General features: G+C 38.1%; 2 protein-coding genes and 2 pseudogenes across 14 annotated transcripts; 3 read left to right on the top strand and 1 right to left on the bottom strand.

Moving 5' to 3' along the window:
* Window positions 1-6,764: 6,764 nt before the first annotated feature.
* Window positions 6,765-22,720, bottom strand: SFPQ (splicing factor proline and glutamine rich). 6 transcript variants are annotated; one of them, XM_070786870.1, is made up of 13 exons: window positions 21,783-22,720; window positions 20,912-21,100; window positions 20,306-20,607; window positions 20,109-20,204; window positions 19,113-19,309; window positions 18,930-19,014; window positions 18,518-18,635; window positions 18,068-18,116; window positions 17,866-17,987; window positions 12,292-15,441; window positions 9,149-9,197; window positions 8,190-8,288; window positions 6,765-6,854 (listed from the first exon to the last, which is right to left on the bottom strand). In XM_070786870.1, exons 1-10 carry the CDS (start codon window positions 22,608-22,610, stop codon window positions 15,304-15,306), a joined length of 2,124 nt encoding a protein of 707 aa, XP_070642971.1. In that variant the 5' UTR covers window positions 22,611-22,720; the 3' UTR covers window positions 6,765-6,854; window positions 8,190-8,288; window positions 9,149-9,197; window positions 12,292-15,303. The 6 variants fall into 6 exon arrangements, with proteins under 6 accessions (XP_070642971.1, XP_019813433.2, XP_070642970.1 ...); XM_019957874.2 differs by having other exon boundaries at window positions 8,190-8,273; XM_070786869.1 differs by having other exon boundaries at window positions 9,149-15,441.
* Window positions 22,721-89,109: 66,389 nt separating this feature from the next.
* ZMYM4 (zinc finger MYM-type containing 4) lies at window positions 89,110-253,867 on the top strand. 8 transcript variants are annotated; one of them, XM_070786858.1, is made up of 31 exons: window positions 89,110-89,511; window positions 102,089-102,132; window positions 135,570-135,615; window positions 174,544-175,068; window positions 176,739-176,800; window positions 177,151-177,321; window positions 184,123-184,207; window positions 184,445-184,700; window positions 189,026-189,200; window positions 189,313-189,525; window positions 193,209-193,359; window positions 193,832-193,947; window positions 194,391-194,666; window positions 194,836-194,986; window positions 195,764-195,936; window positions 196,654-196,804; window positions 197,357-197,497; window positions 197,832-197,869; window positions 198,918-199,062; window positions 205,346-205,464; window positions 206,165-206,336; window positions 216,009-216,062; window positions 216,466-216,645; window positions 217,055-217,149; window positions 225,204-225,375; window positions 225,560-225,655; window positions 227,869-228,020; window positions 236,658-236,769; window positions 238,209-238,457; window positions 249,019-249,148; window positions 249,990-253,867. In XM_070786858.1, the coding sequence occupies exons 2-31, from the start codon at window positions 102,100-102,102 to the stop codon at window positions 250,195-250,197; spliced, it is 4,647 nt and encodes a 1,548-aa protein (XP_070642959.1). In that variant the 5' UTR covers window positions 89,110-89,511; window positions 102,089-102,099; the 3' UTR covers window positions 250,198-253,867. The 8 variants fall into 8 exon arrangements, with proteins under 8 accessions (XP_070642959.1, XP_019813430.2, XP_070642958.1 ...); XM_019957871.2 differs by lacking the exon at window positions 102,089-102,132; XM_070786857.1 differs by lacking the exon at window positions 102,089-102,132 and having other exon boundaries at window positions 89,110-89,520; window positions 205,349-205,464.
* LOC109556521 (large ribosomal subunit protein eL6 pseudogene) lies at window positions 132,347-133,249 on the top strand (annotated as a pseudogene).
* LOC139182426 (U2 spliceosomal RNA) lies at window positions 143,719-143,836 on the top strand (annotated as a pseudogene).
* Window positions 253,868-266,925: the final 13,058 nt, after the last annotated feature.

Genomic DNA, 266,925 nt, shown 5'->3' with positions numbered 1-266,925 from the left:
ATTGCCTGAGAAAAGGGGAGGGAAATGTAAAATAATACTATTTTAAATTCTACCATAAAGGAAAGTTGTGAGGAAAAAAATAACATTTGCTTTGATTTAGTTTTTCTTTTTAACGTCTCATGTAAAATACTAAATAAAATTCCACCAAAAAATTTAAAAACAAGGAGGGGCAAGAGTATACAAGTGTAATACAACCATATATCAGAGAACCTAAAAAGTATAAGATGAAGGAAAGAAAAATGAGTAACATCTGTTTGTTGCTGTTGTTGTTTAGTTGCGAAGCAGTGTTTGACTCTTGCAACCCCATGGACCGCAGCCTGCCAGGCTCCTCTGTTCAAGGCATTTCCTAGGCAAGAATACTGGAGTGGGTTGCCATTTTCTGCCCCAGGGGATCTTCCCGACCCAGGATTGAACCCTTGTCTCCTTGCCTTACAGGTGGATTCTTTACCACTGAGCCACCAGAAAAGTCTATAATATTTATTACTTGGTTCCATACAAAAGGAAACCGTATTGTTACTTTCATCTGGTTTTGCCCTGAATAGAAAAATTTGGTTTGACTCTCTAATGGAAAAATTACATTATTAGTTATTTCAGTGTGGCATGTGGGATCTTACTTCCCCGACCAGGGATCAAACCCATACACCTTGCATTGGAAACTTGGAGCCTTAACCACTGGACCACCAGGGAAGTCCCTATAGTTTCAAGTCTGAAACCAGAAAGAGAACAGGATAAGCTATCTAGCTGAACCCTGTTGGGTTCACTCATAATTTTATCCAGCAGTCCTTGTGGTGCTAGCACATCTTTGTTAAATTCACCATCTTATTTGCTGAAAATAAATCCCTGGTTCCAAATCAATATATAAATGAAGAGCTGGTTTCCCTAAAACACAAAGTAAAATATCAATGAATCCCCACATGTAACACTTTTCCTTTTTGTCTGTTACAGCTAAGGGCAAAGTGTGCTTCTACTGCCCGATTCAAAACCCTTTTCTCAGACACAGACTGGCTTTCTAGTCTGTTGGAATTGCTACCACAGAATGTCATTTAAATGTCTCTCCACACCACAGGCTTAGAGTTGAACATTCTCTAAAGTCCCTCTTTCTCACTGGCCTCAAAAAATACACCAGTCCCTTTTGCTTTTAGGATCTGAGACATATTTTGTGGAAACAATATAAAGTTCCAACCATCCCAGCTGAGGCATCAGATACGTGAAATAGCCACCTTGGTCCAACAGTCTTCAGACAACCAAAGCTCCAGTGTCTGTCCACCTTGCTGAGGCCAGTCAACTCTCAACACCATAATAATTTGTTGTCCCAAGTCACTAAATTTAGGGGTGGTTTGTTATGAGCATTAGACCATAGAAACTACTGAGATGGATAACTGGGCAAGGGGTCAGACAATTTAGGAGGCAATTTTAATAATCTGGGTCTGAGATCTCAGTGCCTCTTGCTCAAGCTGTTTGCAAAGAACAAAAGAAAAGTGTTGTGATCAAAATCCTTAATAATGGCCTACAAATGATCTTACTTCAGCCTACTGCTCAGGCCTCTTCTTATACAGCAGTCTTTTTTTAAAAACCATTTTATTGGGATGTAATTCACATACCATCCCATTCCCTCCAAAGTATATGATTTAATAGTTTTTAGTATATTCACAGATACATGCATCCATTACTACTTTAGAATATTTTTATTACCACAAGAAGGAATCCTGTATCCTTTAGCAATTACACCCTTATTCCTACTTTCCCATTTCTTAACACCTTTCCCCCAGTCCTAAGCAACCACTTACCTACTTTGTAGATTTCCCTGTTCTGGCCATTTTATACAAATAGAATCATATAATACGCAGTCTTTTGTGACGGGCTTCACTTCTCTTGTAGCACGTATCACTACTTCATTCTTTTTTATGGCTAATATTCCACAGTATGGATATATCACTACATGTTTATTCATTCATCCATGACTTTTATTTCCACATTTTGGCTGTTATGAATGATTCTATAAACATTCATGTACAAATTTTTGTGAGCATGTTTTCATTTCTCTCAGGTTATTAGACTTGCTGGGTCACATGGTAACTGAGGAACTGCTACTGTTTTCCAAGATGGCTACACAATTTTACACTCCCGATAGTGTATGGTGCTGCTGCTAAGTTGCTTCAGTCATGTCCGACTCTGTGCGACCCCATAGACAGCAGCCCACCAGGCTTCCCCGTCCCTGGGATTCTCCAGGCAAGAACACTGGAGTGGGTTGCCATCTCCTTCTCCAATGCATGAAAGTCAAAGTGAAGTTGCTCAGTCGTGTCCGACTCTTAGAGACCCCATGGACTGCAGCTCTCCAGGCTCCTCCATTCATGGGATTTTCCAGGCAAGAGTACTGGAGTGGGGTGCCATCGCCTTCTCTGCCCAATAGTGTATGAGGGCTCTGGTTTCTTCACATTTCTGCCAACAATCTAGTAGTTGTAAAGTGGTATTTTTTTTCCTTCTCCAACTTTTATTAAGGTATTATTGACAAACATAATTGTATAATAAAGTGTACATTGTGACTGGATACATTATGAAAGCACCTAGCAACTGCTGCTCTTTGAAAACATTTTAAGTTCTACTCTCTTAGTAAATTTCAATTCTATAATGCAGTGTTTATGAACTAGTCACCATATTACAAAGAATTGATGTTTTTGAACTGTGGTGTTGAAGACTCTTGAGTCCCTTGGATTGCAAGGAGATCCAACCAGTCCATCCTAAAGATCAGTCCTGGGTGTTCATTGGAAAGACTCATGCTGAAGCTGAAACTCCAATAGTCTGGCCACCTGATGCGAAGAACTGACTCACTTGAAAAGACCCTGATGCTGGGGAAGATTGAAGGTGGGAGAAGGGTATGACAGAGGATGAGATGGCTGGATGGCATCACTGACTCAATGGACATGGCTTTGGGTGGACTCCGGGAGTTGGTGATGGACAGGGAGGCCTGGCGTGCTGCAGTTCATGGGGTCACAGTCAGACAAGACTGAGCGACTGAATTGAACTGAACACCATATTATCTTCAGACAGCCTATAGTTCAAAGTGTGAACTGGTATCTCAGGGTATATACATGTATCTTTCATGGCAAGCTGCACAACCAGGGATGGAAGCTGGGCCCCTGCGCTGGAAGTGTGGAGTCCTAACCACTGGACGGCCATGTTCCTTTGAAGAAAAGTGATAAACCCAACATGCCCATTTTTTGTTGAACACCTTTTCAGTGTCATATTTAATAGTCTCTCACCCAACTCATTTACCCATTTTCTAAGTTTAATTTTATTCATACATTTAGATTTTCAACACTTTAGTTGTTAAGTAAATGAGTTTGGGGAATACCATGCTGTGTTAAATCTTCAAATTCTTAAAAACGGGATGTTTTCCTATTTGGCACTTTAATGTCTTCTGAGTCTTTCCCCAGACCGCACGATTGCACTCATCTCACACACTAACAAAGTAATGCTCAAAATTCTCCAAGCCAGGCTTCAACAGTATGTGAACTGTGAACTTCCAGACGTTCAAGCCAGATTTAGAAAAGGCAGAGGAACCAGAGATCAAATTGCTAACATTCATTAGATCAATGAAGCAAGAGTTCCAGGAAAACATCTACTTCTGCTTTATTGACAAAGTGTGTGGATCACAACAAACTGGAAAATTCTTCAAGAAATGGGAATACCAGACCACCCAACCTGCCTCGTGAGAAACCTATGCAGGTCAAGCAACAGTTAGAACTGGACATAGAACAGACTGGTTCCAAATCGGGAAAGGAATACATCAATGCTGCATATTGTCACCCCTAGTTAACTTACATGCAGAGTACATCATGAGAAATGTTGGACTGGATGAAGCACAAGCTGGAATCAAGATTGCAGGGAGAAGTATCAGTAACCTCAAACATGCAGATGACACCACCCTTATGAAGAAAGCAAAGAACTAAAGAGCCTCTTGGTGAAAGAGGAGAGTGAAAAAGCTGGCTTAAAACTCAACATTCAGAAATCTAAGATCATGGCATTCAGTCCCATCACTTTATGGCAAATAGAGGGGGAAACAACAGAAACAGTGAGACTATTTTTCTGGGCTCCAAAATCACTGAAGATGGTGACTGCAGCCATGAAATTAAGACACTTGCTCCTTGGAAGAAAAGCTATGACCAACCTAGGCAGCATATTAAAAAGCATAGACATTACTTTGCCAGCAAAGGTCCATCTAGTCAAAGCTATTTCCCAGCAGTCCTGTATGGATGTGAGAGTTGGGACTATAAAGAAAGCTGAGTGCCAGACAATTGATGCCTTTGAGCTGTGGTGTTGGAGAAGACTCTTGGACTGCAAGGGGATCCAACCAGTCCATCCAAAAGGAGGTCCATCCTGAGTATTCATCACAAGGACTGATGCTGAAGCTTAAACTCTCAATACTTTGGCTTCCTGATGCAAAGAACGGAATCATTTGAAAAGATCCTGATGCTGGGAAAGATTGAGGGCAGGAGAAAGGGAAGACAGAGGATGAGATGGTTGGATGGCATCACTGATTCTATGGACATGAGTTTAAGCAGGCTCTGGGAGTTGGTGATGGACAGGGAAGCCTGGTGTGCTGAATGAAGTCCATTGGTTTCCAAAGAGACAGACACAACCAAGTGACTGAACTGAACCGAGTCTTTTCCTTCTCATCCTCCTTGACCTCAAGTATGTCTGGAACTTTTTCAAATTTGGCTGTGTTGGGTCTCCACTGTGGCACAGGCTTGAGCTTCTCTTGTTACTGCACATGGGCGCTACAGGTCACAGGCTCATGTGGAATCAAGTTCCACAACCAAGGGGCTGAAACTACACTCCCTGCATTGGAAGATGGATTAAGACCCGGGACCACTGGGGAAGTCTCCCAACCCAGTTTAACATCAAAGATAGAAGACGTGCAAAACATTACATGCCTCATACACAGTATGTTAAAAACCTTGTGGACTCGTTCTCAACTTAAGCTCCCCTGACTTCCCTATACACACTTAAAAATAGCAACTAATCAATACACCTTGCAAGGCAGGGATTTTTATTTAACCCTAATATAGCATGAGGTTAAACAACTTGTCAAATACAAGAGCATATTAAAAAGCAAGAGACATTTCACAAAGGTCCATACAGTCAAAGCTGTTTCTCCAGTAGTCATATATTTGCATTGAACCGTGCCAATGAATTGATTCTTTCAAACTGTGGTGCTGTAGACTGTGTCTCTTGGACAGCAGGATCAAACCAGTCAATCCTAAAGGAAATAAACCCTGAATATTCATTGAAAGGATTGACACGGAAGCTCTAATATTGTGGCCACGTGATACGAAGAGTAGACTCACTGGGAAAGACCCTGATGCTAGTTAGATAAGAGGGCAGAAGGGGGCAAGAAAATGAGACGGTTGGAGGGCATCAACACGAGTTTTTTGAGCAAACTTCAGGAAACTGAAGGACAGAAAAGCCTAGTGTGCTGCAGCCCATGGGGTTGCAGAGTTGGGGCATGACTTAGCAACTGAACATGTAACTTGTCAAAAACAGTTTAAAAAATTATTTTGAATATATACCTCACATTAATTTGGTTTGTAGAACAGCTTGTCAAATTGTCATGAGTTTTCAAGAATGAAGGGGATAAACAGATTTTATAGTAAATTACAACAGTATTTCCCTTACACTTATAGGTAAACTGAGAATTTGCCCATTACACTGTACATAAAATTCAACTCCAGTTTACAGAATTGCCACTCAGGACAACCAAAATGTTGTATTTGGCAATATGCAATTCAGTCTTTGAGTGAAATAACACCCAATTACTCATAACCATAATTTGGTAATCCTTTTCTAATACACAATAGTACATAAAATGGAGAAGGCAATGGCACCCCACTCCAGTACTCTTGCCTGGAAAATCCCATGGATGGAGGAGCCTGGAAGGCTGCAGTCCATGGGGTCGCTGAGGGTCAGACACAACTGAGCGACTTCATTTTCATCACTTTCACGCATTGGAGAAGGAAATGGCAACCCACTCCAGTGTTCTTGCCTGGAGAATCCCAGGGACAGGGGAGCCTGGTGGGCTGCCAGATATGAGGTCAGAGAGTCAGACATGACTCAAGTGACTTAGCAGTAGCAGTACATAAAAACCTACTTAGCAATTGCTTTGATGTTCAGTCACTGTCACGTTAGAATCTGTTGTGACTTTTCTATCTCACGGACTACAGCACACCAAGCTCCTGACTTTGCACCATCTCCTGTAGTTTGCTCAAATTCGTGTCCATCTAAGTCAGTGATGCTAACCATCTCATCCTGTGCCACCTCTGTGGCAATTAACAATTGCCGATCACATGCTAACTCCAAGACTAAAACTTATGAAGCCTGAAGGCAATTTTTTAAGGCCACACCAGGCAGCGTATAAGATCTTAATTCCCCAATCAGGGCTCAAACCTGTACCCCTTGCACTGGTCCACTGGACAGCCAGAAGCCCCTGAAGGTGATTTTTAAGATACTGACAGCTAAACCCGTGAATAAATAAGGGCATCAGGTTGATTAGCTATTAAGAAGCTGGGGGGGGGGGGGGTGGTGGAAAAAAAGGCTGAAGCAGCTCTGCCAAAAAGGACTCAAGAAATATAAATCCTGAATTATGCAATTTGTTTTAAACTTGTAATATGGAATGACTTCAATGCCACTGAGAAATAAGTTGCTGATACTTATGGAAAAATTCTCAAAAATAGAAGAATCCTACTTAAAAACAAACCAAAACAAAATCCCATCTCGAAACATTTTTATTCAACAACAGGTTGATTCCTCTCTTTGCTCTTTTCCTCACTGGGTTTCAGGACACAGTTCACGTAATCCTGCCAATTAAAAGGAAACAATTATTCCAAAAGTCGTTAATAATTAGGTATCAAGGTCTCAAATATTTATCAGCAACAACCAAACTTTAATCAAAGAATGTGGTAGCATAAGTATTTGATTATCTCTAGATAAATAAGGGTTAAGCAGCACAAATAATTTTAATACCAGACTCACCTAGCGAGTTTATTAATTTTATTTCCATCTTCTACAAGAACTTTTAGTTACAACCAAACTCTTAAAAGGCAGATCTCTTCAAGATACTCCATTAATTGGCACCCTCTGGTGGCTTGGGCAGTAAAGAATCCACCCCCAATGCAGAAGACCCAAGTTTGATCCCTGGGTCAGGAAGATCTCCTGGAGAAGGCAACAGCAACCCACTCCACTATTCTTGGCCCGAGAAATCCCATTGACAAAGGAGCCTGGTGGGCTACAGTCCATGGGGTTGCAAGAATTAAAACACAACTGAGCAACTAATACTTTCTAAGGTATAAGACACAGATCTCAATTTTCCCATTTCTGCTTAAAATTCAACTGATTATGATAGCCCTTTATATCTAAGTGATACCATGAACAAATGCAATTTTTATTACATGAGACAGGTAAGCTACTGTCTACAGCCCATTTTGTAAAAAAAAAAAAAGCAGCTTTACTGGAACACAGTCACTGTCCATTCGTCTACCTAATGTCTATGACTGCTTTTTAGCCAGAAAAGCAGAGCTGAATTGCCCTTTAAAATTGCCAACCCTCTAGATTTTGTTTTCCATCTATTCTATCAGTGACTCCACCATTTAACTATCTGGATGAAAAATAGGAACTTCAAATCTTCTGAATCTTCCTCTGCATTGTTGTATGGATGCAAAGGTAAATAAAGCTATATATATTTTTATTAAAAACTTAAGTCCCTGTTTTTCCCAAGGCTTTAGCCAAACAAGACTAAAGCCAAGGCCTACCACACCTCAGAAAACTTAAAAAAAAAAAAGATGATTAAATATTTAAGTAAATGTTATAAAAACATACTTGCTACAAAAGTTTTAACACAGAAGAAATTAAAATGAGATATCCACATAAGCAGTTATCTTACACCACCCAAGATTCCTTCTGAAGACAATTTTTTTAAAGATGTTTTTTGATGTGGACCATTTTAAAAGTCTTTATTGAATCTGTTACAAGACTGCTTCTGTTTTATGCTTTAGTTTTTTGGCCCTGAGGCATGTGGGATTTTAACTCCCTGCCAGGGATTGAACCCTCACCCCCTGCATTAGAAAGCAAAATCTTAACCACTGGACTGCAGGGAAGTCCCTGAGGACAGTTTAGAGTTAAGAATCTCAACTTACCTTGATACTTCATCAGTCTAACAAGTTGTGGCTTGCTTTCTTGATCAGCTCATGCTGTGTGACGTCTTGAGAACTTATATCCACCTAGCATTAAAATATCTGTTATGATAACATATTTGGCATTATCTTAAACAAAACTGATTTTTAACATGTACACTTTATTCTGACATCAACAGGTATATATTTTGGCATAGGTTTGGATTTCAGTAGTGGTTTGGTTTTTTTTCTTTTGGCTATGGGCTTCCCTTGTGGCTCAGACAGTAAAAAGAATCCACCTGGCAAGGGAGAAGACCTGGGCTCGATCCCTGGGTTGGGAAGATGTCCTAGAGAAGGAACGGCTACCCACTTCAGTACTCTTGCCTGGATAATTCCATGGACAAAGGAGCCTGGCAAGCTGCTGTCCATGGGGTTGCAAAGAGTTAAGACACAACTGAGCAACTTTCAATCTCACAGTTAGTTTAGGTAAGACCTGGCACTGTAGTATGTATCTACTGGAAAAAATCAGCATCATTAAGTGAACCCCTGAAGCGCAAACCCATGTTGTTCAAAGGTCAAATGTACTTTAAAGGAATTCTCCCTACCAATGACTGAACAATTGTTCTTCACAACTTATACTGTGAAAGCAATCTCAAGGAGATTTCTGAATTGGACCCAAGTTGATTTTAGAGTACCACAAAATACAGCATTTCTCTACAAATTCAAGCCTTTTCTGATCTAACTTCATCTTTTTCTTCTATTGTTTAACATTTTTGTAGTAAGTATTCCCAGCCTTTTCTCTTTCCAACTCATATACACCCATACACATCTATTTTAAAAAACAAAAATACAGGGGTATCAAGAGGTGAACATCTTAAAAAAAAATCAAATAGCTTTCACCCCACATAGTTAAATCAAATCATAACCATTAAATAGAAACCAAACCCCAAATCCTTAATAGGTAGACTTTCAAGAAAACTTACTTCAAGTGAATGAGCACTCCAGTTCTCAGCCAACATCAATCATTCTTACCTAAAGAATAATAAGAAAAAGTTAATATAAAAGACAAGGGCATGAAGATTAGAAATGCTAATTTCAAAATTTAAAGAGTAAAATTCCAGAAACAAAGATTGGGGGCAAGTTACAGCATAAAAAATAGGAAGAAACTTCATGGGGGAGGTGGGTGGACTCTAAAATCATTCTGAAGTAGCAGTAGACACCTGAATTAGAGTGAGAACTGTATCTTCTTTGTATTTACAAAAGCCTAACTGCATTTTCACCAGTCTGAGCACAATGAAGTTTGACTGCAACCCAAAATATACTATCCCTTATGTGAAGGTATGTGACAACGTTTACCTAACCAAATGAGTTTTAACATCGGCTCTTTTCATATAAAAGCACATACCCTGCTCCCCACCAAGTATGTCTTCCATTCTCAGGTAGACTGACCACCTTCAGCAGTCCTCCTCCAAGAGTGCCCTCCCCATTCCACAGTACACAACAATGCAGTTGTTATCCTGCAGTCCTATATATTTGCCTCATTCTTTCCCTCTTAAGTCCTCACTGAGTTTTAAGTTACGGCAGGGAAGCTATGCCTTATCAGGACAGCAAGGAACCTGAGTTTTTCTGAGGGAGAAGACATTCACCTTCACTATATATGCCTGGGAGAGCCACAGTGCGCAAAAACCAGAAAGATCAGCCTTAATCCAAATTCCAGGTTTTTATTCCTCCCTGATTATCAGAGACTGCCAAGGGTATATGAAATAGTTCCCTGTTGCACATGTACCATCCATAAGGGATACTATATCGTTTTGCATTCTTCCTCCATTCTCCAGATTATCCTATTCTGCATCCAGCCCCCTTTTCACCCTCTGAATAAATCTTTTCAGCACTGGTGTTCAAAAGCAACATTTATGTTTGATGGTTTACCAGCAACTGTGTGATTTCCACAGTTGAGTCTTAAAAATTGCCAATCATTATCTAGCAGCAATGACAGATGATTAGGAGCAGCCAAATCCTCTGAATTCTTTCCCTAACAGGCAGCCATTTGAGAACTGCACTAGCTGACAGAGCACTGAAACGTTATCAGCTAAAGCCCAAACCAAATAAAGGCCCAGAACAAACATCCCAGCTCTCTAAAACCTATCCAAAATCATTAATGTTAAGGCAGTAAATGCAGGACTGTGGATCATGTCACTGCAGCTGACAATGATTAACAATAAGAAACATGCAACCCCCATTAAAGTTAAAAGTCCAAAACTAGTCACACGCATCTCTTTATCGGGAAAAATGAGACTATTATGCATTCTTTGTAGGTTTTGCAACCTTATATGAAGAGCACCCATTGCATTTCTTTCATCTTTCATAAAGCACCGGTATCTATTCCCAAGGGCCTAACAGTACGAAAATGCATTCTGGCATCACACCTCTGAACTTGCGACCATTGTCATTAAAAATAATTTTTGTTTGTAATAAGAAAAGACTATGAAATACAATGCAAGCACCTGGGATATAGTTACTATTGAAACCCGTTTATCCCGTTTTTTGACTGATTTTTAAAAAGACCCTCTGCACTAAAATTCACAAATTACAGCTGCATACAAATCGAAACTAGTAAGAATCAACTTAAGTCACAGGTTTCTCATTGAAAGTGCAAAAGCCTATTCATCTTGAAATAAGCAGAATGAAGCAAAATTACCCCCCAACCCAATGATGTCCATGTATTAAGTACATTCTCTCAAAAGTGTTATTGACTGTTAAGAAATAAACCTGATCTTTTATTTCTAAACAATCACTGAGCCACGGTAGCCAAGTGTTGGCTACCAACTTCATGGATTATGCCATAGGAAAACCCCATCAGAATTGCATGCCAATTTCATGACACTATTGTCACTAATACTGAGCATTACGTTTGAGGTACATTGTATTACTAATACAGAGCTAAACTAGTCACCATTTGTTCTTTCGTCTAGCAGGAGTCAAGTCATTTGGTTGAATGGACTGCATATTAAAGTTACAAGTCTGTCCCCACCATGTGAACTGCTTGCCAAAGAGCAAGCCATTTTTGATACAAAAGAAATTCTCATAATCATGAAGAGTTTTGCCAACATTTATGCGAAGTAAACCAAACTTTCCAGTTACAGAGCAGAAAACATTATACATGAAAGCTATTTCTCATGCATGCTAGCTAAAAATCAGTTCATAGACCAGTGTTCAGTTGAATTGAGGTCTGGAACAACTGTTGATGCAAAGCTTAAATCCTGAACAACAGAGAGGGTGCTTTTGAAGCCTTACTATTTTGGTAATTGAACAGTTTGGATTGCAACATCTCATCCCTAAAAAGCTAAGGGAACCAAATTCAAAAAGCTACCCTGAACATTTGCAGTTATCCTACAGAATACGACGAAGTCTTACAGTTGGGAAATGATTCCCAACATGTATTCAATAGGCAAGTCAACATGCCACACCATCTTCCCCCAGGTTTAGAGTATAGACATATTTAGACAAATCACAGAACTCGAACTATTCATGTTAGATTCCCATCTATGCCCCCAGTTAGTAACAAAGCTGTTCCCATGGAGCCCATTTAAAAAATGTTCAAATCACATTGCAAAAAAAAAAAAAAAAAAAAACTGTACTTTTAGTTTTAATTCACTCAACCCTGTGGAGTAATAACCAAGATTGCACTCTGAAATTGATATTGCTGACCTCTGGGAAGGTCAGTTTGCTATAACAGAAACTAATTGTCACGTGCTGTATACAGTCTGTGTCAAGATGCTAAAAGCACTCTACTTTCCAAATATGGTATGGTCCCCTCTCCCCCACACCACTGATGTGTTTCATGTTATGTTCAGTTACGATGCAACCAAAAACCACACAACTGAATCAGATACATACCAAATACTCAAGTTTGCACTTTTTATCTGAGAACTGCAACAGCACTGAATTCTGCCTGACAAATTACAGCTCTAACCCAAACCCACACAGTTTTGATATAAGCTAGCTTTATCATACACGTGTTAGGTGCTGCACTGTAATTTCATTGTCAGAAGTATGATGTCAGAATGCCCACGGAATAAAAGTACATAGCAAGTCACCAAGTTAGATTATATTGCTTGTTACCTACCTGTATGCAGTCGGCAATGAGAATCTCGGAGCAAGCAGGAATACTACATCCGGGTCCTAATGTCCATTGCCATTTGCGGTACTACGTTCCTCACAGTTACGCACTGCAGAAATGCTGGCTAAATGCAGTTATGTAGCAGGCCACTACTTTAATAGTGCACAATTGCAGTCCAAGAACACCAGAAAATATTCCGCCACAAACTTAGTGGCTTGCCCAAGAAAAGCCAAGTATCTGAATTTTGATCTGCCATGATATGCCACTTACAAAAATTGCACAGGCGTAACATTACAATTTCCCAAATTATTGTCTATTTATATTAGTGATATAATACATCTAATAAAGAGTGGTGGGGTTTACAGTACTTCTTAGAAGTTTAATTAGTGTTTTAAGCCAAGAGGATTATGGTTTCACTGAACATGAACCAATGGGCTAAGTTTCTGAAGTCCCTATTAAATACACTGGGATCTCTTAGAGAATGCATTTTTTAAAGATAAGGAGTAGTAAGAGGAGCAGTTAGTTTAAAAACAATCAAGTGTTCCTCTTAAAATTATGAGAGAAAGTGGAGAAGAGGAAATGGGGGCAGGTGGTTTCTTTAAATGAGAAGACTGGCCAAAATACCTCTAAAATACTACCTTCCCTTTCCCACCCCAAGTTTCGTAAATCAGCTTTTAGGAATCTACTTTTTGAGATGATTTAAATTCACATTAGGCTATCATATACATTGCAGGACTTGTTCAAAGTCTGAGTAGCTTACAACCCTTGATACACTGCTATTTCAGTGATAAAAGTCAAAACTTAGTTAAAACTAAGCAACATTATTTGCTAAACCATGTTTAGCAATTCTGCACAGTAAGTCTATCAAAACCACAACTTTTAGGAGATAATCCATTAGCATCCTTCACCACTCTTCAAAGGTACAGTACTACGAAAAGCTTATTTTAGGGGTCTGTGCCAGCATCCCTTTACAAAGAAAGGCATGTAATCTGAAAAATAAACTGAAACATTAATTTTATAGGCAGATTTTCCCATTTCCCCACCAGCCCCCACCCACACATTCAAGTTCACCCTCTGTGGGTGTCCCATGAACACCCCTTATTTTCTTATCATTAACGGAGTCCCTACCATACAATTCAAATTGTAATGGACTCCTTTCAAATCAAGACCCTTGTTTCCAATACAGAAAATCTCATACATTATCACCAATTAATGACTTGGGACAAAACTTCCTCCTATTATTATGGTAGAACTACTCATTTCCAAGTGTCTTGGTGAACAGAAATAATGAACATTTTCTAACGAGATTCTCTCCCTTAATTAGCACACCAGGTACCTGTCAGTCACACAACCAGAATTTGGTGGCATGCCTTTATATTCCACTAGTGTTTTAGTATTAACAGGTTTCCTATGCACAGTGCTCAATTGTTTCAACTATAGGTTTCCCTTTGTACTCAGGCACAATACTAAACTTACTTCAGCATTTAAAGATTTGATTTAGAATTTTACTTTTGCCAATTAACACTAAAAGAGGTGAAAAGGAGGAAGACACATTCCACAGTAAGAGTTCTATAATGTACAAATTAGAATGGAAACAGCTAAAATCAAAGCCAAACCATTCAATTACTTTACCTACTACTTTTAGGAAATTGTTCCTCTGCTTAAAAATACACTGGGAAAGCAGGTGTTCCCATTGTACTAACAGACACCAGTATCAATCTATTTTATTAATAAGTCAAAATGTCTCTGATGGAAGGAGAGTCAATGAAGTTGACGTTAAACTGACACCACCATCGAAACACTCCGAAAGCTTTATGGTGGGAGGAAGGAACATCTGTACTGTGTAGCACGAGCCACTGTCTCCAGATTTTGTGCCACATCAAAAGGAAACTATGAAAAACAAAAATGTTTCCTAAGAATGGTTCTCTGCAACCCTATGTTATTAACAGTCACTACAAGCTCTTAGAAAACAGACTAGTTTTTTTCATAGTCCTACAGATTTTGCCCAATAGAAGTAGCACAAGGAGATGTAAAAAGTTAGATTACAAGTATATACATTTCTAACCTACTTTATGATTAACTATACCTCTTATTTTTAAATTATTCACACTAAACTCCACCTTTATAAATCACTTAAAAGTAATACATGAAAAGGCTTCATGTTTAACAATCTTTAATTCAAATGTGAAAGTTCAATACAAGCCATTTGTAGGGCTTGGGACTCGTTTTTTAAAAAACAAGAATGGAGGAATGCAACAAAATGATCTTTCCACTTTTTCTTCAGAAACTTTCAAGGAAAGAATAGATCATAGGGCCATAAAAGATCCATTTAAGTCATAACCACTTTCTCCCCCTACCAATAGTCTTACACCCATTCCATAATCTTGATACACATTCCTGGATGAAGATTTACAGTTCAGCTTTGCTTACATAGCCATTTAAAAATACTTAGCACCAGCTTGCTTCCTTGCCAAACAAATCAAATCATGAAACTACTTCAGTAAGTATTTCTTCTTTTTAAAACAAGGGGGTACTTATAAGTAGAAAGCAATACTTAGCCTACAAATAACATTTCCCAGAAATGGCATATGCCATTCAAAGGCCTAGACACGCTTATGCTTTCCAAGTGGAATACCTAGCCTAATGTGCATAGAAGCATGAATGGCAAAGTTGAAGATCAATATCATAACTATTTTTTCTATTTATTTGAAGCACAGTAAAAAAAAAAAATTGGTACACTTTGGAAATTCAGTGGCACAGGTACACTGCCGTAACTTGAGGGACATTATACAGTTTAAAAAAAAAAAGGAAAAAAAAAAGGAAAAAAAAATCCCCTGTTGCAAACACTGCATTACATAATTTTACCTGCCCCAACAGACCATTTACAAATATTAGGTCAATAAACTGCTAACATCCATAAAAAGGTTGCTTTCTTACTAAAATGCAAGAATTTAAAAGACTGGTTATCTAAACAAGAAAAGACAAAAACAAACTGGAATGAAAGCCTAGATATCACATCTAAAATCGGGGTTTTTTGTTTGGGCCTTCATACTCTTCTCTCCCTCTACCATATCCTGCTGGAGTTCCAGGCCCCATTCCTCTAGGACCCTGTCCACCCACAGGTCCCGCACCTCCCTGCCCAAAGCGCTCAGTACGCTATTGGAACAGTAATTAACAGTTCATTATATGTAGTTGATGTCCATGTGTGTTAAGTAAATATTTTAGAAGGTTCCGTAGTCAACGTTCGTCGATACAATCACCAATGAGTCGATCCACAGGTACCGGGAACATAGAAAGGAAAAAAGGGTAATTTGAAAATTAGTTTACGATAATACATGCCTTGTGGTATGTTCCCACTTGAGCCATTCTCATACACCTGTTTCAAAGAATAGATCTTCCCTGTAGTGCTAAAAAATTTAAGAATTAGTGCAGATGTGAAAACCCATTCCAAAATGAGTTTTAAGAAATTTCACATCAGATTAACCCACTGAAAAGCTTACAAACTTCTCACTTTCAAGGTCTGAACAGGAAATTTAATTTCCAAGTAAGCCTAACAAGCCCAACCAGACAGATTCAATTCACTCAATGAAGTGACAAAGACCTACTCACCAGTTAGTGGTATGTGCTGCATAAGAAACCTTGTGCTTTTCAAGATCTTAAGACACATCTGCTAAGTTGCAGAAATCTTAAAAGGTTCAAAGTTTTTAATAAAATGCTACCAGACTACAAAAAGAAAAAGAATAGAAGACTAATAGGTTTAGTCACTTAACCGGCACAGTAATTTGATTTAAAAGTGTTGCCATATTCTCTCCAAGTATATCACCTTCACAGCCATCACTACATAAAACCAGAGAAATTATGTTCACAGTACTGTTCTTTATAGTTGCAAATTAACTGAATATACAGCCCACCCTCATAACAGCCCAACTTTTCATTTTCCCTTATGTCTGTGAAAAGTCCCGACAGTTATGATTCCGTGTTTTGGGTGTCTCCCAAACAGCATTAATACCAAGCTTAAGTGACTGCGATAAAGCAGGACTTTATTCCATCTTGTTTTAGGTTAATTCTAGTCCTAGAAACCTATGATTCCCAAACAGAGTAACCCTACAGATATGCAAGCACAGCAGCCTGAACTATCTCTCAAATTCATATAAAGCAGACCAATTATTAAGAGTATTGCTCAAAACACAAAACAAAGCCCCAAAACAGAACAAAAATCCAACAAAACCCCCCAGAAATTAAAAAAGGCATCAGGGTTTAAAAATGTTATTATAAATAATTTCAACATGCTTCCTATAAAATACTACAGGGCTACTCAAGACTAAATCCTAATCCTTCCAACTATTTCAAAATCCTAACAATTTTAGGTTTTCAGAGCATTGTATTATCTCAAAAAGGTGAAAAGGAAATTTGGGGGTTTGTTACCACATCATCTTAGAATCCAGAAGCTACACGTCACAAGGACTATAGAATCTGAATTGTGGGAACATCGTGTCAAAATTAGTTACAAATTTGATATATAACCTACATCTGACTATTAGGAAGCATATAAACCAAAATATAACTCACATTATTTTTAAAATTCATTTTGAAGCTAACAGCGCTACATTTAACCCTCCAACTATTTATGATTCTAATCTTCAAAGCCTTAAGCAGATGAAGCCCCATTCTAAATCCTTATTATTTGTAAAATGAATCTAGTGAGCTATATACTGCAGCTTCTCTCCTTTGCCAAAAGACTGTAGATGAACTAATTAGATTCAATTCGGTTGTGACAAAGCACTTTTCTCCAAACCCACCTCTACAGCCAATATTCAGTTCTTCTAAGGATTGTAAAATCCCGGTATCACCACTCAGACCAATTCTCTTGGTTGTTCTAAAGGATCCTGACACGCTATCTGTACAGCTAAAATATGACACCATCAAGAAGGTTCAGATCAAATGCACACAACTAGTATGCTAAAAAATAAGTGACTTTTGCTATTCTGTAGCAAAAGAGATGTCCATTTATTTTAGAAAGTACACCTAAAGACAGGCCCAACAGGAGGGAAACGACGAGTCCGAAGACTAAACAATTCCCTTTTCATGGATAAAGTCACACCAAATGTAGGTCAAAGTCCTAAACATTGCTAAAACATGCCTAAAGCTACAAGCTACAAACAAGTCTGATTCACACTTATGGCAAATACCAGCTTTATGAATGACAACTTGCCATTTGATTACTCTCACTTGGATGTAGAATAATCAGTAGTATCTAACATTTAGAATTTGGATTTGCCATGAACTATTGTGCAAAAGTACACAAGCAATATAATGGAAAGCACCTAAGTCTACTTATTGCCAAAGGTAACTCCCAACATACTAACAGTATTGACTTTTTGTTGGCAACCTTATCAGGTGGTTACCACATTGAGTTCTTCTATGTTGCCAAGGTATTCACCAATATTACGGATTTACACGATAGGGGAACTAAAAGAAGTCCAGTCACCTACTTAAAAAAACAAAAACAAAAAAAACACACACACATAAGTTGTGAGAATGAGAATTTCCTTTTGAACTATGTCCCACAAGATACATTACCATGTCGCTTCCCATCATGGAACCACTCATTGTTGCCGGTGGAACGCCAGGATTAGCTTCATAACCTATGCCACCACCACCACCTAGAGGTGGAAATTTCTGGCCTCCTGAGCCATAGGGATCTAGGAAACAAAAATGCTGGTTACCCCTCAACCAAAATACTGCTCTTCATTAATATTACTAATTTAATTTTCATTCTTACCTCCCATGTTCATTGCTCCTCCACCACCCATTCTCATGTCTCTTTCTCTCTGAAATTAAAAAAAAAATCCTTTCATACACTTCTACTAAACCCATACCAAGCATTCTTAACTTGGTAATTCTTAACTTGGAAATTCCCTAACAAGGAATTTCCAAAGCTGAACAAAAATTGTTTTCAACTTAAAGGAAAAAACCAATTAGGTGATTTTTTAAAAGATGCCATTATCAAAAAACCTATAAAGCAAGCTTCTTCCTAACCAATGAAATCTTTTGGCCCACCCAAGAAGGTAAAACTCAAGGCCCATCAATCATAAACACTTGGGTTAAAAAGAAAGAAAGAAAAAGGTAGAATAGCTACCATGTGAAAAGTGACATTTAACTGAATAAACTGCACCCTAGGTATCCACAAATTCTGTAGAAAACTCCGATTACATTGCAAAAGTTTACTTACTGGATCCATATAGCCCATCCGACTATAACTTTCCTCTCTTTGGCGTCTCATCTGTTCTTCCATCTCACGTTGACGAATCATCATCTCTTCTTCCCTCCTACGTCGTTCTTCCTCTTGCCTGGAAATATTCATCAAGTATGTAAACAAAAACTATGCACATTAAAAAAATTCAGCTTGAAGGAAACTAGTAGTTTACTCAAGAGCATTACAGCAAATGGAAGGTTGGGACTAAGGAGAAAAGCCCTAAATGTATTCCAGCAAAGTAAATGAGCCATATAACAGAAACCTCTATTTCACAATTTAAGCATTAAACCAACACTGACATAGTATTTAATATCTCTGTACCTCAATTGACTCACCTGCAAAATTTAGGTACACTTAACACTGAAACAAAGGTTTGACAAAATTGTACCTCAATTGCATCTCTTTACGTTTCTGCATTTCTTGATTGTGCAGTTCTTCCATGCGTCTTAATTCTTCCTGGCGTCGCATTAGATCTGAACATTGGAAAATTCTGTTAGAGATTCACATTAACAAATTCTAATACGCTCAAAAGGCAAATGATCCTACCGGCAAAATTCAGAAGGTATTTTACCTTGACGCAAAAGATTTGCCTGATGCTCATGATAGGCATCTTCCATTTCACTTTCCAATTTGTCTTTTGCATCTTTCATGTTTTTTTCAACTTGTTCCCGCTGCTGTTTTTCCATTTCATCAAGGGACTTCCACCGCTGAGAATACTCATACTCAAATGTCCCATGCTGGGCAAAACGAGGAGGGGTTTCTCTCTCCCTGACAATATTTAAATATGAACCAATTTATGGATGCACACAAGAAATATATGTATCTGATGTCCCCTAAAAATCACTGGTCCTTCCACTGGCTTCTCACTTCTAAGAAATACTGGAAGGCAAAAATTACCTTGATTCTTAGTTATCTTATCTCTTTACACATTCCAGGATGATGCTAGACAGTAACACAGGCAATGAGGATCAATCCTACCTTCCTCACTGTCCTAATTCCACTTCCCAAGCCAAGTTTCAATTCAAAGAATATTTTTCCAACCCTGAAAAACCAGGACATCTACAACACATCTTAACAACTGTTAAGAACAAAACAAGATTGCATATAAAAATATAGCTACCACAGAAACAACCACTAGGTATTTGAATGACTGCTTCAAATCCTCTAGCTTTCTAAACCTGAGCTTTTCATTAAGCATATCTAAGATTTTTGTACATATTAAGCAAAACTGAAAAATTATCAAGTTCTCCGAACTTACGGTTGCTGAAGGGGAAAGGATAGTTAAGAGTTTGGGTAAGACATGCACACATTCCTATTATTTAAAATAGATAACCAATAAGAACCTACTGTACAGCACAGAGAACTTTGCTCAATGCTACAGGGCAGAGAGGATGGGACGGGCGTTTGGGGGAGAATGAATACATGTGCATGCATGGCTGAGTCCATTTGCAGTTCACCTGGAACTATCGAACACTGTCAATCTGCTATACCCCAAAACAAAATTAAAAACTTAAAACAAAAAAAAAATGAACAAGTTCTCTTTTGTACTTTAAGAAATTGTTCTTACTTTTGATACATTGGATTCTTCTGGGCAAGTTTTTCAGGAAGACCGTCTTCATCATCTAACTGTTCAAGTGGTTCCACAATGACTGGACGAGGAGTTCTAACAACAAAAATGGTTCCATCTTAATTTTGTTCCATCTGTATCGCAATTTCTTCGTAAGTTAGTAAGTAAGAGTTACTAAGATAAACATAAAAACTTACGTTGTCAGTAAGAAAACACCTTCACTGCATCTTTCAAATGCTTTTCTTGCTGCTGGTTTAGAAGCAAATTCAACAATGCCTTTCCCTGTAGATCTTCCACGATCATCCACAATTACAACAGCCCTTTCAATAGGACCAAACTGGCTAAAGGCTTCTTCCAACAGTTCATTGGAAACATAAGGTGAAAGATTTCGAACAGAAAGGGCAGCAGCATGTGTGGCAAATCGAACCCGAAGCTGTCTACCTCTCATGGGTGTATCATCAAGTTCAGCTTTAGCTATTTCAGCCAACGCTCTAGATTCCTGCAAGCATCAAGACATACACTCAAAGTTAATGACCTCAAAACTGGCTAATGCCCACCCTAAAATTGTTACGAGTCTAACCCCCAATCCTATTCTACTGCCAGCTCAATTCAACTCATCTCGAAGCAGTCTTCCCTGACACTTACCACCCAATCGCCCGTTTTACATATTACGCACTATAGAGAGGCTACATCTTTTCTGTTACTGATGAAAACTTTATAAAGTTGCTGGTTCAGAAAACACTATGTAGTAGTAAAAAAAAAAAAAGATAATTCCACCAGAAAAACACAAAAACTAAACTCACAAGCTTAATAAATCCAAATCCTTTGCCTTTGTTTATAAAAACTTCTCCTGGTTCTCCATATTTAGCAAAAAGTCTTTTGAATTCATCCTCCGTGATGTCTGCAGGTAGATTACCAACAAACAACCGACACCGCTGGGTGTAAGTTTTCTCTCCAGGCCTCCTCAGGAGTGACAAGTTGGCTTTAAACCCCTGATATAAAAGGAAGGAAACTTTCAGATACAAGGTACCCCTGCAAGTAGGAAGAACCAATAGTCTTTTCCCAAAACTGAGTATGTTACCAATCCAATCGGGTTGCTCTTCTGTTGCCTTTAAAGATCGTATTACATGCCTAACCGGACTTCCAAAGTAATCACTCATAACATTAAAAAGCCTAAACCATCCTAATACTCTTGAGAAGTCTCTTTAGAGAGTAGGCTCTGTCTGTATCAGGAACCTCGTCAACCGTTTATGCCTAACGTCCCTGACAGCATCAAAACTATAGTGGACAAAAATTAAAAGGATGGAAGGGTATGAATAAAACGATTAAAACTGTTGTCAACGACGAAACCTGTGGCTAAGCGTTAAGAGAAAAACTCGACCGATGTCGTCAGTCCTAAATTTCAAGCTATACTCTTTACTCTGGACCCCAGGATCCGTTAGCTTTAACAGGGCCCATCAAACTTTCCTCAAACCACCCGCTGCCAGCCCGGAGGCCTCCCCAGGGATGCCGCTAGCGGACCCGCGCCGTCCGCCCCTCAATCCCGCAGCCCCGCCCACCCACCCCGGCCTCCCGCGCGCAGGCGCCCTTTCCGGTCTCCGACAAAATGGAGGGCGGGGAGAGGGGCCGCCGCCATCTTAGGAAAACCGACGCGTAGCTCAGGTTAACACTCACCTCAGAGTCCGAAATCTTTTCCTCGCTGCGGCCGCCGGGCCCTCCGGGCGGCGGCCCTTGGTGGTGCTGCTGGTGGTAGGGCGGATGGTGCTGCCGGCCCCCGCGGGGCTCCCCGCCACCTCGGTGCGGCGGCTTAGGGTGGCCGCCAGGAGTGCTTAGGCCCGGGCCGCCGCCAGGCTTCGGCCCGCCTGGCATTTTGCCGCCCTTGGGGCCGCCGGGTCCCGGGCCCTGCTTAGGCCCGGGCACCGGGCCCCCTGCAGGTGGTGGAGGCGGCGGGCCCCCAGCCTGAGGGGGGGTGGTGGGCACCCCACTGCTCGGCGGAGCCGGTGGAGGCGCACCTGGGGGCGCCGAGGTGACAGCGGGCGGCGGGGTCGGGGTGGGGCCTGGCCCCGTGGGGGCCCCCGAGGTCGGGGGTGTGGCGGGCGGCGCCGAGCCGGTGGCCGGAGGGGCGCTGCCTACTCCGGGAGCCGAACCGGGTCCTTGAGGAACAACAGACTTAGATGAGTCCTGTGGCGGCGGCGGCGGCTGCTGGTGCGGCGGCTGCTGATGGGGCGGCTGGTGCGGCGGGGGCTGAAGCGGCGGCGGCTGCTGTGGTGGCGGCTGCTGCGGCGGTGGCTGCTGCTGTTGCTGGTGAGGAGGCGGTGGCGGGATCTGAGGCTTGGGGCCACCTTGGCCCGGCACGGGCCCCATGGGTCCGCGATTCTGATTGAGGCCCATGCCGGGCGGCGGGGAGCGGAAGTCGTGGAGACCGCCGCGGCCGCCTCCTCCTCCGCGTCGGTGGAAGCCGCCACCGCCACCGCCCCGGCTTCGGAACCGGTCCCGAGACATGTCTGTGATCAAGGGGCGGTCGAGGCAAAAGCGGAGAAGTCGTTCAGGGAACGTGGAGGCCACCTTGCTTCGCACAAGATGGCGGATGACACAGGCGGCGCGCCGCCTTTGTCCTCTTCTTATATAGGCCTGCTGGCATGGCCCCGCCTACTTCTCGATCGGTAGCTCCAATAGCCAATTGCAAGTACTGTGCTTGGTGACGCTAGGTTACGAAGATCTCATCTCTCCTATTGGCTCTCGATGAGAGGCGGGAGGAATGGAGTGGTTGAAGATTTCAGTCGGCCAATGAGCGGTAAAGGAGTTGTCTGTAGGCCACCGTGATTTGCTGGGAGATATTTGAATGGGTTTTCCAGAGCAATTTTCCCGTGAAAGCAAACAGCCAGGGCCCTATCAGCTCCTGGGGAGAGATGTTAGAAGACCCTTTTCTTTCTTGATTGCCCTTATGAGCAGACTGCTGGTATCTTTCCACAGAAAGAACAGTAGTCTCCAGTTCAAAAGCATAAATTAGCTTTGTGCTGGGCCAATGGAATTAGAGAAAAATTTACAGATTTCGTACACAGCATTTACTGATTTGATTTTGGAACCTCATTGGAGTATTGGTTCTAGCAGTGTAAGTGTCTCAATAGGCTTAAGTGAGTGTTCTTTTGCTCAAAAAGGCCTTGATTTTGTGGTATATATGTAGACTGTTTCGGAGAAAGCAATGGCAACCCACTCCAGTACTCTTGCCTGGAAAATCCCATGGACGGCGGAGCCTGGTAGGCTGCAGTCCATAGGGTCGCAAAGAGTCGGACACGACTGAGCGACTTCACTTTCACTTTTTACTTTCATGCATTGGAGAAGGAAATGGCAACCCACTCCAGTGTTCTTGCCTGGAGAATCCCAGGGATGGCGGAGCCTGGTGGGCTGCCGTCTATGGGGTCGCAGAGAGTCGGACAGGACTGAAGCGACTTAGCAGCAGCAGCAGCAGCAGCATATAGACTATTTACAAACACAAATCACAGAAGGAATTAAACATTTTTCTTAATTCTACCACAAAACACTTGATGAGCAGATTAAGATACTTTAAAATTACCATATTAAAAAATATATATGGAATCAACCAATGGACAACATCCTTCTTATTTCGAAGTGCATGAGCCATTTCCCTTAATACCTCTCCTAATTAGTGTCATCTAGAGACCTTTGGGTGGATCACTCCTCTGGTTAATATTAGCCCATGGCTCATGTCTTCTTTTCTAATTCTGTATATCAGGCACCATCTGAATGGATGACCACCCAACAATACTCTTGTCAATCCTTTACCTCCTCGACTCCAGCCATCTTTCCTTCTATCCTATGTTAGCCACCCACCCACATCGTAGTTAATCCTATTTGTTATTGCCAGGAATAACATCCCTTAGAAAATCTCTATTTTGGAATCCCAGCCAACATAGTAACTTCTGAGTCTGACTTCATCAGAACCACCACACCAGGACTTAACCTGGCAGTCCAGTGGTTAGGCTTTCACGCTCCCACTGCAGGGTTCACAGGGTTGATCCCAGGTTGGGGAACTACGATCTCACATGCCATACAGCCAGAAAAAGAAAAACAACTCCCAGATTTTCACTCTCACTTTCACAACTTGTGTCACCTAGTTTAGATGTTGCGATGGCCATAGCTCTTTCTCCATTATACTCACCTGGTAAAATTCTGTTTGTGGTTGGACCAAAGAATTCACCTTCTTTAACAAGGGCTGAGGCTTTCACTTTAAATTTTGACCACGGTTCTCGAAAGGGCGTTAGGCTTTTCCTGTCAATCTTACCGAATTTCCCTAGTAAGTTCACTTTCTCTCTTCCAGAGATAGTGTATTTCATGCTTTCTCTGTTCAAACTCCAACACTCTGTTCTGTCACACCTCCATAACTAATGACTTCTCATATTTCTTTGAGAAAATAAGAATCACTGCATAGGAACATTCTCATCCAGCTAGAAGCCACCAAACTACTTGCATCTGTGTCCATCATCTCTGACTTCCTTCCTGATATCATGAAAAGTATATCTCTGCCCCTACCAAAGGGCAAGCCCTAGGCCCCCACCCACCACTCCTGCCCCAGTGATTTGGATTCCATGCTACACCCCCCGTGCCGTCTCAGGGAATTTTCTTTGCTGTATCATCAGTTACTTCTACTGAATCATTTCCATCGTAAACAAAACCTTCTCTTTACCCTATCATCTCATTTCTTCCACTATTTGCAACAGCATTAAAATTGTCTATGCTCAGTTCAGTTCAGTTCATTCGCTCAGTCGTGTCTGACTCTTTGTGACCCCATAGACTGCAGCATGCCAGGATTCCCTGTCCATCAGCAACTCACAGAGCTTGCTCAAACTCATGTCCATCGAGTCGGTGATGCCATCCAGCCATCTCATCCTCTGTCATCCCCTTCTCAGGTGAGAGCAAGTTAAAAGAACTAAAAGGTAGCCAGTATGACTGCAGCAAAGAATGCAAGAAGGAGAGATAACTGGAGAGAAATGGGATGGGAATGGAGGTTCACCTTCAGAATTTAGGAGTTTGTAATTTTTTTTTTTCCTACGGGCAATATGAAGACAACAAGTGGTTTTAAAAAGAAGAGTAAGAAGCATCAGATTTGCTTCTTTAAAAGATAATTTTGATTGCTACCTGGAAAACAGAAAGAAAGGGCAGTAGTGACACCATGTTTAGGGCCCACTGCTTTGGGAGCACGGTGAACAAAGTAAGTCAGAAAGAGAAAGACAAATACTGTATGATATCACTTATATGTGGGATCTAAGTGTGACGCAAATCAACGTATCTATGAAACAAAAACAGACTCAGATATAGAGAACAGACTTGTGGCAATGGGGGTGGGTGGTGGATGGGAGCAGGGGAGGGAAGGCGTGGGTGTTTAGGATTAGCAGAGGCAGAGTTTATAGATAGGATGGAGAAACAACAAGATCCTACTGTGTGTGTGCTTAGTCTCTCAAGCATATCTGACTCTGCAACCAATGTAGCCCCCCAGGCTCCTCTGTCCATGGGGTTTTTCAGGCAAGAATACTGGAGTAGGCTGCTATTTCCTTCTCCAGGGGGATAGTCTCATTCCAGGGATTGAACCCACCTTTCCTGTGTCTCCTGCGTTGCATGCAGATTCTTTACCCACTGAGCTATCAGGGGAGCCCCTACTGTGTACACAAGGAACTATATTCAATCTTCTGTGACAAACCATAATGGAAAAGAATATCAAAGGGAATAAATATATGTACGTATATGTACACTTTGTTGTAAAGCAGAAATTAACACAACATTGTAAATAAACTATTTATTTTTAATAAAATTTATTTAAAAAATAAGAGCCATTACTAACCTTGCCTCTTTGAAAATATACTAACCAGACATTTGTTACTGAACTCAATTTGTCTTCTGGCCTATAACATTCAAGAGCTTCTGATTTTTTTTTTTTAAAACAATAGCTAGTATTTATTGAGCACTTAACAACTATACTAAACACCTAATCTTCACAATTTCCCTAAGGAGTATGTCAGAAAAGTACAGAACCTTGGGACAAGGCCCTGGAGATGGAACCAGAGCCTTAAAAACTGTTATGCTTCATTCATTCGTTTAGCATATTAAGCATTTCTGTGCTCTTGTCTGTTACGTACCAATGGTACAGACTTAAAGAACTCTGACAGAATCTCAGTGCAACAGAGGAAACAGACAATAAACAAAAGAAAGAAACAAGATAAATACTAGAAATCGTAAAGAGAACTCTCATGTATATTACATCACATATGGAATGGCATTACAGAGAGGGGAGAAGACTTTTGAGGTGACGTTCAATCTGACATAGAAGAATGAAGAAGCCATAACTCTGCAGAAAGTTGGGGGAAGAGCACTTGGAGCTGGGTAAACAGCAAGTTCAAATACCTTGAGGCAAAAACCATGCAGACAAAGTAACTTGATAAATCCTAAGAAAAGACAGGGGCTTCCTGTGGATGGGGTTTGGGAACCAGAGAGATAAGAATGGGGAAGCAGACGGGGGCCTTTTAAATCTTGGTAAGGTGTTTGGTGAGTCTGAGTGAACTCCGAGAGTTGGTGATGGACAGGGAGGCCTGGCGTGCTGCGATTCATGGGGTCGCAAAGAGTCAGACACGACTGAGCGACTGAACTGAACTGAAGGTGTTTGGATTTTTAATCTAAGAGCAACAAGAAACCACTGAAGGCCTTTAAATAGGGGAAGGAAAATGACATCTGAATTGCTTTTTCCTAAAAGTTCACTCTAGCTGCTGAATGGAAACTGAATTAGAGAGGACCCAGAAAGAAAGCAAGGAGAAAAGTTATAAAGTGGTTGCATTGAGACTTCCCTGATGGTTCAGTGCCTGAGACTCTACACTATCAATGCAGGAGGCCAAGATATGATCTCTGGTCAGAGAACTAGATCCCATATGCCACAGCTAAGAGCCAGCATAGCTAAATACATAAACATTTTTTTTAAAAGGTAGGTACAGTAATTTAGGTGAGAGATGGAGGTAGAAAAGATCAGGTTGTAGTGACATTTGAGATATATTTCAGAGGTAGAAATGACTTTTTAATTTCATGCAGAGGATAAATCCCTGTTATTGTTAACTATATGATGCCATTTACTATGCTGGGGAAGACTGGAAGGAATATGTTAGGTTGATAAAGTCAAGAGCTCTAGATTGGACATATTAAATCTGATACGCGAGCTAGAGCTCTGAATGGAGATGTCTAGTAAGTAGTTGGATATATAAGTTGGGAACTCAGAAGAGAGATCTACCCTATCAAGTAAGTAAAAATGTAAAGATTATTAATATTTAGAAGGTGCTTGAAGTCTTGAAGAGACTATCTAGATCAAAAGAGAGCCTGGTTGTTAAAGTGAGTCCAAAACTGAGATGTGAACTATCTCATCATTTAGAAGTCTTAAGAGGAAGAAGTCAGCAAAGGAGACATCATTGAGGCAAGGCGAAAATCATCCGAGTGTCATGTCACAGAGGTCAGTGAGAAAGTGTTTCATCAAAGAGTACCATCTATGCTGAATGTTGCTACCCTTCTTAGCACGTTTTAGTTAGCTCCTATCCATCTTTTAGGACTTAACTTATACCTACCCTTCCCTGAAGGCCTCCTGTGACCCCAAAGAAAGACCAAATTGCATCATTTGATTGGCATCCTGAACTTACACTCTCATAACACTCATCCCACTCCATTGTACAGACTTTCTAAATTGTACTCTTTAGTCTATAAGATCATGAGGGCAATGATTGAGATTCTCTTTAAACCACCAAATCCCTGCAACCTGGTGGTGGAAACTCAACATATATTTGAATGAATGAATGAACAAATCCATTAGTCTCCCTTTTCTGAGCAATTGAAGAATGGCCCCAGTCATAAATGACTAATTTCTGATATTAAACACAACTCCATAGTTCAAATATGTGGAAAATTATGCTGAATGGCATGTAGAACAATATTCAATCTATAATACTCTGAATGTGGATGAACTTACAATTCAAATTATAATTTCAATAATAAAAAGTATAATAATTCTCTGGTTTGACTTTTTATAAGGCATAGAAAGTAGGGGGTGGAGATAATATGCTTGATAAAACATATTGCCACTCCCTAATGAATATTAATTGAATTGGCTAAATTTACATCTTCAACTGTATCCCAAGGCCTGAGTTACCATGTTGGTCAGCTTAATTTGTGTTAATTAGCTTTGTAGTTCCAACTTTGCAGAGGCTATTCAGTTTCCAGATCTATCAGCACAGATCTATCTCTGTAGCTTCACAAACACAATAGAAGCCTCAAGTTATTTTGGAGCAGAAAAGAGGGCACCTGAGGTCCCCAAACCCACTCTTCCCAGTAATAAGGGGTTCCTAAGTGAAAGAAAATGTTAGTCATTCAGTTGTGTCTGACTCTTTGTAACCCCATGGACTATAGCCCGCCAGGCTCCTCTGTCCATGGAATTTTCCAGGCAAGAGTACTGGAGTGGGGTGCCATTGCCTTTTCCACCTGAGAAGCTGCTGCTGCTGCTGCTGCTGCTAAGTCGCTTTAGCCGTGTCCGACTCTGTGCGACCCCACAGACAGCAGCCCACTAGGCTCCTCTGTCCCTGGGATTCGGGCCCAAATGGCAAATTCTAACAGTGTAGTAAAGATACTCACCACTAGGTGTCTCAGTGGCTATGCCACGTCCTCCACGTCAAGCAGCCAACTGCACAAACTCCAGTACTCTGTTATGGAACCTTCAAGCAAATATCCTATAGGAAGGGTTGGTTTCAATACCTGAGTAAGTCTTCCAGCAGATCTAATCAGAATCTAGATCGCATCTCTCAAGAGAAACACTGGATTAACCAAAGTGTCTCACTCAGTATGGCTTTCCTTTGCTAAGGGAAAACATGCTGTGTTGGTGGAACATTCATTTATTTATTTATTTCTCTATTTACTTGTTTATGGGTTGGGGGAGAGGGAAGGAGACTTGGCTTGAAGTGATTATAATGTTCTACCTGATTTTGATCACCTCTTAGCCCTACAGTGAGCTACGTGTCCTTCCAGGCCCTCCCCACACAGGTACTTGAAGGTATCATCACTCTGCAGCTAAGCTGAGCCACCAGGGAAGTCCAAGAATACCGGAATGAGTAGCTGATCCCTTCTCCAGTGGATCTTCCTGACCCAGGAATCGAACCAGGGTCTTCAGCATTGCAGGCAGATTCTTTACCAACTGAGCTATCAGAGAAGCCATAAACTGACCACTCGGATTGATTTTTTAAAACTGAGGTGTAGCTGATTTACGAGGTTGTGTTATCTCTGGTGTACAACAAAGTGATTGAGTTATAATGTACATATATTGTTTTTCATATTATTTTCCTGGATTGATTTTAAATATCAAAGAAGTTAAGAGTTTAAAGAATTATCAAAGGGAGGAAGATAGCTCAGAGATAGAACCATATATATGAATTTTTTCCATAAGGGAACATCAGAGATCAATGAGAAAGGAATAGTCAATAAATGATATTAAAATAACTAGTTTATGAAAAAATTACCAAACTAATTCTATATAGGTGGATTAAAGAGATAAATATACTTTTAAATCAAATCCTGAAAGAAATAATGAGGAAAAAATCGATGTGAATATCAGATCTTTGTCAGGAAGAGAAATTTCTAAGGTTTAATATGATACAAATAAACTACAAAACAAAATATCAATAAATTTCTGTGCATGAAGGTTAGAAATCACCGTGTGAAAAAAAAGACAAAAATTAAAAGTTACACTGAAAAACTTAATTGCAAAGAAAAATTATAAGTGGTGAATATCTTTAATATATTAATATAAGTAATTTATACAATTTTATAAAATCATCAAGATCTCAGTAAAAAATAGCCAAAATAAACGAACAAACATATGGAAAATATTCATCTTCACTGATAATTCCAAAAATGCAAATAAAAATTAGATACCATTTTTCATCTAAGTTAACACAAATTGTGGACTTTTCAGTGGTTAGGACTCTATGCTTCCACTGCCAGGTTTGGAAGAGGTTTGACCCCTGGTCAGGGAACTAAGATCCCATAAGCCATGTAACATGGCCAAAAATTTTGAAAATAACAATAAAATTAAAAATAATTTAAAATTTTAAAAATTAACAAATTGAAACAGTCAGTTTTCATACAACCCTTTTGGAAAATAATGTAGCATATCATTTAGCAAATTCATCCTTCTTTTCTCCTCCATCAATCTCAAGTCTTCTTCTTCTCCAAGCTTCCTTCCCCTCTTTCATTCGTTCATTTTTATTCAACAAATACCTTTTGTATGCCTGCGAGGCGCTGGAATCTAGCCTAAATTCTAAATACAGTAAAAAACTTTATCTTCAATTTTGTTCATCTCAACATGATCAGTAATAGCCTCAGATTGAAAACATCCTACATTTTCATCCATAGACAAGGTGACCAAATGTCCTGTTTTGCTCCTGACATTCTTGGTTTATGCCTGATGTCCCAGAGTAATTATTAAACGGTGCCCCCATTTAGACAACTTCCTGGCTGATGGCAGTGAAGTATTTTGAGGAAGGACCAGCTTTTTTAATTTGTACAAAAGCAGCACTAGGATTAGCCACTGCTGATCAAGTTATGGAGATAGGGTGATTTCTGGTGTTGCCTCTATTTTTCTATAATTTCTGGATTTTCTAAAATGAAAAGATAAAATATCTTCTATGCATATGGGGCTTTACATGCATTAACTCATCTAATTTTCTCAACCCTATAAGGCATACCTCATTTTATTGTGCTTCACTTTATTATGCTTTTTACAGATTAAAGGTTTGTGGCAACCCTGCCTTGTCAGATAATAGTTAGCATTTTTTTAATTAAGATGTACTTTATTTTAGACATGCTATTGCACACTTAATAGACAACAGATTAGTGTGAACATAGCTTTTATGTGCATTGGGAAACCAAAAAAATCATGTGACTCACTTTGTTGCAGTACTGTGTGTATTGCAGTGGTCTGGAGCCACGCCCATAATACCTCCCAGGTGGGCTTGTGCTTAGTTGCTTAGCTGCCTCCGACTATTTGCGACCCTAAGGACTGTAGCCCATCAGGCTCCTCTCTCCATGGGATTCTCCAGGCAAGAATACTGGAGTGGGTTGCCATTGCCATTCCCTTCTCCAGCAGATCTTCCCAACCCAGGGATGGAAGCCGGGTCCCCTGCATTGCAGGCAGATTCTCTACCATCTGAGCCACTAGGGAAGCCCATCTGCAAGGTATGCTTATAATTTTTTTTCCCTCTATCTTTAAAAAAACAATGAAATGAGTGAGGCAATTGAAGTACTGAGAGATTTCTTACTTAGAGTCACAAATTTACCAAGTGGTAGAACCAAGATTTATACCTAAGCAATCTATCTTCATACCCTTAAACACTACAGTATCCTGCCCATAGGGACAACTATATCCCATTGAGCTTGTTTTTCACTTATGGGGGAATGTCGACTACCTATGTAAATATTATCTGAAAAGTGCTTACAAATAGTAGCCCCAAAAGGTCTCCGTTTATTTCTGAGAAACATAATATTTATGTTATAAAATAGTTGATTTTTTAGAAATTTAAGATGCAAAAATTATAAACTGTAAGAATCCCAAACACAAAATTATGAATGTCCTTTTTAATATATATTTATATTTCCATTTAAATTTCAACACATTAAGTACACATGATTAAAATACTTGTTTTAAATGTGTTGGTAGAGGGACTTCTCTGGTGGGTCCAGTGGTTAAACCTCCATTCTTAAACTGTAGGGGGCGCAGCTCAATCCCTGGTCAGGAAACTAAGATTCCACATGCCATGTGGCAAAACAAAAAAAAACGTGTTGGTGGACAAATAATATTTTTCTTTCACGATTAATTAATTTAAAGTGAATTAAACAATATGCATTACCAAGTAAGGAAATGTTAAAAAATACTTTATGAGTGTTATTGAGAATTTATAAAAACAACTGTTTAGTGCTAATTTTAATTATCTGTTAATCTAAATTGTTAAATAACTTCAAGTCACTTTTTAAAAAAATCATATACTACAAAAGGGCAAATTTTAAATAACCTCCTTAAAGGGGACCCTGGAATACTGAAGTATCACCTTACCAGTCTGAATAATACTACATTGGTGCCAATTAAATTCCCTTTCACGGGCTTGAGTGTTTCCAAGTCACCTCGGCTACAGATTCGTAGCCCATGTTAAAGACTGACTGTAGATGCCTCATCCGTCATGTGTTGACATTTCCTAGTTTCATTCTCAGATGCTGAAAGTAGCATAGGTCAGCTGTGGAATGAAGCAGATTCAAGTTTCCATTCCAGTTCCATCTCAGGTCATTTGTCCCTAGGCGAGTTTCTGAACCTCTCTGAGCTTCAGTTTCCTCATTTGTAAAAGGATAAGGGTAATAATACCACCTGGGATGAAGTAAAGTGGGTCATAGTCTTAACATAGAGGCTGGCTTCTGGTAAATTCTCAGTTGAAGTTAGTTATTATTATCTATGTGACATCCAAGTTCTGGGAACCCAACTCAGGCTCTTATGTGGTGACCCTGGTTAGACAGGAACAATTTTGAAAATAACCTCTCTGCTTTGAGTACTTCATTGAGTAAAGGACACAATGAAAGCACAGCTTGTGTGATGTTTCCCCAAGAGAATGCAAAGGAACAATCTAGAAGGGTAGGACAAAGCAGGCAAGATCATCAGGGCTGGTTGGGTTTTGGCAGGCATGCTACACACTGCAGGGGTGTATCTGGGGCAAGCTGGAGTGAATTTTAATATCTTTCAGACCACAATATCTTCCTGGACTTTTGACACTAGTGAAAGCCAGTTTGGGTACTGGCCCTCTCCTGCTGGTCACTGGAAATACAGCATGAGCAGCAAAAGAGCCTTTGTCTCATTTGCCTGCCCTCACACAGGCCCAGAATGTGGCCTTTGCTCTAGGTTAAGTCCCACTATTCAAGATTCTTATCTTCTCCCAGCAGCCTAGAGTTATTACCATGGGCGAGAGACAGCAGGAGGTCGCTGCCTCCATTTCCCTTTGCCATTTTTCAAAGTTTAACTCAGGCTCAGGGCTATAAGGATTAAATGAGATAGATAATGCATATTTAGTACAATGCCCACTACAAAATTTTGGCTGTTATTCCTGTGCATCCCCATGCTCCACGACCTGGAATGCAGCAGACATTGGTTGATTACAGGTCATCTTCCCTGGCCTTTCTCAGGCAGGGCCTGTGACTTCCTCCTTTTTTGTTCCTAAACACTCTGTTCTGGGTCTGTCACTGTGCTTGATCACTCTGCATTGCATTTCTACTGTCTGCTGACTTGCAGATTTCCTCCACAAGGCTGTGAGTTCTTTGAAGTCTGAGACTACATCCTTTATCTGTGAATTCAGCCTGTGAAATCATATCTTAGATGAATTATGAATGTTTCATGACTGTTAAATAAAGCAAAGTACATCGAAAAAAAGTATGCATTGCGAAATTTTTATAGATCTGGATATGAATCCTAACCTTGGGAATAAAGCTGTGTGTCCCTAGTAAGTTACTTTGCTCACAGTTTCCCTTTCCTCACCCCCAAAAGAAGGGTGACCTGTAACTCCCTCCTAACATTGTTGTGAGGATTAAATAGAATAATGTAAGAAAAAATATAAACCCCCTCCAAAATCTGGCCAATTTTAGGTGCTCAGTAACTGAGTTCCTACTGTAAATTGAGTTTACACTAATACACTAAAGAATTGAAAATGCAAATCTGGACTCTTAAGTCTCCTTCATTTGTAACATTCTCATGGAATAAGGAGGTATGAGATAAATGTAAAGTAATGCGATGATGTCTCTGGCTGAACAATGGGTGTTTAGCTGAAGGAAGAGTCTAATGTGTTATTACTGAGCTTAATTAAGTCTTCTCCGCTATTCTACCATAATGGATGAAAATACATTCTCTTTGGGGTTAATTCAAGAACACTCCTCCCAGGAGGGAAAGCCTGGGCAGGAGCTTCACTCCCCGACTTGAGGCAGCAACATTTCTTCTTAGTCCTCTTCCCAGACACTAATAAACCCTGCTAAGTGCGTCCTCCTCCTCCCCTGGGGCTTCTCTCTGAATCACCCCAACCAGAACAGGCTGGCAATATGACTCAAGATTCATCAGGCCTGGTGAATGGCTGCAACAAGGGCTGGGGGACTGAGGGAGAGGGCTGACTTTAAATAAACACGAATCCTATTGGACAGAGGATAAAAGAAGAGAAGCGAGGTAAACCTCAGAGGCAAACGGAGAGATATTCCTTGGAATGCTCATGGAAGCCAGATCCCAGGGTTGCTCAGTAGCTCCTCCCCAAGTCTTGCATTACCCACCTGCCACCCCTCCCCCACTGCCTTTTCACGGCTGCTGAATTTAGACCCTGAACCACGTGCTGTGCCTGCTGCCTCTTGAGAACCCTCGCGGGAGTGAGAATCGGATGTTTCTGAAGCAGCCGGGGAATCCGCTGCACGAACAGCCTGCTGCTTCTGTTTTCTACCATCGGCTCCATTTATTTGGGGGTAAACGAAGCAGTCACGCAAGAGATGTTGCTAGGAGGAAATGGGCTAAAATTCTGAAGAGTTTATTCACAAAACTGGATTAGATCTGTCACCCTGCCCCAACCCCTGTGAGTTATCATTCTGGGACTCATCTGCCAGTGTCCACTCCCCGCTTTCCCTTTCCCATAGCCTTCCCACTGCCCTTCAGGGGAGAATGGTCTCTTCTACCCTGGCAGACTGGTGGTTAAGACTCCATGCTTCCAATGCAGGGGGCCTGAGTTCAATCCCTGGTCAGGAAACAAGATCCCACACACCCACAGCCAAAATAAATAAATAAATAAAACTCAAAATTTTTTTTTGTTTTTCAGAAAGTTACCTCAGTCTCACAAGTCTGAGACGTGATTTTGAAAAAGTTCAGAACTCTTAGTTCTTATCTGAAATACTAGCATCTTTTCTTGGGAAGGTTTGTCCAACTCCATAAGAAAATTGCTCTATCCCTTGCTTCTCATTCTCTTAAAATTTGCAAGGAATTGTCTACCCTAGATGTCTTTTGTATATGTCTTTTAAAAGAAATCAGTTCCTTTTAATGAAAGAAAAACAACAAAACCAAAAATGTTTCAGGACAGACAGAACTCACTCCTGAGAGGTCAGCATAGCTTTTAAGCAGTACATAGAATTCTAGGACCAGACTGTGTGTTTGAATCCTTGGTCTGCTGCTAACTAGTTATATGCCTTTGTCAAGTCTCTTAACCTCTCTAGGCCTTGAGGGAGATTTCCTTATCTGTAATCAGAGATGATAATAATGGTGTTGATACTTACTTTTAGAATTAGGAGGATTAAGGGAGCATTTACAGCATATAGAACAGCACATGAGACCTGCTAGAAAAACATGGTCTATGATTTTACTAGAAGGTAGTTTTGAACTCCCAGAGAAGGCAATGCACCCACTCCAGTACTCTTGCCTGGAAAATCCCATGGAGGGAGGAGCCTGGTGGGCTGCAGTCCATGGGGTCCAGAAAAGTCGGACACAACTGAGCGACTTCACTTTCACTTTTCCCTTTCATGCATTGGAGGAGGAAATGGCAACCCACTCCAGTGTTCTTGCCTGGAGAATCCCAGGGACGGGGGAGCCTGGTGGGCTGCCGTCTATGGGGTCGCACAGAGTCGGACACGACTAAAGCGATACAGCAGCAGCAGCAGCAGCTTTGAACTCCATTATATAGATGACAACTGGGACTGGTATCCTAGGTCTTTAATTGCTCAGCCACTCTGATACTTTGTGACAAACCATCATTCCCAATTCATACAAACCTTTTACCATTCTCCTACTCAGCCACCTGAATGCTTGTTCTTTCAAGAGTCAAGTACCTCCCACCCTTGAAAGAAGAGACATGAACCCCTCTGGTCAGAACTTCTGTTTTAATGAAACTGAAGTGGCTCCATTTCTAGGTTTGAAGAGATTTCAGTTTATGGAAATGAGATCGTTAGCAGAGTTGAATGAAGAACAGCTCTCAAAAGAAAGACAAAAGAACTGACCTGTGAATTAGAAGCATCCACAGAATCCATAATCATACAAACAAAAGATGAGTTTCAGTGCCTTGAAATTCAGCTTCTGGTACTTTGAAAAAGTCACTGATGTCCCTTTTGAGGCAGTCCCCACCTTTCTTTACTTCTTATCCTTCTTCAGTTTTTGTAATTTCTTCTTGGCTTTGCACCAAAGCCTTCAAGCTCGGGGACAGTGGCAAGGACACTGTTTAGAGGATACAAGGAAGGGGGAATTCCTTGGCAGTCCAGTGGTTAGGACTCAGCGCTTTGACTGCAGTGGCTAGCCTCGATGTGAGGCCAGAAAAAGAAAGAAAGGTTACAAGGTAAAAGTTATCATCATAAGAAAAAAAATTCTAAGTGTGGTGATGGATGTTAACTAGACTTATTGTGGTGGCCATTTCACAATATATGTGTGTGTAAAGTCGCTTCATTCATGTCCAACTTTTTGTGACCCCATGGACTGTAGCCTGCTAGGCTCCTCTGTCCATGAAATTCTCCAGGCAAGAATACTGGAGTGAGTTGCTATTTCCTTCTCCAAGGGATCTTCCTAACTCAGGGATGAAACTCATGTCTCTGATGTCTCCTGTATTGGTAGGCAGGTTCTTTACCACTAGCACCACCTCACAATAGATACAAAAATCAAATTATTATGTGCACATGAAATTAATATACTGTTATATGTCAATTATATTTCAATGAAAAAAAATTTTAAGATTACAAAGAAGCTTTACTACAACAAAAAACAATGGAGATAATACATAGGCCAGAAAAGACGAAGTAAAAGGGATGAAGTCTACCAAAAGCTGCTGGGCCAGACTTATTTTCTCCACCCCCCCCCCCCTTTTGTTTTTCTATTTGCTTTTTAAAAAAAATTTATTTTATTTATTTGGCTGCTCTGGGCCTTTATTGCAGCATGTGGGATCTAGTTCCCCAACCAGGGATCGAACCCAGGCTCCCTGCATTGGGAGCATGGAGTCTTAGCCACTGGACCACCAGGGAAGTCCCTGCTTTGTTTGTTTGTTTGTTTGTCAATTGAAATATAGTTAACTTACAATGTTGTGTTAATTTCTGCTGTACAGCAATGCGACTCAATTATACCTATATATTTTTTCATATTCTTTTACCTTATGGTTTATCTCAAGGTATTGAATATAGGTCCCTGTGCTATAAAGTAGGTCTTTGTTGTTTTCTACTTGCTTTCTTAATGCTAAGTGTAAACTACATTACAAGAGGAGAGACGATTCTGGGGAGGAGGTAACAGATTTTAAAAATGCAGAAAAGTTAATAATGTTTTTGTTTCCTTCATGATGAATATCTAATTTATCTTTTTAGTAATTGATTTCTTGGTTTCCTCCATTACTCCCCTACAATATAAACTCCAGGAGGGCAAGGAACAGGCCCTTCAGTCTTGGCTTATCCTTGTATCTATGGCAACCAACACAATGCCTGGCATGATGTTATAGATTTTAAACATAGAAAACACTCTCTTAAAATAATACAAGGAAATATTGGAAAACATTTAGTTTTAAATTCTTGGGGGGGGGCATGAAACCTTTCTATAACAAAAAAGAAAATCAAGAAGCCAAGACTGACTAAACACACACACACACACAATTTTCCACCTGAAAAATAATAATAACCACCACTTATGTGTCACTTTATATGTTCCAGCTTCTGTTCTAAGCATTTTGTATCTCTTAATTCATTTATGCATCCTAATAGTCTTCTGATGCAGGCACTATTATCATTTCCCTTTTACATATAATGAAACTGAGGCTCAACAAGATTAAATACTTTGCTCAAGATCAGCTACTAAATTGTGGAGCCTCAGATTAGATCTCATGCAGCCTAGTTCCAGGGTCCATGTTCTCAACCACTGTATTACAGTTACTCTAGAAAAATAATGTAAAAAAATTTTTTTAAATAACCAAAAGACTGGGAGAAAAATTTTGCAACATATATACAAGACAAAGCCTTAATATTTATAACAATTAAGAATTTCTAGATGAAGGCTGGATTTAGAATGTTCAGATGTTCAAGATGGATTTAGAAAAGGCGGAAGAACCAGAGACCAAATTGCCAACATCTGCTGGAACATTGAAAAAGCAAGAGACTTTGAGAAAAATATCTACTTTTGCTTTATTGACCATGCCAAAGCTTTTGACTGTGTGGATCACAACAAACTGTGGAAAATTCTTCAGGAGATAGGAATACCAGACCACCTGATCTGTCTCCTGAGAAATCTGTATGCAGGTGAAGAAGCAGCAGTTAGAACTGGACATGGAACAACAGACTGATTCCAAATTGGGAAACAAGTACGTCAAGGCTGTGTATTGTCAAAATGTTTATTTAACTTATATGCAGAGTACATCATGTGAAATGCTGGGCTGGATGAAGCATAAGCTGGAGTCAAGATTGCCAGGAAAAATATCAATAACCTCAGATATGCAGATGACACCAACATGGCAGAAAGCGAAGAAGAACTACAGAGCCTCTTGATGAAAGTGAAAGAGGAGAGTGAAAAAGTTGGTTTAAAACTCAACATTTAGAAAACTAAGATCATGGCATCCGGTCCCATCACTTCATGGCAAATAGATGGAGAAACAGTGGAAACAGTGACAGATTTTTTAGGGGGTGTTCCAAAATCACTGCAGATGGTGATTGCAGCCATGAAATTAAAAGATGCTTGCTCTTGGAGGAAAAGCTATGACCAACCTAGACAGCATGTTAAAAAGCAGAGACATTACTTTGCCAACAAAGTTCTGTCAGTCAAAGGTATGGTTTTTCCAGTAGTTATGTATGACTGTGAGAGTTGGAATATAAAGGAAGCTGAGTGCCGAAGAATTGATGCTTTTGAACTGTGGTGTTGGAGAAGACTCTTGAGAGTCCCTTGGACTGCAAGGAGATCAAACCAGTCAATCTTAAAGGAGATCAGTCCTGAATATTCATTGGAAGGACTGATGCTGAAACTGAAATTTCAATACTTTGGCCACCTGATGTGATGAACCAACTCATTGGATAAGACCCTGATGCTGGGAAAGATTGAAGGCAGGAGGAGAAGGGGACAACAAAGGATGAGATGGTTGGATGGTATCATTGACGTGATGGATATGAGTCTGAGTTGGCTCCAGGAGTTGGTAATGGACAGGGAAACCTGGCGTGCTGCAATCCATGGAGTCGCAAAGAGTAAGACACTGAACTGACTGAGATGAAGGCTAAGTGCTGAAGAATTTATGCTTTTGAACTGTGGTGTGAGAGAAGAATCTTGAGGCTCCCTTGGACAGCAAGGAGATCAAACCAGTCCATTTTAAAGGAAATCAACCCTGAACATTCATTGGAAGGACTGATCAGGTAGCATGAAGCTGAAGTTCCCATACTTTGGCCACCTGATGTGAAGAGCCGGCTCATTGGAAAAATCCCTGATGCTGGGAAAGATTGAGGGCAGGATGAGAAGGGGGTGACAGAGAATGAGATGACTAGATGGCATCACCAACTCAATGGACCTGAGTTTGAGCAAACTCCGGGAGACAGTGAAGGACAGGGAAACCTGGCGTGCTGCAGTCCATGGTATCACAAAGCCTCACACGTGACTTAGCAACTGAACAACAGCAAGAGTTCCTAAAATCAATATGAAAAATACAGATAATCCAGTTGAAATGTTGGCAAAGAATATGAATCAAAAACTCCCTGAAGAAATAAACACATATGTTCAGTTAATATTCCTTACTGGTAAGTAGTGATTTCTATTTTTTTTAATTTTATATTTTAACTTTACAATATTGTATTGGTTTTGCCATATATCAACATAGTAGTGATTTCTAAAACTATAATAATAGTGAGCTACTACTTTTTATCCTTTTGCAAAACAGAAAATAGTGCTACTATCAAGTACTGGCAAGGGTGTGGGGAAATAGAGAAAACTGTTAGAACTGTTTCTCATTTTATTCCGAGTTATTTTTCATTGCTGTCACTAAAGAGGGACTCATCAATGAGTATTGATTTTCAAATTATTCTAGATTTGACCAGGGGACGCTCCTTCAAGCTGGCTCATGTGTACTTTTGAATATTGCATCATTCTTTGAGCGCTGCTTAGTTTCTGGCACAACAAAACAGTTGCAGGCTCATTCTGTTGCAGCCCTGGAATCAGTCATTTCTCTGAGTTCCTGGTTCCAAGTATATTCAATGTTCTTGTCCTGTCATTGCTTCTGGTGCTCTTGAAGGGCTCGAAAATGAATATGCATAAAAATGCTTAATGATAAATGTTAAGTAAAATAATCAAGACAGAAAACTGTGTATACAGTATGGTAGTTTTCATTAAAAACACACACAAACACAGATACAGCAAAATTTGGGGGATTATTTTCTTGTTTAATTGAAAGATAGTTGATTTACAATTTTGCATTAATTTCTCCTGTACAGCAAAGTGATTCAGTTATACATATACATACATTCTTTTAAACATTCTTTTCCATTATGATTCATCCAAGGATACCCTATGCTCTACAGTAGGACCTTGTTGTTTGGGATTTTGGGGTTTTTTTGGCTGTGTTGCACGGCTGTGGGATTTTAGTTTCCCCAAAAGGGATTAAACCCAGGCCCTCCACAGTGAGAATGCAGCATGAACCCCTGGACAGCCAGGGAATTTAGGATGATTTTAAAATTTCAATTTGTATTTCAAATTTTCTGAAATGTAGCATGTAATTTTTAAAAAACATTTTAAGGCATATTATCTTTTATTACTTTTTCAGTAAACTTTATTTTAGAGTAGATTTAGATTACAGAAAAGTTGCTGACATTGACAAATTCTCTTAGGGCTTCCCTAATGATCTAGTGTTTTAGAATCCACCTGCCAATGCAAAGGACACGGGTTTGATCCTTGGTCCAGGAAGACCCCACATGTTGCTGAGCAGCTAAGCCCATGCTCCGCAACTACTGAAGCCTGCGTGCTTAGTGCCTGTGCCCAGCAACAGGAGAAACCACCACAGTGAGAGGGCCGTACATCACAATGCAGAGTCGCCCCCACCATCGCTGCAACTAGAGATAGCCTGTGGACAACAGTGAAGACCTAGCACAGCCAGAAAAAATAGTTCTCTTATACTCGACATAGTTTCACCTATTATTAACACTATTTGTCACAACTAATTAGCCAATATTGACCATTATTATGAATTAAAGTTCATACTTTCTTTAAATGAAGTATTATTCATGCTTTAGTTATACTTTCTTTAACTCCATACTAAAAGGACCTTAGTTTTTACCTTTTTCTGTTCTAGGATCCTATCCAGGATACTACATACTATAGTCCAGGACAGATACCAAAATCCAACAATGCTCAAGTCCCTTATATAAAATGGTATAGTATTTGTGTATAACCTCCACATATCCTCCTATATACTTTAAATCATTTCTAGATTACTCATAATACCTAATACAATGTATTAGTAAATGTTATGTAATCAGTTGCCAGTGCACAGCAAATTCAAGTTTTGCTTTTTGGAAATTTCTCTAATTTTTAAAAAATATTTTTGATCTGCAGTTGGTTGACTCCATAAATATGGAACCCATTGATATGGAGGGCTGTCTACAGTTTTGGTCATTATGTCTCCTCAGGCTCCTTTCCTTGTTTTTGATGACCTTGATAGTATAGGGGATAGTCAGTTGTTTAATAAGATTTGTTTGATGTTTTTCTCTCAATTAAACTGAAGTTATAGGTTTTAGGAAAGACCAGAGAAATAGAGTACCATTCTTATCACCTCAAGAGTCAGTCAGTTCAGTCAGTTCAGTCGCTCAGTCATGTCTGACTCTTTGCAACCCCATGAATTACAGCACGCCAGGCCTCTCTGTCCATCACCAACTCTCGGAGTTCACTCAAACTCACGTCCATCGAGTCAGTGATGCCATCCAGCCATCTCATCCTCTGTTGTCCCCTTCTCCTCCTGCCCCCAATCCCTCCCAGCATCAGGGTCTTTTCCAATGAGTCAACTCTTCACATGAGGTGGCCAAAGTACTGGAGTTTCAGCTTTAGCATCATTCCTTCCAAAGAACACCCAGGATTGATCTCCTTTAGAATGGACTGGTTGGATCTTCTTGCAGTCCGAGTACTTAATCACTTTTTGGTATGTTGTTCAGTAGCTAAGTTGTGTCTGATTCTTTGTGATGCCAGGACTGCAGGACACCAGGCTTCCCTGTCTTTCACTATCTCTTGGAGTTTGGTATGTTATTTTTGTAATAAAAAGTAATATGCTTTTTAAAGTTCTAAGAACAAACAATGCATTTTTATATATTTGTTAAGGATGAAAGTTTGGCTGTTACAACAGAAATAAAAAATATTAAAGCATGATAGAAATTAATTTCTTTCTCTCAAAAAGGTCTAGACAGAGCAGTCTAGAGCTGATGGGGCAGTTTGCTTTACAAGGTTGGCAAAAGACCCAGAGTCCTTCTGTCTGATAGTTCTGTTTAACAAGTAGTCATCATGGCTACAATGGAAGTTTTGGTTGTTGTATGACTAAGATGGGTGCTCTAGAGGCTGCCACAGCATCCACATTCAGTAGAAAAAGGATAGTATACTCTTTTTTAAAGACATGCTTGGAAGTTGCACAGTTCATTCATTCTGCTCACATTCCATTGGCCAGAACCTAGTCACATGGCCATAGCTAGCTGCAAGGGAGGCTGGGAAGTGTAGTCTCATAGTAGACAGCTCTGTGCTCAGCTAAAGTTTCTGTAAAGATTAAAGAAGAGGAGGCTGAATTTGGGGAAGACCATCAGCAGTCTCTGCCAAAGCTGGGGTGCAACCATCCTAAGAGTAGAAGATGGATCTGGGAAAATCCAACACTTTAATGGCTATTCATCATCATCTTCATTACATTACCACCAAAAATTTCCGTGAGAACACCAGACATTCCTTTTCTAATGTTATTTGGTTACCCTACCACTAAGGAATTTATACCAGCCATTTTTACTCCACATACTCTCCAACCTCATAACATTTCCATATTTCTCTGTCCCACCCCATTCTTCTTTCCTCTCCCTCTCAGGAGTGAAACCAAACTCCCCAGTTTGCTTGAAGTGGTTTATCCAACCACAGTCATCCCCTTAGGGGTTCACCTTCTACTTTAAGAGGATTATCAAGATTTTTTTTCAAGGAAAAACTTTTGCTTAGAAAAGCTGTTAAAATTTTCACACCTTTACACTAAGAACATCCTTTTCACCAACAGATGAGATAAAATTCCTTTGTGTCTAGCACTCTTTGAACATTTCTTCACATGACAATCAGAAGTATCAGCTGAAAACAGTTGTTCTCAGTCAGCTTCCTGGCCCCATATAAACTGTAATGTTGGAAAAACTTGTTTTCAGGTACCTTCAGTTTTTCTCTACACTCTTCCCCTCTCCTTCCTTTTCCTTCATGTCACCCCCAAGAGGTCCTCCTGCCTTTGCTTTCCCAAAACAATTCATGAAGCACTTTGACTATGTCATACATAAGAGTAGGGTATCTAGTTACTAATGCCAGGGTTATTTTCATTTTAGTGTAGTAGTGTTAGTTGCTTGGTCATGTCCAACTCTTTGTGACCCCATGGACTGTAGCCTACCAGGCTCCTCTGTCCATGGAATTCTCCAGGCAAGAATATGGAGTAGGTAGCCATTCCCTTTTCCAGGGGTTCTTTCCAACCCTGATCGAACTCAGGTCTCCCACATTGCAGGCAGATTCTTTACCATCTGAGCCACCAAGGAAGCCCCAAGAAAACAAGGACTAAAGGCTGAAGCCTAAGAAAGTGAAAGTGAAGTCGCTCAGTTGTGTCCAACTCTTTGTGAGCCCATGGACTGTAGCCTACCAGGCTCCACTGTCCATGGAATTTTCCAGGTAAGAGTACTGAAGTGTGCTGCCATTTCCTTCTCCAGGGGATCTTCCCGATCCAGGGATCAAACCCGGGTCTTCCACATTGCAGGCAGACACTTTACCATCTGAGCCACCAGGCATCTCTAAATGGGAGAATTTCAGGTATCTCAGTTCTCAGGCGGAAACTCTAAATCCTTGACAGCAAAAAAATGAGACAAAAACTAACTTTTACTGAATAACTGGTCCATACTAGGCATTATATACAACACTTTTACATAAATTGATATATTTAATCCTCATATTAATTATGAATAGCAATAGTATCCCTATTTTATGGATAAATCAGCCTCAGAGAGATGTCGCAATTGGAACCCAGATCTGTCCAAATTCCCAAATTTGCATTGTTTTCACTATAGTAGCTGTGAATATTTGCCTGAGGAATAGAAATTAAGGATTACCACAAATCCATGGGCCAAATCTTCTCAGAAAGTATCTCCAGACAGATCTTGGACCAGAATTAGCAATGTATGGAGTGGTTGTAGGAGATAATTAAATTCTATACCAGCCAGGCCCAGTCCCTTTTGCGGCATTTCTCAAGAAGTAGGCTACATCAGAATCACCAGGGGGTCCTTAATCAAAATGTGCCCTCCTGAATCCCTTCCCAGACTACTGATTCCAACCCCCAGGGCCACAGTCCTGAAATCTGCATTTAAAATAAGACTGTAAAACACACTGAGTTTGCAAATCACTGGTTCAGTGAATAAACACTCCTCCTTTCTACACCTGCCCATATTTTTGTAATTTTATAGCTTGTTTGCACTCTTCTCAGAGACTGAGAGCCAGAAAGCCTAGGATTTGTTCTTCTAAATTATTCATTTAGCACTTATTTATTGCATGCTTTCAAATGTGCCAGGCATAGGAAAGCCAACACATTGCTTCTGAAATGTATTAGAAAGGAAGGCAAACAACTGGGGGAGAGAAATTTGAAAACAACGGTCAAAAGAAGAAATTGAGAAATTATTTGAATGATCAGTTACAGAGACGCTCAGGGTCCCCAGTGAGATAGCTGTAATAATCTGGGACTACACAGGAGTCACTGGTCACCCATGTGCTCCACTACCATGTTTTATGGTAGTGGAGCATGCCTTCCTGGATATGCTGATCAAAGATAAGCAAGCAAGAGAGCCATTTCTCTTCTGCTTCCTGTGAAGAAGTCAGATCACTAGCTATTATCTAGCTTGGGAAGGATGGGTGTCTATATGCGCAATGGATCTAGGTTTTGTAAGGGCTGAGTTTCTACAGGCCCAAAGACCCGCTCCAAGAAAAACCATACAAAATTGTGAGTATAATATTAAGTATGAAAGTGAATGTTTGTTTAGAATGAGAAAAGAAGTCAAGACAAAGTATTGAAGACTCAGTTTCAGATCCCTCTTTTCTGAGATCTTTAGGCAATTTTTCAGAAATGCTTCTTGACTGCCAGCCGCTTCCTCTCCTCAACTCTCAGCCAACAAATCCCAGCAACTCCCACCTTTCATAGGGGCTCCTGCAAGTGAGGGACCCTGAAACTTAAACCTCATTGCTGCTGCTGCTACTAAGTCGCTTCTGTTGTGTCCAACTCTGTGTGACCCCACAGACAGCAGCCCACCAGGTTCCTCTGTCCCTGGGATTCTCCAGGCAAGAATATTGGAGTGGGTTGCCATTTCCTTCTCCAATAAGCCTCATTAACTTCACAATAAATCTTATTTCCTTCCTTCTTTCCTTATAGGACAAAGTGCTAATCTTTGCTCCAGTGGTCTTTTGTTACCGACTGGCTCCAGAAAATATGCAAAAGGCTCAGTCAGTTCAGTTCAGTTGCTCAGTCATGTCCGACTCTTTGCGACCCCATGAATCACAGCACGCCAGGACTCCCTGTCCATCACCAACTCCCTGAGTTCACCCAAACTGATGACCATCAAGTCGGTGATGCCATCCAGTCATCCATCCTCTGTCGTCCCCTTCTCCTCCTGCCCCCAATCCCTCCCAGCATCAGAGTCTTTTCCAATGAGTCAACTCTCTCATGAGGTGGCTAAAGTACTGGAGTTTCAGCTTTAGCATCATTCCTTCCAAAGAAATCCCAGGGCTGATCTCCTTCAGAATGGACTAGTTGGATCTCCTTGCAGTCCAAGGGACTCTTAAGAGTCTTCTCCAACACCACAGTTCAAAAGCATCAATCCTTCGGCACTCAGCTTTCTTCACAGTCCAACTCTCACATCCATACATGACCACTGGAAAAACCATAGCCTTGACTAGACGGACCTTTGTTGGCAAAGTAATGTCTCTGCTTTTGAATATGCTATCTAGGTTGGTCATAACTTTCCTTCCAAGGAGTAAGCGTCTTTTAATTTCATGGCTGTAGTCACCATCTGCAGTGATTTTGGAGCCCCCCAAAATAAAGTCTGACACTGTTTGCACTGTTTCCCCATCTATTTACCATGAAGTGATGGGACCAGATGCCATGATCTTAGTTTTCTGAATATTGAGCTTTAAGCCAACTTTTTCACTCTCCATTTTCACTTTTATCAAGAGGCTTTTTAGTTCTTCTTCACTTTCTGCCATAAGGGTGGTGTCATCTGCATACTGAGGTTATTGATATTTCTCCCGGCAATCTTGATTCCAGCTTGTGCTTCTTCCAGCCCAGCGTTTCTCATGATGTACTCTGCATATAAGTTAAATAAACAGGGTGACAATATACAGCCTTGACGTACTCCTATTTGGAACCAGTCTGTTGTTCCATGTCCAGTTCTAACTGTTGCTTCCTGACCTGCATAAAGGTTTCTCAAGAGGCAGGTCAGGGGGTCTAGTATTCCCATCTCTTTCAGAATTTTCCACAGTTTATTGTGATCCACACAGTCAAAGGCTTTGGCATAGTCAGTAAAGCAGAAATAGATGTTTTTCTGGAACTCTCTTGCTTTTTCGATGATCCAGCAGATGTTGGCAATTTGATCTCTGGTTCCTCTGCCTTTTCTAAAACCAGCTTGGACATCTGGAAGTTCACAGTTCACGTACTACTGAAGAGTGGCTTGGAGAATTTTGAGCATTACTTTATTAGCGTGTGAGATGAGTGCAATTGTGCAGTAGTTTGAGCATTCTTTGGCATTGCCTTTCTTTGGGATTGAATGATAACTGACCTTTTCCAGTCCTGTGGCCACTGTTGAGTTTTCCAAATTTGCTGACAGATTGAGTGCAGCACTTTCACAGCATCATCTTTCAGGATTTGAAATAGCTCAACTGGAATTCCATCACCTCCACTAGCTTTGTTCATAGTGATGCTTTCTAAGGCCCGCTTAACTTCACATTCCAGGATGTCTGGCTCTAGGTGAGTGATCACACCATGTGATTATCTGGGTCGTGAAGCTCTTTTTTGTACAGTTCTTCTGTGTATTCTTGCCATCTCTTCTTAATATCTTCTGCTTCCGTTAGGTGTATACCATTTCTGTCCTTTATCGAGCCCATCTTTGCATGAAATGTTCCCTTGGTATCTCTAGTTAAACTGATTTTGCTGGGGGAGCAATCTTGAAAGAATAAAATCTGATGATGGTGGGGGTCTAGGCTGGGGAAAATGATTTATTGGATCTCACTCCATTCACTCTGGGGAATCTGAAAACAGCAAAGATGGTCTGTGAGGATTTCAATATAGTTTATTTATTTGCTTCAGCTGGGCTGTGCAAGCTGGATAATAAAATTCTTTCAGCTTGAATTTGTTAATTAACTTAGCTTGCAAGAGGTATCTTGCCCCTGCTATTCAGAAATACTTGCTGACTCTCACACCTTGTATGAGTAATACACAAAGGAACGAGAATAAATGATTTCTTAGTAAATGCAATTTGTTTAGAAGATAAAAACACGGTGTTCAAAGGAAGCACCTTAGTGGAAAAATTTTCGGGAGTACTGTTCTGGTCCAAGCACCTCATTTTACAGATACTAAAACAGATACTGAGGTCAGAGAAAGAAAGAAATATGTTCAAAACCAAGTAGGCAGGCAGTAGCAGATCCAGAATAGAATTGCTGATCCAGGTTTCTCTTTGACCAAACAAACTTCCCGGTTGAAAATCTGGGTTTTTGGACTCCCCTGGTGGTCCAGTGGTTGGAACTCACACTTCCAATGCAGGGAGCACAGATTTCATCCTTGGTTGGGGGAAAAAGAATACCATATGCTATGGAGCGTGGCCAAAAACAAAATCTTCGTTTCTAATAGCAGGCACAGGAATGATCTGGGAGGCAAACAAGAATAATCTGTTAAATTGGGTTTGGAGCTGCTGACAACCTGTTGGAGAGGTGATGGGCTAGGCTAGCCCTCTTTGATGGGAATGCAAATCAGCCTAGCACTACCAAAGAGTTATTTGGCAACTAGTATCAAGAACCATGAACATGTGCATTCCCCCCAACCCTGAAATTTTATCTTTTGGAAATGATTGTAAGGCCATAATCAGAAATAAGTATAAAGATATATATATTTGGGCTCCCCAGGTGGTGCTAGTGGTAAAGAACCCACCTGCCAATGCAGGTAGATATGAGAGACATGTGTTCCTTCCCTGGGTCAGGAAGATCCTCTGGAGGAGGGCATGGCAACCCACTCTTGAGTACTCTTGCCTGGAGAATCCCATGCAGAGGGGTCTAGTGGGCTACTGTCTATAGGATCAGAAAGAGTCAGACATGCCTGAAGAGACTTAGCATGCACGCATGCCTGTGTATATGTATAGCAGCATCATTTATAATTTTAAAAATTTAATATTAAAGTTTTATATTATTTTATATATTATTATAATTAATCATTTTAATTATTACAGTACAGTATATTGTTATAATATATAATTATTTATAATATAATAATATATTATATATAATATAATATACTAATATATTATATATAATAATATAATATAATAATATATTATATATAATAATATAATATAATAATGTATTATATGCTATATAATATGTGTTAATTATATAATTACATGTTATATAATATATTATTATATTATATTAATTATATTACTATATTTTATATTATGTAATTAAAATATCAATATGAGCTGGCTTTATGAAACCTAGTCATCCTTTTCCTACCAGTCCCTGCCCACTAATTCCACTCCCCAGACCTGTACAGCATGTTATCTATATTTTTTCCTGATAACTATTTTCATGTTTTTTAATCATATGCATCTGTCACTCTTCGCTCCTTTTTTCTTTTTTGGCCATGCCATGTGGCTTGTGTGATTTTCCTCAACCCAGCTCATGACAGTGGAAGCCCGAAATCCTAACTACTAGGCTACCATGGAACTCCCTCATACCATTATTTCTTGATTTTTCCTAATTTCGGACATTATTCATTGATTTTCACTATGTAAAGTGAGGATTTAGCTCCTTACATTTACCTCTCCCTCTTCCTCTCTTCATTCTCCCAGTATCACAATTGTTTGTTAAATTGGTAAGCAGTACTTTATATTATTATAATTTAATAAGCATTATTCACTTCTGTGCCATGTGGTACAGAAATGAATAATAAATGCTTGAAATTTAAATTTTTTCTTTTTTTTGGCCATGCTGTACTACTTGCAAGATCTTAATTCCCCAACCAAGGATTGAACCTAGGCCATGGCAGCGAAAGTGCTGAATCCTAACCACTGGAGGACTAGGGTATTCTCTTGTTCTTTTGCTGTTTCTTCCTGCAGTTATTGCTTCATTTTTATATTTGTTTAGTTTTCAATAATCATAAAATTAGCTTGCTTTGAGTGTTCCATGGAGTCTGCTATATGTCTATCAATATTATTTTTCAACTGGTCAAACATATCAGATATTCTATCAACTTCATTTTTTTCCCCCAGACACCTCATTACTAGAGCCTCATTTCGTTGCTCTGTTCTGGAGTAAGATCAAGATTTCTAGGGGCTTCCCTAGTAGCTCAGGGGTAGAGTCCACCTGCCAATGCAAGAGACACGGGTTCTATCCCTGGTCCAGGAAGATCCCACGTGCTGTGGAGCAGCTAGCCCCTGCGGCACAACTAATGAGCCTGTGCATTAAGCCGGAGAAGCACAACTCCTGAAGGCCTGCGAGCCACAGAACCCGTGCTCTGCAACAAGAGGAGACACCACAATGAGAAGCCCGCGTGCCACAACCAGGGAGTAGGCCCTGCTCACCACAACTGCAGAAAAAATTTTGTGCAGCAATGAATACCCAGCACAGCCAAAAAATAAAGAGGAAGATTTCTAGATCTGACACAAACTATTTCCATAGCGCTCTTTTTCACCATTTAGCTGTATTGTGTCTTCTGTTTCCTCCGTCTTATTTCATTAGAAATAAAATAAATTTATTTCATTAGACTTATTCCTTTGTTTTACAGGAACACACCCTCCAGTAGTTTCTCTATTAAGGGGGCATGTAAGGAAAATCTACTGAAAGCTTGTAAATGTCTTAATTTTACTGTTATATTTCACAGTATGGTAAGGTGAAGAAAACAAGGTTGATACTCCATTTTTTTCTCTCAGAATTTGGAAAGTCTTGCTCCATCATCTTCTAGCTTCCAGTGTTACATTATGATTTCAGAATATCATCTGTTTTCCTCCTCGCTCTGTAAACTTTTAAGAATTCCTTTTTATAGCTTGTAATCTGAGTAGCTATGGTTTTTCCAGTAGTCATGTATGGATGTGAGAGTTGGACTGTGAAGAAAGCTGAGTACCAAAGAATTGATGCTTTTGAACTGTGGTGTTGGAGAAGACTCTTGAGAGTCCCTTGGACTGCAAGGAGAGCCAACCAGTCCATTCTAAAGGAGATCAGTCCTGGGTGTTCTTTGGAAGGAATGATGCTAAAGCTGGAACTCTAGTACTTTGGCCACCTCATGCGAAGAGTTAACTCATTGGAAAAGACTCTGATGCTGGGAGGGATTGGGGGCAGGAGGAGAAGGGGACGACAGAGGATGAGATGGCTGGAGGGCATCACCGACTCAATGGACATTGAGTTTGAGTGAACTCCAGGAATTGGTGATGGACAGGGAGACCTGGCGTGCTGCGATTCATGGGGTTGCAAAGAGTCAGACACGACTGAGCGACTGAACTGAACTGAACTGAATCTGAGTTCTTCTTTATTTTTTTAGGCCACGCCATGCAGCATTCAGGTTCTTAGTTCCTCAACCAGGAACTGAACCCATGACCCCTGTATTGGGAGACTGGGATCTTAACCACTGGTCCACCAGGGAAGTCGCTGTAACCTGAGATTTTTAAGAATGTATGCTTTAAGGTGACCCTCTTTTTTTCATTTGTTAGGCTTTTTCAATCTAGAGATAATTTCTCTTAACACAGTTTCAGTCTCTTACACCTTCCCATATTAAATTCTAAAACTTCCCAGACTTAGAAAATGCAGGGACTTTCTGGTGGTCCAGTGGTTAAGACTGCACTTCCACTGAAGGGGTGGCAGGTTTGATCCCTAATCTGGGAAACAGGATCCTGCATGCTACTAGGACAAAGAAAAAAAAGAGAGAGAGAGAGAAGATGCAGACCAGAAAGGGAGACATTTACTGAAGTTGTGAATGACCACAGAAATACTGAACTCTCCTTAAAATTGTTAAATCAGTACTCATTAACTTCAAGTGGAGTATGATAACAAGCCTATGTTAAATATGCACATTTCCTAATTTTTTCTTCTTCAATTAGTTGATTGAATTTTGCATTTCCAGGGCTTTTGAATATGTATATGTCATTTCTTCTTAATTATTAAAACCACTGGATTTGAGGGAACCCAAGGATATGTTTACTTCCACTTAAAAATTTAAGTTTTAAATACTTTGGGACTTGAAGGAATCTTGCATTCTCACATAACCCTAGAATGAGACAAGTATTACTTTTGAATATCTTAAATATCTCATTTAATTTTTAATACCTCATAGATTGTGTGAAACTTGCAGCCAACAGCCAAAAACATTATTCTACCAACTTTTGAGTGCCCAAGCTTCTCCAGGAAACCCTAAAAAGACTCACGAGACCAAATATGCAGGAGGAAAGTCAGAGGACCATGGAGAGAAGACTAGATTTGCCTTGAAATAAAGAATCTGCTCCAGGTGTTCTAACAGCAATTGTTTGGTTCAGTTCGGTCGCTCAGTCATGTCCAACTCTTTGCGACCCCATGGACTGCAGCACGCCAGGCCTCCCTGTCCATCACCAACTCCTGGAGTTTACTCAAACTCATGTCCATTGAGTCGGTGATGCCATCCAACCATCTCATCCTCTGTCATCCCCTTCTCCTCCCACCTTCAATCTTTACCAGTATCAGGGTCTTTTCAAATGAGTCAGTTCTTCACATCAGGTGGCCAAAGTATTGGGGTTTCAGCTTCAGCATCAGTGCTTCCAATGAATATTCAAGACTGATTTCCTTTAGGATGGACTGGTTTGATCTCCTTGCAATCCAAGGGACTCTCAAGAGTCTTCTCCAATGCCACCGTTCAAAAGCATCAGTTCTTCGGTCGGTGCTCAGCTTTCTTTATATTCCAACTCTCACATTCATACATGACTACTGGAAAAACCATATCTTTGACTAGATGGACCTTTGTTGGCAAAGTAATGTCTCTGCTTTTTAATATGCTGTCTAGGTTGGTCATAACTTTTCTTCCAAGGAGTAAGCATCTTTTAATTTCATGTAGTCACCATCTGCAGTGATTTTGGAGCTCCAAAAATAAAGTCTGTCACTGTTTCCACTGTTTCCCCATCTATTTCCCATGAAGTGATGGGACCAGATGCCATGATCTTAGTTTTCTGAATGCAACTGTTAGGGCTTCATAATCCTAGTATTATTTATTAATAACCAATTCAAGATCACAGACATTTCTCTAAATCCCCTTGTGAACTTTACAATGCTTCCTATCAAATCTGTGGAGTCATCTGTTCATTCAACCTATACTGAGGGAAGCAAGGGTCTTCTCATTTATTGAAGGGCTACAGTGTGACTGGAACTAGGCTAGGCATCCATAGACATGACCTTACTGAATTTCCCAAGAATTTGCAAGATGGAAATTATTATCTCCTCCTTACGAATGAGGAAACTGAAGTTAAGATAGCAGCTAATTTGCCCAGGTTCTGCCCAGAAGGCACTTTGCTGATTACGCTGTGAGAGAAACAGACTCACTCTGGAAAGTTTACAGTCTAATGGCAAGACAGACATACAAATGACTATAATATAAAGCAAAAGAAATAAATGAGAAGTTAAAAGTGCCAACAAAATATCCAGAGAGCACACAGAAAGGGGAATTTTTGTCTGAGTTGGTGGGGACAGGTATGTTGGCTGGGCCCCAAAGGATGAGTAGAGTGTTAAATAAAATAAGAAGGTAATCCCTACAGTATTGCTTGAGCACAGCCAGTGAAGTGTTTTGTGTTTGGGAGATAGCAACTGTCTGTGTGGTTGAAGCACAGAGAAGTAGAAGCAGAGAAGGGAAGTGAAGCCAGATCATGTATGGTCCTGAAGGCTATAACATGGAGTGTGGGTTTCATTTTGAAGGCAATCAGGAGCCAACAGATGATTTAGAGCAACAGTTCTCAAGGTGTGGTCAATAGAAGTCCCCGAGACCTTTTCAGAGTGTCCATGGGGTTAAAACTATTTTAATACTAATAAATATCTTGCCTTGGGACTTCCCTGGTGGTCCTGTGGCTAAGGCCCTGTGCTCCCCATGCAGGGGATCCAGGTTTGATCCCTCGTCAGGGAACTAGATCCTAAATGCCACAATTAAAGAACTCACATGCCCGCAATGAAGATTGAAGATCTTGTGTGTTGCAACTAAGACACAGAACAACCAAATAAATAATTTTTTTTTAAATCAGCACACATTGCTGGGAGAAATATCAATAACCTCAGATATGCAAATGACACCACCCTTATGGCAGAAAGTGAAGAGGAACTAAAAAAGCCTCTTGATGAAAGTGAAAGAGGAGAGTGAAAAAGTTGGCTTAAAGCTCAACATTCAGAAAACGAAGATCATGGCATCTGGCCCCATCACTTTGTGGGAAATAGATGGGGAAACAGTGGAAACAGTGTCAGACTTTAGTTTTGGGGGCTCCAAAATCACTGCAGATGGTGACTGCAGCCATGAAATTAAAAGACACTTACTCCTTGGAAGGAAAGTTATGACCAACCTAGATAGCATATTCAAAAGCAGAGACATTACTTTGCCAACAAAGGTCCATCTAGTCAAGGCTATGGTTTTTCCAGTGGTCATGTATGGATGTGAGAGTTAGACTGTGAAGAAGGCTGAGCGCCAAAGAATTGATGCTTTTGAACTGTGGTGTTGGAGAAGACTCTTGAGAGTCCCTTGGACTGCAAGGAGAGCCAACCCAGTCCATTCTAAAGGAGATCAGCCCTGGGATTTCTTTGGAAGGAATGATCCTAAAGCTGAAACTCCAGTACTTTGGCCACCTCATGCGAAGAGTTGACTCATTGGAAAAGACTCTGATGCCTGCAGGGATTGGGGTCAGGAGGAAAAGGGAATGACAGAGGATGAGATGGCTGGATGGCATCACCGACTTTATGGACATGAGTTTGAGTGAACTCCGGGAGTTGGTGATGGACAGGGCGGCCTGGTGTGCTGCAATTCATGGGGTCACGAAGAGTTGGACATGACTGAGCCACTGAACTGAACTCAACAGTTTCTATACACTAACAACTGATTATCTGACAACTTATAAAAAGTAAATATTTTGCCTTTTTAAAATGGTGGCAAAGAGCACATGCCATAAAATCTACCATCTTAACCATTTTTAAGTGTACGGTTCAATACTACTACTACTACTAAGTCGCTTCAGTCATGTCCGACTCTGTGAGACCCCACAGACGGCAGCCCACCAGGCTCCCCCGTCCCTGGGATTCTCCAGGCAAGAATACTTGAGTGGGTTGCCATTTCCTTCTCCAATGCATGAAAGTGAAAAGTGAAAGAAAGTCGCTCAGTCATGTCCAACTCTTAGCGACCCCATGGACTGCAACCTACCAGGCTCCTCCATCCATGGGATTTTCCAGGCAAGAGTACTGGAGTGAGGTGCCATTGCCTTCTCCATACAGTTCGATAGTGCTAAGTATATTCATATTGTTGTGCCACCATCACATCATCCACTTCCAAAACTTTTTTTTTTTTCAGAACTGAAACTTTATACCCATTAATAACTTCCTATTTCCCATTTCCACTAGCCCCTGCTAATCACCCTTTGACTTTCTGTTTCTGTGAATTGGACTCTATAGATACCTCATATAAGTAGTGAAAGCTTATGGTATTTGTCTTTTGAAAGTGAAAATGAAGTCGCTCAGTCATGTCCGACTCTTTGCTATCCCATGGACCATAGTCTACCAGGCTTCTCTGTACATGGGATTTTCCAGGCAAGAGTACTGGAGTGGGTTGCCATTGCTTTCTCCGAGTACCCCTTTGAGATCCTACTTTCAATTCTTTTGGATATATATCCAGAAGTGAGGTTGATAGAGCATATGATAATTTGATTTTTAATTTTTTTGAGGAACCATCATAGTTTTCCATAGTTGTTGCATCATTTTACATTGTTATTTGCCTTTTTAGCTACGTTAACATTTTCACTGACATTGTAAATCAATGGTGGGTTAATGGTGGGTCAGCATAGCCCAGTGGCCCCAGATTGAATCTGTATTCTTTGCATACAATCACAGTAAAACAAGTATTCTTGATGAAGCAGTAAAAAAAAATTCTTTTTAATTTTATTAAATTTTGATTCTCGAGCACGTATCTTTTTAATATCCTGTGTGGCAAAATGTAATGAAGACATAAAGCACTTTAGCTGTGTATCAAAGTATGAAGTTTATTTCAAGGAAAAGCTCTTGTGAGATTGTTTGAGCTGGGAGCAGATCTAGCAGCTTTTTCACATAACACCGTCTTTACTTGAAAGAATGATTGATGAATGATGGTTATACAGACTTGTGTAATTGGCAGACACGTTCCCAAAATAGACTGAAATACAACTATTACCTCAAGGAAAACAACTGACAATATATGTTGCCAATAATAAAATTCAACTTTTTGTGTGAAATTATAATTTTGGAAAACTTATATCTTTTATCATGACCTTGATAGGTCAAGGTTTGCAATACTTGAAGACTTTTATGATAAGGCTGATGGAGACATTAATAAATGAGATTTTTTATATTTTATAATGAAATGTGTCAGTGTTTGGAAGATTAGGGTAACGTGGTGAATCAATATTTTCCACATGACCAATGTCTGATGCTATAAAATTATTCATGGGTGGAGCATCTATTCAGGGTATAAGATAGATTGATGAATTTTAATGTAACAGAATACAGAATTCATTGATATGGCTTCAGATTCCACATTGAAAGTAGCCTTTCATAAATTACTCTGTGTATGTTGATTATTGGTGTCATGCCAAAGAAGAATATCCACATCCCAAAAGGCTTTTAAAATACTTCTCCTTTTCCCAGTAATACATCTATATCAGATTAGATTTTTTCATAGACTTCAACCAAAACAGCATACTGCAATAGATTGAATGCAGAAGATATGAGAATCCAGCTGTTTTCTATTGAGCCAGACACAAATGAGGTAGTAAAACACTTCATTTTGCTCTCTAGTTTTTTTTATTTTGGAAAATATAGTTATTTTTCATAGGTTATATTAACATAGTGGATTTATTGCTATCCTCTTAAGTACATAAAAATATATTTTAATACATTCTAGTTCTAATTTCAAATATGGTAAATATACATAAACAAAAGCTCAATATTTATTTATTTTTGACTGTGCTGGGTCTTCATTGCTAGTTTGCAGCGAGTGGAAGCCACTGTCTAGTTGCGGTAGGTGGGCTTCTCATTGCAGTGTGAGGACTTCTCATTGCAGTGGCTTCTCTTGCGGAGCACGGGCTGTAGAGCACACGGGCTTCAGTAGCTGTGGCACGTGGGCTCAGTAGTTGCAGCTCCCCGGCTCTCGAGCACAGTCTCAGTAGTTGTGTCCCATGGACTTTGTTGCTTGAAAGTACGTGGGATCTTCCCAGACAGGGATCGAACCCGTGTCTCCTGCATTGGCAGGTGGATTCTTTACCACAAAGCCACTAGGGAAGCCCCCAAAAGCTCAATAATTTTAAGAGTGTAAAGGGGTCCTGATATAAAGAACTTCAGGACTGGTGATTTAGGGGTCAGGTGTAACAGGATTAGGACTTTTAGGACTCTTTATTGGCTGTGCCCATTCTTAGTTGTGGCACGTGGGGCCTAGTTCTCTGAACAGGGATCCAGCCTGGGCCCCCTGCACTGAACGTGAAGTCTTAGCCCCCGAACCTCCAGGGAAGTCCTAGGAGTGCTTTTAAGAATATAATTCTGAAGATGGTGTTTGGAAGGCCTGAAAAAGGTGAAAATTTAGAAATATCAAAGTCAGTGGGGAAACTATTAAAATAGTTGTGCTGAACATTCCACAATCTGAATGCAAAGTAAGAAAAGTGCAGGAAAAGGTTGCAACCCAATAGATACTTTAAGAACACTCACAATTAAAAGAAAATGCCATTTAAAAATCTAACTGATTGCTAACTGAATGCTCAAGAAGTCTGATGATAGGTGAAGGTAGGTGAAGGTATAGAGATATAGTCACATTTATACACAGCTGGGGGATGAATTGGGCTTCACGAAATATTAATATCTATCAGTATTTAAAGTATTTATGTATGTTGACCCAGACATTTATATTAAGAATTTATACTACAAATATATGCACATTTGTTCAAAATTACACACACACATATATTTATATGCAATGGAAAGAGTTTAAACGTTTGTAGAGGATGGTTAAATATTTGAGTTAAGCTATCCATACAATGTGGAGAAGGGAATGGCGGCCCACTCTATTCTCCCCTGGGGAATCCCATGGATAGAGTAGCCTGGCAGCCTGCAGTCTAGTGGGTCACAAAAGAGTCGGACGTGAATTAGACACACACACAAACCATGCAATGACATAGTATGAAGTCACTGAAAAGAAGGAATCAGTTTTTATGGGTACAAATATAGAACTATTTCCAAAATACATTGTTAGTGAAAATAAAGATTGAGAAAAATGCACATAATGTGCTATCACGTGTGAAAAAAAAGTGTGTGTGTGTGTATGGTAGATTTGTAACCTCTCAAAAGATATACAAGAAACTGTGATAGTAGCTGCCTCTGAAGTAGAGAATTAGATGGCTGAAAGACAATAGTAGAAGGGAGATTTACTCTTCCTTATATAACCTTTTATATCTTAAAAATTCCACGTCAGATATATGTATTATGAGTCCAAATTTCACTTAAATGGTTAAGAACAAGAAGATCGTTTCAGTGACAGTAGGAGTCTTATCTATGGTCCTGCATGAAATGGAGATCGGGAGATAGCACAGACGTTGTAAAAGTGGAATTGATTGGTTTTTAAATCTTTTTTTGGCTGTGCTGGATCTCAGTTCTCTGACCAGGGATTGAACCCTTGGTCCCTTGCTGTGGAATCATGGAGTCTTAACCAAGCAAGTCCTAGAATTGATTAATTTTGATGACTGGTTTCATTTTGAAGGTATGAGTGGTGCTGGGGCTAAAAAGAAAGATAATAAGGAATTAAAGATGATTTCATTCTCCAGACAGAACGATTGATGGCACCCATAACCACTGTGTGTGCTCAGTTGTGTCTGAGTTTTTGTGACCCTATGGACTGTAGCCCACCGGGCTCTTCTGTCCATGGAATTTTCCAGGCAAGAATACTGGGGTGGGCTGCCATTTCCTACTCCAAGGGCCATAACATTGAAAGAAACACAAAATAAGAAGCTGGTTTATGGGGGTGGTAGAGATGGGGTGAACATTTATGAGTTTCAGGCCCAGATGCTCCAATCATTTATAAGAAGACACCTATAATTGACTAAATATATTTTTCACAAACATAGTCTCTTAAATTCAAACCAACAAACAAAATAAGTATATAAGGTAGGAATTACTACCCCTGCTTGATAGGAACAAAGTAGCCTCTACGATGTTAATAAACTTGCATAGGGCTGAACATCTATTAAGTGCAAGAGGTGGCTTTGAATTAAGTTGTTCTTGTTCTCCAAAAATGTTTCCCCCCTCATCTATCAGATGCCAGGTGTTAAACTGGCAGAAGAGGCTAAAAGAACAGGTTGTGGACTTGAATAGACTTGGATTCAGATCCCAATTCTGCTAATTCCTACCTGTATGACCTTGAGCACGTTACCTAAGCTGTCTAAACCTCACTTTCATCTTGATGTTGTTGGGTAGCTAAGTCGCGTCTGACTCTCAGTGACCCCATGGATTGCAGCATGCCAGGCTCCTCTGTCCTTCACTATCTCCTGAAGTTTGTTGAAATTCATGTCCATTTAGTCGGTGATGGTATCTAACCATCTCATCCTTTACCACCCCCTTGGAAAATACCCTGATGCTAGGAAATATAAAAGGCAAAGGGAGAAGGGGGCGGCAGTATCTAGAAATGAGATTTAAATTAGATGACATACCGAAAGGTTTTGGCAGACACGCATGATGGCTTAATATATGGCAGATCAACTGTCATATCGATTAGATGTGGGACCTGTCATTACAGTAAACTGAGAGTAAGAATTTTACATCTGGAGTTAAGGGAGGAGTACAGATTTACCTTACATAATGATAACCAGTTTTTGCCCTAATGGCTCTTGGAAAATTATTCAACTTTTCAGTCAATGACTCATTTTTCCTAATACTACAGTTTTTTCACTTAAAAATAGTAAAAGTATGCTCTATTTTTATTATGTAATATTTCAATCCTATGGTTTCCAGTAAAAATACACTCATCACTTTACTTGGCACAACAGATTTAGTCAGAGAATATCATATGGACAAATTTGTATTGGACTCTAGATTTAGATGAGCACAAATGTTTTGTTTTGCATATATATACAAAGTGAGAAAAATGAAGCATCTTCTATGATCAGTTGAATGAGTGCTTATGTCATTTCCATTTTTCAAAGCACATTTGGAGTTAGCCTTTATTTTGCCCTAGAGATATTTTTCCTTGTTATAAATTTATTTCTAAGTGCAGTTCAAGGGCAAGAAAACCATGAGCTTCTAAAAGATTGAAAAAGTGGTGCAAATGGCCAACAAAAGAATACACCTTCTAGAGAATAATTTCCCTGTATCCATCCTCCACCAACCACCTCTCACAAACAAGTCTTCTCTTCTTTTTTTGATAAGTTTAAAAGATTGATTGAATTATATTTTATGTACAAAAGATATTAACCTTCAAATAGCTGTTTATTTGAAGATTAATATATATATGTTACATGGTATGGGCTTTCCCTGTGGCTCACATGGTAAAGAACCTGTCTGTAATGCGGGAGACCAGGTTTGATCCCTGGGTGGGGAAGATACCCTGGGGAAAGGAATGGCAACTTGCTCTAGTATTCTTGCCTGGAGAATTCCATGGACAGAGGAGCCTGGCAGGCTACAGTCCATGGGGTCACAGTATCAGACACGACCGAGCAAGTAACACACACAGTATACCTCAAATAATATTATATTATGCAATGGTATATATTGCATTATAATATTATTATGCAATTATATATTGTATTATATGAAATGGTATATACATGTGATAGATATCATATAATATACCACATAATGGTATATACTTACAGATATATATTATATTACATTATACTATTATACATTATACATATACTATGGTATAATAATTATGATACTTAAGTGAAAACAATTATATGTTATAAACCATGTTATAGCTATATATACCATCATGTAATGATATGTGTGCTCAGTTGCTTCAGTCACGTCTGATTCTCTGCATTCCCACAGACTAGCCTACTCCAGTACTCTTGCCTGGAAAAACCCATGGACAGAGGAGGAGCCTGGTAGGTTGCAGTCCACGGGATAGCTAAGAGTCGGACATGACTGAGCGACTTCATTTTCACTTTTCACTTTCATGCATTGGAGAAGGAAATGGCAACCCACTCCAGTGTTCTTGCCTGGAGAATCCCAGGGATGGGGGAGCCTGGTGGGCTGCCATCTATGGGGTCGCACAGAGTCGGACACAACTGAAGCAACTTAGCAGCAGCAGCCTACTAGGCTCCTCTGTCCATAGGATTCTCCAGGCAAGAATACTGGAGTGGATTGCCATGCCCTTCTACATGGGATCTTCCTGATCCAAGGATGGAACCCATGTCTCCTGCATTGCAGGCGGATTCTTTACTACTGAGCTACTGGGGAAGCCCAAAATGGTATACATATCATATAATCTATTGCATAATAGATTATATAATATAATATATATAATTTACATATGATGTGTTTGCTGTGCACCGTTATTTATTATAATTAATATATTATCTACTATAATAGATTATAATATATACCATTATAGTACATAATATATAAACCTATTTTCACTGCTTAATAAATGTATTTATTTGTTTATTTTTGCTTTAGTTGAATAATTTAATATGCAGAGTTGGGACTCAGATCTTGAAGGAGGAGGCACAGCTGGCTGCTGATAGAACTTCAGGAGGGTGAAAAGAGGTACCATGGAGCTGGGACTCAGACCTCCAAGGAGGGATTGTGTGCTGCTGGGTCTAGGAATATGAAAAAAGCTGGAGGTTGGAACCAGTTGCTGTTGCCGGGGTGAAGTGATCATTGACGGGAACAGTGAAGGAGCCAGTCCTTTATTCTACCCCCAACACTGCAATCTCCCTCTACATCCTCTATTTCTTTACCTTTAAAAATTGTTTGCAAATCTTGGGTTCTAAGTTGGCTCCCAAAGTTTCCATCTCTTGGTATGCACATGTATAAAATCCCTACACTCAAGAATGGGTGGGATCTATAAATATGATGAGCTATAATGTGTGATTCTGCTGCTGCTAAGTCACTTCAGTCGTGTCCGACTCTGTGTGACCCCATAGCCCTACAGGCTCCCCCGTCCCTGGGATTCTCCAGGCAAGAACACTGGAGTGGGTTGCCATTTCCTTCACCAATGCATGAAAGTGAAAAGTGAAAGTGAAGTCGCTCAGTCGTGTCTGACTCTCAGCGACCCCATGGACTGCAGCCCACCAGGTTCCTCCATCTATGGGATTCTCTAGGCAAGAGTACTGGAGTGGGGTGCCATTGCCTTCTCCAATAATGTGTGATTAGGTTATCTTAAATAGCAAAAGTCAGGAGATTTTTGAGATGTAATAAGGTTTCATGTATGGATGTGAGAGCTGGACTATAAGGAAAGCTGAGCACTGAAGAATTGATGCTTTTGAACTGTGGTGCTGAAGAAGACTCTTGACAGTCCTTTGGACTGCAAGGATATCCAACCAGTCCATCCTAAAGGAGATCAGTCCTGGGTGTTCATTGTAAGGACTGATGTTGAAGCTGAAACTCCAATACTTTGGCCACCTGATGCAAAGAGCTGACTCATTTGAAAAGACTCTGATGTTGGGAAAGATTGAAGGCAGGAGGAGAAGGGGACGACAGAGGATGAGATGGTTAGATGGCATCACCGACTCAATGGACATGAGTTTGGGTAAACTCTGGGAGTTGGTGATGGACAGGGAGGCCTGGTGTGCTGTGGTTCATGTGGTCTCAAAGAGTCAGACAGGACTGAGTGACTGAACTGAAACTGAAAGTTTTCTAATCAGTTGACTTTAAGGTAATCAAAAGGGAGATTATCCTGGATGGGCTTCACCTAGTCAGCAGGGCTCTTTGAAAAGGGTTAGAGACAGAAAGATCTGAAGCACAACCGCCTTAAAGAAGCAAACTGCCCTGTTGTAGAGTGGTCTATATAGCAGGACATTGTGACTGGCCACTAAGAGTTGAGGGCCTCAGTCCAATGACTGGAAGAAGTTGCATAGCCAACAACCAGCAAGTTTGGAAGAGGACCCTGAGCCTCAGATGACATCAAAGTCCTGGCTGACATCTTGATTTCAGCAGAGAAAGAACAGAGCAGAGGATCCAGCTAACCCATGTCCAGATTTCTGACCCATGTGTGTGCAATGCTTAGTCACTTCAATTGTGTCCAACACGGTGCAACCTGTGACTATAGCCCTCCAGGCTCGTCTGTCCATGGGAATTCTCCAGGCAAGAATACTGGAGTGGGTTGCCATTCCCTCCTCCTAGGGATGTTCCTTTGGAGAAGGCAATGGCAACCCACTCCAGTACTCTTGCCTTGCAAATCCCATGGACAGAGGAGCCTGGTAGGCTGCAGTCCATGGGGTTGCTAGGAGTTGGACACAACTGAGTGACTTCACTTTCACTTTCATGCATTGGAGAAGGAAATGGCAACCCACTCCAGTGTTCTTGCCTGGAGAATCCTGGGGACGGGGGAGCCTGATGGGCTGCCATCTCTGGGATCGCACAGAGTCGGACACGACTGAAGCAACTTAGCAGCAGCAGCAACAGGGATGTTCCAGATCCAGAGATCAAACCTGCACCTCTTATGTTTCCTGCTTTGGCAGGTAGTTATTTTACCACTAGGGCCATGTGGAAAATCTAAGACTGAGATAATGAATGTGTTGTTTTAATCCACTAAGTTTCTGATAATTTGTCATGCAGCAGTAGAATACTGGTATAGATGTGTATAAATGATCTATGGCCACAATAATTCTGTATAACAAACCATCCCCAAACTCAGAAGCTTAAAGGAACTACTATTTATTACTTCTCAGGTCACCCAGGCTGCTCTTTTGACCTGGGCTGGTTGAGGCTAATCTCAGTCGGACTTGTTCATGATATAACACCTGTTGAATTGCCTGGAAGTTGGCTAGTCTAGAAAGACCTCAGGTGGGATGACCTGGCTTCTCTCCACATGGTCCTTCATTTTCCAGCAGGCTAGACTGTGTTTGTTCTCATGGTAATAACAAGGTTAGAGAGAGGAATTAAAATTTACAAAAGCGAATTTCAAATTGTTTGCATCAAATTTGCTCAGTTCAGTCCAGTTCAGTCACTCAGTCATGTCCGACTCTTTGCGACCCCACGGACTGCAGCACGCCAGGCTTCCCTGTCCATCACCAACTCCCAGAGTTTACTCAAACTCACACCCATTGAGTCGGTGATGCCATCCAACCATCTCATCCTCTGTTGTCCTCCTTCTCCTTCTGCCTTCAATCTTTCCCAGTATCAGGGTCTTTTCAAATGAGTCAGTTCTTCACATCAGGTGGCCAATGTATTGGAGTTTCAGCTTCAGCATCAGTCCTTCCAATGAATACTCAAGACTGATCGCCTTTAGAATGGACTGGTTTGATCTGCTTCCAGTCCAAGGGACTCTCAAGAGTCTTCTCCAACACCACAGCTCAAAAGCATCAATTCTTTGGTGTTCAGCTTTATTAATAGTCCAACTCTTGCATCCATACAGGACTACTTGGAAAAACCATCGCTTTGACTAGACGGACCTTTGTTGTCAAAGTAATGTCTCTGTTTTTTAATAAGCTGTCTAGGTTGGTCATAACTTTTCTTCCAAGGAGCAAGCATCTTTTAATTTCATGGCTGCAGTCACCATCTGCTGTGATTTTGGAGTCCAAATAAATAAAGTCTGTCACTGTTTTCACTGTTTCTCCATCTATTTGCCATGATGTGATGGGACCAGATGCCATGATCTTAGTTTTCTAAATGTTGAGTTTTAAGCCAACTTCTTCACTCTCATCTTTCACATTCATCAAGAGGCTCTTTAGTTCTTCTTCACTTTCTGCCATAAGGGTGGTGTCATCTGCATATCTGAGGTTATTAATATTTCTCCCGGCAATCTTGTGCTTCATCCAGTCCAACATTTCTCATGATGTACTCTTCATATAAGTTAACCAAGCAGGGTGACAATACATAGCCTTGACATACTCAGTTCCTGATTTGGAACCAACCTGTTGTTCCATGTCCAGTTCTAAATGTTGCTTCTTGACCTGCATACAGATTTCTCAGGAGGCAGGTCAGGTGGTCTGGCATTCCCATTTCTTGAAGAATTTTCCACAGTTTGTTGTGATCCACACAGTCAAAGGCTTTGGCGTTGTCAATAAAGCAGAAGTAGATGTTTTTCTGGAACTCTCTTGCTTTTTTTGATGATCCAACGGATGTTGGCAATTTGATCTCTGGTTCCTCTGCCTTTTCTAAATCCAGCTTGAACATCTGGAAGTTCACGGTTCATGTACTGTTGAAGTCTGGCTTGGAGAATTTTGAGCATTACTTTACTAGCATGTGAGATGAGTGCAATTGTGCGGTAGTTTGAGCATTCTTTGGCATTGCCTTTCTTTGGGATTGGATGAAAACTGACCTTTTCCAGTCCTGTGGCCACTGCTGAGTTTTCCACATTTGCTGGCATATTGAGTGCAACACTTTCACAGCATCATCTTTTAAGATTTGAAGTAGCTCAACTTGAATTCATCCCATTAACTAAAGCAAGTTACATGAGAAAAGAAATTAAGATGTAGCTATATAGAGTTGTGAAAAAATATTTATAATAGTTTTAGTCATAAGAGCCAACAACAGGAAACAAATCCAAATGTTCATCAATAAGAGGAAGAATAGACAAACTGTGGCATATTCACAAATGAAGTATTACTCAGCAATAAAAGAATAAACAACTGATACAAGTAGCAACACAGATGAAAATAAAAAATATTATGTTGCGCCAAAGAGGTCAGACCTAAAACACTACATGTGAATAGATCCATTTATTTGAAGCTAGAGAACAGGTGAAGCTAACCTATGGTGATAGAAATCAGGATAATGGTTAAAGGATATGAAGGCTGAGTGGAAGAGGCATAAGGGCATTCTCTGGGTTCACAGAAATGGGCTTCATCTTGACTGGAGTGCTGGTTACAAGTATATGTTAATTTATCAGAATTCACTAAACTTGATATTTTATGCTTTTACTTGTATGCTTTAGATCTACACATTTCACTGTTATCAAAATTTTACCTTTAACAAACTGATGTAGTAGTAAGAACATAAGCTTTGATGTTAAAAAGCCTTATATTTGGATACCATTTCCAATTCCTAGCTACATAATCCTTTTAAAAATATTTATTCATTTATTTTATTTAAGACCTGAAGGAGGTCTTAATTTACACATGCTAACTCTTACTTGTAGTGTGTGAGATCTACCTGCTGCTGCTGCTGCTAAGTGGCTTCAGTCGTGTCTGACCCTCAGCAACCCGATGGACTGCAGCCTTCCAGGCTCCTCCGTCCATGGGATTTTCCAGGCAAGAGTACTGGAGTGGGGTGCCATTGCCTTCTCTGGGATCTACCTAGATAGCATATTAAAAAGGAGACTTTTCCACCAAAGGTCTGTCTAGTCAAAGCTATGATTTTTTCAGCAGTCATGTATGGATATGAGAGTTGGACTATAAAGAAAGCTGAGCACTGAAGAATTGATACTTTTGAACTGTGGTGTTGGAGAAGACTCTTGAGAGTCCCTTAGACTGCAAGGAGATCAAACCAGTCCATCCTAAAGGAAATCAGTCCTGAATATTCATTGGAAGGACTGATGGCTGAAACTGAAACTCCAATACTTTGGCTACCTGATGTGAAGAACTGACTCATTTGAAAAGATCCTGATGCTGGGAAAGATTGAAGATGGAAGGAGAAGGTGACAACAGAGGATGAGATGGTTGGATGGCATCAAAGACTCAATGGATATGAGTTTGAATAAACTCTGGTGATGGAGTTGGTGATGGACGTGGAGGCCTGGCTTGCTGCAGTCTATGGGGTCGCAAAGAGTCAGACATGACTGAGCAACTGAACGGAACTGAGTTCCCTGACCAGGGATCGAACCCAGCCCCCACTGCATTGGGAACTTAGAGTCTTAGTTGCTGGATCACTAAGGAAGTCTCTAAAGTTAATTAATCTGGATAAGCTTTATTTATCTATAAAATAGGAAGTTCACAGTTTTTTTTGAAATTGTGGTCAAGTGTATATAACATAAATTTACCATTTGTGTATAGTTCTGTAGCATTTACATTCATATCACTGTGCAACCCTTACCATCATCCATCTCCAGAACTTTCTCATCTTCCCTAACTGAAACTTTGTACCTGTTAAACAGTAAATCTCCATCGTCCTCTTCTTCCAACCCCTGGCAATCACCTTTCTAATTTCTATGAATTGGGCTACTCTAGATACTTTATGTAAGTGGAATGGTAGAAGATTTGTCCTTTTGTGATTGGCTTTTTTCACATAGCATAATTCTTCAAGGTTCATCTATGTACTGCATGTCAAGATTTCTATCCTTTTAAAGGTGGAATAACATTCTGTTAGATGGATATACCACATTTTGTTTACCCTTTCATCTGTTGATAGACACTTGGATTGCTTCTGTCTTTTGGTTACAATGAATAATGCTGCTATGAATGTGGATATATAAATACCTGTTCAAATCCCTTCTTTATTTCTTTGGAGTATATATCTAAGAGTAGATATGTTGCAATATATAATAATTCTATGTTTAATTTTTTGAGGCATTGTGATGCCCTTTTCCACAGTGATTGAACCATTTACATTTCTATCAACAACGTACATGGGTTCCAATTTGTTTGCAGTCTCATCAACAGTCATTATTATTATTATTATTTTTAATAACAATCATCCTAATGTGGGTGGAGTGGTATCTTATGGTGTTTTGATTTGGATTTCCAATGACTAGTAATGTTGAGCACCTTTTCTTATGCTTATTGGCCATTTATATTTCTTCTTTGGAGAAATAAAATCCTGTACTAACTTTTTTTGGGGGCCATGCCACATGACTTGCTGGGTTTCAGTTCCCTGACCAAGGACTGAACATGGGCCATGGCAATAACAGCCTGGAATGCTAACCACTAGGCCACCAGGGAGCTCCCTCCTTTACTAATTTTTTAAAATTATGTTATTTTTGTTGTTGTGTTGAACTCTAGGAGTTCTTTATATATTCTGGATATCAATCCCTTCAGACACATGATTTGCAAATATTTTATCATATGCTGTGGGTTGCCTTTTCATTCTGTTGACAGTGTCCTTTGATGCATAAAAGCTTTGAATTTTGATGAAGTCTAACATCAAACAAAAGAAAAACATTTTTTTTTCTTTTCTTGCCTGTGTTTTTGGTGTCATGTCCAAACAGTGGTTGCCAAATCCAATATCATGAAGTTTTTCCCTTAAGTTCTCTTTTAAGAGTTTTATAGTTTTAGCTCTTATATTTAAGCCTTTGATCCATTTTAAGTTATTTTTTAATACAGTGTAAGGCAGGGGTCCAAATTTTCTTTCTCTTGAATGTGGATATTGAGTTTTCCCCGTACTATTTGTTGAAAAGACTATCCTTTTCCTGTTGAGTGTCCTTGCCCCTTATCTTGCTCCTTGCCTCTTATCTAAATTATTTCAGCAGGAATTCCTTGCTGGTCCAGTGGTTAAGGATCTGTTTGACAATGCAGAGGACATGGGTTCAATCCCTGTTCTGGGAGGATTCCATGTACCTCGGAATAACTAAGCCTGTGTGTCCCAGCAAGGAAAATAACTGAAATGAGAAGCCCATGCACCGCAACAAGAGAGTAGCCCCTGATGGCCACGACTAGAGAAAGCTAGCATGCAGTAATGAAGACCTAGTGTGGCCAAAAATTAACTAATTAATTGAAAAAAAAAATCATTTGACCATATAGAGGAGGGCTTTTTCTGAGCTTTCTATTCTATGCCAATGATCTTTATGTCAGTATCACATTATTTTTTGATAAATTTTAAAATCAAGAACTATGAGTCCTTCAGCTTTGTTCTTCTCTCTTATGAATGTTTTGGCTATTCCAAGTCCCCTGAGATTTTATATCAATTTTGAATGGGTTATTTTAGTTCTGCATAAAAGTTCATTAGAATTTTGATAGTAATTGCATTGAATCTGTAGATTTCTTTGGGTAGTGTGAAATTTTGACAATAATAAGTCTTCTAACCCATGACCATGACATGTGTTTAAATTTATCTATGTTTCTTTAATTTCTTTAAGGAATGTTTTGTAGTTTTCATTGTATAAGTCTTTCAACACTGTGGTTAAATTAATTTCTAGATCAGTCAGTCAGTTCAGTCGCCCAGTCATGTCCAACTCTATGCAACCCCATGGACTGCAGCATGCCAGGCTTCCCTGTCAATCACAAACTCCCAGAGCTTGTCCAAACTCATGTCCATTGAGTTGGTGATGCCATCCAACCACCTCATCCTCTGTCGTCCCCTTCTCTTCCTGCCTTCAATCTTTCCTAGCATCAGGGTCTTTTTAAGTGAGTCACTTCTTCACATCAGGTGGCCAATGTATTGGAGTTTCAGCTTCAGCATCAGTCCTTCCAATGAATATTCAGGACTGATTTCCTTTAGGATGGACTAGTTGGATCTCCCTGTAATCCAAGGGACTCTCAAAGTTTTCTCCAACACAAGTTTTTTCTCTCTCAATTCTTCGGTGCTCAGCTTTCTTTATAGTCCAACTCTCACATCCATACATGACTACTGGAAAAACTATAGCTTTGACTAGATGGACCTTTGTTAGCAAAGTAATGTCTCTGCTTTTTAATATGCTGTCTAGGTTGGTCATAGCTTTTCTTCCAAGGAGCAAGTGTCTTTTAATTTCATGGATACAGTCACCATCTGCAGTGATTTTGAAGCCCAGAAAGATAAAATCTGTCACTGTTTCCACTGTTTCCCCATCTATTTGCCATGAAGTGATGGGACCAGATGCCATGAACTTAGCTTTCTGAATGCTGAGGTTTAAGCCAACTTTTTCACTCTCCTCTTTCACTTTCATCAGGAGGCTCTTTAGTTCTTCACTTTCTGCCATAAAGCTGGTGTCCTCAGCATATCTGAGATGATTGATAATTCTCCCAGCAGTCTTGATTCCAGCCTGTGCTTCATCCAGTCCAGCATTTCTAGATATTGCATTCTTTTTAATGCTATTATAAATGGAATAGTTTTTGTAATTTTCTTTTCAAATTGTTCATTGTTAGTGTATAGAAATACAAATGATTTTGTGTAATTTTATATCCTGTTATAAAAATTTGCTAAATTCATTTAGTAATGCTGTATATCTGAAGTTACTGGTATTTCTTCCAGCAATCTTGATTCCAGCTTGGGCTTCATCCAGCCCAGCATTTCACAAGACATACTCTGCATATAAGTTAAATAAGCAGGGTGACAATACACAGCCTTGACGTACTCCTTTCCTGATTTGGAACCAGTCCCTTGTTCCAAGTCCGGTTCTAAGTGTTGATCCTGACCTGCATACAGATTTCTCAGGACGCAGGTCAGGTGGTCTGGTATTCACATCTCCTTAAGAAATTTCCACAGTTTGTTGTGATCCACAATTCAAAGGTTTTAGTGTAGTCAATGAAACAGAAGTAGATGTTTTTCTGGAATTCTCTTGCTTTTTCGATGATCCAATGGATGTTGGCAATTTGATGTCTGGTTCCTCTGCCTTTTCAAACTCCAGCTTGAGCATCTGGAAGTTCTCGGTTCGTGTACTGTTGAAGCCTAATTTGGAGAATTTTGAGCATTCCTTGCTAGCGTGCGAGATGAATGCAATTGTGCGGTAGTTTGAACATTCTTTGACGTTGCCTTTCTTTGGGATTGGAATGAAAACTGACCTTTTCCAGTCCTGTGGCCACTGCTGAGTTTTCCAACATTGCTGGCATATTGAGAAAAAGAGGAGTGACTCCACAAGAGACTGAACCAGACTTGCCTGTGAGTGTCCAGGATTCTCCGATAGAGGCGTGGGTTAACAGTGGCCTGCGGTGGGATTAGGGTCACTGAATAAAACAGTCCTGCACCATGCTGGTGTAAGTCCTTTTGATGGCGGTCACCATTAATGCCATTAGCCCTACAATAGTTTGACCTCAGGCCAATCTACAAGGAGGGAACACAGCCCCACCCATCAACAGAAAATTGCATTAAAGATTTACTGAGCATGGAGCTCATTTCCACTCTATAATCGTAAGGGATTTCATTTAGGTCATACCTGAATGGTCTAGTGGTTTTCCCTACTTTCTTCAATTTAAGTCTGAATTTGCAAGATGGTGTTCATGATCTGAGCCACAGTCAGCTCCTGGTCTTGTTTTTGCTGACTGCATAGAGCTTCTCCATCTTTGACTGCAAAGAATATAATCAATCTGATTTCTGTATTGACCATTTGGTGATGTCCATGTGTAGAATTATCTCTTGTGTTGTTGGAAGAGGGTGTTTGCTATGACCAGTGTGTTCTCTTGGCAAAACTCTATTAGCCTTTGCCCTGCTTCATTCTGTTCTCTAAGGCCAAATTTGCTTGTTACTCCAGGTATTTCTTGACTTCCTATTTTTGCATTCCAGTCCCCTATAATGAAAAGAATATTTTTTGGGGGGTGTTAGTTCTAGAAGGTCTTGTAGGTCTTCATAGAACCATTCAACCTCAGCTTCTTCAGGATTACTAGTCAGGGAATCAACTTGGATTACTGTGGTGTTGAATGGTTTGCCTTGGAAACAAACAGAGATCATTCTGTCATTTTTGAGATTGCACCCAAGTACTGCATTTCAGACTCTTTTGTTGATAATGATGGCAACTCCATTTCTTCTAAGGGATTCTTGCATACAGTAGTAGATACAATGGTCATCTGAGTTAAATTCACCCATTCTAGTCCATTTCAGTCCCCTGATTCCTAGAATGTCAATGTTCACTCTTGCCATCTCCTGTTTGACCACTTCCAATTTGCCTTGATTCATGGACCTAACATTCCAGGTTCCTGTGCAATATTGCTCTTTACAGCATTGGACTTTACTTCCATCACCAGTCACATCCACAACTGGGTATTGTTTTTGCTTTGGTTCCATCTCTTCATTCTTTCTGGAGTTTTTTCTCCACTGATCTCCAGTAGCATATTGGGCATCTACCGACCTGGGGAGTTCATCTTTCAGTGTCCTATCTTTTTGCCTTTTCATACTGCGGCTGCATCCTTACGATTATACAAAGGACGTGAGAAATAGATTCAAGGGATTAGATCTGATAGACAGCGGGCCTGACTGCCTGAAGAACTATGGATGGAGGTTCATGACATTGTACAGGAGGCAGGGATCAAGACCATCCCCAAGAAATGCAAAAAGGCAAAATGGTTGTCTGAGGAGGCCTTACAAATAGCTGTGAAAAGAAGAGAAGCAAAAGGCAAAGGAGTAAAGGAAAGATATACCCAATGCAGAGTTTCAAACAACAGCAAGGAGAGATAAGAAAGCCTTCCTCAGTGATCAATGCAAAGAAATAGAGGAACACAATAGAATGGGAAGGACTAGTGATCTCTTCAAGAAAATTAGAGATACCAAGGGAACATTTCATGCAAAGATGGGCACAATAAGGGACAGAAATGGTATGGACCTAAGAGAAGCAGAAGAGATTAAGAAGAGGTGGCAAGAATACACAGAAGAACTATACAAAAAAAAATCTTCATGACCCAGATAACCAGGATGGCATGATTACTCACCTAGAACCAGGCATCCTGGAATGTAAAGTCAAGTGGGCCTTCAGAAGCATCACTATGCACAAAGCTAGTGGAGGTGATGGAATTCCAGCTGAGCTATTTCAAAACCTAGAAGATGATGCTGTGAAAGTGCTGCACTCAATATGCCACCAAATTTGGAAAACTCATCAGTTGCCACAGGACTGGAAAAGGTCAGTTTTCATTCCAATCCCAAATAAAGGCAGTGCCAAAGAATGCTCAAACTACCGCACAATTGCACTCACCTCACATGCTAGTAAGGTAATGCTCAAAATTCGCCAAGCCAGGCTTCAACAGTACGTGAACCGTGAACTTCCAAATGTTCAAGCTGGATTTAGAAAAGGCAGAGGAACCAGAAATCAAATTGCCAGCATCCATTGGATCATCAAAAAAGCAAGAGACTTCCGGAAAAACATCTGCTTCTACTTTATTGACTATGTCAAACCTTTGACTGTGTGGATCACAATAAACTGTGGAAAATTCTTCAAGAGATGGGAATGCCAGACCACCTGATCTGCCTCCTGAGAAATCTGTGTGCAGGTTAAGAAGCAACAGTTAGAACTGGACATGGAACAACAGACTGCTTCCAAATCGGGAAACAAGTACATCAAGGCTATGTGTTGTCACCCTGCTTATTTAACTTATATACAGTGTACATCATGAGAAATTCTGGACCGGATGAAGGACAAGCTGGAATCAAGTTGCTAGGAGAAATATCAATAACCTCAGGTATGCTGTTGATACCACCTTTATGGCAGAAAGCAAAGAATTAAAGAGCCTCTTAATGAAAGTGAAAGAGGAGAGTGAAAAAGTTCGCTTAAACCTCAGCATTCAGAAAGCTAAGATCATGGCCTCTGGTCCCATCACATCATGGCAAATAGATGGGGAAATAGTGAAAACAGTGGCTGACTTTATTTATTTGGGCTCCAAAATCACTGCTGATGGTGACTGCAGCCATGAAATTAAAAGACACTTGCCCCTTGGAAGGAAAATTATGACCAACCTAGACAGCTTATTAAAAAACAGAGACATTACTTTGCCAACAAAGGTCCGTCTAGTCAAAGCTATGGTTTTTCCAGTAGTCATGTATGGATGTGAGAGTTGGACTATAAAGAAAGCTGAACACTGAAGAATTGATGCTTTTGAACTGTGGTGTTGGAGAAGACTCTTGAGAGTCCCTTAGACTGCAAGGAGATCCAACCAGTCTATCCTAAAGGAAATCAGTCCTGAATATTCGCTGAAGCTGAAACTTTAATACTTTGGCCCCCTGATGCGAAGAACTGACTCATTTGAAAAGATCCTAATGCTGGAAAAGATTGAAGGCAGAAGGAGAAGGGGATGACAGAAGATGAGATGGTTGGATGGTATCACCGACTCAATGGACATGAGTTTGAGGAAACTCTGGGAGTTTGTGATGGACAGGGAAGCCTGGCATGCTGCAGTTCATGGGATTGCAAAGAGTTGGACATGACTGAGTGATTGAACTGAACTGAACCAAACTGATCACATGGACAAAAGCCTTGTCTAATTCAATGAAACTATGAGCCATCCCTTGTAGAGCCACTGAAGATGGATGGGTCATGGTTGAGAGTTCTGACAAAATGTGGTCAACTGGAAAGGGGAATTGCAAACCACTTCAGTATTCTTGCCTTGAGAGACTCATAAACAGTATGAAAAGGCAAAAATATATGACACTGAAAGGTGAGCTCCCCAGATCAGTAGGTATCCAAGATGCTACTCGAGAATAGTGGAAAAATGACCCCAGAAAGAATGAAGAGATGGAGCCCAAATGAAAACAATGCCCAATTGTGGATGTGACTGGCGATGAAAGTAACATCCGATGCTGTAAAGAACAATATTGCACAAGAACCTAGAATGTTATTTCCATGAATCGAGGTAAATGTGTAGTGGTCAAACAGGAAATAGCAAGAGTGAACATTGACATTTTAGGAACCAGTAAACTAAAATGGACCAAAATTGGCATATTTAATTCAGATGACCATTATAACTGCTACTGTAGGCAATAATCCCTTAGAAGAAATGGAGTAGCCATCATAGTCAACAAAGAGTCTGAAATGCAGTACTTGGGTGCAATCTCAAAAACGACAGAATGATCTCTTTTTGTTTCCAAGGCAAACCATTCAATACCACAGTAATCCAAGTGTACTCCCCAGCCACTAATGCTAATGAATGGTTCTATATGACTTACAAGAACTTCTATAAGTAACACTACAAAATGATGTCCTTTTCATCATAGGGGACTGGAATGCAAATGTAGGAAGTCAAGAGATACCTAGAGTAATAGGCAAGTTTGGCCTTGGAGTACAAAATGAAGCAGGGCAAAAGCTAACAGAGTTTTGCCAAGAGAACACACTGGTCATAGCAAACACCCTCTTCCAACAACATAAAAGAAGACTCTATACATGGACATCACCAGATGGTCAACACTGAAATCAGATTGATTATATTCTTTGCAGCCAAAGATGGAGAAGCTCTATGCAGTCAGCAAAAACAAGACCAGGAGCTGACTGTGGCTCAGGTGATCAACTCCTTATTCCCGAAATCAGAATTGAATTGAAGAAACTATGGAATACCACTAGGCCATTCGGGTTGACCTAAATAAATCCCTTACAATTATACAGTGTAAGTGACAAATACACTGAAGGGATTTGATCTAATAGAATGCCTGAAGAACCACGGGTGGAGGTTCATGACATTGTACAGGTGGCAGTGATCAAGACCATTCCAAGAAAAAGAAATGCAAAAAGGCAAAATGGTTATCTGAGGAAGCCTTACAAATAGCTGTGAAAAGAAAAGAAGCAAAAGGCAAAGGAGAAAAGGAAAGATATACCCATTTGAATGCAGAGTTCCAAACAACAGCAAGGAGAGATAAGAAAGCCTTCCTCAGTGATCAATGCAAAGAAATAGAGGAACACAATAGAATGGGAAGGACTAGAGATCTCTTCAAGAAAATTAGAGATACGAAGGGAACATTTCATGCAAAGATGGGCTCAATAAAGGACTGAAATGGTATGGACCTAACAGAAGCAGAAGATATTAAGATGAGGTGGCAAGAATACACAGAAGAACTATACAAAAAAGATCTTCATGACCCAGGTAACCACAATGGTGTGATCACTCACCTAGAGCCAGGCATCCTGGTGTGTGAAGTCAAAAGGGCCTTAGGAAGCATCACTATGAACAAAGCTAGTGGAGGTGATGAAATTCTAGCTGAGCTATTTCAAATCATAGAAGATGATGCTGTGAAAGTGCTGCACTTAATATGCCAGCAAATTTGAAAAACTCATCAGTAGCCACAGGACTGGAAAAGGTCAGTTTTCATTCCAATCCCAAATAAAGGCAGTGCCAAAGAATGCTCAAAGTACCACACAATTGCAGTCATTTCACATGGTAGCAAAGTAATGCTCAAAATTTTCTAAGTGAGGCTTCAACAGTGTATGAACTGAGAACTTCCAAATGCTCAAGCTGGCTTTAGAAAAGGCAGAAGAACCAGAGATCAAATTGCCAACATCCGCTGGATCATAGAAAAAGCAAAAGAATTCAGGAAAACATGTAATTCTGTTTCATTGATTATGCCAAAGCCTTTGACTGTGTGGATCATAACAAACTGTGGAAAATTCTTCAAGAGATGGGGCTACCAACCCCTTTACCTGCCTCCTGAGAAACCTGTATGCAGGTCAAGAAACACCAGTTAGAACCAGATATGGAAGAACGGACTGGTTCCAAATTGGCAAAGGAGTATGTCGAGGCTATCTATCATACCCTGCTTATTTAACTTATATGCAGAGTACATCGTGTGAAATGATAGACTGGATGAAGCACAAGCTGGGATCAAGTTACTAGGAGAAATATCAATAACCTCAGATATGCAGATGACACCACCCTTAGGGCAGAAAGTGAAGAGGAATTAAAGAGCCTCTTCCTGAAGGTGAAAGAGGAGAGTCAAAAATGCTGGCTTAAAACTCAACATTCAAAAAACTAACATCGTGGCATCTCGTCCCATCACTTCATGACAAATAGATGCAGAAACAATGGAAATATTGACAGACTATTTTCTTGGGCTCCAAAATCACTGTAGATGGTGACTGCAGCCATAAAATTAAAAGATGCTTCCTCCTTGGAAGAAAAGCTATGACCAATCTACACAGCATATTAAAAAGCAGCAATTTTATTTTGCAGATTAAGTTTCATATAGTCAAAGCTAAGTTTTTGTCAGTAGTTACATATGTATGTGAGATTTGGACCATAAAGAAGGCTAATTGTCGAAGAACTGATGCTTTTAAACTGCGGTGTTAGAGAAGAGTCTTGAGAATTCCTTGGACTGCAAGGACATCAAACCAGTCAATCCTAAAGGAAACCAGTCCTGAGTATTCATTCAAGGAATGATGCTGAAGCTGAAGCGTCAGTACTTTGGCCACCTGATTTGAAGAGCTGCATCATTAGGAAAGACCCTGATGCTAGGAAAGATTGAAGGCAGGAGAAGAAGGGGACAGAATAGAATGAAATGTTTGGATGGAGTCACCAAGTCAATGGACATGAGTTTGAGCAAGCTCTGGGAGATAGTGAAGGACAGGGAAGTCTGGAGGGCTGCAGTCCATTGGGTGGCAAAGACTTGGACAAGACTGAGAAGGAAGTACCCATTTTAGTTTTGGTCTCATATGCAGATATCCAAGATTAGAACAATTGAAACTGAAGAGGACAGACAATCAGCGCTTAGGAGGAAATGAATGGTCTTTTCCCTGTGATTTCCTCTTTTGCCTCCTGGGAGCTGGAGCCTGCTGTGCCTTCAGGCTACTCCTGTTGTTCCTGTGACGCTACAACGGGAGTTAACTGTGCTGACTTGTCAGCTCTGTGCCTGTCTGTGTTTTCAGTGTTCTTTTCCACCCAAAGTTTGCCTGAATGCCTTCTCTTATTGCTGTTCCTTATCCTTCACTTTACAATTAGGTGATATTTATCCGAAGCTTTTGGAGACATTACAAATGGCGGGCTTTCTAGGTAATTTTTCTTAGTTCAGCTCAGTGGCTTATTTGTGTCCAACTCTTTACAACCCCATGAACTGCAGCACGCCAGACTTGCCTGTCATCACCAACTCCCTGAGCTTGTTCAAACTCACGCCCATCGAGTTGGTGATGTCATCGAACCATCTCATCCTGTGTGGTCCCCTTCTCCTCCTGCCTTTGATCTTTCCCAGCATCAGGGTCTTTTTTCAATGAGTCAGGTCTTTACATCAGGTGGCCAAAGTATTGGAGCTTCAGCTTCAGCACCAGTCCTTCCAATTTTTGTTAGCCTATGTGGAAAGTTCAAAACTGTTTGACTTAATTGACAGCACTGAAATATTTGTAAATTTTATGGTGTGTCCATACAGGAGAATGTTATCCAGTTATATAAAGGAATGAAGTACTGATACATGTTACAACATGGATGAACCGCAAAAATAGTATGCTAAATGAAAGAAACTGTTCACAAATGCCACATATTATATGATTCCATTCATATGAAATTTCCAGAATATTGAACTTGGCAGAGACCGAAAGTAGGTTAGTAGTTGCTTATGACCAGTTGGGTTGTGGGAGAGATTGGACAGTCATAGTGAAAGTGTATTTTGGAGGTAATGCAAATGTTCTAAAAGTGATGGTGATGTTGGTTGTACGTATCTGTGAATATAGTAGAAACTATTGAATTGTATCCCAGGTGGTGAAGTGGTAAAAAAAATTTACCTGCCAATGCAGGAGAGGCAAGAGAAGCAGGTTCAATCCCTGGGTTGGGATGATCCCTGGAAGGAGGAAACGGCAACCAGCTCTAGTATTCTTACCGGGATCATCCGAAGGACAGAGGAGCCTGATGGGCTACCTATATGTGGTATCTAAAGTAGTCCAATTTATAGAAACAGAAAGTAGAATGGTGGTTGCCAGAGAAGGAGGAGATAGCTATTTTTTAAGGGGTAATAATAATAATTACTTATTTTTGTATTTACATAATTAACAATATTTTAAAAGTATATGATTAAGATTATTCCTCCCCCATCTTCCCTTATCTGGTCCCAAATAGGTAACTACTATTCATTTCCTGTGTGTCTTTCCAGATTTTTAAATGCATATTTGAGCAAATACATATTCTTTTCAGGGGGGTGATTTTTAAATTTAACTCTTTGAAACTTTCCTTTTGAAAAATAATTTCCATATTATTGAGAGCAATGTTGTTATTATTATCATTACTGTTGTAGTAGAAAATAAGAATATTTCGTGATTATTCAGCTGGCCTACGACAATTATTGTGACTGGCCAAGCTCTGTCCTTTATCTTTTCTTCCTGCAATTTCAAAATATCTAACTCATCAGCATTAAATATACTCATCTTTATCCTTATTAATCATGAATTTTACTCTCGTGCTAGGACCTGAAGAACAAGGCTTATAGAAGAAGCAGTACAATGATATTCACCTTCTTTCACAGAAATAAACCAATAACTATGACAACTCTGCAGGGCTTCCCCAGTGGCTCAGCGGTAAAGCATACTCCTGCAATGCAGAAGCCACAGATTCGGTCCCTGGGTTGGAAAGATCCCCTGGAGGAGAGCATGGCATCCCATTCCAGTATTTTTGCCTGCAGAATCCCATGGACAGAGGAACTTGGCGGGCTACAGTCCATAGGGTCGCAAAACAACTGAAGGGACTTGGCATGCACGCATGACAATGCTACAGAATGCATTTCCCAAGGATTAACTGTTGGATGGAGCACTGGTTTCTGAAGATGGCTTGGCCCCATGATGCATGATTTCTTCTTTTTCACCCACCTCTTCATCCACTTCCTGGCCTTCACCTAATCTTTCAGCCTTGTCTCCAAAATTTGTGTCATCTTGAAGGCAGAGGTCTTTCATACCGTTTTGTCCAGATGATCTTTCCAATATATTTGGTGATGCTTTACTATTTGTAATATGCTTTAATGATTCCCATCTTTAAAAAGATCAACCCTCTTGACCCACAATTCTCCTTATAGTAGTATAGGGTTACTTGAAGGGACTTAGGTTCTCACAAGTCATGTCAGTCTCCATAGTTTGCATTTCATCTGTTTTTAGTTTCTTGAAGTATCAGTTTGGGTGGGGACAAAGTTAATGGGTTCAAGTTGAAACACACTTGCATTAACTGGAGTCTAAAAAGCTTCAGTACACTTCCTCTGTGCTCCCTACCATATCAGGCTCATTTCTCTCCTATCACCGGTTTTAATTATTTAATTACATGTCCATATCAATTCTTATCTTATTTATCTTGGTATCCTTAATTTCTGACAGATGCTAGGCTTATAAATAAGTAAATTATGTTAAATCATCATGTAGTGGATATGAGGTTCTAGAGCTCAGAGTAAGGCCTGCACTGAAGATGTCAATAGAGGTAGCCAATGAGTTATGTGATGGATAAAATTTACCAGGGAAAGTTCCCATCTTCCAGGCCTGTAAAGCTTACTCTGCTCCAGTCTCTGAGCCTCTCTCACATGCCTAGAGAATATTCATACCTTAGTGGGTCACTTTTTAGTGAAGGGAAATGGGGAAAATATCTTCACATGAGGACAATGTAATGAGCACTCATTGTTTGGGTGTTCAGTTCAGTTCAGTCGCTCAGTTGTGTCCACCTCTTTGCGACCCCATGAACTGCAGCATGCCAGGCCTCCCTGTCCATCACCAACTCCCGGAGTCTACCCAAACCCATGTCCATTGAGTTGGTGATGTCATCCAACCATCTCATCCTCTGTCGTCCCCTTCTCCTCCTGCCCTCAATCTTTCCCAGCATCAGGGTCTTTTCCAATGAGTCAGCTCTTCACATCAGGTGGCCAAGTACTGGAGTTTCAGCTTCAACATTAGTCCTTCCAATGAACACCCAGGATTGATCTGCTTTAGGATAGACTGATTGGATGGACACTCCCTGAAAAAACTGAATTGAAAATGTGGGTATTCTGTTAATAAAAGGTACAGTAAACACGTCATAAGGGATCCAAACAACTTCAAGTCAGTAACAACTTCTCTGCAATTTACTGCATGCTATTTTTTTGAAAAATGACAAACAAAATGTCCCTATTGCTTCAGTGTACGTCAAGATGTAAGTCAGGAAAGATTCAGCCCAACACCCCATACTGTCTGTTAGAAAGTTAAGATGCTTGACTTAATAACCCAGCGGCACTACAAAATCTTAGACTGTCTTTAAACCACCAAAGCAAGATTAAATTCTAATCTGAATAGTTTTTATGTGAATTATAGTCTCATATTCTAAATTTTTGAAAATTAATTCATGCAGAACATATGTATTAACTATCAGTTAAACTGAATATTTACCATTTCTCCTGTCATTTTTGGCAGATAGTTGCTAATTTTATTTGTATTTATGTGTTAAGTCCTCTGAACCGCTCACCTCAGACACACAGGTCCTTGAAGCTGAAAAGCTTCCATGATCCTTCTTACTATTATTTTTTATTTTCTCACAAAGGAACAGAAACTTATTTTATTATTTGCTTAACTTTAATTTTTTCTATTGTCCTCATTTCAGAATGAGAATCTTTAAATTGTTTTTTAATTTAATTAAAAAATAAGATTTGAAGATCACTCTTTAAGACAAAATTTTCTGCACAAAGGTCTGGTACATGAAAAGGAGATAAGCATTATTTTCTCCATATTAGGACAAGAAAAATAAGAGTTATCCTTTAACAAAAGAATCCATCTTCAGTTTTTTTTGCAGCTAATTAAAAAGCTTTGGTTCAAGAAAAAGCTGTGGACCAGATTTCTGGATCTTCATTACTCAAAGGGCAGTGTTAAATTGGAGGATCAATTCTTTTTTTCCATCCCTTCTCTCCATTCCTACTGACATAATGGCAAATAGTCAAAACAGTGAGATTAAATTGCTACATCTCAACAGCAGTCACGTAAATTTATAGAATCAAAAAAACCTAGAAAGGGGGTAATTAGTAGAGCATTTAGCTTAGGGATGGCCTATGTAATGGGCAATGTAGCTCCCTCCACCCCTGTCTGATCTGTGGCAGACATCACTCATTAATTACTGAAACTAAACGTGTTTTCTAACATTCCAAGAGATGTTTTCTGCGTAACACCCCCAGTGGTCATTCCAGGTAATTGGCGCTACCAGTGAGACCCTACCTGAACTAATCACCTTACATTTGAACGTTGAGGCCCACAAAGGTAAGGTAACTGTCCCAAGGTCATTCAGTGACTGACATGTGTGCAAGTGTGCTCAGTGGCTCAGTCGTGTCCCACTCTGCGACCCCTTGGACTGTAGCCTGCCAGGCTCCACTGTCCATGCGATTTCCCAGGCAAGAATACTGGAGTGGGTTGCCATTTCCTCCTCCAGGCTTCTTTTCCACCCAGAGACTGAACCCATCTCTCCTGTGTCTCCTGCATTGCAGGTGGATTCTTTACCCACTGAGCCATCAGGGACGCCAGTGGCTGACAGAGAATCCTTCTTTGTATAATGTAAAAATCTGCTCTCTCTGAGCCTTGAATCAATTGACTATGCTTCAGGTCCCAGCAATGGCAAATAAGAGTCTATATACGGTAGACCATTTCTATCTGGGAAGACAGGTTCCTATGACATTAAGAAACCCAAGGGAGAAGCCAGGGATAAACAATAGATTACTCTTCGTCCCCATATTCTGCTGAAAGCAGGCGATACAAAGAGGGGAAATTCAGATCTTCTGCAAGTCTTCTAATTGTGGTATTCTTGAAACTGTCCTACCAACAGGGAAGGAAGGAAGCCTCTATAAACGGCAGTCCACAAAAGGGGCACCTAATTCCCTTTCTAATTGTTCATGTTCCCAAAACCAGGGTTTAGAAGTTCTTCAGAAACTAAATAACTGAAGTAGCCCTACTCCATTCACTTTTTATCCCAGCACCCTGTTACTTTCTTTTAAACACTCTCAGAATTTATCTAACTTACCCAAGTGTCCAATTTTGTTTAGGATATATTTGAATCTAAAGGATGGAATTCCTTTAGGTAATAACCTCTTTGGGGAAGAAACGCCAAGAACTTCCTACAGCTTCTTTCCACTTCTGCACATGTCCTTAAGATAGTGTTGTCGTGGTTGTGTAGGAAACATTATATTGCTGAGGAAGGACTTGGGACCCAAATGGACCTTGGGTCCATTTGATATCCTTGTACTGTTCTCTGACTTCTCTGGATGCCCAGCAACCTGTTCATCACGAGCAGTGTAACTCGTAGCTTGGCCTTACTAAGCTTGCTGGGAGCCAGGAAGCAAACCACAGTTCTTCCTAAGGTCTGGCTATTACTACTTTTTGTTCTCAGATCGAGCTGTAGAGTTATCTCCTCCAACACTTGCCAGCCAGTTCTCTTGGCTACCTTCCCTATTCCTCTGCAGGGTGTGTGGGAACTTCTGGATACATTCCATATCACACTGGAGCTAAAGGGCCACTCACTTGCATAGCTCCTTCAAAAACACTGTATCTAATAATTGTGTATATGGAATTTTACCCAAATTGGGAAGATATAGACATATATCTCTCAATCATTCTCTTTCTTATCTTTCTTTTCCTTCTTCCCTCTACACTTTGAGTTAGGTTTAACGTCTGAGTATGTCATGGCTTCCTGACTGAACTGTCCTCGTTGGAAGCAGTATCATTTCTGGAGTGTGGAAGAATATGAGATTCTTCAGTTCAGTTGCTCAGTCGTGTCTGACCCTTTTCGACCCCATGAATCGCAGCACGCCAGGCCTCCCTGTCCATTACCAACTCCCAGAGTTCATTCAAACTCACGTCCATCGACTCGGTAATGCCATCCAGCCATCTCATCCTCTGTCGTCCTCTTCTCCTCCTGCCCCCAATCCCTCCTAGCATCAGAGTCTCTTCCAATGAGTCAACCCTTCGCATGAGCTGGCCAAAGTACTGGAGTTTCAGCTTTAGCATCATTCCCTAAAAAGAACACCCAGGGCTGATCTCCTTTACAATATACTGGTTGGATCTCCTTGCAGTCCAAGGGACTCCCAAGACAACACCACAGTTCAAAAGCATCAATTCTTCGGCACTCAGCTTTCTTCACAGTCCAAGTTTCACATCCATACATGACCACTGGAAAAACCATAGCCTTGACTAGATGGACCTTTCTTGGCAAACAAATGTCTCTGCTTTGTAATATGCTATCTAGGTTGGTCATAATTTTCCTTCCAAGGAGTAAGCGTCTTTTAATTTCATGGCTGCAGTCACCATCTGCCATGATTTTGGAGCCCCCCAGAATAAAGTCTGACACTGTTTGCACTGTTTCCACTCTTTCCCCGTCTATTTCCCATGAAGTGATGGGACCAGATGCCATGATCTTAGTTTTCTGAATGTTGAGCTTTAAGCCAACTTTCTCACTCTCCTCTTTGACTTTCATCAAGAGGCTTTTTAGTTCCTCTTCACTTTCTGCCATAAGGGTGGTGTCATCTGCATTTCTGAGGTTATTGATACTTCTCCCGGCAATCTTGATTCCAGCTTGTGCTTCTTCCAGCCCAGCATTTCTCATGATGTACTCTGCATAGAAGTTAAATAAGCAGGGTGACAATATACAGCCTTGACGTACTACTTTTCTTATGTGGAACCAGTCTGTTGTTCCATGTCCAGTTCTAACTGTTGCTTCCTGACCTGCATATAGGTTTCTCAAGAGGCAGGTCAGGTGGTCTGGTATTCCCATCTCTTAAAGAATTTTCCACAGTTTATTGTGATCCACACAGTCAAAGGCTTTGGCATAGTCAATAAAGCAGAAATAGATGTTTTTCTGGAACTCTCTTGCTTTTTCCATGATCCAGCGGATGTTGGCAATTTGATCTCTGGTTCCTCTGCCTTTTCTAAAACCAGCTTGAACATCTGAAAGTTCACGGTTCACGTATTGCTGAAGCCTGGCCTGGAGAATTTTGAGCATTACTTTACTAGGGTGTGAGATGAGTGCAACTGTGTGGTAGTTTGAGCATGAGATTCTTAGGAAGTACTAAATTTCACAGGTTAAATGGAATTAAGGAAATTTAGCAAATTCGTTTTCGCTCCACTAAGTCTGTTCTAGGAGAAAAGGAAAGATATAAGCATCTGAATGCCGAGTTCCAAAGAATAGCAAGAAGAGATAATAAAGCCTCCCTCAGAGATCAATGCAAAGAAATGGAGGAAAACAACAGAATGATAAAGACTAAAGATCTCTTCAAGAAAATTAGAGATACAAAGGGAAAATTTCATGCAAAGATGGGCTCGATAAAGGACAAAAATGGTATGGACCTAACAGAAGCTATTAAGAAGAGATGGCAAGAATACACAGAAGAACTGCACAAAAAAAATCTAGACAACTAAGAAAATCACGATGACCTAGAGCCAGACATCCTGGAATATTTAGTCAAGTGGGCCTTAGAAAGCATCACTATGAACAAAGCTAGTGGAGATGATGGAATTCCAGTTGAGCTATTTCAAATCCTGAAAGATGGTGCTGTGAAAGTGCTGCACTCACTATGCCAGAAAATTTGGAAAGCTCAGCAATGGCCACAGGACTGGAAAAGGTCAGTTTTCATTCCAATCCCATAGAAAGGCAATGCCACAGAATGCTCGAACTACCGCACAATTGTACTCATCTTACATGCTAGTAAAGTAATGCTCAAAATTCTCCAAGCCAGGCTTCAGCAATACGTGAACCGTGAACTTCCAGATGTTCAAGCTGGATTTAGAAAAGGCAGAGGAACCAGAGATCAAATTGCCAACATCCACTGGATCATGGAAAAAGCAAGAGAGTTCCAGAAAAACATCTACTTCTTCTTTATTGACTATCAGTTCAGTTCAGTTCAGTTTAGTTGCTCAGTCGTGTCCGACTCTTTGCGACCCCATGAATCGCAGCACGCCAGGCCTTCCTGATCATCACCAACTCCTGGAGTTCACTCAGACTCATGTCCATCGAGTCAGTGATGCCATCCAGCCATCTCATCCTCTGTCATCCCCTTCTCCTCCTGCCCCCAATCCCTCCCAGCATCAGTCTTTTCCAATGAGTCAACTCTTTGTATGAGGTGGCCAAAGCTAAAGCCTTTGACTGTGTGGATCACAATAAACTGTGGAAAATTCTTCAAGAGATGGGAATACCAGACCACCTGATCTGCCCCTTGAGAAACCTATATGCAGGTCAGGAAGCAACAGTTAGAACTGGACATGGAACAATAGACTGGTTCCAAATAGGAAAAGGAGTACGTCAAGGCTGTATACTGTCACCCTGCTTATTTAACTTATATGCAGAGTACATCATGAGAAACACTGGGCTGGAAGAAGCACAAGCTGGAATCAAGATTACTGGGAGAAATATCAATAACCTTAGAAATGAAGATGATACCACCCTTATGGCAGAAAGTGAAGAGGAACTAAAAAGCCTCTTGATGAAAGTCAAAGAAGAGAGTGAAAAAGTTGGCTTAAAGCTCAACATTCAGAAAACAAAGATCATGGCATCTGGTCCCATCACTTCATGGGAAATAGATGGGGAAACAGTGGAAATAATGTCAGACTTTATTTTTGGGGGCTCCAAAATCACGGCAGACGGTGACTGCAGCCATGAAATTAAGAAACGCTTACTCCTTGGAAGGAAAATTATGACCAACCTAGATAGCATATTACAAAGCAGAGACATTTTTTTCCCAAGCAAGGTCTGTTTAGTCAAGGCTATGGTTTTTCCAGTGGTCATGTATGGATGTGAAACTTGGACTGTGAAGAAAGCTGAGGGCCAAAGAATTGATGCTTTTGAACTGTGGTGTTGGAGAAGACTCTTGAGAGTCCCTTGGACTGCATGGAGATCCAACCAGTCCATTCTAAAGGAGATCAGCCCTGGGTGTTCTTTGGAAGGAATGATGCTAAAGCTGAAACTCCAGTACTTTGGCCAGCTCATGCGAAGAGTTGACTCATTGGAAAAGACTCTGATGCTGGGAGGGATTGGGGGTAGGAGGAGAAGGGGACGACAGAGGATGAGATGGCTGGGTGGCATCACTGAGTCGATGGACGTGAGTTTTAGTGAACTCCGGGAGTTGGTGACGGACAGGGAGACCTGGCATGCTGGACTTCATGGGGTCGCAAAGAGTTGGACACAACTGAGTGACTGAACTGACTGAAGCCTGTTCTACTCACTCTTGGTTAGGGAAATAAGTCTCAGAGCTACACTTCAGACAATAGTCTATACTGGAACATAACTTGATGAAGAAAATTAAAATGATATTCACAAAATACTACACAATTATATTCTACTTTTTCACAGAGAAGTCAGAAAATTTTATGTGATATTTGCATGTGAATTAGCCCATTTTAAAGGTTGGCATGCAGTAAATATTTTAAGTTAAAACATTTTTTAAAGTCTATAAAATGATATGGTCTTTTGGTGTTTGGAACCAAAAGTATCCTAAGAGATTTAGAGGTATTAACTAATTCTCCCAGCAACCTATTTTACAGATGAGGAAACTGAGGCAAGGAGCAGGTAACCTGACTAAACTGTACATGGTGAATCAAATACAACTACAGGAAAGATGGTGTGCAAGACTGCCAATTTGCAATCCACAGGTTATTACATATTTGCATAAGCTAGAAAGAAAAAGTCTTTTAATTCTGAGTTGGTTTCTCTGCTGAATGGCCTTGGACTGTCACTTAACCTCTAAAATTCCCTCTACAAAATTCAGATAATATGAGTAACCTTGCAGTGCCCACTAAGCGTTGGTTTTCTCTTTTCTCCTTCCCTGACATGGATGATTGCTCTGAAAATTGATTGTATGCTTGTATTATCATGTGGAATGTACAAATCCCACCTATTGTTCAGGACCCAACACATTCACAATACCTCTAGAAACAGTTGGAAGTAAGAAACAGCTTTAGGCTGTCTGTTCCAGTTCTATTGTTGTTCCTAATTCTTTTTGTGATCTCAAGCAAGTCAAATCTTATTTCTGGGCCTCAGTGGTTCCATCTTTAAAAACGTGGAGGAAATAAATGGCTTTAAACTGTGTTCAGAGAAACACATTTCTCTAACAGTGGGAGGGGGCATGAAAGGAGAACACTGAGGGCAAGGGGGAAGCTGGGGAGCAGGCTTATAGGTTCCCCATTTCCTCTTCAAATTTAGCAACTCCAACTTCAAACTTAAGTCACCAGATTTTATTAGACGAGATGACTAGACCTTTCATGTACCCATATTCCCTGAAATTTTCTTTTCTTGGCTGCTCTTTTTAATTCCTTCTTGTTTTTAACATGGAACTAAAGGGTCTGACATCTCTTTTTCTTTTGGGCTGAAACATACTTTTTTTTGTCTTTTTCTCCTCTTTCTCATCCACAAGTGAAATTAAAGATGAACAAGAGTGAGCAAAGATCAGCATGGAAACCTAGCAATCTTACACATTCTTTTCAGTTAAGTGTGATGGATTATAAAACTTCTTAGTTTAAAAACATCTATCAAGCAATATGCAAAAGTTAAAGTGACACACAAACATTACGTCCCATTATCTTGTAATTTTTGGAGTTGCTCATTTGCATCTAAATGTCTCTTGTCACGAGGAAAGACTCTTCGGGAAGCAAATTCTTTGTATTTCTTTCTTATATGATTACCCCTAGCTACAACTCCATTAGGGCAATTTCTCCCCACCTGGGGATGGGAGACTGGAATGGATCAAGTCCTCAGTTTCTTCAGCAATCTTCAGCTTTCGTTTCAGGGCAAATTAGATCCAAACCTATTTCACAGTTTTCTGCTTAAAGATGCTCATTCTTTAAGTCATATTCTCAAAGCTCCTTCAGTGGAAGTGAATGAAGACACACAGTATTTGCAAACCGTCACACATCTTCAGAGGATAATTACAGTATTCTTGAAATATCATGAATTTTCACTTTTAATCTTCTAGATAAGAATGAATTTATTTCTTGCTTCGAAGACAGCCTGGTGCATTGAAAAGCCTGGAGGATTGTGACTCAAGTCTTGTTCTAATTACACACCAGCCTCTACATGCTTTGGGGCAAATGACTTTCCTTGTTTCGGCTGCAATTTTACCAATGGGAAAGCGTAGATGGTTCCTAAGATACTTTTCGATTTAGACAAAGGACAAATTTGAGAAAATTGTCTCCAGTTGTTGCTTCAGTCTTCAAAATCACCAAAGGCTTTGGCTTTGAAGTTAGGCTGTCAGAGGTGGCCCTTAATCGTCTACGCCCTGTGCTTCTGACCAGGCTGTCTAAAGGCAAGAAAGGTGGATCTTCTTGAGATGACTGGCTTGTTCTCTTGTTGCTTGGGATTCTTCACATTCAGAGGTCCACTGTGAACTTCAGCTCACCATCGTTTTCCCCTTACAATGGTATCACTGGAGTCAGGTCCAAGATGGTGATCTGGACCCCTCACTGACATTTCACCCAATACTCCAGATAGCCCTTTCACTAATTTCTTGCATTCCTCCTTCATCATTGCGTCATGGCCCCTTTAAGGAAGCGGCCATAGTTGAGTAGTGGGACCAGCTGCTGGCAGCAAAGAGACTTGCAGGATTTGGCCTACCCTGGGCTACTCAACGCGCACGCTCGGGACCGGGGGCTTGGTGGGAAAGGAAGGAGGGGCTTAGGGTGCGCCTGCGCATCAAGGGCGCGCGCAAGGGGCTGGTTTGGTGATCCCTTTAAGAAACCGCAGGCGGAGGAATTTCTCTGAGAGAAAATAATCCTACTCACGGGGCCCCTTGGAGGCCATTAACCCCCCGAGTCCCGGCCCCCCCCTTTCCCGGGCAGGCCCTACCGCCTACGCTCGCACCCGTGGGATCTCAAGATCTCCGACCCGGCGCGCGGCATCCGCCCCCTCCCCACTCTAAGCGCCAGGCCCGGCCAGGTTCGGGGACGCTGCCGCGAGGCGGCTATCCCTGCAGTGTGGGCGGGGGCCGGGGGCCCGAGAGGTTCCGCCGCCACCGTGCTGGGAGCCGCAGCGGTTCCGAGCGGGGCCCAACATGGCGGAGAGAGAGGTGGAGTCCGGCCCCCGAAAGAGGGTAGGTGAGGTGAGGCAGAACTCGGGCGGCGGGGGGCGGGGCGGGGGCCGCGTCCCGGGGCCCGGGAGGGGAATGGGCCAAGCGTAGGCTCGTGGAGGCGTCGCCGAGGCCCGGTTGGGGAAAGGTTCCGGGCAGGACTGAGGCAACCTTGAGTCTGGAGCGCGTTTAGAGTGGTCCTTCGGCAGGTGGGACAAAGATTTGCTGCTGGTTGGGAGGGGAGGGGGAGGGGCTGTTGTTTTTGTGTTTTTAATTTTTCCAGCCCTGTTGGTGGGTTATCTGGGCCGGGAGAGGAAAGGTGTCAGATACTTAAGTGCATCTTTAGTGAACCAGAGTCTGGAAGTTTTAACAGGAGAGAGGTCAGGTGGGGGTGGTGGTGGCGGGAATGAGTCGTGGAGGGGTCTTCTGAGGAATAACCAAGAGGGTGTTTCAGGAGTACCATTGCAAATTCATTTTCCTGCCTTCTTTCCCCTCCCCCCATAACCGTTATCAAGACCAAGGTGGAGGTGGTGCTCTTACCTAAGAAGAAATGGGTTCGTTGGCTTGTCCTGATTTAGGAGAAAGATGTTGGCAACTATAAATGTCATGTTCTAGTCTAGTCCCTTTAGCAACAATTAAGAATATGGAAGAGTGTGACAAGTTTTGTCATAACAAGGATGTATCCAACCAACCTGCAGAGGTGAAGCCAATTCTACATAGGAGTTGCTGAGTGCTTTTTAAAGTTTGTCTTGAAACTTTTCTTATTTAATTCTGAGTGATTTTCTTTTTTTCAGATGGAGAACAATACTGTACTGTCAATTGAGCAGTATTTTTTAGATTTTTCTTTTATCACCCGTCCCCCCCTCCCCCTCGCCTCCCTTCTCCCTTAGCCTGCGTGTTAAGCAGTAAGTTTCCTACCAGGAATCTTCCTTTTTGTAAATGGTGTCAAAATGATCAACTCAGTGTTAAGACAGCTGCCTAGAAAATTACTGCTTAAATCCTAATCTTTCGATTTATCATAAAATTAGCAATCTCAGTGATACTACAGCTAACATTTCGAGTGCTTACCATGTGCCTGGCACTGTGCTTTATAGGAAGAATTAAACCTCAACATTTACTATGGGCTTCCCTGGTGTCTCAGCTGGTAAAGAATCTACCTGCAGTGCGGGAGAGCTGGGTTAGATCCCTGAGTTGGGAAGTTGGGAAGATTACCTGGAGAAGGGAAAGGCTTCCCACTCCAGTATTCTGGCCTGGAGAACTCTGTGGACTCTATAGTCCATGGGGTTGCAAAGAGCTGGACACGACTGAGTGACTTTCAGGAGGAAACGTAGGTGTATAGGGGTTAAGTAACTAATATTAGAGAGCTAGTTAGGAGATTTAGCTGGGATTTGAATCCATGTTTGTCCCAACTACAGTGCCCACATAGGAGTTTTTAAAGTCTATGTTTCTCTCCTTAAAAGCTTAAATGATAAATAACCAAAGAAGTGTCAAGTAGTGTTTTTTCCACAATTTATTAGGAAAATATTTTCAACTACTCAGCAAAACTGAAAAAAAAAAATGCAGGATGTGTCCATAATGACCAACATTTAGATTCTGTCATTGACATTTTACTGTACTTGTGTTATCAAATATTTATCAACATCTATCACTTTATCAGTTCTTATTTGCATTTCACTGTAGTATACTGAGCAATTGAAGTTTATCGTTGATAGTCTTAGGTTTAGAAAACTTTAGATCTCTCATGCAATAGTTAGATCTTCCTCATAGGACAAATTAAATTGTATGATAGTATGCCCAAATAGTTCACTTAGGATTAATATTGGTTATGGAATGCATGCATTTTGAAAGTTTTAAATTGTTGTTTATACTTTGAGCCAGTTTTAAACTGGATCCTCATTATGCTTGAGTGAAGGCATATGGCATGTGGGCCACCTGTTAAAATATAAAGAATAAATTATCTTAGTTGAGAATTCAAGATCATCTCTGAACCCAGTTGCTGCTAATACTGTTGTTATTTTCACCATAGAAGATAGAATGTTCTAGAAAACATCTGTGCACTTTAGTAACAAATTCAACTAGATTTTAAGTACTACTTTCTCTTCTAATACACTTAAAAGGTGCTACACTGATATCAGTGTAAACTTAATATTGTTTTTAACAGCATGTAACATACAGAGCACTTGTATAGGTTTTTCATGTTATTTTACCAGTTTCATTGTGGAAGAAGGTTACAGCCAGTCTCTTTTAGGCTCCATAATCTATTTTGGTTTTGATATTTGGTTAGAATGTTTAGTAGAGTTGTTTTAAATGGTGCACATGATGCATGTGCTTCCCCCCCGCCCATATTTTTGTCTCCCTGCACTAAACTCTACATGGGTTCCATGTGTACATTCTGAGCAGTTAGTGGGAAGTGTGTATAAAAGTATAGTATCTTTTTAAAGAAGCTGTGGTACATATATAAAATGGAATATTACTCAGTCATAAAAAGGAACACGTTTGAAACAGTCCTAATGAAGGGGATGCATCTAGTGAGTCAGAAAGAGAAAAACAGTTACCATATACTAATGCATGTATATGGAATCTAGAAAGATGGCACTGATGAACCCGTTTGCAGAGCAGCAGTGGAGACAATAGACATCGAGTACAGACTTATGGACATGCCTGGGTGGGGGAGGAGGGGGGGGTATGGCCAGAGTAACATGGAAACATGTATTACCATATTTAAAATAGATACCAAAGGGAGTTTGCTGTAGACTCAGGGAACTCAAACTGGGGCTGGATAACAACCTAGAGGGGTGGAATGGGGAGGGTGGTGGGAGAAATGTTCAGGCGGGAAGGGACATGGGTAAACCTATGGCTGATTCCTTTTGATGTTTGGTAGAAACAAATGTAATACTGTAAAGCAATTATCCTTTACTTAAAAATAAATTTAAAAAGTACGATATCTTTTAAAATAATCTGTTTGCCTTGAGGTAGTTTAAACTATATAGGCCTAGATAATAAATTTATTTAATCTGAAATTGCATTGATGTTGTTTTGGTGTTGTGTTTATGATACTTACTGCCTTTGACTTTTATAATCACAAGTCACAAAAAAATTGTTGAGTACCTGTGCCTGTTGGTGAACTGTGTTTTAGGCATTGTGCTACGGTATATGGTATGTATGATCATTTAGAATTACATATTCTGACTTGTCTGCTAAATTGTGAACTCCATAAGCATAGGGCCATTATATTCTTTTTTGAACCTCTAATACGTATGACCTCCATGTGATAGGGACTCAAAAATTGACTTTTGGTAGTTTACTTGTATTAGAGGCTCTATGGCTTGGGTACCAAGTTATCTGGTTTGTAGTTTTGCGACCTTCTGTTAATCTTTGATATCACCCTTTATATTCCAAATTCTCCTTTGTGAATTTAGATTTAAGGATCTTGTGATTGTTTTGGATTACAGTTAGATGGGAGAGTGTGTTTTAAAACCATTGACTTAACAACCTTAAATTCTTTGTAGGTCTGTCTCATGTCTTATTTTTATGTTTATGGGCACTTAGGACAATAGTAATACCTAAGGTAAGACTGATTTAATTGTATTCAGACTATATCTGAACGCCAGTCTCTCAATTTGTAAACATGGAGAAGCTGAATATGTGGGTGGGTGAGTACCACATCCATCTATCATCTCTGCTGTACAAAGAACCAAGTTCATATGAAGGCCAGTATTATACACAAACACTCACATACTCTTTAAAGTCAGGATATTTTTCAGATATTATTTATGAGTTTGTTTAAGATTATAAAATTTTTATTTTCTGAACTAAGCTTTAAAATTCATAAGATAGGCTTATAAGTAGTGGGATTATTTTATGCATGGTTATTGTAATAAACTCTTATGAAGCATGAGCTCTGACTAAATCTGGTGACCATATTTTTTTGTGAAATTCCTTTATCTTTTCAAAGGTTACATACAAAATTATAATAACTTTTGTAAATGTATGTATTATTATCTGGTTTAGTAGATTGTATCCATTTTCTTATTTAAACTTTTCTGTATATTAACTTTGAGATATATGTTTGGCATATGTTTAAAAGAAAGAGAAAGCATATGTATATAAGTATTATACTTCCATTTTTGTAAAAACAAACTGATCTTTCTCTCCTCTTTACATATGTGTCTATACTTGTATATGTATGAGCTTGGAGAAAGTTGTGAAGGACGTATGTCAGCTGTTACCATTATCTTCAGCAGATGGGGATGAGAAAGGAAAAGGGAGACTAAGGGAAAATTTTGCAAAATGGAAAATTTCATGGGGTATAAAATTAAAGTGAAAATGTAAACTATGTTCTCATTGTAAATATGTTAAAATTGAACATGCATGTAGACAAGGAATAGAAAGTAACATGAACAAATGAAAACATTGATTTTACTATGTGATGGGATTATGGAGAAGTTTTGTTTTGTATTTCTGTTATTTTAATATTTTATAATAAAAAAATTGCAAAAGGTTAATCCCTCTTAATTCCTTAATGAACTTTTTATCTTTGGTTTTTCTACTAAATGTGTTGCTTAAGAACATGGTGGTACATATCATTAAAAATATTTGCAGTTCACATGTGCATAGTGTAAGTTATCTACTTACATATCTACTTCAAAATGCCCCTTATACATTGAGTGTATAGAGCATTTTGAAGAGACCATTCTAATGATGACAGTGATCCTGAATTGTTTTCACAGTGCGCATCTTGTAACTAGCAGAGAATTCTACAAATAATGATAATATTTATAAACATTTACGTGCCATTCTAAAGGTTTTACATGCAGTGTATTTTTTAATTCTCATTAATTCCATAAATAGTAGTCAACTATTACTGTCCTGTTTTATACAGGAGGAAACTGCAGCACAGAGAGAGCTCAAGGTCATGATATATTAGGCTAAAGTAAGATCAAGTGCCACTTGAAAAATTGTACTGTTTGATAAGTAGTATAGGTTAGAATTCATTATATTAACATACAGTAATTAATAAACATTGTACTTAGTTGCTCATGTCTGACTCTTTGTGGTCCCGTGGACTGGAGCCCAGTAGGCTCTTCCATCCATGACATTTTCCAGGCAAGAATACTGAAGTGAGTTGCCATTTCCTCCTCTGGGGAATCTTCCCGACTCAGGGACTGAACTCATGTCCTCTCCTGCATTGGCAAGTGGAATCTTTACCACTAGTGCCACCTGGGAAGCCTTTAGTAAACATATACATTAGTTATTAATATATGTGATACAAGGTAATATGTGTACATAATAGTATTGGTTCAGAATTCATTGTCTGGAATTTTTGGTTTTTAAAATAATATTGTAGTTAAGACTGCACTTCTACTGCAGGGAGCGTGGGTTTGATCCCTGGTTGGGAAACTAAGATCCTGCATGCCCTGTGGCGTGGCAAACAAAACATTGAAATATATTTAAATCAAACTGATACAAATTATTTCCCAAGAAGCATCACATTAACTTTCTGCCTGTGAAATATATCTTGCGATAACCTTAAAGCATATCTTTGCATCTCACAGGCTTGTTTTTAAGAAATATACACTAAATATTTTAAAGCTATGATTCACTTAAAAGATAAAGCTTATGCTTCCTTTGAAAATGGAATGCTTTTATTATGTGATAAAATATAAGTAGATAAATGTACAGTTGCAATTTCTCTGGATATTTAGAAAATATTTTTGAGCTCTGTGTTAGATCAATCACTTTTTTTTTTAAGATCAACCACTTTTTAAAGAAGACTGACATTTCCTTTAAATATGCTGATTATTTTACTATGAGTTAACTGTATGTAATTATTTTCGCAAAAGAGAAAGGAATTTTAACATAGTATTAGGTTGTACCATACAGAATTGCTAATATTTGATCATTTTAACTACATAGATGCCTTTTCATATGGCTCAACTCAGTAGTAGGAGCATGGACTTTACAAAGTCAGGTTATGTACAACCTCTAGTATTTAGCAATAGTATTCCTATGCCCAGTTTTTTATGCTTAGGGAATACTAATAATGTTATTTTAATTTCATTCATTTTGGTCTCACAGAAGCTTGAGCTAGCTGCCTTCCTGTCTTTGATGAAAGACAGTACATAAGCAAACCTTTTGTTGTCCAATATTTAGGCTCCCCACTATTCCTTGAGGCCAAGGATCACGTGTTCATTTTTTTTTTATATTTCCCAACATATAAATATACACAGTCACATATATACTACATATTCATAGGCAAGATTAAAAAACTGTACTGTATTTCATAATTCCGTATCAATGCCGAATATGAAAAATATATTGGGGCAGTGAATCCCCATGTTCTTAATACCCAGCTTTGACAAGTAAACAGTTATCAACATTTTGCCATTTTTTATCTCATCTTATTTCTTCCTGCCTTCCTTCTCTTTTTTTTTTTTTGATGCAATAACTTCAAAGAAATCTCAGGTATCACATCATTTAATCTATAAATACTTCCGTATGCATTTTAACAGGTAAACGACACAACCACAATGCTAAACAAAATTGATTTCCTTAATCCAGTTTAGATTTCTCTGATTATTAATAAGTGTCTTTTTACAATTGTTCTGTTTAAATTACTGTGCAAATGAGATTTACCTCATTTACTGTGCAAATGAGGCTTATATGTATCTTAAGTTTCTGTTAACTTTAACCATCCACCCTCCCACTTTTTCCCATGCTCTTTATTTGTTAAATATATTCCCTCTTTTGACCAGGAGAGTTTCCCACATTCTGGTTTTGGCTGATTGAATTCTCATGGTGTTTAACCTTTCATATTTCCCACAAAATAGATATAGAGCAATTGTTCTCTATTTTGGCTGAAACATTAGGATTACTTGGAGAGCTCTTAAAGATCTTGATTCTCAAATCAATTAAATCAATTCACAAGGTGGATTCTAGGCATCAGTATTTTTAAAGGCAATTTGATCTCTGGTTTCATTGCCTTTTCTAAATCCAGCTTGTACATTTGGAAGTTCTCGGTTCGTGTACAGCTGAAGTCTAGCTTAAAGTATTTTGAGCATAACTTTGCTACTTTGCGAAATGAGCACAATTGTATGGTAGTTTGAACATTCTTTGACATTGCCTTTCTTTGGGATTGGAATAAAAACTGACCTTTTCCAGGCCTGTGGCCATTGCTGAGTTTGCCAAATTTGCTGACATACTGAGTGCAGTATTTTTTTTTTTTTAAACTTTACATAATTGTATTAGTTTTGCCAAATATGAGTGCAGTATTTTAACAGCATCATTTTTAAAGATTTGAAATAGCTCAGCTGGACGTCCATCACCTTCACTAGGTTTGTTTGTAGTAAAGATTCCTAAGGCTCCCTCGACTTCATACTCCAGAATGTCTGGCTCTAGGTGAGTGACCACACCATTGTGGTTATCTGGGCCATTAGGAGCTTTTTTGTATAGTTCTTCTGTGTATTCTTGCTACCTCCTCTTAATCTCTTCTGCTTCTGTTAGGTCCATACTGCTTCTGTCCTTTATTGTGCCCATCTTTGCATGAAATGTTCACTTGGTATCTCCAATTTTCTTGAAAAGATCTTTAGCCTTTTCCATTCTATAACTTTCCTCTATTTCTTTGCATTGTTCACTTATCTCTCCTTGCTATTCTCTGGGACTGTGCATTCAGTTGGGTTTATCTTTCCCTTTCTCCTTTGCCTTTCACTTCTCTTCTTCTCTCTGCTATTTGTAAGGCCTCCTCAGACAACCATCTTGGCCTTGTTACATTTTTTTTTCTTGGGGATGGTTTTGAATACCACCCCCTGTACAATGTTATGAACCTCTGTCCATAGTTCTTCAGGCACTCTGTCTACCAGATCTAATTCCTTGAATCTATGTGTCACTTCCACTGTATAATCATAAGGAATTTGGTTTTTCCCTGGGTAGCTCACATGGTAAAGGATCTGCCTGCAGTTCAGGATCTGAGTTTGATTCCTGGGTTGGGAAGATCCCCTGGAGGAGGAAATGGCAACCCACTCCAGTATTCTTGCCTGGAAAATCCCATGGACAGAGGAGCCTGATGGGCTACAGTCCATGGGGTCACGAAGAGTTAGACACTACTGAGCGACTAAACACTACCTGAATGGTCTAGTGGTTTTCCCTTATTTCTTCAGTTTAAGCCTGAATTTTGCAAGAAGGAACCTGTGATCTGAGGTCAGCTCTAGATCTTATTTTTGCTGATTGTGTAGAGCACTCCATCTTTGCTTGCAAAGAATATAATTAATCTAATTTTGATATTGACCATCTGTTAATGTCCATGTGTAGAGTCATCTTCTGTCTTCTTGGAAGAGGGTGTTTGCTATGACTAGTGTGTTCTCTTGGCAAAACTCTGTTAGTCTTTGCCTTGCTTCATTTTGTACTCCAAGGCCAAACTTGCCTGTCACTCCAGGTATCTCTTGACTTTCTCCTTTTGCATTCCAGTCCCCTATGATGAAAAGAACATCTTTTTTTGATGTTCTAGAAGGTTTTGTAGATTCTTGTAGAACCTTTCAACCTCAGCTTCTTTGACATTAGTGATTGGAGCCTAGACTTGGATTACTGTGGTGTTGAATGGTTTGCCTTGGAAATGAACAGAGATCATTCTGTTGATTTTGAGATTGCATGCAAGTACTGCATTTTGGGCTCTCTTTTGACTGCGATGGCTACTCCATTTCTTCTAAGGGATTCTTGCCCACAGTGGTAGATAAAATGGTCATCTGAATTAAATTTGCCTATTCTGGTCCAGTTTAGTTGACTGATTCCTAAAATGTTGGTGTCCCCTTTTGCCATTTCCTACTTGACCACATCCAGCTTACCTTGATTCATGGACCTGAAATTCCAGGTTCCTATGCTGTTTATTTAACTTACATGCAGAGTACATCATGAGAAACGCTGGACTGGAAGAAACACAAGCTGGAATCAAGATTGCCGGGAGAAATATCAATAACCTCAGATATGCAGATGACACCACCCTTATGGCAGAAAGTGAAGAGGAACTAAAAAGCCTCTTGATGAAAGTAAAAGTGGAGAGTGAAAAAGTTGGCTTAAAGCTCAACATTCAGAAAACTAAGATCATGGCATCTGGTCCCATCACTTCATGGGAAATAGATGGGGAAACAGTGGAAACAGTGTCAGACTTTATTTTGGGGGGCTCCAAAATCACTACAGATGGTGACTACAGCCATGAAATTAAAAGACGCTTACTCCTTGGAAGGAAAGTTATGACCAACCTAGATAGCATATTCAAAAGCAGAGACATTACTTTGCCAACAAAGGTCCGTCTAGTCAAGGCTATGGTTTTTCCTGTGGTCATGTATGGATGTGAGAGTTGGACTGTGAAGAAGGCTGAGCGCCAAAGAATTGATGCTTTTGAACTGTGGTGTTGGAGAAGACTCTTGAGAGTCCCTTGGACTGCAAGGAGATCCAGCTAGTCCATTCTGAAGGAGATCAGCCCTGGGATTTCTTTGGAAGGAATGATGCTAAAGCTGAAACTCCAGTACTTTGGCCACCTCATGTGAAGAGTTGACTCATTGGAAAAGACTCTGATGCTGGGAGGGATTGGGGGCAGGAGGAGAAGGGGATGACAGAGAATGAGATGGCTGGATGGCATCACTGACTCGATGGACGTGAGTCTGAGTGGACTCTGGGAGTTGGTGATGGATAGGGAGGCCTGGCATGCTGCAATTCATGGGGTCGCAAATAGTTGGACACGACTGGGCGACTGATCTGATCTGATCTGATGCAATATTTTATTCACAGCATTGGACTTTCACCACTTTCACAGGCATATCAACACCTGAGTGTTGTTTCCGCTTTGGCCCAACCTCTTCATCTTTCTGGAGCTTTTCTCTGCTCTTTCCTGGTAGCATTTTGGACACTTACCCTGGGGATTTATCTTCCAGTGTCATATCTTTTTGCCTTCTCATATTGTTCATGGGCTTTTCAAGGCATGAATACTGGAGTGGTTTGCCATTACCTTTTCCAGTGGACTATCTTTTGTTAGAACTCTCCACCATGATCCATCTGTCTTGAGTGACCCAAACCTGTGTCTCCTGCATTGCTGGCAATTATTTTCTGAGTCACCAGGGAACCCCCTCAAATTCCACATTTTTAGATATTTATTGCAGCAGCATGCCTCTGTGTTCCAAAGGAACTTGGTGGCTTTAAACAACAGAAATTTATTTCTGCACAGTTCTGGAGGCTAGAAGTCCAAAATCGAGGTGTCAGCAGGGCCATGCCATGCCTGAAGACTCTAGGAAAGAATCCTTTGTCTCTTCTAACCTCTGGTGGCTCCACATGTTCTTTGATTTTTGTGGCAGCATAATTCTAGTCTTTCCCTCCATCTTCATACAGCCTTCTCTTTCTGTTTGTTCTTTTCCGTCTAAGGATGATTGTCATTGGATTTAGGGCCCACCCTAAACGAAGGTGATTTCGTTTCAAGATCTTTATATTAATTATATCTGCAAAGAAGTTTATTTCAAAAAGGTCACATTCTGAGATTCTGGGTACACAGATCTTTTGGGGGCCACAGTTTAACCTACAGCAGGATCTTTTACTTCCTGAGTCCTTTTTAAAGATGATTATTTTATATTTAAACAATTAGTTGAAAAATTTCTTATGTCTTCAGTTAAGTTCAGTCACTCAGTCGTGTCTGACTCTTTGCGACCCCATGGACTGCAGCATTTCAGGCTTCCCTGTCCCATCACCAACTCCATGAGCTTGCTCAAACTCATGTCCATTGAGTTGGTGATGCCATCCAGCCATCTCATGCTCCATTGTTCCCTTTGCCTCCTGCCTTCTATCTTTCCCAGCATCAGGGTCTTTTCCAGTGAGTCAGTTGTTCACATCAGGTGGGTAAAAGGAGCTTCAGCTTCAGCATCATTCCTTCCAATGAATATTTAGGACTGATTTTCTTTAGGATTGAATGGTTTGATCTCCTTGCTGTCCAAGGGACTCTGAAGAGTCTTCTCCGACACCACAGTTCAAAAGCATCAATTCTTAGGTGCTCAGCTTTCTTTATGGTCCAACTCTCAAATCCATACATGACTACTGGAAAACCATTGCTTTGACTAGATGGACCTTTTTTGGCAAAGTAATGTCTCTGCTTTTTCATATGCTGTCTAGGTTTGTCATAGCTTTTCTTCCAAGGAGCAAATATCTTTAAATTTCATGGCTATAGTCAACCATCTGCAGTGATTTTGGAGCCCTCAAAAATAAAATCTCTCACTGTTTTCATTGTTTCTGCATCTATTTGCCATGAAGTAATGGGACCGGATGCCATAATCTTAGTTTTCTGAATGTTGAGTTTTAAGCCAATTTTTTCACTCTCCTCTTTCACTTTCATCAAGAGGCTCCTCAGTTCCTCTTTGCTTTCTGCCATCTGCATATCTGAGGTTATTGATATTTCTCTTGGCAATCTGGATTCCAGTTTGTGCTTCATCCATCTGGGCATTTCTCATGGTGTACTCTGCCTATAAGTTAAACAAGCAGGGTGACAGTTTCCCAATTTGGAACCAGACTATTGTTACATGTCTGGTTCTGTTGCTTCTTGAAATATATATAATGTCCAGTTTATGACTTTAATCATTTAAAATGTATAAGTCCATGGCATTTGATACATTAACAGTGTTGTGCAACTGTTACCACTATTTCATCCCAAACAGAAACTCTGTATATTCATTAAGGTATAAGTCTCCATTGCCCTTTTCTCCAGCCTTTGGTGTGTTTGCTGCTTATTTTAGGTATTTCATATAAGTGAAATCTTAAGTATTTGACTTTTGGTGTCTGGCTTATTTCACATAGCATAATGTTGTAGGATATGTCAAAACTTCGTTTTTTAAAATGGCTGAATTATGTATATAGCACATTTTGTTTTATCTGTTCCTCTGTTGATACTTTGGTTGTTTCTGCCTTTTGGCTGTTGTGAAAAATGCTGGTGTAAACGTTGCCATACAAGTATTTGAGTTCCTTCCTTCATTTTTTGGTTGGGTACCTAGAAATGAATTTGCTGGGTCACATAGAAATTTTATGCCTGTCGTTTTGAGGAGTCACCAAACTTTTCAACAGAGGCTGCACTGATTTCCATTCTCACTAGCAGTTCATGACTGTTCTGTTTTCTCTGTTTTCATCCTCACCAATACTTGTTCTTTTCTTTTGGTAATAGCGGTCCTGGTGGGTGTGAAGTGTATCTCTTTGTGGTTTTTACCCCCAGTTTTATTGAGATCTAATTGACATACCAGATTGTAGAAGTTTAAGGTATACAGCATAAGGATTTGACTCACATACATCATGAAATGATTATCATAGTAAGTTTAGTGAACATCCATCATCTCATACAAATACAGACTTAGAAAAAAAGTTTTTTCTTGTAATGAGAATTCTTAGGACTTACTAACAACTTCCATATGTAATATACAGCAGTGTTAATTTTATTTATCATGATGTATATTCATTGTGGTTTTGATGTTTTTCCAAGTATAATTTACAGTATTCAGTTGTACAGTAGGGTGATTAAATTATACAAACATATATATATATATATATATGTATACATTCTTTTTCATATTCTTTTCTAATACAGGTTATTACAAGATGTTGAATATAGTTCCCTGTGCCGTTCAGCAGGTACTTGTTGTTTATCCATTTTTATATACAGTACTGTGTTAATCCCAGATTCCTAATTTATTCCTCATTGTGTGTGTGTTTGTTGTTGTTGTTGTTGTTTTGGCTGCTCTGCATGGCTTGTGGGATTTTAGTTCCCCAGCCAGGGACTGGGATTGAACCTGGCCCTCAGCAGTGAAAGCATCGAGTGTTGAACACTGGACCCCTAGGGAAGTCCCTGTTTTGATTACTGTAGTTTGTAAGAAGTTTGAAACTGGAAGGTACAAGTCCTCCAGCTTTGCTTTTTTTTCTAGATTGTTTTGTCTTGGGGTTTTTTAAAATTCGTAAGTTTAGGATTTTTGTTGATTTCTGCAGTAGTGCCATTGGGATTTTTATAGGCATTGGATTCAATCTGTGAATCTCCTGAGTAGTATGTTTCATCCCAGCACTATTAAATGTTGTGAATCAGTGAACATGGGATGTCTTCCAGTTTATTTAGGTCTTCTTTAATTTCTTTCAGCAATGTTTTGTACACGTCCCTCAATGTGTAAGTTTTATACCTCCTTTGCTACAATATCAGTCAGAGTAATAGACCACATTGATAGAATGAAGGGAAAAAGCATGATAATCTTTGTTGATGTAGGGGAAATAAAGCATTTGAAAAGATCCAACATCCTTTTACAAACTAGGAATAGAAGGAAACTTTCTCAATATGATAAAGTCTATATATGAAAAATCATAGCTAACATCATTTTTGATGATGAAAGACTGAAAAAATTTCCCGTCAGAGTAGAAATAAGACAGAGATGCCCTTTTTTGGCATTTCTGTTCAATGTGGTATATGAAGTTTTAGCCAAAGCATTTAGGCAAGAAAGAAAGAAAAGATCCTAATTGCAAAGAAAGAAGTAAAACTATATTTACAGAGGATATGACCTTGTATGTAGAAGCCTGTAAAAATCCTCCTCCTCCCCAAAAATCAAGCCCTCTGAGAAGTTAAAGTTCAGGATACAAAAAATAAATAACTTAGTTTTATTTCTATATACTATCAATGAACAACCCCAAAAGGAAATTAAAAAAATGATTGTTTATATTATAATCAAAAAGAATAAAATACTTGTATTTATCCTTTTGACTTAATTCCAGTAGTCCTCGAGTCTCCCCTTTTGGCCAAAAAGATGTTCCTAGGCTCATTGGCTCATCTTGTATATTACCACTTCAGACTTGGAATTAACTCCAAGTGGGAAATGGTAGTTTATAGACCATAGACTGAACTCAGGCAAGTCTTTTGACTTTGGAGTTTTTTTGAGATGGTATCAGCTGAATATTTCGCATTTACTCCTCAGTCACACCTATGCTTTTCCTTCTGTTTCACCACTTAAATTCTCTTTAAAATCACTGAAATGACCTGATAATCACCAAGTCTAATGGATGCTTTTTCAGAACTTTCCTTTTCTGATCTTTGTTAAACATCTGACCCTATTACCCATTCTTTCCTTGAAACTTCTCCCTTAGGTATAAGATGGCATTCTCGTGGTTCTTCTCTTGAATTGATTCTTTTCAGTCACCTCTGACTTTGCTTGCCCAGTAGGTCTGGTTCCCCCAGCTGCATTTTTGTTGGGTAATTCCTTCTACAGTGATTTTAGCCATTACCCATTAAATACATTATGTGATTTCCTTCCTTTGCTTCTCTGTTGTCTCTAAAATTCAAAATCAGTGTTTCCAAATGTGAACTTTGACTCACATTTTGATGTCTTGTGAGTATTGCTAACTCAGTATACCTAAAATGGAATTCTCTATATCCTTGACAGGTACTTAATCTTCCAAATAGTGCCCTATTCCTTCTGAACCTGTTTTTCTTCCTGTATTATCACCCAACTTAGAGACTTCTGAGTCATCTTGCTTATTCCTTTCCCCTTATCAATCCAGTTTAAATTGGTAAATCTTGTTGAGATTATCTGAAATTATTTTTAAAACTTCAGTGCTACTGCCAACACCCTAGTTCTAGTACTTAAAATGCTTTGTCTTTTTACTTTCTATGCCTTTACAATTCTTGTTTTCCCTTTCTGTAATCTACTGTTTCCTATTCCCCATTCATTTTATATACTGGAGACTGAAGTATCTTCAGAAATGAAAATCTGTTCATCTATAAGGTAACATGTTGACCCCCTCACTATTCTAATTCCCTTAGATACTCTTTGAATTCTCTCCCTGTGGCAAGAGGCAGGTTGCTTCACAGCTCTTACTCTCATCCTGGAAGTTTTCTTTTCCTTCATGGGAGAGTTTCTTTCTGGTTGTCTTTGCTGCTATTATGTTACCTTGGTGGGGGTTCTGCTTGGGCTCTACAACCCAAATATGGAGACAAAATCTTAGCTTAATTCCACCCAATACAGCTGAGACCAGGCTATGATTTTTTACGCAGGACTATTAAAAAAGTTTGCTTTTAACTTTTAATAGAGAATGAGATGGCTGGATGGCATCACTGAGGCAATTAACATTTACTTGGGCTAACATCGGGAGGTGGTGAAGGACAGGGAGGCCTGGTGTGCTGTAGGTCATGGGGTCTCACCGAGTTGGACACAACTGGGTGACTGAACAACAACAGTTAAAAGTTTAGCATAGTAGGAGGGAATTCGAAAACAAATATAGCTGGCTTTTACATAGGCTGATCTAGGAGAAATGGGTAACATTTACCTACTAAGCCTTCAGCTTATTGTCTAGTGAATAGAGGATGTCTTCTCTTTGCAACCTGGAAGCAGTTTGAGATCTGAGGGAAAGAACTTATTTCCAGGATGAGAGTAAGAGCTGTGAAGCAACCTGCCTCTTGCCACAGGGAGAGAATTCAAAGAGTATCTAAGGGAATTAGAATGGTGAGGGGGTCAACATGTTACCTTATAGATGAACTTATTCCTCTCTCCTTTCTTCTGAGGATCTAGCATCCTGACCTGTAATTTCTTGTTTTTTGGCTGACTAACATTGGGACTAGTTCACTTCAGGAGATTCAGTCTCCTTTCTGCAGAGATGTAGTGTTATGTTAGTCTTTGGCTACAGTAGAGCAAACAGACCAACATTTGTGTAAGACAGATTGGCTTATTCAACATATATATAAGATGTGTCACACAGCCATGGAGTTTCAGAGTTGGACACGACTGAGCCACTGAACTGAACACATGGTTCTAGGTGCTGGAGAAATAGTAAGGAACAAGAAAGACAAGGTTCATGCTGGTGGTGGGGGTGCAAGACAGAAAATAAGAAATAGATAAAATAATTTCAGGTAGTGAAGAAAATAAGAGAGCATAAGATAATATGATAGTGAGTAATTGGGGTGGAAACAAACAATATTAGATATTTCTCTAAGAAGCTAGCTTGTGGTTTTTAAATAAGATCTCTTAAAAAGGTTCCTTTAGTTCCTGTGTATAGGGTGATCTTCAGGGAGCACGATGGGAAAGAGGATGAATTAGGAGGCTCTCGGTGTAATTTTTGTGTAAAGGTAACCATTGTTTGAGGAAGGTAGAGATGGTGAGAATTGGTTGTAATACATTTTGGAGATGGAGTCAGTACAACTTGTGGATTGATTGAATAGGGAAATAAGACTGCAGACCTCTGGGTTTTCACCTGGATGAGCTAGATACTTCGTGGCACCATAAACTGAGATGGGAAAATGGAAAAGAATACATATAGTAATGAGGATAAGGGAAGGGAAGGGAAGTGAAAGTCGCTCAGTTGTATGACTCTTTGCGACCCCATGGACTGTATAGCCTGTCATGCTCCTCTGTCCGTGGAATTCTCCAGGCCAGAACACTGGAGTGGGTAGCCGTTTCCTTCTGCTGGGATCTTCCCAACCCAGGGATCGAACCCAGGTCTCCCACATTGCAGGTGGATTCTTTGCTGTCTGAACCAGCAGGGAAGCCCTGGAGGTTTTACCAAGATAGGAAGAAACTGTTATTTCCTTACATTAGATTACTGGTCTAAATTGCTTGTGATAAGAATATAACAGCTTCACTGTAAAGTATACATCAGAGTCTCAACTTTGATATTGTTGAGGTTTTGAACCAGGTAATGTGTATGGGGTAGAGCGAGTTGCCCTGTGTATTTTGGATGTTTAGCAGTATACCTGTTCTTTACCAACTGCATGCCAGTAGCACTGACTCCCCATTGTGAGAACTGAAAATACCTCCAGGCATGGCCAGATGTCTCCTGAGGGGCATGATTGCCCCTCGTTGAGTACCACGGCTCTAGATATAGCCTAAAGACCTATCAAATGGCTCCAACTACTTTTCATTCCGTCCTCTTATATAAATTCTGTCAATACAGCTATGTTGATTGACATGCTACTTTTCTTGCTTTTGTGCCTTTTAAAAAAATCGTGTTTTATTCAGCCATAATTGTTTCCTGATTTTTTAACCTAAATTTTTATCCTGAGCACTGCTTCTGTTACTAAAATATGCTTGTAAACATAACTTTAATGGCTTTAAAATGATAATATTTTAAAGTTGTAATACTTTATAACTTTAAAATATTTTAAATTGTAATAATCTGTGGTATAGATAGACCATAATGTGGGAATATCCTCCAATTCTTAGATTGTTTAAAATCTTTTCCTGTTAAAAGTGAGGCTAAACTGGCTGGATGAAGCACAAGCCGGAATCAAGATTGCTGAGAGAAATATCAACAACCTCAGATATGCAGATAACACCACCCTCATGGCAGAAAGCAAAGAAGAACTAAAGAGCCTCTTGATGAAAGTACAAGAGGAGAGTGAAAAAGTTGGCTTAAAACTCAACATTCAGAAAACTAAGATCATGGCCTCTGGTCCCATCACTTCATGGCAAATAGATGGGGAAACAGTGGAAACAGTGAGAGACTACTTTTGGGGGCTCCAAAATCACTGCAGATAGTGACTGCAGCCATGAAATTAAAAGACGCTTGCTCCTTGGAAGAAAAGCTATGACCAACCTAGACAGCTTATTAAAAACCAGAGACATTATTTTGCCAGCAAAGGTCCCTCTAGTCAAGGCTATGGTTTTTCCATTAGTCATGTATGGATGTGAGAATTGGACTATAAAGAAAGCTGAGCGCTGAAGAATTGATGCTTTTGAACTGTGGTATTGGAGAAGATTCTTGAGAGTCCCTTGGACTATGAGGAGATCCAACCAGTTCATCCTAAAGGCAATCAGTGCTGAATATTCATTGGAAGGAGTGATGCTCAAGCTGAAACTCCAATACTTTGGCCACCTGATGCAAAGAACTGACTCATTGGAAAAGACCCTGATGCTGAGAAAGATTGAATGCAGGTGGAGAAGGGGACGACAGAGGATGAGATGGTTGGATGGCATCACTGACGCAATGGACATGAGTTTGAGCAAGCTCCGGGAGTTGGTGATGGACAGGAAGGCCTGGCGTGCTGCAGTCCATGGTGTCACAAAGAGTCAGACATGACTGAGCGACTGAACTGAAACTGGCTAAACTGGTTGGGGGATGTTGGGACCACTGAGTGATAGCCAAGGGTTTGAGGTTTCCTCCTGGAATAAGAAAAATATTCTAAAATCGATTGTGGTCATGGTTATGTAACTCTGAGTATACTAACACTCATTGGGTTGTGTACTTTAGATGTGTGATGTGAATTATATGGCATCTCACTGAAGTTGTTATAGAAAAAGGTTTAAAGCAAACAGCCTTCTGTGTAACTTTTTACAAGTTTTTTTTTTAACTTTTATTTTTGGTTGTGATGGGTCTTTGTTGTTGGTCACAGGTTTTCTCTAGTTGCAGCAGGTGGGGTCTGCTCTTCATTGTGGTGCACTGCTTTCTCATTGAGGTGGCTTCTCTTTTTTCGGAGAACAGGCTCTCAGCACACGGGCTTCAGTAGTTGGCGCACAGAGGCTTAGTTGCTCTGTGGCATGTGGAATCTTTATAGACCAGAGAATCGAGCCTGTGTTCCCTGCATCGGCAGGCAGGCTCTTATCCACTGTACCACCAGGGAAGTCTGATTGTGTGTAACTTCTGTCTGTAACTCTAGAAGTGAAACTACTGATTCAAGGCATGTGAAAAATATATTTACGGTTTACTGAGGTATTCTATATGGAGTAACATTTATCCCTTTTACTGTACAGTACATTCTGTAACTTATTGAACTACCAACAGAGTCAGGATCCAGAACAGTTCCATCAGCCCCCAAACCCTCATGTCCCTTACAGCCAGCCTTTCCCCTACCTCTGCCCTGATCCGTTTTCTCTTCCGCAATTCTGCATTTTCAGAAAACCATATAAATAACATCATACAGTATGCAGCCTTATGAATTTTGTTTTTTTCACTTAGCATGATGCATTTGAAATTTATCCATATTGTTGCATGTGTCAGCAGTTCCTTTTTATTGGTGACTAACATTCCTTTTTGTGGATGTACCAAAATCTTATCAACTTGCCAGTTGAAAAACAATTGTATTGTTTCTAGTTTTTGGTGATTATGAGTAAAGTCATAATAAATATTTGCCTATAAGTGTTTTTTATTGGCTGCCCTGGTCTTTGTTGTGGTGTGCTGACTTCTCTAGTCGTGCGTGCAGGCTTCTCTTTGTGTAGTGTGGGCTTCTTGTGTTGTGGAGCTCAGGCTCTAGAGTGCGTGGAGTTAATTGCACCATGGCATGTGAGATCTTAGTTCTTCAACCATGTCCCCTGAATTGGAAGATGGATTCTTAACCACTGGACCACCAGGAAGGTCCCTGCCTATAGATTTTTTTCTTTTCCTAAGCACTATATTATTGCAGGGATATACTATAACACTTTGCTCTTTCAAAAAAAGTTTAAAGCAAAGTATACAAATGGGGAAAAACCCTTCATTTTCAAGAAGGAATTAATGAGGAAAAAGCTTATTACGTTGGGTGTAATTTCTTTATACTTGTTCATAATGAACAATGAATTTGAGGCAGTTTATGAAAAGATATATAGGGAGAAAAGATTAAAAGAAATCAGAACCATAATAGGAAAATATAGATAATTCTAATGTGATTGATGAGAGAATACGGTTAGGTATGTATGTGCCATTATTAACTGGAGCAAACATTACTGAATCTGCTAAAAAAAACCAGTATCTTCTAGCACTTATTCTAAAAGTAATTTCAGACGTGAATCTTCAGTAGGAGACTCTGAGTAAAGGAACAATAACATCTCCTTTTCAACAGGAAACATCAGTCTGAACTTCTTGCTTATAGGTTTTTGTATACACATACATTTTCATTTCCTTTGGGTAAATAATTAGGTGTGGGATTGCTGGGTCATATATGTTTTCTTATGTTGCATTTTAAGAGTTATTTTTGTATTTTGGATATAAATCTTTTACTTGATATGTGTTTTGGAAGTATTTTTTCCTAGTCTGTGGCTCAACTTCATATTCTTAAGTATTTTTCAAAGAGTAGAAATTGAGATTGAAGTGGGTGAATACACACACAGACACAAATTTAATTTTGTGGGAATAAGCACGTAGATCATGTCAAAGGACCCAATAGAAAACATCATGATGTATTTCTTTTTTTTTTTGTTTCAAAAAAAGCAACTTGTTATTGAATTATAGTTGATTTACAGTGGTGTGTTAGTTTCAGGTGTGTGGCAGATTGACTCAGTCATACATGTATTTATCTATTTTTTTCATATTTCTTTTCCATTATAGTTAATTACAAGATACTGAACATAGTTTCATGTGTCATACAATAAGTCTTTGTTGTTTATTTAGTATAGAGAAGTGTGTCTCTGTTAATCCTACATTCCTAATTTATCATTCCTCCCTTTTCCTCTTTGGTAACCATAAACTTGTTTTCTATGTCTGTGAGTCTGTTTCTGCTTTGTAAATAAGTTCATCTGTATCATTTTTTCAGATTCCACATGTAAGTTTCTAGATCATTCATATTGCTGTAAATGACATTATTTCATTCTGTTTTATGGCTGAGTAATACTCCTTTATATATTTTCATATATATACACACACACACACAGGCACGCGTGCACACATACCACATCTGGTTTCTGCATTCATCTGTCAGTGGACATTTAGGTTAATTCCCTGTGTTTATGTCAGAGTGTTCTGCCTCTGTCTTCCTCTAGAAGTTTATAGTATCCCGTCTTATATGTAGGTCTTGAATCCATTTTGAGTTTATTTTGTGTATAGTGTATATCTGATTTCACTCTTTTACGTGTAGCTGTCCAGTTTTCCCAGCATTACTTGTTGAAGAGGCTGTCTTTTCTCCACAGTACATCCTTGCCTCCTCTGTCATAGATTTGTCAGACATAAGCATATGAGTATATTTCTGGGCCTTCTGTCCTCTTCCATTGATCTAGTGTCTGGTTTGGTAATTTGAGTTTGATTACTGTAGCTTTGTAATATAGCCTGAAGTTAGGGAGTCTGATTCCTTCAGCTTTATTCTTCGTTCTCAAGATTGTTATGGCTATTCAGGATCTTTTGTGTTTCCATACAAAATTTAAAATTATTTGTTCTAGTTCTGTGAAAAATGCCATGGTAGTTTGATAGGGATTGCATTGAATCTGTAGATTGCCTTGGGTAGTATGGTTATTTTTAACAGTATTGATTTTTCCCATCCAAGAACACAATATATCTTTCCATTTGTGTTGACTTCAATGTCTCTCATCAGTGTCTTACAGTTTTTGGAGTACAAGCTTTTTGCCTCCTGAGGTAGATTTATTCCTAGGTATTTTATTGTTTTTGGTGCAGTGGTAAGCAGGATTGTTTCTTTAATTTCTGTTTTTGATAATTTGTTGTTAGTGTGTAGAAATGTAAAAGGCTTCTGTATGTTAATTTTGTATTTGGTAACTTTACCAAATTCACTGATGAGTTCTAGTAGTTTTCTGGTGGCATCTCTAGGATTTTCTGTCTATACTATCATGTTATCTGCAGACATTGACAGTTGTAGTTCTTCCTTCCCATTCGGATTCCTTTGTTTTTCTTTTCTGAGGCTGTGGCTAGGACTTTCCAAACTGTTGAATAACAGTGGTGAAAGTGTCCTTCCTTGTCTTGTTTCTGGTCTTCGAAGGAATGCTTTGAACTTTGCATTGTTGAGTGTGATGTTAGCCATGGGTTTGTCATATGTGACCTTTATTATGTTGAGATATGTTCCCTCTGTGCCTGCTTTCTAGAGAGTTATTTTCAATGGATAGTGAGTTCTGTCAGAAGCATTTTCTGCATCTATTGAGATGATTCTGTGGTTTTTATTCTTTAGTTTGTTAATATGATGTATCATATTGATCTTTGGATATTGAAAAATCCTTGCTTTCCTGGGATAAATCGCACTTTATCATGATGTATGATCCTTTTAATGTATTGTTGGGTTTGGTTTGCTAGTATTTTGTTGAGGATTTTTGTATCTGTTGTTCATCAGTGATAAGTTCAGTTCAGTTGCTCAGTTCTCTCTGACTCTTTGCGACCTCATGGACCGAAGGATGCCAGGTTTCCCTGGCCATCACCAACTCCCAGAGCTTGCTCAAACTCATGTCCATTGAGTCGGTAATGCTATCCAACCATCTCATCCTCTGTTGTCCCCTTCTCCTGCCTTCAGTCTTTCCCAGCATCAGGATGTTTTCTAATGAGTCAGTTCTTCGCATCAGGTGGCCAAAGTATTGGAGTTTCAGGCAGCATCATTCCTTCCAATGAATATCAGGGCTGATTTTATTTTAGGATTGACTGGTTTGATCTCCTTGCAGTCCAAAGGACTCTGAAGAGTCTTCTCCAACACCATAGTTCAAAAGCATCAATTCTTTGGTGCTCAGCTTTCTTTAGAGTCCACTCTCACATCCATACATGACTATTGGAAAAAACATGACTTTGACTATATGGACCTTTGTTGGCAAAATAATGTCTCTGCTTTTTAATATGCTGTCTATGTTGGTCATAGCTTTTCCTCCAAGGAGCAAGTGTCTTTTAATTTCATGGCTGTGGGCACCATCTACAGTGATTCTGGAGCCCAAAGAAATAAAGTCTGTCACTGTTTCCATTGTTTCTCCATCTGTTGCCATGAAGTAATGGGACTGGATGCTGTGAGCTTCGTGTTTTGAATATCGAGTTTTAAGCCAGCTTTTTCCCTCTCCTCTTTGACTTTCATCAGGAGGCCCTTTAGTTCTTCTTCGCTTTCTGCCATGAGGGTGGTGTCATCTGCATATCTGAGGTTATTGATATTTCTCCCAGCAATCTTGATTCGAGCTTGTGCTTCATCTAGCCTGGCATTTCTCATGATGTACTCTGTATATAAATTAAATAAGCAGGGTAACAGCATACAGCGTTGACGTACTCCTTTCCCAATTTGGACCAGTCTGTTGTTCCATGTCTGGTTTTAACTGTTGCTTCTTGACCTGCGTGCAGATTTCTCAGGAGGCAGGTAAGGTGGTCTGGTATTCCCATCTCTTGAAGAGCTTTCACAGTTTGTTGTGATCCACACGGTCAAAGGCTTTGGCATAGTCAATAAAGCAGAAGTAGATGTTTTTCTGGAATTCTCTTGCTTTTTCTGTGATCCAGTGGATGTTGGCAATTTGATCTCTGGTTCCTTTGCCTTTTCTAAATCCAGCTTGAACATCTGGAAGTTCTCAGTTGAACCCTAGCTTGGAGATTATCATCAGTGATACTGGCCTGTAATATTTTTTGTGTGTGATATCTTTGCCTGCTGTTGGCAGAGGTGTTCCTTTCTCTGCAATAAAAAGCAGTAGAGAAGATAAATGAAATTAAAAGCTAGTTCTTCGAAATGATAGACAAAATTGACTAACGGTTACCCAGACTCATCAAGAAAAAATGGAGAGAGCTCAAATCAGTAAAATCAGATGAAAAAGGTGAAGTTGCAACTGACTCCACAGAAATACAAAGGGTCATAAGAGACTACTGTGAACAGCTGCTGCTGCTGCTGCTAAGTCACTTCAGTCGTGTCCAACTCTGTTCGACCCCATAGACAGCAGCCCACCAGGCTCTCCCGTCCCTGGGATTCTCCAGGCAAGAACACCGGAGTGGGTTGCCATTTGCTTTTCCAATGCACAAAGTGAAAAGTGAAAGTGAAAGTGAAGTTGTGCCCGACTGTCAGCAACCCCATGGACTGCAGCCCATCAGGCTCCTCCGTCCATGGGATTTTCCAGGCAAGAGTACTGGAGTGGGTTGCCATTGCCTTCTCCAACTGTGAACAGCAGCATGCCAATAAAGTGGACAACCTAGAAAAAGTGGACAAATTCTTAGATACAATCTCCTAAGACTGAAACAGTAAGAAATAGAAAATATGAACAAACCAGTTATCAGTACTGAAACTGAATCAGTAATTTAAAACAAACAAGTCCAGGATCAGATGGCTTCACTGGTGAATTCTACTAAACATTTAGAGAAGAGTTAAGATCTGTTTGTCTCAAAGTCTTTTAAAAAATTTCAGAGGAAGGAACATTTCTGAAGTCATTTTATGAGGCCACCATCACCCTTATACTCAAAGCAGACACATTTATCACAAAAAAACAAAATTCCAGACTAATATCACTGATGAGCATAGATGCAAAATAGTCTTCAACAAAATACTAGCAAACTGAATCCAGCAATATATTTGAGAGATCATACACACTGATCAAGTGGGATTTATCTCATGAATATAAGTATTTTTCAATATCCAGAAATCAATCAATGTAATATACCACATTAACAAATTGAAGAATAAAAACCATGGTGTATTTTTCAGAATCCCCTGAAGGAATTCACCACCCGTCCCCCCTTTACAATACACAAATACCCATCCAGTTTCTGTCTATCCCAGACCTTTTGAAGTAGAATATGGGGGAGAAAGTGGAAGATTGCAGAATAGGAACCATTGACAGTAGAATTTGGCCCTGGTCCTTAGCAGTAACAACAGTTTGTGTTTCCTTATGTATAAAATGGAAATAAAGACACTCTAACTCTCTTAGTAGGTTTCAGTAGGTTAGTGCACATGGAATACATTAGGTGGTGATTTCTAAAAGCAAAGGGAAAGAGTAAGAGCCAAAGATCTTGTCATGGAAGGCTTTCAGATCATTGCCAGAAACTGGTAGTGAACATTACTCTTTTCTTCCTTTCCATTTCTGTGTGGTGCTTGAATTATTTAAGAAGCAAATGTTTGTTTCAGTTTTTCTCTGGTTCAGTCCATTTATTCTCCTGAAATTGACTATGTTGTTTTTAGAAGTTCTTGAATTCTAATATAGCATAGTAAATTTTTTGCTTTTTTATATGCTCTTCATATGAGTTTTGATGAATTTATATCAAAGTTGAAATGGTCCACTAAAGATAGTTTAAAAAAATATGCATGTTTACTGACGTTCAGTTATTTTTCATGCTTGATGTCTTAACATATGTATTGGAGAAGTAAATACTTTTTTTACTGTAATTTTTATATATGAAAAATAATTTCACTTTAATTTAAAGAGTATTCAACCATGATAAAAAGGAAAAAAGGGTCCTCTGCCTGTTACCAAAAGAAGATGTGCTTTGTTTTGTTGCCATTTGTTGGATGAAAGGAGTAAAGAAAGGCCCCCAAATAGTTATTTTTCAGTTCAGTTCATTTCAGTCGCTCAGTCGTGTCTGACTGTTTGTGACACCATGGACTGCAGCACACCAGGCTTCGCTGTCCATCACCAACTCCCGGAGCTTATTCAAGATCATGTCCATCGAGTCGGTGATGCCCTCCAACCATCTCATCCTCTGTCGTCCCCTTTTCCTCCTGCCTTCAATCTTTCCCAGCATCAGGGTCTTTCCATTGAATCACTTCTTTACATCAGGTGGCCATAGTATTGGAGTTTCAGCTTCTGCATCAGCCCTTCCAATGAATATTCAGGACTGGTTTCCTTCATGATGAATGGTTGGCTCTCCTTGTAGAGAGTCAAGGGATTCTCAAGAATCTTCTCCAACACCACAGTTCAAAAATATCAATTCTTTGGTGCTCAGTTTTCTTTATTTTTTTTTTCTTTTTTTTTTAAATTTTATTTTATTTTTAAACTTTACAATATTGTATTAGTTTTGCCAAATATCGAAATGAATCCACCACAGGTATACCCGAGTTCCCCATCCTGAACCCTCCTCCCTCCCCTCCCCTCCCTCTGGGTCATCCCAGTGCACTCAGTTTTCTTTATAATCCAACTATCACATCTGTACATGACCACTGGAAAAACCATAGCTTTGCCTAGGTAAACCTTTGTTGGCAAGTAATGTCTCTGTTTTTTAATATGCTGCTGAGGTTGTTCATAGCTTTTCTTCCAAGGAGCAAGCATCTTTTAATTTCATGGCTGCAGTCACCATCTGCCATGATTTTGGAGCCCAAAAAGATAAAGTCTGACACTGTTTCCACTGTTTCCCCATCTATTTCCCATGAAGTGATGGGACCAGATGCCATGATCTTCATTTTCTGAATGTTGAGCTTGAAGCCAACTTTTTCACTCTCCACTTTCACTTGCATCAAGAGGCTTTTTAGTTCTTATTGGCTTTGTGCCATAAGGGTGATGTCATCTACATATCTGAGGTTACTGATATTTCTCCCGCAGTCTTGATTCCAGCTTGGGCTTCTCCCAGCCCAGCGTTTCTCATGATGTACTCTGCATATAAGTTAAATAAGCAGGGTGACAGTATACAACCTTGACGTACTCCTTTCCCGATCTGCAACCAGTCTGTTCCATGTCGGGTTCTAACTATTGCTTCTTGACCTGCATACAGATTTCTCAGGAGGCAGTAAGGTGGTCGGTATTCCCATCTGTTTAAGAATTTCCCACAGATTGTTGTGACCCAAACAGTCAAAGGCTTTGGTGTAGTCAATGAAGTAGATGTTTTTCTGGAACCCTCTTGCTTTTTTGATGATCCAAAGGATGTTGGCAATTTGATCTCTGGTTCCTCTGCCTTTCTAAATCCAGCTTGAACATCTGGAAGTTCATAGTTCATGTACTGTTGAAGCCTGGCTTGGAGAATTTTGAGCATTACTTTGCTAGTGTGTGAAATGAGTGCAATTGTATGGTAGTTTGAGCATTCTTTGGCATTGCCTTTCTTTGGGATGGGAATGAAAAGAAACCTTTTCCAGTCCTGTGGCCACTGATGAGTTTTCCAAATTTGCTGGCATATTGAGTGCAGCACTTTCACAGCATCATCTTCTATGATTTGAAATTGCTTAAATGGAATTCCTTCACCTCCGCTAGTTTTATTCGTAGTGATGTTTCCTAAGGCCCACTTGACTTTGCATTCCAGGATGCCTGGTTCTAGGTGAGTAATCACGCCATCCTGGTTATCTGGGTCATGAAGATATTTTTTTGTATAGTTCTTCTGTGTTTTCTTGCCACCTTGTCTTAATATCTTCTGCTTCTGTTAGGTCCATACCATTTCTGTCCTTTATTGTGCCCATCTTTGCATGAAATGTTCCCTTGGTATCTAATTTTCTTGAAGAGATCTCTAGTCTTTCCCATTTTATTGTTTTCCTCTATTTCTTTGCATTGATCACTGAGGAAGGGTTTCTTATCTCTCCTTGCTGTTGTTTGGAACTCTGCATTCAAATGCATAATATCTTTCCTTTTCTCCTTTGCCTTTTGTGTCTTGTCTCTTCTTAGCTATTTGTAAGGCCTCCTCAGACAACCATTTTGTCTTTTTGCATTCTTTTCTCTTGGGGATGTTCTTGATCACTGCCTCCTGTACAAATGGTTTGTTAAAAGAAAAAGTGGCTTGTTTAGTGTGAGGAATACAACTTTTAAGAGATTTCTACTTGATTACTACTTTGTTTAACCTTTGTTATGAAAATTTTCAAACATAAATGTGAGTAGATAAACTAATGCTCATGTATTCATCATTCATCTTTTTAAAGATTCATCAACTTTTTGCCTCATTTTTCATCTATTCTTCCCACATTTCTTTCCCTACAATATACATGTGTGTATATGTGTGTGTGTGTGTGTGTGTAAAAAGTATTTATTTGGCTACACCAGGTCTTAGTTGCAGCACACAGGATCTTTGATCTTCATTGTGGGCGTGTGGAATCTAATTACCCAACCAGGGATCAAACCTGGGCCTCCTGCATTCAGAGCGCAGAGTCTTAGCCACTGGACCACCAGGGAAGCCCCTCCCTGTCATATTTTAAAGCAAATCCTGGACATACGTTTTTTTACCTATTAATACATAAAATATGTATCTCTGAAAGATGAGTCTCTTTTTTACAAAAAATAAGCCATAAATACCATTATCGCACTTAACAAAATCATTAGTAATTTTTCAGTTTCACTTAATACCCTGTTCAACTGTTGAAACTGTTTCAGAAAGTTAGTAGCTAAAATAAGATTTGTGTGTTGCTAAAACAGAGTCTGTGGGTTGTTGTGTCTTTTCAGCCTCTTTTCATCAGTAAATCTTCCCCCATTAAAAAAAAAGCCATTTATTTTTAGAAGATACTGTTTGATTTGTTGTACAGCATTTCCTACATTCTGTGTTTTGCTGGTTATATCCTGGTGTCATTGAACACATTCCTCCATCCCTTATGTTCCCTGTAAGCTGTTAGAAGTATGATTAGATTCATGCTTAATTTTTTTTTTTTTTTGCAAAGACTTCTTCATAGGTGGTCCTGTGTTCTTTCTATGACACTGGCAATGGTAGCACATCACTATTCGTGATGTTCATCCTAGGTCAGGTGATATCAGCCTAATCCATATATTAAAAAGTTCTCCTTCAGTTTTGATCTAATGCTTTTATCATTCATTGATTAGTTCTTGATTCACTATTTAATTAGTAGTTATAAAATGATAGTTTCCTGATTCTTTTATTTCTGCAGTATCTGTTAACTGTAATAGTTCCTTGTCAGTTAACTCTCTCGTTTTCTTATTGCTTTGAAATATTGTCAATGCAGGAAAGACAAGATAAATGCTTAATTCTTTTTTTGTCATTTTAAAAAATAAGTTGATACCCTCACAGGCTCTACAGATGACAAGTAAAGGTTGTTTTTTGGGTGGGTGGGGGAATGAGGGAGCTATCCTGGTAAGTCATCAAAAATGGATTTATGTATTGTTTATTGTACTGTATTATACTTCATGGCAAATAGATGGGGGAACAATGGAAACAGTGACGGACTTTATTTCTTTGGGCTCCAGAATCACTGAAGATGGTAACTGCAGCCATGAAATTAATAGATACCTGCTCCTTGAAAGAAAAACTATGACAAACCTAGACAGCATTATTAAAAAGCAGAGACATTACTTTGCCAACAAAGGTCCATATAGTTAAAGCTGTAAAGCTATGGTTTTTCCAGTATTCATGTATGGATGTGAGAGTTGGACCATAAAGAAGGCTGAGCTTCAAAGAATTGATGCTTTTGAACTGTGGTGTTGGAGAAGACTCTCGAGAGTCCCTTGGACAGGAAGGAGATCAAACTAGTCAATCCTGAAAGAAATTAGCCCTGAATATTCATTGGAAGGAATGATGCTGAAGCTGAAACTCTAATACTTTGACCACCTGATGTGAAGAACTGACTCATTAGAAAAGACACTGATGCTGGGAAAGATTGAAGGCAGGAGGAGAAGGGGACGACAGAGGTTGAGATGGTTGGATGGCATCACTGACTTGACAGATGTGAGTTTGGGCAAGCTCCGGGAGTTGGTGATGGACAGGGAAGCCTGGCGTGCTGCAGTCTATGGGGTTGCAAAGAGTTGGACATGATTGGGCGACTGAAATGAACTGAGAACTGACATACGTCAGTTGTACCATCTGTGGTCAGTAAAATCCTCAGTTAGCCCTTGAGTCATTCTGTCATGACTTCAGTAGTCTTTGGTAATTTACTTGCTTTTTGATGCAAGATGAAGCACCTTGATGCTGGGAATGATTGAAGGCAAAAGGAGAGAACAGCAGAGAATGAAGAGGATGAGATGGTTAGATAGCATTACCGACTCAATGGACATGAACTTGAGCTAAGTCTGGGAGATGGTGAAGAACAGGGAAGCTTGGCATGCTACAGTCCATGGCAAGGAGTCAGACATGACTTTGTAGCTGAATGATGAAGCAGCTTCATGTGTGTATTCCCTATTCTGGATCTGAAATCAACCATTTCTGCCAGGAGTCCTGATCCCTCTTAGTGGGAAATAGTATTTAGGGAACATAACACTTGATAATCTTTTTTTTTTTTTTTTTTTTTTGACTGTACTTGGAAGATGTTAGTTCCCTGACCACAGGTTGAACCCATGCCCTTGGCAGTGAAAGTGTGGAGTCCTAACCACTGGGCTCCCAGGGAATTCCCAGGACTTTTTAAAGTTATATCATCTTAGTTTCTAGATTTAGGAAAGTTCTTTGGAGTTTCTACCGAGTGTGGGAATCTGTGTCCTAAGCATTTTGCACATTCATGGTTGGACTCCTTTGGAGCCCATTTAAAAAAGTTAGGTGATCAGATTCTTTTGTTCAATATGAGCTCTACTTGATGTTGCTCATAAGAAATCTAAAATGAAATGAAACTAAAAAAATTAAAAATAAAACAGTGTATATAAAGCATATGCAGCAAAATCAGAATTTTAATATTAAAAGAAAACTATGTAAAAAAATGATTATCTGCCACAAATTTCTGACTTTATTCATAACAGATATAATTCACTTTGAGAATGTAATTGCCATGAATTTTTATGTATCAAAAAGCCTTGTAGTGAAGTATATAAAACAAAAATTTAAATGGTTTAGAGGTTTATAGTTTAATTGAACCTGGTACAGAATGAGGAGACATTGCCTTTTTACATTCTCATGGAACATTTACAGAAATTAATCATAATTTATACTTTGAAGAAGATTGCAAATTTTAAAACCTTAAAATTTAGAGATTACATTCTTTGACCATAGTGCATTAAAACTGAGATGAGTAGAGTATCAATTAAAACAATCCAACAGTTTTGAAATTTTAAAACTTTTAAGCAACTCTTGGGTTAAATAAGTTATAACTAGCTTCAGTTGTTTATAGAGTATAATAATGGTGTTATATGTTAATTATACCTTAGTAACAAAAAGAATATAGCAATGAGAACATGCCATATCACAACTTGGGATATGAGCAGAGCTATACTGTAAAGAAAATATTTAAGGCAGTTCCTTGGCAGTCCAGTGGTTAGGAGTTTGTGCTCTCACTGCCAAGGGCCCACGTTCAGTCCCTGATTGGGGAACTAGGATCCTATAAGCCAGAAGATGGGGCCAAAAAAAAAAAAAAAAAAAAGGGAGTGGGCAGTCCTAACTACTGGACTGCCAGGCAAGTCCCTGTAACCACTGTGCTTTGATGACTCTTGGAAAAAATAGAGTACTATATCATGTTCCTGGATGGGAAAACTCAATGTTACTAAAATGGGACACAGTATGCTATAGTGGAAGGGGCATTGCAGTTTTAAACAGGGGCATCTAAGCAAAAATCTGAAGGAAATGAGAAACCCATACAAATCTCTGAGAGGAAGAACATGATAGGAGAGGGCAAACAAACAAGGGCAGTAGCTCTGAAGCAGCAGAGTACTGCGCGTGTTTTATGAGCATCGAACAGGCAGTTGGAGGTGAAAGAGCAAGGTGGTGAACAGTCAGAGAAGAGATCAGGGAGATAACTGTCTAGATCATGTAGGGTCTTTTAAGGCCAGATAATTCTTTGCTGTGGTGGCTGTTGTATACATTGATGTTTTGCAGCATCCTTGACCTGTACCCACTAGATGTCACTTGAACTCCCTAGTTGTGATAACCAAAAATGCCTCCAGACACTGCCAACTTTTCTAGATTTGGGAAGTGAAATTGCCCCTGATTGAAAACCACTCCTTATTAAGTGGCTGTGGATCCATCTTGGGGGAGGCTTGGAGGAAGATTTATGGTTGTGTTCGGGGCTTCCCAGGTGGCTCAGTGGTAAAGAATCCACCTGCCAAGCAGGACACATGGATTTGATCCCTGGGTTGGGAAGATCCTGTGGAGAAGGAAATGGCAACCCACTCGAGTATTCTTGCTGGGGAAATCCCATGGACAGAGGAGCCTGCTGGGGCTTTAGTCAATGGGGTTGCAAAGAGTTGGATATGAGTTAGCCACTAAACCACCACCACCACCACCACTTGTGGTAATGGTGCAGAGTCCTTCCTCAAGAGAACCAAATCTCCCCACAATTAAGAGGCAATGGGGGACTTCCCTAGTGGTCCAGTGGTTAAGAATCTGTCTTGCAATGCAAGGGATACCAGTTCAACCCCTGGTCTGGGAAGATCCCAGCTGCGTTGGAGCAGTTAAGCCTGTGTGCCACAACTACTGAGCTTGTGCTTTAGAGTCTGTGAGCCACAGCTTCTGAGCCCATGTGCTACAGCTACTGGAGCTCCATGCCCTAGAGCCCGTACTCCACAAGAGAGAGTGTGCGTGCAGTTGTGTCCAACTCTTTGAGACCCTGTGGACTGTAGCCCGCCAGGCTCCTCTGTCCATGGAATTTTTCCCGGCAAGAATACTGGAGGGATTTGCCATTTCCTAATCCAGAGGATATTCCCAACCCAGGAATTGAACCTGCATCTCTTGTGTCTCTACATTGGCAGGCGGATTCTTTAGCACTGTGCCATCTGGGAAGCCACAATAAGAGAAGCTGCCGCATTGAGAAGGCACAGTGAAGAGTAGCTCCCGCTCTTCACAACTAGAAAAAGCTTGCCTGCAGCAACAGAGCCCCACTATAGCCGAAAATCAATCAGTCAGTCAGTCAATAAATCTTAATAAAAAAGAGCCAGTGAGTCAGTTAATTAACTTGGTCTGGAAACTGGTCACATGTCCTTAACTTCCACTCTGATGCCTTAAGTGAGTTTCTGGCAACCAGATTTAGACATTTTTCTGGTAGATTACGCTGCCCATGTATTTCATTGCTAGAATCATTGTGAACAGTTAGCCACTGCCAGGCTCCTGCAGGCCAGGTACTCTGATTACTGGTGCCTCTCTGCTGCCCTTATCTTGGGGTTGAGTGCTGCCACTTGGCCTTTGCTGCCTGGGGCCCCATCTCAGGGGGCTGGCTTCCATATCTGACTTCCAAAAGAGAGCCGCCACACAGCTTCTCAGGGTATGTGCTTCTCTCACTAGTGTAGCGTCCTCTGGGCCTTCTCAGAGAATGTAGTTGGGTAATAGGTGTGTAGGTTGCAGAGGATAAATGAACGATGTTCCTGTCTCCCTGAGCCTTTGGATTTCCTCTCCTACATAATGCCAGTGGAACTTTGCTATCTCAGTCTCTTTAAACTTTATTACATCTTCATTGTTAGTGTAGTTTTGATTTGCATTTCCCTAATGATTATCAGCTATTGTTGAGTATAAGTTTAAACCAACAACTAAGCCAGTAGAGCCACCTCCAGCTGCACAGCTAGCACATTACATTCTGAATCTGTAGTTATCTCACTCATTTTAATGAATTATATAATCTCCTTGGTCTAATACCCTCAGCATCTGTTTTCACACGCAGTCCCAGGTTTTTGCCTTTATATGTTAGCAAGGTTTTGGCATTTTGGACATGTAATTTCTTCCCTGTTGGGTCATAGTGTGTATTTGTCTTACTGCAACCAATTCGTGGGTCTAGTGATAACAGGGTTGGTTGTGGTTGATCTTGAAGAGAGTTAACATCTTCTCGCAAGTCATTTGTGTCACATAAGGATGTCACAGATATTCAAGAAAAGGAAGGCTGTTCTTACATACAGGATGGTAAGTTATTTCTCCTGGAGATTTGAAGTTGTCTTTTTCATTCTGGTTCAATCACACGTTCCCATTCCAGGTTTAAGGATCCATTCTTTTCCTAGTCATTGCCCTTACTTTCATATTAGAAATGGTTTGACTGTGAATTTATGTGATAATTGTAGTTCAGCTGTTTGCACAGTTAGATTTTGCATTTCATTTTTAGTAATACCAAGCTAGGAAAGTGGAAGTGAAAGTCACTCAGTTGTGTCTGACTCTTTGGGACCCCGTGGACCATACAGTCCATGGAATTCTCCAGGCCAGAGTTCTGGGGTGGGTAGCCTTTCCCTTCTCCAGCGGATCTTCCCAACCCAGATATCACACCCATGTCTCTCACATTGCAGGTGGATTCTTTACCAGCTGAGCCATCAGGGAAACCCTTCAACCTATGGTTATAAGAATTAAGACTTTTTTTTTTAATACCATCATGAAAGTGCTCTGTTTCTCAGACTGTGATTTGATTTGAGAGTTAATGGACCTGAACTTGTTATTCTTTAACTGCTGAAGAGCACTTGGAGAATCCATCTCATAAATCTGTTACATGAGATGGATATAACTCATCATTACTGCCTTAACAGTTAAGTGTAACAACTCTAATGGCACTGTGTGCCAGGGATTACTAGCCTCCTATTTCCTCTTTGAGCCCAATGCTTAAACCCAGAGACACAATCAAGCCAATCTCCAAATCTCATCCTTGTGGGTCTGTCTACTGTCAACACTGCCATTACCTACCCTGTATTAGTCAGAGATCAGAAACTGAAAAGTAAATTGAATAAGAAAAGTTTAGTGTAAAGAATTATCAACCAGTAGCAGAGAATTACGGAGAAGGTGATGGCACCCCACTACAGTACTCTTGCTTGGAAAATCCCATGAACGGAGGAGCCTGGTGGGCTGCAGTCCATGGGGTCGCGAAGAGTCGGACATGACTGAGTGACTTCACTTTCACTTTTCACTTTCACGCATTGGAGAAAGAAATGGCAACCCACTCCAGTGTTCTTGCCTGGAGAGTCCCAGGGACGGGGGAGACTGGTGGGCTGCTGTCTATGGGGTCGCCCAGAGTCGGACACAATTGAAGCAACTTGGCAGCAGCAGCAGCAGCAGAGAATTAACTCTTAAGGGCAAAAGAGAATATTAAAGTTTACAGACTAGCAGGTAAAAGGAGTAGCCACTAGCTGTAGGACTGAGGCAAAGTAGCAGTGATGGAAAGATGTGAAGATGCCTGTCTCCCACCTTCAGGGCTGAGATGCAGATTTTGGAGAGGGTGGAATGCCAGTAGATGGTGAAGAAGTTTTAGGTGCTGCAGATTTTTGCTGGCAGGGAGGAAACCTTCCTCGGGTGCTGACAAAAGTCACTAGAAAACCCCTTGCTGAGAAGAAGCCACCTGGAGTATCGGCATAATTCTCTGGGAAACCTGCTCATTGGAGTACTGCTGAAACTTGCTCGGTATGCTACCCTCTAGGGAGCTGACCAAATCTGATAGGAAACTGCCTGCGGGTGTGTGTGTGTGTCTGAGTAGGAAACCACCAGTGGAGTTGTGTGTGTGTTGCTGAGACTGGTGGGGAGTTGGCACCTGGGAGAGGGCCATCGACTGTCTCATAGACCACTGGCCTCCACTGGAGCCAAGCAGATTAGAGCACAGTGCAATGAGAAGAGGACCCATTCTTTCCAGAGTATTCTTTGGGTGCAATCTGTTGTCAAAAGTTAACACTGCCAGATGACAAAGGAGAAGTGTTTATAGATGCCAAAAACAAGGCAGAGAAAATCAGATTTGAAGTTGAAAGACAGTAGGTATATAGTTGGTAACTCAGATACTTAAATTTCTTGTGCTCTTCATTCCTTTGAAAGTGAAAGTGAAAGTGAAGTCGTGTCCAACTCTTTACGACCCCATGGACTGTAGCCTGCCAGGCGCCTCCACCCATGGGATTTTCCAGGCAAGAATACTGGAGTGGGTTGCCATTTCCTTCTCCAGGGGATCTTCCCGACCCAGGGATTGAACCTGGGTCTCCCGCAATGCAGGTAGACTCTTTACCATCTGAGCCACCAGGGAATCCCTCATTCCTTTGGGTTTACCTTGATTTCCATGTGGTGTAATTTTTCTTCTTTCTGAAAAGTGAAAGTGAAAGTCGCTCAGTCGTGTCCGATTCTTTGTGACCCCATGGACTGTAGCCTGCCAGGCTCCTCCATCCGTGGGATTTTCCAGGCAAGAATACTGGAGTGGTTTGCGATTTCCTTCCCAATGAGCTTGAGGTCATATCTCATTGTAGTTTTGATTTGCATTTTTCAAGTAATTAGGGGCATTGAGTATCTTTTCTCCTGTTTATTGGCCATCTGTATATTTTCTTGGGAGAAATATCTGTTCAAGTCCTTTGCCCCTGTTTTTTTTAATCAAATTTAATTTTTGGTGACACCACACAGCATGTGGGATCATAGTTCCCCAACCAGGAAATGAACCCACACCCCTTGCAGTTGAAGCATGGAGTCTTAACCACTAGACTGCTAGGGAAGTCCTGCTTTTGAATTGGGGTGGTTTTCTTGTAGGTTTTAGGAGTTTTCTATGTATTCTCAGTATTCTTTATCAAAAAGGAGATTTGTAAATACAGTTGACCTTTGAACAGCATGGGGGTTGGGGCACCAGCCCTCCATGCAGTGGAGCACCCCACATGGAATTTATAGTTGGCCCTCTGTGTCTGTGATTTTTCCATATCTGTGTAGTACTGTAGTATGTACTGTTAAAAAAAATGCAGACCAACCTAGATGGCATATTCAAAAGCAGAGACATTACTTTGCCAACAAAGGTCCAGCTAGTCAAGGCTATGGTTTTTCCTGTGGTCATGTATGGATGTGAGAGTTGGACTGTGAAGAAGGCTGAGCGCCGAAGAATTGATGCTTTTGAACTGTGGTGTCGGAGAAGACTCTTGAGAGTCCCTTGGACTGCAAGGAGATTCAACCAGTCCATTCTGAAGGAGATCAGCCCTGGGATTTCTTTGGAAGGAATGATGCTAAAGCTGAAACTCCGGTACTTTGGCCACCTCATGAGAAGAGTTGACTCACTGGAAAAGACTCTGATGCTGGGAGGGATTGGGGGCAAGAGGAGAAGGGGATGACAGAGGGTGAGATGGCTGGATGGCATCACTGACTCGATGGACATGAGTCTGAGTGAACTCTGGGAGTTGGTGATAGACAGGGAGGCCTGGCATGGTGCGATTCATGGGGTCAGAAAGAGTCAGACACGACTGAGCAACTGATCTGATCTGATAAGTGGACCCATGCAGATCATATCTTTATACATCATGTGCCTAAAAACATAAAGTAAGAATTTTAAGTTTCATTAATGTCTTGAATTATGTAGAAAAATGACTTGACTTATAAACCAAAATTACAGTAATTCTAAGTTTTTTAATTGCCCATATATTTACCTTTATTAAGATCTTTATTTTTTCATATGGCTGTGAATTACTATATTATTTTGTAAAATTATTTTTAAATTTTCTTTATTTTTAATTGGAGGATAATTGCTTTACAATATTGTGTTGGTTTCTGCCATATATCAACATGAATCAGCCATAGGTTATGTATATCCCCTCCCTCTTGAACCTCCCTCCCACCCCATTCCCACCCCTCTAAGTTATCATACAGAGCATCAGATTTGAGCTCCCTGCTTCATACAGTAAATTTCCGCTATCTAGTTTTATATATGGTACTGTATATGTGTCAGTGCAGCTCTCTTAATTTGCCCCACCTTCTCCTTTCCTGCTGTTTCCACAAGTCTGTTCTCTATGTCTGCATCTCCATTGCTGCCCTGCAGGTAGGTTCATCAGCACTATCTTTCTAGACTCCATATGTTTTCATTAATATATAATATTTGTTTTCTCTTTCTGACTTCCTTCACTCTGTATAGGTTCATCCATCTTGTTAGAACTGAGTCAAATATGTTCCTTTTTATGGCTGAGTAATATTCCATTGTGTACATGTACCAGAACTTCTTTATCCATTTATCTGATGATGGACATCTAGGTTGCTTCCACGTCCTAGGAATTGTAAATAATGCTGCAATGATCATTGAGGTGCATGAATTTTTTTCAGTTAACGGTTTCCTCAAAGTATATGCCCAGTATGTGAATTACTTTCTATTGCCCTTTCATTTCATTGTCCTTCAGTAGTATGAACTTGCTCAGGCTTTATTTGGTAATGTCTTAATTTCTCCTTGAAGGAGAGTTTTACCGAATAGAAGATTCTTGGTTATCTGCTTTTTCTTTTAACATTTTGAATATATCAGCCTGCTGGCATACAGTCTTTCTAATGAGTTCAGTTCAGTTCTTTCACTGAGTCATGTCCGACTCTTTGTTCCCCTGTGGACTGCAGCGCACCAGGTCTCCCTGTCCATCACCAACTCCCGGAGTTTACTCAAACTCATGTCCATTGAGTCAGTGATGCCACCCAACCCTGCTTACATACTTACTGCAGACACCTTGTGTGTGATGAGCCAGTTGTGTCTTGCTGCTTTCAAGATTTTCTCTTTATCTTTGGCTGTTCAAAGTGTCTTTATGTGGATCTCTTTGAGTTTATCTTTACATGGTGTTTGTAGAGCTTCTTGGACATTTATGTTCGTGTTTTTCATCAAATTTGGGGACGTTTTCAATTATTAATTTTTCAGATATTCTGTCTGCCCCATTTTGCTCTTTCTGCTTCTGGGACTCCCACAATGCATATGTTGGTACACTGCTTTGTGTCCTATAGGTTCCTTACCGTGTTTATTTTTCTTCTATCAGTTTTCTTTCTTTTCCTCAGACTTGATAATTTCCATTGTTCTGTCTTCAAGCTTGATGATTCTTTTGTTTGCCTAAATCTGCCTTCGAATCCATTTAGTGAATTCCTTTTAGATATTGAACTTTTTGTCTCTAGAATTTTTTTTTTGGTTTCTTTATGTATTTTCTCTTTATTGATATTCCTGTTTTGTCTGTATAACATTTTATTGATTTTCTTCATATCTCATATCAGTTTTTCTTGCTAAGTGTTGACCACTCGTCATTCTGGTTTGTGAACCATTGACTCAGGTCATTTAAAAAATTCTGAAGTCAGACAGTTGATAGAATTGATAATCACAGTTAATAACTATATTATTATATATTATATAATAACTATATGTTATAGGTTCTTCAAAAATGAAAATGAAAATAAATGAATGTAAATAAAACAGCAAAATACAAACTTAAATGAGATAACATCTTTTTCCTACCAAATGGAGGATGATGAATAAAACTTTATGCCAAGTAGTGGAAGAGTTCTGTAATACTGTATTTGGAAAGAATATCTGATCACAGAACTCTTTTTTTCACTTAGGGCCTCTTGCAGGTTTTGTATAACAAATATTGAGAGATGCAGAGTTACGGTATTCAGTTAATAAAAAAGATACAGAAAGGAGATACAACACAATATGCTAGGACCTGTAGGTATCCCAAGATGAAAAAGATTTATCTAGAAAGTGATACTGACACATATATGTTAACTGTGCCACAAGTAACTGTAAGTGAAATATAAATGTAGTGCTACAGAGAAGTCAAGACTTCTAAATGGTTTATCAGAAAGTGCAAGTGAAGTCGCTTAGTCGTTTCCGACTCTTTGCGACCCCATGGACACTAGGCTCCTCCGTCCATGGGATTTTCTAGGCAAGAGTACTGGAGTGGGTTGCCTTTTCCTTCTCCAGGGAACTTCCCGACCCAAGGATCAAACCCAGGTCTCCCACATTGTAGACAGACGCTTTAGTGTCTGAGCCACCAGGGAAGTATCAAAGAGCTTTATTTTAAATAATTATTGGAGAGAATTCCCTGACAGTCTAGTGGTTAGGACTCTGGGCTTCCACTACTGGTGACTTGGATTCAGTCCCTGGTTGGGGAAGTAAGATCCTGAAAGCTGAGTAGCACCTCTTCCCCCGCCGCCCTCCACCCCACAAGAAAAGTAAGCATTGGAATTTCATCAGGTAGAACTCATTCCCAGTTGGAAGACAATAGTATGGGAATGGTATGATGAGAACTTTAGTGAGGAATAATAAATAACCTTACGCTATAACCAGAGTAATTGTTTTCAGAACTTAGATCTCCTTTCTACTATCTCCTTCAGTGTTTTTACTTAGGATAAAGTCCAGCGTCTAAACATGACTAATACTTAGGGTGACAAACTGAGACAGTTTTGGGAGTGAAAGGGAGCATGTTAATGATTACATGGGGATAGTAGGCATAAGCTGCGATGCTTTGGGCTAACTGGAATATGTGATCACCCTTTCCATAAAGAATGTCCATTGTTTGGCCCATGATTTGTCATTAGCTTTGTCTTACAGTGCTGACTTGCTTTAGTCCCAGAATTCTTACCCACCTAGCCTTTCTGTTGTTTGAATTTTCAGTTTTTTTCCTGCTAAGAACCTTTACGTTTGCTGTTCTTCTCTTGAATCTTTTCTTCTATCTTTTCACTTAATTCTTAGTTATCCTTCAGAAATTAAATTATGGAACAGTTTCTGTTTCTTTCTTGACCTCCTCTATAGGTTAGCTAATCATGGAAAGTTAAGATTTATCTAAAACTGAAGATGTGTTAGAAATAGAAACGATAGTTCTTACGATCAGTTGAAGCGGGTGGTGGTTTTAGTAGGTAAGTCATGTCCAACTCTTGCAACCCCATGGACTGTAGCCTGCCAGGCTCCTCTGATCATGGAATTTCCCAGGCAAGAATACTGGAGTGGGTTACCATTTCCTTCTCCAGGTGATCTTCCTGTCTCAGGAATCAAACCTACATCTCCTGCATTGCAGGCAGATTCTTTATGAATGAGCCACCAAGGAAGCCCAATTGAATGGCAGAAAATATTTTGAGAGTTCTTTGAATTCTGGGGTGTTGGGGCTCCTACTGAAATGAAAAAAAGGAATCAGTGGTGAAAAGAGTAAATTTTAAAGAAGAAGACAGTGAAAGACATTTGACAGTTTTCAGTCTCTACTTAATCATTGAAAAATCCAGGTTCAATTTTCTGAAAATAGAGCTTTTGGTTTAGTTTTCACTGAATAAGTTTATCATATAAACTCTTAAATTGTTGCAGATATTAAAACCAGTTTGAGAAAGGTGTTTATGGTGTTAGGCATTTTAGCAGTTATGTCCAGAGAATTTGCAAAATTGTATGGTGGATTTCCCTCATAGCTCAGTTGGTAAAGAATCTGCATGCAGTGCACGAGTCTGCCTGCAATTCAGGAGATCTGGGTTCGATCCCTGGGTTCGGAAGATCCCCTGAAGAAGGCAGTGGCAATGCACTCCTATGGCATTCTTGCTTGGAGAATCCCATGAACAGAGGAGTCTGGTCGGCTACAGTCCATGGGGTTGCAAAGAGGAGGACATGACTGAGCAACTAACACACACATGGTGGATAAAAGAGAAAATTAACATTTTAAAATAAAAATTATTGGTCCAGGATTCAATAAATTTCTGTGGGTTTTTTTTGCCCACACCACACTGTGTGCAGATTTAGTTCCCCAACCAGGGATGGAATCTGGTTCCCTTGCAGTGGAAATGTAGTGTCCTAACCCTGGACTGCCAGGGAATTCCCTCTGTGATTTTTTAAATGTTTTAATTTTTTCCCGCAGGTGGTCATGGGTGGTATTTATCAATTCACAGTATATTGGGATTTTTAGCTCCCTCTAGGGTTAGGGAACTTTAGTGTTCTATTTGGTAAGTAAAAATATACTTTATTCCCAGTGCTTAATTTTTGGAATAAAGAGGGGTAAGTCATTTCCCCAGTGCTTTCCTTTAATTTTAAGCAGTGGATACATTTTTACAAACAAATGTTGTAGTGAATCCTAAATTTTAAGATAAGGGAGGATATCTTTTATTAATGTCATCTTATTGCTCCCTGGTGGCTCAGACAGTAAAGAATCTGCCTGTGATATAGGAGATGGGTTCAATCCCTGGGTCAGGATGATACCCTAGAGAAGGAAATGGCTACCCATTCTAGTATTCTTGCCGGTAGAATTCTATGGTCAGAGGAGCCTGGTGGGAGTTGGACACGATTCAGTGACTAACACTTCACTGCATATTTATGATTTGCTAATCATATGCTAAATGCTTTTCATTTAATCATGCTAACAATTCTGGGAAGTGTAGGTATCACTATATCTTTATTTTATGGGTAAAGAAATTTGAAAGTAAAAATCCCTTAAAGTTGTAGCATTTATTTTATAAGTTTAAATATGCAACAGTTACATGTTTTGAAAGGGGTAGAACCCATAAGACTATTTTGGTAACTAAAAATGAACTGGTATTTTTTGTCTTAAGTTAATATCCATATTCATTTGTTTTATTTTTTTAATATTAGGTTTTGTGGTATTGAGAAAATCCTTGCCTATACAGAATAATTATTACAGATTCTTAAAATCAGCGTGGCTTTTAAGTCCAGTTAAATCTTTTATGAAACTTGAGGATTGAGTAATACATTATTCAAAGCTAAATTACAGTTTATATCTAATTCTTATTTGTAAATATAGAGGTTAGACAAGAAGCACCCAGACACATTTAGCAAAACCACTGTATTATAGTCTTACTTGTACATTTGTTGTCACCCCAATGTTAGATTTTAGGCCAAGCAGGTGTTCTGCAGTTCTGATGTAGTCCATATTTGAGAGTAGTGTTAGTGTTAAGTGAGCAGTCACCAACAGATTTGAATTAAAAGATCAAAAAGGCAAACAACCCAATCAAAAAACGAGCAGAAGATCTAAATTAGACATTTCTCCAAAGAATACATGCAGATAGGCAACAGACACATGAAAAGATGCTCAACATCACTATTATGGGTTTTTAAAAAATTTATTTAGTTTTACTTGGAGGATAATTGCTTTACAATGTTGTGTTGGTTTCTGCCATGTATCAGCATGAGTCAGCCATAGGTATACGAATGTTCCTTCCTTTTTGAACCTCCCTCCTACTTCCCACCCCATCCTACCCAGCTAGGTTGTCACAGAGCACCAAGTTGAGCTCCCTGCATCATACAGATCTGTTTTACATATGATAATATATATGTTTCAATGCTGTTCTCTCAATTCATCCTGCCTTCTTCCCCTGCTGTGTCCACAAGTCTTTTCTCTATGTCTGCTTCTCTATTATTGCCCTGCAGATAGGTTCCTTAGTACCATTTTTCTGTTGTTGTTTAGTAGGTAAGTTTTGTCTGACTCTTCTGTGACCCCATGGACTAGCCCACCAGGCTCCTTTGTCCATTGGATTTTCTAGGCAAGAATACTAGAGTGGGTTGCCATTTCCTTCTCTAAGGGACCATTTTTGTAGATTCCATATATATGTGTTAATAAACGATACTTGTTTTTCTCTTTTTGACTTAATTCACTCTGTATGACAAACTCTAAGTTCATCTACCTCACTAGAGCTGACACAAATTTGTTCCTTTTTATGGCTGAGTAATATTCTATTGTATATAACATCACTGCATATTAGAGAAATTAAATCAAAATTATAGTGAAGTGACCTCACACCAGTCAGACCTCACACCAGTCAGAATGGCCTCATGAAAAAGTCTACAAACGGTTCTTTCCCATCTTGCAAGATGGCGGGTGAAAAGGCTGAGAAGCCAGATACTAAGGAGAAAAAACCTGAAGCCAAGAAGGCTGATGCTGCCAACAAGGCTAAAAAGGTGGAAAAGGTGAAGAAAGTTAAGAAGGGGAAGCCCCACTGCAGCCGAAATCCTGTCCTGGTCAGAGGAATTGGCAGATATTCCCGATCAGCCATGTACTCCAGAAAGGCCTTGTACAAGAGAAAGTATTCAGCAGCTAAATCCAAGGTCGAAAAGAAAAAGAAGGTTCGTGTTCTTGCTACTGTCACAAAACCAGTTGGTGGAGACAAGAATGGTGGTACCCGAGTGGTCAAACTTCGCAAAATGCGTAGGTATTACCCTACTGAAGATGTGCCTCGAAAACTGTTGAGTCATGGCAAAAAACCCTTCAGTAAGCATGTGAGGAAGCTGCGTGCCAGCATCACTCCTGGGACCATTGTGATCATCCTCACTGGGCGCCACAGAGGCAAGAGGGTCGTTTTCCTGAAGCAGCTGGTCAGTGGCTTGCTACTTGTGACTGGGCCTCTATCCCTCAATCGAGTTCCTCTGCGTAGAACACACCAGAAATTTGTCATTGCCACCTTCACCAAAATCGATATCAGTGGTGTGAAAATCCCAGAACATCTCACTGACACTTCAAGAAGAAGAAGCTGCGTAAACCCAGACACGAGGAGGGCGAGGTCTTCGACACACAGAGAGAGAAATACGAGATCACAGAGCAGCGCAAGGTTGATCAGAAAGCTGTGGACTCACAAATTCTGCGAAGAATCAAAGCTGTCCCTCAGCTCCAGGGCTACCTCCGCTCCGTGTTTGCTCTCACAAATGGAATTTATCCTCACAAAGTAGTGTTCTGAACTTCTTGCAAAGAACCTAATTAAATAACTTGGCATTTCAAAAAAAGAAAAAGTCTACAAACAATAAATGCCAGAGAGGGGATGGAGAAAAGTGAATCCTTCTACACTGTTGGTGGGAGTGTTCTCCATTTCACTATAGTAAATCAACTATACTCCAAGGTAAAATAAAATTCTGTAAATAAGAAAAACAAAAACAAAATCAAAGTGAGTCAAAAGTAGATTCTCCCTTAATTGAAGCTCTACCATAGTAAGAAGTTCAAATACACAGAGAGGCTAACATTAAAAGGAGATAACCACATAACACTGGAAATTGTACTTGAGGGGCTTCAATGTATTGAAAATATTATTTAATGGATTTGAATATATATTTTGAAAATTTCTGTTTAAAAAATACTGGCATATGCTGACATACCGTTTCCCTAGTTACTCTTGTTTCATTTGTGCCTTTCAGTTTTTAATATGCAAGACTTCATGGAAATAGTTTTCTTAATGTGTTTTTAGAACAGCTTAATAGAGATGTAGTTCATATGTCATGCAATTCACCCATTTAAAGCATATAATTCAATAGTTGTATTTTCACAGTTGTGCAACCACATCAGTTTTAGATCATTTTCATCACCAGAAAAAGAAAAAGGCAGTGTTGTCCAAAAAATGCATTTTCTTCAGACACTCAAACCCCTTTTCAGTGTAGCCCAGTGCTTTCATTCTTTGGCTTGCAGAGTCATGTCTCCCGTTTCCCTTTTATTCACATAGCTCATTGAGTGGAATGGTAGGTAAAGTGGCCTTTACTGTTTCTTTCCTTTTTCACTGTTTATATAGTTGAATTCAATTATGTTAAATGTGTTTAATGAATCATCTGCATGATAATTTTTTATTTTTCTTTTTGTTTTCTTTTTGAAATTTTGAAATTTCACCAGGATGTGCCTTCCCGCCCCCCACTTTCTCTTTGGTATTTGGTATACCCATTCAATCTCAAATATCCATTTATTTAGTTCAGGGAAATTTTCTTCTATTATTTCACCTGTTTATTGTTCTCTTCCTTGGATTTGCCTTTGAGATTTCTTTTATACCTAATTGCTTCATCTTTCATGTTTTCATATAAAATATCTTTCAACTCTAACTTTTTGTTTTGTTTTTTTTTGGAAGTTTTTAGAACTCTTGTCAAAAGCTTGCCCAGCAAAATTATTTTCTTGTCTGCTAATATTTTCATATGTCTCCTTTTCATGGCCATCTGGGTTTAGTTTTTGTATCTGTAGCCTCTCACGTATCTCAGCACTTAAAAGTAGAAACTTCTTTTCTGTAAATTGTTTCCTCCTGGAGTGGTTATTCTTTAATTCTTCTTGAACCTTCTCTTTCACAGAGTTAATTTCTTTCAGAAATCTGGGATCCTTGATTGTCTTTTTGTTCAGTGAATCTTAGATATTATTGATTACTATAGCTAGCTGTTGTGTTTTATTTGTAGTTATGTAGGTAGCTAGGTAGTTCTTTTTCCCTGAAGTTTCCCCTTTGAATGGGGAGACTCACCTGTAGTTTAGTGGGTTTATCATGAAGCAGACTTGCTTCTCTTCTTGCCTCATGGATGAATAGTAGGTAGGGAGGCAGGAGGTTGGAATGCTCACACTTGCCAAAATGAGGAGGGCTTTAAAGACTAGAAGTGAAAAATGCTAGTTGTGTCTTTATCAGCTTCTGAGTGGAGTTCCCTCTGCTTTAGATTTCCCCTTCTCTGTGTCTGTTTTAAAGGTCTGAAATTACTTTATACTTGGCTCTGTTTCTGTATTGGGCCCTAACATACTCAAAAAGGAATCGCTTCTGTAATTTGACTAACTTTGATTTAAAGAGCAGCAGATTTCTGGCTTTCGCCTGAGAGTAAAACCTATTGATGCGATTGTTCTGTTCAGTTTTGATTAGAAGTTTAACATAGTTCTAATAATAAGTGTTGAAAGTTCTCAGTAAGTGTTGGCTGTGTTTTATTATTATTACAAATGTATATCATCTTTTGTGTTATGTGATAGAAAAGTGATTTGTAGCTTTTCCAAATCACTTTGTTGTATACCTGAAACATTGTAGATCAACTATACTTCAGTTTTTATAAAACCTTAAAAAATAGCTTTTTTAATAGGGAGAGTATGTATATATCTCTTAACTTTTGGTTTGGAAGTTTTGGCCTGAGAACCCTTTTATCCACACTAAATTTTTGTTTTACTCTATTTGGTAGTGTTTTTGTTTCTATTGTTATGAATTTGCATACTTTGGGTGAAGATTACGGCTCTTAAGGGAGGAAGAAGGGATACTAAAAAGTATGAATGAAGAATGATAATAATGTTACTTTTCTTTTTTTGCTTTTTCAGTTTGAGCAGAAAACTGGTGCAGTTTTTGATGAAATTGTAGAGAACTGTAAGTACCATTCTTAAAAAAAAACCCAAAACAGTGGTGTCTTAGATAATAAATACAAGTCTAGAGAAGGCATTTATCTATCACAGTGATTAGTTAGGGCTAATTAGTGTGATGGTCCAACTTGATTTGGTTTAGATCTTTCCACACCATCTTAGTGTTTTAATAAAGTTAATCTGACTTGTAAGAATCTTACTCTTTTCTTTAAACATTCTTGTAGTTATTACTATTGAAATATAGCCATGGTTTGTATATGTGTGGATCATGTTGAACTTATCACTCAAACTTTGTTTACAGGGTCTCTTAATTCTCTCTTCATATTTTTTCCATTGTTACATGATTTTCTTAAAAGAAACTTTGTTTCTTAGATTATAAAAGTAATACATTCAATTTTATAATACAAAAATGAATAAAGCAGAAAATAAAAACCTTTATCTTTACCATTCTCCAAAGAGAATCTGGTTTGAAAGTGTAATATATATCTTTCCAGACTTTTTTCTATGAATGTAAATACATATCTTTATGTGATGGGCGGGAAGAGTGTACTGTTCTTGCATTTTTCATACAACTGCCTGGACATCTTCTGTTAGTGTTTATGGACCCATTTTATCCTTTTTAGTGTGTACTCAGTATTTTATTGTCTCACTGTACTGTAAGTTAACCAGATTCCTCTTTTACATGTGTGATATTATTTTCAACTTTTTACTGTTACAAACAGTGTTAAGTATGCATTTCTGTACACGTTTTTGTCTACTTATTGAAGTGTTTGTGTAGAATAAATTCCAAGAATAGAATTTTTTCTTCCAGTTTTATTGAGATATAATTGGCATGTTTTGACTTATGTACATCATTAAATGATTGCCACAGTAAGTTTAGTGAATCTAAGAATAGAATTGATGAATCATCAAAGGATGTTCATGCACTTGCTTATGATGGATAAATTTCATCATCTAAAATTCCTAAGGCAAGGGAAATGTGCTTTTCTTTTGTTTTGTTTTCTGTTTACCTTCACTAAAGGGATCTAGTAGTACCTTCCTTCTCTTTGGAATTAGTTTGTTAATATTTTTTGAGTGGTAACAGTTCTTTAGATTGCATATTGAAAAGTAACTAGCGTTCCTGATCTTCAGTGGATTTAATTATTAAATGTCCTTTTTATTGCATGCAAGTTTCAAAAATAGACTTTTGCTTGCTTTTCTCAAGAAAAAACATTTAGAAGTGTACTGGGGTATTTCACAGATATCAGGGAGGAGATAAAGAACACATTTCCTCCAGGGAACTCAATGAAACGTGATCATGGGCCTGCTCTCTCTAGTACTGCCAAAAAGCAGTTATGCTCCAGTGACTTTTAGTCTTTTTGTTTATCCATTTTAGATTTTAAGTTCCTAGTAAAAAGATTATAATTGGTCCAGCTGGTGTATCTTTGAACCAGTTGTCTGTGGTCGGGAGAACAGGGTCAAAAAGTAAAACATGCTGTTAGAAGGTATTCCTCAGCCATTGCTTCACATTCAGCAAGTAATTTTTGATTTCCTGCTTCTGGATATGCCTTTGCTCAAGTCTGTATGCCAGAAATAGTAATTAATAGTAATAGTAATTAATCAAATAGCTTTCTAATGATGCTTTTGATTGGATACTTTTTTTGTGAAAGATGTTGCAGTACCAACAGTTTTAAAGCAGAAATCTTAAGGCAGTAAAGTACTAAGCATGCTGCTCCATGTGGCTCTTGACACACAACGTTTGGAATTTGTATTTCTGGTGCAGGTACTCTTTTTTGCTCCAGCCCTGCAAGCATTTTTAGGCTAGGGGTTTGCAAGCAGGGGATTTTAAACCAAATGTTGAATGCAAATGGTGTGGTAAAGATTACTGTTTATCTCCCTCTTTCTGGTAGTTTATAATTAAGGGGCTGTTGAAGGCAGAGAAGTAACTAGCTTGGAAGAGGAGGCTGCTCTGCCTCCATAAGGGAGCTCAGGAACATAGACCTCTACATATAGAGAGAAGGGCAGACCACTATATAGATGGTATTCTGGAAGTTTCTGATTCCAAAGATGGCCATTTGAGGCCTACCATTTTGTCTTGATGTCCAGAAAAAAGGAGATTCACTATATCTCAGGCAGGTGCCTGAAAATGTCTTGTGTAATACCAGACCTAACTGTGTGTTCATTGCCCAAGACCACTAGGATGGGAACTTCAAGTATTTGTTTTATAAATCAAGTTCAGCCCTTCTAGGGTGCAACCTTTCAGCAAACTACAGTGTCTGCTACTGTAACCCTATCAGTGAGGACTTTGGGAAATTTGGTTTAAACATGAAAATAGTTAAATTGGCGTTCCAAATATATAGTGTTTTCAATGAAAGAGATTTAAAAGAAAAAAAAAATCTTCAATATTTTATGCAAATCAGAAGAGAAAGTAGAGTTGTCCACCTTCTACTTTGTCATTTGTCTGGAGAATTGTACTGTCGATTTTTTAAGGTAACATGTTGGTAGTGGAAATGACTGATGTATAACTCATGTTCCTTTAACCATTGCTTCACATTATTTATGTGCAGTTTGAAAGAAGTTCAAAAATAATTTTTATTGACATATAGTTTATTTACAATGTCAATTTCTGCTATACAGCAAAGTGATTGTGTTATACATTTTTTTAATATTCATTTCCATTTATAGGATATTGAGTATAGTTCCCTGTGTTTATACAGTAGGACCTGGTTGTTGAGAGATTTTTTAAAAAATGCTTTTAGATAACTGCTTCTTTAAATCAAGGACTTCCATCGACTGAATGGCTCTAAGGTAACCACCAGGGAAGAATCCACCTGCCAGTGCAGTTTCAGTCCCTGGATTGGGAGGATCTCCTGGAGAAGGAAGTGGCCACCCACTCTGATATTCTTGCCTAGGAAATCCTATGGACAAAGGAACCTTGTGGGCTACAGTCCATGGGGTTGCAAAAGAGTCAGGCACGACTTGGCGAGTAAATGATAATAACAAAGATAACCACTTGGTCATTTACCAGTGGTTAATTTTCTTACTGATAGAAAAAGTTCATTGAATGTAACAAACTCGACAACTTCAAGGGAAAAACAAGAGCATTGTTGAATTTTCGTGTGCAGTCTTTGGATTAAAAAACTATTCTTATTGTTTTGATCACTTGCAGTATACTAGTTTATTTGTGAAAAACTTTACATGTATTACTTTTTTAAAATCTTGATCATTATATAACTGGTAGATTAGATTCAACCATGTGTTGATATAACAGAAACACAATAGAAAAACTTTATTTATTTATTTTTTATTTTTTAAATTTTATTTTATTTTTAAACTTTACATAATTGTATTAGTTTTGCCAAATATCAAAATGAATCCGCCACCGGTATACATGTGTTCCCCATCTTGAACCCTCCTCCCTCCTCCCTCCCCATACCATCCCTCTGGGTCGTCCCAGTGCTCTAGCCCCAAGCATCCAGTATCGTGTATCGAACCTGGGAAAAACTTATTTTCTATGTGAAAAAAGCCTAGATGAAAAAATGCTCTGGTTATCAGGAATACAGGGTGTTCTGGTTTTGTTTATCACTTCCTTAGTGTTTGGCTTCCATTCTCTGATGTTCTGAGATTCCTGCTGTGTCTTCAGCTTGTGATGGGTTAGGGAGGAAGGCAAAAAGGCATACTTCTCAATGGAATCAGCCTCTTAAAGAACTTTCCTAGAAACTCTACATATATACATTGGTTTTCATTTCATTAGCCATCCTGATTTTGAAGAAAACTAGGATTGTCCTTTAGCTGTGCCTGTTGGTCCAACAGTAAAATTAAGGATCTCTTAATGAAGAGAAAGGGAATTGTTACCAGGTGTGTAATCTCTGCCATAACAACCCTCTGGATGAAGATATTACAGCTGTTTCTGTTTTACCAAGGAGGAAACTAAGGCTTAGAGACATCATTTAAAGTGGTACAACCAGGATTTGAATGCAGGTTTATCTTAACTCCCAAGCTCCTCTAAGCTCCTCTTAAATCTCTTGTTACCTATTTCTGAACTGCCCCCTGGTTCACTGGAATCACAGGTCTTGAATAGTAATTGTTATTCGGTAGAAATAAAAGAATATTTTGTAAAGTAATTTAGAGATATTTTAATGAGTGTTAACCATGACGAGTTTTTGGTACCGTCTATCAGCAGTAAAGAATCTGCTTGCAATTCAGGAGACACAGGAGACGTGGGTTCGAGACGTGGGTTCAATCCCTGGGTTCGGAAGATTCCCCTGGAGTAGGGTGTGGCGACCCACTCCAGTGTTATTGCATGGAGAATTGCCATGAACAAAGGATCCTGACAGGCTGCAGCCCATAGAGTTGCAGAGAGTCAGGCACAGCTGAAGCAACTGAGCACACAGAGGGTCAACATCAGTTTGTGTTTGAATTATAAAACATCTGTCTTATCAGTGCAGTTCAATTTTTAAAAGAACTAATAAGTTGAGCAGTGTTGTTTTTTTTTTAAACCTCAGAGCTACTTAAAAATTTCTGTTTATATGGCCTATTGCTGAGTATTGTTTTTGTCCTTCCAGCATTTGAAGGAATATCTTCTTTATGAAAATGTTGAAATCAAAACCTAGAGTTGTCTTTAAAGATAAAAACATGGGTATAAAACTGAGATGACTTTAACTTAAAACACCTCACCATTCTTAATAATTTTCTAGTTTATTAAATAAAAACATAGTTTTTTTTTGAATTAAGCATTGTATTAAGTTTTTAAACTAATTTTTTCTTTATTTCTATGTTGCTAAAAGGAATATGTATTTGAAAACAAGTTACACTTTTATTTTAAGATTGTTATCTTTAAAACTGAGTGGTGACAGAAAAATTTAGAGACTGAAAGGAAGACATGAGTTGCATATGAATTTTAGTTTATGTTGATAACTAGTATAAAAGATTGGTAGAGTTGAAAGTATAAGACAAATGTTTAAATATAAGATGATTCAAATACAGGGTTCTCATCCATTTTCCAATGAAAAGATCACAACACTTAAGTTTTTAATTTCTACAGTGCATGTTGTCTTAGACATATAGATGAAAATCAGGTGTCTGTTGATCCATGTTAATTCAACTACTTGTTAATTTAAATATATACATCTTTAAACTTCATGTTGCTGCTGCTGCTGCTCCTAAGTCACTTCAGTTGTGTCCGACTCTGTGCAACCCCGTAGATGGCAGCCCACCAGGCTCCTCCGTCCTTGGGATTTTCCAGGCAAGAGTACTGGAGTGGGGTGCCATTGCCTTCTCCAAAACTTCATGTTAAGTAATATTAATTTAGAAAATACTCCTTTTCTCACAGTTATTTTGTGAAAGAATTTTAAGTACCTAACATGCATATTTTAGAAATTTGACTTTGTTAACACTAGTGTCATTTCTTAAATCAGTTAATAGTTTTCTAGAGCCTGCTGTCTAAATTATTTAAGATAAAGCATAGTTTGAATTTGCATTCTTATTACTGATAATGTGCTGCTTAACAGATCACCATAGTGGTTTAAAACGACAGTTTTATTATGCTTGTCGATCTGTGGCTCAGATATTCCGAAACGATACACGTGAGATGTCTTGTTTTTGTTCTGCAATATCTTGGTTCTTGGCTAGGAAGATTTGGAAACTCAGTAGGGAGAATCTGGAAGTGTGTTGTGTATCACATTTATCCTTTCATCTGTTGATGGACATTTAATTTGCTTCTATGTCTTAGCTGTTGTAAATAATGCTGCTATGAACATTGGTGTGCATGTATCTTTTCAAATTTGTTTCCTCTTTCCTGGATATGTGTCCAGGAATGGAATTGCTGGATCATATAGTAACTTTTTAGTTTTTTAAGAAAACTTCAGATTGTTTTCTGTGGTGACTCTCAGTTTACATTCCCACTAACAGTGTAGGAGGCTTCCTTTTCCTCTACACTCTCTCCAGCATTTATTATTTGTGAACTTGTTGACGATGGCCATTCTGACCAGTGTGAGGTCATTGTAGTTTTGATTTGCATTTTTCTAGTAATTAGCTATGCAGAGCATCTTTTCATGTGCCTGTTGGCCATCTGTATGTCTTTAGAGAAATGTCTATTTAGGTCTTATGCCCATTTTTTGGAGTGAATTGTTTTTTTGATACTGAGTTGTATGATGTGTTTGCTTATTTTGGAAATTAAGCCTTTGCCAGTCACATTGTTAGCAAATATTTTCTTCCATTCTGTAGGTAGGTTGTCTTTTTTTTTTTTTTTTTTTTAATGGTTTTCCTTTGCTGTGCAAAAGCTTTTTAAGTTTGGTTAGGTTCCATTTATTCTTGCTTTTACTTCTTTTACCTTGAGAGACTGATCTAAGAAAATTTTATGTCTGAGAATGGTTTGCTTATGTTCTCCTCTAGGAATTTAACGTTTCATGTGTTATCTTTAAGTTTTTAAGTCATTTTGCATCCATTTTGATGTCTGGTGTTAGGGAGTGGTCTAACTTTAGTGATTTATAGGACACTGTCCAACTTGCCGAACACCACTTATAGAAAGACTGTCTTTTCTCCATTGTATATTGCCCCTTTGTTGAGGATTAATTGACTGTAGGAATGTGGTCGTATTTTTGGCCTCTCTGTTTTGTTCTGTTGATCCATATATCTGTTTTTGTGCCAAAACCTTCATGTTTTGATTGCTGTAGGTTTGCAGTATTGTCTGAAGTCTGGGATGTTGTTCCTCTACCTTTGTTCTTCTTCCTCTGAACTGCTTTGGCAATTGTCGGTCTTTGTGATTCTGTGTAAATTTTAGGATCATTTTTTCTTTTAGGATCATTTGTGGAAAATGTCATAGATAGTTTGATAGGGATTGCATTAAATCAGTAGATTGTGGTGTATAGTGTGGCCATTTTAGCAATATTAATTCTTCAAATCTGATGTCAATATTTTATAGTTTTCAGCATATGTCATTTACCTGCGTGGTTAGGTTTATTCCTTTTTTTTTTGGTTTAAACAATTTTAAATGAGATTATTTTTAAACTTTCTGTTTGTGACTTCATTGTTAGTATAAAGAAATGCAACAGATTTCTATATATTGAACTGTGTCCTATTATCTTGCTGAATTCATTTATTCTAATTGTTTTGTGTGGAGTCTTTAGGGTTTTTTGTATGAATATTGTATCATCTGCATACAGTGACAGTTTTACTTCTTCCCTTCCAATTTGGATATGTCTTCTTGTTCTTGTCTTTGCTGTGGCTAAGATTTCCAGTACTGTGTTGAAGAGAAGTGATGAGGGTGGACATGCTTGTACTGTTGGAGAATTTAGCAGGCAGGCTTTTAGGCTTTCACTGTGGGGTGTTACATTGACTGTGGGTTTGTCATAAATAGCTTTTATTATGTTGAAATACGTTCCCTTTGTACTTGTTTTGGTAAGTTTTTAATGAATGGGTGTTGAATTTTATCGTTTAGAGTTTCTGTTGCCTTATTGGTTTTCAGTTTGGACAGTCTGTCCATTGATATCAGTGGGGTTTTGAAATCCCCTACTGTTGTTATGTTCCCCTCGGTTTCTTTTTTATGTCTGTTAGTACACTGTTTTATGTGTTTAGGTGCTCTGTATTAATGATCCTTTTGTTATTATATAGTGTCCTTCTTTGTCTGCCTTTACGATGTTTGTTTTAAAATCTTTTTTTTTTAATGTTGCTATCACTTTGTTGTCATTTCCATTTACATGAAATGCAGTTTCCATTCCCTCACTTTCAGTCTGTTCATGTCTTTTGCCCTAAAGTGGGTCTCTTATAGGCAATATGATTGTACATTCTTGTTATCCAATCAGCTATCATGTGTCTTGTGATTGCAGCTTTTACTCCATTGACATTTATAATTGTTATTGATAAATATGTATTTATTGCCATTTTTCTTTGCCTGTCTTTATAGTTTTTAACCACATTTTCATTATTGATCAGTATATTGTTTGGTTTTGCTTATTTATGAATTTTGTATAATTTTTGAATCATTCTATATGTTACCACTTTGTTTTTTCATTATACTTGGTATTTGTCTGTATTCAATGTTTAGCTCTCAGTCATTCATCACTGATGTGTAATTCATTATTAACGCCCACCCTAATAAATTTCTGTTTATTCATTTTTAATTGTGGTAAAAATCGCTTCTCGGCCTTTTGGCTAAGATCAAGTGTAGTATCTGTTCTTATCAGTTTAATTGTGGTAAAAAACACATAATGCAGAATTTACCATCTTAATCATTTTTAAGTGTACAGTTTCGTAATATTAAGTACATTCACATTTTTGTGCAACAAATCTCTGAAACTGTTTTGTCTTGCAAAACTGAAATTTCTATACCCATTGAACAAAAATACCCTCCCGTCTTAAGGTTTTTACGTGTTGTAACATGTATTAGGGTTTTCTTCTTTTTTTTTTTTGGTTTTCTTCTTTTTTAAGAATGAGTAATACTCTGTTGTATGGCTAATACCACATTTTGTTTATCTGTTTTATTGATGGGCATTTGGGTTGCTTCTGCCTCTTGGTCTATGTGAGTAATGCTGCAAATACCACCTTTTGATATGCTTGTTGGCCATTTGTGTTCTGGCAGAAATGTGTTTTTCAAGTCCTATGATCCTTTTTGATTTTTTATTCTTACAGTTGATTTATGAGTTCTTTATGTGTTCTGGGTATTATTCCTTATCAGATGTATGATTTGCAAATACTTGATTCCATTCCATGTGATGCCCTTTTACTCTGTTGATAGTTTCTTTGGATGTGCAGAAGTTTTAAAAATTGTTTGTCCCATTTGTTTATTTTTGCTTTTGCTGCCTGTGCTTTTGGTGTCATATACAAAAATGTATTGCCTCTTCCAATGTAATGAAAGTTTTTCCCTGTGTTTTCTTTTAGGAGTTTTATACTTTTAGGTCTTCTGTTTAAAATATATCACAATTTCAAAATCTGCTTTACTGTTTATAGACTTCTTGATATTTCTAGTTTTTCCATTGCCAGTCTTTCCTCTATGAACATCCTTGTATGTCTTTTGATTCATTTAAGAAAGTATCATGTGTGGAATTCATGTAAAATCTATTATGGTGAGTCTCTGTCAAAAAACAAACTTAGAATCTTTTGGTTTAGGATAGGAATTGACTAACTGTTTCTCTAAAAGACCAGATAGTTAATATTTTAGCTATTTTGCCATCTCTGTTGCAGCATATTCAACTCTGTCTTTTCGGCATGAAAGCAACCATAGACAATACATGAAGAGATTAGTGTTTGTTTCCAGTGAAACTTTATTGGCACTGAATTTTGAATTTAACATTATTTTCATGTGTCTTTTTTGTTTTTTAACTGTTTAAAAATGTGAAAATCATTCTTAGCTCATGGGTTATGTAGATAGGACACAGGTGGCTTTTGGATTTAGCATTCAGACATAATTTACATACCCCTGCTCTAGAGTGCATATGGAAGGTGATTGCTCAGGCATTGGATGTGTACATTCTCAACTTACTAGAACTGCAAAATTTACTGTTTTCATTTGTTTATATTTCTACCATTGTTTAGAGTTTTGGTCACTATGCATCTGGGCAACACTTATTACTAGACTTAAATATTTTGTAATTATAGTAGAAGGAAATGGCAGCCCACTCCAGTGTTCTTGCCTGGAGAATCCCAGGGACGGGGGAGCCTGGTGGGCTGCCGTCTGTGGGGTCGCACAGAGTCGGACATGACTGAAGTGACTTAGCATAGCATAGCATAGCATAGCAGGTATAACATGGAATTCATTTTTAAAATATTTATATTTAACTGATTAATAATTTAGTTGAATATTTTTTCATGTTTTTGGCTCTTTCTGGTTCCTCTACTGCAAAATCTGTTGCCCATTTGCTGTTGCACTGCTGACCTTTTCTTAACTGCATTGTAGGAGTTCTCTAAGTATCCTAAAGAAGAAACATGTCAGTTATAAATATTAAAAATGTATTTTCCTAACTCATGACTTGACCTAATAAGTCTTTGCATAAGCTGAAATTAATTTTAATATATTTGAATGATAATAAATATTAGAGTCTTTTATGATTTGATTTTTAAAAAATTTTATTTAGATAAACCTTTTCTAGGCTGACATCAGAAGGATATTTCATGTTGTTTCCTAAAATGTTCATTGGTTTTACCTTTAACACATAGCTCTTTGAATTCTTATAGAGTTAACTGTTACAACTGTTTTATGGTTTGGGTTAGGGAATTAATTTATTTCTTGCCATAATACTAACAAATTATCTCATTACCAATCATCAAATACTGTTTTCTTCACACAGTTACTTGAAAAGCTATTCTGTAGTGTATACCTATGGGCTTTCCCCCACATTGTCCAGTGGAATTTTTGTTTATTTCTGTGCCATGTTCTTTTAATTAATTTAGCTTTGCAATAAGTCTTGTTTGATAACCTGATAGTTCACATATCCTTGAAAATTTTTCTTCAGGAATGTATCACCTATTCTTGTTACTGTTCATTTTAGAAATACTTTACCAAGTAGCTAACAAAACAAAATTGTAAGAGCAGAATTTTGATGGACTGTTTTTTGAGTCTGTCGATCAACAGACAATTGGCATGTTTATGATATTGACTGACTGTGAACTTTGTGTGTCTTTTTATTTATTTAATTCTTTATTGCCTTTCAATAAAATTTTATAATCTATAAAGATTATCTTGTAAGCTTTTTATTTTATATTTTAGCATTTAAATCTTACTTAATTTGATATTTATTTTTGTATGCAGGATAAGATTGGGGTACAGTTTTTTCAGATGAGTAATTACTTGTGGTAACATATATTAAATAACTTATCTTTTCATCTAAATAGTTGATATTCATCAGTGAACTCAATTGGCACTACTGAGATGTATTTAAGTCATATATATGTGGGAATCTTTTTCTGAATTTCTTTTACATTCTTTTAACATTTACATAGTAATATTTATCATAAACATATATTTATTGCTATATTATCTTCAGTGATTTCATTAATAGTATGTATTATTATAAAAATATGTTAATACTGTATACTTTTTGGATTTGAGGTATTGGCTTTGCTCTGCTCTGTCAAGCCAGTGTCTTAGTTTTAATCTGTTAAAGCTTTTCTTTAGGCTCTTCACCCACTAAATTTTAATATGATTTATTGAATATCTGAAAATAGTCTTTTGGAATTCTGATTGAAAATACATACATTTATATGTTATTTTTTTGGAAAATCAGTATTTTACTATATTTTTCTGTTCAGAAACAAACTAGATTTTAATACAGATTTTGATTTATGCCATTTACTTAATTTTTAGAGTTGCTTTCAAGTAACTGTATTGTGTTTTTCTTCTATCATTTATTCTTAAATATCTTATTTTTGTTAAGTGTAATAGTTCTCATATTTTATCACTTAGGGATAATTATTGTTGGTTTCAGTCACATTTGCTAAGGCTTTATTACATTAAAAACTCCCCATTTTACAAGGAATGGCTGAAGAATATTTATATATTACTGAACTCAATTTGCTAATATTTCATTAAGGATTTTTTCTGACAGACTTTGTGTACAGCTAGAGTTATATCTTCATTAAATGTTTTATAGAATTCATAGGAAAACCACCTTGGCTTACAGATTTCTTGGTATGAGGTTTTTTGTTTTTGTTTTTAAAGGCATACATTTCCCATTTATTTTAAAATTTTGAGCATAATTGTTTTCCAAAATATTTTTGATGTCTGTTGTAGAACTTCTCGCCATGAAACCTAAGTTCCTGACCCTGAAATGCTACTCTTTTCTGTGAGAATGAATGTGCCTCCAAGGGACCTGGCGCATCATGCACTTTTCACAAGGATGTGCAAGAACTAATAAATCAGTCCTTATGAGATTGAATATGCATTTGGTATGCACTTTAATTTTCCTAGGTATATAGAATACTCTTTCAACTTTGTCCTTTAATACTAAAGGAAAGAAGAAAACCTATGCATGAGTACTAAAAAATCTGATCTCCAGAAATCAAAACAGTATCAAATAACAGTTGTCCTTCAGAACCAAATATGTGACTGTTAGTTAGTGATTTTTTTTTCTTTCTCATTCTTTCTTTTGAAAGTGAAAGTCACTCAGTTGTGTCTGACCTTTGCGACCTCATGGACTGTAGCCCACCAGGCTCCCCTGTCCGTCGAATTTTCCAGGCAAGAATACTGGAGTGGGTTGCCATTTCCTACTCTGTGCTGTGAGGTTTTAAGTTATGAATTCAAAATTTTCAATAAATACAGGATTATTTATATATTTACTCGTGTCAGGTTTGTTATGTTTTCAAGTAGTTTGTTCATTTCACTTAACTGGTCTTTTCCTTTTAGGTTATAATTATTTTAAAAGTGGGAAGGAGGGACTTCCCTGGCAGTCCAGTGATTAAAACTCTGCCTTTCAATGCAGGCAGTGCAGGTTCAATCGCTGCTCAGGGTGCTAGGATCCCACATGCCTAGGGGCCCAAAAACCAAAGTATTAACCACATAAAAAATATTGTATAACAAATTCAAAAAGACATAAAAAAGCTGGTTCGCATCAATAAACTCTTTCTAAAAAGTAAGGGAAAGGATGGATACTTTGCTGACAAAGGTCTGTCTAGTCAAAATCTATGGTTTTTCCAGTAGTCGTGTATGGATGTGAGAGTTGGACTATAAAGAAAGCTGAGTGCTGAAGAATTGATACTTTTGAACTGTAGTGTTGGAAGAGATTGTTGAGAGTCCATTGGACTGTAAGGAAATCAAATGAGTCAGTCCTAAAGGAAATCTGTCCTAAATATTCATTGGAAGGACTGATGTAGAAGTTGAAGCTCCACTACTTTGGCCACCTGATGTGAAGAACTGACTGACTGAAAAAGACCCTGATGCTGGGAAAGATTGAAGGCGGGAAGAGAAGGGGACAACAGAGGATGAGATGGTTGGATGGCATCCCGAACTCGAGTTTGAGCAGGCTCCTGGAGTTGGTGATGGACAGGGAAGCCTGGCATGCTGCACTCATGGGGTCGCAAAGAGTTGGACACGATTGAACAACTGAACTGAAGGATGGATAGTGGCAACTGTTTATGGTTTTAATTTACATTTCCCTGCGGACTAATGATTTCAAACATTTTTTCAGTGTGTGTATTAGCCTTTCTTAAAATGTTTCCTTTGTAAAGTGTCCCAAGTCTTTGCCCATTTTTTGAATTGTTGGTTTGTTTTTTCTATTATATTATTATAAGGGTTTTTTACATATTCTGGATATGAATCTTTTATTTTATAGATGATTAGATAGAAATAGTTTCATTGAGTTAGACAAAGCTGTGGTCCGTGTGATTAGATTGACTAGTTTTCTGTGATTATGGTTTCAGTGTGTCTGCCCTCTGATGTCCTCTTGCAACACCTACCGTCTTATTTGGGTTTCTTTTACCTTGGACGTGGGGTATCTCTTCACGGCTGCTCCAGCAAAGTGCAGCCGCTGCTGCTTACCTTGGATGAGGGGTATCTCCTCACCACTACCCCTCCTGACCTTGAACGTGGAGTAGCTCCTCTAGGCCCTCCTGCACCCGCGCAGCCACCGCTCCTTGGACGTGCCCTGCCCTAACTAAGCCATGCCCTGTGGGGCGACCCAACGGGCAGGTCATGGTGGAGAGGTCTGACAGAATGTGGTCCACTGGAGAAGGGAATGGCAAACCACTTCAGTATTCTTGCCTTGAGAACCCCATGAACAGTATGAAAAGGCAAAATGATAGGATACTGAAAGAGGAACTCCCCAGGTTGGTAGGTGCCCAATATGCTACTGGAGATCAGTGGAGAAATAACTCCAGAAAGAATGAAGGGATGGAGCCAAAGCAAAAACAATACCCAGTTGTGGATGTGACTGGTGATAGAAACAAGGTCCGATGCTGTAAAGAGCAATATTGCATAGGAACCTGGAATGTTAGGTCCATGAATCAAGGCAAATTGGAAGTGCGCAAACAGGAGATGGCAAGAGTGAACGTTGACATTCTAGGAATCAGCCAACTAAAATGGACTGGAATGGGTGAATTTAACTCAGATGACCATTATATCTACTACTGCGGGCAGGAATCCCTCAGAAGAAATGGAGTAGCCATCATGGTCAACAAAAGAGTCCGAAATGCAGTACTTGGATGCAGTCTCAAAAACGACAGAATGATGATCTCTGTTCGTTTCCAAGGCAAACCATTCAATATCACAGTAAGCCAAGTCTATGCCCCAGCCAGTAACACTGAAGAAGCTGAAGTTGAACGGTTCTATGAAGACCTACAAGACCTTTTAGAACTAACACCCAAAAAAGATGTCCTTTTCATTATAGGGGACTGGAATGCAAAAGTAGGAAGTCAAGAAACACCTGGAGTAACAGGCAACTTGGGCCTTGGAGTACAGAATGAAGCAGGGCAAAGGCTGATAGAGTTTTGCCAAGAGAACACACTGGTCATAGCAAACACCCTCTTCCAATAACACAAGAGAAGACTCTACACATGGACATCCCCAGATGGTCAACACCGAAATCAGATTGATTATATTCTTTGCGGCCAAAGATGGAGAAGCTCTATACAGTCAGCAAAAACAGGGGGCTGACTGTGTCTCAGATCATGAACTCCTTATTGCCAAATTCAGACTTACATTGAAGAAAGTAGGGAAAACCACTAGACCATTCAGGTATGACCTAAATCAAATCCCTTATGATTATATGGTGGAAGTGAGAAATAGATTTAAGGGCCTAGATCTGATAGATAGAGTGCCTGATGAACTATGGACAGAGGTTCATGACATTGTATAGGAGACAAGGATCAAGATCATCCCCATGGTAAAGAAATGCAAAAAAGCAAAATGGCTATCTGGGGAGGCCTTACAAATAGCTGTGAAAAGAAGAGAAGTGAAAAGCAAAGAAGAAAAGGAAAGATATAAGCATCTGAATGCAGAGTTCCGAAGAATAGCAAGAAGAGATAAGAAGCCTTCCTCAGGGATCAATACAAAGAAATAGAAGAAAACAACAGAATGGGAAAGACTAGAGATCTCTTCAAGAAAATCAGAGATACTAAAGGAACATTTCATGCAAAGATGGGCTCAATAAAGGACAGAAATGGTATGGACCTAACAGAAGCAGAAGAGATTAAGAAGAGGTGGCAAAAATACACAGAAGAACTGTACAAAAAAGATCTTCACAGCCTAGATAATCATGATGGTGTGATCACTCACCTAGAGGCAGATATCCTGGAATGTGAAGTCAAGCGGGCCTTAGAAAGCATCACTACGAACAAAGCTAGTGGAGGTGACGGAATTCCAGTTGAGCTATTTCAAATCGTGAAAGATGATGCTGTGAAAGTGCTGCACTCAATATGCCAGCAAATGTGGAAAACTCAGCAGCGGCCACAGGACTGGAAAAGGTCAGTTTTCATTCCAATCCCAAAGAAAGGCAATGCCAAAGAATGCTCAAACTACTGCACAATTGCACTCATCTCACAAGCTAGTAAAGTAATGCTCAAAATTCTCCAGGCCAGGCTTCAGCAATACGCGAACCGTGAACTTCCAGATGTTCAAGGTGGTTTTAGAAAAGGCAGAGGAACCAGAGGTCAAATTGCCAGCATCCGTTGGATCATGGAAAAAGCAAGAGAGTTCCAGAAAAACATCTATTTCTGCTTTATTAACTATGCCAAAGCCTTTGACTGTGTGGATCACAATAAACTGTAGAAAACTCTTCAAGAGATGGGAATATCAGACCCCCTGACATGCCTCTTGAGAAACATATATGCAGGTCAGGAAGCAACAGTTAGAACTGGACATGGAACAACAGACTGGTTCCAAATAGGAAAAGGAGTACGTCAAGGCTGTATATTGTCACCCTGCTTATTTAACTTCTATGCAGAGTACATCATGAGAAACGCTGGGCTGGAAGAAGCACAAGCTGGAATCAAGATTGCTGGGAGAAATATCAATAACCTCAGATATGCAGATGACACCACCCTTATGGCAGAAAGTGAAGAGGAACTAAAAAGCCTCTTAATGAAAGTGAACGAGGAGAGTGAAAAAGTTGGCTTAAAGCTCAACATTCAGAAAACGAAGATCATGGCATCTTCATGGTCCGATCACTTCATGGGAAATAGATGGGGAAACAGTGGAAACAGTGTCAGACTTTATTTGGGGGGCTCCAAAATCACTGCAGATGGTGATTGCAGCCATGAAATTAAAAGACGGTTACTCCTTGGAAGAAAAGTTATGACCAACCTAGATAGCATATTCAAAAGCAGAGACATTACTTTGCCAACAAAGGTCCGTCTAGTCAAGGCTATTGTTTTTCCAGTGGTCATGTATGGATGTGAAACTTGGACTGTGAAGAAAGCTGAGCGCCGAAGAATTGATGCTTTTGAACTGTGGTGTTGGAGAAGACTCTTGAGAGGCCCTTGGACTGCAAGGAGATCCAACCAGTCCATTCTAAAGGAGATGAGCCCTGGGTGTTCTTTGGAAGGAGTGATGCTAAAGCTGAAACTCCAGTACTTTGGCTAGCTCATGCGAAGAGTTGACTCATTGGAAAAGACTCTGATGCTGGGAGGAATTGGGGGCAGGAGGAGAAGGGGATGACAGAGGATGAGGTGGCTGGATGGCATCACCGATTCGATGGACGTGAATTTGAGTGAACTCCGGGAGATGGTAATGGACAAGGAGGCCTGGTGTGCTGTGATTCATGGGGTCACAAAGAGTCAGACACGACTGAGCGACTGAACTGAGATAGGAATAGATGTGGATATATCTGTCTCCATCTATTCAGGTATTCTGTGGCTGATGTTTTCATTATTTTTGGTGTCTTTTGAAAAGCACAAGTTTTAATTTTGATTAAATTCCATGAAATTCGATTTTTTGTTGTTTAGCCACTCAGTTGTGTTCGACTTTCTGACCCCATGGACTTCAGCTCGCCAGGCTTCTCTCTCCTTCACCATCTCCCGGAGCTTGCTCAAACTCATGTCCATTGAGTTGGTGATACCATCCAGCCATCTTGCCCCCTGTAAGACCCTTCTCCTCCTGCTTTCAGTCTTTCCCAGCATCAGGGTCTTTTCCAATGAGTCTGCTCATTGCATAAGGTGGCTAAAGTATTGGCGCTTTAGCATCAGTCCTTTCAATGACTATTCAGGGTTGATTTCCTTTAGGATGGACTGGTTTGATCTCCTTGCTGTCTAAGGGACTCTTTTCCAACATCACAGTTTGAAAAGTATCAATTCTTCAGCACTCAGCTTTCTTTATGGTCCAGCTCATACATCTATACATGATTACTGGAAAAATTATAGCTTTGACTGTATGGACCTTTGTTGGCAAAGTAATGTCTCTGCTTTTTAATATGCTGTCTAGGTTGGTCATAGCTTTTCTTCCAAAGAACAAGTGTTTTTTCATTTCATGGCTGCAGTCACCATCTGCAGTGATTTTGGAGCCCAAGAAAATAATCTTTTTTCTGATTGATTTATTTTGATACTTTTTTGAAGATTAAATGTTCTGTATGTTTGGTTTTATTTTGGGCTCATACTGTTCCAAGGATCTATATGTCGTTCCTTATGTCAGTACCACATTGTATTAATTACTTTTAAGTTTTATATGAGATCACATAGTCTAAGCCATTTTTTTCAAAAGTTGTTTTTTGTATTCCAGATCTTTTGCATTTTCTTGCAGTTTCTTAGAAACACCTTGTTATTTTTCTATAAAAAAGCTTCCTGGGATTTTGATTGGGATTCTCATTTATAGATGAGTTTGGGGAGAATTGACATCTAAAAGAGTTTTCCTGTTCATGAATGTTTTGTATCTTTTAAAAAATTTATGTAGATCATCTTTCCTTTTAGCAGGGTTTTGTAATTTATAAGTATGAGTCTTATGCATATTTTGTTATCCCTGTACATTTAAAATTTCTTGTGCTATTGTAAATGAAATTTAAAAAATTATATTTGCTGATGTATAATTTACATATAAGATGTACTATATCATGAAATCATTTTCAACTTTTTACTTCAAAATAATTACAGACTTATAAAACAAGTTAGTGTAAGCCATTCATCTCTTCTTAAAATTTGCTTTGTGTATTTAACTCCTTTGTATTTACACAGACATTTTATAATCAACATGTAAAGGTATATAGATAAACCATTGGCTATTTGATTAGAGTTGCATTAAATTTGTGGATTAATTTGGAGGAGAATTGACATCTTAAATATATCCATGAGCATTGCATATTTCTGAGTTTATTTAGTTCTTCTTTAAATCTGTAAATAATAAATTATTAAATTTCTAAATAACCTTTTATAGTTTTAGTCTATAGATTTTGCATATATTTAAGAAATTAGCATTCCTGTTCTTCTTTTGGTCTTTTAAATATTTTGCTTCAGTTTTGTGTGTATTTGGATAAATTAAGGGACAGTTTTCCCCCATACTAGCCAAATTTTCTCTTCCAAGTCAGTTAATAACAGTCCATTCTTTCCTTACTAATTTGAAATTTAATATTCCTATTTTTTATTCTATTATAATGATTAAAAAAATTTTTTTTCATTTTCCAGTTGATGTTTATTATCTTTGTAGATGCCTTTTCTCTGGTTGAGGACCTTCTCTTCTCTGTATTTGCGAGAAGATTTTTTTCATGAATGACTATTTTGTCAAATGGTTTCTTTTCATATGCTGAAATGATCATGTGTTTTTCTTTATTGTGTTCATGTAGTGAATTGATTTTTGAATCTTAAAACCCACCTTGCATTTGTGATATAAATCGTACTTTGTCATGATCTATTCTTTGTTTTATATCTTTTAAAATCCAATTTGCTAATATTTTAAGTATTCTGATTTTTTAGCACCTATATTTATGAAGGATATTGGTATGTAGTTTTTTTTTTTTGGTCACATCTTTCTCTGGCTTTGGTTCCAGGATGATAATGGCCTCATAATACTAGTTAGAAAGTGTTCCTTTCTCTTATATTTGCTGAAAGAATCCATGTAAGGTGGGTATTACTTCTTCCTTAAGTATTTAATTTGCTAGTGATGTCATCTAGTCTTGATGTTGTTCATATTTTCTATTTCTTCTGTGTAATTTATACTTTTCAAGGCATTTTCTCATAAGTCAGCACAGTCTGGTAGAACTTTCTCTGACTATTGAAATATCTACGTTGTACTACACCATTAAAGTATAGTAGCAACTGTCTGTGGCAGTAGAGTACTTGAAATGTGATTAAGTGCAGAACTGAAGTTCTAATTTTATTTAAGCGTGTAACTGGTGACTTACTGTACTGAATAGTATAGATCTTAAGTTGTTAATTTCATTTCCATAGAATTATTAATAATTCTTAAATGATTGTCATATACTGTGAATAATAGTTTTAGTTTATGTTCATAGTTTTAAAATTTTTTTCTACATAATTGTTTATAGGGAATTCCCTGGTGGTCCAATGGTTATTAGGACTCTGAGCTTCCACTACAGGGAACCTGGATTTGATCCCTGCTTGGGGAGCTAATGTCCTGCAAGCTGTGTACTGTGGTAAAAAACACAGACACACACACAATTGGGAGATATAAGGTTGTTTTTAATATTAACTTATTTTTACTCTAATGAAACCTTTATTGCTGTCTCTTTTACTCCTGAGGATTGGTAATTTGTGTCTTCTCTTTCTATCCTTTCCTCCTCTATGTATTTTTTATTAAAATATTTTAAGTGTAAAAATACACATAAATTAAAATTCACCATTTTTATCATTTTTAAATGTTCAGTTCAGTACTGTTAATTACATTTAGATTGCTGTGCAGCCAATCTATTAACTTTTCATCTTGCAAGACTGAAAGTCTGTGTCTATTACACTCCCTATGTATCCTTTCAGCGGTGTTATCTACCTCTTTACTGTCTGTCTCTATGAATTTTACTCTTCTGGGTACCTCATAGAAGTGGAATTATACAGTATTTGTCTTTATGGGACTGGTTTATTTCATTTAAAATGATGTCCTCAAGGTTCATCTGTGTTGAAGCAGATGTCAGAATTTCCTTCCTTTTTAAGACTGAGTAATATTCCACCATGGGCTTCCCTGGTGGCTCAGCTGTAAAGAATCTCCTGCCAACGCAAGAGACATGATTTTGACCCTTGGGCTTCAAAGATCCCCTGGAGAAAGAAGTGGCAACCCACTCTGGTATTCTTGACTGGGAAATTCCATGAACAGAGGAGCCTGGCAGGCTACAGTACATGGTGTTGCAGAAGAGTCAGACAGAACTTAGAGACTGAAAGCAACAACAGCGACAGTATTTCATCATATGGATATACCACATTTTATCAGTTCAGTCATCAGTGGACAGATACTTGAATTACTTCCATCTTTAAGCCATTGTAAGTAATGCTGACTTCCCTGGTGGCTCAGACATTAAAGCATCTGTCTACAATGTGGGAGACCTGGGTTCAATCCCTGGGTCAGGAAGTTCCCAGGAGAAGGAAATGGCAACCCAGTCCAGTACTCTTGCCTAGAAAATCCCATGGACGGAGGAGCCTAGTGTCCATGGGGTTGCAAAGAGTCGGACACGACTGAGCGACTTCACTTTCACTTTCTTTCTTTAAGCCATTGTAAATAATGCTGCAGTGAACATGGTGTACTGATATAAATATCTCTTACAGACCATGCTTTTTATTCTTTTGAGATGATGTGGTAATTCCATTTTCAACTCTTGAGAAACTGCCGTACTGTTTTATGTAGCAGCTGTACCACTTTGCATTCACACCAACAGTGTGCAAGGGTTCCAGTTTCTCCACATCTTCACCTCTGTGGTTATTTTTGCTTTTTTGATAGTAGTTAGCCTACTGAATGTGAGTTGATACCTGATTTCAGTTTTGATTACGTTTCCCAAATAGTGATGTTGAACATCTTTTTCATATATTTGTTTGCCTTTATTATTTCTCTCTGTTTATGGTTAGTTTGTCTAGAAGCTTATCATTTTTGTTCTTTTTGAAGATCTTGCTTTTGGTTTTTCTTTACTGTTTATTGTCTGTTAAATAGATTTTTCTTTTTATCTTCATTACTTCTTCTGTTGAGTTGGCCAAATGTTCATTTGCTTTTAAGTAAAATTAAAAGACATTGATATTTTCACTTTTACCAAGAACTTTATTGAACAGTGTATTCACTAACCAAATAAACTTTTTGGCCAACCAAATGAACTTTTTGGCAAGTCCAATCAATACTTGTGCTTAATTTGATTTTTTTTCTTGCTTATAAAGGTGGAAGTTTAAGTCATAGGTTTTAAATGTATAAATCTGTAAGTTCCCCCTCTAAGGACTTCTTTTATTGCCCTTCTCAAGCTTTGTTGTGTGTTCATGAACTTTATTAAGTTCATGTGCATGCATGCATGTTAAGTTGCTTCAGTCGTTTCTGACTCTTTGCGACCCTATGGACTGTACCCACCCTGGCTCCTCTGTCCATTGGCATTCTCCAGGCAAGAATACTGGCATGGGTTGCCATGCCCTTCTCCAGGAGATCTTCCATACCCAGGGATCGAATCCGTGTCGCTTGTATTTCCTGCACTGGCAGTTGGGTTCTTTACCACTGGGTTCTTGCCCACCTGGGGAGCCCCTACTCAATTTATAATATTTTCTAATTTTCCTTGTGATTTATTTTTTGACCAGTCACTTTTTTAAAATGAAGTTTTTATTTCTAAATATTTGGGGTTTTTTCACATGTGCTTTTGTTACTGAGTGCATTTTGGTCAAAGTAATTATTCTGTATGAGTTCCATTCTTTGATAATTCTTCCATACAATATTTCCATCACTTATCACGTGATCTGTATTGGTGATTGTCCCATGTATATTGGAAAAGAGTATGTGTTTGCCATTTATGGGTTAACATTTTATAAATATCAGTTAGGTTTAGTTGGTTGACAGCATCTTTTTGGGTCTTTTATATTTTTGTTGATTTACTGCTATTCAATTAATGGCAGAGAAGTGTTAAAACTATTCAGATATTACAATAAAGTTATCTACTTTTTCCCCTTAAATTTTATTTATTTATTTATTTTATTTGGCTACATGGGATCTTCTTTGCTGCACTATGGCACGGGGGATCTTTAGTTACTTCATGAAGAATATCGTTTTCTGACCAGAGATTGAACCTGGGCCCCCTGCATTTGAGAGCAGGAAGTCTTAACTACTAGATCACCAATGAAGTCCCTATTTTTGCTTTTAATTCTGTTTGTTTCCAGTACTCCTTGTCTAGGTCTAGGTTTCCATCCGGTGTCTTTCTTTAGGAAGAACTTTCTTCAACATTTCTTGTCATATAAGTCTGCTGATAACACATTCTTTCATATGTAATAATAATAATATAGTTTTTTTTATTTCTGTCTCCTCCTGTTTACTGTTTTCATCTGTATAGTCTAATGTACAGTTAACTCATTCAGTTAAATTTTCATTTCAGATATATTTTTCAGTTTCAGAAGTTTCTTTTTTAAAAATATAGTTTCTACTTTTATTCTCATTAAGATCATGCTTTGCATTAAATCTTTCTACTTTTTTAAAAAATAACTTTTGAAGTATTTCCTGCTAATCTAATCCCATCATTTATATTCTTTCTGGCTCCATTTCTGTTGGCTGAGTTTTCTTCTGGTTATGACTCTCATGTCTTTTTCAAATATGTTACAGTTTTTGATTGGATGTGGTATATTGTTAATGTTACATTAAGTGTTAGATTATATTTTATATTTCATATTATATTTCCTTTAAGGAGCATTGAGTTTTATTCTGACATTCAGTTTGCTTTGATTCAGCTTGATTTTTTTTTTGTTTTGTTTTGTTTGAGATTTGCTTTTAAAGCTTGTTAGGACAGCTCTAGGGTTGGCTTTTGTAGCTCACTCGGTAAAGAATCTGCCTGCAGTGCAGGAGACCTGGGTTCGATCCCTGGGTTGGCAAGATCCCCTGGAGAAGGAAATGGCAACCCACTCCAGTATCCTTGCCTGGGAAATCTCATGGACAGAGGAGCCTGGTGGGCTACAGTCCATGGGGTCGCAAAGAGTCGGGCACGACTGAGCGACTAACACTAACCCCAGTCCTACTTTTAACGTGTGACTTTTTGAGGTCTCCATTGATTCTCCTAGTTGTTTGATGAGGTTTCTTGCCGGGGTCCAGCCCCGACTGATCCAGGGTATTCGAAGGGGAGACGGAGTCGGCGACTATTTACATATTTATCAAAGATATAAAGAGTAATAGAATGAGGATAGCTCAGTAGGAAAATTCAGTGGAGAAAAGAGGCTGAGTAGCTTGGTTTACGCGGGAGACCAATAAAACTTCAAGACAAGAAGTTTGCACCACTTACGTAGGCCGCAGGCGCCCTCTTGAATAGCGGAAGGTGCCCCACCCTAGACACCTTCTCGAGTGGGTCTTAGAAGCCCAGGCATAATAAGTAAGCATGGTGGGTTCCACGCTCCAGATGGAGACTCCGCTGGAAGTTAAAGGGAAGAATGACATGGGGAGACCAAGCGTTGGTGAGCAAGGCCTGTAGCTTTATTTTCAACAGGGGCTTATATACCCTAAGTTACACATAGAGGATAATAGGGGATGCAAAGTCAGCAGTTTTTGATCCTTATCAAAAACAAGGGTTTCTTTCCTGCACATTTATCGTATACAAATGGTTTAGGTGATTTACATCATCTTCTGGCCAGAAGGCCTATTAACATTTTATGACTCTTGACAAGGACTTATCAACAAAGACTTATTTTCTCTAAGAGTAATTATTTTAAGGTTTGGCGCCATCTTCCAAAGATAAAATTGCATTCCTATAGGGCAGATGTGTAATGGGTTTACAACAAAGGAAAGAATTTATTACCTTAAGGGTCTAAAGTTACTAACACCAAGGCCACTACTTATTTTTTCTATATACCAACTGTATTAATTAATACACATTCAAGGATACAATTCAGGGGATGTGGAAACTTGGCAACAAGCATTGGCTCATCAATGAAATCTTTTACTAGTTTTATTCTGACAGTTTCTAACTCTCTGAGAGGCTCTAAGCTATTTGAATATCTTAAGCTTCCTGTGCCTCTCGAGGCTGGGAGACTGTAAACAATCGTATGCATAGCTGTAGGAGTCCGAGTAAACTTGTCAGGCGGGTTAGAGAGCCATCTGAGGGGTTTGGATTTAAATACTCCTAATTGCCCAGGAACTTTATTAATTGGAGCTGTAAGTTAACTCTTTGACAGAGAGAGCGAGATGGTGGTGGGGGACAGCCCCCAGTAAAGTCAGAGGTGAGAGCACAAAGCAATAAAGTAGGCAGACTCTGGTTTTTTGGGGGAAGATGCTTGAGAATATCTGGGGAGACTCCTGAGGCTCAATCCCGCCTTTGCGTATGCCGAGCCTCCTTCCTCATGACCTTTGTCACGAGCGGAATGTCTCTCGCCGGCTCCCGGCAGTTTCTTTGTTTTTTTAAAGATAGGCTTTAATTTTTAGAGCATATTTTTAGGTTCACAGCAAAATTGCGCAGAATGTATAGAGTTCTTATGTGTTGCATTCTCTCACAGAACCGTAACCTTCTCCACCTTCTTATGTGTGGCTTTCTGTTCAGCCAAAGAATTTCTAGGGCTCTTTCAGTGTATATTTGTCTCTTCTTTTTGGTGGCGTGTCCTCCAAATACCATCTGCTTCAGTTTTCTCAGTCTCTTGTCTCCCCAGTGTACTGAGCCTGGTGTGCTCTGCTTGAGTTTTCCCTCTGTATACTGGACCCTGCTAACTGTCCCCAGGCAGAAGGTGGAGGCTACTCACCTCAGTAGTTTATTTTGTTGGAGATCACAGTCTTGTGTTTATTGTTGTCCATACTTTGGGTGTATTTGTTTTATATATTTCGTCAAATTTTTTATTCACAGCAAAAGGGTTATTTGGGTACCAGAACTCTCCTAGAGATGCAAGTAGTTTTATGATAGTATATTATACCTAGTGCCTAATTTGCAGTTGCTTTGTTCTGAATCATTTTGGCTGTAACTCAAGAGAGAGTTCTGTAGATAATTGCCCTGAGGGCTTTTCTAAGCCTATTTAGTGCCGTATGTTTTCCTAGCATGATGCAAATTATATTGTGTGAACTACACTCAGCAATATTCCTATAGATAGGGGTCAGGAAACCTTTTTCATAAAGGGCTGAATGGGAAACATTTAAGCTCTGTAGGATGTAGTCAAAAATAGGGTCTCCCATGTATTCTTCTCTTCCTCCTCTTCCCTCCCCTCTCCTTTACTTCTTTCTTTTACTGTCTCAAAAATGTAACTATTTCTGGCTCAGGGGCCATCCTTTGATCAAGAGTTTACCAGCCCCTACTGTAGATAAAGTTGTTCAAGTGGGATTTTTTGTTTCTCTGTTTAAATCTCTGTTGACATTGTTGCAGGTAATATGAGATAGTAGAATTGATGTTTCTGAGTTTAATGAGTTCAAGAGAGTAACAGCATGAAATGGTTATAAGTTTACTAATGCCTTTGAAGACAGAAAAATGAAAGTTACTCTAGTTCTAGGGCTTTAAAGCTCTTAAAAATGGCTATTTTACCATTGCATTTTTTCCCAGTTAAATAGGATGGGATAAAAAGTAAGGTTCAGGACTGGAACAGATCCTTGTTTATCTGTGCAGAAAAGGATATCAGCTAAATTTGGTGTGGCAAGAAGGGAGAGAAGATGCAAATTAAAACATTGTATTTTATATATAACAATGGTATCACAGAAATTTAGAATTAGAACGAATAACAGGGAAGTTGTAGAACTGTAGATTGGGACACAGTTGGAACTGGCTCCTCATACCTCTGTAGAATTGTGCTTCTGCAGCTATTAGTATGAATTATTTTTGCTTTTATTGTTTTGTTAAAATTTCATTGTTTTCTCCTTATAGAAGTAATATACTCTCTAAAATGTTATTAAAATATATAAATATTATACTCGATTAAAATGTATGATATTCTGTTGTAGTGATATGCTTCAGTTTTAACAGACCCTGGACAGTTTTTAGGTACATGCTGAATATTTCTATTTATAGACATCTCTAAGCTCCTTGATCATTGCTTTCAGAGCACTGTAAATATCAATAACCATTCAAAAAAAGTAGTCTGTTGTATTTGCTTTAGTTGTTCTCACAGTAAAGAACAAATAGTTACTTGTTTTATAATGTGTGTTAAATCTTTTTTTAGCTCTAAAAATAGTATACATCTGGACTATTGAAATTGACAAAATCTAACCAATTCCTGTCAGAGGTGTTAGAAGTGTTCACATTTGTCATTCACCTTTTAGCAAGTTATAAAGTCAAATTGTTCTGGATATTCCCGTTTTTCCCCAGTGTGGGAACAAATAAAAGCAAATTAATGAAAAGTTCTGTGAATCTCACTTAGGAGTCTCATCTCTCTTCATTGAATGTATAGAATCATCAATGGCATTCTTTAATAATTCCACAGTAACAATACATATTTAAATGAAAACAAGAAAGGAGAGCAGTAATCTCGAGTCATGACTCCCTGAGAAAACTAATTCATTTTCATTAGTACTTAACATGGATTATTTTTGAACTATCATAAATAGTTCATAAATGGTTCATCTGTTGTATGGTGGTAGATCATTCAGTGGTTCATCTTTGTTGGTTTAACATTCAGAGGGATGGTTGACCATTTAGGGTTTTGTGAAAGAAATTCAACCATCTGATAACAGATTGGACTTGATGAAGATTGCTTTCAGCCTCCGGGTATAGTGTTTTATTTTCTGATGTTAATTATGCCTGGTTCATAAAAACTAGAGCCTATTACCTCAAATGTGGTAGGGTATTAGCATCACCTAGAGCTGTGTTAGAAATCAGATTTTGACTGCCACCCTTGACTTGCTGAGGCAGGATCTTGAGAAATTAATTTAGGAATCCGTTTCCAAGCTCACCTAGAGAGTCTGATATCCAGTAACCGTTGAGAAGCATTGCTTTAGTTCACTTCAGTTCAGTTCAGTCGCTCAGTCGTGTCCAACTCTTTGCGACCCCATGAATTGCAGCACACCAGGCCTCCCTGTCCATCACCAACTCCCGGAGCTCACCCAAACACCTGTGCATCGAGTCGATGATGCCATCCAGCCATCTCATCCTCTGTCATCCCCTTCTCCTCCTGCCCCCAATCCCTCCCAGCATCAGAGTCTTTCCAATGAGTCAGCTCTTTGCATGAGCTGGCCAAAGTACTGGAGTTTCAGCCTCAGCATCAGTCCCTCCAATGAACACCCACAACTAGTCTCCTTTAGGATGGACTGGTTGGATCTCCTTGCAGTCCAAGGAACTCACAAGAGTCTTCTCCAACACCACAATTCAAAAGCATCAATCCTTCGGCGCTCAGCTTTCTTCACAGTCCAAATCTCACATCCATACATGACCACTGGAAAAACAATAGCCTTGACTAGATGGACCTTTGTTGGCAAAGTAATGTCTCTGCTTTTCAATATGCTATCTAGGTTGGTCATAACTTTTCTTCCAAGGAGTAAGCGTCTTTTAATTTCATGGCTGCAATCACCATCTGCAGTGATTTTGGAGCCCCCCAAATAAAGTCTGACACTGTTTCCACTGTTTCCCCATCTATTTCCCATGAAGTGATGGGACCAGATGCCATGATCTTCGTTTTCTGAATGTTGAGCTTTAAGCCAACTTTCTCACTCTCCTCGTTCACTTTCATCAAGAGGCTTTTTAGTTCCTCTTCACTTTCTGCCATAAGGGTGGTTGTCATCTGCATTTCTGAGGTTATTGATACTTCTCCCGGTGATCTTGATTCCAGCTTGTGCTTCTTCCAGCCCAGCACTTCTCATGATGTACTCCACATATAAGTTAAATAAGCAGGGTGACAATATACAGCCTTGATGTACTCCTTTTCCTATTTGGAACCAGTCTGTTGTTCCATGTCCAGTTCTAACTGTTGCTTCCTGACCTGGATACAAATTTTTCAAGAGGCAGGTCAGGTGGTCTGGTATTCCCATCTCTTGAAGAATTTTCCACAGTTTATTGTGATCCACACAGTCAAAGGCTTTGGCATAGTCAATAAAGCAGAAATAGATGTGTTTCTGGGATTCTCTTGCTTTTTCGATGATCCAACGGATGTTGGCAATTTGATCCCTTCCCTAGTTCCTCTGCCTTTTCTAAAACCAGCTTGGACATCCAGAAGTTCACGGTTCACATATTGCTGGAGCCTGGCTTGGAGAATTTTGAACATTACTTTACTAGCTTGTGAGATGAGTAAAATTGTGCAGTAGTTTGAGCTTTCTTTGGGATTGGAATGAAAACTGACCTTTTCCAGTCCTGTGGCCACTGCTGAGTTTTCCAGATTTGCTGGCATATTAAGTGCAACACTTTCACAGCATCATCTTTCAGGATTTGAAATAGCTCAACTGGAATTCCATCATCTCCACTAGTTTTGTTCGTAGTAATGCGTTCTAAGGCCCACTTGACTTCACGTTCCAGGATATCTGGCTCTAGGTGAGTGATCACACCATCGTGATTATCTGGGCCATGAAGATCTTCTTTGTACAGTTCTTCTGTGTATTCCTGCCACCTCTTCTTAATATCTTCTGCTTCTGTTAGGTCCATACCATTTTTGTCCTTTATCGAGCCCGTCTTTGCATGAAATGTTCCCTTGGTATCTCTAATTTTCTTGAAGGGATCTCTCATCTTTCCCATTTCTGTTGTTTTCTTCTATTTCCTTGCATTGATCGCTGAGGAAGGCTTTCTTATTTCTCCTTGGCATTACTTGGAACTCTGCATTCAGATGCTTATATCTTTCCTTTTCTCCTTTGCTTTTCGCTTCTCTTCTCACAGCTATTTGTAAGGTCTCCTAAGACAGCCATTTTGCTTTTTTGCATTTCTTTTCCATCGGGATGGTCTTGATCCCTGTCTCCTGTACAGTGTCACGAACGTCCGTCCCTGTTGCTAGGAGGGATTGGAGGCAGGAGGAGAAGGGGACGACAGAGGATGACATGTCCATCACCGACTCGATGGACATGTTTTTGAGTAAACTCCGGGAGTGGTGATGAACAGGGAGGCCTGGCGTGCTGCAATTTGTGGGATCGCAAAGAGTCAGACACGACTGAGCGACTGAACTGAACTGATTTTGAGTCTGAACTATGTTTTCTGTTGTAGTCTATTTAAAAAAAAATTACAGCCCTGACTCATTAATGAATTGACACTTTCAGTTTGAAAGAAGAATGGTTTGTTGTATTCCAATTATTGTTTATTTCCATGAAAAGTTTTCTGTTGGTTATTGACCTGTTAATAGACAATATGCTTTTTACCTTAGGATCATAAGCTGAGATTACAATCTTTTTGTTACTATAAGTGTGCCAAATTCTGGGAGATGGTAGGGACAGGGAGGCCTGGTGTGCTGTAGTCCATGGGATCACAACTTAGCTACTGAACAGCAATAAATGTGCCCCAATGAGAATGAGGGCCTGTCGTTAAGAGAGGAAGCTAGAATGACTGTTGAAGAGCATCTAGTAGTTTCAGAAGAATACAACTTGATTTAGCTTTTGATGAATTGAGTGCTTACAAGAATCAGAATTTCCTGTATTTGTTTATTCTAGTGGTGCTTTTTATTGTAATTAATTTTAGTTGTACCATTTTTGACAATAATGAAATTTCCTCTGAAAAGTAAAATTGTTTCTGTGAATAATTTTAATGCTTTAGGAAGACTTAACTCGGTCAAGTCAGTAAAAACGTGGAGGTGCCTTTATTTTCTCATTCCATTCTAAAGAAACCAAAGTTGCGATCTGGAAGGTTGTTTTAGGGCTGTAATTTGCTCAAGGAAGAACTCAAATTAGCAAACCCATTTCCAAAGTCTCACTGATCATCAGTGATAGGTCAATGTGCTTTTTTTATACATACCAAGTAAAAATAAATGTTTAAAGCATGTATGTCTCATTTTTAATTCCTGACTTTATTGGACTTTTAACTGGTAAACTATATTGCTGATCTTATAGTTTAAAGGGGCTTTTATTACTTTGTTGTTGTTGTTCATTTGGTGAGTCATGTCCAGCTCTTTGGAACCCATCGACTGCAGCATGCCAGGCTTCCCTGTCCTTCACTATCTCCTGGAGTTTGCTCATTGAGTTGGTGATGCCATCCAGTCATCTCCTCTTCTGTCATCCCCTTCTCCTCCTCTGCCTAATCCTTCTCAGCATCAATGTCTTTTCCAGTGAGTTGGCTCTTCACGTCAGTTGGCCACAGTATTGGAGCTTTAGCATCAGTCCTTCCAGTGAATATTCAGGATTGACTTCCTTTAGGATTGACTGGTATGATCTCCTTGCTGTCCAAGGACTCTCAAGAGGCTTCTCCAGCACTGCAATTTGAATGCATCAGTTCTTCAGTGCTGAACCTTGTTTATGAGTCAACTCTCATATCTGTTTATGACTACTGGAAAAACTATAACTTTGACTATATGGACTGTTGTTGGCAAAGCGATGTCTCTGCTTTTTAATATGCTGTCTAGGTTTGTCATAGCTTTACTTGCAAGGAGCAGGCGTCTTTTAATTTTGTGGCTGCAGTCACCATCTACAGTGATTTTGGAGCCCAAGAAAATAAAGTCTGTTGCTGCTTCCACGTTTTCCCCATCTATTTGCCATGAAGTGATGGGACTGGATGCCATAATTTTAGTTTTTTGTATGTTGAATTTTAAGCCAGCTTTTTCACTCTCCTCTTTCATCCTCATCAAGAGGCTCTTTAGTTCCTCTTCACTTTCTGCTATTAGAGTGGTATCGTCTGCATATATGAGGTTGTTGATATTTCTCCTGGCAGTCTTGATTCCAGCTTGGGCCCTACATTTTGCGTGATATACTCTGCATATAAGTTAAATAAGCTGGGTGACAATATACAGCCTAGACGTACTCCTTTCCCAATTTTGAACCTGTCTGTTGTTCCATGTCCAGTTTGCTTATTGACCTGTATACAAGTTTTGCAGGAGGCAGGCAAGGTGGTCTGGTATGTCCATCTCGAAGAATTTTTCACGATTTGTTCTGATTCACACAGTTAAAGGCTTTAGCATAGTCAATGAAGCAGATTTTTTTTTTGAAATTCCCTTTTTTTATGATCCAACGGATGTTGGCAGTTTGATCTCTGATTCCTCTGCATTTTCTCAATCCAGCTTATACATTTGGAAGTTCTCAGTTCATGTACTTTTGAAGCCTAGCTTGAAGAATTTTGAGCATTATCTTGCTAGCATGTGAAATGAACGCAATTGTACACTAGATTGAACATTCTTTGGCATTGCCTTTCTTTGGGATTGGGATGAAAAGAAACCTTTTCCAGTCCTGTGGCCACTGCTGTTTTCCAAATTTGCTGGCATATTGAGTACAGCACTTTCACAGCATCATCTTCTAGGCTTTGAAATAGCTCAACTGGAATTCTATCAGCTACACTAACTTTGTTCGTAGTGATGCTTCCTAAGGCCCAGTTGACTTCACATTCCAGGATGTCTGGCTGTAGGTGAGTGACTACACCATTGTGGTTATCCAGGTTGTTAAAACTTTTTTTGTGTAGTTCTTCTGTGTATTCTTGCCACCTCTTCTTTTTTCTTAAGTTATTAAATTTATTTTTAGTTGAAGGATAATTGTTCTACAATATTGTGTTGGTTTCTGCCAGACATCAACATGATTCAGCCATAGGTTTACCTATGTACCCTTCCTCTTGAAACTCCCTCCTCAGCCCACCCATCTAGGTTGTTTCAATGCCCTGGTTTGAAGTCATATAGCAAATTCCCATTGGCTATCTGTTTTACATGTGGTAATGTATATGTTTCCATGTTACTCCCTCCATCCATCCCACCCTCTCTTTCTCCCCCTCCGCCTGTGTCCATGAGTCTGTGCTCTATGTCTGTGTCTCCACTGCTACCCTTCAGATAGGTTCATCAGGACCATCTTTCTAGATTCCATATGTATGCATTAATACACAATATTTGATTTTGTCTTTCTGACTGGCTGCTGTTTGTTGAATAGGCTCTAGGTTCATCCACCTGATTAGAACTGACTCAGATGCATTTCTTTTTATGTTGCCACCTCTTGTTAATCTCTTCTGCTTCTCTTAGGTCCTTGCTGTTTCTGTGCCCACTTGGAGACGGTTTTGTCACCACCTCCTGTACAGTGTTTCAGACCTTCGTCCGTAGTTCTTCAGGCATTCTGTCTACCAGATCCAATCCCTTGAATCTATTCGTCTCCTCTACTGTATAATCATAAGATTGTATTTTATTGAAAACAAAAATAAATCATCTTCTAGAACTATTTCAGTGTCAAAGCAAAATGCTAATTTAAAAGTTTAAAAGGAACCAGATTACCTTGCTTTTATGCTTGCTGTTGTTTATTTTTGCGTTCTTTGGAGTTTGTGTTTTTTCTTTTGATCCTTTATTTCTTTATTAAGAGAGAAAAACAGTGTCAGAATTATTAGAGAACCATCTTCTAAGGTTGAAATTACAATTGACATTATTTTATTTCTGAAAGTTATCATTTATTGAAATAAAAATATATAAAATTAATTTATAATATATATATTATTGGAAATAATATATTGGAGTAATATATTGGAAATGAGTAATAGCCCTTTATTAATGTTCATTTATGTAGGTTCCTTTAATGAGTTCTTTAGTTGGTGGTTGTACTTTAAAATGATTCTTGGGTATAGTATACAAATACCAATATGCCACTAAATCAAAAGCAAAAAGAAGGACAAGGCATAAAAGTTCATTTGACCTCATGAAATTTAATTTCATATTCCAACACACATAATTGTACTTAAGTGCTTTAAATAACTTTCTTTCTTCTTTCTGAAAATCTTAACAGCCTACCTGCATTTAACCAGTGTGCTCATTTTATTTTTTCACAGAGGAAATTTATGTACTGATCACATCCCTGTTGCACAGATTTTCCCTTTTAATAGTTTTTCCCTTTATTGAAAAAATATTTGTTTATTTGGCTGCACTGGGTCTTCCCAGGTGGCGCTAGTGGTAAAGAACTTGCCTGCCAGTGCAGGAGATGTAAGAAACTTTAGTTTGATCCCTGGGTTGGGAAGATCCCCTGGAGGAGGGCATGGCAACCTACTCCAGTAGTCATGCCTGGAGAATCCCGTGGGTAGAGGAGCCTGGTGGCCTATAGCCCATAGGGTTGCAAAGAGTTGGACACGACTGAAGTGACTTAGCGTGCAAGGGTCTTAGTTGCCGCTCTCAGGATCTTCAGTCTTTGTTGCACCACACAGGATCTTCAGTTGCAGCATGTGGGGACCTAGTTCCCTGATCAGGATCAAACCCAGGCCTCCTGCACTGAGAGCACAGAGTCTTAGCCACTGGACTACCAGGGAGCTCTCCTCCCTCTTTTTTTTTTTTTAATAAATTTTTCTTATTGGAATACAGTTGTTTTACAGTGTTAATTTCTGTTATACAGCGGAGTGAGTCAGTTATATATGTACAAATAGCCACTCTTTTTTAGATTCTGTTCCCATTGTTATTCCCTCTTTATTGAATCATTCCTAGGAGTATGCTATAAGCTGTGATAGTCTTCATCTTAAAAAACAAAACTCCCCCCTCCAGAAAACTACCCAAAACAACGAAAACAAAACAAAAATACAGAGTCAAAAGAACTTTTCAGTCTAGATTTTACTCCAGTTTCTGCTCATTTTCTTTAATTTAGAGCAAAACTCCTCTGTAGAGTTGTTTGTACTTAAAGTTCTCTCCTCTGAGTCTCTTTATGGGATCACCCCATTGCAGCTTTTGTGTATCCATTTTCCACTGATAAAGCTCCTGTCAAGTAAGAAGTTTGTTTCAACTTTGCCAATATTAATAATCAGTCTTCAGCCTTCATTGTTCTGTGTTAGCTCAGCAGCATTCATTAAGGTTGCCCACTTCTTTCTAATTGAAATATTTTCTTCACTTTGCTTCTGTAATATCACCTCCCTAATTTTCCTCCTACCTCATTGGTTGTTCCATTTTATTCTCTTTCCCTGATTCCTTCCTTTCTACCAGATTTCTAAAAGTTGAATGAAGTATCTCAGGACTCTCAGCTCTCTTCCATCAGTAGTAAGTTCAGTCACTAGGTTATCTTAACTAGTCTCATGAACTTTAAGTACCATCATTTCATCTATGACTCCCAAATTTATATATCATTTTTTGACAAGAGTTTCTTCTTTACCTCGTTAATATGTCCAGTTGCCTTCTTGATATCTCCATTTTCAAGTTTTGTAAGGTTCTCAAAATTAACAGGTCCAAACCAAACTATTCATGCTACCCCTCTCAGTCTGTTCCTCCCTTAGTGTTTACGTCTCAAGACATGGCACCCTTTTCTGCTATTTTTGATTCCTTTCATATACAGCTTCTCATATACCAGGAAATGCCTCTACTTTCAAATTATATCCAAATCTGAGTACTGTTGCTCACATCCACCATTCTATCCTGGTCTGAGCCACCAGTTTTTCCTTGGATTACTGCAGTAGCCTCCTACATGATATCCTTGCTTCCCTTCTTCACTCCCTGTAACATTTAACAGCTTTAAAGTAGTCCTGCTACTTTACATCCTGTTCCTTGTAAAACATAAATCATATTATTTCCTCTTCGGGATCTTTTTTGTATGGTTTGGAAATTCCTAATATATCTGTCCTGCATTTTCTCTTTTATCATTTTTAAGAACTCTTCCTCACACTTATTCATTTCCAGCCTCACACTTATTCATTTCCAGCCATATACCATTTTTTCCCTCAAACATACCGGTCCAGTTCAGTGTCTAAAAATTAGGTAGGAGTCTTTTGTGGGAAATTTGCTTTCAAGTGTTTCATTATCCACTTGTATCCCCAAATACAATTTAGTGTTGCATTTTTTCTGTAGATGTAGGCTCTGAGAAACAGAACCTATTTCTTTTATTTGGGCCACAAGGATGAGTACAATTCTGTTCTATTTAATTATGTATACTAATAGAACATAATTTAATCTCATGTACTTTTATTCAGCCTGTAAATTTATTGTGTGATAACTATCAAAATTGCAATTCAAATTAGATAACTTAATAGCAATTGCCACCTCTGAAAATCTTGAGTGCATTCTCAAAATGAGAATAAATTTTGTTTTTTTCAATAGATAATAGATGTGCTTCAAAACTCAAGATACAAAAGGATATGTTTTGAAAGTTAGTGTTTCTGTTTCATAGCCACCTGATTCTGGTGTCACAGAAAATCAGTGGAAGGTATATTTAACGTATACACAAACATACACAGAAATTATAAAACATATAGCAGTGATAGCCTAATATATATATATATATATATATTCTTTCTCAGTTTAGGTATTTTTACTAATTGACTCTGAGAACTCTTATAAAGCTGCCTCATTCTTTTTACCAACTATATAATATTCTGTTATAGGTATGTACTATAGTTAATTGAGCCTCATTGTTGAACAGATAGACTGTTTCCAGTCTTTGCTGTTTATTCATGTTCTTTTTCATAGATCTTTTGAGAAATGTCTATAGGATAAATTCTTAGAAATTGAATTACTGGATCAAAGGTATGTGTAAAGTCATATACCTATTACCTGTTTGCTTTTTTTTTTTTAATGATTGTGCCATCTTATCCAGTGTTCTTGCCTGGAGAATCCCAGGGACTGGGGAGCCTGGTGGGCTGCCGTGTATGGGGTCGCACAGAGTCGGACACGACTGAAGTAACTTAGCATAGCATAGCATAGCATACTTTGCCTATTAGGGATTATAGTAGGGATTCTCTACTACAGGGATTGACAAACTTTTTTTTCTCTTAAGGGCCACATAGTAAATATTTTAGGCCTTACAGCTCACATATGGTCTATGCCACACTGTTTGTGTATTTTTTGGCCTCGGGCCATAGTTTGGCAGCTTTGGCCAGTAGCATAGCTGCCAGGCTGTTATCAAAACCTTAACTGCATTATTAATTTGCATTTCGTTTATGAACAAAGTTCAACCTTAGTGTTTCCATTCTTGTGAAATGTTCATTTAGATCCTTTGCTTTTATAAATGTATTTGGTTTTGGTATCTTTAGTGAACTAAGAGTCTAATCTTTATCCATTAGGGAAAGGATCTGTTGTGATGTAAAGTGCAGGAAAATGTTTTTGACAGCTTTGTCTTTGATCTTTTGGTTTGCCTTATGTTTCCTTCTCGTTAGGAATTTTTTATAGTCACATTTGGTCTTTTATTCTTTTATTCAGTCAGTTTTTTATTCTGGGTTTTGTGTCATTCTTAGAAAGGCTTTTCCCTAAAAATAATTCTTCCATTTTTTTTTTAATATTAGCGTTTTATTTTTTTATGTCTAAAAGTTAAATACATCTGGACATCGTTTTGGTGTGAGTTAGAGGTCCAGTTCTTTTCAGGTGGTTCCCCTTTCCTCCCAATATCATATCCTGAATTTAAACATAAAGATTTTGGAAGTCTCTTGGCAATATTACATTTTAGTTGACTTCTTATATACTGTAGTACTTAGATTAAAATGTTGATCACAGGAATGCATATTCTTTCATTCATTGAACAGTTACTGAGCATATACCATGTGGTCAGGTAGTAAGGATAAATTTCTGTAGAGAAGGCTCTAACCTTGACCTTTGGTTGCCTTATGATCTGGTAAATTTATCTCACTATGTGTGTGTTTTAACACCTGCTTCTTTATGTTTTCTCCCTATTCTTCTGTTACGAGGAAAATTTTCAAATAAAACACTCTAAAGAATAAAAATAGTATAGTGAATATCTGTGCTATTGTACATACTTTCTCTTCCCTCCATGCTTTTCTTTGTGTGTTATGCTTTCTTACTATGTGAAAGTAAGTTGTGGAAATTCATATGATTTCACCATCTTTATTTAAAATTAATTAGTTATGTGAAAATGGTGATTTTCTAATTTTATTATTTTCTCTGTTTCTCTAGTTCTCTGAAGAGATGGAATCATAGCTATCTTTTCCATCATCATATCCCTAGAACGTAGCAGAGTAGTTACCATGAAGCGATTTCCTAATAAATAGGTGCTGAATGAATGAATGAGTACTTTTAGGCCAAGGGATATTTTTGAAGGATTTCAAGTGAAGGTATAATGTGGAATGGTTAATGGTTTCAAAAGATAGTTCTGATATCTTTATGAAGGGGGCAACTTGAAGAAAGTTTTCATTTGGACCCTATATTAGTTAGGACTTGATTAGAAGTATTCCAACTCAAATCAGTTTGAACAAAAAGAGAAATTTATCCTGGATCATGGAACTCAGGGAATGATTTGAAGATCCAGCCACATGAAATAAAAGCAAAGCTGTTGGTGCCACTAATATTTTTAGTTTTTGCTTCACTCTGTGTTTTCACCAGTTCTAGTTTGTTTGCTCATGGACCAATTAAATGTGGTTTGAGGGCAGGATTTGTAAGAATGTGGTTGCCTACTAGATATCCTGTGGATTGAGTTAGTGCACTGTCAGTAGGAAGAGATGTGAAGTGTTGGAATGGTACCAAAGAAGGAGATGAATTTGAAAGAGATATTAATACAGTTAACAGAATTTGGCCAAGAGAAAGGAGAATTGGAGTGAGTCTTTTTTTTTTTAATCTTGATCAGTCTGCTGATTTGGCAATTCTATTAATTAAGTGACAGAAATAAAGTACAAGAAAGTATTCTTGGGATGGGTACATGATGAATTTGATTTCAGAGGTGTTAAGTTGAAGGTTCTTAGGGGTCCTATAGAAGCTAGTTGAATATAGACATCTGAAGTTTGGAGGAAAGTTCTAAGCTAAAACATTTGGGAAGTCATCAGCAAAAGTCAAGGCTATGATGGTGAATAAAATGGTCTGAGTATATGAAATGAGATGATAATTGGAATATTGAACACATAAAATAGGAAGACAAGAATGGAATAAATTAATAGAATAGTAAGTGAAGTGAGTGAAGTTGCTCAGTCATGTCTGACTCTTTGCGACCCTATGGACTGTAGCCTACCAGGCTCCTCTGTCCTGGGATTTTCCAGGCAATAGTACTGGAGTGGATTGCCATTTCCTTCTCCATAGAATAGTAAGGAAAATAGGAAATAGTGCATGTCAAAGAAACCAAAGTATTTTATCTTGGAGGGATATGACACGTAAAGATTGAAAAAATAATTGAATTTGGCCATGAGGAAATCATTGATGATCTTAATGAGAAAGGTTCCAGTGTGAAATTGGGAACCAGACTGCAATAAGTTCAAAGGATTAATGACTGGGAGATGAAGTAGAAACAAACCAATGTAAACTTTTCCCCTAGAAGTTTGGGAAAGAAAGGTGAATTAGGGCAGGAAAAAGAAATGCAGGACTGAGTTTTCTTGTTTGTTTTATTTTGGAATAGGAGAGACTTGAGCATTTAGTTCAAACAGTAAACAGGTTTTAATATTTATTCTGACCTGGATAAATTTTATTTTTATGTTTTAATATTTACTACTATAAACAGTAACTGCTGTGTTTATTAAGGGTTAGTGTAGGGAAGTTAGGACTCTGAGGTCAGAGAACTGGGTTCTGATCTCAGCTCCCCAGAAGAGTCTCTATGATAACTGTAATTATCACTTTCATATTCCCTTCTGTGTGTCGGTCTCTATGTTAGTAGGCCCTTTATACATACTATCATTAAACCTCACCACAAATTAATCTGCAAGGTGAGTATTACACTGTTTTATAGCTAAGGAAGCCTTAGAGTTTCTTCTCAGTATCCCATAGATTTTCAGTAATTATGCTATGATTCCAACACACATATGTCTCATTCTGAAGTTGGTACTCTTTCTTTCTATATTGCATTGACTTTCTTTCAAACTTAAAATAGTTTCTCAAGTTTTATGTCCCTGTTTCCTTATCTGTCAGATAGGGCTATCTGTCACACCTATTGAATATTGCAGTATTATTATCTATATTTTGTTTGAAAAGAAAAAATATATAATTTGTTATATGCCAGACAGACCTTATAAATATGGTCATCTTTAGCACTATCATTTGTCTAAACAGTATTTTACTTTTTAAGGTGGTGGTATCATGGATACAGAAATGTCTGAAGATATAGACCACAACTTAACTCCTACCCTTGACAGCATGTCTTATGGAATGCCGAATCAAACAGGATCTGAAAATTCATTGCTGGATGAAGATGATTATTTTTTGAACTCTGGGGATCTTGCAGGAATTCCAGTCGTTGGTAGTGACAATGAGGATGAACAGGATTTTAGTTCAAAGGACAATCTTGTTTCTTCAATTCATACTGATGATAGCTTGGAAGTAGAGAGAAGAGTCACACAGCATGAATCAGACAATGAAAATGAAATGCAGATTCAAAATAAATTAAAAAAAGACTTTCCTAAACAGTTTGATCAGGTTTCTGTCTTTAAATCAATACGGAAAGATTTTAGTCTAGTAAGAGAAAACAGCAAAGAGACATTTTCTGGAAAGGAGAAAAATAGAGACCTAACTTATCATGAACGTGAAAAACGGTTGGATAAACCCCATAAAGAGTTGGATTCAAGGTTGAAAAGCAGTTTTTTTGATAAAGCAGGTAATAATTGTTGGAATAGAGCCATAAAACACAGTAAATAACAACATACTGATAATAATACAGCTTTTATTACTTCTGATACTAAGCAAAGTGTGAACAGTTAAATTCATTGTAAGCTTGTCATTTTTCTTTTATCCTTGTTCTTTGCAGAGTGACTGAATTTCTCCCAGTAACTATTGGTAATGGTATAAATGGTTGAAAAATAGCTCTAAACCTCATTTCTCCCTCCCCTGGTTGCAATATTTTGATGAGAAGGCAAGATACTCGAATCACCTGTTCATTTTCTTTGGTTGAACATTGGAACCTGAAGTTGGATTTAACTTCTTTGTGCTGTAAGCACTAATTCAAACTGCTGTCCCACCAATTAGTCCAATTTAGGGAGGGTTTTCCTTTTTGATATCATTTCTATTTTATGTTTTAAAAGTTTCTTGAGACTCCTCTTGAGCCTCTTTGCCCAGCATACCCTATACTTTAGCTTCAGTTCCATTCTTGAATATACATTTTCTTATTTCTATGCCTTTCTTTTCTCTTGCTGTTCCATTTGCCTGCATGTCATTTTCTCTCTTGTATATGTGCCTGTAAAAGTGCTTCTTATCTGACAATACCTAACTCATAAACCTCTTCTACCCTGTGGTCATCCCTAACCTCTCTGCATCAAGAATGTTTATTTCCTCATCTATATTTCCATAGCATTTTGTTTATGCCTCATTTATTTATAGTAATTATCACATAGTATCATAGCTGTTTGTTTTGCCTTTACTTGTTAGTGTGAGAGTTTATTGAGGGCTGGACTGTATCTTACTCATTTTTGTGTTCTTGGGGCCTAACCTGGTGTAGTGAAAATAGTAAAATTTCAATAAATATTCAATAGGTGTGAAAGAAAGCAAGGTTGAATATTCTAGTCCTTGTATTACTATTTCTTCTGACAGTGCTAGGAAAACTGTGATAGAACAAATCAGTATCATTATAAAGAACAATTAGTTTAAGTATCTATTATGTACAAGGGTATACTGTGTTTTTCAGTATATATTATTTAATGCATTTTCAGTATGCCTAGAAGGGATAAATTATATGGGTACTTATCTTCAGGGAACATAATATCTAATAGCAGAAGGGACAAGTCAAGTAGTTGAAGTGTTAATGACCAGTTGAATAGCATAAAATTTAATTTATAATTGAAGACACTGGTAGAAGAGTTTTTAATAAAGCAGTACAATAATATTTCTTTGAAATAACTGAAACTGTGTTTTAGGTATTCTTAGAAGAGAAATGATTTTTAACTTAGTGGGCAAGGGAAGGTTTTCTAGAGGAGAGGTGATTTTTGAACTGAGCTGAATCTGGAAGACTGTGTAAAGATTAGGATAGTGGGGACTTGGAATGATATAAGCAGAGATGGGGAAGAACAAACTTAAGTAATTTTTAGAACATAGTGAATAAAGTAACCACTTTATTTAGGTTTGAGCAAGGAGATAGCTAAAAGTTAGGTGGGGCCAGATTGTTTATTTTGAGTGAAACTACCTGTGGGTATTTTTTTGTACCCTTTTCACTCTAAGGAGCATCTTTGTTGGAAAGAGAGGTGATTATCAAGTAATAGCTTTTTAGGTCACTCTTTGTAAGATTTGTTATTCATATACATATGTTTGTTTTGTTTTGTTTTTTTCTTTCAATAGCTAATCAAGTTGAAGAAACATTACATACCCATTTACCACAAACCCCAGAAACAAACTTTAGGGTAAGTTTTCAGTGTGTATGTAGATTGCTGTAACTGTGGCAAGTGTCAAAGTTTTCTTTATGTGATTTTCTAAACTGTAACTATATGTATTAGGTAGAGCGCTGGTTTTTTAAAATTCCTTTATTATTCGGATAAGGACATCTTTGGAGATGTGCTAAGAAGTCTTTGGTCTTAGATTCTTTATTTGTGTTTGATATTTGGACATATATCACATTTACTTATAAGCATAGGGACTCTAATGAACATCCATAGAGTTCTTCATTTCCAGTGAGCTTTTCTTTGGGTGTTAAACCTGAAGAGGAATAATTTAAAAATCTGAATATTTATTAATCCTTTATATTGTGTTTTAGGATTCCAGCTATCCATTTGCCAATAAAGAATCCATTGGTTCGGAACTGGGAAATTCCTTTGCATCAAATATTAGAATTAAAGAAGAACCTTTGGATGATGAGTATGACAAAGCAATGGCACCACAGCAGGGACTACTAGACAGAATTAAAGATGAACCTGACAATGCTCAAGTAAACATTTCACCTTTTTTCCCCCTTCTTTTTTGTTCCACACATGCATTATTCATTCAAGAAAGGAAGTTCTTGATAAAGAAGTGTTTTGTGGATGGGGTGAGAGGAGACTCTTAATGAAGATTGAGGAAATTGAATTATCTTAAGAATAATACTAAGGAATCAACCAGAGTTACAGGAAACTTTTTCCAAGTAGTAATTAAGGCTTCTAATTCACTTTGTCCCTTAATAACGTTGTTCTGTGATTTTTAACAATTTTAGTGAAGGATTAGGGAAAGTGAGTCTTCAAGGATTTGAGATTTATAATAGCAGACATGGCTGAAGTTTATGGAGGTTTATGAGTTTATGGTGTGATTGTTTATATAAGGTAGTAATAAGCCTTTTACAGTTATTGCTAATGAAGTATGTAAAGATTTAAGTGTTTCTCAGGAAGGATTAATGGACAGGTTATCTTTGGAAGAGTTAATTGATTGAGGAACCAGTTCTTTAGATCAGTGGGTTGAAGATAAAGGAGGCTTTGATGGGTCGTATAGGATTCCAGTTTTGAGGTGTGTGAGTAAAAAGGGTAGGGATAGAGCTCTGTTATTTCAAGGTTGTTCTAGAGATGAAAGTTGGAGAGATCCTGTAACTGTGAATCCTGAAGTCAGTGAAGTTATCCATGCAGTTAATGACATAGCAGTGGTTGGAACAGAATAAAGATGGTGTAATCATTTAAGAATGTAGAAAAGGACCAAGGGATGAATATGCAATAGCAGCAATTATTTGAGAGTGTTCTGTATTTTATACAGATGAGAAGTAAAGATAGCATGAATTAGCTATTTTTTTGAAATGACATTTGATCTGGAGAAAGCTTACCTTTTCCTGTCTTTGTTTTATATTAGGGTGGTTGAGAATGTGAGACTGTGTGGAAGACATTTTTTTCACTCTGATGTCTCTAAGCAGGGTTTCTCAGCACTGTTGACAGTTTGACCCAGATAGGTCTTTGTAGTGAGGGGCAATACATCCTAGGCATTATAGGATATTTCGTAGCATCCTTGACCTCTACCTACTAGTTGCCAGTAGCACCATGTCCTCAGACATTGCCAAATGTCCCGTGGGGGACAAAATCTTCTGGTATTGAGAACCACTGTTTTAGAGTAGGAAAAGGCAAGAGTTATAAGTGATTTATGTGAGTCAGACTGATGCCTCAATTAAACAGGAATTCCATGGTGCCCAGTGGAAGGTAGCTGTATAGGGTAGTGATGATAAAGCTGTAGAGTTGGATGAGTATGAGTGTGGTAGCTACAAAGAAGGTGGTAGAAGTTAGATTGAAAGAACAGTAATAGAAGCAGGCAAAATAGAGATACCTGAATTAGAGATAAAGAAATGTCCTGACACCTAGGGGAGATCCGTATGGCAGTGTATATTTCAGAAGACTACAGTTATGTCTGTACAGAGCAGATCTCCATCCTTTACGTGCCCCAATGTGGACATGAGAAATCCGTAAGGAATCGCAGTGCTGTCAGGGTACCAAAGACATCAGTTTCTCCCTGTACATGACCCAGTGACACTCCTTGAGATGAAAGACAGTTATAGGAAAGACTACATACATTAGGGGAAGGGGGCATCAGGAAGGGTTATTTGTATTACTGTTTTGAAAACAATCAGATATTCCAGTAACTGGAGAACAGCAATAGGATGGAACTGTCAGGACCCAGAAATACCTACATTTTTATCAACTATTCAAAGTGTAATAATGTGTTATAAAATACCAAATAGGAAGTTTCGCCATGATTTTGGGGAAGAACTTCCGTAAGAGCTCACCACTTGATTGACTGGACTCGAGAACCAAGCAGGAATGTAAGTCCAAGGCATAAGGTCTAGAAGCATTCTTTATGCTGACCCCAAAATAAGGAAGTTCCAACGCGTGAGTGGGTAAAGCTAGGTTTTCTCTGAGAAGTCTGTTTTCAGCTACACCAATCCTGTGGGACCAGACCTTCATCATTCTTCTAGAAATTCCTCAGGGGACCTCACGTTAAACTATGGGTACCGGATTCTTTATTTCCCTTTCCCTTCCTTACCCTTCTCTCCCTTTCTTTCCTACTTCCTCTCCCCGCTCCTGTTTCCTCTCCCCTTCTCTTGCTTCCTTCTTCATTGTTCTGTCCTTTTAGATATTTCTCCTCAGTGATCATTGGAAATCTATTCATTTTTCAGTACTACCTAATGCTTTATCACTCTTCATTTCCAAAAATAGGTTGGAAGGAGGAGTTCCAGTGAATTATTCTGAAACAGTACTATTAACCTAATGCTCATAAAATACTGATAGATTTAACAGCTGTGGTCAGTCTTTACTTTTGACCATCAGTTACTTGTAATAACTTTTCTCTTGACTTAATAAGATCATAGCTTTAGCTTCTGGCACCTTATAAAAACCTCCCTTGGCTTTTCTCTTTGCTTAACTTGTAGCTTTGTTTCAACTTGCTTCCTTATTCTCCACTTTACACAATTCATTTTGGTCTTAGTTTTTTTACTTTCCCATATAACTCACTAAGATATGGAAATATGTTTATATATGTTTATCCACTTCTTCCCAATTGCTCTTGATTATTCTTCAGTTAAAGTTTTCTGGGTTTTCCAGTTATCGTACTCCTTCCTCTGTTACTGGCATAGCATCGTTTGTCCTCCTGGTTACATTTCTTCATTCAAATCCTATTGCATGTTACTATATTTTCTATATAATATTTACAGTTACAGATACTTTTATATGTACTACATTGTTTCATCCTCCAGAATAAAAAGGCCAGAGTAGATGATATTAAGTCCATTTATAGATAAGAGAACTGAGGTTTGTAGAGGTTAATAAGTTATTCAAGGCCATATGGCCAGGAAGGAGCCAATCAGAGGCCTTCATCAAGGCCTTATTATTAGTCTACCAAACTTTGTTCTATAAATAAAAGTTGTTTCTCATTTTTTCTTTTCCCCTTTTCTATAGATTCTAAAACCTGGGAATTCAGTAAATATTACTTTTAAATAATGATTTTTTTTTCTTTTTGCTCATAATAAAAGGAGAGCTAATCTATAATCTCATTGAAATAAATGGATTAGAATGGGAAAGCAAATCAGTTAATTGTGACAATAGTGAGTCATATAGTTGTGGAAAGTAGGATCCAATAATTAAATGTTGGAGCTTGTTTTTTAGCTATGTCAAGTTAACTTGGTTATAGAATCTGGGTTTTTCATTTCTGAAACACTGTCTTGTAATACTGATATATACTTTATGGTAAACAAAGGGAAAGTAAAGATACTGGTAAAGGATTTTTTTGGTTTTGACATCTGTTTTTCTGCTTCTGAGAGCTTTTGGATCATAAGATTTTCACTTCTCAAGTTATTAGTCATTGATTTTTTATTAAATATTTGTGAAATTAGTCATTGTTGGGAGGATGCTAACATAAACATGGTTCTGCCTTGAAAGCATTGTGGGGTGTACAAGCAGAGTACTTAAGATATATGTGTATTTTACTATGTTACATAAGTAATACGTACTTGAGGCTTAAGGAATATAGCAGAAGTTTTAAATAACTGTCATAGACTGAGAAAGAGAGCTGATTGGAGACCATTAAAGTATACCCATGAATATTAATTTTTTTTTTGAATTTTCTGAAATTAGAAAAGATTTTTACTTGTAATATGCCTTAATATACTATATAATGTAGGAATGTTAGAATGAGTCAGTATTAGAAAATCTCTTAATGTATAACTTCATCAACAGGTCAAATAAGACTAGATACATAGATAGATGCCAAAAAAATTTCAATGTAATTCACTATACATTTCTTAAAATAGATACTCTCTTGATCAGGTAAGGAAATACCTACTTTTGATCAATAACAGTCATTGAATTTAAAAGTAAAATGATGGAAACCTTCTGTTAATAATTAGTAAATGAACACATATTACAGATGTCAGTATTAATTATTATTTAACTCTTGTTGGATTTTCGACCCAACACATGTTAAAGAAATTAGAAGAAATAATGGAAAAGGGGAGACAAAATTATCATTTGCTGGTAAGGATCTTTATTAGAAAGTTAATAAATTTCATGAAAGTTTAGTTGAGTGGCTGGTTGAATTTTAATTATGTAAAACAGAGCAGTATTTCTATAAATCAGTTTCCCACCTAGATAATACAGTGAAAAGATACACTATTTCCTACAGCAAAGCAACTAAAAAGTGCTGTATCATATAAAACAACTTGAATGAATGGATAGACTTTCTTAAAAAAAGTAAGATATTAGTTATTCCTAAAGTAAAATATAGTTCTGATACAATTCTGATGAAATATCAATGGTTTCTTATGTTTTGAAGAAGAATAAATAGGCATGCACACACATTATATGTATATTCTAGTAATTAAAGATATGGCAAACTATTAAATGATTAAGCATCTCACAGTTATTTTCATTAGAATAGTGTGAAATCGTAAGAGTAGTAGCCTGATAATGATGCAGAATAGATTGCCATAAAAGAGGTATTTTTAGAGGAATTTGATATATTAATTGTGAGTGAAAGGAATTCACCAGCTATTCAGAGAAAGAGAAAGAAAAATGCTCATTATATATCAAAATAAATAAATTCTGGATGGATTAAAATAGGAGTTGACAAACTGTCTTACCAGCAGCAGGCTAAATCCCACCTGTCCTCTTTGTTTCTGTTTTGTTTTTGTTTTTCTGTATACTATTTTTGTAAATAAAGTTTTATTGGTTGTTGCCACAGTTGTTCATTTATATATTATCTATGGATGCTTTTGGTCTACCAGGGCAGAGTTGAGTAGTTGTGATAGCATGGCTTGAAAAGTCAGAAATACTTCGTATCTGGCCTTTTGCAGATAAAGTTTGCTGACCTCTGGATTAAAGGACTCTATAAACAATGAGAGCATTTTCTTAGCATTTTATCATGGAAGTAGAACTTTGTAAGAAACAGAAGTGAAGAGAAGTCGCTCAGTGGTGTCCAACTCTTTGCGACCCCATGGACTGTAGCCTACTGGGCTCCTTTGTCCATGGGATTTTCCAGGCAAGAATACTGGAGTGGGTTGCCATTTCCTTCTCCAGGGGAACTTCCTGACCCAGGGATCGAACCCGGGTCTCCCGCATTGTAGACAGACGCTTTACTGTCTGAGCCACAAGGGAAGCCCTTTGTAAGAAATAGAAGGAATCGCTAAAACTAAAACCATTGATTTTTGGCATAAACATGGGAACTTCAGTATGTAAAATTTTAACTGAAAGAACTTATTGAGGAAATACTGATAACAGATGCTATAGGAGGTTAATATTATTACCTTATAGTGCTTTTTTGTGAATGGATATTGAAAAAATCGGAAATTATAGCAAGAGTGGGAAAAGACTAAGTGGCTTTTTTCACAAATTGCTAGAATAAATGTAGTTAAATTTTTAAAAAGCAATCTGTCATTGTGCACCAAGAACCTTTACTATATACTTATCTACCTAGTAATTCCACTTTTAAGGTTCTTTCCTTAGGCGATAATCCTAAATATGAATGTATGAGCATTCACAAAGATGTACATCATGGCATTAATGATTAAAGCAAATGTGTGGAAACAAATGGACCAGCACTGGGTTGTGGTTTTGTAATTTCAGTGCCATACAGGGCTATCACCAAATTGGAGACTAAGGCCAAGGGAAGAATTAGTAATGGTATCCTGTCTTTACTTATTTAAAGTTTTGAAATATTATCATGGAGTTTTGCATTTAAAAAAAATATGACTGAGAATTGGTGCCTAAATTTATACCTGAGGCAAGGGCCTTAACTCACCCCAGTCTCATCCTTGTGTAATCTGTTATGTCTATTAAATAATATATATCAGTATTTCTCGAATTTGAGTAATGTACAGACACCTGTTGCCACAAAAAAGGGAGTATGTTGGAGTTGCCTGAGAATTCCAAGAACATGACATCTTTTGGGGTTTTGCAAGTTTCAGTGTGGTAAACAGTGAATTAAAAAATAAAAAGTTAATCTATTACTTAGAGGTTTCACAATGCAATAATATAATTGTAAAAGTTAAAAACAGTATTATAAACTTGTAGTATAACTCAGTTATATGTGATTATTCATGACTGAAAATAAGCTTAATTCAAATTATAAAAAATTACTCAAAAACTCAAATTTTTTTTAGAATTTTCATACTGCTTAGAGTACCTTTATATAGATCTCATGGATTCTTGGAATCCTCCTTTAGAAACACTGATACTTAGCCACTAGAAGTTATTTTGGAGTAAAGTGTGGTAATATGCAAATATTCAGTTGATTCAAGTGACCAAAAAAATCACTTTATAAAAATGATATATTCAATATAACTACAGCTGTGTTAAGAAACACATATCGGAGGGGAAAAGACTGGAAAGAAATATACCAAAAGAATAACAGTGGTTGGTTGTTTGGGTGTAATGGAAATATTCTAAGAATTTTTTTCTGATTTCTATTTGTCTAAATTTTGTATAGTAAGTGTGTATTACTTTTATAAATATAAATACTTAAAATACTGTAGTAAACTAAGAATTAAACAATAGCTTGTGAATAGGCTAATTAGATAGCTACTTTGATTTTTTACCTCTTAAACTCTCAGCATGTATCAACCTGTTATACCCTCATTGTAATTATAGTTTGCTTGCTATTATTTCTTACTAATGTAGTAAACATTTTCCACCCCTGTATAGACTTAGTAAAATGTCTTGAATGTTTCAATTTCTTTAGACACATTGAATTCATTTTTTATTTACGTATTTATTTATTTTTCTTTTTTAAAAAGGAGTATAGTCATGGCCAACAGCAAAAAACTCAAGAGGGGGAACTGAAAATTAGCGCTGTGTTTTCAGTCAGTGGCAGTCCTCTTGGTAAGAAACAGAACTGAATGAATGAATCATGTTTGTTTATTCTGACCAGTGTGAGTGAGAGGAAGTACCTACTTGTATTAGTAAACTAGGCAGTTCTCTCTGCCTGTTTAGAATGGCTTTAATTGTGCTTTGCATAATTAGTGTTGGATTTCAAAACTGGTTCTAGAAGAGAAAGAAAGGATGCCTACTTAAAATTCATGGTAAAAAGTAAAACTTTTTTTCAATTTTTTTTTAAAGCTCCACAGTTGACTACTGGCTTTCAGCCTTCACTGGCGTCATCTGGCATGAATAAAATGCTTCCTTCAGTTCCAGCCACAGCTGTTCGAGTTTCCTGTTCTGGTTGTAAAAAAATCCTCCAGAAGGGGCAAACTGCTTATCAGAGGAAAGGGTCTACGCAGCTGTTCTGCTCTACATTGTGCCTCACTGGATATACAGTTCCACCTGCCCGCCCACCGCCTCCTCCCACTAAGAAAACTTGCTCAAGTTGCTCAAAGTATAGCAGAATTCTAAATTATCTTCTGTTTCCTTTCTTTCAAGATGCTTTGTTCTTATTTGTGCATTGTTTAATTTCTACCTTTCTGTGTTTTTTGAGAAATATCACACATTGTTTACTACAAACTTGTTGCTGCTGCTTTCCGTCTTTTAGGATGAGAGGTGCTCAGCTTTCTTTTAACTTTAATTAATGTGCATTTTATATAATAAGAGATACTTTTGAAACATATTTTAGCATCCCTGTTAGTTGAGATGCTTTATAAAACAAAAACTGCATAACTTAGAGTAATATGTGACCGAAGTATTTTATAACTGTAGGCAATAGACACTTAAGTCCAACAAATATTTAATGCTTGTGTGTATTTCTTGTTTACATAGTTGGAATTCATTTAATACTTTTCATATTAACTTTAATTAGATTCAAGTATATTTATTTTTACCTTCTCAGTATTTCTGAAGTATCTCAGAGGTTATAGTTCAGTGTTTAACAACAAAAAATTATGACAGGATCATTTGAGGAATATGAACTAATTTTGCAGGGTGGTCATTAGACACTGTTTAAATAAGTCAGAAAAAGATGAATAATGCTTTTGTTCTGAAACAATTTGGCTTCTGTTATTAAGCTACTCAAACTATGATTTATTTGTATCAATACTTAGATCAATACAAGGATGTTGCCCTTTTCTGACTAGAAAGGGAAAAAGATGCTCCCTCTTCTAGTTCAGTTGGAAAAGGCATACAGAAAGAAACTTCTAAAAGAAATTTGAGTATGGTTAGATGTTCCAGAAGTTATATTTGCATTCCTTTAAGTTTCAAGTTAAATTTAGTAAAAGTAGACTTTATTTATACTGTTTGAATTATGAAATATGCTTTAAAAAATGATTACTTACAGACCACATATCTAATTATTGTATTTTAGTAAATTTATCATCTTTCTAAGGCTAATCAACCTGAGAATTAGACTTTTTATAAGGCTTTTTTCAGTTTCCTATTTTGCCATGAAATAATTTCATGTAATAACTTCCTTTTATGTTTCTTTATTTAATTCTTGAGCAGTCAGCACTTTCTAAAATTTCAGCGATTTCTCCTTTCATAATAATAGTCATAGATATTTATTGCAATGATTTATCAATGAATTTCAAAATGACCATAGGAAATTCATAGAAGTTAAAATGTGTGCCCTCTTTTTGTGTTTTTTAATTCTTATCCATACATGTTGCTCTTCTCATCTAAATTCACTGTATTTCTTTGAGCTCTGGTATTGACTTCCCATTATCTGGAGATGGTTATTTTTACCTGCATGTCATTCCTTAGTTTTGATCTTATGTAGTTTAATTATTTTTAAGATTACATTTTCTTCTTTTGTAATGTTTGGTCTTACCCATAAATTTCAACCTGTCATTCTTTGACTTTAAACTGTTCTACCTCTTCCTTCACTTACTCTGTTACCTTTTGTTAAATCCTTTGCTCTTTCCTTTACCCGTTTCTGGTCTTTTTTCAGGTACTCCTTGCCTGCTTATCACCTCAGTTTTTCTTTTTCATTTTCTGTCTTCATTTCCCCCTTTCTCTTATTACAGAGTACCTTTTTCACTCGTTTCTCAATCCTCAATCATTTTTATTAGTTTCGTTTTCCTTTGTATTCTGTTTCATTTCATTTTCTGAACTACTCTTTCATCTCCATTTCATCACTTTTCCTTTCTCTTTTTTTCTCTCTTGTTTACACAGTCATTACAACAGTGTGGAATAGTCTGGTTTTTCTGATTATAAAATTATTGATATGAATTGTGCCTTAAATATAAGGAAATTAGAGTCAAAGAAGTTAAGTGATTTACTCAGTGTCACGTTTTAACAGCTTGTTTTGGCACATTCATTTTCCCCCCTTATAGTCTATTTAGTCAAGTAGGTTTAATTTGTAATTCAGTCCCTGTAAGAAGGATTTTTACTTTAATTTGAATAGGTGGAGATAGAAAAGATTTCTTTTCCGATAAGCTTACTGCTATTTTTATGTTGTTGTTCAGTCGCTAAGTCATGTCCGACTCTGCAACCTCATAAACTGCAACCTGCCAGGCTTCCCTGTCCTTCACTATCTCCCAGAGTTTGCTCAGATTCATGTCCGTTGAGTTGAAGATGCTGTCTAACCATTTCATTTTCTGCTGCCCACTTCTCCTTTTGCCTTCAGTCTTTCCCAGCATCAGGGTCTTTTCCAGTGAGTCAGCACTTCGCATTAGGTAGCCGCATCCCATGGATGGAGGAGCCTGGTAGGCTGCAGTCCATGGGACCGCTAAGAGTTGGACATGACTGAGCGACTTCACTTTCCATTTTCATGCATTGGAGAAGGAAGTGGCAACCCACTCCAGTGTTCTTGCCTGGAGAATCCCAGGGATGGGGGAGCCTGGTGGGCTGCCATCTCTGGGGTTGCACAGAGTCGGACGTGACTGAAGTGACTTAGCAGCAGCAGACTGGTAGAAATAATAGCAGCAGCACTTGAAAGAAGCTACATCACTGTTTGGAGTAACAGTTTTATTTTTTAGTCTTTTATTAACCAAATCTCTTAGCATCTTGAATTTAACCTAAAGTCTGAATATATGTTGGCTAATCATTTAATCTTTAGATTTCATTAGTAATAAGGATGTAACAATTTATTTTAAAAAACTCAATTTCACATCCTACACTTTCTGATTTTTTTGACATTTACTTCGTGTTTTAAGTATATAGAGAAACAAACATTACTAGAGTAAGTTGAGATTTTAATCCAAAAAATAGGCAGATATGAAAAACATTTTTCACATTCTCCCACATATCCTGTCTTCATTTTTGCCTCTGTCTTTGCTTTTGTCATCAAATTCAACATTTAAAAGAGATAATTTGGATAAGGATACTTGTCTTAATTAATACCCATAGATCAGTTTTCTAGATATAATAGTACTCAGAGAAGTAACTGTTTCAGGATTGTCTGTACCATTTCTGAATTTTTGCTATCTGAAATGATGTTGCTCATTCTCATTCTGACATAAGATGTAATCTGTATCAATAAAATGTAATGCAGCTGGATGTTAAACATACTAAGAGCTGGGAGAAGTAGCTGTTTTTATGCTTCTGTTGCCTCAATCCATGCTGTTCCCCAACTCTTATCTCCTTAGCCTTCTAGAAAACACCTATTTAAGGTTCAGATAAAATATCATAATTTTCATGTCACATCTTGTCTAATATTTCAGTAGTACATTTTATGTATATAAATATATTTGTCAAAATTATTATACTATTTTAAGAATACTTGTTACAGTATTTAATATATCATTTATGTGCTTGTCTCAGTATACAAGCTCCTTGAGTGCTTGTACCATTACTTCGCCTAGGGTTGGGCTAGTCCCTGACTCAATATAACTGCTCATTAAATACCCTTATAAATGAAATATAATAAATTAAAACCTAATTAAAAATAGCTATAAAAGATGAGAAAATGCAGATAATAGAGCAGTGTTAAGCTTCTGAGTATTGAAGATGAGGTGTGGTGTTACAAATTACAGTATTGTGATGAATCCCACTGTGTTCACTGTTTTCCTGTATTGAAGCAGGGGTATTTGTAATCTTTTCTAAAAAATACTATATTAGTGTAATCTGTTGAAAATGGAAGAATGAATATAACAGTTTATTTATTATTATGTGAGTGTATACTCATGGGACAGAGACATTGTTTAAAGAATTACTGGTTTTTAAAATGGTTTGCACTTAAACTATCTCATAAACTTCTATGCAGTAAGACTGATTTGGGAGTGGGATAAAGGGTGGAAAGGTAGGGAGTCTTAATTATCACAGTTTTAACCTTCATTGTCTTTTACTAATGCTTACAGATCGAATCACTTAGATATGAAAATGTTCAATTCAATATAATCTTGATAGAATATGCACTGTGTAGTTTTAAATGTATTCTTACTTTTAAAAGATAGTGACTTCAAATTTTTCAAATGTAATGTTATTTGAAGAGTATTTTGAACATACAGGAGACCTGAATAAAGAAAATGAGAATCTCCTATAATTCTTCCTCCTAGAGATAGTAAATGATAAGTATTTATCTTAAAACATAGTATACTGATCCTCACAACAGTTCTATGAACTAAGCTATGTATTCATTTCATTTTATACAACAGAGTTTGAGGATCAAAGAGATTTATCAGTTTATTCAAGAAAACCCAGGTTTCAGGTTTAAATTTCCATGCCCTTTCCCTACACTTTTAATTGCCCTTGTTTCATTTGATATTTCTAGTTGACAAAAAGGAAAAAAATGAATTATGTTGTGGCTTATTTTATCTTTGTTGTCATTTTTAGAGACATTTTAAATCCAAAGGATGTGATCAGTGCCCAGTTTGAAAATACCACCACTAGTAAAGATTTTTGTAGTCAGTCGTGTTTGTCAACATATGAACTGAAAAGAAAACCTGTTGTTACCATAAATACAAATAGCATTTCAACTAAATGCAGCATGTGTCAGAAGAATGCTGTTGTAAGTTATCTTTTTTACTGTACTGGGGGAAAGAGTCTGGTATTTGTGCTTAAACGACAGCTTTTGATGATCTTTGCTTGTTGTTTCTAAGTTGTTACTTTATAATTTCTAGATTCGACATGAAGTTAATTACCAGAATGTGGTACATAAACTTTGCAGTGATGCCTGCTTCTCTAAATTTCGCTCTGCTAACAATCTCACCATGAACTGTTGTGAAAACTGTGGGGGTTACTGCTACAGTGGCTCTGGACAATGCCACATGCTTCAGATAGAGGGACAGTCTAAGAAGTTTTGTAGTTCAACATGTGTCACAGCATATAAGCAGGTATGTGACCATACTTCAGAAGGATCTATTTTGGTAGAAATTATTTATGAAAATGTCACAAAAATATTAAGTTCTTATTATTAGCTTAATTAATATTTTTGCATCTAAATAGTATTTGTGAAATGCTTGTATGTTAAACACTCTTGTTACGGAGCTTTATAAGTACTAGTTGTACCCCAGTGTCCATGGGGGATTGCTTCCAGGAACCCTGAGGAAACCAGAATCAGAAGGCCTGCTGCTGCTGCTGCTGCTAAGTCGCTTCAGTCGTGTCCGACTCTGTGCGACCCCAGAGACGGCAGCCCACCAGGCTCCCCCGTCCCTGGGATTCTCCAGGCAAGAATATTGGAGTGGGTTGCCATTTCCTTCTCCAATGCATGAAAGTGAAAAGTGAAAGTGAAGTCACTCAGCCGTGTCCGACTCTTAGCGACCCCATGGACTGCAGCCCACCAGTTGTATATTATCTACATACATTCTCCTGCATACTTTAAATCATCTCCAGATTACTTATAATATCTAATACATTGTAAATGCCATGTAAATAGTTGCTGGCATGCAGCAAATTCTTTTGCTTTTTTGAAACTTTCTGGAATTTTTTTCATTAAATGTTTTTGAACAGAAAATGCAGAAAAGCACGAAGAAGAAAATATAATGCATCTCCCAGAAATCCCCAGTCTCATCATTTTGGTTTATGCATTCTAATTTTTGCATCTGCTAATCCCAAACTCCCAATCCATCCCTCTCCCACCCTCCTCCTGCCTTGGCAACCATCAATTTATTTTCTATGTCCGTCCCTCATTCTGTTTCTGTTTCATAGATAGGTTCATTTGTGTCCGATTTTAAATTCCACATATAAATGATATCATATGGTATTTGTCTTTTTCTTTCTGGCTTACTTCACCTAGTATGATAACCTCTGGTTGCATCCATGTTGCTACAAATGGCATTATTTTGTTCTGTTTTATGGCTGAGTAGTACTCCATTGTGCACATGCACCACGTCTTCTTTATCCTTCATCTCTCAGTGGACATGTAGGTTGTTTCCATGTCTTGACTACTGTGAATAGTGCTGCTATGAACAGTAGGGATGCATGTATCTTTTTGAATTACAATTTTGTTTGGATGTATGGACAGGGGTGGGATTGTGGTATCATATGGTAATTCTGTTTCTACTTTTCTGAGGAACCTCCGTACAGTTTTCCACAGTGCTGCACCAATTTACATTCCCACCAGCTGTGTGGAAGTGTTCCCTTTTTTTTTTTTACACCCTCACCAGCATTTGTTATTTATAGACTTTTTAATGATGGCAGTTCTGACTGGTGTGAGGTATAGTTTTGATTTGTATTCCTCTGATAATTAGCAGTGTTGGCAGTTTTATTTATACTGCTTATATTTTGTTGATAAGTTTTGATTTAAAAATCCACTTTAAAATTGATACGAAAGATAGTAAGAAGTTTTTAAATTTTCAGTTTTATAATACTTTCCTGTTTCACTGCATCTACTGATCATTCTTTTTCATAGAATAGTAAATTTTTATATAGTTTATGAAAACTGGTGAATTTAATAATGTTGATTGAGAAATTTCTTTTAAATTGTTCTTAAAACTTTGCAGTGATCTTGAAATTTTAAACATTCTAGTGTTTCCATTTATTTCTTGGTAATGTGCAAGCATTTTTAAAGGACTTAGTTCCTAGTTAATCCTTCCTTAGAAACACTTCGTTTTCATTTTCACATGGGAAAAAAATCCAGCATCTTCATTTGCTTTATCTTTGTCCAAAAGACTGTTTTCCTGATACTGTATCAAGTTCTAAAAGTTACTTCTATTCGGTCTATTGGAAGATGGTAGTATGGTCCACCAGAGGAGAAATACTTTGAAATGCCTTAAGTTTAAGTTTATTACTTTTAATTTAGCTAATACCTATTAAACTTTTCACTTATTAGTGTGTACTTTAGAGAAAGGATGTGGATTTAGAAGTAAATGGATTTTGATTTGATTTCCAGACTTTCTATTCAAATAGAATTTTATATTGGGGAAAGCGGTTAAACTCCCTGACTGCATTTTCTTTTCTATAAATGAATGTGTACTACCAGTGTCACTGGGATGTTTCTAGGATTATGTGAAGTAAGAATGAGAAAGCACCTAGTGTACAGCCTGAAATGCTGAAGATGGTCATTTCTGCTACTTTTCTTTTCTTCTATATAATTGTTAAATTTATTTAACAAGCATTAGATGTGGTTCCTGTTTTGAGGTGCTATATGTTCCTTGGGGAGATACACATATAACTGTGTAGAGATGCTATGTAATTATTAAGGGATTCAGAAGGGCACCGCAGAAGCAAGGTCAGTTCTGCTTGGTAGTTTCAGAGATAACTCTTGACCTAATTCTTACAAATGAAGTTTGTATTTGTAGCCCTGATGGAGGAAGAAAGGACAAATGGGGTTGGAGATGCTGAAGACATTCCAGAATGCAAGAATGTGCTCACTTGAACATGTATTTATTTTAATAGCAAGTCTTACATAGGAATCTTGAAATCTTTTAATTGGTGCTAGATATACTGTATAAGTTATCCTGAATGTATGACATGTTAATAGTATTTAGCATTATTTACTACTGATTCACAGAGTGGGAACTTAAGATAACAGATTCTTTCATTGTCTGTATTGGACACTTGGGATATCCAAAGTTTCTTCTCACTTTATTGCTTGGAGTGTGCTTTGCTGTTGTTATTAATTTATTTTTTGGCTGTGCCATGTGGCATGTGGGATCTTAGTTCCCTGACCAGGGATCAAACCCATGGCCCCTGCAGTGGAAGTGTGGAGTCTTAACCATTGAACTGCCAGGGAATTCCCTGTGCTTTGTTATTGTTAGAGGTAGTATATTTGAAAATGAATTTTTCTGGTAAGTTTATTGATTTCCTTGGATTCACATTTCATTGCTATATGCAGCACCTTTTGTGGGAAAGTTCTTCCAATGTTTTGAAGAGAGTAAGAGCATGAATTCTCTGTTGTGTAATTTTTAAAATAGTGGGGGGGATTTGTTTGGTTGGAGTTTTGTATGGTATATTCTTATAGCTAATTTACTTTATACATAATACTGAATAGTTTGTACTTAACCCCTTATGCTTATCTTGAAGTGAAAGAAAGTGTTAGTCACTCAGTGTGTCTGACTCTTTGTGACCCCACAGACCTGTAACCCACCAGGCTCCTGTGTCCACGGGATTCTCCTGGCAAGAATACTGGAGTGGGTTGCCATTTCCTTCTCCCGGGGATCTCCCCAACTCAGGAATCAAACCCAGGTCTCCCACATTCCAGGCAGATTCTTTACAATCTGAGAGGGAAGTCTAAAATAATGTTTTTAAAACAGTAGTTGCAATGAATTAATAGATCCCAAAATTAGTTGCTAAAGAGCATTGTTTTTTAATGAAGATGAGTAGAAAGGAAAAATATCAAGCTTATCACTATATATATTATTTTATGAAACTTTTCAGTTTTATGTACATGCTTATTTAATACACAACCACAAAACATCAGAAATCTAAAATATATTTCTTACTGAGGATTGTAATCATAAAAGTTTGGAAGCCACTAATTTAAAATATTTCAACAGCGTTAAGTATAAACATTTAAAAGAATTATGCTTTCACTTGTAATTTGGTAAAAATGAATGTTTTTTTATTCTCTTAATAGAAATCAGCCAAAATTACACCGTGTGCGCTTTGCAAATCATTGAGATCCTCAGCAGAAATGATTGAAAATACCAATAGCTTGGGAAAGACAGAGCTTTTCTGTTCTGTTAATTGCTTATCTGCTTACAGAGTTAAAATGGTTACTTCTGCAGGTAATATTGGTTTCATAAACTTTATAAATATAATATTTGAAAAAATTATGATTATTGCTTTGTTTTTGTAGTACAGATTTTTGTCCATATTTAATTGATTTTAATGCAAATTAAAATATATCAGATCTGTGTTGTAAAATATCACCTATTATCTTGATTACATGTTTTATGTTTATTTACTTGCTTGCCTATTTGTACATCTTCCTTACCAAAAGAATTTAGGGCTTTTTAAATGTACTTTATTCACACCTAATTTATTTCAAGATTTGTTATTTTTTAGTTTTAGGGTGTAGACCGTGACAACTTTAAATCATCTGAAATATTTTTAGCATTGTTAGTTTTTGTCTACATGTGAGGTAACTAAGTTTAATTTTAGTTCCTGCAACATGACTTGGCCCTTGAATTTTCATGTATTGTACTTTCTCATACATTTGTATGTATTACTCATTAGCTTTTATTTTGATTTGCTAAGGTGTACAAGTTCAGTGTAACAGTTGTAAAACCTCAGCAATCCCTCAGTATCACCTAGCCATGTCAGATGGAAGTATACGCAACTTCTGCAGCTACAGTTGTGTGGTAGCTTTCCAGGTATGGCTTCAGGACTCTTCCTTTTCTCCAGCCAGTTAGTAGCCTACAATAGTGAAGTAAACTTATTAGGTGTTTGCTAACTGCCTGGATTGCCGACATTTCTGTCTCAGTTTTAGTAAATAAACTAGGGTTCTTTGGTCCATCCTCTATTTGGATGCATGTTATTTAATTGCTTCCTGTGAAATTAAATGATACTATTATTACCTAGATTATCTATTGGGAGGATATTATCTTTAAAGATTATCATTAGTTAAATTATTTTATTTTTTGGATGTAAATAACACTCCCCCCATTCAATTATAAGCTACTGAAAGGCAGGGATTTTTGCCTGTTCACAAATGTATGTTAAGTGCCTAGAACCATGCTTGAGATAGGTAGGTACTCAGTGCCCTCTTATTTGAAAAAGTGAGTAGATTGATCTTTTTATTTGTTTCTTCTTTCAGAATTTGTTCAACAAACCAGCAGGAATGAATTCTTCAGTAGTGCCCTTGTCTCAGGGCCAAGTAATTGTAAGCATCCCTACAGGTTCAACAGTGTCAGCAGGAGGGGGTAACACCTCTGCTGTTTCTCCCACTTCCATCAGCAGCTCTGCTGCAGCTGGTCTCCAGCGTCTTGCTGCCCAATCCCAACATGTGGGGTTTGCACGAAGTGTTGTAAAACTCAAGTGTCAGCACTGTAACCGTCTTTTTGCCACAAAACCAGAACTTCTCGACTATAAGGTAAAGTATAGGAGCGTGATAGAGAGTTTGGGTATAAAATGATCAATTTGTAAACTTACTTCTGGCTTTTCACCTTTCAAAATTACACTGTTTCTTTGAAAGAGAGATAAAGATTTCCCCAAGATAAAAGCCAAATGTTTAATTAGTACTTAATCTTATTTCTTTGCAGGGTAAAATGTTTCAGTTCTGTGGCAAAAATTGTTCTGATGAATATAAGAAAATAAATAATGTAATGGCAATGTGTGAATATTGTAAAATTGAGAAAATTATAAAGGAGACTGTACGATTCTCAGGGGCTGACAAGTCATTCTGTAGTGAAGGTAAAGATAGAAGATTATCTTCCCTACCGAGCATGTTGGTTATTTGAAAAGTAGTTGATAATTTAAGCTGTCACTGTGTAAGTTTTATCTATTTCATCCTTTGTATATAACACCAAAACCTTTTGTTTTGTTTATACTTGTTCACTCTTTTCTGGTATAATCCTTCATATTATAAAGATGTTAAAATGAAGGAAAAGATCTTCACAGTATATAGCAAAAATGATGGTGATGGGAGAAATGTTTAATGTTATTAGATTGATGAGCATCTTTTAGTTCTTATATTTATTTCTAAAAGGAACTGCTTAAATTTTCGTAGCATCCTAAGATTATACTTTTTTTTTTTAACATCCATTATATTTCTGAATATGCAAATCAGCATGTCTTCCTTATTTAGATGACTGTAAGTTTAGAATGTTTTGTTTTACTCTAAAACCATGCAGAAGTAACCTCCTAGTCTAGTGGCTTTCAAACCTCTTGACCACATGCAGAAAACATACATTTTACATTGTGACCCAGTGTATGATCACATACCCAAAGAAAACAAGTTTTATAAAACAAAACTGACTTTTATTATATATGATGGACTGTAATATTTGCTCTGCTGTCTTATTTTGTTTAAAAAAAGAAAATGGTAGTATCAATCCTCTAAATTGATTTCTTGATCTACTAATTGGTGAGAACCCAACTGTGCAAACTTTATCATAGGGCATTTAAATTAAAGATGTAAATACTTACTATTCTCTCTAATGTTAATTTTACCTTCTCTGATTTTTTTAGGTTGCAAATTGCTTTATAAACATGACTTGGCAAAACGCTGGGGAAATCACTGTAAAATGTGCAGTTATTGTTTACAGACATCTCCCAAATTGGTACAGAATAATTTAGGGGGGAAAGTAGAAGAGTTTTGTTGTGAAGAATGCATGTCCAAATATACAGTTTTGCTCTGTCAGGTAAATATGATTCACATTCCTGGTTTTTCAAGTTAGGGCACATTTTTCCCTTCTTTTTTTCTTTCAAATAGTATAAAGGGCAATTAATGATTTTCAGTGTTAAGTATTAATGTAGGATTTAAAAAGACTTTAATGTTACTGAAATTACATTGCTTTTGTTTTTTAATTTCCTTGTAGAAGACATATGTCTTAAAACATTAAAATATTTAAAATTATAATTATTCACTTTAAAATAGTCTTCTGACGTGTTTAAGGAGGATCAATCTATTTCCATTTCACTTTTTAAAAATTGCTATTTTTGGCATCTATAATGTGACTTTTTTTAATGTTGTATAAGATTGTTGACATAATTTCCAATTTCAGAATCATTAACCTTCATTTTTTCTTAAAAAAAGCTGAATTATAGTATTATAGTAAAGTATTAGGTGTGCAATACAGTGATTAACAATTTGGAAAGGTTATACTTCACTTATAATTATAAAATATTGCCTATATTCCCTGTGGTGTACAATATCTTTATAGCTTATTTTCTGCATAGTAGTTTGTACCTCTTAGTCCCCTACTGTATATTGCCCCTCCCTCCAGGATAGTTAACCTTCCTTTTAGTGATCTAAATTCTAAGCAGATTTCCTCACTCGTTACCTGGGACCTTTTATTTAATCAGTCCATAGATAATTTATTTCTTACTTCTTTACTGTCTTCTGTTTCTTTTTTCAGATGGCAAAATGTGATGGTTGTAAGCGACAGGGTAAGCTCAGTGAGTCCTTGAAATGGCGGGGAGAAATGAAACATTTCTGTAACCTGCTTTGTATTTTGATGTTCTGTAATCAGCAAAGTATGTGTGACCCACCTTCACAAAACAATGCAGGTAAAATTAAACTTGAGTCTTAGGTCAATGCCAGGGACTAACTACTCTTCCACAGATTGAGAACTTTAAACAGTTGTAAATAATTTCATGAATTGTAGATTTCATTCTGTTCAAATCACATTAACATGTAGATCCCTTTTGTTTAACACCTTAGGTTAATGCCCTAAATTCTTTCAGTTTTCTCTGAGCATATTTAGTCAAATAAACTCTGTAAGAACTTTATGGGAAAGAATGGCAGTTAACGTTTTATAGTTGAAGATACACATCTTGACTTCTTTAGAAAAGCACTTAAGATTATAACAAAGAACATGGAATCTAAACCACATAGCCTTTTGTATATACCACATGCATAGTTATGCAAGCGAAAGTACATGGAATACTTTTAAGGTTTAGTAATTTAAAAATAGAAAAAAATACAGTTAATCTTGAAGTGACTCTTTAATCTATTTTACTCTAACATAAAAGCATTGTTTAACCATCTTAAGATGTTGGTTTCTATGTATGTTCATATAAATTACATGAGGTTTTCTTATTTTTGTTTATTTTAATCAGCAAGTATTTCCATGGTGCCAGCTGCTTCAGCAGGGCCGCCATCTCTAAGAAAAGATTCAACTCCAGTTATAGCTAATGTGGTATCATTAGCAAGTGCTCCTGCTGCTCAGCCCACAGTGAATTCTAACAGTGTCTTACAAGGTATGGCTTGATTTGACAGCAGTTATTTAGCCTTTTTGAGGTTGACGACAGTGGTCCTCTACCTTTTTTCTGTCTGTAATCATTTTCATGTGTTTGTCACATTCATATTAGGAATGGTGGTTCCCTATGTGCTGCTTTGGCATTAAACAGTGTTTTTGTAGTTTCCAAATCTATTTTTCTTGTATAATACTTTAGATGCTACTCTTCCCCTGAATAAAATAAAAGATAATACATATTTTTATTATAAAACTTTGTGTTTGTTTTCTGAAAATCAGCTGTTAATGCTAGTGTTTAAATAATAAGATCCTAAATTTTATATTTTTATTTATATCAGGTGCAGTTCCAACAGTAACAGCAAAAATCATTGGGGATGTAAGTTTTATTATTTTTATTGTTATTGCTACTGTCTTTTCCATCTTATGCAGAATGAATATGTCTAAGCTGATTTGCCCTTATTCATTTTTTATTTATTATATAAAATAAATTTCATGAGTTCATTTAATCTTGTTCAGGAACAGGATTTCCTGGTTATTTAACTAGGTCTTTTATGGACTTCAGTTTTTTTGAATGCTTTATATAGTTACTGAAAATTTTTGTTTTAATTGTATAGAATTAAATCTTATAGCATTTAGGCATACAAGGATTTGGGGCATTTTGTAATGTAGTCAGATTGTAGATGAAGTATTTGTAGAAAGTAGCTTGTTTCCCATTCAGTGAAGATTATGCTATAAATAAGCATTCTTTTTTTTTTTTAAAGCTAAATATTTTTGTCTCTTAAGGACAAAATCAATAATGAGAAAAACTTAGGACTAGAACAGTGGCATTTCTAAAGTCTTTCCTAGTTTCTGGGACAATTATCATATCATCTTTTCTCAAGTTACTTATAGGATCATGAGTGATATTATTATTTCTAGTTACCTTGAAACTGGTTCTTCTAAGATTTAACCCAGTCAAGAAAAAACAGTTCTGATTTTAAGCTCAACCATCATTGTTACTGATCAACAATATTTCATTAATACAAATGGTATTTTTCTTGGTTAATAGAACTGGTAATTAGATACATTCAGAGTTAATATGTAGTTATCAAGGTATTCCTTTATTGCTGTTGATATTTTAGGAATTTTGTATTTCTTACATATTTAATTGAATATTTATATTCTGTGTCTTCCATGTGATTCCATTATAGCATTTCTTTTGAAATTATAATACTTTGAAATGTAACATTATGTAGTGAAGTGTTAGTCGCTCAGTCGTGTCTGACTCTGTGTGACCCCGTGGACTGGGGCTTACCAGGCTCTTCTGTCCATAGGATTCTCCAGGCAAAAATACTGGAGTGGGTGGCCATTTCCTTCTCCAATGATATTATACAATATTTCTCATAATTAGTAAGCTTTTCGTTTCTGATGTATTTTTTTACTAGGCAAGTACACAAACAGATGTCCTAAAACTGCCACCTTCCCAGCCTCCAAGACTTCTGAAGAATAAAGCTTTATTGTGCAAACCCATCACACAGACCAAGGCCACCTCTTGCAAACCACATACACAAAACAAAGAATGCCAGACAGGTATGTTCCTTGTGTTTTCTTTGTTTAATTTTTCCTAAAGGAAAGGAATGTGGTATGTGCTTACAATAATTGTGTCTTTTATTTCATAGGTGATGTATTTCATTGCTTATATACATTGCACAATTGAGTCCTTACAGTATCCCCGTGGGTTAGGTGTTTTCAGTACCTTAGTTATGGCAGAGGAAAGGTAGTTGATAATACCATACCATGAATGCTTCATTTCATTTCTTTATTCATGACAGTTATTTATTATGGGAAATATATCCAAATTCCATAGCTTTTGGAATTATATATACAGGGTCTTAGTTAAGAGGAACTATTATTTTCCAGAGCACCCTTCAGTTCAGTTGAGTTCAGTCGCTCAGTCGTGTCTGACCCTTTGCGACCGCGTGAATCGCAGCACGCCAGGCCTCCCTGTCCATCACCAACTCCTGGAGTTTACTCAGACTCACACGTCCATCGAGTCAGTGATGCCATCCATCCATCTCATCCTCTGTCGTCCCCTTCTTCTCCTGCCCCCAATCCCTCCCAGCATCAGAGTCTTTTCCAATGAGTCAACTCTTCGCATGAGGTGGCCAAAGTACTGGAGTTTCAGCTTTAGCATCATTCCTTCCAAAGAAATCCCAGGGCTGATCTCCTTCAGAATGGATTGATTGGATCTCCTTGCAGTCCAAGGGACTCTCAAGAGTCTTCTCCAACACCACAGTTCAAAAGCATCAATTCTTCGGCACTCAGCTTTCTTCACAGTCCAACTCTCACATCCATACATGACCACTGGAAAAACCATAGCCTTGACTAGACGGACCTTTGTTGGCAAAGTAATGTCTCTGCTTTTCAATATGCTATCTAGGTTGGTCATAACTTTTTCAAGGAGTAAGCATCTTTTAATTTCATGGCTGCAGTCACCATCTGCAGTGATTTGGGAGCCCAAAAAGATAAAACTCTGACACTGTTTCCACTGTTTCCCCATCTGTTTCCCATGAAGTGATGGGACCAGATGCCCTGATCTTCATTTTCTGAATGTTGAGCTTTAAACCAACTTTTTCACTCTCCACTTTCATTTTCATCAAGAGGCTTTTTAGTTCCTCTTTACTTTCTGCCATAAGGGTGGTGTCATCTGCATATCTGAGGTTATTGATATTTCTCCCAGCAATCTTGATTCCAGCTTGTGCTTCTTCCAGCCCAGCGTTTCTCATGATACACTCTGCATAGAAGTTAAATAAGCAGGGTGACAGTATACAGCCTTGATGTACTCCTTTTCCTACTTGGAACCAGTCTGTTGTTCCATGCCCAGATCTAACTGTTGCTTCCTGACCTGTATATAGGTTTCTCAAAAGGCAGGTCAGGTGGTCTGGTATTCCCATCTCGTTCAGAATTTTCCACAGTTTATTGTGATCCACACAGTCAAAGGCTTTGGCATAGTCAATAAAGCAGAAATAGATGTTTTTCTGGAACTCTCTTGCCTTTTCGATGATCCAGAGGATGTTGGCAATTTGATCTCTGGTTCCTCTGCCTTTTCTAAAACCAGCTTGAACATCTGGAAGTTCACAGTTCACGTACTGCTGAAACCTGGCTTGGAGAATTTTGAGCATTACTTTAGTAGCGTGTGAGATGAGTGCAATTGTGCGGTAGTTTGAGCATTCTTTGGCATTGCCTTTCTTAGGGATTGGAATGAAAACTGACGTTTTCCAGTCCTGTGGCCACTGCTGAGTTTTCCACATTTGCTGGCAAATTGAGTGCAGCACTTTCACAGCATCATCTTTCAGGATTTGAAATAGCTCAACTGGAATTCCATCAACTCCACTAGCTTTGTTCGTAGTGATGCTTTCTAAGGCCCACTTGACTTCACATTCCAGGCTGTCTGGCTCTAGGTGAGTGATCACACCATCGTGATTATCTGGGTTGTGAAGGTCTTTTTTATACAGTTCTTCTGTGTCTTCTTGCCACCTCTTAATATCTTCTGCTTCTGTTAGGTCTATACCATTTCTGTCCTTTATCGAGCCCATCTTTGCATGAAATGTTCCCTTGGTATCTCTAATTTTCTTGAAGAGATGTCTAGTCTTCCCCATTCTGTTGTTTTCCTCTATTTCTTTGCATTGATCGCTGAAGAAGGCTTTCTTATCTCTTCTTGCTATTCTTTGGAACTCTACATTCAAATGCTTATATCTTTCCTTTTCTTCTTTGCTTTTCGCTTCTCTTCTCACAGCTATTTGTAAGGCCTCCTCATTTTTGCATTTCTTTTCCATGGGGTTCATCTTGATCCCTATCTCCTGTACAATGTCACGAACCTCTGTCCGTAGTTCATCAGGCACTCTATCAGATCTAGTCCCTTAAATCTATTTCTCACTTCCACTGTATAATCATATGGGATTTGATTTAGGTCATATCTGAATGGTCTAGTGGTTTTCCCTACTTCTTTGGTTTAAGTCTGAATTTGGCAAGAAGGAGTTCATGATCTGAGCCACAGTCAGCTCCTGGTCTTGTTTTTGTTGACTGTATAGAGCTTCTCCATCTTTGGCTGCAAAGAATGTAATCAGTCTAATTTCGGTGTTGACCATCTGGTGATGTCCATGTGTAGAGTCTTCTCTTGTGTTGTTGGAAGAGGGTGTTTGCTATGACCAGTGCATTTTCTTGGCAAAACTCTATTAGTCTTTGCCCTGCTTCATTCCGTATTCCAAGGCCAAATTTGCCTGTTATTCCAGGTATTTCTTGACTTCCTACTTTTGCATTCCAGTCCCCTATAATGAAAAGGACATCTTTTTTTCATCTTGATGACAAAGAGTACCCTTAGGTTTAGACTTTTCCACACTCTGTTTCAAATAAAGTCAGTTCTTTTGGGAAGAGCTTTAGGGCTTTCTTTTCTTATAAACTGCCTCTTCCTTCTTTGACCTACTGCTTTTCTGGATTGTGGGCACAGTGTGAGCTTCTGACCTTCTTAGCTTGCCTCTGCTAGCATGGAATCTCTGCCCTACAGGTGAACTGGGATGAAGGTTGTTCAGACCCTGGCTTTGATAGCCTTGCTGTTCCTGTAGTTGTTGATGTTCAGTTCCTCAGTCATGTCTGACCCTTTGCAGCCCCATGGACTGCAGCACACCAGGCTTCCCTGTCCTTCACCATCTCCTGGAGTTTGCTCAAACTCATGTCCATTGAGTCAGTGATGACATCCAACCATCTTGTCCTGGGTTGTCCCCTTCTCCTCCTGCCTTCAATCTTTCCCAGCATCAGGGTCTTTTCCAATGAGTCAGTTCTTCACATCAGGTGGCCAAAATATTGGAGCTTCAGCATCAGTCCTTCCAGTGAATATTCAGGATTGATTTCCTTTAGGATTGACTGGGTGGATCTCCTTGCAATCTGAGGGACTCAAGAGTTTTCTCCAACACCACAGTTCGAAAGCATCAATTCTTCAGCACTAAGCCTTCTTTTTGGTCCACCTCTCACATCCCTACGTCACTACTGGAAAAACCATAGCTTTGACTCTACGGACCGTTGTTGGCAAAGTAATGTCTCTGCATTTGAATATGCTGTCTAGGTTTGTCATAGCTTTTCTCCTAAGGATCAGGCATCTTTTAATTTTACGGCTGCAGTCACCGTCCACAGTGATTGTGGAGCACAAGAAAATAAAATCTGTCACTGTTTCCATTGTTTCTGCATCTGTTTGCCATGAAGTAATGGGACCGGATGCCAGGATCTTAGTTTTTTGAATGTTGAGTTTTAATTCCTGTAGTAGGTTTTCTCTTTATGGGTGGTAGTGATACGCACTAGGAAATTAACCTTTCTGTCCTGGAGTTTGAGGGAATAAGAGATAATGGTGGCCTGCCCCTCCTGGTGAGATACAGTAACCTTGAATTGGGAGCTGAAGGAAGAGGAGCCCATTCTTGTTGGTGACATCCATTCCAGAGTAGAGTTTCTGTCATATTGAGCTGGGTGAGGCAGGGATGTGGAGCAGGTGGTAGATCAAATGTCATAGACTCCTACTGTTCTTACTGTATTTAGTAGATTTTCTTAAACATTTCTCCATTTGATGTGTACCCTTTGGACAATTTCAAAATAATTTAAATGGTTATTTTTTAGATTTTCACCAGCTTTGCTTGTTTCCCTAAAGAATGGATCTCTGGAGCTCCTTATGCTGCCATCTGAAAATCCCAGAATTTTTAAAATAGAAAGGAATCTTAGATTCTTAGACCTGGAAGGTTATCCTCTAGGCAGTACTTCTCAAACATGAACATGCATATGAATTACTTGGGAATGTTGCTATGTAGATTATGATTTAGTGGAGCTGAGGTTCTGCATCTTTAAAGTTCCTGAGTAATATCAGTGCTGGTTCATGAACCATGTTGTATAGCAAGGCTATAGATAAGATAGTCCTGTATTTTTATTGTGTCAATAGTACCTTTTTAAAAAATTATTTTTAATATTTTTTTGCAGTAGGTCCTTGTTGGATATTTATTTTAAATATAGCAGTTTGTACATGTCAGTCCCAAAATAGTGACCTAGTTTACCACCATGTAGCTTGGTTACTGCATGATAAATAGAAGGGGAAAAGATGGAAGTAGTGACAGATCTTCCTTTTTTGGGGCTCCAAAATAACTGCATATGGTAACTGCAGCCATGAAATCAGAAGATGATTGCTTCTTGGCAGGAAAGAGATGACAAACCTAGACAGTGTGGTGAAAAGCAGAGACATTACTTTGCCAACAAAGGTCCGTATAATCAAGGCTGTGGTCTTCCCCGTGGTCACGTATGGTTGTGAGAGCTGGACCATAAAGAAGGCAGAACACCAAAGAGTTTTTGCCTTCGAACTGTGGTGCAGGAGAAGACTCCTGAAAGTCCCTTGGAGAGCAAGGAGATCAATCTTAAGGGAGATCAGCCCTGAATATTCACTGGAAGGAGTGATGCTAAAGCTGAAGCTTCAGTATTTTGGTCATCTGACACGAACAGACGACTCATTGGAAAAGTCCCCAGTGCTGGGAAAGATCAAGGGCAGAAGGAGAAGAGGGCATCAAAGGATGAGATGGAAGGAGAGGAGGGCGTCAGAGGATGAGTTGGCTGGACGGCATGCCCGATGCAGTTGGCATGAACTTGGGCAAACTCCAGGAGATGGTGAGGGACAAGGAGGCTTGGTGTGCTACAGTCCATGGGGTTTCAAAGAGTTGGACGCAACTGGGTGACTGAAAAACAGCCGCGTGGTTATCAGACGTCTCTAATCGTAACTTTTTTTATGTCCACTGTACCATGGTAAAATTGATCCCATATTATTCACCCCTTCTGACCCTAGACAAATTGTCAACTTTTCAGTTCTCCTTACTAGAAATACCTTTCTCTTGCATTAATGATTTTACAGTTATCCAGCATATGTTTCTGGCCTACAGAAAAGACTTTAGATGGTTGTTAAATAATTGAATGACTCCTACCTCCATCCTTCCCATTTTTTCCTTACTCATGTATAAGTTAGTGTCCAAGTTCTATTTAATTTTTTAATATCTTGGACCCTCTGCTGTGAATACTTACTCTTTTTCTGCAGCTATCATAACCACCCTAGTTCAGGCCCTCATTGTCTTAGCTCTATATATTGTAGTTGCTTTGTATACTTTGTATTCCATCCAAAGATGGCAGCAAAATTAATCTTTTAAAATGCAAATTTTATACCATTACTTTGTGCTAAACAATTTGTAGTACTTCCTACTGTTTACTAGAAATGATTTTAAATGTGTATTATAGCCTTATGAAAAGGGCCCTTCTATATATTCAGTCTCCTCTTTAACATACACTATTCATGTTAAGTTTTCTATACCTCCCTTCTAAGATCACTGTTCATTTATTCATCGAGTTATAGCCACCATTCATCTTATTCTTGTGTCATTGATAATTATTGTGTTGCCCACTTTTTGTTAGTGCTTTATACTCAAGCCTTTCTTCACAATTTCTCCTTTCTATGAACTCCTAGTATCATGGGTCTGGGGTACATGCTCAGTCACTTCAGTCATGTCTGACTCTTTGCACCCTATGGACTGTAGCCCACCAGGCTCCTCTGTCCATGGGATTCTCCGGGCAAGAATACTGGAGTGGGTTAACATGCCCTCCTCCTGGGGATCTTCCCTACCCAGAGATCGAACCTGTGTCTCCTGCATTGCAGGCAGATTCTTTACCCACTGAGTCACCTGGGAAGCACCCTAGTATCATAGATATTTCTTTTGAAGTACAAAAAAAATTTTTTTATTAGAATGTTGTTTCTAACCCTCTTTGTTTTTGTGTGGGTTTTTGCTTTTATTTTTGTTTTTATTAGAAGACACTCCAGCTCAGCCCCAAATTATTGCCGTGCCAGTTCCAGTACCAGTGTTTGTACCTGTACCTCTTCATCTTTATACTCAGTATGCACCAGTCCCATTTGGAATTCCAGTTCCAGTGAGTAATCATTGAGAGGTTAAGGCTAATCTAGTGCACGTTTTTCTCAATTAAGATTTAGCAGCTCCATAAAAACTTTTCACTTGTTGGTAAAATATACCTGACTCATGTTGGATATCATCATATTACTTTAATTACTTGAACATGGAATATATAAAGGACAGCTCCTGATTGTATCCTGCCTTCTCAGATAAGATTATGATGTAGTTTTTTAAAATACTTTAAACACAATAAGGCCACTAACATAGAAAAAGATTGGAAATGGTGTGTGTTAGAATCTTATATTCTAGCATGGCTGAAAAGAGGAGTACTGTGATTTCCAGGATTCTCACTTTTTATGAAAGAAAAATGTATTCATTTTTTATCAGAAAATACATATTTTCTTGGTACTGAATTCTTACGAGAAATACTTGTGTGAAAATATTAAACAAGAAATATAATCAAAAATAAAAATGAATTGCTTAATTATTCTTTTAAAGGATTCAGAGATACTTTTTTTGAGTGTCTGAAAAGCACTTACTGAGTTTTTATTTAAGAGACTGTAGTCTTATAAAAACAAACTAGCAAGGCTGTTTTAATTGTTGGCCATAGAATATCTTGGATTTGTTTATTATTTTTGTATTTAAATGATCTCACAATTAATAGTTTTGATGATAGACCATTTCCCGAGAAAGTCTTTAGTCTGTCCTTGGTCTTTCAGATGCCTGTCCCTATGCTTATTCCATCCTCAATGGGTAACGAAGATAAAGTCACTGAGAGTATTGAGGACATTAAGGAAAAGCTTCCCTCACATCCTTTTGAAGCTGATCTCCTTGAAATGGCAGAAATGATTGCAGAAGATGAGGAGAAGGAGAAGACTCTATCTCAGGGAGGTTGGTATAATTTTAAAGGAAATAAAAAAGAAAAGCACATCTGCAGACTTTCAGGTCAATGAAAGTGCAAGAGTAATTTTAAGTATTAGCCAGTCAGGAAGTTTCTAAAAGCTTTTGCTGTTATTCAGCCACTAAGTCTAAAAGCTTTACTTGTGTTTAAATACCAAGTCTGTGGGCTTGTTAAACTTGTTAACTCTGAAACTCTGTGCAGTTTAGGAAAAAAACTAAGTTTTGATATAATTTCTGGTTCTTAATGTTTCCAGAAAAATAACATACAAATCCCTGTTTCATGATCATATTCTGGTTTTATACTTCTTGTCAAAGCCTGTGTGCTCAGTTGTTCAGTTGTGTCTGACTCTTTGCAACCCCATGGACTATAGCCCACCAGGCTCCTCTGTCCATGGGATTTCCCAGGAAAGAATACTAGAGTGGGTTGCCATTTCCATTTCCTTCTCCATTTATTTGTATTTTGTTTATTATTTTTGTATTTAAATGATCTCACAAGTAATAGTTTTAATGATAGACTTATTTCCCGAGAAAGTGAACCCGGGTCTCTTGCATTGAAGGCAGTCTCCTGCATTGCAGGCAGATTCTTTAGTGACTGAGCCACTGGGGAAGCCCCTGGTCCCCAAATAAAAATTCTTGTTGTATAATAATCAGCTTGTTGGTAGAAGGTCAATAAAATTTTAGGATGGAAAAACATTTAGTTCAAAATAGCCTATAGATAAATCCCATTTTATGAGTGTATAATAATGATAATAACAGTAGTTAAGATTTATGTCCTTGCTGTACGCTAGGCATTGTCCTAAATGCACTTGTATACGTCACCTCATTTAATCTTTACAACTACTCCTTGAGGAAAGTATTGTTTACTTTAGATTCTTCTTTTGGAAAATAGGCTAGCCATGGTTATACCATCAGGACATAATGAAACCAGAAGTTGAATCCAGGTCCGTCTCACTTCAAAGAAAGGATTTTGACTAGAACTCAGTAGTATGTATTCCAGAATGGTTTCCAGCCTTAATTACCACCTTCTTGATTTATGGATGAAAGAAGAGATATAATCATAAGAAAAGATAGAGGAAACAGTGTTTAAGGTAGTTGAAATGTACAGGTGAATTTTTGTAAAAGCAAAAAAAGCAGAGACATTACTTTGCCAACAAAGGTCCATCTAGTTAAGTCTATGGTTTTTCCAGTAGTCACGTAGGGATGTGAAAGTTGGACTGTAAAGAAAGCTGAGTGCCCAAGAATTGATGCTTTTGAACTGTGGTGTTGGAGAAGACTCTTGAGCGTCCCTTGGACTGCAAGGAGATCCAGCCAGTCCATCCTAAAGGAGATCAGTCCTGAGTGTTCATTGGAAAGACTGATGTTGGAGGCTGAAACTCCAATACTTTGGCCAGCTGACTCATTTGAAAAGACCCTGATGCTGGGAAAGATTGAAGATGGGAGGAGAAGGGGACAGAGGATGAGATGGTTGCGTGGCATCACCGACTCAATGGAAATGAGTATGAGTAAACCCTGGGAGTTGGTGATGGACAGGGAGGCCTGGCGTGCGCTGGTCCGTGGAGTCACGAAGAGTCAGACATGACTGAGCGAATGAACTGAACTTTCACATATCATTGATGACCCAACAAATTATTCTTTTCTGACAACTTTTTTCCCATCATGGCTTTTAGAAAGCTAGCCACTGGGTTCTGATTTTGTATAATACATTCTAGAGATTTTCTGAACAGTTTAGCATTTGAAAAAGCTACTGTCAACTTTTCAGTTGTGTTGCCACTGTATTTTTAAATTATATATACTTTGAGAGATGGATAAAAAGCTTTTTGTCATTATCGCAAAGTTTCTGGTCTCATTTTGCTCTTTGGTGTATAATCTGATAGTTGTGACCCATTTATATATGGATGTTAATATCTTAGAATATTGCTCCTGTACTTGGTCTTCTAATATCTGATACTTATTTTGGAAGTTCAGGCAATTTCTAATGATAAACCTCATTTTAACTTGTCTTCTCTATTTGCATTAATAGTCAGCATTTATCAGATATTTCTTCTATACAAATATTGTGAGTTTGCCTTAACTTGCAGTGGAGTCAAACAGAAAAACTTTAAGCTTCAAGCCAGTTTTAATCATCATAGTGTAAGTAAAATCAAATGGTCTAGAAATATAACAGTGGGAAAAATTAATTCCAACTGAAAGGATCTGGCTCATTTATCTTTGATTTCAGGGAAGAGAGACAGTTTTCCTTGGTTTTTAAAAAAATCTGATTTTTTAATACTCTGAATCTTTAAACTTTTTACATTTATTTTTTAATATATGTATTTTATGGACATTTAGTTGACTTACAGTGTTTCAGGTACATAGCAAGGTGATTCAGTTATACATATACAGATATAATATTTTTGAAATTATTATCCATTATAGATTATTACAAGATGTTGATTATAGTTTCCTGTGTATAGTTTGCTGTTCTATACAGTAAAACTTTTCTTGTTGCATATCTATTTTTTTAGTTAGAAATCTAGCATTCTATTCATTCTAAGTCAAACAAGTGGTATTAAAATGTCATAAATTTTTTAGTTAGGCGAAAATTCCTAAGTTTTCTGAAATGTATATATTGTACATATTATTTATATATTTATTTATTTATATATATTTATATATTTATGGACTGAGGTTCGTGACATTGTACAGGAGACAGGGATCAAGACCATCCCCATGGAAAAGAAATGCAAAAAAGCAAAATGGCTGTCTGAGGAGGCCTTAACAAATAGCTGTGAAAAGAAGAGAAGCGAAAAGCAAAGGAGAAAAGGAAAGATACAAGCATCTGAATGCAGAGTTCCAAAGAATAGCAAGAAGAGATAAGAAAGCCTTCCTCAGCGATCAATGCAAAGAAATAGAGGAAAACAACAAAATGGGAAAGATCTCTTGAAGAGATCTCTTCAAGAAAATTAGAGATACCAAGGGAACATTTCATGCAAAGATGGGCTCAATAAAGGACAGAAATGGTATGGACCTAACAGAAGCAGAAGATATTAAAGAGGTGGCAAGAAGACACAGAAGAACTGTACAAAAAAGATCTTCATGACCCAGATAATCACAATGGTGTGATCACTCACCTAGAGCCAGACATCCTGGAATGTGAAGTCAAGTGGGCCTTAGAAAGCATCACTACGAACAAAGCTAGTGGAGTTGATGGAATTCCAGTTGAGCTATTTCAAATCCTGAAAGATGATGCTGTGAAAGTGCTGCACTCAATTTGCCAGCAAATGTGAAAAACTCAGCAGTGGCCACAGGACTGGAAAACGTCAGTTTTCATTCCAATCCCAAAGAAAGTCAATGCCAAAGAATGCTCAAACTACCGCACAATTGCACTCATCTCACACGCTACTAAAGTAATGCTCAAAATTCTCCAAGCCAGGTTTCAGCAGTACGTGAACTGTGAACTTCCAGATGTTCAAGCTGGTTTTAGAAAAGGCAGAGGAACCAGAGATCAAATTGCCAACATCCTCTGGATCATCGAAAAGGCAAGAGAGTTCCAGAAAAACATCTATTTCTGCTTTATTGACTGTGCCAAAGCCTTTGACCGTGAGGATCATGATAAACTGTGGAAAATTCTTCAAGAGATGGGAAACCAGACCACCTGACCTGCCTCTTGAAAAATTTGTATGCAAGTCAGGAAGCAACAGTTAGAACTGGACATGGAACATCAGACTCGTTCCAGATAGGAAAAGGAATACATCAAGGCTGTATATTGTCACCCTCCTTATTTAACTTATATGTAAGTACATCATGAGAAGTGCTGGGCTGGAAGAAGCACAAGCTGGAATCAAGATCACTGGGAGAAGTATCAATAACCTCAGATATGCAGATGACACCACCCTTATGGCAGAAAGTGAAGAGGAACTAAAAAGCCTCTTGATGAAAGTGAAAGAGGAGAGTGAAAAAGTTGGCTTAAAGCTCAGGAATCAGAAAATGAAGATCATGGCATCTGGTCCCATCACTTCATGGGAAATAGATGGGGAAATAGTGGAAACAGTGTCAGACTTCACTTTTTTGGGCTCCCAAATCACTGCAGATGGTGACTGCAGCCATGAAATGAAAAGACGCTTACTCCTTGGAAGAAAAGTTATGACCAACCTAGATAGCATATTGAAAAGCAGAGACATTACTTTGCCAACAAAGGTCCGTCTAGTCAAGGATATGGTTTTTCCAGTGGTCATGTATGGATGTGAGAGTTGGACTGTGAAGAAAGCTGAGGGCCGAAGAATTGATGCTTTTGAACTGTGGTACTGGAGAAGACTCTTGAGAGTCCCTTGGACTGCAAGAAGATCCAGCCAGTCCATTCTGAAGGAGATCAGCCCTGGGATTTCTTTGGAAGGAATGATGTTAAAGCTGAAACTCCAGTACTGTGGCCACCTCATGAGAAGAGTTGACTCATTGGAAAAGAGTCTGATGCTGGGAGGGACTGGGGGCAGGAGGAGAAGGGGACAACAGAGGATGAGATGGCTGGATGGCATCACTGACTCGATGGACATGAGTCTGAGTGAACTCCAGGAGTTGGTGATGGACAGGGAGGTGTGGCGTGCTGCGATTCATGGGGTCGCAAAGAGTAAGACACGACTGAGCAACTGAACTGAACTGAACTGATACAAAAGCTTTTCTACTACACTTGATAAAGACTTGAGAAAGAACACCCAAAAAAAAAAAAAAAAAAAAACCAGAAGAGGTGGAGAAATTGGAAAACATAAACTAAATGAAATGGGAGCACTGAATATGAAATAGAAAAAGTGAAACAAACTAGATAAAAGTTAAAAAGACATCGCTGTACCAACAAAGGTCCATATAGAGCTATGGTTTTTCCATTAGTCATGTATAGATGTGAGAACTGGACAATAAAAAAGGTTTTTCCAGTAGTCACGTATAGAAAAGGCTGAGCACTGAAGAATTGAATTTGTACTGTGGTCCTGGTGAAGACTCTTCAGAGTCCATTGGACTGCATGGAGATCAAACCAATCAATCCTAAAATAAATCAACCCTGAATATTCATTGGAAGGACTTGATGCTGAAGTGCCAGTGCTGTGGCCACCTGATGTGAAGAGCTGACTCATTGGAAAAGACCCTGATGCTGGAAAAGATTGAAAGCAGGGGAAGGGGACCACAGAGGATGAGATGGTTGGATGGCATCACTGACTCAATGGACATGAGTTTGATCAAGCACCAGGAGATGGTGAAGGACAGGGAAGCCTGGCACGCTGTAGTTCATGGGATCACAAAGAGTTGGACACAACTGCGGAACTGATCATCAACAACAAAAGTTATAGCCCAGTTGTTTTTAAACATCGCTGCTCATTAGAAATATATCTGTAGCTCTGGAGGGGAAAAAAGCATACCTGTACATTTGTATTTTTCAAAAAATTCCAAGATAGTGGACTTCCTTGGTGGTCCAGTGCCCAAGACTCTGTGCTTCCGATGCAGGGGGCCTGGGTTCAATCCCTGGTCAGGGAATTAGATCCCACATGCCACAACTCAGAGTTCCCATGCCACAACTAAAGATCTTCCTTTGCTGCAAGAGAAGATTGAAGATCTACATGCTGCAATTAAAACCTGGTGCAGCCAAATAAATAAATATTTTAAAAATCCAAGATAATTCTGATAAGCATCTGGATTTTCAAAAGTGTTTACAGGTTTTTGTATTAAATGGTAGTTTTGGTGATACAGAGTTCTATCATTTTTCTGTTGACCAATCATGATACAGTGGTATTAAGTGAGTAATAGTTACATAATCACAATAGTGAAAGATGTTTATCAGTTTTCACAATCAATATCCAGACAAAAAAATAAAACGTAATTACAATTGCAAACCATAATGGGAACATGATTAACCTAACGGTATGAAATAATTACATACAGTTTGGGGCATCAAGCAGAGTGATGTAGTAAGTGGAAATGCAAACACGCACATATTTTCTTCCATCCAGCCAGTCTGTTTTTTGGTTGGTGCATTTGATCCTGTTACCATTTTCTTAATTATTTGGGGTTTATTTTCTGTAGATCTTTGCCTTCTCTTGTGTTTCCTGTCTGGAGAAGTTCCTTTAGCATTTGTTGTAAAGCTGGTTTGATGGTGCTGAATTCTCTTTAACTTTTGCTTGTCTGGAAAGCTTTTGATTTCTCCATCAAATCTGAAAGGAAAGTCTTGCTGGATAGAGTTTCCTTGCTTATGGGTTCTTCCCTTTTATCACTTTAGATATACCATGGCATTTCCTTCTGGCTTGTAGAGTTTTTGTTGAGAAATCAGCTGATAGCCTGATGGGAGTTCTCTTGTATGTTATTTGTTGTTTTTCCCTTGTTGTTTTTAATGTTTATCTTTGTCTTTAATTTTTGTCAGTTTTGAGTATTGTGTGTCTCGGTGTATTCCTCCTTGGGTTTATCCTGTCTGGAACTCTCTGTGCTTCTTGAACTTGGATGACTATTTCTTTTCCCTATTAAGGAAGTTTTCATCTATTATTTCTTAATATTTTCTCAGATCCTGTCTCTGTCTCTTCTCCTTCTGATACCCTTCTAATGCAGATGTTGGTGTGTTTAATGTTGTCACAGAGATCTCCTTGGCTGTCCTCATTTCTTTTCATTCTTTTTTCTATATTCTGTTCTACAGCAGTAATTTCCACCATTGTGTCCTCTAGGTCATTATCTGTTCTCTGCCTCAGTTATTCTGCTATTGATTCCTTCTAGTGTATTATTCATCTCTGTTTGTTCTTTAGTTCTCCTAGGTCTTTGGTAAACATTTCTTGCATCTTCTCCATTGTCTTCCAGATATCCTGGATTAATTCTGAATTCTTTTTCTGGAAGGTTGCCTAGCTCCATTTCACTTAGTTGTTTTTCTCGGGTCTTATCTTGTCCCTTTATCTGGGACATAGCTTTCTGTTTTTTCATCTTGTTTAACTTTCTATAATGTGGTTTTTGTTTTAGCTGCTGTAGGACTGTAGTTCTTGCTTCTTCTGTCTGCCCTCTGATGGAGGAGGCTAAGAGGCTTATGTAAACTTCCTGATGTAAGGGATTGGTGGTGGGAAAAACTGGGTTTTGCTCTGGTGGGCAAGGCCTTGGTCAGTAAAGCTTTAGTCAGATTATCTGCTGATGGGTGGGGTTGTGCTTCCTCTTTGGTAGTTGTTGGGCCAGAGGTGACCCAACCCTGGGTTCCACAGGCTGTATGGTAAGGTTAATGGTGACCTCTAAAGGGGCTTATGCCAAAGGGGACCTTCCTGGACTGCTGCAGCCAGTGCCCCTGTACCTTTGGTGAGCCGCTGCTGACCCATCCCTCCATAGGAGACCCTCCAACACTAGCAGGTAGGTTTTGGTTCAGTCTCCTGTGAGGTCACTGCTCCTTCCCTCTAGGTCTTGGTATGTGCAAGACTTTGCTCGTGCCCTCCAAGACTGGAGGACTGTTTCCCCCGGTCCTGTGAAAGTCCTTTCATCAGATCTTGCTGGCCTTCAAGGCCAGATTCCCTGGAGATTCCCAGACCCTTTGTCAGAGCTCCAGGCTGGGAAGCCTGATGTGGGGTTCAGCACCTTCACAGCAGCGGGAGGTTCAGCAGTGGGTACTTCACAGCAGTACTTCTTTTGGTACTGTTATTCTGCAGTTGTGGGTCATGCACCTGACAGGTATGGGATTTGATTTTATTGTGATTGCGCCACTCCTTCTCACTGCAGCTTCTTTGTCTTTGGATGTGGCTTATCTTTTTTGGTGCATCCCTGTGTCCTGTCGATTATTCAACAGGTAGTTGCAATTTTGGTGCTGTCATAGGAGGAGATGAGCATGCTTCCTTCACCATCTTGAAGTGAAAGTCCTAAACTCTTTACTTTTAAAGTACTTCTACAGGGACTTCCCTGGTGGTCCAGTGGTTAAGACTCTGTTTCCACTGAAGAGAACACAGGTTTGATTCTTGGTTGGGGAACTGAGACCCTGTATGCTGTGTGGTGCAACCAAAAGAAAAAAAAAATAGTAATAATAAGGTAGTTTATAATTGATAGAACTTTGTTCTGTTTAGTTTCATGTGCTTATTGCTAATGTATTTATATTCTGTTTTCCATTTCACGGTACATCTTTTTTTTCAGGGGGGAAGCAATGTAGAACAGATTTTCGAACCTATGAGTAAATAAAAATTGTGTGTGTTTGTTATTAAAAAAAGAAATTTCATAGAACACTCAATGACATAAAGCAAGATCCTCTATGACCCACCTCCTAGAGTAACGGAAATAAAAACAAAAGTAAACAAGTGGGACCTAATTAAACTTAAAAGCTTTTGCAAAGCAAAGGAAACTATAAGTAAGGTGAAAAGACAACCCTCACAATGGGAGAAAATAATAGCAAGTGAAACAACTGACAAAGGATAATTTCCAAAATATACAAGCAGCTCATACAGAAAAACAAACAACCCAATCAAAAAGTGGGGAAAAGACTTAAAAAGACATTTCTCCAGAGAAGACATACAGATGGCTAACAAACACATGAAAAGATGCTCAACATCACTCATTATTGGAGAAATGCAAATCAGAACTACAATGAGATATCATCTCACACTAGTCACAATGGCCATCATCAAAAAGTCTACAAACAATAAATGCTGGAGAGGGTGTGGAGAAGAGGGAAGACTCTTGCACTGTTGGTGGGAATGTAAATTGATACAGCCACTATGGAAGACTGTATGGAGACTCCTTAAAAAACTAGGAATAAAACTACCATATGACCGAGCAGTCCCACTCCTAGGCATAGACCCTGAGGAAACCAAAATTGAAAAAGACAAATGTGTCCCATTGTTCACTGCAGCACTATTTACAATAGCTAGAACATGGAAGCAACATAGATGTCCATCGACAGATGACTGGATAAAGATGTTGAGGTACATATACATAATGGAATATTACTCAGCCATAAAAAGGAATGCATTTGAGTCAGTTCTGATGAGGTGGATGAACCTAGAACCTATTAAACAGAGTGAAGTGAGTCAGAATGAAAAGGATAAATATTGTATTCTGACGCATTTATACAGAATCTGAAAGAAGGGTACTGAAGAATTTAATTTACAGGGCTGCAATGGAGAAACAGATAGAAAACAGACTTATGGACATGGGGAGAGGGGAGGAGAGGGTGAGATGTATGGAAAGAGTAACATGGAAACTTACATTGCCATATGTAAAATAGATAGCCAATGGGAATTTGCTCTATGGCTCAGGAAACTCAAACAGAAGTTTTGTATCAATCTAGAGGGGTAGGATGGGGCGGGAAATGGGAGGGAGGTTCGAAAAGGAGGGGAAATACGTTTACCTATGCCTGATTCATGTTGAGGTTTGACAGAAAACAAAAAAATTCTGTAAAGCAATTATCCTTCAATAAAAAAATTTTTTAAATATATTTTAAAAAGTAAAAGAAAAAAAAAGAAATTTCAGATAGCATAGAATCCAAAATAAACATCTCTTGCCTTGACTTTTTTCATACTGCTATTTGGAAATATAACCACTGTTACCCAGTTGTAATTTAACTATTTATCGCTAGTGCTTAATTTTTATTAATGAGTTATTCTGTATATGCAGGGTATTTTGCAGTCATTTCATTTGAGATGCAGTTTGTTCACATGTACATATAAATTGACAGTATGTGCTTTTCTTTTTCTTTAGAATCCCAAACTTCTGAACAGGAACTCTTTTTAGACACCAAGATATTTGAAAAAGGTTTGTAATTGTAAATACATTATGAAACTTAGAAATATTGTATCTTTGTTAGTGATACAAACCCATGAAGTATTAGCAACCTTGGATTTAATATTTATAATTTAAGCTGTTTGTAAGGGGCATCAGAGAACTGTGAATTTGTGGTAATTTATAAAGAGACTGATAAAAGGTACCTCAGATACTGGTTTTAGAGATTAATTGAACTTATGTACTAAAGTGTATACCAAGAATATAAATCCGTTTCTGTGATCCTGGTGAATAAGTTGCTTCATTCTTAAGGGTAACTACAGAATTGTCCAGCAACTATACCTGACTTTTTGTTATTTAGGATTTCAGGGAGATGTATGAACATGTCAGGAGTCTTATTTCATTTTGAAGGCTTGTTTGTTTTTTATTATTTCAGACCAAGGAAGTACTTACAGTGGTGATCTTGAATCAGAGGCAGTATCTACTCCACATAGCTGGGAGGAAGAATTAAATCATTATGCCTTAAAGTCAAATACTGTGCAAGAGGCTGATTTAGAAGTGAAGCAGTTCTCAAAAGGGGAAACTGAACAGGATCTGGAAGCAGATTTCCCCTCAGGTTTGTTCAGTGTAACCTGACTGCTGAAAGTCCTTTTTTAGAAGATAGGTACAACTCTGAATCGACATTTTGAAGCAGTTATGATGCGTGATTACTATCTAAAGGCACAGATGGTCCCTGACTTCAAAGGTATTGATTCATACCATCTTCTTCTTTACAAAAGTTTGGTTTGTTTTTGTTGTTATTGTTAACTTTCCCACAGTAATCATATAGGGGATCTTCTTGATTGTTAATAAAGTTTTTATTCATGCTGTATCTCCTCTGTTTCCTCAAGTATATAAGTAAAATCTGTATTTTATCAAAACAAAATAATATAGTGATGATTACCTGATATTTCCTCCTCCAGTCTGAGACTTTATTTAACTGTGAGTTTTTTATCTCACATTATGCTTTCTCCTGGTTGTCACAGAATCCTTTGACCCATTAAACAAGGGACAGGGAATCCAGGTACGTTCCCGAACGAGAAGACGACACAGAGACGGCTTCCCCCAGCCCAGACGAAGAGTAAGCAGTAGTTTAATTTTTCTAGCATTTTGTTTTGTTTATTATTTCCCAATCTTGAATTTTCATGTTTTTGCTTTTTGAAGTAAAAAACCATATCTTTTATTTTACATTTCTTTAAGAGGGACTTTTTCCACAATTGAAGGATTTTTCTGTTTTGTTTTTTATAATCTTTGTTATAGACTTTCCTCTTTTTTTAAAGTCTCTAAATTTAGCTTTTAAATATAATAATGAGGTTTCCTATTTTATTTAGTACAGTTATAATAGTGAGGTACACAAAGACGTTTTCATGGTGACTGGGGTTTCTCATACTAAAATTTAAACAATAATAGCCTTTAAAAAAAAATCTCCATTGAGTTGTAATTACATTTAAAAATTCATAAATTTTAAGTGTACAGTGATGAACTTTGATAAATGTATACAGTACGTAACTACCTCCACAATCACAGTACTTCCCTTGTGAAAAAATTTGCCTTGTTACCATTTCCAGTCAGTCTTCATCTCCAGCTCCTGACAGCCACTGACTGACCTGCTTTGTGGACGGGTGTAAAATGGTACTGCTTTACCTTTTCTAAAATTCATATAAATGCAATCATATAATTTGTACTCTTCTGTATCTGGGTTCTTTCAGTTAGCATAATGTTTTTGAGAGTTATCCATATTGTTTCATGTATCACTAGTTCATTCCTTTTTATTTCTGAGTATTTCATTTTATGGATGAACTACTGTTTATATAATTGTTTAATAGCTCCTGGAAATTTGGGTTATTTCCGATTTGGGTGTTTTTAAATAAAGCTGCTGTGAACATTCTAATATAAACATCTTTGTGAAGAATATATGTTTTTCATTTGGGGAAAAATATCCAGGGATGGAATTGTGGGGTCTGTTGGTGTATTTTTAACTTTGTAAGAAAGCTGACAAAGTGTGTTCCAAAGTACATGTACCATCTTGAATTCCCACCAGCAGTCTGGGAATTCTATCTGCTCCATGACTTTACTAACAATTATCAATTGTTATTGATAATAACAATTATTATCAGTTGTTATCAGTTATTATCAATTGTTATGAATTATAATCAATTATTATCACCTGGTATTATCAATTTTTAATTTTAGTTATTCTAGTAAATGTGTAGTGATATTAACTTATAGCTTTAATTTGTATTTTCCTCATGACTAATGTGTGGGCATCTTTGAAATGTATATTGCTGTTGGTGTATTTTTGATAAAGTGTGTGTTCAAAACTATTGAGCATTTGGTGGGGGTTAGGTGTCTTATGGCAGAGAAGGCAATGGCACCCCACTCCAGTACTCTTGCCTGGAAAATCCCATGGTAGGCTGCAGTCCATGGGGTCGCTAGGAGTCGGACACGACTGAGCGACTTCACTTTCACTTTTCACTTTCATGCATTGGAGAAGGAAATGGCAACCCACTCCAGTGTTCTTGCCAGGAGAATCCCAGGGACAGGGAAGCCTGGTGGACTGCCATCTATGGGGTCGCACAGAGTTGGCCACGACTGAAGCGACTCAGCAGCAGCAGCAGCAGCAGGTGTCTTATGGAGTTGTGTTTTTTTTTTTTTATGGATATAATTCTTGTATCAAATATGATTTGCTCCTATTCTGTGACTTTTTCGTTTCTTAACAGTGAAAAACAACTTTTTCCCCCATTTCCATGGTTCATTTTATTTTTCTTCCAGTTTTACTAAAACATATTCGACATCCAGCACTGTATAAGTTTAAGGTATATAGCATAATGATTTGACTGACTTACATTTCATGAAATGAATACAACAATAAGATGGTAAACACACATCATTTCATATAGATAAAGAATTAAATACTTTTTTTAAAAAAGTTTTTTCCTTATTATGAGAATTCTTAGGGTTTACTCCTAGCAACTTTCATATGTAATATAGAGAAGTGTTCATTATATGTATCATGATGCACATTATATCCGTAGTACTTCCTTACCTAAAATTGGAAATTTGTGCCTTTTGACTGCCTTCATCCAATTCCTCCTGCCTCTCCCTTGTGCCTCTGGTAACCACAAATCTGATCTCTTTTTCTAAGAATTTGTTTGGTTTTGAAATATAATAGACCCATAACATTATGTTCTTGGAGTACAACGTAGTGATTGGACATTTCTACATATTTCAAAATGTTCACTAGGGTAAGTCTAGTTACAGTATGTCAACATACAAAGATATTACATAATTATTGTGTGACTGTATTCCCCACACTGTACATTTCATAACATGACCATGACTCATTTGCTTTGTGACTGAAGTTTGTACTTCTTAATCTCCCTCACCTGTGTCTCTCATCTCTCCATCACCCTCCCCTCTGATAACCCCATGTTTATTCTCTGTATGTTTGATTCTGTTTCTGTTTTATTGTATTTGTTCATTTGTCCTATTTTTTAGATTGCAGATATAAGTGAAATAATATAGTATTAACATTCTATCCAGTTTTTTTCTCTTACCTTAATATTCTCTAGGTCCATTTGTGCTGTCCCAAATGGCAAGATTTCATTCTTTTTTTGTAATTGATTAATAATTCCATTGCATGTAACTCTGTGTGTGTGTGTGTGTGTGTGTGTGTGTGTGTGTGTGTATACACACCACATCTTCTTTATCTATTCATGTAGGACACTTGGCTGTTTCCATATTTTGGCTGTTGTTGGTAATGTTGCAGTGGATATAGGGGTGCATATATATCTTTTTGAACTTGTGTTTTTGTTTTCTTTGGGTAGAAAATACTGAGAAGTGGAATTTCTGGATCATATGATAGTCCTATTAATATTTTTAATTTTAGAGAAAGCTCCATGCTACTTTCCTCAATGGTGGTACCAATTTACATTCCCATCAAGAGTGCACAAGGGTTCCTCTTTTTACACATCTTCATCAACACTTGTTCTTTATTGTCCCTTTCATGACAGTCATTCTGAAAGGTGTGAAGTGGTATCTCGCATTGGTTTTGACTTGTATTTTCCTGATAATTAGTGATGTGGAGGATCTTTCCAAATGTCTGTTGGCAGTCTGTTTGGAAAAGAGTCTTTTCAGCTCCCGTGCCCATTTTTTAATTGCATTTTTTTTCTTTTTATGAGTTCTCTAAGTTCTTTTTATATTTTGTATTTTAACTCCTTTCCAGATAGGTACTTGGCAAGTATCCTCTCCTGTTCAGTAGGGTGCCTTTTCATTTTGTTGAGTTTCCTTTGATATGCAAAATCTTTTTTATTTGATGACGCCCCACTTGTTTATTTATTTTTGTTTTGTTTTACTTTGCTTTTGCTTATTTTGTCTGTACTTGAGGAGACAGATCTAGAAAAATATTACTAAAACCGATCCTAGAATTTCCTGCCTGTGTTTTCTTCTAGGAGTTTCATGGTTTCAGGTCTTACATCTTTAATCCATTTTGAGTTTAATTTTGTATATGGTGTGAGAAAGTAATTCAGTTTCATTTTTTTCCATGCAGCTCTCCAGTTTTCCTAATACCTTTTACAGAAGGATCAGTCTTTTCTCCATTATATTTTCTTGCCTCTTTTGTCATAGATTAATTGACCATTTGTTTTAGTTCTGTGGAACATGCCATTGGTATTTTGAATTGTTTGCATTGAATCTGTCGTTTGCTGTGGGTAGTATCATTATTTTTACAATATTCTAATTCATGAGGATGATATATTTTTCCATTTATTTGTTTAACCTTCAGTTTCCTTCATCATCTTACAGTTTTCTGAGTCAGGTCTTTTGCCTTCTTTATTAGATTTATTCCTAGATATTTTATGCTTTTTGATGCAGTTGTCAGTGGGATTGTTTTCAAAATTTCCCTGACAGTTTGTTGTTAGTGTATAGAAATGCAGTAGATTTTATATCAGGCAACTTTACTGAGTTCATTGGTGACTTCTCATAGCTTTTTGGTGGTGTGTTTAGGATTTTCTATGTACAGTGTTGTGTTATCTGCAAGCACTGACAGCTTTTCTTCTTCCTTTCCAATTTGGATTATTCTGTTTAGATTATCTTAATTTCTCCCAACAGTATTTTGTATGTTTCGTTGTACAAGTCTTACACTTTGTTAAATTATATCTAGTAAATATTTTAATATATTTTTGATCCTGTTGTGGGTAGCATTGTTTTTAAATTTCCTTGTCTAGTGTTCTTCACTCACATATAGAAATAGAGATGGTTTTGTATATTGACTTTATATGTGGCAGTTTTGCTCAACTAAAATCTGTGGGATTTTCTGCCTACACAGTTGTATTATCTGTGAAGTAAGAAAGTTTAAAATTTTTTCCTTTATAATCTCAGGGTATTTTCTTCTTTTTTTAAAAAAAATTATTATTTGTTATTTTACTTTTTTTTTTGACCATGCCATGTGGCATGTTGGATCATAGTTCCCCAAACAGGGATTGAGTCTATACCACCTGCAGTGGAAGCAAGAGTCTTAACCATTGGACCACCAGGAAGCCCCTCTTTCTTTTTTTGATTTATTGCATTAACTGGGATCAATGTTTAATATGAGTGCAGACTTGCATGACTCTTCCCAATTTTAACGAGTTCAGCCTTGCAATGTTAAATACAATGTTAGCTGTATACTTCCTGTTGTTGTTGTTCAGTTGCTCAGTCATGTCTGATTCATTTCAACTTTATGGACTGCAGCACACCAGGCTTCCCTGTCCTTCACCATCAGAGCTTGCTCAAACTCATGTCCATTGAGTTGGTGATGCCATCCAACCATCTCATCCTCTGTTGTTCGCTTCTCCTGCTGCCTTCAGTCTTTCCCAGCATCAGTTTTTTTAAATGAGTCAGCTCTTCACATCAGATGGCCAGAGTAACTAGAGCTTCAGCATCAGTCCTTCCAGTGAATATTCACTGGATTGATTTCCTTTAGGGTTGATTTCCTTTAGGATTGATTGGTTTACTCTCCTTGCTGTTCAAAGAACTCTCAAGAGTCTTATCCAGCACCACAGTTTGAAGGCATCAGTTCTTTGGCACTCAGCCATTTTTATTGCCCAGCTCTCACATCCATACATGACCACTAAAAAAATCACAGCTTTGACTAGACGGACCTTTGTAGGCAAAGTAATGTCTCTGCTTTTTAATATGCTATCTAGGTGATCATAGCTTTTCTCCCAAGGAGCAAACATCTTTTAATTTCATGGCTGCAGTCACCGTCCACGGTGATTTTGGTGCCCAAGAAAATAAAGTCTGTCACTGTTTCCTTTGTTTCCCCATCTGTTTACCATGAAGTGATGGGACCAGATACCACGATCTTAGTTTTTGAATGTTGAGATTTAAGCCAGCTTTTTCACTCTCCTCTTTCACCTTTATCAAGAGGCTCTTTAATTCCTCTTTGCCTTCTGCCATAAGGGGGGTGTCATCTGCATATCTGAAATTATTGATATTTCTCTCCACAAGCTTGATTGTAGCTTGCGCTTCATCCAGGCCAGCATTCTGCATATAAGTTGAATAAGCAGGGTGACAGTATACAGCTTTGACATGCTCCTTTCCCAGTTTGGAACCAGTCCATTGTTCTATGTCTGGTTCACTGTTGCTTCTTGACCTCCATACAGGTTTCTTGTAGATGACAGTCTTTCTCATAGATGAAATCTATCAAGCTCAGGAAGTTTTCTTCTGATTTACTCAGCTTTTGTGATTGTGTTTTGAACTTTATCAGGTGATCTCTTGAGATGATCATCTGATTTTTCTTTTGTAAGTCTTTTTAAATGGTGAAATACATTGATTTTTTTCAGTGATAAACAACTTTGCATTTATAGGATGAACACTACTCTCTTTTGATGTTTTTATATTTATGTATATTGCTGAATTGAGTTTGCTGGTATAAGTTTTTAAGTATGTCAGTTTAAAAAATCTATTGATGTGTCAGTCAGTCATTTCAGTCGCTCAGTCGTGTCCAGCTCTTTGCGACCCTGTGAATCGCAGCACACCAGGCCTCCCTGTCCAGCACCAACTTCCAGAGTTTACCCAAACTCATGTTCATCGAGTCAGTGATGCCATCCAGCCATCTCATCCTCTGTCATCCCCTTCTCCTCCTGCCCCCAATCCCTCCCACCATCAGGGTCTTTTCCAATGAGTCAACTCTTCGCATGAGGTGGCCAAAGTACTGGAGTTTCAGCTTTAGCACAGTCCTTCCAGTGAATACCCAGGACTGATCTCCTTTAGAATGGACTGGTTGGATCTCCTTGCAGTCCAAGGGACTCTCAAGAGTCTTCTCCAACACCACAGTTCAAAAGCATCAATTCTTCGGTGCTCAGCTTTCTTCACAGTCCAACTCTCACATCCATACATAACCACAGCAAAAACCATAGCCTTGACTAGACGGACCTTTGTTGGCAAAGTAGTGTCTCTGCTTTTGAATATGCTATCTAGGTTGGTCATAACTTTCCTTCCAAGGAGTAAGTGTCTTTTAATTTCATGGCTGCAGTCACCATCTGCAGTGATTTTGGAGCCCAAAAAAATAAAGTCTGATACTGTTTTCATCGTTTCCCCATCTACTTCCCATGAAGTGATGGAACCAGATGCCATGATCTTCGTTTTCTGAACGTTGAGCTTTAAGCCAACTTTTTAACTCTCCTCTTTCACTTTCATCAAGAGGCTTTTTAGTTCCTCTTCACTTTCTGCCATAAGGGTGGTGTCATCTGCATATCTGAGGTTATTGGTATTTCTCCCGGAAATCTTGGTTCCAGCTTGTGCTTCTTCCAGCCCAGCGTTTCTCATGATGTACTCTGCGTAGAAGTTAAATAAGCAGGGTGATAATATACAGCCTTGATGTATTCCTTTTCCTATTTGGAACCAGTCTGTTGTTCCATGTCCAGTTCTAACTGTTGCTTGCTGACCTGCATACAGGTTTCTCAAGAGGCAGGTCAGGCGGTCTGGTGTTGATGTGTAGTTTTCTTGTAATGACTTTATCTGCCCTTGCTGGCAGGATAATAGTGATGTAAAGTGAGTTACTGTTCCTCTTCTGTTTTCTGAAATACAATTTATATAGTTACTTTTATTCTTGGGTAGACTTCAGCAGTGATGTCATCTGGGTCTGGAATTTTTTTGTGGGAAGGTTTTAAAATATAATTTGAATTCCTCTGGCTGTTTACATTATCTATGTCTTCAACAGCAAGCTTTGTTAGTTTGTATCTTTCAAGAAATTTGTTCAGTTTTTCTAAGCTGTCTAGTTTAATGTCATAATGATGTTCACAGTTTTCTTTTGTTACCCTTTATTTTGTCTGTGGAATCAGGTGTTGATAATTTGTGTCTTTTGTCTTATCTCTATAATCATTCTGGCTAGAGATTTATCCATTTTTTTAACCTTTTAAAATTACCAGCTTTTTTGTCTTACTAATCTTTTCCTCTGTTTTTTAATTTGTTTTTGCTCTTATTTTTTTTTTACTAATTTGAGTTTTAATGTAGTCTTTATTCTAGTTTCTTAACATAGGAGCTAGCTTATTGATTTCAGACTTTCTTCTCATATAAGCATTTTAATAGATATAAATATCCTTATAAGCACTGCTTAGCATTATTACATAAATTTTGATATGTTTTGTTTTCATTTTTACTTAAATTCAAAATATTCTCTAATTGCATTTTTGATTTCTTAACATGTGTTGGTTAATTCTTTTATGGATTTTTCTAATGTTATTCTCTTATTGTTTTATAGCTGAATTCCATTGTAGTTAGGGAGTTGATTGAGGGTTGTTTTATAGCCATCTGTTCATCTATTCCATTAAATAGACCTGAATGTAATAACTGTTACTCATACCTCATACCTCATTTTGTAATTCTAGTATCTGGAAAATAGTAAATAAATACTCAAATATTATTGATTATTACAGTATTATTTTCTACACTTCAGTTTTCTCTTTTTTTTCTCCTGTGGATAGGATTAGATAACTTCTAAAACTCTTTCTAGCTATAAGAACTCTGAATCTCAGGGATGTAATACTGAGTTCCATTTTCTGTAAATTTATGCCCATTCTATGTTTACGAACCATGATTCTTAAAGATCCAAAACTAAATTTATATTCTGTAAATTTTTGGAAATTCTTACAGGGACGGAAGAAGTCTATAGTATCTGTGGAGCCCAGGAGTCTTATTCAAGGAGCCTTTCAAGGGTGCTCAGTGTCTGGGATGACATTGAAATACATGTATGGGGTAAACGCCTGGAGGAACTGGGTTCAGTGGAAAAATGCCAAGGAAGAGCAGGGGGACCTGAAGTGTGGCGGTAAATATGTGGCGTGAATTTGTGTCTTGATTTAGGGGTGGGAGGAATACGGATTAATAAATCCATAAACCTACTCAAAGGGGATGAATGCTAGGTCAGAAATCCCATAAAACTTTGATTTTGGTTTGCTTAATTTTTTTTGGATCTTTATTTAAACTTCTCATTTACTTTTCTTTTCATGCAGGAGTTGAACATGCCTCATCTAGCCCGTGTTCTGACCCATTAGGAAGTACTCAAGAGCATGCACTCTCTCAAGAATCTTCAGAGCCAGGCTGTAAAGGTAAAATACTTATCTCCTTATGATCTGAATTGCTTGTAATATCATCGTTGATTTTAAATTTATAAATGGAAATTTAAAATTCTTTAAAATTTGAAGTTTATGTTTAAAAAGCGAAATTAATCTCCACTCTCAGTTTTAAAGAACTTGTTATTAAGGGAAGGTTATTATCTTCAGATCATGAGTTTCTTATACAAATATAAGAAATTTTGTGACTTTTTCTAACACTGTGCAAGTGACTCAAATCTCTCTTTTTTGAGTCCTGTATCTGTAGAATAACCCGTGTGGAGCCCAGTGTAACACTTCATTATTGTTGTTGTTAAGACAAGTACCTGGGAAAGCCTTGCTGTTTCTACAGTTTCTCTCATCAAGGAGCTGTATGTGATTGACCATGTTTGCAGGTTTCACATGTGGTGCCAAGAAATTTGGAACCCAATCAGCAGTTCAAATAGAGCAACACTGTGTTATTTTAGAACCCTAATCATTAGATTTCTTCTTTCCAGGATTTTGTTTTATGTTCTAAATTTTGTTTTCAGTTTGTGTTCTGCTTTTTAATTTTGTTTATATATCATTTGTATATTATTTTATGAAGTCTTTGTGGAATGAGATAGGGCAGAATGCATGAGTATGTAACTAAACTTTTCACCCATTTCCAACTGTACCTTCTCTCTGATACCTGGGTGACTGCATGTATTCTTGGCTTCACCTCAGTTTACCCTCATTGGAGCAGTTAGTTGCTGCTGTGGTCTGTGACTGACTTACTGAGTTCCCACAGATCAAGTGTAATCTCTCTGCTTCAGAGTGATGTAAAAATGCTCAACGTCATGGGGGTTTACTAGGCCTTTCAGTTTGCACTTTGAGCCACAACATTTTTGAGAAAGAAGGAGGAGGGGTAGTGAGAATGGAGAAGTAATATGGTGTTAGACTGCCAGGCCCAAGTAGTAGCCACACAGGATGCCTACTCATTTCTACTGCTCACTCTTCCAGATAAATACTTACTGTATTTATCTGCCATGTATCAGGCATGGTGGTACGTATTCAGGTAAAAAGGTCAAACATGGTCCTTGCCCTCATGAATGACCTGTTTAAATTTGCACTCAGGGAAGCTTGAGTGTGCCATTGGAAACATGTAGTCTTTTCTACATGCAGAAAAGCAGGAACTGGAAAGGGTGTTTTAACTCATCCCACAGTGTGGACCAGTCTGTTACCGTAAGATCTCTAAAAATCAAATTAGATAACGCTCCTGCCTAAAACTAATTCAGGTCATATGTGCGTGTGCTCATTTGCTCTATGTCCAACTCTTTGTAACACTGTGGACTATAGGCCACCAGTCTCCTCTGTCCGTGGAATTTTCCTGGCAAGAATACTGGAGTGAGTTGCCATTTCCTCCTCCAGAGATCTTCCTGACCCAGGAAATAAACCCACGTCTCCTGTGTCTATTGCTTTGATGGGAGGATCCTTTACCCCTGAGACACCTGGGAAGCAATTCAATTCTTAGTTGTCTTCAAAATCTTAATATATATATATGAGGCTTACCGTGATCTGCCCTCTTTACTTTTCTCCTATATTCCTAAGTCCCCAAACCCTTTCACTTTTGTGGCTGAGCACACACTGTATTTTCCAGCATTTTCAAAAGCATGAAGTTGTTAATATGTAATCTGAAATGTACTTTATTCAAATAAATACGACTTAAAGTTAAATAGCATTCCTTTTACAGATATCTTCCGAGCCTTTAATATATTAAAACATACTGTGAATTCTTCATAGGCAGATATAATATACTGCTGTTTTCCAAATTTATCAGATCTTAGAAACCCAGTTTTATTGAGCTTTCGCAGGGTTAGTATTTTGTGGAATATACTTTGGGAAATCTTTTTATATCCTCAAGTTGAAATTCTTAATCTACGTGTTTAATTCTTCTCCACCTTTCACATCTTCTGGAATCTAACATGACTCTTCACTATTAGATGGCCTTTATTTGTTTTCATAGAATTTTACTTAAATAAGACATTTTATTTAAATGTTACATCAAATGTGCTGAATTATCTTTATTTCTTTAAAAAAGCCTTGAGATGAGTATCTGTCTTTAATCCATGTATTCACTAGTGTATACCACTATACCTGGGGCAGTGTAGTCAGTGTTTATTTAGTGAATTGAGTAATGTTATTATTTTTCTTATAAGTTAGTATTTCAGATGTTTTCTACCTTTCCACAGTCCGCTCTATCAAGCTGAAGGAAGATATTCTGTCCTGCACTTTTGCTGAGTTGAGTTTAGGCTTATGCCAGTTTATTCAAGAAGTGCGGAGACCAAATGGTGAAAAATATGATCCAGACAGTATCTTATACTTGTGCCTTGGAATTCAGCAGGTATGAAATCAGTTATGTAAACTATTGCATTTTTAATAATTCTGGTAGAACTTGTAAATTAAGCTGAGAAAGTATTGTATGTATTGTCTGTTTGGTATTGCTCCTATACTCTCTTCTTAATGAACCACTGATCCTGATTTAAAAGTCTGAGTCACGTAAAGCTTTTATAAGTTTAATTGAGACTGTTAGAGTAATAGAAATTGAAGTTGGTTCATTTTATTGCTAAATGGACAAAAAAGGCCTAATAGCAATTCACAAAAGAAGTGAGATAGGTGACTCTGTGTATATATGTATGAATTTACATGAATTTCGTAGTCTCATTTAAACTTTAAATTCACATTAGAATAGATATGTCAATATTTATCTATCACATTAGCAAAAATCAAAAAATTATAATACTCATTGTTGATATGAGTTCTGTGAGATGGAGGTTCACCTTCATGCTGCTGCTGCTGCTAAGTCACTTCAGTCATGTCCAACTCTGTGCGACCCCATAGACGGCAGCTTACCAGGCTCCCCCGTCCCTGGGATTGTCCAGGCAAGAACACGGAGTGGGTTGCCATTTCCTTCTCCAATGCATGAAAGTGAAAAGAGAAAGTGAAGTCGCTTAGTCGTGTCCGACTCTTCGCAACCCCATAGACTGCAGCCTACCAGGCTCCTCTGTCCATGGGATTTTCCAGGCAAGAGTACTGGAGTAGGGTGCCATTGCCTTCTCCAAAATACATTATTAATTTATCTTGAAAGTGAAAGTGAAGTCGCTCAGTCGTGTCCGACTCTTAGCGACCCTGTGGATTTCGGCCCACCAGTCTCCTCCATCCATGGGATTTTCCAGGCAAGAGTGCTGGAGTGGGGTGCCATTGCCTTCTCCTCACCTTCATAGTTGATGATAATTAGTACATAGTTTGTAAAAAGCAGTTTTGAGCGTATGGTTCAGGAATACTTTTGAATGTTCATATTATTTCACCAATGATTCATTTTTGGGGAATCTCTCAAAAGTCTGAAGTTCAGACATCATTGCCTAGAACTGGAGATCACCTCAGTGTCCACCAAAGTAAAGTATAGTATATTTATAAAGTTACATATTATGCCCCCAATAAAAATGGTTTACAAAGTGACTTCTGCTGCTGCTGCCGCTAAGTCGCTTTAGTCGTGTCCGACTTTGTGCGACCCCATAGATGGCAGCCCACCAGGCTCCCCCGTCCCTGGGATTCTCCAGGCAAGAACACTGGAGTGGGTTGCCATTTCCTTCTCCAGTGCATGAAAGTGAAAAGTGAAAGTGAAGTCGCTCAGTCTTGTCCGACCCTCAGTGACCCCATGGACTGCAGCCCACCAGGCTTCTCTGTCCACGGGATTTTCCAGGCAAGAGTACTGGAGTGGGGGTGCCATTGCCTTCTCCAAAGTGACTTCTAGTAACATAAAAATCTTAATACTAAAGCATTAATGAGCAAAGTAAGAGTGTATGTGTATCAGTATATTTTAACATGGTGGTTTATAAGCCATTCACATAAATAACATACTAAAATGAAATATATGAAAAGTATTTATAGTGGTTATTATCTTGGAGTGATGGGACTCTGAATGTAATTGATTATTTTTTCTCTATTTGCCAAATTTTATTCCCTTTGTATTTCAGGGGGTATTACTTAGTCATTTATTTGTTGTTAAAGTTTCATTTTTTAATTATAAAAGTAGTATGGGCTCAGTTAACTGTTAAAACAGTAAACGAAGGCATAATAAGAAAAGTTAATCTGTCCATTCCCACTCCCTGAGGTAATCAGTGTTTGCAGTATGATATGTGACCTGTATCTTCTTTTTTTGTAATTTTTATTGTAGTGTTGTTGACTTATCTCATTATCTTCTATGCAATATATGTTTATACATGTGTATAGATGTTTAACAGTTTTTTTTTGCTTAGTTTTTTCAAAATGGGGCCTATACTATACCCACTTTTTGTAGCTTACTATTCTCAATCTGTGTATCCCTTGAGATGAATATAAATCAAATTCCTTGCTTTAAAAAAGAAAGTCACATAATATTGCAGAATATGAACATAATATTTAGTCAGCCTTTCCTCTTTTATATATTCAGGAGTTTCTCCCTCCTCTTCTCTTACTCTTGCAAACCGTGCTTCAGTAAATATTTTGTTTGCAAACCTAATGAACTGGTGCTTTTATTTCTAGGTTAAAGCATATATTTTTCTAATTATAAGATATTTTCAGATTACTTTCCAGGATAATTATGGTAGCTTATGGTTTTACCAGCAGTGTGATGCCTGTTTCTTGAATCCTCTTTACCAGTCCTCTTTCTAATGTTTATTATTCTGATGGAATTTTTAAAAATGTTAACTTGTGGATCCAATATGTGTTTTTCCAATTTTGTGAAGTAAAATGTCTTTATGTTGGTCATTTGGATTTTTCCTCCTGATCTGTAGGGTCTCTTTTATATTAGGGATATTGATTCTAATATGAGATTAAATTTTTCTAGTGTATTTTTGTCTTTTGGTTTTTAGGTATGTTTTACTAAAGGTTTTCATTTTTATATAGTCCAGTATGGATATATTTCCCTTTGTAGTTCCTGTATTTTCCATGTTGCTTAGAATGGTCTTTGTACTTAAATATTTAAATTCTCTTCAATTTCTAAAATATTTGGAGTTTTTTAGATCGACATTGTTAATATATCTGAAATTCATTTTTATGCATGAAATAAGTATGTTGCTGATGAATAACATATCTGAAGTGTAGCTGGTTATGCAAGCAGCTACATGGAATCAAAATGGCACCTGTTACTTAATAAGTTTCCCTTATATTTTGATCCAGTTTCTAGGTGGTAAAATATATTTTTAAAAGTCACATATAAGAGGACTTCTATGGATTCTTTCAGCAAAATTTGAGAACCTTCTATGTGTGTCAACATGCATTTTGCTTGGGTAAAAATCGCAAAGATTCTGGACACACTTTGTTTGGAGTTTATAATATGAAGAATCTAAAGAACATTTCCTAATTTTATTAATACATATGTCAGGAAATAAGATGTTTTTAGTATTTATTAATAATCTAATGATATGAATATAATCAAAACATATGTACTCATTGCTAGGAATTTCAATAAAAAACGTTTGAGTACTTTACATGTAGACACTCTGCTATATGTATTCTATTTGTGAGGTGAATCATAAACCTGTTACGTTTTTTCCTAGTATATTTCTCGTTATTTGTTTATATTAATAAATGACTTTCTGTAACAATTCTATAGGTTAACAAATTCTCAGATGACTTATAGAAAGTAAGTAATTACAAACTTGTTAGCAATTTTGGCAAGAAATAAACTTTCGTTAACCTATAACTTATTCCTTATAGGGAATTTTAAAAGTTTACTTACGTTTACATCTCAAGTTTGTTTCCTTTTTTATTTTTTCCTCATTATAAACATATGGTTATGCTATAAAAGTTGGCATTATAAACATGGTTATGCTTAAAAGTTGGCTTAAAACTCACCATTCAGAAGACTAAGATCGTGGCATCCGGTCCCATCACTTCATGGAAGATAGACAGGGAAACAGTGAGAGTGAGTGATAGACTTCAGAGCACTGCAGATGGTGCCGCCACCATGAAGTTAAAAGACACTTGCTCCGTGGAAGAAAAGCTGTGACTACCTGGACAGCATTAAAAAGCAGCATATTACTTTGCCAACAAAGGTCCGTCTAGTCCAAGCTATGATTTTTCCAGTAGTCATGTATGGAGGTGAGAGTTGGACTATAAAGAAAGCTGAGCTCCAAAGAATTGATGCTTTTGAACTGTGGTTTTGGAGAAGACTCTTTTGAGAGTCCCTTGGACTGCAAGGAGATCCAACCAGTCCACCCTAAAGGAAATCAGTCCTGAATATTCATTGGAAGGACTGCTGCTGAAGCTGAAACTCCAGTACTTTGGCCTCCTGATGCAAAGTACTGACTTATTGGAAAAGACCCTGTTGCTGGAGGAGAAGGAGACAACAGAGGATGAGATGGTTGGATGGCATCACCAACTCGATGGACATGAGTTTGAGTAAGCTCCGGGAGTTAGTAATAGACCGGGAAGCCTGGCGTGCTGCAGTCCATGGGGTCACAAAGAGTCAGACATGACTGAGCAACTGAACTGAACTGAACTGGTGCTAATTGTAAAGAGTTTTGAAAATACATAAGCATGTAAAACAACAGCTTTAATATCAATGCCTTGACCACCATTGTTAACGTTCTCTAGGAGGGGTAATTGGCAAAAGAAACAGTCAAGTAACAGAAGAAAATCAAAAGATTGCTAATAGATAAAATGTATCAGGAATATTTAACAATCATTTACTTTGTATGCCATATTTTAATATAAGCCCATTTCATATATTAACTTACATAATTGTTAGTGTACACTTATGATGTATAAGAACTAATATCATTTTCTGCTGAAGAATCTGAGGCACAGTGAGTTAAATAACTTGCCTAAGGTCTTAAAGGTAGTAAGTGGCAGGGCCAAGGTGTGAAGTGAACGCAGGTAGCTCAGCTTTAGGGTCCGTGTTATGATTACTGTGTCGGGCTGCCTCTCTAATATAAAATAGTGGTCAGCTGTAATCAGCGAAAATTTTCACCTATCAGATGGATTAAAAAACTTGAAAGATTGAGAAGTTTGATAATACTAAGTATTAGTGAAGACACGTGCACTGTTGGAGGCCTTTTCAGAGGGCAAGTTGACAGTGACTATTTTAAAACTTGAAGTGCATATAGATTGTTCAGTCTAGCAAATCTATTGATCAGTATCTTTCCCACAAAGAAATTACTACAATTACCTAGAAAAACACATAATAGTGTTTTCATTGTAATGTTTTTAACAGCAAAAAACTAGAAACCACCTTAGTGTTCATGAAATGATTCAATTAAATATAGTACATCCATACTATTAAATATCAAACAGTAGTTTTAAAGGAATGAATTGATTCTGTAACTTCTATATGTTTTGACATGGAAAACTTTTGGAGACGTACATTTTGAAAAGTAACTTGAAAAATTGTATGTGTAGTATTTATAGTATGGTAAAATACATATAAAATTTACCATTTTAAAGTATATAATTCATTACATTCATGATGTTGTACAACCATCATCACTATCTTGTTCTAAAATTTTATTTCTCTAAAGGGAAACCTCTTACCCATTATGCTTTCACTTCTTACCTCCTCCATCTAGTCCTTGGCAACCATAAATCTGCTTTCTGTCTCTATGGGTTTGCCTATTCTAGATGTTTCATGTAAGTGGAAAGTTACAGTTTATGGACTTTGATGCCTTGGTTCTTTCACTTAACACGATGTTTTCAAAGATCATCCATTTTGTAATATGAATCAGTACTTTGTTCCCGTTTATGGTTGAATTATTCTGTTGTTGGAAAAGTGTTGATAGACATTTGAGTGCTGTCTATCTTTTGGCTGCTCTGAATAGTGAGTGCTGCTATGAGCATTCATATATGTTTTTGTTTGAACACCCATTTTGATGTCTTTTGGGTACTATATGCCTAGGAGTGGAATTCTAGAGTCAAATGGTAACTCTTTAGCTTGTTGAGGAACCACCAAACCATTTTCCAAGATGACTGCACCATTTTACATCCCCAGCAGCAACTTCTGAGTATTACATTATCTCCATATACTTGTAAACCCTTGTTAATATCCTTAAGAAAAAAATAGCCATCTGATGGGTGTGAGGTGGTATTCTATTGTGATTTTGATTTTCTTTTCCCTAATGACTAATGACACTGAGCATTTTTTCATGTACGAAGCCATTTGTATAGTCTCTTCAGGGAAAATGTCCAAATCTTTTGCCTGTTTTAAAACTGAGTAGTTTGCTTGTTATTGAGTTGTAGAATCTCTTTTTATAGTCTGGATAGTAAACTTCTATTTGATTTGTGGTTCAAATATTTTTTTTCCAGTTCTCTGGGTTTTCTTTTCAGTTTCATATACTTTCTTGTACTTTCATTTTTAATTTTGATAAAGTTCAGTTCATTTTTTCTGTTGTGGCTTGTTCTTTTGGTGATATATCTAAAGAATCCATTGGGAAGTTCAAGTTCATTAAGATTTGCTTGTGTTTTCTTCTAAAAGTTTTATGGTCTTAGCTCTTATGTTTAAGTCAGTGGACCAGTGTTTAGATCCTCTGTTTTGAATGATTATTCTATCAGGTGAGCCACCAGGACTTCCCTGGTGGCTCAGATGGTAAAGAATCTGCCTGCAGTGCAGGAGATCTGGGTTCAATCCCTGAGTCGGGAAGATACCCTGGAGAAGAAAATGGCAATCCGTTCCAGTATTCTTACCTGGGAAATTCCATGACAGAGGAGCCTGGCAGGCTACAGTCCATGGGGTCACAAAGGGTCAGACACAACTAAGTGATTAACACAGGGATATATTGAATTAGGGATAACTGGATATGTGGATATCCAGTTCTCCTGGCATCATTTGTTGAAGAGTCTGCTCTTCATTCATTGATCTTGACATCCTTGCCAAAAATCATTTGACTAAATGTGTATGTGCTTATTTTACACTCTCAGTTTTTAATACTTTTTGGTCATATGAGTATTCTTGTGGCAATACACACTGTTTTGATTACTGTAGCTTTGTAGCAAATTTTGAAATTGGGAAATGTGATTCCTCAAGATTCTTTTGACTATATTCCTTACAATTTCATAATAGTTTTAGGATTGACTTTTCCATTTCTTCAAAAAAGAAAATCTGAACCTTTGGGATTTTGATAGGATTGCATTGAATCTGTAGTTTACTTTGGGGAGTATTGGTATTGTAATAATACTGTCTCTAGTGTAATAATACTGTCTCTAGATCCATAAATACAAGATGTTTTTCTTAGGTCTTTAATTTCAGAAGTTCTATATAGTTTTAAGTGTGTAAATGTGTATCTCCTTGGTTAAATTTATTCTTCTCAAGTATTTTATTTCTGATACTGTTGTAAATGGAATTTTCTTAATATTCTCTTTGGATTGTTGATTGCAACTGATTTTATGTTGCTTGTATTCTGCAGCTTTATTGAGTTAATTTATTAGCTCTAATTATTTTTTGTGGACTCTAGAATTTTCTATATATAGGTTCGTGTCACTGCAAATAGAGATAGTTTTACTTCTTCCTCTTCTATTTCAATGCTTTTTATTTCTTTTTCTTGTCTGGTTACTCTGGCTAGGATTTCCTATCCAGTGTTGAATAGAAGTGGCATTTTTATCTCGTTCCTGATCTAAGGGAGAAGTGATTTTTTTTAATATTTCTTTTTATTTTATTGATATATTTATTTGGTTGCTCTCAGTCTTAGTTGAGGCATGGGAACTCTTAGTTGCAGCATGTAGGATCTAAATAATTCCCTGACCAGAGATTGAACCCGAGCCCCATGCATTAGGACCATGGAATCTTAGCCACTGGACCACCAGCGAAGTCCAGTGATTTTTTTTTTTAACCCATGTATTTTATATGTACTTATATTTGAGTTACTGTATAAAAACTCAACTCTATATATTCATAAAGAAAAATTTTTTAAAGATTGATAGTTGATTGTTGATAGTAGTTGCTTTTGAGTAATAAGTCTGAACGTACTTTTCTTCCACCTTTTCTATATTTTAAACTCTTTTCATAATGAGATATAATATTTTTAAGTTGTAAAAATAACTTTATTAAAATAAAAAGGAAATGAATACTTTTCAACAACAAAACTGTAATCTGGCAATATGATCATAAATTGCCTTTAAAGAGACCTGTAAAAGTGTACATTGAAATGGTATATAATCTTTATTAGCCAGAATAATACTTAAGTGGAAATAAAAATTTACAGCAAGTCATACATAGATCAAGAAAGCAGGAAACCAACATAGCCATAGATAAATGTTTAAAATACTAGATCTTTAAGACACCAAGATTTTTAGGTTATAATTATGCTACTTTGTGTTCTTCTCATATTCTACTGATTTTATTTCTCTGAGTGATTTCATCTGACCTCACCTGCACCCTCAAAATAGTTAATAGTAATTTACTCAAGCTATTGCTTGTTTCCTCTCTGAAATGATTCTTGATGGTTATAATTAGCATAATTTTATGTCCTGTAATTAGACTTGAACTTTGTGAAGGCTGGCTTGTGGGGCAGAGAGTTGAGAGCTGTGGTTAGAAGCCTCCAAATAAATAGTTTTACAGTTTCAGTACCCTCGGGTCACCTGACACTAGCTAACTGTATTATTTTCAGGAAATGATCTTATAACTAGATTCAAAAGCAAACAAACTTCTAAGAGTACATCTCAGATGCTGAGAATTAAAAAATGATTTGAGAAATATGAATTAAGAACAGTGTTTAGTATATCAGTTTTATTAAGTGACTGAAAGGTACTGATTTATTATTATTATTTTAAATAATTGTTTTTAAAAGGAAATGTAAAACTTTACCTTACAAGCTCAGTGGTCAAGATAATGTTAATTCATGTGCAAAGGATCTTTAGCTTGAATTCTTCTGTTTTGACTGTATCCTTAAAATATTTCTCAGTATTGTAAGGACAGAAACTAAGGGTAAACTATATTCCTAAACATATATTTTTTACATTTTATGTTTTCTTTGTATCAACATATATGTTTCCATTTTTTCTCTTGTAGTACCTGTTTGAAAATGGTAGAATAGATAACATTTTTACTGAGCCCTATTCCAGATTTATGATTGAACTTACCAAACTCTTGAAAATATGGGAACCTACAATACTTCCTAATGGTAGGATGATTATATTTTGATTCTTTTCATGATATGCCTTCTTAAATTGCTTAATTTTTATGCTTATCTTTTGTAAATTGTTCCTTTTATATTTGTCTTGACTTATATTTGGACTTTTGAGGAGAAAATCTTTGGTTTATTATCAGTTACTTAATAAAACTATATCTTGCATATAGCACATGAAGAGATAATGACTACTCGATATAAAAAAATAACTAAAGGCTACATTTACTTTTTAGAAACCATTTTTGATATGGTAGTATTGGTAAAGTTGTACACTATACCAGTAGCTGCCACATATACTACTTTTAGACTCTGTTAGCAGTAGATCTTCTTCAGTATTTTGAAAAAAGTACCCTGAACTTGTTAAGAGAGTTAAGTCTTCATCCTTGAATTGTCTATGACCATATGTCTTTGGACAAGCCCCTAATTCACTCCTGCTCTCATGCTCCTTGCCTGTGAATGGAGAGGTTGAATGTAATGCCCAGAGATGTGGTCCCCTTCTTTTGGGCTACAGAGAACCTATGAAGCATTAAAAGGAATACAGTGGCATGATGCATTTAGCTTTTAAAGGAGGAGCTAAGAACCTGTATTTGGAAGTAACAAATAATGTATTCGTGGGCAGTCTCCCAAGAATAGAATGAGAGGTGGTAACAAAGAGGATTGGGGAGAGAACATTAGGAAAGACCTGAGTTTAACGGATATCATGAGGAAGCTGTGTTTAAAAGTATACTAATTTTAATTCTTCTGACCTGTGCTTTTCAGGAAAAATACAGATAAACTATTGTGAAGTAATTTCTCTTAATATAAGTTTTAAATAGGAGCTGCTTTCTAATGTTGTTAGCCAAATAAAACTGAAGCAGTTAACAGTAAGCATAATGATCTCAAACAAGAGTCTGCTAACTGCACCTCATGGTTGGATCTGGCCTCTTGCCTGTTTCTATATAGTTTATCAGCTAAAAATATTTTTTTACATTTCTAAATAGTTGGGGGAAATTAAATTATATTTTGTGACATGGGAAAATTGCATGAGAATCAAATTTGTTTCTATAAATAAAATTTATAAATAGCCATACCTATTTGTTTCTGTATTGTCTATACTTCCTTATCTTTCACAACAACAAAGTTGTTCAGAGCCCTTATGGCCCACAATGCTTAATATACTTATCATCTGGCTCTTCACAGGAAAAATTTACCATGCCCTGGTCTAAAATAACAATAGATTAAAACTGTTTTAGCGGAGTGCTCACTATGTTTGTTTCACTGGAATCATCTGCCCTTTTTTTTGCAGTGCTTTTTCTATTTTTATGTATGAGGAAGAGGGACAAAGAGGAGCAATCAGTGTTCTCCTTAGTATCCTCCTGTCTGAGAATTAAAGAAATTACGTAGTCCCTTTTAGCAGGAGCTTAGTGCTGTTTCTTTTCCCCTGTTCTGTTCAGGTTACATGTTCTCTCGCATTGAAGAAGAGCATTTGTGGGAGTGCAAACAGCTGGGCGCTTACTCACCAATCGTCCTCTTGAACACCCTCCTTTTCTTCAATACCAAATACTTTCAACTACGGAATGTTACTGAGCACTTGCAGCTTTCTTTTGCCCATGTGATGAGGCGGACGAGGACGCTGAAGTACAGCACCAAGATGACATATCTGAGGTTCTTCCCACCTTCACAGAAACAAGAGTCGGAACCAGGTGTGGCAGAGTTTTCAAGATTTCTTTCTTTTTTAATTGAAATATAGTTGATGTACAATATTATGTTCGTTTCAGGTGTGTAACATAATGACTTGACATTTAAATACGTTATGAAATGATCACCACTATAAGTCTAGTAACCATCTGTCACCATACAAAGTTATTACAGTAGTATTGGCTGTATTCTGTATGCTGCATATTACCTCCTCATGACTTATTTATTTTATAACTGGAATCTCATACCTCTTAATACCCTTCACCTAATTACCCCCACCCCTCTTGCCTTTGGCATCCACCAGTTTGTTCTCTGTAGCTGTGAGTCTATTTCTGTTTTGTCTGTTAGTTAATTTTTTTAGATTATACATACAGATAAAATCATATGGTATTTTTCTTTTTCTCACTGACTTTTTTCACTTAGCATAGCACACTCTGTCTTTTCACAAATGGCAAGATTATATTCTTTTTTATAGCTGAATGAATTAATCCTTCTATTGATGGACACATCCATATTTTGGCTATTGTCAGTAATGCTGTATTGGACATAGGGGTGCATTTATATCTTTTTGAATTAGTGTTTTTGTTTCCTTTGGGTAAAAAATACCCAGAAGCAGAATTGCTGGACCATATGGTAGCTCTGTTTTCGGTTTTTGAGGACGCTGTGTGCTGTTTTCCACAGGGGCTGCACCAGTGCACACTCTGACCAGCAGTGCGCAGGGCTCCCTTGTCCCTTTCATGATAGTCGTTCTGGTAGATATGAGATGATATCTTGTTGTGGGTTTTGACTTGCATTTTCCTGATGACTAGTCATGTGGAACATCTTTCCATTTGTCTGTTGGCAGCTTGTATGTCCCTTTTGGAAAAATGTCTATTTAGATCCTCTGCCCATTTTTTAATTGCATTTTTTATATTGAGTTTTCTGAGTTTTTGTATGATTTGTGTGTTAACCCCTTTCCAGATGTATACTTTGCAAATATCCTTACCCATTCAGTAAGCTGCCTTTTCATTTTGTGGCATTTCCTTTGCCATGCAGAATCTTTTAAGTTTGATTTGGCCCCAGTTGTTTATTTTTGCTTTGTTGTCTTCATCTGATGAGACAGCGCCAAAAAAATATTATTAACACCAATGTCAGAGTTTCCTGCCGGTGTTTTCCTCTAGGAGTCTTATGGTTTCAGGTCTACATGTAAGTCTTTAATCCATTTTGAGTTTAATTTTGTACATGGTGTGAAAAAGTGGTTCACTTCCATTCTTTTCCACGTAGCTGTCTGGTTTTCCCAGTCCATTTGTTTTAGAGTCTGTCTTTGCCCATTGTGTGTTCTTGCTTTCTTGGTCATGCATTGATCGTCAAAGGGTTGGTTTATGTCTGGTCTATCTGTTCTGTCCCACTGATTCGTGTCTCTGTCTTCACACCACTACCATACTGTTATGATCATTGTGGCTTTGGGTATACAGTTGAAGCTTAAGCCAGCCAGTTGAAAATCTGCATATAACTTTACAGTCAGCCCTCCTCATTTACCATTTCATGTCTGCAGATTCAAAAGCCATGTATTGTGTGTATTTATTGAAAAAAATCCATGTATGAGTAGATCCATATAGTTCAAACTTGTGTTTTTAAGAAACAATGGTAGTTTGAAGTCAGGAAGTGTGAACCTCCAGCTTTGTACTTATTCAAGATACCTTTGGCCATTTGTGGTATTTTGTGAGTTCATTTAAATTTTAGAATTACTTGCTTTATCTTTGTGAAAAATGCAAATGGTATTTTGTTCAGTTCAGTCACTCAGTCATGTCCGACTCTTTTCAACCCCATGAATTGCAACACGCCAGGCCTCCCTGTCCATCACCAACTCCTGGGGTTCACTCAAACTCATGTCCATCGAGTCGGTGATGCCATTCAGCCATCTCATCCTTTGTTGTCCCCTTCTCCTCCTGCCCCCAAATCCCTCCCAGCATCAGTGTGTTTTTCCAGTGAGTCAACTCTGCGCGTGAGGTGGCCAAAGTATTGGAGTTTCAGCTTTAGCATCAGTCCTTCCAAAGAACACCCAGGACTGATCTCCTTTAAAATGGACTGGTTGGATCTCCATGCAGTCCAAGGGACTCTCAAGAGTCTTCTCCAACACCACAGTTCAAAAGCATCAATTCTTCAGCGCTCAGCTTTCTTCACAGTCCAACCCTCACGTCCATACATAACCACTGGAAAAACCATAGCCTTGACTAGACGGACCTTTGTTGGCAAAGTAGTGTCTCTGCTTTTCAATATGCTATCTAGGTTGGTCATAACTTTCCTTCCAAGGAGTAAGTGTCTTTTAATTTCATGGCTGCAGTCACCATCTGCAGTGATTTTGGAGCCCAAAAAAATAAAGTCTGATACTGTTTTCACTGTTGCCCCATCTATTTCCCATGAAGTGATGGGACCAGATGCCATGATCTTCGTTTTTTGAATGTTGAGCTTTAAGCCAACTTTTTCACTCTCTTCTTTGACTTTCATCAAGAGGCTTTTTAGTTCCTCTTCACTTTCTGCCATAAGGGTGGTGTCATCTGCATATCTGAGGTTATTGGTATTTCTCCCGGAAATCTTGGTTCCAGCTTGTGCTTCTTCCAGCCCAGCGTTTCTCATGATGTACTCTGCATAGAAGTTAAATAAGCAGGGTGATAATATACAGCCTTGACGTACTCCTTTTCCTATTTGGAACCAGTCTGTTCTATGTCCAGTTCTAACTGTTGCTTCCTGACCTGCATACAAGTTTCTCAAGAGGCAGGTCAAGTGGTCTGGTATTTCCGTCTCTTTCAGGATTTTCCACAGTTTATTGTGATCCACACAGTCAAAGGCTTTGGCATATTCAGTAAAGCAGAAATAGATGTTTTTCTGGAACCGTCTTCCGTTTTTGATGATTGAGCAGATGTTGGCAATTTGATTGCTGGTTCCTCTGCCTTTTGAAAAACCAGTATTTTGTTAGGGATTGCATTGAATCTGTCAGTTATTTTGGAATAGACATTTTAACACTGTTCTTTCAGTCTATGAGCATGGTGTATCTTCCAATTTATTTGTATCTTTTTATAGTTTTTAGAGTACAGGTCTTTCACCTCTTTGGTTAAATTTCATCCTAGGTATTTTATTATTTTCGATGTAGTTGTAAATGGGATTGTTTTCTTAATTTCTGTTTCTGATAGATTGTTATGAGTGTATAGAAATCTGAAATATTTCTACATGTTTTGTATCCTGTAAAATGTATTTACTAGAATTGATTTATTCTTACAATTTTTTGGTAGTGTCTTTAGAATTTTCTATATATAGTATATCTGCAGGTAGTGATGGTTTTACTTCTTCTTTTCCAGTTTGAATTTTTAAAAATATTTTTTGTAACCTGTGATGTGTCTTTTAGTATTATTTTAAAAATATGTATTTATTTTATTTATTTGGCTCCTCCAGGTCTTAGTTGTGGCACCTGGCATCTTTGATCTTCATTGTGGCATACAGAATCTTTAATTGTTGCAAATGTGGCATCTAATTCCCTGACAAAAGATTGAACCTGGGTCCCCTGCATTGGGAGCATGGAATCTTAGCCACTGGACCGCCAGCAAAGTTCTTGATTTTTAAAAATTTCCTTTTCTTGTTTGATTGCTTAGGACTTTGTAGATTGCCTCGGTCTTTGTAGGATTGCCATGGCTAGGATTTCATCCAATACTATGTTGAATAAAACGGTCAGGAGTGACCATCTTGTCTTATTCTCCAACTTAGAGAAAATTTATTCAGCTTTTCACCATTGGGTATAATGTTAGTTGTGAGTTTATCATATATCACATTTATTGTGTGGGTATCTTCCGTCTGTAGCTGCTTTGTTGAGTTTTTATCAGAAATGGATGTTGAATTTTTTTCAAAAGCCTTTTCTGCATCTGCTGAGATTACCTTATGCTTTTTATCCTTCATTTTCTTAATGTGGTGTATTATGTTGATTTGTGAATATTGAATCATTCTTGTATCCCTGGGATAAATCCCATTTGTTCATGGATATGATCCTTTTAATGTATGGTTGAATTCAGTTTGCTCATATCTTGTTGAGGATCAGTGATATTGGCGTGTCATTTTATTTCTTTTTCTGGTGTCTTTGGTTTTGGTATCAGGGTTCTGCTGGCCATGTAGAATGAGTTTGCAAGAGTTACTTCCTCTCCTGTTTTGGAATAGTTTGAGAAGGATAGGTATTAACTCTTACCTAAATGTTTGGTAAACTCATTTGTGAAGCCATCTGGCTCCAGGTTTTGTTTTTTGAGAGTTTTATGATTATTGATTCAGTTTTATTATTGGTGATTGGTCTGTTCATGTTTTCTATTTCTTGCCTGATTTAGTCAGATAGTATGTTTCTAAGAATTTATCCATTTTTTCCCCTAGGTTGTCTAATTTGTTGGCATAGAACTGTTCACGGTAATCTCTTGTGATCCATTGTGTTTCTGTGGTGTCAATTGTAACTTCTGTTTGAATTTTCATTTTATTTATTTGAGCCCTCTCTTTTTGTTTTTGATGAATCTGGTTAGTTTTATTCATCTTTTAAAAGAACAGGTTCTCTTCTATTTTTTTGTTTCTATTTTATGTATTTTCACTTTTGATCTTTATTATTACTTCCTTTACTAACTGGTTTTCGGCTGTTCTTTTTCTAGTTCCTTTAGGTATAAAGTTAGATTATTTGAGTTTTTTGTTTCCTATGGTAGACCTATATCACTATAAACGTCCCTCTTAGAACTGTTTTTGCTGCAGCTGATAGATTTTTGTCTCAAAGTACGTGTTTTTTTTAAAATTTCCTCGTTGATTTCTTCAGTGATCCGTTGATTGTTCACTAGCATGTTGTTTGGACTCCACATATTTGTTTTTTCCAGTGTTTTCCTTTTAGTTGCTGTCCAGTGTGATAGCATTATGGTTGGGAAAGATGCTTAGTATGATTTCAGCTTTGGGGTGACAGAGGATGAGATGGTTGGATGGCATCACTGACTCAGAGGACATGAGTTTGAGCAAACTCCGGGAGATAGTGAAAGACAGGGAAGCCTGGTTTGCTGCAGTCCATAAGGTCATAGAATCAGACATGACTTGGCAACTGAATACAACAAACTTATTGAGATTTGTTCTGTGGTCTGATGTGATGTATCTGGAGAATGTTCCATGTGTACTTGAATATTATTTTGTTTGGGGATGGAACATACTGTTTATTAAGTTCATCTGGTCAAATGTGTCCTTTAAGGCCAGTGTTTCCTTATTGATGTGTCCATTGATATAAATGGGATGTTAGAGTCCCCCTGCTGTTGTGGTATTATTGTCACTACCTCCTTTTGTGTCTGTTAATATTTGCTTATTATTGTATTTAGGTACTCCTGTGTAGGATGCATACACACATACAAGTGTTTTGTATTATTGTTGAAACGTTCCCTTTATCGTTATGCAGGGTCCTTCTTCCATCTTTGTTTTAAAGTCTCTTTAGTCTAATGTAAAGTACTGCTACCCCAGCTTTCTGTTTCCGTTTCCATGGGATATCTTTTGCTTTTCCCTTGCTTTCAGTCTGTGTGTCTTTAGGTCTGAAGTGAGTCTCTAATATGCAGCATATATATGGATCTTATTTTGGTATCCATTCAGGCACCCTGTGTCTTTAGATTGCAGCATTTAGTTGATTTACATGTAAAGTAGTTATTGCTATGTACAGGACAGGGAAGCCTGGCATGCTGCAGTCCACAGGGTCACAGAGTCCAACACAACTTAATGACTGAACAACAAAAATGTATTTATTACCATTTAAAAATTTTTATGATTGTATTCACGTCTGTTTCTTTTCTTCTTGCTCTCTTCCCTTGCAGTTTGATTACTATTTAGTTTTGTTTGTATTCTTTTTTCTTTTTCGTGTGTGTATCTGTTATTTGGTTTTGGTTAGTGGTTATCATGAGGCTCTTATATAACAACTTATGTATATAGCAGTCTATTTTCAGTTGATGGTTGCTTAAGTTTGTGTGTGTTCTAAAAGCACTACATTTTTACTCTCACCACCCCACCCCATCTTTTATGTTTTGACAAATTTTATTTTTTTAATGTTGTATTTTCTTTAATAGTTATAGATTATTTGATCTTACTACTTTTATAATCTTCATACTAGCTGCATAGATGGTTGAGTCACTACCTTTAGTATGTGCTTGCCTTTACATTGAGTTTTTTTCTTCCATAATTTTCATATTTCAAGTAATGGCCTTCTTTTTATGTTCAAAGAAGTCCCTTGAACATTTGTTGTAGGGTCAGTTTTGTAATGATAAACTCTTTAACTTCTGCTTGTTTGGGAAACTTTATTTCACCTTTAGTTCTGAATGATAATCTTGACAGAGTATTCTCAGTTGTAAATTTTTTCCTTTAACCATTTTGAATACCTCATGCCACTGCCTTCTGGCTTTAAAGTTTCTGCTGAAAAGTCAGCTGATGGTCTTGTGGGGGCTCCTCTGTATGTAAGTAGTTATTTCTCTCTTTTGCTCAGTCATGTCTGACTCTTTGCAACCCTGTGGACTGCAGCACACCAGGCTTCCGTGTCCTTCACCATCTCCCAGAGCTTGCTCGAACTCACGTCCATTGAGTCAGTGATGCCATCCAGCCATCTCGTCCTCTGTCACCCCTTTCTTCTCCTTGCTGCTTTAAATATTCTCTATCTTTAACTTTTGACATTTTAGTTATAATGTGCCTCAGTGTAGGTTTCTTTGCATTCATCTTGTTTGGGACTCTCCATTTCCTGGAATTGGATGACTTTATACTTTTTCAAGTTAGTGAAGTTTTCAGCCAGTTTTTTCTTCAAATAGATTTTGTTTCTTTCCTGCCTTCTTTGGGAATCCTTAGTTTTTGCCTATTTTATTTGGAAAAATTCCTTTGTCTCTTCAATATTCCTAGCTCTCTGCGTTTGTTTCTATGTACTAGATAGATCAGCCACATCTGCCAGCCTTTAAAGGGTGACTTTATGTAAAAGGGCTGCATGCACCCTTCTCTGTGGTTAGGCCATGATGGCTGTAGGTTTACTGGTGTGCAGGACTGGACCCTGACAAAGCTGGCTATAATGGTGAGTTGTGACCGTTGAAGGCAGTATGGTTTGCAAGGCCATCTCCTAGGGTGGAGCTGCTTTGGAGGGGCTCTAGTGCTGGCCAGAGCCATTTGCTAGGTGTAGTAGTATAGCTTTGGAGGAGCGTCAGCTTGGATGGATCTACAGGTGAGCCTGGGATGAGATGGGGAGAGTCAAACTGGCACCCACCAGCCCTGGACCAAGTAGGCGTAGTTCCTCAGTGGCTACAGAACCAGAGAAAATTATAAAAGTCCCTGGCTCTGCTGCACACACCCTAAAATCAGTCAGTGACTCTCCTTCACATATGACCCAGGTCCTCTTCAAACTGCTGCCTCTGGGACTTGGGGCAAGAGAGTTTTTGCATGTGCTCTTTAAGTTTTAGTTTCCTACAGACCTCTGGATGTAAGTCCCACTGGTTTTCAAATCCAGGTGTTATGGGGGTTTGTTGGCTTATCTCTCTGGTGCTGATTCCCCCTCGGCTGGGGAGCTCGATGCGGAGTTTGGACACTTTGCTCCTCAGGAGGACCTCTGCAGCTGTGATGTCCTCTCTGCCTGTGGGTCCTGGCCAGATACCATTTCTGCCTCTCTTACCCATCTTAATGGTGATTTTCTTTTTATCTTTAGTTGAGGAAAATCTTTTGTGCTGGTCTTCAGGTCTTTCTCAAGGATAGCTGCTCTGTGAATAGTTGTAGTTTTGGTGTGTTCATGGAAAGAGATGAGCCCAGGATCTTCCTACTCTTGCATCTTGTCCCCTCCTTGTAAGATTTCTATTTGAAATCTTATTAGTATTCAGATAGACACTTATTAGAGAAGAGGAATTGCAAATTCTAGACATGGAAGAGTATAGCTTTAGTTTAACATTTAAATGCTTTACTCTATTGTTAGGGTCATATTAAAGGCTTGACTTAAAATTAGAAGAATCAGTTGCTTCAGTATGCTTTTATTGGTGGGCTATTTTGGTGGAGGGGAGTGGTTGCCATGTTGCATGGCTTGTGGGATCTTAGTTCCCTGACCAGGATTCAAACTCATGCCCGCTTCAGTTGCCCACTTCAGTACAGAGTATTAATCACTTAAAAGTCCTCTTTTATTGTCATTTAAATTAGACATTCTAATTTAATTCATTAGGGATGTAACCCAGATAATCTTCAGTTTAAAACTTTGCAAGAAATTGAAATATACAGCCAAGATGGGGGATCATTGATTTAGAGGCAACAGATGGGTCAATTACTAGTTAAAAGAAACTTGCATAACTTTTAAATCTAGTGTTTCTAAAAGTTTCGGGGGTTTTGACCAGAGTACTCCATTTTAGTTAACTCATTATTGACCACAGGATTTTTGTAGAAACTAACACCTGTGGCTGGTGGTTTTTATTTTGACCAGCCCGGTATTAATTCTGTTATTTCACTAACACTTTGTGGGTTCTTGATTCAGTAGTTACACTTGACACACCTGTGAAGTCTTCTAATTTTCTTGAAATGTTGTCTTTAGTCCTCTCTCCTGTAGAAGCAGAGGTACATTCTCTAGCACCATGAGTTTCCCTGTATGTATCAGAATCAATCACTACGGCCTTTTGTCTTATTTTTTTCCTAATATTCGCATTGTTTGAATCAGAACTATATTTTGAAGAACTATCATCTTCCAAGACACTAGTATATATGTCACTTGGAAAATCAGAGAAAGTACCTGTATAAAATTCACCAAAAAATTCTTCTTTACTCAAAAATTTTCAATGTGTCAGTTTTGAAAATTTTATGTTAATATACACAAGGCTGGTACAAAAACCTAATGGAGCAAAACGTGAATGATAACAATCCTAAGTTACATAATGAATCCTTGGTCAGTTTTAAACTCTTAACAGCTTCACCTGGTGATGTTAATTGTATCACTCTCTAAAAATGTGTTGATACGTCTCTAGTCAATAATATGTTAACGCTGTAAAATTCTGAGGGAACTTAAACCTGTCCTAGAGTATACTGCCGTCATACACAGTAGAAAAATATCAGCAGTGACTGTTTTATTAGAAGGTTTATGATCTTGCATTCTAAAAAATCTGTTAATAATTTGTTATTAATATTTAAAAATTAATGTTATTATAGAACTAGAAATTATTTTGAACAGAATTGCAAGTTCTGAAATTCCCAAAACCAAGCTGTTATTTCCTTGAGATAAGAGTGAAGTATATATTTTGAATGTAAGAATTTTAAATTACTGAAACTAGAATCTGTAAAGAATAATTGTGATGTTCATCTTGTATTTACTTTTTTCTCAGTTGCTCGTTTACTTTAGAAAATACTAAGATTATCTTGCTTTTTCCACCATGCATTCATACCCTCGTATGTTTTGTTTATATATAGCCCACTTTATGCTCTTAATGGATATTAATTCAGCGACTTCCCTTGTGGCCCAGTACCTAAGAATCCACGCTCCCAACGCAGGGGTTGCAGATGTGATCCCTGGTTGGGGAACTAGATCTCACGTGCCATGGCTAAAGAGTTCACGTGCCACAGCTAAAGATTCCACATGTTGCAACTAAGACCTGGTTCTGCCAAATAAATAAAAATAGATAACTTTAAAAATTTATATTAATTCAAGGAGGTAGAGACAATGGGACAACATTTCCCTGTTTTCTGATTAGGTGCTTGACCAGATTGGTAGTAAATTTAGCTTCTTTTATGAATGAGCAGCTAGCATATTTTCTATTTAGATAGTCTCTAAGTGGAAAACTGGATGACATATGCCTAATTCAGAACTAATACGGGAAGCTGGGGAAATTTTTGGATCAGTTGTTAAAAGCAGATATGACAAAAGAAGAAGAAAACCTTTTTTCCTTCGGGTTTCCAGATCCACCTAGTGTTCTCTTGAAGTTTGAATGGAGAAAGTGGGAAGGAAACAGCCTGCTTTCCATGTCTTTACCCTGGCTTCTTTCTGATAACCCTTGGCCTCTGCACAACTCTGCTGGTGAAAAAGGGATTGCTCTTTCCTTATCAAATGGTCAGCTTTACTGAGAATTCTTTTTCTGACAAAAGATTTCACTTCTCATAATACTATAACAAATGAAAGAGACTTAAACAAACGCCCAATGGACACTGGTGTCCTACAGGAGAACTGTTTTCAGAGAAAGAGGTGCCAGCTTCTGTTTTGATCTCTACTATAGGAGAAGAACATGCAGAACCCTTTTTTCTCTTTATTTTGCTATGGATTAAGAACCGTACGCCTAATAAAATTGCCTAACAGTCAGGCTCAGAATTGAGACTTACTCTCAGGCATCATGCTTTTTGTCATGCTGCCCCAACTTGGGTAAGGATAAAAACATAAATTGTACAGGACAGGGACTTTGTTTGATTAACCCAGCACTAGTCTAGTGCTTCCATAGATCCTCAATAAATACTTGTTGAACACGCGAGTAAGTGAAAGGAAGGGAAAGGGAACCATATAAGTGGGTGTCTTAAGACTTGAAGAAAGACTTTTCTAATTCTTTGATTATAATTTTCTGTCTCAAGATAAACTAACCATTGGCAAGAGGAAACGAAATGAAGATGATGATGTTCCAGTGGGTGTGGAGATGGCAGAGAATACTGATAACCCCCTCAGATGCCCAGTCCGACTTTATGAGTTTTATCTGTCCAAATGGTAAGTGATTTTCCTCTGAACTTGATACAGCACACTTCAAAAAGTAATTATTATATTTTAGATTTCAGATGCTCAAATCCCAGAAATGTAGCTGGTCTGTGACTTTAAACAAAGATTTACTTACGGTTTCATTTTTTTCCCCACTTTCATATCTGCCTGGATTTTGAACCAAGAAACAAATTGCTTTATCTTGAGCATTTTCCCCCAAAAATCTCTTAAAAAGCAAGAATCACTGTCATTGTTTATTCTGCTATGAATTTGTTATTTACATAGAAAAATAGGGGAAAGACTGTACTGCTACGTCTATAAATGAGAAAACAGTTTTTAAAGAATTGACATTTTTTGAGTGGTCTTTTTCTTACAGAAACTTTATGATTTTAAAAAGTTGCAAGATCCACACTAAAGCCAATTTTTTTCCCCAAAGAAACACAGTGACTGGGTTTGCTCTTCAGCAGAGCTGTGTGGAGTATTCTGGGGATTCATTGCAGGGTATTGGGCACTGAGGATGAGTCTCAGCCATAGTGTCACTTGTGAGTTGAATTTTTTTTTGCTCCTGGTAAGTTTTAAGTACTAATACTTGTGAAGGATTTGCATTTTGTCATCTATTAACATTATACTTACTTCGAATCCAGTGTGATTCCTGAGTGTGGGGGAAAAATATGCAGTTACAGGTTGCTCCTGGAGCATAAATGTCTATAAACTTGTTTATCTCTGTGGGTACATTGTTTACGATGTTAGTCATAGTACGAAAGATAGAGAGCCATTATACTTAAAGAGTAATTACATGTGTGCTGTACTCTCTGATCCCAGTTTTCTTTCTCTCTTTTCTTTCCTGTGATAGCTCTGAAAGTGTGAAGCAGAGGAATGATGTGTTTTACCTTCAGCCTGAGCGCTCCTGTGTTCCAAATAGCCCCATGTGGTACTCCACATTTCCCATAGACCCTGGGACCTTGGACACCATGTTAACACGTATTCTCATGGTGAGGGAGGTACACGAAGAACTTGCCAAAGCCAAATCAGAAGACTCTGATGTTGAGTTATCAGATTAAAGTGGAAGTAGGGTTCCTATTTTCATACGTGTTGGTATGCACCAAATTGTGAATGCATCCAGCTTTGGAAAATGATAAGTCCCAAGTCCTCTTGACTTGATTATGAGGTAATGGAGAACAGACAGCTCGTGAACCAGTGTGGATGTACAAATGGCAACTGAAGGAAAGAATGTGAGCTGAGAAACCTTGTTCTCCGGCAGTGATATTGCTCTTAGACATCTTCAGAATGACTAACCAATTTCTCTGAGTGGTGCATAATCTTATTTTGTTTGGGAATAACAAATTGTGGAATATTTTTAAGGAAAACTGTTGTATAAAATTCTACCATAGTAACCTTAGACCTTAGAGAGGTAGCTTTGGAGTGAAGCCTTGGCTGCAGTAGGCTACTTGGGCAAGCCCTCTGTAAGAGTCAGGGCAGAAATCAGTACAGAGCTAAGAGTGGCATCAGATGAGGACTGTGGGGCCCAGACTTGAAGACCCAGTAAAAATACTCAGCCTTTTTTTTTTTTTAAAGGTAGAGAGTGAAGTGGTCTTGATTTTGATTTTCACTGCCAAGCCAATTCTGTGAAGGATAGAAGCCTCTGGTGCTTTTGCCATAGGGTCCCTCACATCAGGGGAAAAGGCCTTCACTGCTGTTCATACAGTAATGTGTCCCCTTCACTTTCTGGGTCTAGCCTTCTCAGCTGTGGGTCTGGATGTGGGTAAATTAAGTTAAAGGGGCTGAAACTTGCAAAATAATTATGCACACAGAAAATCTGTGGCACTTGTTAGACCCCAGGTGTTTTGAAATGTTTGTAGAAAACCCACTAAAATGCCCACTTCTCTGGGTGTCAGCCTTTATTGCTGCTGTCTCACAGCATGAGCTGTGGCGCACAGAAGTGGGGGTTCTTTTGTTTTTATTTTATCCCCAAATGGCAGCTTTCCTCCTGTTGTTTTATCTTCCCGTTTCCCAAATAATTTCTGTTATTTTGTCTTTTGCACCAGTTTCTGGAGGCCCTTGTCATTTCAAAAAGAAGAGTCTCTCCTTTCTCTGGCAAACCTGTGGGTGATTCCACAGAGACACAGTGTTACTTAGCTATCAGAATTATGGTAGAAGAAGAACTAGTATTTTCCTATGTAAAGCATTGGAAGATGACCTTGTTACCCTAAGACACTTAAATAAATAAATAGGATTCTGGGGTTAGTATACAAAGACACTGACAGTCTTGCAAAGACCCACAAGGTCCTCTTACAGCATTATTCCAAACTCTAGCTGTTTTAGTAGTTTGATGAGGATCAAGTCATAGGAGTGTTTGGCAAATGGATCCATTTCCTTCTTCTCCATTCTGTTTCTTCCCCACAAAATTTTGAATCAAAGCTTCTATAATATTGGCCAATCACAGAATTTCCTTAGGTGAGGTTAATTTGATCCTTTAATAGAAATGAGAGAAGTCTAAAAAGCCTCTTAGAAATTTTAACCTTGAAAGACTTTACTATATGTCCCATTTTTTTAGATGGGAGTGGCAGGTGGTTTTTTTGTTTTTTAATAAATAAATTTAAATACAATGAAAATTTTAAAGTAGGCCTTTTGACATTGTGTACTTATGGTTCTGTCCTGTAACAAATCTTGTTTTTGTTACCAAGAACTGTGTGAAAGAAGTAAATCTGCCCCAGTTCTGTATGACTAATTCCATCTGTGTTTGTCATTTCTGACTGGAAAACTTACTTCCAGACCTTGTTTGATATGGAGGAAAAACAATTGGATTGTCTGATAAGTCTGCCAATAAACTATCCAGAAACATCAGGTGTAATAGTCCCCACTAAGAAATTTTATGGTTTATATAAACACTAATGTTTCCCCTTCTGTAGAAATGCAAATTTATGGCATAGTAGATAAACTATTATAAAACACTAGAGAGAGGAAAAAATTCTGTATCTTTTAATTGAGAACAGCCAATATCCAGGTAAATGACTGTATCAAGATGTCAATTGCATGTTAGTCCACAGAGTTGTCCAGATCCTGGAATAATTTGTAAAAGAAAATATTGATTCATTATTGGTCATTCCTCATAAGCATAGCTGTTGATGTGTGTGTCCAGTTATTTGCTTTTTTAAATTTTATTAAAATAATGTAAAATTGGTTCTTTTTCCCCCAGGGGAGGAAAAAATATCAAACAAGAGAAACATTAAATTATCTGTTGTTCTTTGTTTTTTAAACACTTTCGGGTTTTCACCTTGCAGAAACCACAGAAATATTCCCTTAGAATAAAATAGTATATTTGTATTTGATGGGTGAATTATTCATTTTCTTTATGTCTTGAAAGAATTTTAAATATTTTTTTCTGTTTGACCCTATTGGTATGATCCAACAGATGGTATATTACAAAGAAAAAGATCAGTTTTCAGAAAATAAATTATTTGGTTTTTACTCAGTCCAGAAAACATTGTTTCATTGCAAAATCTTTTCAATTGTTTTTTTTCCCCCATCAAAGACTTGTTCTGGTTTTTAATTTATTACTATTTTCAAAGCCCTGAAAGCTAGAAGTATCAAGTATTAGGTTGGTGCAAAAGTAACTGCGGTTTTGCATTGTTGAACTTTGCTGTTTGATATTAATGAGCACATTCTTAAATGTGGTTATATTATACATTATTTTAATGCACATTTCTTTTGCTAATGACTTATTACTTGCTGTTTATTTTAGATTAGGGAAATGATGATGTTAGACAAAAAGCAAGTTCTAGTAATTTTCTTATTTGAGTTCAAAATGGGTCATAAAACAGTAGAGACAACTCACAACATCAACAATGCACTTGGCCCAGGAACTGGTGATTCAAGAAGTTTTGCAAAGGAAACAAGACCCTTGACAATGAGGAGTGCAGTGTTTGGCTGTGGGAAGTTCACAGCAGCAAATTGAGAGGATCATCGAAGCTGATCCTCTTACAACTACGCAAGAAGTTGCCGAAGAACTCAGCGTGGACCACTCTATGGTCATTTGGCATTTGAAGCAAATTGGAAAAGTGAAAAAGCTTGGGAAGTGGGTACCTCACTTATCTTGCGGCTGACTGCAAATCAAAAAAATCATCATTTTTAAGTGTCATCTTAATTCTACACAACTACAACAAACCATTTCTTGATCAGATTATGACATGTGACAAAAAGTGGATTTATACAAGGCAACAACCAGCTCAGTGGCTGGATCGAGAAGAAGCCACAAAGCACTTCCCAAAGCTAAACTTGAACCAAAAAACAGTCAGGGTCAGTGGCGGTCTGCTGCCCATCTGATTCACTGTAGCTTTCTGAATCCCATCAAAACCATTACATCTGAGACACATGCTCAACAATTCGAAGAGATGCACCAAAAACTGCAATGCCTGTGGCCAGCACTGGTCACCAGAAAGGACCCAGTTCTGCATGACAACACCTGACTGCACACTGCACAACCGACACTTCAAAAGTTGGATGATTCTTCAAAAATTGGATGAATTGGGCTGTGAAGTGTTGCCTCATCTGCCACATTGACCCGACCTCTCACCAGCCAACCGTCACTTCTCCAAGCATCTCAACAGCTTTTTACAGAGGAAATGATCCCACAACCAGCAGGGGGCAGAGAATGCCTTCCAGGAGTTCTTCGAATCCTGAAGCACAGATTCTTATGCGATGGGAATAAAACTTGTTTCTCATTGGCAAAAATGTGTTGATTGCAGTAATTCCTATTTTGATTATTAAAGATGTACTTGATCCTACTCACAATGATTTAAAATTCATAGTCCGAAACCGCAGTTATGTTTGCATCAACCTGATCTGTATTTCATTTTAGGCAGACTTTTTTTTAGATTTACACAGCTTAACCTAGTTCAACTTGAATCATTTTGAAATCATGAGATTAGAATAAAGAATATATTCTTAAGTATGAATACATAGTTAATTTGGGAATGTAAGACTAAGTGGTATTTTCCTTAGACTTTCTAGTTATCTTGGTATTGTGCAAATATACCTTCAGATTCCACATAGATTGTTTTTACCTACCTGCCTTGTGGCATTCCTATTTTTTTTAACAAAGTTTTCTGAGAAGTTTTAAGTTAAAATGAAATTATGTAAATGAGTCCCAGTTTTTCTATTAAATTCAAAATTTAATTTTCTATGCAAATAGAAAAAGTCCTTGTGATTCTGAGTTGAAATAAGCAACAGTACCCCCAATTCCTCCTGTCTGTCATCATCATACCTTATTTCATCATTGAAAAATAATTGTGAGCCTTCGTTACAGAGCGGGAAGGTCGGAAGCTCTGGAGCCTGGTCTTTACTGTTTGTATAGCCTTAAGTTAGTTACCTAGCCTCTCTGTGCCTCAGTTTTCTCTTAAACTGGGAATAATATCAACTTCTGTAAGTTGTGCTTGGAACATGCTAGGTTTTCAATGTCAACTCTTTTTTACTATAACACCTGCAAATTCTAGGCATATAGTAAGATTTTAAATATATGCTAATTCCCCCGCTACAGCCTGAATTTTCACTAAATTCAGTGCTTCAGATTCTGTAAAACATAATACACAGCATCATCAATTCAATATATTGGAATGAACTATTTAGAATACCTAAATATTCTATATACACTGGTGTATACACTGTATACACTAAATCATACATTCTTCACTCATGTGCTTGCTTACATGCATATAAACTGTAATCGACGTTACAGAAATGCTTTGATGCACTTCACTACGTCAGTGGATACAAGAAGAGCCTGTGATAGTTTACCCTTTTTTTAATTGAAATTCTGAGTCTGTGAGATTTCATCATTTGACAGTAGTTCTGCACCGTCAGAGGAAGAGGCTGCTGTACAATGGGTGCTTCACACTCCTCATTAGGAACCTGCGTCCCCTACCTTTTGGGTAGGCAGCAGCTTTCTGGTATGTGACTGTCTTCCAGCCTATCTTGCAACTGGATATAAACAAGTGACTAGGTTTTGACCAATGGGATGGAAACAGAAGTACGTAACATCCAGGCCGCATCCATAAAAGGGAAGAGTTTGCCCTCCTTTCTAATTTTCCTCTCCCCATGCACCAGGATGTGAATGTAGTCAGTCAGTGGTTCTGGCAAACCAGTTTTTCCTACCTGGGAACGGGCGATACAGCGAAAGTACGGTAACCATATGGGGCAGCCACTTACCCCTCAGCTGCCTACTAGCTCAGACCTTCACATAAAAAAACCTTCCGTCTTACTGAAGCCATCATTATTTGGTTTCTGCCAAAGTAGCCAAACCAGTATCCTAACAGACCTACTGTGCCCAGTATCATGCTACTGCTTAATACAGAACTGGAAGTTCTGATCCAGAGTACAAAGAGCTTTTCAACATTGGCAAGTGAGAAAACCCATTATATTTAAGTCATTATTTTCAGGTGTAGAAACATTTGCAAAAAGCCAAAAGAGGGAATTCTCTGGCAGCCCAGTGGTTAGGACTGCTTGCTTTCATTGCTCTGGGCCTGGGTTCAATTCCTGGTCAGGAAACTAAAATTGCAAAAGCCATGCCATGAAGCCAAAAAAAAAAGAAAAAACATACCATTAAAAATAAGGCTGCTGCTGCTGCTGTGCCCAGTCATATCCAACTCTGCACCATGGACTGTAGCCTACCAGGCTCCTCTGACCATGGAACTTTGCAAAGAAGAATGCTGGAGCAGGTTGCCATCTCCACCAGGGGATCTTCAACCCAGGGATCAAACCCAGATCTCTTGTGTCTCCTGCATTGGATTCTTTGCCACTGTACCACCTTTAAAGCCCTAAGTTTAAGCTTGTGAACAATAAGTTTATAAAAAAGCATTTTTCCACAAGAGCAGTACCCAATTAGATAATGTAATTAAAAGGAAAAGATACTAATTTTTAAAAAACATAACTTCACAGTAGCAATGCAAACTGTACAGTATTTAGTTACTAATCATATCTGTAAAGGATGGCAAACATGACAGGCTGAGAGAAGATACTTGTGTAAGACCACCAAAGGATTTATTCCTAGAATATAAAACTGCTAAATTGTAAAGAAAGTTAAACAAAGATATTTCATAGATCAGTCGCTCAGTCGTGTCCAACTCTGCGGCCCCATGGACTGCAGCACGCCAGGCTTGCCTGTCCATTACCAACTTCCGGAGCTTACTCAAACTCATGTCTGTTGAGTTGGTGATTCTGTTGAGTTGGTGATGCCGTCCAACCATCTCATTCTCTGTCATCCCCTTCTCTTCCCGCCTTCAATCTTTCCTAGCATCAGGGACTTTTAAAATGAGTAAGTTCTTTGCATCAGGTGGACAAAGTATTGGAGTTTCAGCTTCAGCATCAGTCTTTCCAATGAATACTCAGGACTGATTATCTTTAGGATGGACTGGTTGGATCTTGTTGCAGTCCAAAGGACTCTCAAGAGTCTTCTCCAACAAAACAGTTTAAAAGCCTCAATTCTTCGGTGCTCAGCTTTCTTTATAGTCCAGCTCTCACATCCATACATGACTAAATCCATAGCTTTGACTAAATGGACCTTTGTCAGCAAAGTAATGTCTGCTTTTTAATATGCTGTCTAGGTTGGTCATAACTTTCCTTCCAAGGAGTAAGTGTCTTTTAATTTTATGGCGGCAGTCACCATCTGCAATGATTTTGGAGCCCCCCAGAATAAAGTCTCTCACTGTTTCCATTGTTTCCCTGTCTATTTACCATGAAGTAATGGGACCGGATGCCTCAATCTTAGTTTTCTGAATGTTGAGTTTTAAGCCAACTTTTTCACTCTCCTCTTTCACTTTCATCAAGAGGCTCTTTAGTTCTTCTTCGCTTTCTGCCATAAGGGTGGTGTCATCTGCATATCTGAGGTTTTTGATATTTCTCCTGGCAATCTTGATTCCAGCTTGGGCTACATCCAGTCCAGTATTTCTCATTATGTACTCTGCATATAAGTTAAATAAGCAGGGTGACAATATACAGCCTTGACGCACTCCTTTCCTGATTGGGAACCAGTCAGTTGTTCCATGTCCAGTTCTAACTGTGGCTTCTTGGCCTGCATACAGATTTCCCAGGAGGCAGATCAGGTGGTCTGGTATTCCCATCTCTTGAAGAATTTTCCACAGTTTGTTGTGATCCACACAGTCAAAGGCTTTGGCATAGTCAATAAAGCAGAAGTAGATGTTTTTCTGGAACTCTCTTGGTTTTTTGATGATCCCACAGATTTTGGCAATTTGATCTCTGGTTCCTCTGCCTTTTCTAAATCCAGCTTGAACATCTGGAAGTTCACGGTTCACATACTGTTGAAGCCTGGCTTGGAAACTTTTAAGCATTACTTCACTAGCGTGTGAGATGAGTGCAATTGTCCGGTAGTTTGAGCATTCTTTGGCATTGCCTTTCTTTGGGATTGGAATGAAAACTGACCTTTTCCAGTCCTGTGGCCACTGCTGAGTTTTCCAAATTTGCTGGCAAATTGAGTGCAGCACTTTCACAGCATCATCTTTTAGGAAATAGCTCAACTTGAATTCCATCACCTCCACTAGCTTTGTAGTGATGCTTCCTAAGGCCCACTTGACTTTGCATTCCAGGATATGTGGTTCTAGGTGAGTAAGCACACCATCGTGGTGTGATCTGGGTCATGTTATCATGGGTCATGTTATCTGGGTCATGAAGCTCTTTTTTGTACAGTTCTGTGTATTCTTGCCCCTTCTTAGTATCTTCTGCTTCTGTTAGGTCCCTACCATTTCTGTCCTTTATCGAGCCTATCTTTGCATAAATGTTCCCTTAGTATCTCTAATTTTCTTGAAGAGATCTCTAGTCTTTCCCATTCTATTGTGTTCCTCTATTTCTTTGCACTGATCACCAGTGAAGGCTTTCTTATCTCACCTTGCTATTTGGAACTCTGTATTCAAATGGGTATATCTTTACTTTTCTTCTTTGCCTTTCGCTTCTCTTCTTTTCACAGCTATTTGTAAGGCCTCCTCAGACACCCATTTTGCCTTTTTGCATTTCTTTTCCTTGGGGATGGTCTTGATCCTTGCCTCCTGTAGAGTGTCATGAACCTCTGTCCATAGTTTTTCAAGCACTCTGTCAATCAGATCTAATCCCTTGAACCTATTTGTCACTTTCACTGTATAATCATAAGGGATTTCATTTAGGTTATACCTGAATGGTCTGGTGGTTTCCCCTACTTTCTTCAATTTAAGTCTGAATTTGGCAAGGAGGAGTTCATGATCTGAGCCACAGTCAGCTCCTGGTCTTGTTCTTGCTGACTGTATAGAGCTTCTCCATCTTTGGCTGCAAAGAATATAATCAATCTGACTTCAGTATTGACCATCTGGTGATGTCCATGTGTAGAGTCTTCTTTTGTGTGGTTGGAAGAGGGTGTTTGCTATGACCAGTGTGTTCTCTTGGCCCTGCTTTGTTCTGTACTCCAAGGCCAAATTTGCCTGTTACTCCAGGTATTTCTTGACTTCTACTTTTGCATTCCAGTTCCCTATAATGAAAAGGACATCTTTTTTGGGTGATAGCTCTAGAAGGTCTTGTAGGTCTTCATGGAACCATTCAAGTTCAGCTTCTTCAGCATTACTGGTTGGGGCATAGACTTGGCTTACTGTGATACTGAATGGTTTGCCTTGGAAACAAACAGATCATTATGGTGTTTTTGAGATTGCATCCAAGTACTGTAGTTTGGACTCTTCTGTTGACTGTGATGGCTAATCTATTTCTTATTAAGGGATTCTTGCCCACATTTCATAGATGAGGAGCCCCAAAGGGTAAGCAAATACATGAAGAGGTGTTCAAACTCATCAGTAATCAATGGATTTTTTTGTTTAAAGAACTATCACTTTACATCTAAGACTTGCCAAAATTAAAAGGAAAAAAAAGGATAATGTCAACTGGTGCTGGTGATATAGGGATATTAAAACCCTTATATATTGCAAGAATAATTGTAGAACTGTATACCCATTCTGGAGTCAATCTTGGACGTTAAGTTAAAGAAGTTTGGTAGATTTTACAAAGAAGTTTACCCTTTCCTCTTGTTAAATAAATGATTATTATTAAATGTGTTTGTTTTTCATTATTTATGTCCATGCAATTTTTATCTTTATTCATTTGCCAAAATACCTTGATGGATTTTTCTAATGTTGAACCATCATCCCTGCACTCCTTGGTGAAATCCTAATGTGATTTATATGCAGGATTAGATATATAACCTTAGCAAGGTAAAGATAATACCTTCCATTCCTAGTTTGCCCTGAATTTTTCTTTAAATTTTAAATGTGTTGAGCTTACCAAAGGCCTTTTTTTTCTTTCTGCATTTAAAAAATAACACTCATCTTACTTTTCTGTCTTCATTAATGTTGTGAAGAACATTGAATGCTTCTTAAATTCCTTGGATAAACTCTTGTTATATTTACATATTTTGGCTAACTAATATCTTATTCAGTTCTGTTTTTACATCAATAGTCACAAGTGACTATATTTTTTCTCTCTGAATTATTTTTGACTATGTTTCTCTTTGATTTCTCATCTGATTTTGGAATCACTGTTAGAAAAAGAAATAAGCAAGTTTTATTTTTCCAGTGTGCAGAACAACTTATATAGAACTTATATTCTTGAGAGTAGTCAAACCATAAACATTTTTTCTACTTTTTGGCCATGCCATGTGACATGCGGGATTTTAGTTCCTCAACCACAGGTGGAACCTGCACCCTCAGCAGTGGAGGGGCAATGTATTAACCAGTGGACCACCAGGGATGTCCATATAACATTTTAATTGTTTTTTAAATTCCTCTAAAGCGATTTTGATTTAATGCCATTTTGGTTTATTTAGTGCTCATTCATCTACTCAGGTTTTTATGTCTTATCAATTTGGATATTTTGGTAATTTTCTCAGTTTGATCTATATGTTCAGGTTTATTAGCGTATGTTTCCTAATTCCTTCTTCCATTCTATATTTGTTATTGTTTGCATTTTCTCTTTTTCCTGATATGCCTTCTTTTTAAAAATTTTTATTGGAGCTGATTTACAGTATTGTTTTAGTTCCTGCTGTACAGGGAGGTGAATCATATAGAGCTACTTGTTTTAGATTCTTTTCCCATGGATGCTCCCACGTACAGAGTATTAAGTAGAATTCCCTGGACTATACCCTAGGTCCGTACTAGTTTTCTATTTTACATGGTATGTGTATGTCACTCCCAATCTCCCAATCTATCCTTCCCCCCCTGTAACCATAGATCGTGTTACACACCAGTGCCTCTGCTTCTGTTTTGTGAATAAGCTCATTTGTACCATTTTTAAGGATTCCATGTATAAGTGATATATTTGTCTTTGTCTGACTCACATCACTCAGTATGACAGTCTGTAGATCTGTTCGTGTAATAGTGATGTTGAGCATCTTATGCTTTTTAAACATCTGTATATCTGCTTCAAAGCAGCGTGTATTTAGATCTTCCACCCATTTTTTGACTGGGTTTTTGTTTTTTGTTACTGAGCCGCATGAGCTGTTTGTATACTTTGGAGACTGATCCCTTGTTGGAGAAAATGCAAGCATTTTCTCCCATTCTATGGGCTGTTTTTTGGTTTTATGTATGATTTCCTTTGCTGTGCAAAGCTTTTAAGTTTAGTTATGTCCAATTTGTTTTAGTTTTTATTTTCATTAATGAGATGAATCAAAAAAAATCTTGCTTCAGTTTATGCCAGTGTTCTGCCTGTGTTCCTCTAAGAGGTTTATAGTATTCAGCCTTACACTTAGTCTTTAATCCATTTTGAGTTTGTTTTTGTCTACAGTGTTAGGGAGTGTTCTAATTTCATTCTTTTACAAGTGGCTGTCCAGTTTTCCCAGCGCCATTTATTGAAGACTGCCTTTTCTCCGTTGTATATTCTTGTTTCCTTTGTCATAGATTAGACCATAGGTGTGGGGGTTTATCTCTGGCCTTTCTACCCTGTTCCATTGATGTGTATTTGTCTTATGTCAGTACCATGCTGTCTGATTACTGTAGCTTTGTAGTGTAGTCTGAAGTCAGGGAGCCTGATTCCTCCAGGCCCACTTTTCTTTCTCAAGATGGCTTTGGCTATTTCAGGTCTTTTGTGTTTCTGTACAAATTGTAAAATTGTTTGTTCTAATTCTGTGGAAAATGTCAATTTGACATTGAATCTGTAGATTGCTTTGGGTAGTACAGTCTGATACTGGTTCTTCCAATCTAAGAACATGGGATATCTCTCCAACCGTTTGTGTCATCTTTGATTTCTTTCATCAGTATCATAGTTTTTTGAATACATGTTGTTTCCCTCCTCAGGAGGGTTTATTCCTAGGTATTTATTCTTTTTGATGCAGTGGTAAATGAGATTGTTTCATTAATTTCTATTTCTCATTTTTTATTGTTAGTGTGTAGTAATGCAAGAGATTTCTGTGCATTAATTTTATTTCTGTGTACTAATAAGTTGTAAAGTTTGCAACTTTACCAAAATCAGTGATGAGCTCTAGCAGCTTTCTGGTAGTATGTTTAGGATTTTCTATGTATAGTCTCATGTCATCTGCAAATAGTGAAAGTTTTTACTTTTCACTTTGGATTCCTTTTATTTGTTTCAGTTGCCTTGCTAGAACTTGCAAAACTATGTTGAATAAAAGTGGTGAGAGGAGACATCTTTGTCTTGTTCCTGATCTTAGAGGAAATGCTTTCAGTTTTTCACTGTTGAAAAACTGGGTTTGACAAACTACATGTGCTCTGGGTTTGTCCTATGTGACCTTAATTATGTTGAGTTATGTTCTCTTTATGCCTTATTTCTGGAGGGTTTTTATCATAAATCGATATTGACTTTTATCAGAAACCTTTTCTGCAACTCGAGATGATCATATGGTTTTTATTCTTCAGTTTGTTACTGTGGTGTATCACATTATTTGTGGATACTGAAACACCTGTGCATCTTTGGGATAAATCCCACTTGGTCATGGTATGTAATCCTTTTAATGTATTGTTGGATTTGGTTTGCTAGTATTTTGTTGAAGATTTTTGTATCTGTGTTAATCAGTGATAATGGCCTGTAATTTTCTTATTTTGTGCTATCTTTGTCTGGTTTTGCTACCAGGGTGATGGTAGCCTCACAGAATGAATTTGGGAGTGTTCCCTCCTCTGCAGTTTTTTGGAAGAGTTTCAGAAGGACAGGTGTTAGCTCTTCTGTAAATGATAGAGGGCCTTCCTGGTGGTCCAGTGGCTAAGACTCCATTAACTCCCAGTGTGGGGGACCCAGGTTAGATCCCTGGTCTGAGAACTAGATCCCACATGCCACAACTCAGTGTTTTGTAGAATTTGCCCGTGAAGCCATCGGGTCCCGAATTTTTGTTTGTTGGAAGCTATTTTAATCAGTTTAGATTTCAGTACTTATTGGTCTGTTTATATATTTTATTTCTTGTTTAGTCTTGGAAGATAGTACCTTTCTATGAATTTGTCCCCCCTAGAAGAAATGGACAGATTCATAGGCATATAGTTGCTTGTAGTAGCTCTTATGATCCTTTATACTTGTGTGGTGTCAGTTGTAACTTCTTTTTCATTTCTAATTTTATTGACTTTGAACCCTCTCCCTTTTTTTCTTGATGAGTCTGGCTAAAAGTTTATCAATTTTGTTTACCTTTTTAAAGAACCAACTTTTCATCGATCTTTTCTGTTGCTTTCTTCATCTCTTATTTCTGCTCTGATCTTTATGATTTCTTTCCTTCTACTAATTTGGGTTCGTTTGTTCTACTCTTTCCAGTTGCTTTAGGTGTAAGGTTATGTTCTTTGAGATTTTTCTTGTATCCTGAAGTAAGGTTGTATTGCTATAAACTTCTTACAACTGCTTTTGCTGTGTCCCATAGGTTTCCGAACATCATGTTTTCGTTGTCACTTTGTCTCCATGTATTTTTTAAAATTTCTTTGGTGACGCTTTAGTTTCTTAATAACATATTGTTTTCTCTATGTATTTGTGTTACAGGTTTCTTCCCAGTAATTTATTTGTAATCTTTTAGCTTTGTGGTTGGAAAAGATGCTTGATATGACTTCAGTTTTCTTAGATTTACCAAGGTTTAATTTGTGGCTAATATGTGGTATATCCTGGAGAATGTTCCAACGTGCCCTTGAGAAGAAAGTATATTCTGCTGCCTTCAGATGGAGTGTTCTAAAAATATCAATTAAGTTCATCTGGTCTAATGTGTCATTTTAGGCCTGTTTCCTTATTTTCTATATGGATGACCTGTCCATTGGTACAAGTGTTAAAGTTGCTGTTGATTTTAATGTTTTGTCTCATAATGAGTATTGCTTACTCCAGTTTTGTTTTGGTTTCTATTTTCATGGAATACCTTTTTCTATCCCCTCACTTTCAGTTTGTATGTGTCCCTAGCTCTGAAGTGGGTCTCTTGTAGACAGCATATATATGGGTCTTATTTTTGTATATATTCAGCCAGTCTGTATATTTTGGTTGGAACATTTAATCCATTTACATTTAAGGTCATTATTGATATGCATGTTCCTATTGACATTTTCTTAATGGCCTGGGATTTGTTTTTGTGGGTCTTTTTTCTTCTGTCTTCTTTTCTTGTGATTTGAACGACTACCTTTAGCACTGTGTGTGTATGGTAGTTTTTTGGTCTGCCGTTCCCACGAGGTTTTGATATAGCAGTCTGTATATATATGCAAAGTTGTTTTAAGTTGGTGGTCTCTTTGTTGCCTAGAGAAGTTCCTTCGGTGTTTGTTGTAAAGTGGGTTTGCTGGTGCTGGATTCTCTTAGCTTTTGCTATTCTTAAAGCTTTTGACTTCTCCATCGAATCTGAATGAGAGCCCTGCTGGGTATTCTTGGTTGTAGGTTTTCCCCTTCATCACTTTAAATATATCATGCCATTCTCTCTTGGCCTGTAGAGTTTCTGCTGAAAAATCAGCTGATAACATTATGGAGACTCCCTTGTATGTTATTTGTTGTTTTTGATCAGACTTATCTTAAAAATCTTTCCAAGAACCATCACTTGGTTTTGTCAGTCTTCTCTTTTCCATCTCTGATTTTATAACTATTTTTCCTCTCCCGTTTTTTTCCCTTGCTGTTTTTTCTTTTTTCTGTTGCTTTAGTCCTAAATTTTTGGGTTTTAAAGAGACTTCATATTGAGTCCTTCATATTTTTTACTCATTTATGTGTATCAGTAGTCTCATATATTCCTATTTTATTAAGTTATAATTTGATACTCAAATTTCCTTAGGTTTAATCAGTAGAAACAATACACGCTTATATAGCCATATATAACAATTTATCATCTATCTATCTCTCTTAACTTGTGAGTTCATATCAATTCTTCCAATTTGAGTTCAATACCTCGGGGTTCTTTCCGCCTCCTTTTTCACACTCATAAACCTTTTAAGAGTTACTCAAACTAAAACATGCTTGTTTTCTCCTTGGTTTCTTTAACTGTCATCTACATCTTCTAATAAGATGTAGTCTTTGCAACTCTACCATGTTGATATTTTTTAGAATTTTGGCTCTGGATTGTTAATATACTTCATTGTTTTCTTTTCCTTCTCCTTCCTCTCTTTTCCCATCATCTCGATCTTCTTCAACTTGTGTTATGTCCCAATAAACCCAGTAAGTTGAAAATATTTTAAGTCAAGAAAGCATTTATCATGCCTAACCTCAACATCATAGCTTAGCGATTCTACCTTAAAGGTGCCCAGAACACTTAAATTAGCCTGCATTAACTGGGCAATACCACTTTCTTTTGTTTAGTTGCTAAGTCATGTCTGACTTTTTGCTACCCCATGGACGGTAGCCTGCCAGGCTCCTCTGTCCATGGGATTTCCCAGGCAAGAATATTGGAGTGAGTTGCCATTTCCTTCCCCAGGGAATCTTTCTGACCCAGGGATTGAACTCTTTTCTCCTGCATTGCTGGTAGATTCTTTGCTGCTTTGCCACTGGGGGTTGTACACAAAGCCTATTCTATAATAAAGTGTTGACCATCTCATTTAATTTATTGAATATTGTACTGAAAGTGAGAAACAGATGGGCTGTATCGATATAGAATAGTTATAATGTATCGGTTGTTTCCCCTTCTGATGTGGCAACTGGGAGCTGTGGCTGCTGCCACTGCCCAGCATCGCAGGCAGGTGTCCTGCATATTGCTCGCCCAGGAGAGATTAAAATCCAAAATTCCAGTGACTTCCTTGGTGGTCCACTGGCTAGGATTTCACCTTCCAAAGTAGGGGGCACAGGATCAATCCCTGGTCAGGGAGGTAAGACCCCACATACTTTGTGGCCAAAAAACCAAAACATAAAACAAGTAATATGGTAACAGAGTCTAAAGACTTTAAAAATTGTCCACATTTTTTAAAATCTTCAAAATAATTTTTTAAAAAAATACAAAATTTGATAGTTTCCACTGAATCTGAATCATTTTTACATCATCATAAAGTTGAAAAATCTCAAACCGTTTTAAGTTGGAACCCATCGGTACAAATTGTGCCAAATAATTTATTTGCTCACTCTTACTTCCTATATCTTTCCATGTCTAAATTTACTTTTCCTATTTTGTAGAATTTTTTATATCGTTTACTTTTGGGTCTTTGCTGTGCAAGGGCTTTCTCTAGCTGTGGCGACTGGCGGTTCCTCTTCATCGCAGTGTGCGGCTTCTCACTGCAGACCATGGGCTCTGGGCGCACGGGCTTCTGTGGTTATGGTGCATAGGCTTAGTTGCTTTGTGCCATGTGGGCTCTTCCAGGCAGATTCATGACCACTGGGCCACCAGGGAAGTCTTTTTCATATTTAACCACTTCTTCTAAGTACATTTTAAGTGGCCACCTCATGCAAAGAGTTGACTCATTGGAAAAGACTCTGATGCTGGGAGGGATTGGGGGCAGGAGGGAAAGGGGACGACAGAGGATGAGATGGCTGGATGGCATCACCGACTCGATGGACGTGAGTCTGAGTGAACTCCAGGAGTTGGTGATGGACAGGGAGGCGTGGCGTGCTGCGATTCATGGGGTCGCAAAGAGTCGGACACGACTGAGCGACTGAACTGAACTGAACTGATTGGAAAAAAAAATTTGAAGCCTTGTATCCCTGAGAATATTTTTTTTTCTACTTTCACGTTTAAGTTTGTCTTGCTATAAATTCTGAGTTCAACTACATTCTTTTCCTTCAGCATTTTGGAAACATGATGTCTTTTTTTCACCTGAGGATACTGGTAAGAAACCTGATGTCAATCTGTTTCTTGTTCTTTTGTCATTGATCTGCTATTTCTCTCTGGGAGCTTTCAGGATTTTCCATTTTCTTAGATGCTCTCAATTCTCTTACTACAATGTTTATGCTATGTTTTTCTTATTCATCCATAAGTTCCTTTATCTTTAATTCTCATCAACCTATTATTATTTCTTCAAATACTTCCTCGTCTTCTCGGACTCCCATTCATTCTGATGTCGGCACTTCTTCTGTGCCACTGTGCTGCTGTGTGTCCATCTGCTCTAACCCTCCCTGCTTCCTTCTGGTAGAGGCCCGTGATGACACTCCAGCTAACGGGTCTTAACCTCTATGTGTCTATCACATTCATTATATTTTAATATTTCCACTTGGTTCTTGTTCCTGCTTCATATTGCTAGTATTTCCCTGTATATTTACTTGGCTTTATTTTCAATTCTTGGTTAGGCAGTATGTGAAGTTTGCTGTCTATGGGGGCCAGGGTTTGGTTATTTTTGGCCTGTGAGCTCATGTCCCTTCACAGCACTAGCTCTTCTGCCTGGGAGTATTTCCGGGGGAAAGGGCAAGGC

Source organism: Bos indicus, chromosome 3 (assembly GCF_029378745.1).
Source record: "Bos indicus isolate NIAB-ARS_2022 breed Sahiwal x Tharparkar chromosome 3, NIAB-ARS_B.indTharparkar_mat_pri_1.0, whole genome shotgun sequence".
NCBI classification, from domain to species: domain Eukaryota; kingdom Metazoa; phylum Chordata; class Mammalia; order Artiodactyla; family Bovidae; genus Bos; species Bos indicus.
The sequence above is the reverse complement of the archived record's forward strand: the minus strand, read 5'-3'. Positions and strand labels throughout refer to the sequence as shown.

Bases quoted from the DNA above. Each gene is read 5' to 3' on its own strand.
- SFPQ (XM_070786869.1), bottom strand. From the start codon at position 22,610: ATGTCTCGGGACCGGTTCCGAAGCCGGGGCGGTGGCGGTGGCGGCTTC. The intron at 20,608-20,911 runs GTGAGTTTAGTT...TGATGCTTGCAG, and splicing joins GATTTGGATTTATTAAGCTT to GAATCTAGAGCGTTGGCTGA. The intron at 20,205-20,305 runs GTAAGTTTTTAT...TTTTGTTGTTAG, and splicing joins GGTGTTTTCTTACTGACAAC to AACTCCTCGTCCAGTCATTG.
- ZMYM4 (XM_070786856.1), top strand. From the start codon at position 89,473: ATGGCGGAGAGAGAGGTGGAGTCCGGCCCCCGAAAGAGGGTAGGTGAG. The intron at 135,616-174,543 runs GTAAGTACCATT...TTACTTTTTAAG, and splicing joins TGATGAAATTGTAGAGAACT to GTGGTGGTATCATGGATACA. The intron at 225,376-225,559 runs GTAAATATGTGG...CTTTTCATGCAG, and splicing joins GGGGGACCTGAAGTGTGGCG to GAGTTGAACATGCCTCATCT.